Raw genomic sequence first — 229,022 nt, forward strand, 5'->3', positions numbered from 1 at the left:
GGAGGGAAGGGAAGGGAAGGGAAGGGAAGGGAAGGGAAGGGAAGGGAAGGGAAGGGGAGGGGAGGGAAGGGGAGGGGAGGGAAGGGAAGGGAAGGGCTTTTAAAAAAGATTTACAGTGACAGTGTGTCACAAGAATATTCACTTTGTATTAAAAAAGAGGTAAGTATTTCTACATCTTTTTGCTGATCATTCAGGATAACCATTGCATTACACAGTTAATAAAGGATTTGTAGTAAGTTATGTTTGCATTCTTGTGTAAATCAACATCTTATGAATATAACCTTGAGCTAACCCTTCTTCTTAACCAGTTCTCCCTCTGAATTAAGATATTGTGTCCTAGGTCCTTGAGTAAGCCCAGCATGTTCAGTATGTCCACAGTTATATTGACATTTGTTTCTAAATCATTTAATTAAAAGTCATTATTGAGAACAAAGGATTCATTAACAAGCTGTACATCTGAACAACTGATGGAGTTGTTGTGTTATGAATATCATTTTAATCCAAATTAGAAAACTGCACAGATGTGCTGCTGCAAAATATTGACATACTGCAACTCCCTTGGAATGTGATTAACATTTGTGTAGAACCAAAAAGCACATTAAAACCTGGCTTTACCAATAAATTTAGGATTAGAATAATTCTTTTAATGCAGAAATCGGTTATCTAAATTGTTATGATTTTTGCCTCCACTCGAGATAATATGGTCTATTAACACTTTAATACTGTGTGATCTCTCTTTTTAAAATATTTTTCTGAAAGCCAAAATAAGGAACAGAAAAGCTGTAAACTTTTTACTGACAACATTTTTCTCCAAGATTTTAAGATCTATTTTCATCATAAGATCAAGCCATTAAGCAAAATGAAATTGCAGTATTTGCAACACAAATCTGGACTGTTCTTGACACAAACCTGCCAATACTTTTTCCCAACAGTTTTGAATAGACAGATTTTTCTTCATTTTCTATCTCTGCTGCACACACATGCACATATGCTTACAAAACTAAGGTTTTGAGATTAGGGAGATTTTTAGAAAATATATTTGTATATATTTTACAGATTTGCATGCACCATATAACTTTGATTCTGAAGCAGCCCTTTATCATTAATGATGAGACTGAAAACAGAAAAAAAAAATCATGTTTCTATAGGTACCATCTTCTCAATCACACTCATCACCCTTCACTTTATAAAGGGAGATTTTTCAGTCAAAAAATTCTGCAGCATTAACCAGCTGTACTGGACCACAGTTGATATACAGGCTGTCTCTCTTCACTAAATGCGTACTTTCCTTCAACACAGAGTTAAATGCAAAAATACTAAGATGATGCATGATAAGATGGTCACACTACAACCATCTAAAAGACTCAGGTAACCAATTAAAAATTGCTGTCTATTTACTGTTATTTAATGTATCAAAAGTTTACTCTTTTGCACTTTCTGTTAAATAGGTCCATGTTTAAAAGAACACAGATGAAGAGAGTGTGTAACTTCTGTTTGTTTTTCGCTAACAACTCAATTTGTTATTACTGAAGTTAAGTAAAAGAACCTGAAAGAAAGAAAGAGAGAAAACAAGGCAGTAGTACTGCAACACCATAGGGGGAAAACGCAGACTTTGCTTACTGAACACCCGTTTCACTTAATTTAGAGAGAAGAAAAGAATAGTGTTTTCTAGAAAATAGTTTCATTGTAACATTTTTTTTAAAAAGAAGCCATTACTCTAGGAAAACTCAAACCACATTCCGTGCAGAACCTCCATCCTGCACAATAACTATAAAGCAGATAGCTTATCTATGATGAAAAAATACGAGTTTTGTAATGATGTCTGTTATAATAGTGTTCGTTAATGAACTTTTTTACAACTGTGAGCAACCATCTAAGTACACTATTTCCTGTTCCCCAGGAGGCATTTGCAATTCAGTGTTTACAATCGTTCAGGAAAAGCAGAGGCAGAAAACTAAAGAAGTCTACCTCTCTTGCCTTTTTCACTCAGAAGTCCGAGGGATTTTCTTTCACTGCATATTCCTGACAGAGATTTGCTAAAAGTAAATGCACAATAAACTGTGGCAATACTTTTTACACAATGACATTGAATTATAAGGCATTTGTGTCATTCTCTGAGAGAAAATAACTCATACTGTACATGAGTTTACCTTAGGTTCTACACCTACTCATTTATAAATGAGAAAATGTGCTTCAAAGCAGAAGGCACAGCAAAAAAAAAAAAAAATTGATTTTCACCCATACTTTAACAGTCACACATTTTTAAATTTCCTTTTTAAAGCGAGCATGAAAAACACACATGACAACGTTCATGACAACGAGCATTTACATTACCTGTATTCTTACAGATTACAGTTCAGGATAAAATACTGCATGCAGTGAAAGTATTGATTTTCTTTTCTCTTTGGAAGGAATGACAGCTTACTGAAAGCTGTCCTTACAGAGACTTTTTGTTATAATTAAGAAACGCTAATTTAAAAAAGGCTTTGAACATGCAATACTAAGGAAATCTGCTACACAACATTTCACGGTGCCTTCACCTAAAGTCAACTATTTTAACAGCTCATTTCAATACTGCACACACTTAGACAAAAACTTGATTAAAGACATAAACAATAAGCGTAACGCTATAAAGTACAACTCCCTGTGAAAAAGTAGTTTCACAAAACAGCTTTTTATCATTTACTTTCCTTCTATGTTCTTTTTAAATTAACACGAATGTTTACTCTGCAGTAGTTCAACAAGTAGAAAAGACAGAAAAACTTCCCTGTGTTTAAAAAGTACAGAAACAATCACAAGTAGCAAGCATAATTTAAATTAAATACTCCCTTCAGATATGATACCCTCACTGAAGGCACGTATCAACATCCACCTTTGGAAAGATAATGAAGTCCTTGCAAAGCAGTGTCGGAAGGCAGTAATAATCAGAGAGCTGCTTTCTGTCCCGGCACTGGGACGTGCTATCCACTGGTGCTCCCCAGACCCACCGCCCAGGAATAAAGTGCCTATTGTCTCAGCACTGTGCTAATTGTGAAAAAGCAGCCCATGCAGTAAGCATAATAATTATCCAGACAAACAAGCAAAGGCAATCATGGAAGGAATGAAAAGGGTAAAAATACACGACCAGACAAAGCAACCCAAGAATGAAATTAATATTCATAACGCAATGTTAGCCAGCAGAAGGTCCCTTTCATGGCATGGCTACTGCATACAAGAGACCATTGTCTACACGGAACAAAATCAGTATTTGGAGAAAACTTCATGTAGCTCCAGAGAGAAGAAAAGCTGTTCTTTCCCAAAAGACTCACTCCTCGTCCCACTATTTTATTAAATAAAATTTTGGACTCGTCTGCCCAGTAACGTTAAAAAAGTTGCCTCTTAGAGTCCCACCTTCCTTGATCTCTCTAAGGTTTTTTTCCACCTCTCCGCTTTCATTTGCAGCTGTATAAATATGAACAAAAAACCATGCTCGTCCAAACAAAGAAAAAATGGACTGAATATGCATAGCCTCATTAACTAAATTTAATTATGACAAGCAGCATATTAATCAGTAGTTGCTCCAGTTACTGCATTCATTGGAAGGGAGGAGGACTCCAAATTAAGAGGAATCGTGGGGGACAATCGCATGCTGATTAGGAGGCTGCTCACAACATGATACAATACACTTTCTAAATAATTATTCAGAGGAAACAGAATAAAAGAAGCAGATTGCTCTATTTTTAAGATCAACCCAATAACAATCAGCAAGAGCATGATGACAAGGCTGCTTTCTTTTTTTCCGTGGCTGCTTCCACCTTCACATTCTCACACCAACTCATTTGGCAGGCAGTGCAAAATTTGCATTTCACATTAAAAAAAAAAAAGAGAGGAAGAAGAAGAAAAAGGAGAAAGAGAAATCCCATGCTGTCCTTGCTGCTGTTTCCTAAGAAGGCCCATGCCAATACAATAGCAGAAAAACCCTGTCTAGAAGGCTGCGGCATTTGGGAGCCTTGCAGAGTCACCGAGCTGGAGCCTGAAACTTTGCACAGCCTGAACTTTGCAGCATGTGCATTGCAGCAGTGAAGGAGGAGTTCAGAACAGGGGGAAGGAAAAAAAAAAAAAAAAAAAAGCTTTTGGGGAGGGAGAAAAAGTTTTCACACCAACTTACCATCCACCAGGTCCTGGCTGACATGTCATAGCATAGCTGCCATTTTATGGAGCTGTCCGACGCTTTCCCTGCCATTACGCTGTCAGCAACCTTCATCAGATGCAGCTCAATGGAAGATAAGACACCTAATCAAGAAAACATCAGCAGTGGCTTGCTGGGCTACATGTAGGCCAATCCTTATCACACTGCATCATGGGAAAAGCTCCTTTATTAGCAAGAACTCCAACCTCACTGATATAAAGACAAGGATCAGGGCTTTTTTTCTTTTTTTTTTCTTTTTGTCTGAAGGGATTGGTGAAAGTAGCCAGCGCTCTTTGTGTATCATGTGTACGCGAGTTTAGTATCTTGCAAGTGGGCGGCTAACTACATCACTGGGCTATGCAGACTTAAGTTTATTTGCATTCTTCTCAGTTGTATATTGTTTGACATGGTTCGTGGTCAGCTCTGAGAGCAAGAGCGGAGGAAAAGGGGCTGCTCTGAATTAGTGCCTGCCCAGCGTGGGCAGCCCGGCCTCAGCCAGGCAGCGGGGGCATGCTTCGGATGCCACAAGCCCCGATGTGTGTGTACGCACACACTTATGCAGGCACATGAGCCTGGGAACACACAGGTAGCAGCTGCAGCTGGATGCCACGGAGGTTGCCAAAGGCTACAAACTCTGTTCTCCTACTGGACATATGGAAACAGTTTAACTCTTTGCAATCAGCCTGTCAAAAGGAATTGGAGGGCTGGCGAGCTGGTGTAAGGAGCGGGGGTGGGCATGTAGTTAGGTTTCAGTGCCGCAGACTTTTCTCCCTCCTTTCCCAAGGACGTCCGTGATCTCCCCTGCTCTGGGTGATCTGGCTGGGAAGGGGGAGGCAAGGGGGAGGGAGCTTCTCCCTTCTGTTCCGCAGCCTCAGGTCATCTGCCTGTTGTACCTACCGCCAGCGGGGAGAGAAGGCAAAACAAAACCTGCAAGGTTTTCCAGGCAAAACGGAAAACATGAGATTCCCTGAAGGAAGGCCTGGCTTAGAAGAACAGATAATTTTCATTTTATTTTAAGAGGCAGAAATGGGAAAGTATGTATATAAGCACATAGAGGAAATCAGTATACCCTGGCTTACATTAAAAGGGATGGATATATACAGAAAGAACAGGATTTGCTAGTCTTGCCTGAAGGGGTCAACATCAGTTTCACCACTGTGCTGCAGATTCTGCATGTGCTTTAGTTACAAGACCCTCCTTGGCCAAAAATATCACATTTCAGAGAGTGCCTACTTAAAATTATCACATTAAAAACAATAATGGCAGAACAGCAAGCACTGCACACACTTAGCATCTCTCTACTGATTATGTTTTTGGTTTGTCATCTTCCACATTGTTGTCTGAGCATTTTCTACTAAAAAAAGACATTGCAATTTACAGGGTCAGACTCCAGGACCACAGCATATGTTATGGATGTACCGCACTACTGGACACAGCTAGCACCAGGACTGTTCAGTTTTGCATCTCTTCTTTCCCATTCACTTGCTTGCTCCTTTTCCCTCCCTCTTCAGTCCTGTTCCCTTCCATAAAGATCAACTCCAGAGTTAATCACTCTTGCATCTGAGAGGCCAGTGTAGCTACTGCAACAACAGTGCAGTGCTGCTGCTGATAAGCAGGGGATCCATGCATGTGCAGAGTGCTTCTGACTTTGAGGTGACCTTAGAGATGTCTGGCATGGATCCACCACCTTCAGCTCATCATCAGAGCTGGCATCCCTGGTCCTTTTAATTTAGTCCTGAAGTAGGCATAGTAACTAAAGAAATGACTTTGAGCAAGTCCAGAGCCCTGGCAACAGAAATGCTCTATAGCAACCTCCAGGTGCATCAAAAGATGAAAACTGCTTTCCTTCTCCACATGTGTTGTTGCAGTCAGCTTGCTGCCTCAGTTTCCTATTTTAATTACACTGGTAAGGCCAGAATCAAAAAAGTCAGACACAGAATTACTGGGAACTCCGGGCGTCCTACTTCCCTACATTTATGTTCCCTTTATCTCTAGATAAAGAGCTCTGTACAACAGATGAGGACGTTTCCTTCTTCTTCATTTCATATAGGTCAAAATGATAGATAGGATCCTAAGAAATGTTTGGAGTACTGAAATACCTGCCGGTGGTCAGGTGCAGTGGGACGGCTGAGCGCCCTTGCTATGCACAGTAAGCACTCTATCTTCCTCAGTCTTGACATCCTGGTCAAACAGCTTTGTGATAACATTTACAAGGCATGGGGAACACCAGCAGCTATGCACCTTCTCTGGAAGGCAATACAGTGCCAAAGCAGATGATATCAGCAAGCACTGGACAAAGCATAGGAGAGTTTTACCCAGCCACTGGCAGGCTGACCAGGCAGGTGCCCTGGAGGTCTCAAGTGCAGGGCTCTCCCTCAAGGCCTCTCCCAGGCTGGGAGGGCAGGCAGCTCTCTGTGGTGGCTGGAGATGGACACCTGCAAGAAGCAGGCCACTCCCGTGCATGAGCACCTGGCTCATAGCTCCAGGGCGAGGGATGTCCTTCCTTCCATCACCACGCAGCACAGCCCTGGTGCCAAGGCAGGGAGCATCCCAGCTCTGAACCCAGTCTCCTGGCCTGCATGCATTGCACAACCAAAGAGCATACCTTCCAGTGTAGGGAAACCCAGGCATCATGTGCAGGGTAAGTTTTCCGCAGTTTCACACCCACTGAAGTCTGATCAGAGATGAAGAGGCCAACTGTTCCAGCCGCTAATCAGCCTTGCCAGAGCAGCTGACAAATCCCCAGTCAGTGCGGTGTCACTGGGAGTGGGACACCACACGTTAGGTAATCATGAGACAGTTCCCTGTGCTCAAAAGAGGATAAAAGTTTTATCGCACCACAGTGAGCTGGGGAAGTCGAGCTGCGCTCAGATGCCCAGCCTGCAGCAGATCCAACCCTGCAGCATCCTGTTCTGCCAAGCCCTCTGTGACCAGTGTGCTCAACCTGCAGCGGTGCTCCATCTCAGAGGAGCACACTTCCCAAAGCTTCAGGGAGACTGTACACCTCCTGTAGGCACAGACAGAACAAGGATGTCTTATCTGCAGCCAGGAAAGACAGAGTAAATGATGAGACTCCCTTCTGTTGCTGCCTGTTGACCTTCCTGCATTGACTGAGAACAGAGTGGGCATTTCTGGCACCCAAAAAGCAGCGCCTGCAGCGCTGGTCAGCACATGCTTCCCACACACACGCTGCTCCCATGCCCCCTCCCTCCAGCTGGGAGGCCAGCCTTCCCCCAGCCGGGTCTGTTCTGCAGATGGGATTTTAAAATGCTGTAGTACACACTACTTGGAGATACACTCATACACACTGCTGGGAGAAAAATGCAACTGGACCAAATTTTTTTTTATGACCTTTTTCTCCCTTTAGAAAAAGACAAATTTGTGAGGAAAACTTTGGTTTGGGTGAAAGCATATTGTATTGCATGAAAGAAATGTACCTCAAGGTTACTCAGACTTCCATTTTGAGAGAATCTTTTGTTAAAACTAAACTGACTTAATCTTTTCAAGTGAAAATTGGAATAAAGTATTTGTTCTGCCTGACCTCCTTAATTCTTTCCTAAGCAACTTTTCACTTTTTTTTTTAAAGAATGAGAGAAGATAACAAAATATATTTTTTTTCTTAGAGCAGAAATCTGATTACTAAAGAGCAAAATAAAATGCCAGTAAACCTATCCAATTCTAAGTACCTGTCTTTTTAATAAATTAATAAAATAATTGCCAGCCTGACTTTTCCCCAGCAGCATGGATTTTCGCAAGGTTTGTTTTCCCCAGGCTGGATCAGGTTTTGGCTCTGCTCAAGGCAGCTTCCACACTTCATATCCAGGAGGAAGATAACGAACATCACTGCTCTTAATGAGCCCACAGGAATCAATCAGTTTCCTTCCATAAGTCCCCAACACCTACTAATAGAGAGGCTCAGACAAAGAATTCACAGTATTTACAGTGCTGATGTAGAGAGTCCTGGACTAGGGCTATAGCTTCAAGGAATTACAGAGAACAAGATCAGCATTTAGATTTTGAGATGATCTTGATTTTTTTTTTCAAATTTACTGTTGGAAAAATCCTCAGTTGTATTTGGAAGGAGAAGAAAAACGAAAAATCATTGTTGTTACTGTAAATCTAGAACAACACTTTTTTTTTCAGTGGATAGAGACGGCCTAGTGTCCAGAGGTTATCTATGGCATACAGAGACCCTCCCAGTGTTGACAAGTCCCTTTCCTTGATAACAAGTAGGCTTGTGGGCAGATACTTATCAGAAATAATATTTCATAAGAAAACTTCTAGGCTAACTATCTGAACCAAAACCATTAGTGTTAACAGCAGATAGTTAATCATGCATCACATTCACTTCTTCCCACACACAACTCTCTCTCACACACACGTGCACACTGACAGTTGTCAGTTCCAGGTTGAAGGCGGGACATCAGCTCCAGCTGCTTATTCTGCAGTGAGAAGCTGAACTGGTTCACAAGAGTCTTAGATGCTCAGAAAGACCTTCAAGAGTTCCTTTGTTCCACCGGGAGCACATATGTGTGCGTAGACCCATGGTCTTTGTCTATACATGGCAGCCACCTCATTAGTGCGTGCTGATGTCCTTTTCTTGGCATACAGTTTGTGTGCTCTAGTCGATTTTGAAGGACTGCTGATCTTCAGAGACTCACAGCTCTTGGGAGTCTTTCCCATGCTGCCCCTCAGCATGTACTTTTCTTCTCTTTCCCTGCTTTTCTCTGGTAAATATTTTCCAAGCATTGTCATAGGCACCTACAGAACCCATTTGCGTAAACTCACACAGAGAGGCCCTTTATGTCACCAGAACCTTTTTTTCCTACTAAGAAAGCAGTACTTACCTACAGAAGCCTGACAATCCACTGCTTTCCAGTGAGCTGTTTATCCTAGGAAATACAAATGTGATGATTCCTTCAGTAATGTGGCAGTAGAAGCTGAGGAGAACAGTATTATTTTTTCTTAGCCCCGTTCTGCTTACCTATTTGACATGAGTTCAGAGACAAGGCTTTGCAAACGAATAAACAAACAAAAACAAACCCACAAGCAGAAACACCTACAACAACAGAAAATATCCAACCATGACAGAATTTGCCTAACAAACGTCTTTGCTGAATGCCTGAGTGAAGAAAGCCAGCATTCTTATCAAGTCCTTCACCAGGTATTTTACAGCCAGGCACTTCATAAGTAGACACGTCCGCTTCCTCTCCTGTAGTCGGATATACTACTTCTCTGGAGCTCTGAAATGCTGAAGAAGTGTCATAGTACTTCCAGGACTTGGTACCTCCAAAACCTGGCAAACAGGAGCCACTAGGAACAGTGGTAACATTTACAAAAGTAATAAAGGTTGACATGGAGGTTTTTTTAGAAAGATTTTTTGCTTCCATCATCAGTGTCTGATATGTAGTCTTCTAGGCCCAGTACAGCATTTTTTGGAACAGATAGAAAACAGAGAGTGGCAGGAGGTCCCTGGAAAGACACTGCCTTCTGGGGACAGCTGTTGAGAGCTGCAGCTGGGCAGGCAAGTGAGCTTCCAAAAAACACCTGGGGCTGTTAACAAAGCAAAGCAAAGCAGACATGGCCAAAGAGTCAGGTGAAAAACACTGGGTTTTGAAGATCTGAATCAGTCAAACTCAGGGTCAAGTATGATGATGTAACTTGAAAAATTAATATTGACATCATATCAGTATATCCACAGAACTGCTGTAGTCTGTATATACCCTTATATGCTGCAATACCTTAAAGCCTATACAGGAGACATGCAGTGGTGGAAACATGCCCAAAACAAGAGAGTTCCACTGCATGTTCTAAAATAGCTCCAGGAAATACTTCAATTGCATTCTTTACATTGAACTAATTCATGCAGAACAATGGATCCACAGCACTATACTTGAAAGATGAAAATTCTAGCAGCCTGTTTTTTTCTTTTTAAATTCAGTATACAAAATACAGTATGTGACTTTTTCAATCTCTAAAAAGAAAATCTCTGTGTGAAGCTATTATTTAAAGATGGAGGTGGGGTTAAGGCTTGCTGTTTTCGTTAAAACAGCTTGATATTTAAGAACTGTGTGTCTTACACAAGTGTTCTTTATTCACTGAGTTCCTTGTGTCATAAGAAGTGTGTCCATTAATACTTAGCACAGGATAATACTCCATCCACATCATTTGTGGGTTGGATTTCATCTCCATGAGCTGTGCTACAATCATGGAAATCTGAATTGTGTCCCTTGAGATTGCCTGCTAAGAAGCCAGGTAATAAATGGAAGTCATTATGCTGCTTGTTCAAGATCTCCTTAGAATCAGGGACGGATTCTTTTCACTTTCTCTTTGAAGACACAGGCATACTGATAGGCTTCTTCAAATACACTGCACTTTTGTACCTGGATGTGAAGCAAGCTCTTTGCTTACAGCACACCTCCAGTTTGGGGCCTGCTGAAACAACCTTACCCACCAAGAGCAAACCACCTGCTTGGCACTCACTTTGTGGTGGCACAAGCTATGTAACATGATAGAGTGCTTCAGGGAAATCAGCTCCCTTTCCCCAGACTTCACTGCAAATCTGCTCAAGAGTGAAAAAAAAAGCAAAGCTGGCTACTCAGCTTTCCTGGAGCACCATAGAAATGAGATGCTGGCAGCTACATACAGCCCTCAGCAGCCATCTCATCACTTTGCTGCACTGCTGTCCCTTTTGCTAGTCCCATGCAGGAGTTGCTGGAACGCTCTGTCCACTGGAATTTTCTCACAGTGTCTCAGCAGAACTTTTTGGGCCAGTGCTAGCCCATTTGAAGGTTTGTACCTGCCACAAGCCTCTCCTCAGTGGGGTGGGCACCAGCACGTCATTTCCTGCTCAGTAGTTCTTGACAGCCGGTTGGACAGCAGTTCTGTCCTAACAGAATGCTAATTTGGGGCCTTTATTCCTCAGGCTGGAACCTGAGGTAGAAACCAGGTGGGCAAGGGTCAGTGCAGATCCATTTCACAGTTATCTGCATGGTTATCTCCTCCTGATTTTCCTCAACACAAGCATCAGTTTTCAGTGTCTATTGGCATATGATTTAGGTACCCATGCACATGTGCTGAGTGTTAGCAATGACTGGAACTACCATGATTTGATGATTTTTTGCTTGCTTTTTTCCCCTCATTTGCATGTTTCTGTGTCTTCCTCTCATCCAGTTTTACCTGATAAAAGTTAGCTCACTGTGGGTAGAGCATGAAGTAATCTCTCCAGCCAACAAAGCCTCTGCAGTCCCATGGGAAACAGCAAGTGTGGTAAATTGGAGCCAGTGGGAGCTCAGGAAGAGCTCAGGAGGAGCCAGCTCCATTGCTCTCTGTGCAACATCCAAAAGGAGCGCATGGAGCGAGAGGAGAGTTTAGCTGCTGACAGAGAACAGCAAACTATGCATAAATGGAAAGAAGTGTAAAGTTTACCACAGTCCCCACCTGGGAAAATGATTATCGGCCTGAAAACAGCTCTGAGGTTTCACAGAAATTATATTTTTAAAGCTTGCTTCTGAAAGGCCTGCAATCATGTAGCTCTATTCACCCTCTCAACTTACAAATCTAAGGATATATTAGACAAACTAAGTGCAGCATTTCAATACCTCACCAATGCCCTTGGACAAAATGGATTAAAAAAAAAATGGCTAATAATTTGGATTCTTATCTTCAAAAGTCCATTGGCCTATTGAAAGAACTACACAAAGAGTACAGATGGAGACAGCATGCTCTTCAAAGCACTCACTAAACTAGCAGACCTGCAGTTACTGTTCTCACAAATTATTTCTCTGCTGCCTTTTTTGTATCTGTTCTAAATGAAAAATAGAGTTCAGCTTCATGGCACTGTTTTTCTATTGTGATACAATATTTACATTAAATTTTTTTTTTTAACTTCTTAAAAACTTTTACAGTTATGATTCAAGGTACATTTCTGATGTGTTTGTGAAAACCTTTACTAGATCTTGCAAAGACAACCAGGCACAGAGTAATAAAACATCCTCAGTCATGTTCTCCCAGTTATACTAAAACTACCTCCCTGTCACACCTATCCTAAACCATATATTAATTTTGTTTACCACATAACTTTTAGGAGAAAACAAATTGCTCTACCACTGCTCTCATAATTTTTTCTCCTAAGAATTAGTGAAATGGAATGATATACTAAGAAAACAAGTGCCTCTTACTTCCTTTATTCAGAATTGCCCACAATTTACTATAAGGAAATCTGCCATTTTTAGCTTTCTTAAATAAAAGAGAGGTAATTAAGTTAACTGTTTCAGCTAAATACTGCTCTGCACTATGATTTTCAGCCTAAATCAAGAACTACTTGTAAGAATAGTAGTTTTGCATAAAGACTTTTCCAAAATTGTGTAACCGTTCATGTACATCCATTCATGTACACTAGCTTCAGTGGCAACACGTATTTTGCTCTTGTGAGATCCCACATGGAGTACTGTGTCGAGTTCTGGGAACCCAACACAAGAAGGACATCACGGTATTGGAGCGGGTCCAGAGGAGGGCCACAAAGATGATCAGAGGGCTGCAGCACCTCCCCGATGAGGACAGGCTGAGAGAGCTGGGGCTCTTCGGCCTGGAGAAGAGAAGGCTCCAGGGGGACCACACAGCAGCCTTCCAGTACTTGAAGGAGGCCTACAGGAGGGACTTTGTATGAGGGCATGTAGGGACAGGACAAGGGGAAATGGTTTTAAACTGGAAGAGGGTAGATATAGACTGGATATCAGGAGGAAATTCTTTACTGTGAGGGTGGTGAGACATTGGAAGAGGTTGCCCAGAGAGGTTGTGGATGCAACCTTCCCTCCCTGGAAGCATTCAAGGCCAGGCTGGATGGGGCTTTGAGCAACCAGGTCTAGTGGGAGGTGTCCCTGCCTATAGAAGGGGGGTTGGAACTAGATGATCTTAAAGGTTTCTTCCAACCCAAAACATTCTATGATTCTATGATTTTTTCCTGATTTATTTTTTAAATATTTAAAAACGATAATCCAGAGAGATTATTTTATCTCAGGTCTGACCTTAACCTCTGGGTTTTCAACTGCCTTTGAGCTCATTCTTCAGAGAACAGCAGCTACAGTTTAATTAGAAGTCTCTATGAAGATTAAATATCTCAGTTTGGCTTCCTGGTATGTTCAGATACAGAATAGTTTTGCACAGATGTGGAATATCTGACCAAACTGGACAAGACTGTGGCTGAAGTCCAAGAATTCCATATACACTAAATCATCTTCTATTAAGTACTTGAAGTTTTGTCAGACTTGTTTGAAATCTAAGACTTTGTTGAAACAAGTCTTAGATTTGAAAATTTGCTCTCTATGGAAGTTTTGGGAAGATGAGGAGAATGAACTGTGTTCCCAAGTATGGTGTACCTCTCACACGCCAGCAGTTCCATGGTGTAGTTCTAAGGCACTGCAGCTTAGCAGAACAAAATGGCGATAGCAGAAAGGATAGAGACCATTGCCTTCATATGCGGGCTTGCTGGCAATTGTACTGCATCTTGTACCTACCATGGCAATTCTGAACAAGAAGCATTTTGCCATTGGAAGGAATTCTGAGTGGTGCCTTCAAGAACAGCTTGTTAAACCTGGAAAACCCTTGTCTCATTCAGGAAAATTGAACCAAACCAGACATGCGTGTTCAGCCCTTCCTGTTTCTAAATGTCTGCCTGTAGCTTTTTTACATTTCCTACCAATATATGGCTAGCTTGCACACCTCTCTGCCCTGTTTTGGGAAAAAAAACTTATCAAAACATTTTCTGTAATGATGCACTTATTCTTTCTGATGTGCTTCAGGAGACAGTACAAGAGACAACATCACTGTTAGAAAGTCTTTGGTAATAGTAGTATATTTGCCTCCGGTTGAAATGTATAGTCAGAATCCTTGTTTCAAGATCTCAGAAAAATGAGATGGACAACTCTTCACATTTTGAAACCCTTCTTTACTAAGTGCCCCAGACATAGGTAGATCATTTCAAGAAACGCTATTGCAAAGGATTAAACACTTGCTACAAATGATTAAATGTGACTCATTTCAGAAATTAATTGATCATTTCAGAGGTTAATGGATGCTGATGCGTTATTTTAGATAGCTTTCTTCCTTAGAAATAATTGAGTAAATACAGCTTGTTTTCATTAAAAATGCCAGTACTTGAAAACAAAGATTAGCTTAATAATAAAAAGATGGTTTTTTTTTTCTAATATGAACAGTTTTTAGTTAGTTCATTGGAGACAGATGTTAACTTTACAAACCTTTCCTGTGGCACTAAGTAGTGACCTCCATGCTCCATACAAGACCACCAGAGACAAACCAGCAAGCAGAAGGGGAACTTTAGTGATGTCACAGATGAAGGCTTGCTGAACAAATAAAAGCAAGGTTCCAGTGATGATGAAAATGACTGCTTTTGGCAACTTTCCATAAGTGGGATGCAAAAACATCAGTTTTAGTAATTTTAGCTCTACTTTTTCATATTTCTCCTTCATTTCCATGCTGTGCCTCTGGATTTCCTTTATTATATTATTCATTTGTAGCAAAACCACAAACACACCAACTTACCCTAAAACTTGTCTAACATTAAGTGTGAGTTCACAGTAACAGACACCCAAGAAGCCATTGCCCTCCTGATGGTGTAACAATTCTTACATCTGGTTTCACAGCATCTCAGCATGGAAGAAGGTGCAGCTTCCTCAACCAAGCATTATAGGGCAAGCAGAAAGGCAGCAGGGACCATCTGCTGTGCCTCTTACTTCTATGATTCCTTTTTGTGTTTCAGAAGCATGGGATGAACTGTGCTCATGCGGTCTATTCCAGTCACTTACGCTTTGAACCATTTTCATTTCATTTGTTCATTGATTGGTTTGAGAGGCACTCAGCTATTTTCACCAAAGTTTAGACTTTATTGACTTATACCTACACAAAAGTTTGCAGCCTGACTGAAAGGATCACTCAGAGCTACAATCAGCTCCCAGTACAGAAAAATCTCTTACAACTATACAAACAGTTTTGCATCACTGGAGGCTTAAGGTGATTAGAATCTTAAAATCACTGGTTATAATTTCCATCACAACTAATGACTGTATAATTGTATTGATTCTAAAACTACAAGGAAAATGAGAAGAAACATAGGACAAGAATGATGAAATATATTTGAATGTATTGTTTATTTAACCTACTACATATACTGAAATTACTCATGTGGAAAACTGATAGGCTTCTTTTAAAATGTGCAGCAAAATTGTTACATAACAGAAAACCATTGTACAACTGAGTAGTTTATGTGTATAATTAATTATCTACATATTCTATGTGTTATTACATAACAAATAATTATAAACCAAACACTGGTAATTCAGTTGGTTCTTCTGAATTATTGTAGACTTTTCATTTTTTTAATGGAATGTTAGTTTGCAGAAGAAAGAAAGATGGAAGATAAAATCAGAAGTCTCTTCCATCAAAAGAAGAGGGTGAAGATTGATCTGTCTTATCTTACTGTTAGTTAGTAACCCACAATGCCTAGAATGCCAGATCTAGTGTCTCTGGCCTGTAGAGAGCATATGAATGGTAAGGGAAAACAACTCTCAGCTACTGGAAAGTAGTGCATTAAATACATCAGCTGAGCATCTCTTCCTCATTTCATTCTTCTGGAGGAAGGGATCACCATGCACTAATGCTTGGTTTTATTTTTCTGGAGGAGTCCATGCACCACCCGTAAGAGGAAGGAAAACAATTCATCCTGCTCCATTGCTCTGTTCTTTAGGAATAAAAAATATGAAAAAAAAAAATTGAGTTCAGTTACATCTTTGATTTCTTCTCTTTTTACAACATCTTACTGACTTTCAAAACTACATGTGCATCAATTTTGTCTTCTTATGTTTTTCCACATCATAAATCAGATCCTGCAAAATTCAGTATTCAGTTCACTGTCATACAGAGGCTCAGGCATATTGGTGATTCCATTATCTTTATCTTCACCTTGGCGAGATGCAAGTAAAGCTGTGTTCATGCAGCAGGTATTCAGGACACCGTGCTGATGAGATGCCAAATTAGTCTGCATACCTAAATTCATATTAAAAAGGCATACAGTGCTCACATGTTCACATGCCTTCATTTTCACCTTTATCTGAGAAGCTATAGAGGTTGATGAATTAAACTTGTAGGACTTCTTCACCTAGATGTTCAGAAGATCATCAGCAAAATCACTTTAGGATTTCACAGGTTTTTTTTCTTTCACAAAAGGAGGTTTCTCAGAGGGGTTCTCACAATCTTCCAGTTATCAGCTTTTACTTGGAGGCAGACCTGTGACTAAGGTTCCTGCAAGGAAAACCTTTCTTATCCTAGCTGCTTCCCCTGCAAAAAAAAACCCTGCTTTCTCCCAACCCAGAAGCCAGCTGATCTTCATGGCTCAACTTCTGCAGTTACCACGGCAAAGAGAAGTTTTATCTCCCTGGCTTTATGAGGCCTTTTCCCACCTATGTGTGCTCTGAGACATGTAGGATGGTGTTAGAAGTTTGTATGGAGGGAGAGCAAGGAGGAAGAAAGGTTGTGGAGATATGCTGCCACGCATAAGCTCCTCCACATCCACATCTCTGCCAGTCAGGCTGTGGCTGTCTTCATGGCTAACTTCCTCTACTTGAAAACCACACTGGCTTAAAGAAAACATGAGGTCCATGAACTCTTTGAAGACCAAGAATACATGAACTGGTGGAAAACACACTGTTTCTCCTTTCCTTGTCCACAAATCCACAACGTTGTTGCAGCTTCTCTCTTCATTAGGATATATAAACACTGAATGTTGTATTTGCCACTCTAAGATTATTTCCCCATAGTTAGCAGGGTGTGAGATCCTCCATTTCATCACTCTAGGAGAAAATAAAATCTTGCCTGTTGCTTTCTGGGGGTATTACAGTAGGAGGACAGGGAAACCATGACATGATTTTTCAGTGCCAGGATTTAACACTTGAAATAAAGCTGAACAGTTGATCCTTAAAGGCTTACATGGAAGAATTCTGACCCTCTGTTTGCTGGAAATGCTGTACTAGAGGTGAGCACATAGAGTTAAAACTTCCAGCCATGGCTACTAGAGATGAATTACTAGAAATCTTTCTCCAGCCCATACAGATACTGTAGGTAAATTTTGTTATAGAAATGTGCCTGTAATATGCAAATATTTGGAGTGGTCAGAATGCAGAAAGGTGTTTTCAGTGTCCTTGTGAGCAGCTTCAGTCTTAAAGGTATTTACATAAAGCTCCAATGTTTGAAAAGGAACTACATGTAAATCTCAAGTTGATCACCTAAAACACGCTCACCTGCTACTCTCCTCTTTAGTTTAATCCAAAGTCAAAGGCAGGAAACTAAATATCACTTCTAATGTGATCTTCCTCCTCAGTCCAGATGTGTGTCATAAGTCTAACCACGTTTTTCAGCATGAGATGAAAAACACATGTACTTCAAATTCTACATTTCTATGCAGTCCTGGATTTTAGGCAGCACAGATTTCTTATTATTTCACATGTAGGATATGGTCATTTCTTCTGGATTGGATTAGTCACACTTCTCTGATTTGGATAAAATAATGTAATGGAAGGACAATATTTGAAAAGCATAGAGCGTGCAGAAACTAAGTGAGATTAACAGTGAAAAGTAGTTAATACGAGCGCACAATCTTGGTTAAGTGCGCACCCATTTCAGAGGGGCTTGGACTGCACCAAAAGCATGGGAGTTGTCCCCAGACTAAGGATGGAAGAGAATGCAGAGGTGTGATGCAATGGCAATGAAATTAACGGTGAATGAAAGGATTCACCACAGCACCTGTTCTGAAGTGAAAGTACAATGAGTGAAACAGGAATGTGAATATTCACCAATATTTGTAGAGCTATTTCATTCTTAAATAAAAGATTTATACTGAAGGTTACTGAGCAGTTCTAATCTGCCTGGATTTGGGGAAATATTCTGCACTCAGTCTTCCAAACAGCGTCAGTTTTACTTTAAAGACAGTCTAATGGACCACAAAACATAGCTGCCTGTGAGGAGCCATAACTGAATGGGGGATTCACACCACTGAACTCATGAACCAACACTCTTTAAAAAAAAATTTGGTGGTAAAATTTAATGAGCACAGTGATAAATGAAGGGCTGATAGAGTTAACAAGCTGGGCCTTATCAAACTTACTGGAGTTAAACACAAAATTATGCACAGGAACAATGAATGCAGCTGAGTCTGGGGAACCATATCTTGAATTCACAGTTGTAGTGCACAAATTCACAGACTGATGCTGTAATAACCAGCAGATCTAGTGTAAGAAGGAAGAGGATTTTACATGAAATGTCTGTATTTGTCACTTTCTTTCAAATGCCATCGACAAAACTGTTTATCATCTCTTTCTGTAAGCCTTCAAATGCGCATTCACTAAAATTATCAAATAAATATGTGGCTGACATGCATCTTAATTTCACTTTATAATTTAGATAAAGAGAGAGGTCAGAGGTTCTTCCAGATACCAGAAAAAGACGTGATACAGATACCACACATTTGAATTAAACCCTTAAATTTCAATCTGGAAAAGAAAGCAATGAAAAACCGGGAATGGAAAAAGATAGTAAACTGAAGGACAAAGCAGACAAAGTAAGCAGTCGATTTTCAGTTTCTTGACACACTTAAGAATACCTTTCTTGAAGGAGACTGCAGGGAGGTGAATGAAATTATATCGTCTATTTTTGATAAGCCTGGTTAAGATCTTAAACTTTTAATGTATTTGAGCATCATCGTGACAGGTGAGCAAAGGCTATAGAAAGGTCTTTCCGGAAAGGACGCCTGCAAGACACTGCAAATGTGGCTTTGATGTCTGAACAGAGGCACCAGCTGGAGCTCTTGAAAGAAAAAATCGACTGAAAACAGATTAGACATTGTACAATTATCGCTGGACACAAGCATCTGCACTACTATTGATTTCCACATTTTATTTTCTCCAAAGCATGGCAAGTGCTTATAGATCTGTGCAGGAATTAAACGATGTGGAAGGGGAAAGATATATTCCTGTCAGGAAAGGAGTGTAAGTGAAGTATTTGGAGAAAGATAACTTGTGAGCAGTAAATACTATCATAATAATCATGAGGTTGTGGTGAGGTGGGGGTCATCCTCTTCTATGTAACTAGCGATGAGAGAGAATGGCCTCAAGCTGTGCCAGGGGAGATTCAGGTTGGACATTAGGAAATACTTCTTCTCCAAGAGAGTGGGCAGGTGCTGGAACGGGCTGCCCAGGAAGGTACTGGAGCCACTGACCCTGGAGTTGTTCAAGAACCATTTAGATGTTGTACTTAAGGACATGGTTTAATGGGAAATAAGTTTTAAGTTGTATCTGTGTGGTTATCTAGGTGCTTGTCAATACTAAAAAGGAAAGAAGACAGGAATAACTGAGACTGGTAGAAGTGCCAGAAGCAGGAAGCTAGATGCTTCACAGCTATTACTTATACATTAAAAGATGCTTCCAGGATTTTTTAAAAATATGTAGCTGCCCACGCATCGGGGTTTCCCTTTCTGCAGTCACAACTCAAGAACTGGATCTCAGAAGACAAAGCTATTCTAAAAACACTGCAATCTATCAGAACAGAATAGGGTTGTTTTTGTTAACTAGCAGCACTTCCGAAAAGCCTTTAAGAAATGGGATTCCACCTTTCCAGAATTTCATGATTTTGTGCTTCTGTATAGATGGTATAAATTTTATGGCCCCAAATTAGATTTTTTTCTTTTTTTAGTAAAAACATCACAGGACAGAAATACTTCTGGGATAGCTCAGTTGATGAAATCTCTCACGTGGCTTTCCTTGTACCTCAGCAGAGCTTAGACTTGAGTTGCAACCTGTCCTTCAGCTGTGGTACCAAAACTGTGCACCATTCTCCACCTTGTGGAAAATTATCTGAGACCTTACCCATACAAGACTGGCTACCAACTCAGAGACCAGAGAAACCTCCTTTTTTGGGGAAATTCAGGCAAAAGGAGTGTTAAATTCCTTACTCAATCTCCTCAACCCTGAATTTTGTAGCCGACCAGTCTAGTTTACAGATGTGATCAACATCAGCATAGTGATTTAGGTTTACTTATCCACAGTGTGTAGAAAACATGTGCAAAATGACTTGTAGATATTACTCACATTTAATATTTAATTTATGGTGAAAATCACAGTGTTTACATTTTTATTTAAAGCCACTGAGAGTCTCTGAGACCTACTTTTTTTGATCGGTTCTCCCTAGCTGATTTAAATCAGACACTGCTGTCAGAAAGCTGCAGTGTATAGTTTTCTGAAAAGTGTATTACTCATCGCCTTGTTAAAATACACTCAAAACCACTTCCTCTTTGCCAAACAAATCATTACTTTTCTAATGAAGTGGGAAAAGGGAAAGAAAACATTTTCAGGTCTTTCTAACTTCTTCTTGGTAGAACAAGGATAGAAAATAAAATTATTTTATCATTAACAGACATTTGGTGACCTGTCTGAACTGGAAATGGTGAGTTATAAAGTCAATTAAAATGAACAACTATTTAAATTCTTTGCTTCTACTCCACTAGCCTCAGTGGAGAAACAGTATTATATGACAAAGGAGGGAAAAGCCTCATCCAGCATAAGCATATGGGACAATAAACCTTTTCTTCTTTCATCGTGTCACTCCTTCAGTTTAAAGCTGAAACATCCTTATTACACAGCTGCATATTTATCCTTCAAATTCACTGAATTCATTGCAAACCTTAAATTTCGTATTTATTGCAACACATTTCTTTCATATTTAACATAATAAAGGACAGCCGGTTTGCAACCTTACACAACAGATAAAGTTCTCTTAAACTCTTCAACCTGACTCAAAGCACTTTGCATCACATTTCGCAGAGTATCTTGTGGAAATAAGCAATTTTAGCACCAAACCTTCTTCTCACCTTTAACAATGTAGTCGTTAGCATCACTCTGAGACTGGATGTGCTTGTAATCACACTCCACACCAGTCAAGGAAGCAAAAAGTAATGGATGCTGTAAAGTACTGCGACCAACCCATTAGAAAAGGACGCTCTATCATTGAAATCGTACAATCATAGAATGGCTTGGGTTGGAAGGCACCTTAAAGACCAGAGCTGCCACCCACCAGCCCAGGCTGCCCAGGGCCCCCCATCCAACATGGCCTTGAACACTTGCAGGGATGGGACATCCACAGCTTCTCCAGGCAGCCTGTATCAGGGCCTCACCATCCTCTGAGTAAAGAATTTCCTCCTAACATCTAATCTAAATCTCCCCTATTTTAGTTTTAAGTCATTGCCCCCTTTGACTTATCACTACCAGACCATGTAAAAAGTCAGTCTCTATAAAAGCTCCCCTCAAGTACAGAAACCCAGACTTCAGACTCCCAGTTAAGGACATCATGAGGGTCGGAACTTTGTGAACTTTTTTGCAAGCTCCCAGGATGTACTGGAACTACTCAGAGCTGCCAGAATAATACTGGAGAACTTCACTAGCTGTAATCTTCTGTTCAAGAATAGGCAGAATCACTTACTGTAGTCATAACTTAGCAGTGGTTTCTGCAGCAGTTGGTGATCACTGTCCATGCACCCCAGCTCTGGGCTACATCATTCAAAGACTTTTGGGAGGATCTCTGATGTCCTGTTGGTGGGAAGTAAGCATGCAGCTGGGGAGCAGCCTGGGGCAGTGTGGAGCTCTGAGAATCCAGTGCACAATCACAGTCCTGGCTCGTGTCACAGAATGCAGCACCCAGGACAGTGTGCAAGCAGAGAATTGCAGTTTTCTATCTTGTCACTGCAACACCACCCAGTTCTTGCTTCTGGCACCCAGATATCTTGGCCAATAAAATCAGAAGTCGTGCAGAGAACTGAGGACGGATCTTCTGAGTCCCAGAACTGTGGTCTTAGTGGGCTAGCTTCCATTAGCTATCAAAGCAATGATTAAATTTCACATTTGTAGGATCAAATCACTGCACTGTCTGCATTTATATCACTTGCAAAGAAAGAGGAGTCTACATCCAAATGGAAACCAACACACCATAGAATAAGGGACCTTGCCGCAGTAATGAAAAATATCTTTGCTTTATGAAATGAAAAAGTGAGGTTGTGAATCAAATCTTAAACAGCAAGACCATGTTCTATTTGGAGATAAATTATTACTTGGAATTGAAAGAGCCATTATGCCTCAGAAGCACCTGTCCAGTTCAGTTTATGTTCAGTTCTGTGTGACTGAAATACAGCTTTTTGGCTTTCTGAATACAAAGTCTATTGCTGCATGTGTCTGATCTTAAACTAATCCTTCAGCGAAGGGAATGTTTTTGAGAGGGAAAGTCTAATGAGAAAAATATTGTGAAATTAGAGGACATATAAAGAATGTGCTGTGACTGATACAAATTCTAGTCTGGTTTTTTTCAAATTAGCTTAGCTGTATTTTATTCAGACTAACATATCCTCCATCCTTCCTCAAGCCTGTTTACTCAGCTGGATGTCCACAGGGTCCAATTTTCCCTCCAATTGCCCTTGCACGCTAATATAATTGCAGCTCATATGGTTAATTGGTCAGCCTACAGCAGCGTTTGTATGCATTTGTTCATCTGCACTGCCTGGCAGCCTCTTAAAATGAATTTATAGACTGAAAGTACTATTGAACACTTCATTTCATTCAGTTTATAAAAGGACAAAATACATCAAGAAATATTTCCAGGAGCTTTAGGCATTAAAAATATTGTAGTGTACACATTAAAATTATTTTTATGGGAAAGTGGGAATAGATCTCTGTTTTCACACACCAAAAAGTAGGCATACAGACACAAAATTCAATTTGCAAATACTGAAATAATTTGCAAATACTGAAATAAATAAATTTCATAGTAGAGATCAACTGGATTGGAAATTATTACGTGGGGAAAAGAAGCCCAATAAAACTGCAGACAAGAGAAAGTGAAATTGTTGGCAGTAGGCAAGAACGGCCTTTTCTGGAATACACACAGAACACAGAATTTTACAGGTTGGTTTTATGCTGTTGTGGAAGGACCAGTATGAAAGTGATTTTTATTACTGTTATTACCAGAATCCAGTTCATGTGTTGAAATAGAAGATGCAAATCCTGTGCCACAAACCATCATCACGTAGTCTGAACTCCCTTATTCATGAAGTGTTACAGTTCAGCTATTTTAATCATTTCCTTGCAGATATAACCACGGGCTTTTTGCTTCTGCTCACTTTTCTTGCAGTGGATCTTCCCAGGTCTCTAAATACTTTGCTCACACCAAAAGCAGCAGCTTCTATTTTATTAGTTTCTCATGCATTTTTCTGTGGTCACCAATACTTTTTTTACATGTCTAAATTTAATAACTCTTATGGATGAAACCAAAATTTATGAACATTCTCTGCACTGACATCTCTGGCACCAGTTTGCATTTATATGAAACAGAAATGTTTGCACTTCAGATCCCTTTAACTAGCTCAGTGAGAAAAAGGATTCCAGGAATGATTATGAAAGGTTTAATACATTGCACAAAAATACACAAGCCAAAGGTTCTTTTTTAAAAAATCTCTATTTTTGCAATTTGATAAGTGGTAATTTATAAAACTTTTAGGTAAAACGTACAACACAGGTTTCCACCCAAGTAGGGTTCGCATAAATATGCCAGGAAATTCCTTGATGTTGTGTGCTTGCAGTTGCCACCACCACTGCTTACAGATTTGTTTGGTTTTTTTTACATTACACACAAGTCAGAAGACTAAAAGTGACAGAGGTTTAATGCATCAGCGTAGAGGCATTGACGTAATTTAATTACTTAAGTCATTTCTGTAACAAGTGCTGTAACATTTCTATTGAAAACCAGACCAGGACTTCAATGTTTCTGCCAACACCTAGTTGTTCACTCAAAAAGAAACAAAGATAACAAGAACTTTACTATTTATCAGACTTCGGTTTCCCAAAGCCATCCATGTGGATTACAGATTCATCTTGTAAAACAGGAAGTACTGAGTAAGGACAACTATTTAAAAAGAATTGGAGAAATTTAGAAACAGATTCAGAAAATATAAGCAAAGTATCTGAACAACTAAATCATTGTTAAAGAAATTCAGAGGAGAAACTTAGATTAAAAAAAAAAAAAAGACTTCTAAAAAATAGAGTACATGAAAAAATAATCCAAAACTTAAATCAACAGTAAACCAAAACCAGAAACATTATATGAGTAAACTAAAGAAAAAGAAATAGGACAAAGCATTCTTTCTCAGCTGGACATACTCTTTGACTTTTAGATTTGATTAAATAATGCCAGAGTATGTTTCTCTGTTCTGGTATTATTCAGCCATTCCCCTCAAACATCACTCATTCTCAACTTGTATTAGATCTCATAATTTCAATAAGTTTAGTGTAAACATTATTCAGAATTGTTTGAAAACATTCACGATTAAACAAAAGCAAATTAGTCAATCATACAGCCATACAAGAGTTACATAATTCAGAGTAAGAATTTATAGAAATCAGTATGATTTCACTATCTGGCACTCAGATTGAAGCTGATAAGGAGACAATGATAATTTTCAATCTAAAAATTATACTGTGATCTACAGAATGTCAGTCTTTAGGATGTGCACAGAAATACCTATTCACCCACATACACAGAAATTACAATTATATTACAATTTTAGTAAATTCTAACTAAAATAACATGCATTCCAATGTAAACTTGAATTATTCTAACAGCTACACATTCAGGACTTACGTGACCCTTGCTGCAACAGCTGACTTTAATCATATTCCACTACAGCTGGGAAAAAGCGGACATCAAATGTCACTGAGCGGTTTTGGCAAGACAGAAGTCCTAGGCTTAACACAGCTCACAGATGCAAGTTTATGAATGAATCTTGATGGTCAAATACCCTACCCCTAAGAAAGTAGCATAAAAATCTTTTGAAGAACAACACATTTGGAAGTATTCAGGAGGTATGACCTTGAGGGGACACTGTGTTTATAAGTGATGATTCTTTCCAAATGAAAACTCAAGTAGCACCTTTATGACTCAATCCACTTTGGAGTCCTGATATTTTTACTCATTTAGATATAGAATCAATTTGTTAGTATACAATAATTAGTTACTTCTATCTTTAGTAATGCAGGAGGCAACTCTCAGTATATTTTATGCAGTCTTACATATTAAAGCTATTAACCTTAAAAATCACTAATGTAAAACAGTAGAAAAATGACATGCCTGATATACTGTGTAGTAGTAACAATGGTATTTCTATTCTAATATAAACAGCATATCAAGTAGGAATTTGTCACTTTATATCTCCATACCTGCCCAAGTTACTCTACCAGAGCATCTATTCTGTTCAAGCTGAATGTGGCTTTAAGAACTAGTCTATGGTGCCATGTGCTGCAAGAAGCTATGAAAAGAGCTATGAAATGAAAAGCTATGAAAAGCTGAAATTGAGGGCAGATGACTGTACAGAAGTCATTTAATGTAGAAACTTTTATGTAGTACTGAATTCACTAGAATAGAAGTGATTTTAACTGGGTAAATGAGACTACAATCAGCCTTAAAAGGTCTGCTTTCTGATATTTCACCCAAGGATAATTTCTTCCTACATCACGCAAATGCTTCTAAAAGGTCCAAACAAAATGAGAAATCATTTAACTTTCTGTTTTTCACACACAACAATTCAGTGCTGTTAGAACCAAGCTAGGACTTAGTTTTCAACAGGAAAACTAACTTACCTAAACTAAAGCAAGTCTACTGCTTAAAAGTGCAACTTAAGCTTCTAGAGATATAAGAACCTTCTCTAACGTCGAGAAGGTTCTTCATGACTTCACACTAGCTAGCATACCACAAAATCTGAGATACCTGGATGGATAATCTCAAAATGTGGTAAAATGAGCCCCCTACCTCTGGCAGCTGCAGCATACTAAGCTGAAGCCTAACCAGGACTTGAAAACCTGCGCCAAATGCCCACAAATGATTCAAAATGTTTAAGAACTAACAGAGAGCTACAGAAGTAGCTATTTGGTATACCAAGAAGCAACATATATAAAAAGCAGGAAAAAAAAAAAAGCATTCTCTGAGGGGAACGAACTGATTGAAGAGGAACAAAACCTGAGAAGTTTATATGCTGGGCTTGTGATATACACATATGAACAAACCTTCCTAATGTTCCTTCTACGTATTAGCACTGCTGGATAAGTCAATGTTCAGTTGGTTATCTTTATTATGTTCAAATCTTCGTCTTTGTACTTCAAGATTCAAGATTTCACTGCTGAAGAAAATCTAGTAGTTTCCTGGAATGCAAAAAATGGAGTAGCACCTTTGTATTCTGACAGTCAACTCTCAACCAGTTGCAAGATTATGAATGAAAATGTATTTCTAACACACAGTGCTAAAAAAATTAATTTATTATTCTTGCATACATATCAAAACTGTAGAACTACTATTGAATGAGAAGTACAAGGTGCTACTAATGAATAACCACATTGTTTTACACATCTTAGTCTTTAGAGGCATGGAAGTACATTTAGTTTTTATTCTCGTACTACTACTAGAAGTACTAGGAAGTATTATTGATTGGAATATCTGTAGATTAAGAAACATTTTTCATCCAAAAATATCGAGACTGTAGCAAACAAAACACTTTTAAGGAATGTAATAATATTTCCAGTTGGGAAATTGAGAAGAGTCAACAGTCAACAGTACTGAGCTTTGCCTTTGTGCTAATGTTGTTCCAATAAAGCTACATCACCTTCTTATTTTTAGAAGCAGCAAAATTAAGTCCATAGTGAAGACAAGGATTGGAGATAACAAAGTTAAACAATACATCTGAGTGTCAGCAACTTCAAATATAAGAGACAGCAGCAGACTGCTACAAGTGACGTCCTGGTGGTAGGAAAGCTGTCAAAATACAGTGTATAATGTGCTACAAAAAGGTGTTTTATGTTAATTACAATTTCAGATCACTAGAAACCCATCTTATTATCTTTTGTTTCATCTGAATGCAAAGATTAAAAAGATTCTCTTTCATACTGCTACTGCAATCTTATCTTTCTCACCTACATTGTTTTGGAGTGGCTTTCATGGAGGCCCAAGACAGTGTCTATTTAAGATGCAATCTTGTCTTGCGATGTTAATCTCCCCACTTGCACAGACACACACCCAATTAATGCAATTACTGCTCCAGATAACCACTGTGCAGTAATGAAGAATGACAGCTGCACACCATCCCTGCTCCAGGCCAGGAGTCAAACGTCGTTGCTTAATATGGCCAAAAGAGGGCACTTCGAGAATAAGAGAGGAAAGGCTCTACTTCACACTTCAGCATTACCTTGTCAGACTACAGTCTGAAAATACCACTCAGCCTCAGAGACCAAATGCATGCTAATGTCTCAAGCCTAAAAATTCATTAGCGTTAACTGTAAACCATGAGAAAAAGTGCAAAGATGTTTAAATGCATGCCCTGTAGTCCACTCAGAGCATGCTTATCCCCAGCCTGTGCCTTATCAGGACAGATTTTTCTGTTTCATACTTCCTCTTTTTCAAAAATACTGGAACATATTTGAACTGTTATCCCCACAGAACAGGTAACATTTAGTAGTCTCATCACTTCATTGTATATCATGTAAAACAATCAAAATCAAAGTTTAATTTTTCACTGAGGTTCCCAGCATTGAGAAGATTCTGTATTTACAGAATTGGATCTCTAGGTACAGTTAATTGAGAGAGTGATATCAGAAAATAGAAAGAATAAAATATATGCTCCCATCATAAATGTATCAAGAATAACTATATTCTTGATACTCTCTCTTAACAAGCATCAAAGTGTAATGACCTGCTATGAAAATTGGTTAGAATGAAAAACTTTTAAAAATAAAAACAATTTTTCTCATTTAAAGATTGGCACATAAACCAAAACTAACTGCTATTATTCCCTTAAGTGCTTTACAGAGACTACAGTAATTGAAGTCCTTCCAAAGAAAAGTGAATACAGACATTACTTTATAATACATACACACATTCTTTCTGAAGTGCTAGTCTAGCCTTTTCATCCACTTTCTTCAAGCTCATCTTTGTTTATGTACTGGTGCCAACTACTGTCCTAAATTCTACAGTCACATCTGTAAATGCAGTGAAAAAAGAACAGTTGAATATGAGGCTCAAAATTTAAAAGAAGAAAGTACTGTATTTATTTTTAAAGAGAAGGGAAGTGAAGTCAGTTCAAATGTTAAACGTTCAGAAATGGTTAAAATCCAAGTTATTTTAAGATGAATCTTTCGGCAATTTCAATCATCACAACCATTAATTCAATAAAGGAACACCCAACATAAGCAGTGACTATATTAATATTTTAAATAAGCAGATCTAAAAATTCATTTTGAATAGCATTCATGACAAATTTAGCCCTTCATTTTCAATTAACTGTTTGCAAATTAACTATGATTTTCTACAAGTTCAGACTATACGTTGTATACTCTGATTTTGTGCCTTTAATTACCCTGTTGCTTGGCTGTCATTTAAGGTGGATCCCAGTCCTGTTAGACTAGACAACAAACACTATAGGCATTGCAGCTGTGAATTTCTCATGACAATTCACAGAAATATCAAAAATCACCAGTATCTCATGCTTGCATTTGTATAGATATATGAGGATATAATAAATTACATATTTTTTTTCCAGATACAGAGAAGTCAAGCCAGTTTTGGGAATCACTGTCATTTCACCACAATGTAAATGATGCTTTCTTTGCAATTTGGTTAATTGCTTCCATAAATAAAGGGCCCAAAACAAGCTATCGTATATCAATATAGTATCCTATCCCTATTAGTAGCAAATATCTGTATCTCCATATAAATATTTTAAAATATTTTCTCAAATACTTCCCATTTACAAACACCTAAATCAATCCCAGCTAGCTGTGGCTAAAGAGAAAATGTGAAATGTTTATTCCTCTAACAACAATATACTATTTCTTATGGTACATTATGCTGACAAATTAAATACACATTTTTTAAAAGTAATCATTCTACTATATGTACCATACAATTTTTCTGTTGAATTATTGCAAAGAAATCCTCGGGGTATGAGAGAAAACATGCTTTGCATCTACATATTTTACCCTGCAACTTTTCATAGCTTTTGCTGTCATAAATACATTATTATTTTCCACTGAGACAATATCCATTCAGAAGGATGATCGTAAAATGTAAGATCTTTCTATATAAACATATGCATGTATTTATAATAACCTCTCTGAGAAAGGCTTAGGAAAAGGTCTGCTTGTTTTAAATGCTACCTTTCATAGTGCAGTGCTGCATGGTTAAAATCATGCATCATAAATAAATGGCAGTATAGGAGAATTTTAAACACATGTACCAGAAAAAAAGACCTCAATATTATCTAGAAGACCTACAGATTAAAACACCAAAAAAAAATTAAGACACTTAGTGGGAAAGCTAACAATTAATGTAAACTTCAGTGTTTCCTACCAGAGGAAAAAAAATGAAAAGTCATTATTATCAAACAAATATTGTAAGACTGCATTCCAGTCATTTGTTTTTACTATTAATTTCAAAGACAAATGAAATCCTTTTGGAAAGCTAATTTGAAAGTGAGTATCTCTAAATGTAAACATACAAAATGTATTAATTTCAGAACAGAATCAAGACCACTATTAAAATAAAGCCTGGGACACGCTGGGATGTCTGCAATTGGTGGGTAGTTTTTAATTGACTTGAAGACTGTCGTAGTCCTATTATCATAAAACCTGTAACGCACTTCCAGCATGGAGGACCCATCTGCGCCCCCCATCCATCTGTTTAGACGTGATTGGCAAAGTGGTAGGGAACTCGCAGTGGTTGCCTCTGTCTGAAAGGAATAAACCACAGGATCTTCCAGCGAGTGCCAAAAACTTCTGAGAAGGTCTGCTGCCATGGCTTTCGGGGCCTCGATCTACAGAAGACAGCATTATTAGTGAAAGACAGCACTCCCATGGTGCACTTCAGTCAGCTAAAACAACACAGGTTGGCTAGGGATCCATTACTGGACTCTGATGAATTGTGTCCCAGCATCACAAATACAGCTTTTCTTTCAATGTTGCATGCAGCTGAAAATCAACTTTGGGAAACAGAAACTATCTATGTCATCAATCAGCCGTAGGTAACTTTTGAAGTGGAGAAGAACCTCAGAATCAATGAAATGCATGTCAAGAACACAGTAGCAAGTGGTTTTTCATCTGTATTTTTGAAAGAATGTAGTTTCACTTATCTATTAGGAAGGAAGGAAAAAGAATAATGTGCAGCTGCCTTGTATAAAACTAATTATTACAGGATTAGAGATCTACTGCTAGAGATTGGAATCGAAGGGCACAGTAACATACAAAACAATTTAAACACTGCCTTCAGTTCCTCTCCTCTATCACATAAATAAACAAGCAGCTACTCCATCAACATATAAATGTAGAAAATTTGCAGCACTTACATATCTTCACAACAGTTTGACATTTTTTCTATGCTTGTAGTGTCCTGTTGAAGAAAACAGAATGAAAATCTATTTCTTTATATTCCTATACATTAATATGCCATTGTGAAGGGAAATAAATAAAGCAGCGAATCAATTCTAAGCATACAGTGCTTTGGCTTTAGTCCAGTAGGTCACATATTACTCATACTCTGTATTAGTTGTAAGCCGCTGTGGGATTATATGCACAACAAATTTATTCAGTTTGTTAAATGATTTTTACAAACATGATAAACATGATATAACATTATACTGTGTAGTTTTACTACAATAGCACACACTACAGAATATTAACAAAAACTACAGCATTATTAGAGTTCAAATAAATTCAGATACAACAATTAATTCACAGGACATTTAGAAGTAGTGTGCGCAAAGTAAACTCTTGCCATACTTTTCATAAGCACTCATTCTAAATTTGGAGTAGCCCACTGAGATAACCACAGGAACTAAATACATTTATACCTTAACTTAATAAATTGCAACCATCAACAGAAGTAGTACTTTGAAAAGCAGGAACTCGTAAGAAATGTTGAAATACAGTCGCTAAGAATATACCCGTCATTTCCAGTTTCTAGAGATACATGTTTAAAGTAAATATGATTATTTTAAAACTTAGCAAAAAATAAACAATATCCAGAATGAAGATGCCCCTTCTACTAACAGTAGCTTAATTCGTACTTTCCTGAACATAATTAACATAATAAATCACTAGGTTTTGTAACCAACAGATCAACCTAAGATTAGATCATCTCCAAATAAAACTTCTAAAACTACAAACAATAGTGCTTTTCTCTCACTTTCACGCTATGTATTTAATGAAAAGCTTGCTTTGTAGATAAGTATCACTTCAACTTTAACTCCAGCAGTATTTGTGTTTCCAAGCACTGTCACAGCTCATTGTATCCCAAAGTCATTCATCAGGTCCAAAATACAATAATTTAAATATTTTTCATGGTTCCATCTTCTTTTCATGGCAGCTTGATAATTCCCTTCACTCTTCATTATATAGGCATGTACATAATGCACCTGTCAGATTACACCAGCATCTGAATGAAACTGAGAGCTTGTCTTTATTATCCCAGCCATCCAGAGATGCAAAGGATGTGGCTCAGTTAGGCTGTGGCTTCATTAAGTCATCTGAATCTACCTAGCAATAAAACCATACTGTACTCCTTGGCTGTTCTTGCCATCAGTGCATTCAGTTCAGTAAAGGCACTGCTGGGATTCTGCTACCCTCTTTCACAAACATTTGAAGGGCAGTGGGGAAATGTTATTGGGATGTAACAAAGGAATTTGGATCCCTACTTCACTGAGCATAGGGGTCCTCAACTCCCCTTGTCAAACTTTGGTCTTCTAAGTCTGCTTCCTGACTATGATTAATTTTGGAAGAGGATCCCTTTACTGACTGCTGAACTACACAAATTTAAATTCTGCCCCATGGCCTACCTGCTGAATTCTAGATTCTCTGCTGCAAAAGAGAGAAGTCGCCTATTCTTACACCAACCCACCAGGAAGAAAATGTTCTTCCCTGTTTCTGTAGAAAAGGCATGCTCACAGCAGATTATATAAATCCATTCCGGACACATCATTAGGTGGATTTGAACAACTGCTCAAGAGTGAGAGAGGACCAGACTGAAGACAACAGACTGTAAATAATGGTTTTTGTTCCGATTCCCATAAATAAACCTTATGGGCCTGTCTAGCATATTAGCCTGCCTTCCCTCCCCTCACCTTCCACAGTTAGCAGCAAGAAAGCATTAGGAGACACTAGCCATTTTCCCTGCTACAGCCGGACCGGACTGCACAGCCAAAGAATATTCTGTTTCTTTGGGCTAGCTTTTTGTCTAGTTCTTGTCTGACCAATGAAAATCACACACAGCTGAATAAATAAGCACAGATATTATTTCCATGGCATATCAATGAGGTTATAACAGTGGTTTCATGACATACCCCTTCCATAACTGCAAAAATATCTCATCACTTGGGAATTATCCTCTCGTCACCTCAAGCTGTCTATCTGATAGTACAAAATAATACTGGTATATTTGAAAGCAATGACTGCCAACTAATGTTCTAGAATGGTGCTATGCCAGTCCAAGCTATAAGTGATTTCCAGCTATCAAGGATTTACATTATCATTATACAAAAAGAATCTTAAAACAGCTTTGGGTGCAGATACTAGATAACGAACTAATGCATTAAGCTCAGCTTCTTGCCGTTTCTCCAAATTGTCTATTCATTAATGTGTCCATACTGCTACCTAAAACATTGTATTTAAGATTTTTAGAGGAATTCCCTGTTTGGAGATGGAGTAGAGGGAAAGTTATATTTCTCTTTAGTTGTTGTCATGGCACTGAGACCTGAAAGATGCTCTCCTCAGTGTGTGCTTGTGTCAAAAAAGCAAACCACTGCCAAGTGCAAAAAGCACTACAATAGGACCTGCTGAAAGTGTTCATAAGAAACAACTGTCAAACTTCCAAACCTTTCAAACCTTTCAAATAGTAATACTAAGTATTTTATTTGGACAGGATGTCAAAGAAAATGTTCCCCTCTTTCCTCCTTCTTGCATTACAGTTCTAGAGTCTACTTTATCATCGTTTGGCTTTACAGTAAAATAACTGGACTAAGCAGCAAATCTTTTGTTTCTGGGATACCTTTTCAGAATTTAGGAAAAAAAAAATCTTTATAGACACATTTTAAAAGCTGTGAGCTAGTGCTTGAGGGAATGGGAGGAAACATCTCTCTTTGAAGTTTAGCTACTTAACAACTGCTGGTGACTAACTTACCCGAATTTCCCCCTGCTTCCCACTCCCAACACCACTGCCAAGCAGCTGGGCTCATTTGAAATGTATTTTAATTTGACAGTGAACCAATTTACCTCTTCACATGAAAGTGAAACTTCACAGCACCCCAGGAATCTCAGCAGCCCCTCTGGAGATGGAAGAGGAAGGAAAGGGAGATACATTCTTGATTCAGAAAAGAAAAGGAGGACCAGGAGGACCAGAATAACCACTCTTCTTCTGAATGTGAACACATCTCATGAATGGCTTCCAACCAGAATATCACCCCACTTACTTATGCATTTAATGCATACAAAGGCTTTATTACAACATTGGCATTACTGCATTCAGCCTAAGAGGATTTGTCTGTCTGCGTATACTATCAGCTTGGATTACTATTAATAGAACACCTCTAAGAATTTGAGTGTTTTGTTTTTTTTTTTCAGACTCATATCTAATGCTCATGTTTAAATGTTGTAGGGAGCTGGTACTCATCCAGAAGTTTAACATCACTTGGTTGAACAGCCTTCTTATATCTACTGAGTCCTAATAAGCTCTATCTTCAAGAAAAATCCTAAATTTACTATAAGACAAAATTGACTAACAAGGAATTGATCAATTTTACACAATGGGTCATGTGGACCCTGAAGTGATTGGAAACACCTGGCTATTCACAGATACACACCCACCAACAAGCATCTTAAAGGAGAAAAAAAATTCATAACTTAGTGAGAAAGGCAAAGAAATTAGAGGAAATAAACACAGAAATTGTTAACAGCACATATCTTTAAAAAGAGACAAAGGGAAAGTGTTCAGATTCTGCTGAGGGGATACAATATGTTTTTTTATGTTGCAGTTTTTGTTTTTGGACTTTTTTGCGCTAAGGACTTTTAGAAGTTGAGCAGCTTGCCTCCCCTAAGTAAGCTACTGCAACAGCTAATACTGTTACGAATGATAGGAGTACTGAGAGAATTCTGTAGACTTAAGATTAATTTGCAAATGAATGCACCGGTGCTACCTACTAAGAGAAAGAAATCTATATTTTTAATAAGTATAACCAACTGCCTCAAAAAAGAGGTTTCAAGAAAGATCCCATGCACTGTTTAACAAATTGTGCTACAGGATGAGATTCATCATGACTTTATGATGGAGCAAGCACATGGAAGATATATTTTCCTCCAACCGGTTGTTTTCCAAAGGAGAAGCAGTAATTCCTAACTCACAGAACTAACTCCAAATCATGTAGCCACAACCTCTGGTTCAATTTTTCTTATGGACTTGCTTAAAGGGATGTGTAATCAATATAGCTTTATTTAATACTCGTATTAGAAGAAGGCAATCAGTAAGTCCCACTCTCTTAATTGATTATTTTCAAATATTTAGAACATAAAAATCAGCTTGGAAGTATGATAGCATGGAAAGAGGAAAAACAAACAAAACACTGCAAGTCTTCCTCAACTTGCAACCATTGCTTTCTCATGAAAACACCACTCTATCTGAATAATCCCCCAGCTTTTCATTCCTCCTACCCATCTTTTCCTTGTTTGTACAGAAATGACAAGTGAGCACTTGAGGAATACCAAATACTGAGCACCTCACAAAAAGAACATTGAGTATTTCAGAAATTTCCCATGTTGGCATTAATTACGTTCTGGTTTTACATATGGCTACCTTTTAGCATTGTTTTCTTAATCTTGAATTCTTACGTAAGAAAATACGACTAATTTTATCAATATCAATTAGGTTCAGTTTGAAAATTACTAGTTGAGTTCTACCTTCTGTATTTTTAAATCAGAGAACTTCATGCAAAATGAAAAAAGAAGCTATATTATATATGTAAGGAATATTCCCGCAAACTTCTAGTCTCTGATGAATTGTGTTTATAAGATTTATGTATATGTCAGTAATTACTAAATAATTCAGTGAATGAAAACATGACAACAAATTAGGAGCACATCTGCAAAGAAGATGATACAAACAGATTTCCTCAGTCTATTTCAAATCCATGGTGTGTTAGGTGCAGATGCCTGCTTGACAGCAAAACATATGACAAAACTTACATACTGTATTTCTTGATACTTACTGATACCTTCTTAAGAAAAAATATTAAGGAAAAAAGAAATGCTTTGCAAGGCTAGCTACTGGCCTTCTTCACGCGGAAGTCATTTTAATGGTCTCATGTCTGAATTTGACAACCATGTACTTAGCCCTGAGAATACACATAGGTCATTGTTATTTATATTCCACGGTACTTTTTATTATTTAGAAAAATAACTGAGTTATGATAGGACTTCTTCCCTGAGCAATGAACAGGATATTATTGGCATAGTATTTTTCTTGTTTCCCTGCACAGTATAAAAGGTCTTTGACTAAATTTTCAAATTAATGCATTTCCTTAATACTAATGTGAATAATGGTTTTCAATAAAAACATTCTCAATTTATTTAAAAACATGCCATGGCTTAAAACAGATAAGATCTTCTTCCACTTAGGATGTTTTACACTTGAATTTACTCCGATATTTTAAATAGCTTATGAGAGAGCTTTTTAAAAGAAATGACATTTTATTTTGATGGAAAGTACATGGACTTCTAAGATTGGCAGGACATATTAATTTAAAAAGTTAAACTACTTCCTTCTCTATTTGAGAAAAATAACTCAGAGGCTCAATTTAAACAGCTAACAAAATCTCATTCAAAGACCAAGACCAATTAATTCCTGACCAATTAATTTATTGGACTTTATGTAGTCTTCTAATAGGAGATTTACGTACTGGCAGATTAAAGGTAGAGGCAGGAAAAGGAGAATGGATAAGAAGAATGGGGTAGATACAGACTGACAGGGTTCACATTAACTTATTTTCCATTATATCTCTGATTTCAAATTATTAATTGGGTTTATACTTCACATACATTCTGTTCTTCCTCTACAATCTGTATTTCATGGTTTATTATAACCAGGTAAAGTACATGCTTGCCTAGGAATCCTGATTTACCCTTTAAACCTCAGTTTCTTCTGTGCTAAACTTAATTATGAGGATTAATAGTTCTTTGATTACATTTCTGCCATCCTTGGGGGAAAAAAAAAAAAAGGCAAGCCCTTATTATTTTACTAATCAAAACAGTATTTAATAGATTATCTGATTAAAGATATGATTACAAATATTTTTAACTATAAGATACTTATTTCTCAAGAAAAAAAGCATTTTAGTACAACTACAGCACTTCTGCAATATATTAAACAGTAATGGATCAGCACTACAAAATATGGAAAAAGTTTAATAGCTTTTTGATTTTATTCATAGAATAAATTCACTTACATTGCATTATTTTGCATTTCATCTCTGGTAAAATTTTGTCTTACACTGATTCTACATGGAATTTTATTTTTTTTTCTTCTGTATTTTTATTGTTTGTGTTTCATTTTGCATTATGCTATTACATTAAATGATACTTCTAAAGGAAATTAAGTGCTTGAAAATATTTCTTTGGGATGAAAATATCAAAAAATTAATTTGTACAACTTCCACTTTTCTCATTTCCTTAAAATGAAAGTTGTTTTCTTTTCTTTAGATAATAAATGAAACCCTGATCCAAATGAACAATGTTCCTCAATACATTCTCACTGTGTAAGTCACATTAAGATGTTAAAATGTATGTGTTAGTAAGTTTAGGATGTTCATGTTGAGATATATCTGATCAGCCAGACAACAAAAATACCACTGAAACACATTTGCTACTTGAAGGTAGAAAGGAGAAACACTGCAACAACAATACAAGATAGTACGTAACAAATATCAACACTTAAACATGCTTCTAAAGAGACAAATCTATGTGGATAGGCATCGTATTGTACACCAGTCAGACTGTTGAACACCAGCTGTTAAACTATTTTCCTTTCCATCCTCCTCAAGGCAAATGAATGGAAATGTCTCTACCACATCCACATAGCATTGAGGCTCCAGGATACTGGTATATCACGGTACACCATTCAAACCATTAATTAACAGGAAACCCCGGCAGCATTAATTAAATTAATAAAGTCACTGTCCACTTAGGTTATGATAATACATGTGCTCCCCTGCATAAAGAACACATGGTATCTATTAAGTTTATAAAAGTCCATCCATTATATACTCTTGCCCCAGAAAAAAAAGTTAATTACTAAGTAATTTTAAATAAAAGTATTTCTCTGCAATACTGACTTAAAATCACAGAAAATCATATTGGATGGACTGTAATGCAGAAATAAGGAAAATGCATTTAATTTCACATAGTTTGTTTGAACATATGGAAAAATGAAAACACTAACTGTTTAGTGTTTGAAATAAAAAACAATCAAAGGTAATCCTTTAAAATTAGGGTTCAGATTAGTCTCTGCAAAGGATGCTGTTTAAGTGAAACATCTGGTAGTGTTATGTTGAGAGACAGACCTTTTTTAACTTTGGAAATGAGATTAGTAGATCCGTTATTTGTAAGTGTCCGAGTAATTTCTAATTATTTTATCTGGGTCACAGATAATCCGCTTTTACAGGGCTCCCACAATGACATCAGAGGATCACTGCTGAACTGATTATCCTGTTACCTTCCACCATCCATGGGAAGATGGGATTTTCCTTTTGTGCAGAGGAACAGAAAGAGAGAACTGTCTGATTGCTTTAGACAGGTGGCGGCCAACAAAAAAAAAAACAGCACAGATCTTGAAAAGAAACCAACCCTCACATATGCAAAAGGTATCACAAGTCTTACAACAGGTCAGCAAATTGAATATTTTTAGTAGTGACCGGTGCAACTTAAAAACCTCACTAGATACAAAGCAGAAATGTTAAAAATAAGTGTTGCTTTATAACATATCAAGATGATCAGATAAATCATTATTTAAATGCCATGCCATAGTATTTATTACTTGAACTACAGTGATATCTTGTAAATCAAACATAACATGATACGCTAGAATCTTACTGTATCAGTGGAAAACCTGTGTTTTTTAACATCATTTAACTGTTGAAATGATGCAAAAAAAACCATACTGATTTCTTTAAGCAGAATTGGAACATGATTCTATGATTCTGTGAGCAAGACAGGCGCAAATGCCAGGTCTCATCTTCTACTAATACACACTCAAGTAACCTGACAGTTTCACCTTTTTAGAAGAGCCTGGATTACAGTTCTTTACCTCTTGCAATCATAAATTTGAAGCAATCTCTAGCTGATAAGAAGACTTTTTTATTTCCTCTTGGTGAATTTATGCCTTTTCATACGAATAAATTGGGTTTATATGCACTTCTTTAGGAAAACAAGCACCAGTTGTACAAAAAAATAACCAAAGAGAAAACTTCTTAAAAAAAATGTGAAGAAAATGTGTCTTTGTCTGGACACTATTTAACTTCTAATCAAATTTTATTACATCATATAACTACAGAAAAAAAAAACTAAATGGAAATAAAATGAAGTAACATCTGCTCTTCAAGATTTGCTCTTAAGTCCAGTGCAAAATACTCCTCCTAAACAAACATTACATTTACCACTGCAGTACAATGTCATTAACTGGCATGAGCAGTAGTTAAACAAGACAGCATGTTTTGGATGCTTTTTGTAGACAACTTTTTTTTTTTTTTTCTGAAAGGGAACTGTCTCAAGCAGAACAGTAATTTATATACAAATACTATTTTTATTGTTTATGACAAACCAGCAAATATATAAAACATCTCTCTGCCTTGAAGAAGTTTGGAAGCACCTGTACTAGAGCTACCTTGTTAACTTGTTCTGCTTGCAGTGATTGTGAAATAATCGCTCATGGGAGTGTCCCACCTAGAAGTCATCTGAACTAAGTGGTACCAATAATAAGATGTTATTCTCAGCAGGAGAACAACATTTTTTATACATTTTTTTACTTACTGTGCTATTCTAAACTTGCCTTTACTTCTCAAGCAGTCATTGAAAAATACCATGCTGCCTAGGAATCTACAAATACTGACTCATCTCCTGTTATGAAAGACAAAATTTAAATTTGCAGGACAAGCAATGACAGAGAAGACTGAAAAAGCCATTGCAATGCATGGAAAACAAGCAGGCCTTCAATATAAATACATGATCTATTATGGAAATTACTTCAGACTGTGCTTACTTCTTGAGTGAAACTGATTTCTACCACCCAGCTCTTCAGAAGCATGAAAATGGTTACCAGTAAAGCTCACTGTTATGCTGAGAATTTTAAAGAGTATCCTCTAAATTAGGATCTGATTTCTCGTTTCAGAGATTTTTATATTAGACAAAATGTACCTGCTTTTATCTCTAAAGTATCCAAATAAAAGTTACCCAAGAGAGGGAGAAGTGCTAAAATTCGGGATGATCATGAGAGTAAAGGCAAACAGAGCTTTGGGAAAGAACTGCAGGACAATGACAACAGCCATGTGCCCTTTCTGCTGCAAGAGTGTTACACATATGCTAGTTTCTAGAGAGAAAGCACTAATCTCATATGAAGTGGCCACCTCAGCTGCTCCCCAGTTCATGAGAATAATTCATGTCAAAAGTTCCTCTAAGGACAGTTTTTTGCCAACCAGCTGCTCTCCTCTCATTGTGGGAAGTCACCTCCCCTGCTCTTTGACTGCTTGAACCTCCAGACGAGATATAAATAGCAGTATGCTCAAGACACTCCAGCAGTAATACCACAATAAGAAAGGAAGAATACATACTCAGAGAGATTACTGCATATTGGATAACTTGGTCTGTTAGTCACTTTGCACAAGAGCCACGTGTAAGTACATAAGGTACAGTGGTTTTATTTTTACCAGAGATAAGACTTCATCCAAGCATCTCTCAGTATCTACTGAACACACAGGAAAGAGGATACCAGATCACACACATTTTTTTCTTAATTTAGAACTCTTACATAAAGGATCTACTGTTACAACCAAAGAGACTTGCACTACGACACAGAGCAGACAACTTCACAGCAACACAGGAATTTGGCAAGTGTCAGCATACAGAGCAGAATACCTCACCTGAACTTCATAATATGTTTTGCTATTTTTAGCAATTGTGCTGTTTTAAAAATATTTGAGTATCTTGGGTATGCTCTTTGCATTACATGAGTTAGACATTTCTGACTTCTGAAAAAAAAAATTATCAAGGAGAGAAAAAGCCAGTATTTCTCCCTAAAATCCTATGAAAAACTTCCTTCATATGGCTTATTGAGCAATGATAGCTCAATTACCGTAAAGAAGAACTCTGCTCAGAAAAATGACATATACAAAGGTAACTTCATGCAAATTCATTCCATATATTCGCCTTTACCTGTCCTGCTGCTGTGGCCAAAAAAGATAAACTTCTAGCAATTTTCCTTCTATAAGCCTGAACAATCAGTACAAGCATCAGAGTGCTCTGAATTCTGGAGTACCTATCTTGCTTCATAACTGAGCTACATTCCAATCGTTTACCTTTGAGCAGTCATCATACTGTGGAAACCATCCATAAATACAGAAGCAAGAAGGTGTCATTTCAGGCTGTAGCTCCGTACTACTCATGATGCTAAAGAAGGAAGAAAACTATTGTTTCATATAGCATGTTGCTTCTGTGAGACTGGCGGTAAACAGAAAACTTGCAATATGCGTACAAGATATTGAAGAAGTGGGAACCGGGATTTTTAAAATCTGCACTACCAATATCCCTGGAAAAAGTTAGTCTTAACCACTTGTATTACTTTTGTTCAGAGACGGGAAACAGAAACGATTGGCTTGGTGTCTGGCAAATTATATAATGACTGTCTGCAAGTTTACTTTATGGAGAACCAAAAAGTTTTGCTACACAGGAAGTCAAACTGAGATAAATCTTGAGTTTATTTTTTCCTTTCCAAAATCCAATTCTGGCAGAATCAGAAATACAGGTAAATAGCAAACGTTAAACCCAACAAACTTGAAATTACTTACCTCATCTAGCAAGAGGCCCCTGCTCTCTTTCACCTCACTCGCACATATCTGTGCTGTTTCAGCAATTTCTGAAGTGTGTGATCTCAAGAATCACTATGGAGCAACTAAAGTAACTGCATGCCTACACCTGTGTTTCTTTTAAAATTAACCTCAAAACCGCACTATTAGTCCTAAATGACTGGTAAATTGTGGTAATTTTTATCTGTACCTTACAATAAATTTCATCAATTCAACATTTTAAACAGAACTCACTTCAGATAAAATTTGCTCAGTTTATGCAGGAAGGCTAGGTGCTGAAGAGTAACTCCATGTTACTAAGTGATCACAGTTTATTGCTTCTACAGGACATTAATGCATCTACATTGCACTCAGCACTGTGGGTAGGTACATCCATTCTCTTTGTTTCCCTATTCTAAACATCACAAGTGTCTTTGGGAAGCCCTGAAACTACTCACCTGCGGCCCTCTCATCTGCCTTTTTCACTGGCTAGCCAAAACTTTTGGGAAGTGCTCACACTACAACAATGACACTGTACAGCTACATTTTCTGACACAAGTTACAGACTAAGCACAGCCTCAACAACAGATTTGGTTTTCTTTGTTTGAAGTTTGACTAGCAGATTTCCTGAAAATTACTGCATTTTTTACATTCACCAATTCCACACTCATTAAAGAATGAACAAAAAGGAATAAGGATTGCGCTGCTGATATGAAAAAAGGCATGGACATGGAAAAGGTAGAGTGGCTGCAAAAAGAGAGATTTTGTACAAGTGTATCTGGATATTTACCATGCAAGCTTTTCTATCCTGTGAGAAAATCCTTACAAAAATGTTCACCTTCCTCTATGACTGCTGCATGTGATGGGTTGCTATCACATAAACATTCTGTACCTTATATATGATGTAAGTAGCACTGGTAAGACTACACCTTGAATGTTTGGGGCCCCTCCCTGCAAGAATACTGAATTGCTCAAGTATGCACAGATAAGAGCAAAACTGGAAAAGGGACTAGAAACAAGATTACAGGGAACAGCTGAGGGAACAGGGGTTGCTAAGTCTCAAAGAAAAGAGGCTCGGGAGATTTCATTGCTCTCTACAACTACCTGACAGGATGTTGCAGAGAGGAGGGCATTGTCTGTTTTCTCGGATGACGAGCAATAGCATGCAAGGAAACAGTCTCAAGTTGTGCCATACAACATTTAGATAGAATTTCTTTATGGAGAGGGTGGTCAAGCATTTTGAAGGGGCTGCCAGGCAAGGTCTGTTGTGGAACTCAAGAGACATATGGATGTAGCACTAAGGTCTAGTAAAGGAACTCTGTAGGTCAAGGTGATAGGTGGACTTCGATGATCATGAAGGCCTTTCCCAACTTAAATGATTCTATATAAACAAGTAACTTTTCCACTCAGATGGTAGAAGTGGATGAAGGCCCCAGTAAATTTACCGAAGGTAACGCTCTAACCACACTGCAACTTTAAGAATTTTGAAGGCACTTTGAAGGCACAGAATAAATTGAGTGTCTCAGTAACTAACGAGGTTATAATTGTAGTTGGGGATGGCAGGGGATTAAGATCTTGCTTATCCAAAAATGTTACGTTAAAGGTTTCCATTTGGTCTGAAAAAGCTTTGATTTCACCTAAGCAAATGCAAGAGAACTTCTGTAGAACAGTGACTGCCAAAACAAACGCCAGAGAAAACCAAACAGAACCCAAAATGTATACAGACAGCAATTTCACTTAAGTAGGAAAGATCTGGAAAAAAGTAAAAGATGGAAGTTCAAAAACTTGAATGATGTTTTCAGCAACATCCTTCTAAGTAATATCAGCTAGCGTCTCTACTTTCAAAAATCTAACCATGGTTTCTTTAAGCTGTAAAGTGCCTTTCCTCTAAATAAACAAATATCAGTACGTACTTTGAGAATCAGAAAATATCTGTTATGTAGGGAAGTGCTGGTGGCTTCACTTTTAACATATCCCTTCCTCAACAGTGGCACAAAACTTAGCAATCCCTGCACTAAAGCTGGGTTGCAGCTTACCTGTCCTATCTGTCCCTCCTTGTGGTACTCAAGAATAATGGCCTTACACTTTCTCTGTCCACCAAAGTAAGGTGCAGCCAAAGACACCCACAGCTGACAGAAGATATTCAGCAGGAGTGTAATAGGGAATCTCATCTGAGGCCATCAATTTCACATCCTTAACCAGACTGAAAGTCAGATGCAGAAATTTCTTTACAGAGGACTGAAACACTGAATCGGGTAAAGCAGGGAGGCTGTGTTGCTTCTGTATTTGGATATATTTGACTGAGGAGACTGAGTATAGCACTGAATAATCCTTTCTATGCAGCTGGCCCTGCTCTGAGGAAGGGTTCAACCTTCAGAAGACCCTAGTAGCCTATATTATTCAATGAGTCAATGCAACAGTACTCACATGGTGTGAACAGGTATTCCAATTACACATTTCTACTTCCCAGTAATCCCAGACCTAAAATGCTGCACATAAAAGGCAAGCAGAGAAGCCCTTCCTCAGGTAGTGTGCAGCGAGAGGCCCTACTCCAGACCTGTACCTTCTGCTGCCTGACTCTCAGAGACCGTATAGTGAGTATCTGCAATTTTGTGGTGTGTTTGTTTGTCAAAGATAACAAAAGAAATTACCTAGGCATGCTGGAGCTTGACAAGCCACGGAAAAGGAGGCTGGTCTTGACAACATTATTTTCAGCTCCTACCTGCTTCAGGGCAGCAGCCGGTTCAGTAGCTGTTTTTGCGACATACAACATAGTATGTTACAGAACTGGCATAGAGAAGGCAGCTTTTCATTATTTTGTAGGTTGGTGGCAGCCTAACCGCATAAGGGGTCAGCCTGGTGAGAGAATGTACTAAGAATTGACGTGCGTCACAGAGGCAGCACAGAAGGTATCTTGTGTCAAAATACAAATGTTCCAAGTTTCAGGGGTATCTGAGAATTGGTTTCACTCAGTTTTTATTTCATGTATGCTAACAGTATAGATGGATACTGATACTCACTACTCAAATTTAGCGCAGTTTCTGGCAGCAGCAGGCAGAATAGAACCATACATGTTTTGTTTTGTTCTCTCCCACATAATTTCTGTGTTTTGGTGTAGTACTAAATGCATGGCTTTTTGTTTCTGCTTATATAACCATTTAACAGTCTCAAAAGACACGCACATTTCAGAGTACGAACATCAAGGCTTCTTGAGTTTGTCTCCCCCCACCAGTTGGAGAAGGAGGAGAATCCAGATGTCTGAACCACTTCAGCTAGATACCTAACAAGGCATAGTAGGGCATTAGAAAAACTCTGAAGTAAACAGACGTAAACGTGTGCAGGCATTTAAACACAGAGTTGACCTGTCAGCCAGACCTGGGAACAGAAATCAGCACAAAGGTAAATAGAGCAAGAGTTAAGAGTGCAGAAAGCTAGAAGATGGCTAGACAGTGTATTATTTCTGCAGCAGTCACACAAGGATAAGAAGGCAGTAACTTAGAGAAAGAAAACACAATGAAAACAATATTTTTGTCTAAAACATTTCAAAATTATACAATATTGTTTGTCCTTTATTCCACGCAAAGGAATTACACAGTACAATTAGGTTTTCCATTTTGCATCTTGGAGGTTAATATACAAACCCTGGTAATGCCAGAATTAATTCTCAGGTAGATCTCAATCAGTTGTAATCGCAAAGATGCAGTTATCTCTTACTTCACTGTTCTAAAAAGTGTTTTGCAAACCAGATCACACATTCTTTTAGATATGTACTGCTCCGACTAATGCACTGTCTTCGTTCAATACCAAGTTTGGAGTACTCTAAACATTTCTATGGATTCTTAATACAATTCTAAAGGATTCACTAGCAGTGATTAATTTCTAATGCAGAGAAGCAACAAATGCTTGCTTCTCACAGATATTTATTAGATTACTAAATTCATTTAAGTGAAAAATGTTTCCACACAGAAGCAGTTTTCTGGGTTATTTTTGTTTGTTTCTGTACATTTAAATATAGAATATGAATTTGTACTGTAACAATTTACAATCATTAACACAGTCTCATTCTACAATTTAGTAACAGAGAAGATATGAAAACTTGTTTATTAAAATACTCAAGAGAAAGTACTTGTCCTCAAAATGTATGATTTGTCAGCAGGCCTCACTGTCACAAAGACCAACTGAGTCTATGGCATATAAAAGTTTAAAATTAAAAACAAATATCAAAATATAACAAAGTAAGTACTTTGTACACTTTATCAATCCATGACAATGTAAGGTTTTATTAACACAAATCAGGAAATTGCTTTGATAGGTGAATTATTAGACACTGGTTTGATAAAAGGCTTCTTAAGACTTCCTTGGAGAAAAGACTGTTTGATAAATCACATAACAAATACGTGGAAATAGTGGAAGCGTTTCTCTGTTGTCCTTTAAATGCAATATGCTTTTCTGTTTTTATTAAGTTTATTGAAAATAAAACTAATACATACTTCTAAAATTAAGGGATTAGATACTTACAGTGAAAATACCAATTAGCTGAGTGTAAAAGAGTCCACTTATTCCACCTAATATTATTATACCCATGAAGGCAGATATTCTTAGAAGAGCAAGTTCATGTCTAAACACAAAAACATCCTAGAACAAGACAAAAAGGAGAGACTTTAGAACTTAAAAATTAATTTAAGTCTTTGAACTGAGTGTACAGACTAGATACGAGCTACTGTAGATTTACAGCTAGAAGCAAACACTGGATTTTGAGTTATGTGGCAAATCATTGATATATTTATGTGTTAAAGTTATAAAACAGTCATTTAAGTATGTAAGTTTTTTCGCTATACTGCTAAAAATTCAGGTATTTAAATTGTGGGAATATATTAAGCTCAGGTGAGTTGTTCCACATTTTTTCCACCTTAAACAGCGTCATATTGCTACACACAAGATTTAAAGAAAGCCATTCTGTTAAGCAGGCTAATGTATAAAGTTAATATATTATCTCGCAGCCATATAAGTTTTATTTTAACATCATCTCTTTATCATAAAAATAATAACATTCCTAGCTTATAGAGAGCACCTAAAAAAAACAACATATCTCTATTTTATTGGCCTAACTGTAATTCTGCCTATTACTCCACAGAAACTTTTCTTTACTCGGCCTCAAGTGATAGCTTATCACTTTAAATATGGGTGCACAAAAAAGTTGTCTCAGAGTAGAGGAGGATATGAATTTACTGTACCATCTGCTCTGGAAAGTCTGCTTTTCCCCACTAGAAAATATGAAAAGCACAAGAGAGCTTTAAAGCCCTCTTTGAAAGGATAAAGCACCTTATTTTTACCACAGGAAAACATTTGTACATTGCAGTTACTGGAGATGTACTGCAAGTCCACACCCCATCTTATCCTTTGATAATGAGTTAGCGCACCCATTCTCTTATTTATAAGTTACGATTATGTTCTCAAGGCTGTCTTTTGAATGTACACATCTGTTCTTCCACTTAGAAAAGCCAGATCACAGCAGGAAGCTATTAAAACCTCTCGAGTAAACTTTAAATTACAACCAGAACATAAAAGTGAAGTGAATGAAAAAAAGATTCCTACTGCTTTTGAACTTTTCCTCTCTACGCTCAGCCACTTGGACATAAGGAAGAAGAACTCAAATTCAGTAATACTGGGGTTTAATTGAGAACACACACACATATATATGTATGTCTTTTTAAAGGTGTTTGATTTTACATTTATTTCCACTAAGTTCCAAAATATAAATCCAGGAAAAAGTTTATAATGGCTACTAAAGTCAATAATTACTGGAAGAAGTAGAAATCACTAATTAAACAGCTAAATCAAAAACCAAAAGGAAAACACACTTTCTCTAAACTGGTAATCCAGCTCTTGTTAGGACTTGCCTTTCTTGCAGATTTAGGGAACATATTCATCACTTCCATCTTATTTAATTCTTTTTTATTCAGTCAACCAGTTAATTCAAAGTTACATCATCTCAAAATCAGTCATGATAATTTCAGTTTCCCTTTTAACCACCTTCACCAAACATTTAAAGAAAAACAAGGTAAGACACTAAGTTCTACTAGATACATAAAATACTTTCTCTTCGTATCTTCATAGATACAGTGTTTTGTTGATCAGAAATGTTTCTACACATTTATCCTTGACAGAAAACACTAAGATGTAAAAGACAACTGCCAGCAGTGAAGTCACATTTTTGATCTAGCATTACACACTCCCATTAATAGAAAAGATACATACAACCTCTCAAGAGTTTAATGGACTTTTTCTCTTGAACATAGTCTTCAGAAGAAAATAGTAAATAAATTTTAAAAATCACCCAATACCAAATAAAATCTTAGTAAGGAATAAGGAACACAGTTTACATTTTCTCTTTGAACTCATGATAAAACAAGAAGCCCTCTCTCTCAGTTCAGTATTACCAGGCAAGATATAGTGAAAGAAATTTTAATTAACTTTCAATAAGAGAAGACCAAGGATTCTTAATCTGTCTTTCCTTCCTCCCTAAAACATGAAAGCATCTACAGCAAAAGAGAAGCTGCTGAATTACTAATGAGAAGAGGTGACAACATCAGTATTTTTCTCCCAGTCATTATGTGTCCCTAGGGGAATCAAAGTCTCTGAGGCAATGATGAACTAGAAACCAATACTGAGCCCTCACCTAGCAATCTGTAGAAACAAGACAGTATTTTTCTGCAGAAACCCAAATCATTGGCAGAAATAGAGCTATTTCCACAATTCCACTGAGATACAGAAACACATCATTCAAGAAAACAAAACATTTTAAAAGGAATTCATTTAAATTGCAGCAATGATAATAATTATACATTTAGGATGTTGCTGCTTTATATTTGAGTTCATGTAAATCTGTTTTTATTATTCTTTCTCAGGACTGACAGAAACATTTTTTCCCCCAATAAGAAAACCATGGAAAGGTACCATAAATCAACCCCAAGACTAGTCAATAGTTAAGTGATCCCTCTTGCCATGTATTTTGGACAGGACCTCTCTCTCGTTCAAACATAATTTAAGGATTCACCCATCTCAGTGTACTAACAGTACTAAGATAGGTTGCCTCTGTCTCCAAAATCACACAAACCACATTCAGAAGAACTACTACACAGACAGAGCCACAAAGTGTAAACATACATAAGCTAATGTCATCAACACACAAACTCTCTTTCTTGGCACAACAAAATTTTGTCTCATAGCAGATTTTTTCCACATGTGGCCAGGCTGACATCAGTGGTCTTGCCACAGATGTAATATACAATGGTTTAACAATAAACGCAGCACTTTAGGTAGCCAGCCCTCTTCTCTCCTTTTTGCCAACATCACAGTCTGACTGTTCTGTCTAATCTTCAGTACAAATGGGTTGTTGCCATACTCTTCCTGCTTCCTATGTAGCTCAGATATACTGTATCCCTTTCACGCTTTCCCTGCACAGTTTGTTGCCTGTTAGAAGAGGCTCTTAAGCTCCCATTAGCCACTACTTCTACCAATACAAACCAGAAAGATTGAGGATTACTTACAAAAAGACATGGATAGAAATGCGTGAAATAGAAATTTGGCACAGAATAAGAAAGTGCACGATTACACTGAGGGCTGTATTACAAACCATAAGATGTAACATCTTTATCTCAATAAGTAATACCAAAACTTTCCACAGAAAGCAAATCTCCATGACATAAGAGTCAAACAAGACTTTCTCTTGTCTCTGTCCCATGGCAGAACATACACCATGCCTTCATTTCTAAGCATCAGCTGTCATGGATGATCCCTGTAACACATACTAATGTCGACTGCAAAGACTCTGTTACAGGTTTATCTTCACATATAGGAAAGAGGTCAAAACTGGTGAGTACAGCCCAAGGTCATAATAAATGTTATGACCATTACTTTCAAATTCAACTTTTTCAAAAAACATTTCAGAGATCCCTGCCATTTACAGCATTATTATTTCCCCGGGTTTACAACCTTAAGAACAGCACACTTTGTACAGAGGACACAGCTTTCAGCAGAACCAATCCAGGACCACAGTATCTCTTCCAGAACAAAGTGAAAACAACCATCAATTTTCATAAATCTGTGTTTACAAGGTAAGATTAATTCAATTCTGATTCTTTACAGAAATATGCTACATAGCATATTAATTGCTAACAAAATACAGTAACACTTCATCTTTCTCTTAGGAAACAGACGTAGAATAAGCTCCATGTTATACATGATAACCTGCATATTTATTCCCAGGTGCAAACGTTTGGCATTTTTGTCCCACTTTGGTGATAAAGTAAGTCTATAAACCTGGATATCACAAAAACAGTGCAGAACACAGAAGAAAGCCAGGCTGTCAGGTTGAAAAAAAAAAGTGCAACAAAAAGACTTACAGAATACAGGTTTTACAGGAGAGAAAATTCACACACACAAAAAATAAAATAAAATGCAAACAGCACTACAACTATAAAAATAATTGTCTACACAGAGCTTAATCCAGAATAGTAATTCTGAAATTACTTTAGATGTAGAAAAGAGTTTAAAAGGCAAGACAATCCTGGCATAAAAAAAGACACTATCAACAAATTAAGTTTTTAAAAAGATGTTATCCTCTCAGACTTTCTTTTTTAATACAGACGATGTATTTATTTTCTGAACTTTATTCAGGATTCATATACTGTCCCTGTAATTATATAGGAGGCTAGGATTTTTTTTGTTTTTGCAGAGAACCAAGGAGGGCGATTTCTTTTTAACATAAAAAAAACCCTCCTGTGGCCTGTAGGTCATTTCATAACCCCAAGAAAAAATGTCTCCTTTAGTGTCTCAAGACTCTAATGGATAGAATGATTCATATTTACAGATTTCAGTTAATATTAATATATAAATATATGCAAAAAAGTAAGTAAAAATTATTCTCACAAGTTTTAATGAGTATTTCCCAACATCTTTCATTAATCTTAATTTACTATCTGCAAGATTGAATACGTCCTAAAGAATACAGACGTCCCAAACTTCACACTTTTAATGAAGATGCAACACTTCAGACTGAGCTTCCAAAAAAATCACCAAAGCTAGCTGAAGAACTCATGAGCTATTTTATTTGGGCCACATAATATTTTCTGCTAGGATATCACATAGACTACTTATTATTTCCTTTGGTTCTAGTAGTAATTGCACTCCTCCTGCTGGACAAATAGAAGCAACAACCACAACCCATCCTTCCGACAATAGATCACCAAAAAGATCCAGGAACACTATGTAAGACCTGAAGCTAAAACATTTTCTCTCTGTTGAAATGGCTTCCTCTATTAGCCCTAAAGCTATAACCTTTACCTTACATACTTAATTTAAAACGTTCAGGTTTCTCTTAGTCTTTACAATTCAAAACGCAGATTTTCATTTGGGAATAAATGCCAACAAGCAAACAGCAATAATATTTTCATTACAAATTAATCAGTACTATGATAAAATGATTATTTCACAAAAGTATTAAAACAGTTTTAAATTCCATAGCTCCAGTATTTTGTATTATTTTATATTAAAAGAACAAAAATTAAGAGAGAGGAGGGCACACAGCCAAAAAAATCACAAGTGTTTTTAATGAGCAGGAAATAGGCTAATTCCAGATGGCTGTGTAGAAAAAAATATCCAGGTTTTTGAAACTGTGCTAAACACTAGCCCCTGTCAGTTCAGAAAATATAAGCTCTCAGATGAAGCCAAAATTTCTACAACAAATAGCACTTCCATGAAAGGTAAAATACACTGTAGCCTCTAGAACGCTGCAATACTTCAAAGCTCAATTAATATCTGAAGACTGAAGGAACTTTGTAAGATGACTGTCTAAAAGCCTACTTAAAACAAATTTTCACACTGTTCATTTGATATAAAAAAGACAATTCTGACAAATTATTCCGTGGCTTAAAATTATACAACAAAAAAATCCTAGTTACACTTGAAATAATCAGTCCAGTAGGGCTCTGGTGACATATTCCAGGCAGAAATACTGACTAGACTCCCTTCTTAGTTTTCTAAATTTCAGCGTGTACCCCTAATCCTCCAGGTGAAAAACTACAAAAGCTGAATATTAAGTTTAATACTAGTCATAACAAAGATCTGAAAAGATCAGACCTGCTTTGTCTACCGTATTTTTCTATTACAATTGTATGTGATACATGATAACACTGATCCAGTTTTTCAAAAGCAAGAGCGTCATATGAAGTGCCCACAAATGCATACTGATCAAGCCAAAACCAACACAACTGAAACATAACAAAACTACTGTTGTGTGGGTTTTTTGCCCCATGATTCTAAATTTAGGCAGCCAAACACGGGAACCAGATTTAGGTAACTGCATTAAACCAAGTTAATCATTCCATACATACTTGGCTTCCTAACAACTTCTTTTTCTAAAGGGTATATGTTAAAAATAGACCTGTCTCCAAAGGACTTGAAATTTACCCAATTTTAAGGTAGCTATCAAGAACAAACTTTAACACACATTCATTTCCAGAACCATTTAGTATTATTACCATGCACAGTTCGCAAATGGTCTGAAGCAAGCATGATTTCCTGTCTCCTCTCTTGAATACATCACCACTAAGCAAAGAATTTGGTTCCCTTCCATCCTGCTTTTTAAAAGTAATGCTAGTTGTCAGAACTTGGGCTCATTATCTAAAGACACAATAATCGCTTAAAAGTTGTAATATTCAGGGCACTCTCTCACTAAAAAGGAAATATTTTACTATTAGAGAAGCACTGCCTATGCCATACAAAGCAAATAACACTCTTTCCAGTAACATTGCAATGCCCTACCCAGTATGCACATCAAAGTCATGAAAAGCTGTCTGCACTTGAAACCAGAAAATTCTGTGCATAGGAAGACAGGAGGCAGTTTATGATTCATCTTGTCCAGAAATGTGATAGTTTAATTTATTTTACAAATTACAAACTAGTTTACAAAGCTACTGAAACTAAAAGCAAAGGCATTTACATTTAATCATCTCTCAAAAATATTAAGATTCCAAAATTCCAGTATATAACACATCTACATAAAAGTCTACACAGATCACAGACTTTTTTCACAAACAGAGAAATACCGCAATTTTGCATCTTTATTAACTTAACTGCAGCTAAAACAAATCAAAATGGCTCCCTCGAATCATGCGATGCTTTTGTAACAAGGTAAACACAAAAAGCCCATTTCCAGACAACAAACTGGAAAGAAAGAGAGAAATGTGAGCACTCTTCCTTGTTCTAAAACACACAAGTGTACTGGTTTGGGGTGCAGCAGAGTTAGTTTTCTTCATAGCTGCTCATATGGTGCTATGCTTTGAATTTACAGCCAAAATAGAATTGATAACACTGATATTTTATCTGTTGCTGAGCAGCGCTTATAGAGTCAAGGCTTTTTCTGTTCCTCATGATGCCCATTCCAGCAATTAGTCTAGGAGCTCACAAGAAGATGGTAGAGGACTCAGCCAGGACAGCTGATCTCAACTGATCAAAGGGGGTATCATGTACCATACAACGTGATGCTCAACAGTAACAGCTAGGGGAAACAAGAAAGAGGGGGGGTGCTTGGAGCGATGGCGTTTGTCTTCCAAAAGAACCTTTACATGTGTTGGAGCGTTGTTTTCCTGCAAATGGCTACGTAGCTGTCTGAACATCTGTTTGTCAATGGGATAAATGAATTCCTTCATTCACGTTGCATGCATGGACAGTTCTTGCTTTGCCTATTAAACTCTCTCAGTCTGCAAATAGTCACACTTTTACCCTTGTAACTCTCTTTGCCAGGTCACTGGGGGTGAGTGAGCAAGCAGCCGTGAGGGCTTAGCTGCCTACCATGTAAACCCACAACAACTGGTCTGGTTCAGATGACAGGGTAGTGTCTATGGAAAGACGATCCATGCAGCCAGCAAATTCTTCCAATTTCCATTTTACTACAGTCCTTTGAATCATTTAAATGGAAATATTCATGTAGATTAAAAAAAATAGGAAATACCTTGCAAATGAAGATGTCCTCTTTTCAGTGAGCTACAAAAATCCTCAATTCTAGTAAATTTGATATAATATGAAGTTGGTATCTATGAACTTTAGATTAACATTTTTATGAATTCTGGATGATCAAAAGAGCACATTCTTTTTACGTCTTTTAGCTCTCCTTTGACACATCATGTTCACGTACACTTTTCTGGGAGCACTGCAGCCCTTGCAGAATGACAAGCAAGAAAATAAAGATGTAGTGATTGGAAAGATCAACACAATGGAAAAGGCAGTAAGTACAAAGAGGTGGAAGGACCAGCACAACAGAAAAGTGCTATAAAGGTAGGGAAGTAGATTGCTCACCCGTATCAGAAGACTCTGGGTTCACAGGGAAAAGCCTCTACCAAGGAGGGATCTCCAGAAAGAGATCCTTCCTCAGTGGCAGTCAGCCCTTAAATGAGGCCTAAGAGGGGTGGAGCCAGGCTGACAGGTGAATTGCCTTCACGTGTGCTCCCAGGGCTGACTGGGTCTTTCCTCCAGGTGCTCAATCAGTGGTTCAGGCCATGACTCAGCAGTTCCCACACAAGGAACTCAGGAGGTTTTGTCCTATTATTCCTCTCCAGAAACAGTATTTTTCAGAACATTTTGTTCTCTTATTTTGCATCATTTAGGATACAAAATAAGGTAAGAAACTTAAGTTGTTGAACAAAACAGAAAATGGGACTTGCGTTATTCACATCACAGAGCTAGCCTTCAGCACTTTCCAAAGATGAAAGTGATGTTACTAGCAGAGGGAGTGATGGGGTGTCACATCAACACCGAATAAAAACAATCCGCAGCACTTGCAAGAAAACCTCAATAAAATTTAATGTGCACTACAATTTTCTGGAATGGTCTTTGTCTCTTCATTTAGGACATCTGTAACGGTATCCAATTTTGAATATGTTTTAAGATTGTTTTCTAGGTTTTTCTATTTTGGGAGCTTGCGTTTGCATGGTTTGGGACAAATACAAAGTTTATTTCAGATTTTAGGAAGAGGTTTTTATGAATTTTTCTGAGAAAGATCTCATAACTTTCTTTTTTCAAAGTAAAGAATATCAGCTTTGCTGTTCTAATACTTTCAAGCATTCAGCAAATTTCAGACCAACCTCTTGAATATTCTGAATGCTACAGGTAATGGACAAATAAGCACTAGATATAAAGACTTTACAACTTCAGCTCCGTAACTGAAGAACAACTTTTTGTTCTATTTCAGTGTATAAGTTAATCTCCTCTGTGTGTCCAACTGCATTTTGCTAAAGACAAAACTTTGAAATACCATGATGGCATACCATCCATGTAAAACAAATCAAATTTTATTTTCCCTTAGCCCACAGGACCTTTTCCAAACAGGACAAAATATTGCTTCCAAACCAACTTATGCTTTTAACCTTTCAGAATGATCATGCGTTCTCAATCTTCTGGCAATATTACAATTTTCAAGTAGGTACTTTGGACAGAAAAAATACATTCTGCACAAAGTTACTTTGGAGGAAGTAAAAAAAATATATATCTAAAGTAGCAACACTGCTTTATACAAGCACTCACTGACCACTTCTAAAGGAACCTAACTGTTTTGTCTCCTTTCCTAGATTTCTAAGAAAACTAACGTTATGTTTTTAACACTTCAAAATCATACATCATTTTAGAATATATTGTTACTTACCCTAATTAATTCGCTTACTTCATAATATCCATCTTAACAACTGTACCAGAAGGAATGGCTAGTAAGCAAAGTACCACACTACTAGCTATTAATTCAATTTGGAGAGAAAACAAATTCTTACCCAGTTATCTTTTTTCAGAGGCAAAAAGTAGTAGTAATGGCAGAAATTGAGTATCAACGTATACGAACTAAGAATTTGAGTGTAGAAACACAGCTGTAAAAACAGCCAATGATTGTCTTCACCAACACAATTATTAATCCTGCAGGGAAACAAAGTATATATAAAGATTGAAATATAAAGGCTTTTCAACACTATTTATGAAATAGTCAGGCTACACAACTACAAGTTTTGTTTAAGAAAAGTTAAGCTTATTTATGGGTCAAATGTAAGGACTACTGAGTAAGAACTCCATTCTTAATCAAAGCAAAGGCCTCCATGTTAGAGATAGAAGTTACTGTAAAGAGTACAGCTACGTGATCACTTAAAGCCTAAGCTGCATTATTGAAATTACTGCTTAGATTACAAGACTTACTTCCCCTCATCTTCATACAGCAAAGATTCACTCACAGTTTCAAGTAGTACTCAGGTAACAAGATTAAAATATCTGCAAAATTTCACATTCGTATGTATTCTCCACTAATTACATTCCACCAGTATTGAACTATGCAGTCCAAAAACTGGAAATACAAATTAACAATTTGGAATAAATGTGAACACAGAGTACCCTGGTGCTGGAATGGGCTGCCCAGGGAGATGGTGGAGTCACCATCCCTGGAGGTGTTCAAGAAATGTTTAGACGCTGTGTTGAGAGACATGGTTTAGTGGGGATACATTGATGGTAGATGGATGGTTGGACTGGATGACCTTGTAGGTCTTTTCCAACCTTGCGAATTCTATGATTCTACCCCAATTACAAATAAATTTGACTACAAAAAAAAAAGGAGATAATAGTTATGCCTATTCAGAAAGTACTTCTGCAGTCCTTCCAATGTAAAGGAATCTCAAAGAGTCTAGAATGTTAACTCAAAGATTGAAATCTTTGAAATCTAGGTCTAGTCTGCTTCACCAAAGTTCTGCTGATGCATGAAGTTATACCCTACTGAATTTTATGGAAGTGCAGCAGCTCTAGCACAAGCATTGGCACAGACAACAGTACCACACTAAGCCATAATGTCAAAAGCATTACACTGGCACTACTTTCTGAGTTGCAAATAGAAAAAGGCTAGTCTGAAAATGGTTACATTAACAGACCTCTGTTCTATCCTTTTCATCTTGCCTATGTCTCTTTGCTGGAAATTATACCACAGAGCCACTGATGGCAAAGCTTACCTTCATTTTAAGCAACGATCAGGCTGACTTACTTTAAACAAAGAATCTCAGCCAGACTGACTGTGACTAGTCAAGGAACGCAACTAAAAGAAGCAATTTCACTACAAAATAAGAGAGGCCATGACAAATGGTGTTTGCTATAAGGCAGTAACATTTTCTACCCAGCACAGACATTAGATAAACTAAAAATAAAAAAAACTGTCTAAAAACCATGAAATATTTTCAGTATTACAAAAAAAATTCCCTTGTGTGTTGAAATTGCAATTTTTTATTTCAGTTCCAGAAATATGAAGTTTTATTTCTTACAAAAAATATTTTTCCAGCACCAGAAACTGAATTGTAACAAAGTAATATGCAATGTACAAATTAATTATATTGGCATCAGTTTCAAGGAGTAAAAATTGCAACTTTTAAAATAAAATACGTGAACTTTAGAAAATCATGTGATATGTAACAATTTGTCAACAATTAAATGTTACACTGAAACAGTTCTTTTTCTTAAGTTTTACTCGTAGACAAAAGGGAATCTCTAAGCTGTTCTTACCCTGAACTAAATGCCTGAATGATTAAGCACTACCAGAAAAAAAGATCACAAATACTCCATAGTCTAGACCACAAATTTTGAAAGGATAAACTAAAACAATAGTAGATCGTTAGAATAGATGCCCTGGTCTTACCACGGACAGTGGTGATCCATCCTCCTCACACAATGTCCACAACGACTACAATGGTGTGAACGCTTTGGTCTCATCATATTGCATTTGTTACATAATTCCCAAAATTCTCGTTCTAGGGGAAATCATAAAGACAGCCTTAGAAAGATTTAAACTTAATACAGTGTGCTCACAATAAACACATATCCTAGTGATATGAGGAGGAAAAAAAAAAGTACTATGAGGTGAGTACAGTAAGCAGCATATAAGAAACCTTTCCCAACCACCTCCTGCACTATAACCTTAATTAAACTGGCAAATGTTACTGTAGCAATTATTTCATCAATCTGTGCCGGTTTTATTCTCCAAAGTCTTCTCCTCTGTGTTTCTTTGGAGTAATTACTACAGCTGCTACTCAAACAAGGAGGACTGTAACTACATTATTTTCTTACACATCTACTCTGAAAAAACCTATTAGACAGAAACATCATACACTCTCCCTAACATTCCAATACCTTGAGGAAAGACTCATATTTGTTAAATTATTTTATTTTAGCTAACTAAAATAAAATGCACAACAAACACTTCTGAAGCATCTTCCACCTCAAAGCATTTTAAGAGATGAAGAGATGAATCTCAAGACGAAATGCTAAAACAAACATAAGATATGCTTTTATTTAAAAATACACACTAGTTTCCAGTTCCCAATATGAGATTCATTAAGCTGATCTCCAGAGATAGCAACTAGCTGAAACTGACAGGAGCAACTACTGGTCAGCTTAGCTATTATTTATCTCAAATTGTGCCACTGAAATCAGAGGAAGCCTTTGAAATCTAATGATGTAATCAGAAAGCTCATCTACACCCGGGAATCAAATGGCACCAGCACCATAATATTTCAATTTAAAAAAATCTTATATTTTCTGTTTTTAAAGACAATGGCTGCAAGACTGAGAATCTTAACTATTATAAATAGCAATTTTTTGATGCAGATAAGTTTCTTAAATCCCAGGGAAAAAATAAGCCTAGTTTTTACAGATCATTCTGAAATTCTACATGATAAAACATTCTCACCACATAATAAAGTTTAATTTAGCACTTTCTAAGCCACCTGCTGGCAGCCCTTGTCTTTCTTGCTCACAAATAACATTTGGACACTGGAAGTACAGACGCACAATATCTAAGATCATTAAACTAGTAATAATGCCATATGGAAACTGTTTTACAATCTGTTCCCATAAAGCCAGTGTCACAAAGGTGTCGCTCCCCAATCAAGCAGCTAACAGCAGAGTTCAGAAACACCTCAACTACATTTTTTAATATAATTTATACCATCCGAAAATATATCTTCCCATCAAACTACAGAATATCGGGGAACTGAAATACTACTTTAGGAAGGCCAAAAACTTGATGCACAGTAAACATGATTTGAGGCACATCAAAACATCATTACTGCAATCAAGCCTAAGTGCCCCATCTTCAGAAACATCTACAGACTATCATTTCTACATTATATGAATGCAGCATGAAGATAAAAGGTTGGAGACCCATCCAAACATACACCCTAAAAGAGAAAGAAGTGCATGTGCACAAAGCAGTGACTTCTGCTGGTCCTGCTATTTAACTGGAAAACAAAAAAATACATTGAGTCACAAATGTAAACGTCCATAGCTGTGTCTTCATTCCCCATCTCAGACTGCAGGTTCTATGTTGTTATTCCCGTAGAAAGAAGTCTGACTGAAGAATCATCTCTCTGCCACCTTTCCTTTTACTGAATCAGAGGCTTAGATAATGGGAAAAGAAGGAATACCGGTAAAAGACACAATCAGTGTTTCACATCTGAATCCCAAGCATATTCTTTCCTACTATCTCCTACGTAGGTTTTGTGTACCATAACATCAGTCCTGACAATAAACAGATGTTGCTTCCAAACAGATCACCACAGGTTCTCACTACCATCAGGAAGTGAAAGCAAAGTCACTGCAAGACAAGATTGAAATTTTCACTCCTCATTGGATATGTTAATGCTTTCTACATTCAAAAAGTATTTCCCTCTCATGTAACAAAGCCCGTGCTTAAATACTCCATTATAAACTGCTGTGTAAAAGCTTAATGGACTAGACAAGCACCTTAATAGCATTAAATGTGTCACTAAAATATTGGCTTTCTCCATGGAGAATTATTAAGGTTTCAAATTCCCCTCAATTTCTAGTGCACCAGATACTATATAGCAATTGCAGAATAAATTCACAAGTACAGAGGGAATTCTCAAATGTTAAGTTGCTACTCCACAGCAACGCAGTGTAACCAGTCTGATGTTTACTTGGTTAACAGTCCACGCAATCATAATTTATTGCAATACAATGCATAAAAAGCACAGGTAAAATCCAGAGCAACAATAGCTTCTACCATTAGCTTCAGTGTCTTTTTAATCTATCTAGAAAAAAAAGCAGTAGAGTCAAAATGACTAAGCATCTCTAAAAAATGTTATTATCATTTGAAGCATATGTAACATATTTAAAAGCATAGAATGCAAAATTCTGGCCATCAAAATATGTCCTAGTGTAAGCTCCTGCATAACCATACTTCAGAGAGAATATGAATCTTTAATGAAGAAGCTTAGACTCTAGACAAAGTGCTAGAAATTTAAAGGTTAGAAACAGCAATTTATAAAGCTTTTCATTTCAGTAACAACATACACTTCAGCAGTGGTTGCAATTAAATATCATAACAGTACATTAATTCCTAATTATTCTGATGACACTGAAGTAACTTATTCTGCTACATAGAAACAACTTAATGTACCTGCAATTGGAATCTTTGGGTTTTCAGGTAGCTTTCCTGGATCAGCTACTGAGGCTCTTAGTAAAGAAGCTATACAAAACAATGCGCAGAGGTAATAACCTGAAAAAAAAAAGTATTTGTTATTCTTCTTTAGGAAAAAAGCAGGAAGAACACATCACAGTTTTATTTACTTCAAATGTGTTCAAATTTCAAAAGGGTATGTAAGTGAAATAAAAAAACATAAGCTTTTTTCATTACAGTGAACAGAATTTTACATACATTAATAAAACACTATACTTATTAAGTATAAATATTCAGTGTATAGTACACAAAGAAAATATTAAAACAATACTAACCATGTAAGTATATGAAACTCCAAAGGTTATAAAAAAACTTTATTTTATTACCTTTGTGCAGACTATGACAGTCTTTAATTACGTAAAGCAAAGATAATCGATCTTCCAAAATCTAGGAAGTAAAGCCATGGTCCTAATTTTAAAAATAGGAGTAATTTGTTTAGTTTTTAAATGAAATTGAAGATCATCACAAGACACTGTACTGGTATCTATAAGCTTCATCAAATTACACATCTACTCAATGAGTCCCTGTCAAATGGGTTTACAAAGTTATGAGGTCTAGAAGTGTAGGGACAGCTGTAAATCCTCAAACATTTTAATAAATCACCAGCTTAACTTCACAGATCCATCAAGTTCATGAATTTGCTATGTGCTATTCATGGATGTTTCAAATAACCCTATTTTGAAACCCCAAAGAAAATTATACTCTATTCCAGACATGCTTGACCAGTGGGTTGTATAAACACAAGAACTGTCATATTGCACCATTTGCATAGAACTCCAGGTAGACCTCCACTTGACATATCACTGGCCAGTCAGAGATACCCAGGAAAAGAAATTAAGGAGCTGGCAATTATAAACTGATCCTTTGCCATGCTTCCCAGCTATTAGGAAACAGCACATTTCTCTAGCTTCCTTCATAAACTCGAATAGCCTTGACAGAATGATGGTGGATGTATCCTCTATCTTCTACAAATGCTGGATGCATAAACATAGTAAGACTGGTGAATCAAAAGTTTTATGTCAAGCACTGATGTGAGAAGCTGTAAGCACTTACAAGCCTCTGCAAAGGAGCCACATTCTGGCAAAGATTCAAAGCGTCACTGAATTTTTCCAAACTCAGTTCCTGCATTTTGATGGCAAGAAGTACTAAATGACAAATTAAAATAAAAACACACCGTAGCATGCAATACCATTACCTTTCATATTAAAGAAAACAGTTACATACAAATTTTAAATTTATTAATTCAAAGTAATTCCAAACTTCCTCATTGCTTTTGAATCTGCCAAAATAATGTTCTACATCTTGCTTTCACAGGACCGTTGTAAAAAAAAACAAAGGCATTTCCTAAGAAAATTTAAATTTCTGAGCTATATACAGCATGTTTTCATGCATGCTTTAAAATTCTTCCACCCAGCAAAATAAAACATCTCCATCTCAGAAACATTACAAAGAAAGCAATGACACAGTCAGAGTCACTAGGACATTTACCATGACAGAACTATCTGCACCAAAACAAAACATAAAAACAAATGATCATCTAAAAATATCTGACTGCTATTCACAGTGCAACACCTTGATGTTTAAGAAGCTGTATGTTAATTACTCTACAGGGACAATCCAGGACTTGAAACATAGATATTTAATCAGCATTTTCTCAATTTTGGTCTACCATAGAAAAGAGCCTATTATTCCAAGGTGATAATTGCTTTACACTGTATCAAAAACATACAATATCCAGTACTGTCTTCTCAGTTACAGATATACGTTTGATGCTATGCATTCTACAATACTAAGCATTCCCTAAAATTAAAAAGAGAGAGGAAAAAGTAGCAGAGAACGCTGTTTTGACAGCAGCAGCAAGATGTCACTTTGACCTTATCAACTGGTATCAAAAAGCTCCTCCACTGCCTTATCAAATAAATGCCAATCATTCTAAACCTCAAAGTCTTTAGGTGAAAGGAATCCAATGGTTCATCTTCACCAAAAAGATAGTTCTAATTATAATACAAGCTTTTACCCAAGTTGATCCCATCAATCTAACTCACTTTAGCCAACCCATCCATCAAGGGATACTTGACAGAGCTAGCAGAACTCAATTGTTCAACCATCAGTACTACCACCACAACTTCTGACATGTCCATCACCATTCTGTAATTACGCTAGTTAATCCAGTAAAAAAGTTCTAGCTGCAAGACTTGAAAGCTGTATAAATGGTTTACTCCACTTTCCACAGAAGTTTTGCTGTAACACCTCTAAAAAGAACAAGCATCTCAATTCTTAGAGCACAAAAAGAACAGGACATGTCCCAGTACTCTTCTTTATCTTATGCTTTAGCCTTGCCCTTCACCTTGCTCCTTATATTCTGGCCTGATAACTGCTGGTCAAATGTACTACTGTTACTAATAGAAGAAAAGAACAAAGTTAAATAGACTTACACAAAATTGCCACAGCTGAAATATGTCCCTCTTCATAGTGAGGAAAAAGGATGACTTTTGGAATGAAGATTGTATTGTACAGCCAGACAAAGATAATCAGGCCTATGCAGCACCAACCCTGAGGGTCAACCACAAAGTGAATTCGAAGTCCCATTGAACACAAACAAGTAATAATCAGTCCATCCGAGAAGAAAAGATGATCCTAGAGAGACCAAAAAAAAAAAACAAAACACCAAGAAAAAAAAGAGCACATTAAACTGGAATTGTGCTACCTACAGCGTTTCACATACATTCAAACAGAGAAAAGAAACCTGACAGTTTATCATTTAAGGAATCTAAAATGTTTAAAAGCTTGCATGCTAAAATTTTCGCAAGCTCCCCTGGGATTTCATTGTTTCTCACTTCTTAACTATTCTCCATCATGTAATTTATAGCAAAGAAACAGAAAAAGAAACCATGCCACCTTAACAGCTTTCATGCAGATTATCTAGAAGTATCATACATGAGTTTTTTCACTATTAATCACACTTAAAACAGCAAGGTTTCCATTCTGACAGTTTAACATGATGTTTCTTTGTTTTTTTTAATTAATTTAAGTCTGAAGAAAACCCATGAATACAAACTTCAGAGCATAATTAACTGGTGTTTGTTAGTTTTTCCCTTTCACAGCACGACAAATTATAAGCACAATTAATCAGGACCTTCAAGAGAGGGATTGCTACCTTACACTTCTTGTCGTGCTGACTTCATGTCAAGAATCTTAATGTTGTAACACACATTCAAAACCCTGGCTGCACTTCTATCCAAGAGGCTCTCCTTTCAGCATAAGCCTCACTCACCTCTGGGCTTCAGGGAACTTGCCTATTTCTGATGGATTTCCTTCAGTTTCCTATCTGCTGTGTCAAAATTTCATTTTATTTATCAGTCAGACATTACCTCTGTTTTTAGGGATTTTGATAGTTTAATCCTCACTGATGTTCACAGCTTCTCTGTTTAACACTATCCACAAGTTCCACTGATGTTGTTTTAATTAGTTATCTAGAGAAAGAATAAACTCAACCCAAATAAGATGACATTTCTACAATTCTGCACATGATTTATCATAACCTCTAGACTGCTGTTGCTGTGGTGCAACAGTGTTCCTTTCCAAGTACAGCATTCACTTTTAAGTGCTCATTTTCTCTTTAAGAATGCATCACATTTGCTAACATTTGTTTTATAAACCTGCATTGCATAATAAATACAGCTTGCTGTGTTCTTAAAACCATTAGTTTATGAAAATCATAAAGGACATTAATTCCTATATTTACTGATCTTTTATTAATTTTACTTCGCATGCACAATAGTCTGACATACACACAGTATTCCTCGGGGTATATGCAGACATATAAATAATGTGGTATTATACTCCTGAATCTGCTAGTTCTTAAAATGCCTTTATTTTTTTGGCAACCAGAAGGTTTAGAACATTTTATGCAAGTCTAAGTGTGTGCTGATGAAGAGTCCGTCTCACCAAGTACAGGAACTGTAGGAGGAGGCAAGCAGACTATGTAACATCAAGGAAAAGTCGTTTGGAGTTGACTCTGGTGTTGAATCTAGAGAGGAATGAGGTCAACAAGGACTCTAGAAGTAGACCAGCAGCATTAGGATGGTTAGGGCAACTGTGCGCCTGCTGCTGAATGGAACAGAATACCTGGTGAGAGGGCACAGAAAAGGTCAAACTGCCTTCCTGAACTCAATCTCCGTGGGTAAGACCTGCTTTCTGGAATTCCAGGCCCCTGAGACCAGTGAGAAAGTAAAGAGCAAGAGAGACTTATCCTTACTGAGGGAGGAACAGATAAAGAAACCTTTAAACAAACTGAACATACATAATTTCATGGCACCTGATGAGATGCAGCAACACAGGTCACTCCAAAAGTAATGCCTCCTATCTTTATCCAATGAAACTACAACAGATATAAGCAGCTACAAAACACATTTTTTCAACACAGGCACCACCACAGGCTTTGTATTTTTTCCAGCAATGAACAAGAGCTTGTATGGCACGCTTGTAAAAAATCTGTACCAGCCCGAGGTGACCCACTGTTGCACTGCACTCACATCCACTGTTTGGTCCCCATAAACGTTCAGCAACCATCAATGAATATCAGTGGGCACCATTTTTTTTCTCACGAAGGAACTCAATTCCACACTTCTGCTTCATAGGCACTTCCACATCAGATGCCATCCTGTCAGACTGCCCCTCTGCTGCCATCTGTCACACAGCAACAACATGTAACGGAATACTGTAGGAAAGGTTCAACCTTGTCAATGTTTTTTTGGGGCCAGTATGGCCCAGTTCCATCACTAATGGGATGGGGAGGACATATGGACCCTTGCCCTGGGAGAGGGGGAAGGAGTGGCAGGGAAAAGGTAGTGTGATGGGCCTAAAAACACCGGCAACAAGCTAAGGGAGAAAACTAACTTACTAAATATGACAGCAGAATGCAAGATAACACAATATAATACAACGTAATTGGAATTGAAGCTAATAAATCAAACAAAATGAGAGAGTGTACCCAAAACTGAAGGTCTTACTCTAACGCTGAAGGTGAGATGGCTAGGGAGCACACACTGCGGAGACACACAGTAAAAGAAGGGGCAGTCTCGTGACATGTGGGCAGTTTTATCTTTCCCTCTAAATGGAAAATGGAAACAGAACAGTGAAAGTCTTCTGGGATATGTAGTAGTTCTTCTCTTCTGAGAACCAGGTACCCAGAAATATCAACAATCCATGGAACTACATAATGTTATGATGTGGAATACTGATAATAAGAATCATAAAACTTCTACTGCCATACCACCAAAATTCACCTCTGATGTCATGGGCCGACATAATAAAATAGGAGGCATTACTTTCGGAGCAGCCCTGTACAAGCCCTTATCAGTGAAAGGTTAGGCTGGGAGAGAGTCCTGAGGACTAACAAAAGCAAGTGACATTCCTATTTTCTAAGAGCAAGGAAACTACAGGTGTACTAGGCTCCTTCCCATCCCTAGGAAGATGGATCTTACATTCCTGGAAACTGTTTCTAAGCATAGGAAACAAGGTGATTGGTAGTAGTTAGCATGGATTTAGAAAGGGTGAGTCTCATGCAGAATGTGTTTCAAGGCACCTAGAAACACTGCTGACTGCTAAGGAACCCATCTGGTTTCCAAATTCCTAGAATGGTAGATATCCCAGAACTCGAATCTTCAGAAAAGGAAGTAATAGCTCAAGAAACAAAATAGATCTATATAAACTGAAATATTCATTCATAAGTGGCCATCTAGATATAATGTGTGAGCAGTAACTAGTGAGGGATACTTTGGAAAAACAGTAAGCACTCCTATAATGGAAATTTATCCTAAATTCTTACTACTCAGTGCCTACCCACTGCCTTCATTACATTATTTACGTTCATAATTAATAAATAAAATCAAACCAATGACAAAACTGTACCTTTGATGATGGCAAGTTTCATGAATTTGGAACTATGCAGAAGAAGGATCCACTCTCAAGACGAGCAAAGAAACCAGGAGATTTTTCATCATCCAGCTCTGGACCCTTTGTCTTTTCTGTTGTTTCTAAAATACAGAAAGGAGTGTGATACTCAATCTTCGTCCCTGTATCTCACCTCACTGAACAGAGCTTCCTTTCAAGCTATTTACACAAATACACAGTTCCTTAGCCTATCACATCTGAACTGTTACGCTGGTACGCTGGTTCTAAACATATTTCTTCTAATTTCAGTTCTAGAGTATTTCAAAGTTTTAACGCATTTTAGATGAGACTGTTCAGGTAAGGTTCAATAGAAAACTGCAGTACTGGTGCTACATCTCAGTTACTTTAAATTGGTGTACTCTTAACTTCCTGCAAGTAAAATAGGCAATGCCTTTTATAATGATAAATCTTCTATTTTTCTTTATACTTCTGTCAGTGATACTACACTGATAATGTTAATACGATGACGTCTAGCAAAGTTAGCTTGTCTCCCTTCTCCCCTTGGTTTATGTACCATATACAGATTTGTATGTATGGGGGAAAATATTAAAATATAAACAGAAGCACATTCCAGCGACTAGGTAGAAAACACTAGATTTGAGTTTAACTCACAGGCAAAGTGAATTTGTAGTCTTCACTTTTAAAATATACTATTAAAAAAAATCTGTATTTCAAAAAAAAAAAAACACCAAAACAAAGGAAGACCAATCCCAAATAATTCAGTTAGTTCTTTAGGATGCACCATTTCTGATAAGAACTGTTATATGTTGAGAAGTTTATGAGTCAGTTTACAGTACCACTGAAAAGAAACAAATGATATATGTCTACATACCCAGTAGTCATATATGTAATGCATAGAACTTTTCCCAACAAAATAAGTCAGGATAAAACACATGCGCCTCAGGCTTTGCATTTCCCCCCCCCATAACAGAACTTACTACAACCTATTCTGAATAAACATTTCAAACAGAAAGCATTTGAAAGGAAACAGCACCCGTGGCAGTGAAAAGGTTCAGGTTTGTTGAAAGATGGCAGAGTCCTTCCTACATGACCAAAAATTATGCTTTAATTTCCAAAAAATACTTTTATAAGGGGATGTATGACGAGCATTTTCCTTAACCTTCTTCCTTCTTCCCAATTCAGTTAACATTATCATAAACACAGTATTTGCTCAGTACCGTAACCTTCAGTATGAATTCTGATGTGATGTCTGCTGAATAATGAGCCCACAACCTGAAGTAGGAAAGCAAAATGTCATTCCAAAAAAAAGAGAAATCTTCACATGAACCAGAACCGAATTAACAGTCTTGCTTGAATGCAAGATTCACATAATACACAAAAAAATCGTTCTAGTTCAATATGGAAAGTAAGACTTGCAAAATCTCACCTCCCCAGAACTTTTCTCCACAAATGCTTAAACAAATGTTTAAATGGATCAGTATTTCTCAGTATTATTCAGTGTGAAATACAATTTATAGAACTCACACAAACTGAGCAAGGCTATGCTCTATCAAGCACACTTTTAGAGGAGAAAAAGCACCACTTCCTGAAAAGAGTGTTTTCTAAGCAATTTACATAGGAACAGGAAGTAGAAAGTTGCTATATATTCCATGGGTGGTAGCTAAAGCAAGGTTGCAGCAATCAACAGGCTCCACCAATTTGCAGCTTCACCTGTGGTTTTACATCTGTGACTTTTCTGAACTCTTCTGCAGTTAGCTTAAGAGCTACCGCCTAAAGCAGGTATTATGAAACTAAAACTTCACTTTACTAGAAAAAAAAAAAAAAAGCGGACTTAAACCAAATGACTTATTTTTCAGCCACACATTTAAGTCATTTTTGTGAAGTGCTGTACGAGACAAGAAATAAGATTGTTTTTTGCAGGACTTCAGCTTAACAAAAACTGTATCTGAACAGCCCACGCAGCCAGCATTCCACACTGATACAATAGCTGGGTGTTAAGAAAGACCTCATTCCTAGGCAGCCGCTGACTCGTTAGTGCAGGTAGCCATGACGCTCCCAGCTAACCCTCTGCTACAGACAGAATCTCGAGAGGCGTTTCCGTGCACATCGCCTGCATCCACGAAAGGAAGGCCGAGCACCACACGGGCCTGCGCTGCCAACATGCACCCACCGCACCCTCACATCACCAACACAAGGAAACTATCTTCGGCCGGTGCTGACCAAAGGTCACGTACACTACCTCAGTTTGAAGTCCTGCAACTTCCTAACTAACAGAGACAAAAAACCAAAGAGCAAAAATGAAGGAGGCTGGAGGCACTGCGGTTCCTGCGCTGGCACGCAGAGCTAACAACAGGCAAGCACCAACCCCTGCGCCCCGCAGCAACCCACCGCCCCCACCGCCTCCCCCGCCGGACCTCTCGCCCCCCTCCCTGCCCTGGGCACGAGGCGGAACCAACCGTTGGGCGAGGCCGGGAGGGAGAAGGGAGGGGCCGCGGTCACGCGCCCCCCTCTCCCCCGCTCTCCATAGCAACCGCCGGGGCCAGCTCGGCCGCTCGCACGCGCCCGAACGGCGGCGGCCGCCGCAGGAGCAGCAGCACCAGCAGCGAGCCGGGAGCGCCACCTTCCGCTTCCGCGCGCCCGGCCGCGCATGCGCGGCGGAGGGGCGGGCTCGACGCCGGGCTGGGAACGGTGTTCGCTGTGGGTCCGCCGAGGGCGTGCGCGTTCCGCGGAGCTGGGCCTCTGCTCTGTTGCGCCTCCTGCTCGAGGCAGCCCTCGAGTGTGGCCGCAGACGGAGTTTTTTTGTTTTTTTGTTTTTTTATTTTAGCAGCCAGTTCCGCGCAGAGAGCAATTAGCGGTGGCTTGGAGCTGCGGACAGCTTGTAATGGAGGGTGATTTCAGCTCTCCCATCTGGGACTCACGCCTTCAGCACCCATCGCTGATGCGCAAACACGATCTCCTGGCTACCTCAGGGCAGCCCCATCTGCTGAGTGGCCTGGTTCCCTCTGGAAGCTGATGGGCTTTTTCCTTGCGGTGCTTTTCCTGCACAGAAGTGGATGAAGAGTAACACAGTGGTCACCACTGATACAGAAAGCTCTTCCTTAGTACTGACACTTTCTTCTTCTATATATTATTCTGAAAAGAGAGCACCCAACGTTTAAAGTCAGTTTTGTGTTTAGGAAGATTTCAAGCTTTTGTCGGGAATTTTGGCCCTTGTCCTGATTTTTTTTTCAGTGTCCACTGCCTTCTGTCATAGAGGAGAACTGTTAACATTCCAAGCCAAAGTTGCTCCCACCTGGAAGTATGCACTCATAGGAGAAACTGGCCTGGAAAGTGAATGAGGTGTGCCAGGTATATCAGGGGATGGGACTGCCTCAAGAGCTATTAACTACATACGACTGCAGGAGCAAGTAACTAAAAAACAGGCTGATGCGTTGGAATGCTGAAAACATGGGTAACAGAATCACTGGAAAAGTAATTGTAACAGAAAATAGTTTTAGCCTCCATTCCATTACAAATTACACATACAAATTTATATGTAAAAGGTGTAATAAGTGGTTTTGTGAAAACTCCACTTTTTGAAAACTAAATGCAGATGGGGGGAAAAAATCAGGGTGGGAAAGGAAGGACTTGGGAAATACAGTGGAAAAATAAATAAAGAGGGAAAGTATGACAGATGAAAGTTTCCTGTGGAATGAAAAATAATTGAATAATGTCATGCTCTAGTCAGATGCCAGCTATTTGCAGATCTGTTGTGGCACACTGGTAGCAGCCAGTCGTTGGTCTGTAGTCTCATCAGACAAGCTGCATTTTACTCTTTTCTACTCCTGGATTTTCATAGTAAACAGGTTGTGAAATAAAAATAGTCTGTTTGAGCTCAGTAGTGAGCACATCTGTTTCCATTTGTTTGTATTTCTTCATGGGAAGCACAGTGCATGGCTGCTTGAAAAGCAAGCAATCATGTACTTGGCTTACCAATTTAACTTAAAGACTCAAACACAGAAATTACATGACACTTTAGCTGAGTAGCAAATCCAGATAATTTGACTTTGATTCTGTGATAGATAATGACAAGTCTTTATAGTGAACTTCATTCTGAAGAAAAAAGCAAACCTAGGTGAAATAGTAACTGCATAATATGGACTTTACGTAAAGTGGTTGTATTATATAGAGCCTATTAAAAGAAGTCTGCAAAATTAGAAAAATACCCATATTCTTTGGTGCTGAATATTGCACAATAGTGTAGAATCCCTCTTGGAGTTTCTGATGTCTGTGTTGTGTTGTTGTTGCTGTTTATAAGTTACCACAGGACCCACCAGCTGTCATCATAAAAATTTTATTGGCACTCTGTAAACATTAAATCAGCATGCTAAAATCAAGCCGTGTGCGGTAACAGCTGATGCTCTGTTATGGAGCGCACATCCAGGAGAGAGGTATGCACTATGTCTCCCTGGACTCCTACTGCTTACAAGTCCCTTGCTTCATGAGGCTGTGTTTCAGGATTCATTCTGTGCCCAGTTGTGCCCTTTGATCAATGTCTGGAAGGCTGTCTGTGCACAAATATCTCCTGGGTTGAGAAATTCACCTTCTCAATTGTACCTGTCTTCCTGGATCCTTCTGAATTGTTCTGTTTGTTAGCGCCACTTTTTTCTTTGGCAACACTTTTGTTGCTCACTTCCATGTAAACGTTGCTAACATATATAGAAGGCTTTTGTTAGCTCTAGAATCAGAGACAAATTCTTTCTGTCATGAAGGACCACATAACCATTCATATTCACGTAATCATATTACTGACACATAACAGAGGTCTGCATTAATGACATGCCACAGTCAGGAAATGAAATCAGTCCTGAGCCTTGCCCAGAAGTTTTGTCAGTCCTAATGTCACATACTGAGGATGGATCATTAGTCAATTTAAAGGAAAATAGCTCTTGGACTCCATTCGCGCTCTTGCTATTTGGCCTAATTACCAGAGAAATCAAGGGCAAGGTACACTTTGTGATCCATCTGCCTCAGTGGCAGACATGGTGAAATCTACTCATCCACCGGCCCAGAGAGGTTACATGGGGGCTACAGTAGAGCAAGCAGTAGTGTAATTTAGTTTATTTTCATCCAAGGCCCTCCAAAAGGCACAAGGAGCTCTTTTCCCCTCATGTCCTGCTGTAGAAGTATGGACAACAGGTCTTTTAACTCCTCTCTCCCTCCAGGGTTTAGTGTTGGAAGTCCAGGCAGAATAACAGTATGGTCAAATTCCTCTATATTACAGTGCAAGGTGAGTTTGAACCAACTTCAAAAGAGTGTAAATGGCTGGTAATAACAAAACCCTAAACCAACAAAACAAAAATGCCTCAGATTTTATTTTTTTTGCCTTTTTAAAAAATTCATTTTAGATTTTGATCCATTTTTCATTGTTTGAGTTGAAATGCATTTTGCTGGTACCATGGAACATGGGGCACTGTAAACAGGATGACTTTGTTCTCAGTAGGGAGAATTAATGTTTTTGGCAATATTCTTGGAGTGGGCCAAGTACAGGTCCACTTATCTTGTCCCCATTCTTTCTCATTTGAGCAAACTAAGTGCTGACAACTGCCAGGGTGAGCCTTAAAGGGAGCTGAAGTTGATATCTGCCTACCAGATACCCAAGGAGATAGGCTTAGCAAAATATCAAATGTAAAATATTTATAATTCACTATCAGTATGTGCTTGCTGTTTCCACTAGCAAAGTCTCAAAATGCAGACCTGCTGATGGAGGACCCCACGTAGCCTCAATCCCACTCCTCTTCCTTTGCAGCCTCCTGCACAGCGCACATTCTGTTCCCTCGCACAACGTGATTATGCAGTTGTACAGACTGGCAGGCAGTGCCTCCTGGAGCAAGGAATCTCATTGTCTTTCTATTGCAGTGAGGAGCTGGGAAGTTTGGGCGAAAATGTTTCATGGGATTTCACCACCTGTCAGTAAAACATGCTGAAGCTTGCTAGCTGACAGCCATGATGTTAGCTGTGAATATTTCATAAGCATGGTGGACAAAGTACCAAGCACAAAGTACTGAGGGCAACTTCAGAGTTGATTTCCTGGAAATTATGGTGGGATGAAATTCATTAAGAGCTACCCTCTGGTGTTTGATGTAATTACAGGCATTAATGCCAGTCTCATGAAATCCTCACACAAGAGAATAGCATATAGTGAAGATATACTTTCCTCAGGCATTGAGAATAAACAGCACTTTTCCTCAGTTATTTCCAAGGTAAGGAACATAAACTCTGCATCCATTTGGAAAACGTCTGGTAGGTCAAATAAACAGCAAAAGTGCAAAAGTTCAGACAGTTTTGTAACTATAGCTTTGTCTTGCTCTGTGAGGTTGGTTTGCACTAGGAACTTCCACTGTAAGCAGTTACAGTGGGAAAAACATTCATTACATGAAGCATGCAGTAGCTGAATGGATGCAGCTAGACAGAAGTCATGCAGGCTTGCTGCTACAATAGCATTACCAGAACATGAACCCATATATTGATAAGGGTGTAACCCCTCACCTTTCTGACCCATGTCATTGTACTAGCAGAGGCCGTCATAGTCGTGCTGAGAGAACAAAATCCTGTTAGCCTCCAGGCACAGGTTACTCCTAATAAGAAATTTTAGAGGCGGAGAAATCTGATCCAATTAACACATTCTTGATTTTGCAGAATGCTGTGCTAATTACATGCAACCAGTCATTGCTGGGTTAATTAAACATTCATCCAAAAAAACTACAGCACTAATCTAATTAGCAATTACTACAGCTGTCATTACCTCTTTTCACCTACTTTTAAGCTGTGCAAATTCACACTAAGAATCTAGTCCGGCAGACTCCTCACATGAATAGATTTCTGTGATTACAGTAATCTTCAGCACACAGAAAGAGCTTTAAAAACTAAGTTGAACACTCTACAGTCCAAAATATAGCTTCAGTTCTGCCATTTTTATGTGTAAATGTTAGTTTAGCAGACAGACATGTCAAAATTATGAGACTGGAAGTTTTTTCATTTTCATTGCCTTGTGATCTTATTGGAAATATAGGTCCTCCCTTCGAATGGTTCTCTGCAAGAAGAAAATGGAGACAAAAATTCCTGTATATACATGCAGCTTTAAAACATTAGCAATCAAAATCTCTAAAAATATAGCTTTTTAAGATTAAATAGTAGACTTGGGAACGAAGATAGAAAAAAAATAGGAACTTCTATGTTTTGTGTATTTAGGCTTGATTAAAATTGAATGTTAATAATCACAACTCAAAAGGTTTGATAAGGTACTGAGGTTTGAATTTTGGAGTGAGACAGTGTACTCTCTTAGCTTTTCCACTTGCATACAGCATTCTTTAACAAAACAACCAGTTTTTAGGGTTAGCTGTTCATTTGGATGTGCCCAATAAGGAAAAATTGCTACTGAAAAAGAACGCATTACTTGTTCAGAACTACTTTGTTCTCTGAAGCTGTATGGTTGCTAGCTGATGATACTGCTGTGCCTTTTAGAAAAAACATTTTCTTTGTTTGTAACCTCAGCGTATTCATCCTCCTTTCAGCCTAATGTGATGGCCCATTTCTGAATCTGGGTGCTAGCTCATTTCACCAGCTGGCATCCTGAGAATATTGATCAGCATAATAAAGATGTAACAAATGTTAAGTTAAAATAAATATTTACTGGGTATAATGCATTCAGTACAGGGATGATGAAACCTTAACAGCTTGTTATTTGAAGTGACATTATATATCATACCATAACATACAAAGAGCCATATACATTTTACTTGTTAGTCCTCAGTGAAAAGGACAGACAGAAAGTTTTGCTCAGTTTTAATATGCAATTTTTATTATTTAAAAACAGTTTTCTATATAATTAAAGGTATCTATATACTATTCTTCAGTTCATTCACTGCAAGTAATGTGCAAGTAGCTACTGCAGCAGTTCAGGCTCAGTACCAGATTATCACTCACATGCTCTTTTCTGTAAAAATTAAACATGGGCCTTGCACTCTGAAGCCATGGTGAACATATTTTTATGACAGGATATTATGTGCAGTCCATATACAAAGGGATCATTTACTTTGAATTGACCAGCTATATCAATACTTATTTCCAATACCCGGAGAAAGAGGTGCAGATAGTTTCATAACAGAAACCAAAGTCTGATATTGTGGCAATAGCATTGGAACAATATTCCCAGCAGATTACAGGAGCTGGATTAGATATAGGATGAAGTCTGTTTTTTGGAAGCTGATCCATGTCTAGTCTATCAGGGCTGCAAGACAAATCCAGGGAGTTGCAACTGGAAAGCCAGCAGTCTGCTAACAGCCACTGGTGCTGTACTGGCAAGGGCTGGAATCAGACCTTTCCCAAATAGAAAGCTTTATCTGGTGCTCCTATAAAGCTATACAGTTACGGGCATGCTGATAAAATCATTTGCGGGGTTTTTTTTCTAGCACAGAAATGTGTTTTCTGCTTTAGTTTAACTGTTGAGAACATTACTTAAGCTTTATCTTGCTCTCACTGTCAACCTTGAAATTCATCACATGGGAAACGTTTGTTGCCTTTCCAAAGTGAACTTAATAACGATAATAACTATCCATTAATTTCTGGCGTTTTATGTGGAAGTATTCCTGCTTTTTTCCCTCCTTCTATTATGTTAAAGTTTCAATAGAAATAAATGCAAAACAACAGCAGATTTATAAAGGGAGAGTAAGTAGTTTTCATGGCAAAACACCCTTTGCAACCATTATCTTAAGTGTGCAAGCTGTGAGGTATGTTAGTTTTACTGGAAACTGAACTCCAGCTGGGAACAATCAGAGTACCTCCTCACAGCTCTCTTTCTGCCTTCTGTCCATTTATATTTTAAATTCTCCAGTCACTCTCTTGATACAAAAACAGACTTGTTTTCACAGTAAAGAGACTGAAGCCTGCTCTGTGTTACCAATAGAACAATGCTGACATTCTCAGCAAGTAAAGGCAACATAAGCCAGCTAGTACTTTAGGTTTTTGCAGAAATGAATCCTGTTAGTTCTTCAGCTGTTGTTTGCTGGTGTCCTAGGATGTTAGGTAGAGGAAGGATGGAAAACTTTTTAAGATTTATCTTGCTAAAATAAGGATTCTACCCATAAACCACATAATCTCAAGCAAGGAAATACCTGTTCAATTTTAAGTAAAGTTGTTGTTGAAGCAGAGATGCAGTTTAAACAGAAAGTCTATGTCTTTAATATTATGGTGTAACTGTGTGATGGAAAGCCATGCTTCACTGATTTTTTTTCTTCTCGTTGGCAAATTCTTATGATCTGGGACTTTAGAGTTACCTTGAATGGTTTAATTGTGCTCAGGTACATTTCCAAGAAAATCTGACTGTAGAGATCCAAGCAGAGGATCTTTTATCTTCTGAGTCCCACAGTTACACTCTTCCACAATCATGACTTCTTTGACCACTGGGACAGAACTGGTGCAGTTGAGATCCAAGCGCTTCATGGAAAACTTGGTGGGCAGGCACTTAGAACAAAAGGTATAAAGACCATCGTCTGGACCAGGAACATGAAAGGAACTACACTTGCCAAAACATAGATTATTCTGGACCATCACCTTCTCACAGCTCTCATGAGCAACACTCTGAAACAGAAAGCAGAATGAAGTTCACAATATTAGCAGTGATATATAAATCTGAGTTAGTACTGAACCTTTCTCAGGAGCTGATGTTGTTGTTGCATCTACTGAAGTGGCCCTGTGTCTTAGCAAACAAACTAACCCATGTATCCTAGATTGCTGATTATAAGAGGCAGGGGAGAGGACACCTGTTCTTACCTGGGAAAAAGGCAGGGTTCTGCAGGTTTCTTGGTGCATTTCATTGGTCTTGATTGGCAGGACAACCTCTTCAGAAGCTGCGTTTTTCCTTAACATGAAATGGTTCCAAAATTTCTTGGCATCTTTTCTATAGCGAGGTTCAACCTCACTCCTGCTGGAATAGTGGGATGGAGAGAAGTTTTCCACAGGAGGGATCTCTCTGGGTGCTGCCCAGGCCCTCTGATCTTGATGTGCATAGAGTTCTGCACTAGGAAGGATGAATCTGGACATTTTTTTCTCCCCTTGCTTCTGACTCTCTCCTGCTGTCTGTGGAAATGCTACAAAAAAGCTTGGTTCTTTCTGTGTTTCCTTAACACCTACTGGGTTTTCCCCAACCAGCTCATGAAAACTCTGACTTCCAAGTAGATGTCTGTCCAAGTAGAAAAGGCGCTGAAGTGGCCTTCTTTTCCGTTGCTGTGAATCTGGCTGCGGCTCCATGGCTCCAAGACACGTGAGCACTAGCAGCTGAAGGAGAAGAAGTGACATGATCCTGCTAAGGCTGTAGACCTGGTACTGTTGTAGTGAGCTCTGTGGGCTAGCTTTATACAAGAGCCTGTTGTCTGCTGTGGTTTCTATGCTGAGAGGAGGGGAAAGCATGTCTGGTCAATTGCATTAATTTACTGCAGATTACAATTATGATAGTGGAGTTTGTGCTAATGAAATTGTTTTCAATCTGTACATTGTGTATTAGAAGTTCCTGTCTTAAATCTAGTAGCCCAGGATGGCGTGGGAGACAGAGAGAGTCAACAGGAGGAAATGTTTGGATAAGCTGTCTGGCTGAGGCCTTGGAATTACAGAAGCATTTGAGGTTGTGTATTAGCATCTTCAATGTGGTCTTCATTGTTTATTTTGACTTTCCATTCCACAAAGCTAGAGACTGTCAAAACAGGGAGGATTATTTCATCACAACAGGAAAAGGCAAACTGACTAATGTTTTCTAAAACGCGAAGCTGGATCTAGAGATGTCAGATCAGCTTGTGTTTTCAAAAGCTGCTTCTAATTTTGTTCTTTTGGGTTTTGATTCCAGGCCTGCATCAAGACTGCTGCAAACTGGCAGATTTGTGCTTGCACAGCCAGAGGAATGAGGCAGAGAGCACTAGCCCTAGATTGACCTCTTCTGCAGGAGTTTGGCAGGTGTTGGAGTGCAGAAATTTCACCAACTCAGAATAAGTTCCAATTTTAGAGACTCTGCACTCTGGATTCTCGAAAGTAATGCTTCTACTTCCTGTTCAGTCACCCCATTATGGGCATACCGTAACGCTGGTAAACAACATGAGGATTTAAGTGAAATACATTAGAACTGATGTATTTTATGATTCTAGACTTGCAGGTCTCACGTATCTAAAGGCCATCACACCTGAAGTAAAGGCCACATTTTTATAACTTATGCTTTGCATCATGTGTGAAAAAGAGATGTGTTAGTACAGCATACTTAGGAAAGTACTGGAAGAAGGAAAAATATTTTCAACAAACTTCTCAAACATTGATCTCAATCCAGCAACACTAAAAAAATTCAGCTTCAGATAGCTTGCAATTTCAGTACTCTATTCTCTACACATTCCTTTTTCTACTTGGAAGAGTCAGTCAGTAGACTCTTAAGTTTGTAGCTAATTCATTCACTAATTTGAAAAAAGAGCTAGTCGGTACCAGATTTGTGAAATAATATGATTTTCATTTCAGAAGAATTAGTATAGACTAATTCTTGCTTCTAATGCCTGCTAATTGAAGTAAACTAAGTTCTTGACAACATCTCTGCAAGGCACTGACATAACTGAAGCACAAAGTTAGAGGAGGTTTGGAGATTGTCCTTAACATAATTCAGTTGAGTTAAAAGTTGTTTTGTAAAAATTTTGTAAAAATACAAAACAATTTTGTAAAAATTGTTTTGTTGTCAATCCTGAGACAGAAGTCCAAGCAAGCTTTAGCAAGAATGGTGTTCACCCATGTGCGTTGAACTCAGTGGGATGATCTTGTTGGCTGTCAGACACAAACTTTATTGCTCTGTAACTTCAGCCCAGAGAAATTTAATTCTGCCTTGGGTTTGGTGCCTTCCTGAAATCTCAGGTGTACCCTGGGATGGAAGATTGTTGCACAACTATTGAAAGTGAAATCGTAGGAAATCTTGGCATCTGCAACAAGATCACCTGTGAAGCATGCCTCCAAAATGTCCTTGCATCATATTTATATAAGCAAGTGCAGTGTAAGGGAGTAACAGCAATGAGCCAAGGAAAGCAATTTAAGTGTAGATAGTTAATTAAGTAGCCTAAAATTGCAGTTTGAATCCTCACACCCTATCTTCATTGCCCAACAAGTCTAGCTGAAATAGCTGACGTTTGGATCTAAAATTCCTCTTATTTGGTGCAGGTTGGTAGTAGTCCAGAATTATTCAAGGAATCACAGAATTGTAGGATGGCTTGGTTTGGAAGGGACCTTTAAGATCATCTGGTTCCAAATCTCTTTCCATGGGCAGGGTTTACATTACCTTTGGTCTTTTTGTCTTTTTTTTTTTCCTTATTATTGTAGTTGCTAGAATGTTAACGAGACAGAGATGATACTGGAACCTGTGTGTTGTATTATATTGACACAGAAGGGGTTGACATATCTGTTAATGTCTTTCAAACACAGATTTGATTGTTTTAAACCATACATATCGATTGGTAGCTCTTTGCTTCATAATTTAAAATTATAAAACTCAGTAAAACAGTTTAAAGATTATTCCTTCTGGATTATAGCAATACAAAAAACAGTTATTTCTGTTTACTCAAGCTGTTTTTCACTTCCTTTGTCAGAAGTGTCTTTTTACTAAATCTTACCATGTGGTATACCAGCTCTCTATTTAAGAAGTCCAGCTATGATCTTGACCCTGTAATGTCTGTATTTAATTTTACCTATATACACAGAACTGCATTAAGTATCTCATACACATGTTTACAGATATGATCACTAAGTGCCTGAAGGGCTCAATTTGCCTCTTTTCAAAGCTTTGTGAAAAAAATCCCATCAACTTCAAGGTAAAAGAGAACACACTTTTTAATTCTTGGTTAAATTTTATTTATTTATTTTATTTATTTTTTTTAAATCTGCCTGAAAGAAAAAGCATGTGTATAAGGCATTCTTTATGATGTGGTTGAGTCATGGCTTAGTGCCCATACAACCTTAGTTTCTGCTGAAAGCTTCTCTTTGTAGCATGAATACGAGTGAAATGATTTTGTTACTGTAGTAGTATATGGATAGTTCTTCCTACAGCTCTTCACAAAGAATAGACCAGGTTGCTAGCAACGCATATGATGCAAACAATATAAGGATGTTACTCCCAACACTTGGATAAAAATTAAAATGTTGAAACTGGAATGTTTTATCTGGACAGGTGTATCTAAAGTTAAATGGTGTGAATTACTGGTGCAGTGCAAATGTTAACAAGGAATGCATAATAACGTAGTAAGATGTATATCACAGAATCACAGAACTACAGAATCATAGGGGCTGTAAGGGACTTCTGGAGATCATCAGGTCCAGCTCTCTGTTAAAGCAGGTTCCTTACAGTAGGTCGCACAGAAAAACATCCAGTTGGGTTTTGAGTATCTCAGGAGAATAGGACACCACAGTCTCTGGGCAGCCTGTTCCAGTTCTCTGTCACCCTCAAGGTCAAGAATTTTTTTTCTCATGTTTTTATGGAACTTGCTGTGTTCCAGTTTGTGCCCCTTACCACTTGTTGTGTTGCCGGGCGCCATCAAAAAAGTGCCTAGCTCCATTCACTTGATTCCTGCCCATTAGATATTTATGAGCATTCATAAGATTGTCTCTCAGTCTTCTCCAGGCTGAACAGTCCCAGGTGTCTAAGCTTTTCCTCATACAGAGGATGCACCAGGCCCCTCATCATCTCTGTGGCCCTCCCCTGGACTTTCTTTAGAAGTTCCCTGTCTTTCTTGAACTGAGGAGCCCAGAACTGGGCACAGTACTCCAGATGTGGCCTCACCAGGGCTGAATAGAGGGGAGGATCACCTCCCTCAACCTGCCGGTCATGCTTGTTTTTAACACACCCAAGAATACTATTGGCCCTCTCAGCCACAAGTGCACACTTCTAGCGTGTGGGTATCTGTTTAGATGTTAAGCTGTTAGTGTTGCTTTTGCTGTGCAATATTTACTGTTCTATCCTGTATTCTGCATCATATAGCAAGAAAGAAGGCTAAATCAAAACAATGCCAACAAACCACCCTGCAACCTAAATTCAGAAAACAGAGCTCTGGTCTCCTCTAGGTTAAGCCAGTTCCTGAATTTTCTAGTTTGATTTTACCTAAAGGTCTTCTTGGACCCAAAAGCTTTGTGCCAGCTCTAGTTCTGCCGGGGCCAGTACTCAGTTCTGTTCCAAGCTGTGGGTGTTTTTCAGGAGACAAATTTGGTATAAAATGTGTCCTAATACATCAGCATGAAGTTTCTTTTACGTTTGCACGCAGTCTAAATCTGCTTTGGAGTCAGCTGTGTGCATAACCATGCAGGTAGCAGGATCTGTCCTCAGCTTCTCTGTTCTGTTGTGAGTCACTACAGGAACACATCCCAGCTCAGAAAGCGAGTTGGGACAATCACCCTGAAGTTAAAAATAGTAACTATTTATATGTCTCTTTGGAGTGACATCAACTGCATAGACTAATAACTGGCAACAGTTTGAACTGGGCACATTATCATCATATCCCAAATACAGCTAATCTCAGATTTCTACAGATTTGGTTGCTGAGTCTTGTGGCTAAATGCAGCAGTGTCTTTCAAGCAGGCTTTGATTTGTCTTCATAGTCACAATTTATTCAGGACATTCTGCTTTCACTAGAAATAGTCACCATGAATGTTTGCCCATTTTTTAAAACACTGTTTTAAAAGACTGTCAGGTCTATAGATGACAAGTGCCATGCAAATGCAAAGTGGTATTATTCATTTGTTTCAGAGCTGGAGTTTATTCAGTCATTATGGACATAAGCTGAGTAATTAGTTGCACTGCCAATTGATGCCTAAAAATAATTCTTAGTCAGGGTTTGAATTACTTGCCTTCTGTTGAGCTAAATAATCTCATCATAGCATGATTGATGATTAAATCATTAAAATGGATTTTATATTTTATAGTTCACTTCAATATCCTATCATTTTAGAAACATATTCTATGTAGACAAAATTGTATCCAGATATATCTTTCACAGAACCTGCACGAAGACCTCAGAACTAATGAATTAGCACTATGCGGTTTATTCTCCAATTATTGTACTTATCAAAGAAAGCCATCTGTGGTCTTTGTTTTACTGAGTTTCAGGGAAACAGATCACATACAGGCCTCAGGGGGAAGTTATAATTATGAAACCAAAAGGCTTTTATGAGGTATAATATGAAAGAACAGACAATAAATCTGTTTAATTTTGTACCTTCAACCTAGGTACTGTACATTATGAACTTCACCTGTTCTCTATTCAGAGTCCTCTGTTGCATTGTTTCTTTCTTCACTGGTTTTCTAACTTTCCATTCACATTTTCCATTCTCTATGCTACACAAACAGAGCTAGAATCCAAGTTTAAAATTGCTGCTACAATTTAGATGCAAAATGTTCAGTTTGTGTCCAGCAGAACTGGGATGAATTTGCTTTTTTTGTGTGTTGACTCGTTGCTCTAACAGCAATGGACATTTTACTCTCTAATTCTCAGCCTGGAAGATTTGGGACAGGTAGCCATCTCTGAAGCACTTCCAGAATCATACTTGTACATGTGTACCACGTAATTGAGAGCATACCAAATTCCAAACTCACATTAAGGGGCCATATTTGACAGATGCTTGATTGCTTTAGCTTGTTATGCCATGGGACTGTGAGCCAAAGGGAAAGGGGAAAATTCAGTCTTCAGGAAAACACATCTTCCTTCTTGGATTGCCATGAATAATTTGTAAGAGCTGTGGTGATTCCCCAAGGACTTTGTGAACACCAAGAAAATGTTTCTAGCATAATCCAACAAAAAAATGCAGATAAGCCTTACTTCATTAGCATAAAAATGTAGTAAGACTTTTCTGAAAATTTTGTCCGTATGCATAATAATAGTATCCTTTGCTTATTCTGTTTAGATTCAGTTATTTAGATATCATGTTTCTAGACTTTTGCTGACTTCTCAGCTCTACAAAAATAAACAAATAGTAGTTAAGCAGTCGAGACAGAGTAGCAGAGATGTCCAAATTACAAGCAGCATAGCTTCTTGTAACAGAAGAGAAGTGGAATCTGCATCTCTTCCACAAAGGTGACTGGATGTTACTGGAGAACAATAATTTCTTCTACATTACAATTTAAATGAAGAATCTTATAAAAAATCAATTTTATGGACTGGCAGTCTTTCTTGAATTCATTTTTCCTCTTGCATATCTGCTCGCAGACGTGTAACTTCCTAAATTTACTTCTGAAAGCAAACATTCCAGGACATTCCAGTATTTTCTCTTAAAAATATGGTTTGTTCTTGATACAAATGTGCCTGTCATTCTAATTCAGGAACAGACTCATACAAAAGAAGAGAAAGAATTCAGAAATACCACAAAGTAAACAACAGGTATATTGTGCAAGTTCATTTCTATTATGCTTAATGCTGATTTTTTATCACTAGCTAAAAAAAAAAAAAAAAAAAGAAAGCAACCCTTTGCTCAAGGAAGGAAACTGAAGAAATGTGTTTTTACCAAAATAATATGTTTTAGTTTTGTATTAACACACATTACAAAATTAGGCATAACAATATATATACCGTTCTGAATACAGTCACTAGGTTAGCACCAGTCTGGTGATGTAAATAAGGCTGAGTCACAATACACACTGAGTTAATCTATTTTTATAATTTTAGAATGAGTGAGAGAAGGCTTGAATGCATTCATTAAGTTTCAGTGTGTACAAAAGAGATCTGAAAAGCTTTACTGATTTTTTTCCAAATTAAAGCTTTATCTCTGTGAAGTTGGTAATAACACACTCACAGATTTTGTTCCTAAGTTACTGAATCTTGGTCTCCCTGTATTTGAATGAATCTGGGGGGACAAAGAGAAGTCTTTACACCAGTTGCAGGATTACTTCAGAAGGTCTCCACCCACTGCAAGATCTCAATAGTGTAATAGCACAAGAATTCAGATCAGAATATGTTGGTTTGGGTAAGTGCTCCAGGGGCCAGTTGCATAGCAATGTTTTTCACAGCTGTCATCTTTGAGTCATCTTTTCTATCAAACTTGTTTGAAGTTGGTCAATAGATATGACATTTGACAGGGAGAGGAGGTGGTTAAAAGAAGCAAGCAAGTAAGAAGCTCACATTACCCTTCCCTTTGTAAAAAGCCAGCCTAACAACTAAGCTGTTGCCTCTTAATTCTGTTGCTTTGAAAAGGCATGTGGATAGTTCTGATGAAATAGGTCTCATGTTTATTCAGGGCATCCATAGGCGAACACCAGAATTTACATGACTTTCAGCCTCTCAAAATTACCTTGCCAATACTGATCCTCTGAATGCTCTTTTTCCCCCAAGTGTACTCAAAGTCTAACTTGAACAGTATTGAAGACTGAAAAAGTTCCCAATAATTTTTCAGGATTTTATTCCCTTTCTTTCCTAAACCTCGTAGAGACATCAGCTTTCTATTGCAGCAGAAAAAAGTGACTTATTCATTCCTTCCCTGCTGTGAGTGTATTTAATTTACTTCAAACTCATGTATTCTAGTAGAGGATGAAATTGCTGAAAAAATGTTTCAATTTTAAAGATGGACAAATTAAAATTTATGAGCACATGTTCAGAATAGTTCATTGTATTGAAAAAATAATTCAGCTGCCTTTCAGGTTAGAAATAGCCTTGCAGTATCTTTCAAGAGTTTTAGCTTTATTAATGAATACATTGCTGTAGATTTAATGAAACCAGTAAACACATACATTTTGCACAAGTAACAGTCTGTTTTGTAGTGAAGGTTTCATATTCTTCCATCACTTTAAGGTACTTTAAGAAAGGTACAATATAGGAGAATTCTCCCCTCTTCGTATACAAAAAAAACCTGAGATCTTTGTTATCTCAGTCTAGGCATTAGCCATTTATTACTTTTTGGTCAAGTAACAAAAACTCTATGGCCAAAATTCCCACTTTGTTATGGTCATTCATTAAATAATTAGGAGAGGCATTTAAACAATCCTTGTAAGTTTCATATAGATAGCACCAATAAATGCAACAGGAAATCCCCGAAGAAATAAAAGTTTCTGGTTATCTTAACATGTTCTCTTAGTAGTTTTTCGCTGTGATTCCAGAACACAGTCAGAGGTCCCACGTGTGCCTCACTGGACTCTTACTGGCTTTTTTCATTGAAAACTATGAGAAGTAAAAACAGGCCTGGACAGGTACTCAGAAGCTACATGGTTTGGGGAATCCTTGAAACAATTAGCATAAATGTATTGGTTTAGATAATTCCTTAAGCAAAAGTGTTAGTGTCTATAAAAGTGTCTAGAAGCTTGGCAACAGGTTACAAAAAAGAAGTCCTGGAAACATGTTAGGTTGTATCTGTTGATAATAGAATTAACAGTGATAAGGTTCTGTCCACAGTGTTTTATGTCTAAACTTGTGATGCACTTGTGCTTATTTACCATAGCTACTTCACAAAGGTCCTCACTACATAGAAGGGTTGTCCAGCTAGCTACTCACGTGCCTATTCCAACACATCACAGACAAGAAGTAGGGATAAATAAAACCTAGAATGGTGTTCTTCAGCGTAGAGAGGTGATTCTGCTGCATCTGTTCCTTCACCAGACTTTGAAGAACCTTAGAAAGAGCAGAGATGAAAATGGTGCACCAATGCAATTGATTCAGAGGCTGGACAAACTGATGAACTTACAGAGGGCATGGACAGAATCAACTGCTGGCAGCAGGCAGGCAGATGGGAGGGCTGAGAGTTTGTTTGGAACAGGGTAAATTCGCCATACGCTGTGCCATGCCACCTGTCACACGCTCCTGGTGGGCAGAGGGAATGTTTGAGAGAAGTTTTATTGTTTTTAGGAAGCTTACGATTTGTTTCTGTTTTAACTTTAAGGCTGGGAGTAAGAAAGTCCTACAACAAGATTTCTGGATTTCAAAGTGTTACCAAAATTGAATGTTATGGGCAGCTGGTTGGCTTTTTTTTTTCCTGTTAAATGCTGATTTTAAGCCTCTCTCAAAACTAAATCTGGATTTTTTATTATTATTTTTAAAAACCTTAAATCCCTAATAAGGACTTAGATTAATACTTTCAAAATCCATAGCTGCTTTAATATAATGTGTGTCTTACAGTTACATTGGCTTATACACACATACAAATCCTATTGATGTTCATGTGTCACTGAATATCCTATGATATTATTCTGGGATTAAGCTTCTGTATTAATTTTGTGTGCATGTGTAAATCATTCTTTGAGATAGCATTAGATCTAGAGAGCTTACATTATTTAATTACACTGCAAAAATGATAGCACCATCCTGGAACTCCAAAAAACATTGAACAATTTTAGTCAGAAATGTCAAACAACATGCAGCTCTGTGTGAGCAGATAGATTTGGATCTGAAACTGTTCTTGGATGGCAGAAAAAGTAACAAAAGACTTTGCTCATGTTGGTATGCTGTCAGTAAACACTTTCACTGTTACTCTTTCTGTAAGACATTGTAGTAGGTTATCCACAGAAAAAGCACAGGTATTCCAAAAGTGTCTGTGCCATCCTCACCCAAGAGAACTTGCTTTTAGCCAGCAGAGTCTGCCCTCATTTCGATCCCAAGTTGTCTTTCTTTCTCTGTGACTGCAGGATAAAACTGCAGTTTTTATTACAAATTAATTAAACTATCAGCCAATCCACAATCAATCTTTAAGAGTGAAACAAACTGACTGATGTGCTACTTTCTTTTTTTTAAAAAAAAGAAAAAAGTTTTTTTACACAGAAATTTGATGTAGGCTGTCAGGCCTAGTTCTTTAGTGTGAAAATACAAATGAATCAAGTGACAGATAGATGTATTTGGAGAGAGATCAAAGCCTTGACCAGGACTTGCTGTTTACAACTGACCTCTAATTCTTGGTAAGAGTCCAAAGCATCTGGATCTCTGGCAGCATATAAAATAATCTTTGGTGATAATTAAGATAGTTTTCTATCTGCATCCCCCCACTTGTCTGCAGATAAATAGACAGAAACAAAAGGAATGTCCACATGCTTTCACAGCGATCCCCATTTTTTACAGCTTTCTTGAACATATGTAGCTGTTCCATTTGGCCTTCTTGCAGTCAGTTGCTTGCCATTTTCCTCTCTTCTGCACCACTACACAGTTGTTGCCTCTCTTTGGAAAGTGATAGGAGCCTCTTCTCCAGTTTATGTAGGTAACAGGTTCTCCTCCATTCCACTCCCACTGTCCAGGATTGACTTGGTCATTCAAGCCTGTGTCAAATAGGTAAGACCAAATGAGTGATATTCATAATCTCTGCAGCCTTATGCCAATGGAGGCATGTTTTTCTGTCCTTCTGTTTAAAATGCATAGAATATTGTGCTGAAAGAAAAAATAACATCTGGAGAAATACAAGTAAAATACATTTGAATATTTGTATGGCAGCTAGGTTTATCTGAAAAAGAGAAAGCATCTTTTTCCTCATCGTTGGCTGATCTAAATACTTCCTCTCTTTCTCTGACAGATTGCATGCTTATCATCTCCCAAGTTTCCCTTTTGACACTTAGGAAGCCAAACAAAATATCTCACAGCTTCAGGCTTCATCCAGATTCCTCCTGAAAATAAGATCTTTGTAGATTTTATTCACCTTTTTGAAAGTATATTAGTTAACACGTCTTAAAACATGCATTTTCACTTAGCTTCTGAGTTCTTAAGACAAAAATGCATGGCATATTTTTGGATATGACCTGTGTTCTTAGCTGGAAGAGATCACAAACAGAAATTTCACACAATGGCTTCATAGTCCTTATTCTTAGCAGAGGAGTTTGTTTCCATCAGATTAATAGAATCATTATACTATTAAACATGATTGTAAATTGACTGCAGTTTTTGAAGTTCATACATCTGATTTTCCAGCTAGCTTTAAAATGGGAAAGGTTTCAAGGCAGGAACACCTCAGCAATTGGGAACTCTGATAAACTGTTCTTTTGATACATAAAAAAATTAGCCAGGGAATTGATGGTTTTGGTTGCTCTGGAATACCAAAAGCAGCAGAAAGTTGATTATGATGCAACATTTGAAACCTGGGCTGAAACAGCTGTAGCAGTTTCTTCCTTCCAAAGTGCAGAGAAACTGTCAGCCTCTGAGGAAAAAACTTTATTGTCAGCTGATGTACTTGCCTATCCAAAAGGGCTTCCTTCCGCCGAAGTCCCACAACCACTGCATGTGTTGTTCATTAGCCACACTTGTGAGACTCCCCAGGTATCTAGGCTCAACAAGAGAGGATGAAGTAATTAGAATTCCACAGAGTGACAGACATCTCCTGTGGACTTATCAACAAGAAGCACAGATTCTAAAATAAAGCATATACCTGAAATTTCACAGGAAAATCAGTACTGGAAGGAAAGAATAATTACATGAAGGCTTAGGGTTACTTGAAGAAGAATTGAAGTCTTTGAATGATTTTTCTAATTTTGTAATGGAAAAATTAAATCAGCAACTGAAATAAATGTAAATAGGACACGTGTAACTCATACAAACTATGTTTTAAATCATTGGCACAACCACTGATACATTATTTTCTCTAGAATAATAATCTTCCACAATAAAAATCCAAGTCACTGAAAGATACAGTTTCACCCATTTGGTACTACAGCCAACCTTTCTGAACTGTGTTGTGACAAAACTAAATCTTAGAATAATATAGCTAAAAAGTGTGTGTAGTTTAGGGATTTGATTTAGAATGGCAATGCAGTTCTGAGAAATACTTCTGGGTTGTTTGCAGTGACTGCATTTAGTTCAGATCTAGGAGCAATTTTGTTTTGTATTAGCCAGATTTAGAATGAGACCAATGCACCAGCTCAGCTCTGTGTACTCCAGAGTATTCCAGTTCCTTAGGAGGACCTGCAAAACCTAACAACTGAGGGGCCTTGCCACTGTGAAGTCCTCCTCTTCTGTTGCAAAGGCCTACCCCATTATCCCTACAGTCAAGTGAAACCGCACATGACTCGTGCCCCTTTGTACAGTGCATCCATGACTCCACTTTGTACAAGTACACCAAGGCCTGCAGGACACCTGCATGTTAGCCCTCACACTGTATGCAATCATGTCTGCCCTACACCAGGAACTGCACAGTAACAGGCACCACCAAGGGCCTCCTAAGTTCTGGCACCACAAAAAAACAAAGTGTAAAGAATCTCACTGACATTTCCTGTATACAGTCTCCACAGCTAAACGTGTGGCAGGGATGGCCTCAGAAACACAAATGGTAGACTGAGCCAGCAGTTAGAAGCATCCTGATAGGTATCAGGCACTGTGCACCTCCTCATGGTACAGGCTCCCCAGGTTCCACCCCCTGATCACAGTGTTGTCCTACCAGCTCCCTACAGAGGCTTTGACCAGGCTTCTTGGCAAAGTTTAGCACATACTATTGGTCCCCTTCCATAACAAGAGTGGCATGTTTCCACTTCTCTGAGCCCAACCACAACAAGGTTGATCTCGAAAGTTTCCAGTGGAAAAGGAACTAAGCAGTTATTCTGGCAAGTGCTCTTGGAGTGTATTGGCCTCTTCTTCCTCAAATAAAATATCCAGGAAAGAAGAGCAGTTTACTCAGGGCGTGTTCCCAGGGTAACTGGTTCAGCAGCAGGACACCACTCCCCTTTGCAGTGACTGTGGTTGACCAGTTGCTGAAGTTGGGGCTGCGTAGAAATTTGCTTAGCAGTCTCTGTTGCATCGTTATTAGCTAAGCAAGAAAAAAAAATAGAGCATTTTACCTGTCTGCTACTCAACGACAATCGAAGCACCAGAACTTAAATCATTTGCTTCAGGTAAGCATCGTTTATACCTGTTGTTTCAAATGCTTCAGGAAAATTAAAAACAAACAAAAAGTGTCAGTTTGTATCACTGACTATATGTAATTTTTGATAGACAGGGGTGGTTTGAGCAATAACTGATTCAGACTTTTACTTCGATTCAAGTACCACAGAGAGATTTCAGCATTGTAAAAGCACTGCAATAATTATAATGTTATCTAATCTTTTCTCCATAGGAGTGCTTTCTAAATACCGTCTGAAAAACACACATGGCTGAAAAGAGAACAACTGCTCTAATTGTTACACCTAGTCAGGGTTTTGCTGTATTTTTGGGAAATGAAGGCAGTTCTGAGGTACCACTTCTGACAGTTTTACTAACCTGTACCCTTAGAGAGAAATCCAGACACAGGAAATGACAAGATAATATTATTTATGGAGTTATACAAACCTACCACGACATAATTTCAATTACTCCAGAGAAGATATCATACTGCTTCATAAATTTAAAAAAAAAAAAAAAGCAAAAAAAAAATAAAAACAAAACCAACCAACAAGCAAAACCAAAACAAATCACACCACTGATTCCTGTGCTAAGTCAGTCCATTTGCAAATTATTCCTTTGTGCTTTAATTTTTTTCCTTTCAAGTCAAGTGCATTTATCTAAGAGTAGGTTCTCAAGTTAAGGAAATGTTGCAGGTAGCCATTAACTTTGAAATGTTATATGCAAAACACTTAGCATGACGACTTTCCTGATTTTACATTAAATTAACCAGCACACTTAAAGCAGCTTTGTACCATTCTGATAAATTGAACTTCTGCAAAAGCACACTCAACTAGCAGTGAAGATCTTCACAGCACGGGAGGACATCTGATATGAATTGCTGCAGTAAATTCGCATCCCAAGCTGACACTGAAGGAAGGGGGAAGTGACTGAAAGTCTCTGCTCTCATTAATCCAGGCTTTTGTTTGACTGCCTGGGGAGTAATCCTGGTGCCTTGGAATAGCTGCCTAGTGGTGCTTATGACACCTCTTGGTATTCAAAACATTCAGATGAGACTGGCAGACATGATGTAGAGCTTACAGCTGCCCTACATTTCTAGAGAGGCTGTTGAAAGTCAGACAAGAGACCCTGGGCGTTTAAAATTACTCTAGATATCTGAGTTACTATGCTGAAGTCACCAGCAATAATGTAAGTTAAATCAGTCAGAGAACTAGCACAGCGTTAGGAGAGGAGAGCAGCAGGGTCCATCCTGCTTTGCATCAAGCAGTGCTGAGTTGTCATGAAGGATCTAACCATTCTGGTAGTATGTCTCTGCCTGTAATTCCCAAGGACTGAAGCCACATGTTGCTTATGTACAAACAGAGAACAAAAGAACGGCTCCTTCCTTAATAAGCTCTTAGCAAAGGATCTCAAATTGGATCATACTTGGATTCTCCATAAATTTAAACTTCAGGAAGATGAAGGCATAATTTGACTAACAGAGCAAAACAAGCAACAGTGGGTTCTGTCTTTCCATTGAAGAGTCCCCTCAGTGGCAGCAGTGAAATTATCTCCTGTCAGTGAGTCCTGCTGCACTGAAGCCTGTGGAAACTGTGTTCCTATGGGATAAACAAGAACTGCAGCATACATGACCAAAATTGCTGCCGAATCAGGCTGCTTTGTGATCACTGAGCCATAATATCCCTCAGATGCTTCTCTTCATGTTGCCAAGAGTCTCTTCATGCATAAGAAACAAATCTAGAGAAATGAATTAACTTTTCTCTCCAATGTATCGGAGGAGGTTTTGAAATGGTGCAAGGTTTTCAGAGCAATGAGCTGAGAGCTTTTTTCAATTTCACTGTCGCCATGGCACACAGCAACTTGAGTCAAGACAAGCACATCTTTCTGATGTCTTTTACCTCTCCACATGGAAACCAAAGAAAAGACCAGTATGCCACTTGTAACAAATGGACACAATGCATGTCAAAGCTCATTGATGCAAAACACAGCAAAAGAAGCCCAAATAAGTTTGCATATGCCCATGTGCATACAGGTACATCCAGACAATAACTGCTACCACAATTAATCAGTAGCATTGCTTTGACTGAATAGTTTGGTCTCAAATTCATCATCTTGGAATGAGAGTGTTTCCTCTAAAAGAATTAAAGGTTGATTAGTTGCAGACTGTTACAGCTTTAAGTGTGATTTTCTCCTCCAAAAGTTTACCAACAAAATTGAGTAGGAATTGAAAATAACATAATTTTTGTCAAAATAAGAATTGTTATTTTTCAGTGAAAAGTGGCTGATATTCTGACAGTTCTTTTTTTTTTTTTTAATTCAGTATCTAATGTTTGCATGATATACTAAAAACAGAAGAATGGCAACCATGCTGATTTCATTTTCTTGTTGGAAAACACCAGTCATTTAAATGTCAACAGTGGAAGTATGAAGAATATAACTACAGAAATACCAGAACTGGCAGGGGTGGATGATGGGGCACAGAATAAGAATTAAGTTATCTTCTAACAACACTTTTAAGTGTGTGCCTGGGGTTGTACTTTTGTAAATCAGTTCCAGGTGGAGGTCAGGAGTATTTCATCTACCATGATAAAACTTCCTCAGTCTGTGGTAATCTGACATTAATTAAATTGTCACTGCCCTAGGATTCATTTGCTTGGGGATTGTGATATGCCTTGACTCTTTATGTAGCTGTTTCACGCTGTCACTAACTGAACTGTTACTCAGTTTAACTTCTGTATTACACACTGTAGCCTTCAGCATGAAGTTATCTCCTACACTCAGTGTGTGTCCTTAGGAACACACTCTTCTAGGAAGTGGGAACACCTCCCAGCGATTAATATGATTAATTCACCGAGAATTCCCCAGGAGTCAACTGAATGTTGAATCCTTCAGGAAAAAAAAAAATATTCACACTGATGACTTTACTTGGATAAACTGAATCATTATGTAAAATAATCAACAATGTGAAATTTGTGGTGAGTTTTCATGAAAAGTATCTTCCATCAGCTAGAAGGTAGAGTTTCCATTTGTCCATTACCAAGACAAAATAAGCTAATATAACTGACCGGAATAAATCACAGTTTGTTATGCCTTCTGGTCTGTGTTTCATATTCCCTGCATGTTCTTCGGTTGCTTACTGAATACTGCTTACTAAATTACTTTCATGTCCAACCTACCTATGTTTCTGTTTTCATTTCATGGAATGATGGAAATAGACTATCACAGCCCCTTGTTTTGCTCAATCTGGGGCTCAAAAGTCAACACAATAATCATAATCCTAGGACTTGTTCAATCATTTTGGTGCTGTGCAGCACAATAGAAGTGGGACTTATCCAAATCAGTTCAACCTCAGGAACAACAACTGTTTCAGGGAAACAACCAGTACACGGAAGCACATTTGTTTGGAAAAGTCTCTTACTGTTCTCTGCAGGCCTGAGCAGCAGTATCCCAGGTGACCTTGTGATTCACTACCAGGAAATAGCAGCTGCCATCATGATGACTCCATCCAGAGGGACATTTTTTCACACTCACCTCCTAAAATGAAAGATGGAAAGGAAAAGCAACTCTTGCTCACAGCAGTCAGCTCTACACATTAATAACCAAGCTGGAGGCTGGAGGTGCTGCTTATGGCCTCTCCAAGATCATACTGAACATGGACACTGACATATGTCAGTAGAGTTAAAACATCATTTAAAAGATGTAAAGAACTACATGCCTACTGGTGGATCCTACTATTTGTAATCAGTAGCTTAAAACTGACATAAGGTCTCAGATCCAGAAATCTTCTAAAGAGTGTAAATTAGTTTGGATAATATTTCTGGCTGTGTGGTCTGTGTAGGGAATGCAGTGTAGCACAGTTCAGTATGAGATTGTAAGTGGTGAGTGAGGATGAATGCTTATAGAATACCTAAGTTAGCTGGTTTTACTAAATCACCAATTTACTAAATCACCAATAAATCACACCAGTTATGTCATAGACTTCATTCACCGGTTCTCTCATGCACGTATTCCCACAAGTACCAATACATTTGTGTCCATGTGGCTTGTCCAGGAGCACCTGTGGGTGAGAGATGAAAGGTAACCCTAGTAATAAAGCCCTCATCTTGTCTCTGGGAATCATCTCTTCTGGTGTCAGCAGACCTGACTCTGGACAACTTTTGTATCTCCTGTGCAAATCAATTATTGTTACAGGGTGATCCTTTACTTCACAGTCTTGCTTATTGTAGGTTCCGTGTTCTGATTTAGATGCATACTCTTGACAACATTTTTACCTTGCTTTGGGAACTCCAGAATTTCCATTTTATCCCATCACACTGAAATAACTTTTGAGTGTTTTCTTCATAATGCACGAGCCCCTTCAAATCTGGTGTACAGGCCCTTGAAAAAGAGTGAAAGTCCTGGAAAAGGGAATGACATTAGAACATTCAAAAGAAAATAATTACACAAAACAAGCCAACATAAAACTGATGAAATGGCTCATTTTAAAACTTAATGACATGAGAATTCTTAAAGGACTGTGTTATTATTTGTCTGTGTATTGTTTAAAATTTGTTTTGGAACAGGAAGAGTTAGGCTTCAGACCTCAGAGGCGTTAACTCATTTTGGGAAAGAGCATGACTGAAAACAGATGGTAAAAATGTCTGTGAAAACAAAAGGTTTCATACCTGACGTCTTGAGCTTGGTTCAGATGCCAGTTCTGACTCATCAGCCTGTGGGATTTCTGTCTTCCTAGTGGAAATTACATTTATCTGCGATTGTGCTTGGTTAATTACTGACACTTCAGCCTTCTTGTTTGCTTTAGCTGATGAGGTGTCATCCTCTATTTTGAGTGATACCATCCCATGGTACTTTGTTTTACAGTATCAGACACAAGCAAAACAGGAGAGGTAAAAGAGAGAGTTAGCACTTACAAGCAACTTTTAAATAGTGCCTTCTCCTCCTGCCCGCCACCAATCCACCCAAGCAATAACATAAATTCTTGTAAATCAGATTATACCAAGGAAAAAGAAAGATACATAGAAAAATAAAGTATTGGTCTACATAAAGCCAGGAAATAACAGAATCAGAAATAAATCATAGCAATATTCATTATGCTCTTACTTTGTAAACCACATCTGTTCCATTTCTAAATACAGATGAAGGATGAACCTGAAAAAAGTGTAGAATACTAGAATAAGATGGTTGTATTCATGCATAACAGAAACAAAAAAAAATCATGCGAGATTTACTGTATAGTGTGGCTTACAAATCATGCACAACATATCTTGGTTTTAGTTCTTTCTCTCTGAAAAAGGAGATCTCACATTAAAAGTGTGCTTATAATGAGATTAACTTTTAAGATCACAATATCAGAATGTGACTAAGCCACCTAGTTAAACCGACTTTGCTTAAACAGGAAAACTCAATGGGCAGTAACAGTACCCTGCTTAAGATAACAGTATTTTCATCTCTGCAACTTCAGGACCAGATCTACAGTTTCCGTACGTTGGCTTGACTCTAGTGATTTCAGTGAAACTCTGTGTCTTTCTTCTAGCTGACCTACAATTTAGACAAGATCAGAACCTACATAATTACTGGTGTTGCTTGTTGCATGTTTCCTTGACCAACTCTTTTTTCATTCATCTCTCTTACATACACAGATCTTCAAAATCAGGAAATATTCCCATGCCCCTTCATCCCTCCCCACAGTATTTCAAATAGTTCTACAGCTCTCAGGTCAGACTCAGAGCAAACTCAGGTAGTTTATCGTTATTGCATAGTCAGGTAGGATCACTACAAAAACAGGACAAGTAAATGAAGATAGCAAATACCAATGAATTCATAAATCAGCACAACAGAAGTTTCTTACTATTCTGCCATTTCCAGTCACTCTCAGCCTGGCCCTTGCCTGATTTGCCAAGCTGCGCTCCTGCAGCATGTCATCCCTGTGCTCTCTCATCCCTTTGGAAGGAGGTGGTGGGATCCCCTCCAAGTGAACACTGCCAGGCCTGGAAGGTGATGAAGAGCCTGAGGAAACTGCAAACAGCGTGCCTCTCCTCCAGAAGTCATGCTTGCTTTGGCTGGAAGAATGTAAAGAGCTGCACTGACCTGAAAGCATGAAAAAATGGCAGATGGTCAGTTCTAACTGGTCACATTGACATGGCCACATAAACAGCTTGTCATTAAAAGCTGGATGATTCTTTCACTTGATGTGGTGATTTTCTGTTTGTTCAGTCATTCTTTTTTATAGAGTTTCCTTAATTAAAACTGCCTATGACTACAACAATCTGTGAATGGACTGTGTCTAGATAACCACAGATCAGAATCTCTACCAAACATCTGCTAAGATACCTGTTTCCAGGCATAAAGCAGGGTTTGGAGCAATGAGTTTTTGGGCAGAGATGGGTATCTCTGACTAATATTAGTGATATTCCCATCATGACTAGCCAATTTCCTATCCAGAAACTTGGACACTGTTGTTCCTTCAAACTAGCTGTGTCAATGAATATCTTTATGAGAAAAATTAGATCTGCATTTTTAAAAGGATTTTTTTTGTAAAATCAAGCCTCATTCATTATAACACATCCATTTAAAATACAGTTTCAGTAAGTGCCAGAAGGGAAAACATTCTTCTGCTTTCACAGGACTCAGCTGCTTTGCTAATCATTTGTATTTTTCTGCTGCTTTTTGGTAAGCTTTTAGGCACACCACATTTGGTTACTGAAAAACACAATAATAATATAAAAATAAAGGCCTAAGCTCTATAGTAATCACTGCTGTGCACTGTAATGTTGTAGACTGTGATTGTTAGGCATTAGAAAATGTACTTCTGAGAGCTGAATCTAGTTGTTAAGATTCTTTTTTGAGAGAAAAATCAATCTTTTTCAGGGCCGTGTAACCAGTGTTATACAATCACTGAAAAAAAAAAAAAAACAATTCTAATGGAGTCAAGAATCCTTTTTTTCACTTCAATAAATGAGAGCTGAACTCATGTTGTTATGAAAAGTGGCTTGTTTCCCCTCCACTCTTCTCATTTTGTACTTGTTGCTTTCTCCATGCTGTGTTTCCTAAGAGGATGGATATGATTGTGTGAGAGAATAAATGGTCTGCTACTGCCAAGCCTGTTTTCTCTAAAAAAAAGTGAGCATTTTGATGTGAAGGTAAGTGTTAGGAACAACTTGTAGTTGAAAATAAGTAGCTACCTAGCCAAGATTGTCCCACAGTTTAAAGATGAAGATCAAAAGAGAATACCTCCTTCTGAGTCCAAAATTTTCACTACAGCTTTTGTCTTGGTGCCAAGAACAGCATTCACAGAGGAGTTCAGAACTACTTCAAAGACTTCATCATCTTCCTCTAATCTGTCATAAGTAATTGCTATATTCCACATCTTGCTTGACATTCCTAACAGAAATAAACATTTTAATTACTCTTTAATTGCTATTTCAATCAATCAGAGTGTCAGAAATATATTAATTAATATGTCTGCAACTAGAATGGAGTAGCTTGTGTATGCTATTGTTCTGCCACCAACTGACTGGACTCCTGCTGTTCTTCTAAATAACTCAAGGTTCAAATTTGTTCCCAAACAATGCTGATTCAGTTTGAGTGCATATACTGTAACAAAAAGCTGCTTTCAAGCATGAGAAATGATACTACAATACATAAATTTTGGACTTCGGGAATTTTTAAGTGCAGATGTGGCATGTAATTTTATGCTGAAAGCTTAATCTAAAATACCTGCAAAAGGATCAAAGAATGCACTGGCTTGAAGCACAGTGTTTCAGAAGATATATTTTACACCTGGTTACAAAATTTTGACTGGTTGCCTGCCTTTACTAGGTAACTTCAGGCTTGCATTAGTGGGAAAGAGAAAAGATTGTTCCAACATAAAGGATTAGGCTGGTTATTAGACAAAAAAAAGCTTTGAAATTTGTCTGGAAAATGTCAGAGGTAGCACAACAGAAACTGATCTCAGCGTACACACTGCTACCATTGAAACATCTTGGGAACTGTTTCTAAAAACTCAATGCTAACATCCAGAATTAATGTCGAAGATACAAGGGTAACATCATGAAATAAAATCTCCACAACCACTTGACACTTACCATAGCCTTGCTTCTTTTCAATTTGAATCCTCCGGCAAAGAAGAGCTCAGTTAGTACAAACAGACCCACAAACTTGGATAGGGCCTCCTTCTGCTCCTAACCTGCATTTACAATTTATTGATGCAAATCTAGTGTGCCAGTCAGTTCCATGAATCAGCATAGTTGATGTTTGTTTTTCTAACAAATCTATTACACTTACTAAACATTTAATAAATCTGACTAATGAATAAATATCAAAACTCTTGAATAGAAATTGATGCCCTGAATGTACTAATCTGGAGGGTCCTTCCTAGTTAAGCCTAAGCAAAGGACTTTCAAAGAGAGCCACTTGAGACAACATGAGAGAATTCAGCTGGTTGAAATGAGAATCTGTCCAGAAAAGGGAAACAGTGTGCCTCTCCTGTCCATGTTTACAGTTAATTTTCACGTGGCCCACCACAATAATCAGAAAGACAGTAAGCTCCAAGAGAGCCTATGCTTGGAGAATCTGCTTGTACAAGCAGAAAAGGAAAATTCCACTGCAAAGCCATTTCAGTCCAATGAAATGGCTAGAGATTATCAGAAATGAGTCTGATTGCACAGTACTTTAGAGGAAAGAGAGCTGGAATGCTGGGTAAGTTCAGTATGAAGGATTTTTTACACTGATCTCTCTCATCTTTTTTCTATCTTTTAATTTAAATATAAATAATAATATAATAAAACTAATACTAAATAAAGATGGCTTATTGGTTTCAAAGATTTCATGTGTGTTCCAGAACACTGAAAATTGGGGCTAATTTCCACCTTTCCCCTAAGTTTTCTACTGCTGTCTGCTAGGTATCATTCCATATCCACCACTGAAAATGAAACAGCAGTTGCTTACTCTGCACCTTTTCAATAAACTCAGCTTTCTCAAAATGGCTTATAATATATATAATATATAATACAGCTGTATTTCTAAAACAATCAGATTTGTGCCTCAGTTCCAATGGAACTTACAGTTACAGATTTTACTATGGGCTAGCCAAGCAAAGCTCAGTTACACATATGATTGCATCCATGGGATATGGTGGTATGTATCTTCATAGCATGTGATGCCTTTATTGCAAAATAGAATTTGAGGTGCTGGAGTAAAAATTGTCAGGCTGGAACTGACTCACCACATTACCCATATCTGTTTTCCTAATGAAGATAAGCACTATAAGCACTTAATCTAAAAGCACAAATATGTGTTATTTATTTCAGCCTTTTACCCTTTCTGTATTTTGTCTCCTCTGCAGCCATTGTGACTTCAAACCACTGGAATCTTACTCCTGGCAGTGGTGGCATAACTTTTACTGGTATTGCAGGATACATTCAGAAGGCCTCTGTGGACTCCTTTTTTTCTAAACTCTAATAAATCCTAGTCTATGCCTGCAGAGTGTGATCCAAAAATTCAGGCTAGCATGTGCAAATGGAGTTATTATGATAACAAATGGGTTCTCATTACCAGATAACCTATTTGAATGGACAAAAGCAATTTTTTCAGATGAAACTGAATCTCCGAATGCTGAATCATGCAACTCTCTCCCAGATTCTCTTTTTTTTTTTTTTTTTTTTGCCTAGAAACACTTAAACTGTGACAGTAAGGGGACCTACTGTACTTCCAGAAAATGAGCACAGGTATCTTTATTCCTATTCAGTTCCTCTACCTACAAATACAGGACAGGTTTCACTCTCCAAAATGAGAGTTTACACTTTCAAAATCAGGGAATTCATTTTAAAATTAGTCAGCGCTCTCGTTCATACCTGGATCAAACTGAATAAGTTTGGAGGGAGTCACTGTAAAGTCCTTTCCCAGCACAGCAGATATTTCATTGACCTGCAAAGAAATTAAGCAGTACAGGGCAAGCTGTGACCTCTGTCACCAAACCAATACATTCTGCTCTGTGCTGAAGATACAATGTGTCTCCTCATGGGGTCCCAATGAGACATGCCAAGCTGTACCTGCACTTAGGCTGAAAAACGAGATGAAGGCCTACAGGATAACCTTGTGATATGCAACTGTCATTTGATCCTCGCTTGTGGTTAAAAACTTATCACCAAAAAAAAAAAAAAACCATTCACCCATATTAAAATCTTGTCTCTTCACCTCTCAGATTACAGCTGGACAGCATCAGATCACACTGCTGGTCACCAGGCCTGGGAACCAACCCTGCGACAGGCGCATAACGACTTCGTGGAAGCACAGCATCAGCCACTCTGTGTCTGCCCATTCTGCCCTTTGAGAGGTCTTGGAAGAAGAGTTTGCAAAGAGAGCTGCCTGCCAGCCCCACAGACTCTTTGGGATATGTGTGAACAAATACATGTTCAGGGACACCAGTTGCTTTTGAATTTTCATAGACCTGCGGAGGACACTGGCTTCCACATTGTGGTCTTGATGCTGGTCTCAGTTTCCATGGACTTTTTACAAAAATAAAAATCTGCAGCTTTCAATTTATTTCTTCTGGCATACAACACAGCCTGTTACTGAAGATATGGGCAGAGAGATACAAGGAGGTGGAGGCTGGTTTACTACCTTGACTGTGAAGCTGAAGCTGCAATAGCTCCTGGGCTCTCCAGCGTGGGCAGGGAAGAGGTCCCAAGACCACTCAGGGACTGCCCAGAGCCTGGATTCCCAAGTGGCAGATCCTGGAAACCCAGCCTGATGACAGTGCAAAAGAACCACTTGTTCTGTCACAGAAGTTCATCAGAACTAAAATACTACTCCAAAATGTGCCAGTTTGGGCTTATCAGCATTTCTTCTTAAAGCTATTCTGTCAGAAAGTTTTCAGCTGTCTGTACTAGTCTGGATGAAGTCCCAATAAGTCTGGATTGAATTAGATGGCCTTTTTACTAATTAATGAAATACCTCTCAGCTCCAAATTACTGGGCTCCACTGCCTGTTATTCAGTTTCCAGTTAAAACCTTGTTGTTTCAGCTTTACCTTCACTGCGATGAAGGCAGAGTCAGCAGAGTGTCCTGCCCTGATGATTTTCAGGGACACCGTCCCCACGTTCTCACACACCTCATACTCCGTCTGCTGCATTTCAATGCGAGACCACCGTAGCTCCAGCCTGCAGGCAGAGGAAAAAAAGCCTGTGTAGAACAAAGCCATCTGCCCTGCTGCCCCACCCCTGCTGCCTGAAGGGTCTGTTAGGTGGCATCTTGACTATTGGTCTAGCCAATACACATCTTAATTCTTTGCCTCCCAGTCAATGTATTTGTGTGTGATCTGGCAGATTAGAAATTGTGAAGTAGTAAATAAATCTCCCAGTTGAGCTCTTGTCTACTCCAAGCAAAACCTGAACATTGATTCAGAGCAAAAGAGATTCTGCAGCAAGTTTGAAAAGAGTTTGTCTGTAGCATCAGGCAGGCCAAGACAATTTATTGTGGTTCTCTTCACCCCTGTAATTTGTTTTTATTGTCTCTCTCCAGTATTTTCTCAGCAATATCCTCATTTCCTCCCACCTTTCTTCATCTCTAACTTGCCTCCTCTAGTGAATGGGCGCACTCCAGCACTTACTGCCTCTGTGTACGCTCACCCCACAACCCTTCCTTTAATAATCCCTATCCTTTTCTCTTCAGCCACAGAAGGGGCTGAGTCAAAATTTCTCATATAATGAATTTTAGAATGGCCTGTAAAGAATATGACTGAACCTTGGAGAATCGTATGTTGCACAGCATAACCAGTAACGATATCATCTTTTGAAAAGTAGAAGGAAGGAAAATGAACTGTTGTACTTACAAATCAACCTGAACTTTTCTAAAACATATGTCTAGATCATACGTGTCCAACCTGCGGCCTGTGTAATATTATTATGTGATTCTTAGCAATATTTTTGCACATGGTTCAAGCATGAACTGCATAGGCAACAACAAAATGCAGTGGAGTGGAGGGTGCAGTGCAGCGCTGACTGCCTCTCTCACCTGCCACACACAGTCAGATCAAAACCCACATGTATTACACATTTATAAGCACTTGTGACACTTGCGAGTAAAACACAGTGATTACCAACAATAATATTTCTACATACCAAGGTGTGCGTGCCTGTGAAGATACGTAGTTTTTGTTATTAAGCAGACATGCAGTTTTCCTCATTTCATTATTAAACTTGGGCTTGTGATGTTTCATCAAATAATTTAGTAAGATAGTTTCAGAAAAACAAGGTCAAGTATCCCACTACTTTTATGGGTTTGTTACTCTCTTTTATATGTTTTAATAAAAAATATGGTAAGTTTTGTTACTCATATACATTAACACCATTACGTATTTTATATGCAGTCCAAGACAACTCCTATTCACTCAGTGCAGCCCAGGAAAGCCAAAAGGTAGAACATCCATAGTCTAGAACTTTCCAGGTTGAATAGCACTAGTGGAAGTTTCTTCCAGTCCTCCTATATCCTCTGATCTCCAGCAGGTAGATAGCCTATACAGAAGCTGATTTGCTTTCTTTTTTTTAAAGAGCCAAATGTAGTCAACAGCATTCAGATAAAAGGCGGCTTTCCATTTTAAGAATATCAACATTCACATGAAACTTTTCTTCTAACCCAATGACAATTAGATAATGAGCTATTCGAATAAATGTCTCAAAAGTATAGAATAATGAAAACATTTTTTTCCCTTAAAAGCCAAATTTCTCTTTGGTCTGAGATTCAGTGCACTTAACAAATAAGTTCTACCTCTCTGAAAATCCTACTTCCCACAGGAATAGTGGTTTTTTTTGTCTCTTCCTAAAAAAAGTACAATAAGTACTGCTACTTATATTCAAGAACCCATAATTTCCCATGAATAGGGCTGCATTTTATTAATGCATGTAATACCTGTGCTTCTGAGAGCAAGCACAGTGCAGCTGGGGAATGCTCAGGTTAGCTTTGTTCAGATGTGTTTGTATATAGGGACATCTCTTGGTATAGTGCGTAACTGCGGAAACACTGTCTCCCACTGTTCAACTGCATCCTCCCTCTGTCACTCAAGCAAGCGCTCTGCAGAGCAGCTTGGAGCTTGAAGCCAGCTTTCTGCTCCTTCCCCTTTTCCCTCTCTGTGATTTGTGGTTAGCTGGTCTAGCACAGGAAAATAACATTGTTTATTTTTCAATTACTTCAGATTAAATAAATTGATTGAACATTCAATCCTATGTGCAGAAATAAAAGAAACATTGTCCCCTCAGAAGAGCTTCATCCCATTTTTGGTCTTTCGCATCAAGTACTCTGCAATTTTTGTACATTAAGCTTATCACATGTCAGAAGGAAATTTTTATAAAGTTGAAATTTTGGAATTGCATGACAAAGAGTTTAATATACGCCCTCCACCTTTCTTCAGTGCTCTTTTGCAAAGTATAATTCTCTTAGCTTTTACTGCTATGGTAAGTATCCCACCATCATGATCTCAGACCTGTGAAAAACAACTTGCTGTCAGCACAGGAGAAGAGTAACTTACAGCTGCAGGATCAGGCACATGAAGCAGCAGTCCTGTCCCTAAGCTGCTGACTCATATCTCCAAATGCTATGGGCCTAACTCTCACTCACAGTAAACTTCATTATATGTTTCTCTGAGACCCTAAATGTACTCTAGTCAAACTAACCCTTTTTATTTTGCTACCCTGAGGGGAAGAGACCTTCTGTATTCTTTAAAAAAAGAAATGGCAGTTTAAGTCTTTGAAATCGTATCTATGTTCACTTCTGCTCAGCTTCAAGGAGGCACCGATTCATCTGTTCTAAGCCAGAAGCCATCCCAGAGCCCTCAGCAGTGATGTATTTGGTACACTGCAGTCCTCAAAACTGAAGATCAAAGTTACATTTGGGGAGCCGCTGAATTTCCATTGGTATCTGCAACCTGAAACTCCAAGCTGTCTGAATTCACTTCGCACAATGGATTGATGACATAAAGTATAATTCTGCTATTTAAATCCTTTTGGCTAAATCCTTCATGAATAAGTCCACCTGAGAAAGAAAAGAAACATCAAGGTAAGTCAGAAGCCCATTAAGCAAGAACCGCTTAGCTCATATCATCTGTTTTCAACTTTTTGTTTTGTAAAACACTTTTAGAAAACTTTGAACTTCCAGTAATCTGCTAATGTAGCTACACAGTAACATCCCAGTTCATTATAAGCCTCAGACAATTAGTTCCCCTGTGACAAGTTTATCAAGTGACCTAGTTCACCTATTTCTTCTCCATAAAGTTCAGAGTACATTTGTTTTATTTTTGCTTTACTACTTCCTGCATCAGTCTTTCAGGTTTCCTTTCCCACAGGTAGTTTCTCAGTTGCAGCTACTAACAGTCTTCTGGAACTCTGTAGGGATTAATGATGAACGTAAGACTCAAGTCTTAGTGCAAAAGCTTTTCTGTTACATTCAAAACAGCCCAATATTTGCTAAGAAATTTTGATTTCCTGTGTCAAGCAAGCATTAACAGGATAGGTTTTGAAATCTGGTCTGGAATGTCCCAAAAGACAGAGGTTATAGAACACAGTACCTGTTGTTATATTTTCCAGGTAACCATAATGAGGACCGCGTAAGATCTTGAAAAATATTTTGTCATCCTCGGTATTGGGGTCAGTTGCCTTCAGGGACCTGGAAGTAATATAGATCCCATAATTGCCGTTCTTCAGCATTTTCACATCAGATAAGCAACGGAGATGAATGATTTTTGGTGCCATTTTGTCCAAATGATCCACCTAAATCAAAATTAGAGAAATGTATATTCATTTTACAGTATCAGAATATTCTCTGTACTACTTCTGCTGAAAGCACAATAGCCCACTTAGGATAGCAATAGTCACTTTGACTAGCAGTCTATTCCAGTAGAAATCTGATTTCCAGTTAAGTACTATTTTCCATGAGAGGTGTCCATGCTCATTTTGTACAGTCATTTGTTTCTTTCAGTGACAGACAGCGTATACTTGGGAGAGAAACACAAATACCGTGTACCTCTGCCTTGTTATCTCACACATTCCCCATAGTCCTCCATTTTCTTCATAGCAAATTTAAGCTCCATCAGTTTATTTGTTACCATAGTTGGACTCAGCTTTGGGATTTAAATTTCGATATAGAACATCATAGCAAGTATAAGCAAGATATCTTTCTTTTCTTAAATATAATCCCTTTCTCCGCATTTATATATACATATATATTTTTTTTCTGAGTAATATAATGTAGTAATTATTTAGCTCTCCAGGTTAATTACTCACAGAACACAGAAAGAAAACTTTTTAGCTTAAAAATGTCACTGTTAATTCACAGACTTCAGCAAAAAGCAGTTCTAAGCTCAGTCAAAAGTACTGCGTTTTCCACCTTATTTAAATATATCTTTTTTGATTAAGCCTGTGGTCACACTTGCCTGAATGGTGAATGCCACTGGCTCGATCTGCACCCTCCCATTCACAATGAAGCCTTGATTAGTCCTGTCTGTTGCAACAAATGTAAATCTGTCAATCTGGGAATCCCCACCTCGGTGCTTGTATGCAACATCCATATTATCCACATCTTGTTGGGTGAAATTGTATTGCAGTAGTATAGCCCCTCGGTAATAGAGATGACCATACTTGGGGAGCTGAGCCAAGAGGAAGGTAAGGTTTTCTTTGGCAGTGTCAGAGTCTGTAAGCTGCAGGACATCAGGAGAAAGGAGTACCATACTGCCTTCCACTAATCTTAACCCCATGTTCCTAGATAGTGTAGGCAAAGTTTGGTCGACTGCCTCCAAGGAGATCATGAATGTTCCATGTTTAGTCCTCAGGCCATTGCTGATGATGAATCTGGCAAAGAGAGGCAAGGTAGTCTTCAGCATGTGTTCTTGATTCACCATGTACTGAAATAAAACAATGCACACCTTTATTACAGGGCTTGCCTGTGGTGATACTGCAAAACACATGAGAACTAGAGTTGATTTGAGCTCAAACTCAGACTGTGGGGTGGATGTATAACTTAAAAGCATGAGAACAGATGGCCAAGTATATGGAAATAATCACACTGCATCTGCAGGAATCTGATGCGATGCCAGAGGAATGGCTTTGAGGATAGACCACCAGTCTTAGAAGTCCTAACAGAGCTGATCTAATCTTCTAGCTCAGATAGAAATGGAGCAGATCTGAAATGATGGGCTGGCTGAGGGCATAGATATTTTATACATATCCTTAACTATATCATCAGTGAAAGTGCTTGCTTTATCTATAGCTTATAGAAAGGTGTGTGTAAAGTAAATGATCTACCTGGACAATGGGTTTGTTCTATTCACTGCTGCAAGCCTGTCATACCCAGTAACTCCAAACTATCTTCAAAAGAAGAAAAATTGGAAAAGAAACATAGAAATCCATTCTTATCTTGCTTTACAGAGTAGTTTAAGCACTAATTGTACCTGTAAATTTTTGCATATCCAGAAGAACTAACTTATGTTTCTTTACAAAACTCAAGTGACATCTCACTGAAATATTAAGATAGTGTGGAATATATTGGGCAGAACTGTACAAGTACCTAGGTTAATTTTAAAAAGGTAGCTGTCCATACCTGTCAACGGTTTACAGGCGTTAGGCCCGATTCCGTGACAAAGGGGACGGGGGACCCAAGGGCCCACATCCCGGGAAAAGGGGAAAGGGGAAAAGGGTAAGGAGATGGCCCTGAGAGCAAAGAACAGCGGCAACAATCTGAGGAGAAACAAACTAATTTACTAAATAAAATATCAGAATGCAAAACAACACACTGTAATACAATATAATTACAATTTAAGCTGATAAATCCAATACACAGAGAGAGAATGTCCCAGAATCAAGGTAGGCCTTACTCTACTACCAACGATAAGACGGCTGGAGAGCGAGGTGCTGCCAAGACGAGAGACGGCGGAAAAAGGGACGAGGTCTCGTGATCTGCAAGTTTTTATACTGTGAGCTTTTATCTTTTCCCTCCGGCTGGAAAATGGTAACAAAGGAGCAAAGTGCCGTGGGGACTGTAGTAGTCTTTCTCTTCTGAGAACCAGGTATATCCACTACATGATGTTATGATGTGGAATACCAATAACCGAAAATCATAAAACCATGACAATACCACACAGTCAAAACTGCAGAGTTATTATTCCATGCTGGCAATTTGTATTAATAGCAGCATAGTCTTATTATTCTCTCCCAAGCAGTAATAGCTCCAGATAAACTAAAGACATGATTACAATCTACTGTTACTTTTCCTTGCCTAAACTAGAAAAAGATAAAAGTATCCACGTCTGGAGAGAAAATATGTTGGAAATCTACTAGCTGGATATGGGCTTTTGCCATACTAGTGACAGCATGCACTGCAGACATTTATCAAATTTTGTTGTAGATAAAAATAAAGAGAAAACCAATCTACCAGTTATCTTGGTTTCACTGCCAAGATCACTACTGAAGTGTTTTTTTCCTGAAGGAAATAACACTGCACATGCTTGTAACAAAAATCCACTGAGGTTATATGAAAATAAAAATTGCCTTGGAAACATTTCATGATCCTTTATGTCACATCATCACATAGTACATAAGGCTTACCTTTCTTTCTACCAAGCTTTCTGTGGTTGTGCACAGTGCATAGAAAAGGTTATTGGAAAGTGGTTTTTAGCCACATTTGTTCTGTCTGAGCCAGAACAGAGTACTAAACACCCTCTTTAGATCAATGCTGCTTTGCAAAGAAAATGTTGTTCACATTCTTCATCCTTTGATTTCTTCTTTTCCTTTCGTTTTTCCCATTCCCCAGTGCACAGTCTTTTGAATGCACATATAGCCACACTTACACTGTTGATCTTGTTTGGGAGACATGCAGTATGATTTCATGTCTCAGAAAATATGTGGGCCAACCTCTTACTCTTTTGCCTATAGACCTTGGAGCAGAATTGAAAGAAATACAGGGTCAGAACCTGGTCTGCTGTTGCATGCTTTGAATATGTCACCTTCAGTAGGTCATGGAGCAGCTTACTGCATCACACAGGCTGTCCATCTAAAACTCCTCGCTACCTTCACCAATGCTGGATGATTAGGGCTTGATCAACTTGTAAGCAGGCAATATGCCACGAAGCAGATGGGAATGAGCATAGGCATAACAGGGAGAATATAACAGTTAGAAATATGTTTACTGAGGATGGTATTCCCAGCTGGGAACCTAAAGACATCTGTCTGCACTGACCTAATGCTATTGTGCCAATGTTAAAAGCATTGTGCTATTAGTAATATAGCTAAAATCAAACACAGAACTAGAATAGTGATGATAAATAGTATGCTAAGGGAAAAAAAAGGCAAAACACGTTCAGTCGAGACCTTACCTGCATCTAAAAAAATCTACGAGATGCAGCTGCAGTGAATTTCCTCTGGGTCCTTTGACAGCTGAAAAATCATTTTGGATATCTCAAACCATATGTAAGGGAAGGACTTAGGATAATTCAGTTTGTGAAAATGAAGATTCATCCAGAATCTTCTACAGCATACCAGGCAGGAGCAAACCTCTTGATTATATACATCAGGCTGAACATTACAGTGCAAATGTTGTATGCCACATGATTTCATAGGTGATGTGAAATCAAGCTGTCTGTGCCCAAGAAGTCCTTTTTCTCCTGCACTTTGGGGGTTTAGGGCTTTTGTTTATTTCTCATTTATGGCTGCTTCATTTTCCCCTTGGGAATGGAGAACAGCCAACATTCTCCTCACTCTGATGAAATTTAGGGGACAACTCTCAGGCACAGTTAGGAGGACATGTTGCGTGGTTTGATTTCGCCATTACCAATATTTCATGCTTTCTGCAGTTTGATGGCAATAGAGTTGGCTGTAGAACCTACCATCTGTCATGGCATTTAAAAGATAAAAATGGAATCATAAATAGTGCCAGCTCATTACAAAATTGAGCCAGCGTGTCAAAATGGAGGACATTAGCATGTACTTTTAGCATCCTGCTGCCAGCATCTGATGTCAGGTTGCTAATCACTTGAAGTCATCTGTCCAAACAAGCACTGCCAAATCTTTCTTCCAGTCCAGCAACACCAAACAATACAGACAAATTTATGACCAAAGAAAGTACTTCAGTGGAAGGTAAAAATCTGATCCGTTCATTTCCTAGCCTTCTACCCACCCATTTCCCATAATTATCCATATAATTAACATAACCATTCCTTGTTTAAATAATAATAGTATTGTGCCACAATATTTATACGTCTGTACAAAACCAAATTCTTTGCCAAATGTTAACATCAAGGAACATCAACTATTGTGATTAAAATACTTATTGAAAATATTTATTAAAGCATCATAACCTTACTTTTAATAAAGCTGACTTTCTAATTCTGTTCTAAGCTGTTGGCCTAACAAAGGACATTGGCCTTATCTACATGCATAGTTTCCCTAGAATTATTGGTCTATTTTCGTTAGTCTGGTACAAAAGTCATACTGATTAAGCCACTCATACACTACCGAGTTTTCATTGTCTAAGGTAATTCTAGTTTTGGTCATAGTGTTTTGCAGCTGTATTGCTAAGTTTCCATAAAGCCAAAGAATATTCCTTCCTGTTTTTCCATTATAAGTACATTAGACAAATCTCAGAATTAGAGTAAATTGAAAATCAGAATTTCTATCACATTAAATTTAGTAGAAGGGATAATTTTAAGTGTTTCAACAGAGGGGAGTCCCAAAATAGATTTATCTGATATTTCCATGCACCACTTTCTTGGCTTCCATGGAGAAATGCTCTTAAAATGGTTGATGAAATATGTCCTCACAGCTTCAACATGCATCATGGAAAATGCGTTTCAAGTCAGGAATCTTTTCACACTCACAGTAGAGTGTGAATAGCTCTGAACTGCATCTGTTACGAGCTAAACACTTTATTTTTCATAATCATAAGTGAAAAACAACTTTTCACATGGAAATCTTGAATTTTACAGGAAGTTATTTTCCTGTCAAGGGCTCTTTTTATACAGAATTCCTGATGTTACAAGGAGTTAGCATTCTTCCTTCAAAGACATTTTATTTACTTCTGAAATATTTTTTTCTGAATTTGCTCTCTTTTAAAGACACCCCTACAGTCATTACCTAGAGGTAACTCACTGTATTGTTCCATTCTTTAGCCAATGGAGGTTTATTTAATAAAATAAGAAAATATTCACTTTGAGATCGAGCTTAGTCTAAGCTACTCTAAGGGAAAGGTTCAGAATCAGGTGAAAGTAAATTTAAACCTCACTAGACAGCTGAATGTGTCCTATAGGTAGCCGGGTTTGCTCAAAAAAATCTGGTTGTCTGCATGAATTTCTGAACTACAGTTATATCAGAACAGATACGTAGTCTGGTTTTCAGTGTGTTGGAGAACAACTTATGCATTCAAAAAGTCTACAATACAATAGACAGGCAACCAGTTGGCTAATAGCTGGATGGAGAAGTCAGACATATCAAGAAATCAAAGAAAAATTCTGCAGAGGATATTCTAAGTCCATCTCCCTCTCTTAAATGTTAACATCTGTGTATGTTTGGATGTTACAGTAATATTTAAGCCAGTATAATTTAGTAAATGTGGCTCTAGCTACTATTTCAGCATCAATTAGAAAATGCATTTATTACTAAGACAGTCACAACTACGTGTATTACAGTGAAAATATCTTTGTCATATGAATGTTGAGAATTCCCGCAGAGCTTCCTCTTCCTCTTTATATATTTTTTCTCGGCAGATATCCAAGAACTCCAAAGAGAAGGGTATGTGGAGGGTTTTTTTTAGTGTCTCACCTGAATGTATCTTCAGGAATAGCTGCCTTGGTGTTGTGAACATAGCAGACTGTTTGACTTGCTACATCCATTTGACTGAAGCTCGTAATGGGTATGTCAGGATAGCTAACATATTCTATTTGTCCATACTGAGGTGGGGAAGTTATCACATAGAGAAGCTCCTCAGGCTTGTCAGTACCATCCAGTGAAAGGAGGACATCAGTTGTAATGTAGCCTCGATCCCCTTTTGGTACCTTGAGAGGTTTTATGAAAACAGCAATGTCTCCTGCAGGATAAACAAAACAACACTAAAATAGTGGTACTGAAGTGAAAGTTGATCTCTTATGCATCATCTAGGTATACACAGTCCCTCACCAGTAGAAAAATTATAGAACCGTAGGATTCTAGGGAATTTCACAGTGGGAGGGACTTCAGGATATCTCTAAAGTATCTTCTGCTCAGAGTAGGGTCAGCCACACCACCAGCAATTTCCAGGCTGCACAAGGCTTAATTCCACTGGGGTCTGAAAACTGGCAACGATGGAAACAGCACAACCTCTCTGGACACCTGTTCCAGTCTCAGTTCCAAACTTAACATAGTGTTAGGTTAGCGTGGCCTAATTTAGTGCTCTAAGAGGTATCCCACAAAGAGTGACTGTAAGACCATAGCATAAACCTAGGAGGCAGGGATAGTTTTGAACAGTGTTTTGCTTACCTTATTACACTCTTGCCATTTTTCTGTGCTGCAATTTACTCACATAAAGCTAGTTTCAGAAGAATATTTTCTACTCTGTTGAGAGAACAGAGCTGGGATTCCTGGGAGGCAAGGTGCAATGCACTGCCTTAGGCAGTGCCTTTTCAGATCCTAGGATCACTTCTGCAGCAGCTGGAACATCAGGGCTCTGGTTAGCAGTGAAATCTGAGCAGATAGACTTTGGGGTCTGCAGGGAGATTTTCCAAGGGCCTACGTAGTGCTTGGGGATGTATCAGGACATGTATCAGGACATTTTTTCAGAAACAAGCACTGTGAAACATGATCAGGCAGATCTTTACCCTTTTCCATGTTCTTGATATTTATGTAGAAGTCTACAGCTGGGGATCTGTTGTACCCATCCCACAGATAAAATGTGAACAGGTCTTGGTTCTTGGAACCTATAGGTCCTGTGTGGACATATCTCACAAGGTTCATATCCAGTTCTTCCTGAGTGCACTTCATTCCGGTTTGGAGAGTCACCCAGTCTCTGCCTACCTAGAAAGAATGAACATCCTTCAGATGCAAACAGATGCAGTCTCCTATGCATCCTCCACAGTCAGTTCTCGTTATTAGCAGCTATGACAATTGATAGTGACAACTTCCTGGCTGCCCTCCTAAGCTCTGGACTCTTTCCACATAAAATATTTTGTGTTTTGAAGGGTGGTATATAGCTGCAGTTGTTCCCAAGCACCTTTAAGGCTGAGGAAAATATAGCTATCATGAATAAATTGAGGTAAATGGAATTTAATCACTTTTACTCTGGTAAATACATTTCTTATCATGAATAAATTGAGGTAAATGGAATTTAATCACTTTTACTCTGGTAAATACATTTCTACACACTTCTCAGTGAGACAACAATAAGATGAAAATTAGTTTGCTGACCCAGCTTATGTTTTCTGTTTCTTAATTAGGCAAAGCTGCTCATATTTCTCTCCCAAACCATATCTGAAGAGATATCAGAAATTGATCTATGGAGAACTCTGGGGCAGCACCGAAGCTTCCCTAGAGAGCCCCGAGGTCCTCTGATAGAAAAATGTGAAATGTTCAGTAAAATTTCCTACTTTTCAGAAGGTAGTATAGTACCCTAAGCTAGACTGATCTGTGTATTTGACATTTATCATGTAGCACAAAGAGGCTACGAAGCCTGGTAAAGTCAGAGAACAACCATACATTCCTACTGTTTCAAGTAGGGTCACATGAGACTGCAATGAGTATACTACAAAATATTAGATAGGACTTCATGTTCCCAGGGAAGGTGTTGTAAAGGTATCAGGAATGCAGGTAGCGTTCTCCTCTGTCCTCTCAGTTGGAGGCTGGGCCCCAAGAAGAAGGAAGCAAAAAGATTAGATGAGTAACTGGCAGCATGGATAATGCCATACTCAGGTCTTTGGGTTCTATGATCTTGGACACACCTTCAAGAGTCTGGGCTGGCTGATGTCAGAAGAGGCAAAACTGACGGGGTGAGGTGTCCTGGTTTCAGCTGGGACAGAGTTGATTTTTCCTTCATAGTGTCTGGCATAATGCTATGTTTTGGCTTTAGGAGAAAATCATCATTGATAACACACTAATGTTTAAGTTGTTGAGGTCCAGTACTGCAAAGAGGCAAGGACAACTCATTTCTCAGCTTCTCATACTGTCCTGCCAGTGAGAGAGGCTCAGAGGGGCACAAGTAGTTGGGAGGGGATGAAACCAGGGCAGCTGACCTAAACTGGCCAAAGGGATATTCCATACTATATGACATCATGGCAAGAAAATGTGAAAAATGGTGGGGAGTTGGACAGGTGGGCAGCCACTTCTTGGGAACTAGCTGGGCATTAGTTGACAGGTGGTGAGCAATTTCTTGTGTGTCACCTGTGCTCAGCAAAATATCAGAACATGTACTTATATATATATATAATTATCATTACTATTTTTTTCCTCTTCCTTTCTTGTTTTAGTAAATAGTTTTAAATTTCAAGCCATGAGTTCTACTTTGTTTTTTTGGGTTTTTTTTTGTTTGTTTGTTTTTTTCAATTCTCTCCCCCATCCCACATAGATAGTGGAATCAAGAGCACCCTCAACAAATTTGCAGATGACACCATGCTGAGTGGTGCAGTTGATACAACTGAAGAAAATGATGGCATCCAAAGGAACCTGGACAAGCCTGAGAAGTGGGCCCGTGTGAACCTAGTGATGTTCAACAGGGCCAAGTGCAAGGTACTATTCTTGGATCAGATTAATCCCCTATATGTGTACAGACTGGGAGAACTCATTGACAGCAGCCCTGTGGAGGACTTGGGGTTCTGGTGAACAAAAAGCTTGACCTGAGGCAGCAGTTTGTGCTTGCAGCCCAGAAGACCCACTGTTCCCTGGGCTGCATCAAGAGAGGGGCAGCAAGCAGGGTGAGGGAGGTGATTTTTTCCCTTTACCCTTGTGAGAGCTCATCTAGAGTACTGAGCCTGTGGCCCCCAGCACAAGAAAGACATGGAGCTGGATTGAGTCCAAAGGAGGATCACAAAGATGATCAGAGGAATGGAGGACCTCTCCTATAAAGAAAGACTAAGGGAGCTGGGCTTGTTCAGCCTGGAGAAGGCTTTAGGGAGACCTCACTGAAGCCTTCCGTTTCTTAAGGGGGCTTATACACAGGAGAGAGACTGACTACTTATACAGTATAATAGTGATAGGACAAGGGGGGAATAGACTTAAACTAAGAGGGCAGATTTAGGTTAGATGTTGGAAATAAATTCTTTCCTCAGAGGAAAGTGAGGCACTTGGAAATGCTGTGCAGAGAAGCTGAGGATGCCTCATACCTGGAGGTGTTCAAGGCCAGACTGGATGAGATCTTTGGCAACCTGATCTAGTGGGTGGCAACTCTGCCAACAGCAGGCGGTTGGAATTAGATGATCCTTAAGGTCCCTTCCAACCTAAGCCATTCTATGATTCTATGATATCAAGCACATAGGGCTCATGTACAATCATGTACCTTCTGTATTCAAACTGTCAGCACACTTGTCCTAGTGTGTGTGACTCTTATAATTCAAAAGTTTAACGGGGTCCACAAATTCCACAAATCCACAATTAAAATACTTTTGCATTCACAGATCTTGAAAACTGATTATTTTCTATTATATGTGCACATATTTAAAAAGAGGTATTTTTTTTCTCTTTTTGTTTCAGTGGCTTACCTTTAGTTAGTAGATGATTATCTTTCCTTCCCCTTCTGATCTTATATTCTTGCTTCCATTCTTGCTATATGTTTTCTACCTTATTCTTTTCTTCCTTTCTTCTCCCCACACTTTTCTTCTAAATCATTGTGTATTACTTCCTCTTTCAGGCGTATCTCCTGCATTTTTTATGAACTCTGAAATAATCCAGTTACTTGTCACCTTTCCTGACTTAGGAATTTTTGCCCCTTGCTTTGTCATTTGCTTTCACCCTGCACTAAGCCGACTCTCCTTGCATCTCTCATAACTGTCACCTCAGATGATCTGCTATGCTTTTCATCTTCCCTCTACTCTTGTTGAGGATATTGGCCTTAAGTGTCAAACCCTCTGAGAAAGCATTGTTTGGTTTAAATATTCCTTCTCCTGTTGAACTAGCCATAAAAGTCTACTTTAAAACATGAAAGAGATTTGAGAGAAAAGGAAGACAAGCTTCATTATATCCTAACAAGCCAGAGTTGTTTGCATGCCTACTTTTTGCTGAAGTACAAAGACTAACCTTGAGTTGAAGCTGGCCATTTTCTGGAAGTCTTTCAAATAAGTAGTAAATTCTCTCCCTAGGGGTGTCTTTATCTTCAGCTGACAGAACAGCACTAGAAATTATTCGAGTTTCACCCATATGCACCTCTATATTATCCTTCCTGCAAAAATTAGAAGTTATATATTGGTATAACAAAAGAAATACAAGTTTTGCAACACACAATTTCTCTTCTGGGAATATGGATTACCCAGATGCTGACAGAAATAACTGAAAAAATAATGGTATGAGGCCCCTACTTCAGTTCAAAATAGAAGAGAAGCAAACAGGATAGACCAGCTATTTCTAGCAGTGGTGAAAAACAACAAAGCAGCTACCTACAACATTCTGGAATTTACCACACCTGTCTTTTCCCTCAGGTCCTATTCCACTTACCCTCTCACAATGATAGCAATATAACCAAAGAGGCTGTGTTACATGTTACTGCTACTACAGACCATAGAATACTAGCTCCATTGTTACTTAAATAAAAGATTCTCTGCTCTACAAAGTCCTAAATGACTTCTCTATGCTCCTCATTGTAGAATTTTTCTGTGTTCTTGATCCAGAAGAAATAGTCATCGTTAACCAAAGCAAAATTTGAGAGAGCTTTGGGGAAAATCCTACATGGTTTGAAATAAGTCCAGAGACTTGCTCCAGCAAAATTCATTGACTGAGTCTCTTCTGTTTCTATTTTCAGCTAGTATCTAACCTCCATTTTGCCTTTGCATATGCTGCTTTACTATTTTTTTGTTAGCTACCTTATATTGTTGTAATGTAGTATCCAAATCACATTATGAGACTACAGAAAAGTTTCAGAGAGCTTGGAGGGGATTCAGATTACTCAGTCTCCCCAGGGATGGGGCCTGCTCAAGCTAATCTGCCCAGAGGACACAGAGCAGGTTTGAAAAGGACAGATTCCTTATGTATTTTGGCAGCTAAGCTCTGCCAGACTCAACTGAGCATGTGCAAGCCATATTTTTTCAAAAGCCAAATATTGGTGTATTTTTACAAAAATTGGCAAAGATGTTCTTCCTGGAACAGCCATTTCATTTGCTAAACTTGAAGGGCTTGCTTCAAGATAGAGCAACAACTAAGATTTCCAAATAAGATCTAAAAATTATTTATTGATATCTGAAAATATAATTACTGTCCTTGAAAAAGATTGAGCTTTTTTCATAAAGTTTCCATATTCAAACTGAGCATGAGGCATAGGGATTTCATGTCTGGCAAAATGAGAAGCAACCAGAATGGGATCATACAACAAGGCACATCAAGTCATATTTAATATAGGTCAGGCAACTTTAATGTTTTACTCATGTCAGTGATAACCACACTGGGGTTTTGCAAACTGAAAGACCAGGTGTCTGACCCAAAGGCTGTGTATGCTAGGAAGAAAAAAAATCAAACAAACAATGAGAGAAGATAAACACATTTATGTATGTTCTCCACATGCATTCTAATCCCAGCACATTTTTCTGCATAGCAGTTAGTCAGTTAAGTCTTTATAACACCCATGTATCTGATCTTAAGATGAAGCTTTCAAGGGGAATGCATGAGGGAGGGCTTTACATTCCCCAAAGGCGCTCCTTGCTAAAGGATGCAATCCAAGTAGTGACAGATTGAGATTTTGGCAGTCAATGTAGATAGGGACAATTTGCCAGCCATTCTTCAGTCTGTTGACCACAGCTAATGAAGATGAGAACAGAAACTCCTTGGGGCAGAAAGGTACACTTAGATCAAAGGGTATTGTCATGTGTTCACCTGTAAAACACTGCAGTGGCATAAGGGAGCTCATACCCCATAGCAAAGATGTGACAGCTGTATATGATGGTTAAACCACTTCAGCACCAAGTTGGACAAGTTAGACTACTGCTGCTTAACTGCTGGCATCATACTGTATCTCAGTGGAAGACTAACAGGTAAGAAGCATTAACAGCATACAATGAAAGAGCTCTTTGGCAAGGAAATGGCTCAGTGTATGCTACTGTTCACAACAGGAATGGCAAATGCTGTGTCTTAACATTCCCAGCCAAAGAAGCAATGGTTTCTGGATCCAGCTGGGCACATATGAAAACACAGCTTCCTGCTCTCCATCAAATTTCTTCAGAGAAAAATGATGAAAAACAACATACTAACCGTTAACAAGCAAAGGACAAACTACCAGTGGCATTTAATCATTGATTATCAGAATATGATATGACTACTTAAACTATATCTTTTATTCTAATCCATAATTTACTTTCTCCTTTGTTATCACTATACGGCCTTTGATGATCCTCACTAAAAAACTAACAAGTGTTACTGCAGGAAGATCTACACTGTAAACAAAACATTCAGAATTCTCTAGAAAAGTAAATGTAGGTCTGGTTTGAAGATAAGCCAAAATCAGACTATTCTGTAGCTGAATATCCTGAGGGATCAGAATTCCTATTTTAATGGCAGCCTGCTTGACAGGCTGTGAGTCATTTCTAAAATGTAGGCTTTGGAGCCATATCCCCAAAGCTTTCAGGCCCCCAGCTCTCCATCTGCCTGCGTAGGGCTGGAAAACAGCCAGGAGGATGGAATCCCTGACAATATTCCGTGGCTGAAAAATGAGGATCCCAAGGGACAAGTTTCCTGCTGTAATGTCCAGGAGGTTCAACTCACTCACAGCCAGCTGTCTATCTGAAAATTGTCTGCCAGGAGATTTCTGACCAGATCTATTTCATTTCTGAATTCTAGTTTTGGACAGTAAAGGAAGTTAATGTATACCTCTTCAAAAGTTGAATTATGGCTGAGAAATATTTTTAGTAGAAAAGAAGATAATCGCCAAACTGAAAGACTTTCCCCAGTGAGGCAAGAAGATATCAACTTTATAGACTTTCTCATGCCAAAATCCAGAGCTGCTTCCAGAGGGGTGTTTGACACAGGCAGTTGCCCTAGGGAAGAGGAAAGCAAAGCATCTGGGATGGATACCATGGTGGACATGTGTAAGTACTGGAGCACCCTGGTCAATTTTGAAGTTGGTTGTGAAAGATGAAACAAATTTGTTGTCCATCTTTTTTTTTGTATTTTCTCTCTAAATGCAAATACCAACTCTATTTTCTTAATATTTAGCAACATTCAGTATGCCCTTCTTTATCTAAAAATGCTTTTACAAAACAGAGTAATAGTGAACGACCCACATGGAAATATCTGTGTTGGCATTAGTCTGTGACTAATTATGGTGTTCTCCCCCTATCAGTCACTGATTAGCTATTTTGATCACTTTTGGATCATTTTGTCTGAATTTTTTCCTGTCAGAGACAGGAACATGTGGCTTACTTGCGCAGCACTGGTTTCTCATCATTAACTGGGATGACCTTTACTGAAATGGTTCTGAGGACTTTATGTTTCCCATCTGATAGCTGGATTCTAAAGCTGTCATTGAGGTTTTCTGAATCATCATGCATGTACATCAGTTTCATACCTATACATTGGGGAAAAAAATTAGGAAAGACAGAGAGAGAGAGAGAGAAAGATAAAACAAATAAATCTGTCTCCTGCAGAATATTTTGTACTGTTTTGCTCTGCTTCCATCACACTTCTTCCATCTCCCCTCTATATACTCCCTCGCCACAGTAAGTGCTGTTCAACACCAAAAGATGAGCTTGGTCAGCTGCTTCTGTTAATTAATCTAACAGTATACTAGTGACTCAAAGACACTAAGCCTATCAACTTGAAGGAGCAGTCTCCTTCACAGAATGGTCTCTGTTGGTCTGCTCTCCTCACTCCAATTCATTTTAACAGGGAACATAGAAAGGGTAGGATCATCAGGTAACACTTCTCTGTACCTCACAAAATCTTCAAGAAGCTTCAAAGACTTGCAGAAGAAAGCTGGACTTGTGGCTATGGCCTTGGACAGTCAGAAGATCTGGGCTGAATATGGCTGGTTCTCCATTACAAAAATTAGGAAAAAGTCCAGCAATTGGAAGAGAGCCAAAAATAAGACTTGGGAAGACTTAGTAATTTTTGTTGGTTACACATTTTTGAGGGATATTGCTTGATGGGTAGAAAAAAGTTTTTTCCTCAGGATTGGACGACTGAACTACATTTTGAGTGGCAGAATTAAATTTATGTTCCCCCTTGATACTGATAGATCCAGTTTAAGTGTTAAACACAAATTTAATCACAAGTTCTTGAAAGAGGTTTGCCATTTCAAAGCAGGTTAACTGATAATGGTAAGGTGTTGATCCCTGTTTTATACTCTTATCATTTACAGCAATATTTAACCCCAATAATCAGCTAATTTAACCAATTTAACCCTCATAGTCAGCTAATATGTTTTTAAATCAGTTTCTTTGTCTCTGTTCTAGGTGTTGTAAAACATTCTGAAATGCGCTTGCTGATATGTTTCAATACTCCCTTTATTTTTTTCAGGGCAGACGGCCTCTCTAGACATACTACTACACTTTCTGACATGCAGGCCTCTCAGGGTGAATTTATTGACAGTTGCTCAAATCATTAGATGACAATAGCATTAAATATGTTTATTTCTATTCTTAAACATTCTCTTGAAAGTACCCCTAAGGCAAATGAATAAATTACTGACGCAGATTTCTTACTGTGCCATCTTGTCTGCTATGAATTGTTAAAGGAATGAAAGACCACTGTCAGAAGAACATTGCACCTACCATTCTTCAGTAGCTCCATAGAAAAGTCAAGAACAAGTAACCCACGGCTGTGTTGGTGAATTAACTCTTTGTAGTGTAGAATATCATTGCCATGAACTCCATTAATGAGGAATCCATGTAAGGGCTTCTGCACAACACCAAATACCAAGTGGTCTTTAGGTACATCCAGATCAACAGCATTGATAACAGAGAGATCCAGCTCTTTCATCATACCTTCTTGAACCTGAACACGAAGGAAAAAAATGACATACTCTTTTACATAAAAAGAAATTACAGTGTTTTAGCATGTTTTCCTAAGTAGGCAATTTTTGTTTAGGAGTCTGTCTGTTTGTTTCCTCTATCCTTTCCTCAGTAGCTTTTGAGCCAGATACTGATTTCAACCAAGTTTAAGAGTAGTAAATGGTTAAGGTGACAAAAAGAGAAGCTGTGATGTGATAAGCAGTTCATATCTGCCCCTAGTAATAGGAAAGCTTTTGGGTATGTAAATATTATGTTAAGCATTAGGAAATGCACAGAGAAGAAAGCCTTTAAATGGAAAAATTCTCTATATATACTATGCATAAGTATATATGTACAATATAAAAATATGAATATATGTATATGTACAAATTTATAAACATGCATGCAATTTTATAATAAAGTAAGATAAATTAATGCTTCCTAAGCGTGGTTGTCACAGAGTTATTATTTATATTAAAACCACAGTTTTCAGAGAGGGGACAGGCTACACCAGGTACAAAAATTACTCTACAAAAATTATGAAAGACTCTAGTGAAAACAGAAGTATAAAGATCCTTCTGCATTCTAGATGACTTATTTCTTTAAGTCCTCAATTACTTTACTGCAAGTTATCAAACAGAATTGTGCACAGTTCCAGTCTCACCAAAGCTCCTTCTTACAGATTTAATGGGATTTAACTGAGCTGTTTCCTGAAATAGGCTGAATTATGCAAAGGAAAGGAAAGATATAGAGAAATATGTGTTCAAAAAATGTTTTGATTTATATTAGAAAGTATCTTCTGGTATAAATTAATTCTATGGCAAGCATTTTACTTTTTCCTTACAGTAATATTTCTTGCTATGAATTCTGGGACTTCATCATTGGTTGGGTTGATCAGCACAAAGAATGGAATCTCTGCTGAACGATGCAGCCCATCGGTGACATAAAGCACGAAGTGGTCTGCTGTTGGCTCCATTCGCATGTGCCTGGCTTGTACGTAGTTTATATTCAGGGCTTTCAGATGCTTCAACTGAAACGAAGCTAAAATTTTAGAAATGTTGAGTTAGCATGATTGTTTTCCTGCCCACTGGTCTGACATAGCATAAACAAATCTGAAATGATGTCCTTCAGTGACCAAATCACTTCCGAAACTTTGTCTTGGAGATTAACACAGGATCCAGGTTTTTCAAACTCTCAGCTACAGCATTTTATTGACAGAAGTGAAGATAGGCTGGGAGAAGCTTGCTTGGGAGAGTGAAGGGGGAGGCAGAAAAAGCAGATTAATGTCTCGTATTGCCACCTCTAATAGACTGCAGCTGGAATGCATAAAACAAGAATTGCCTTGTTTACTCCAAGTCCCTCTTCTTCACATTTGCGGAACTGCAGACTCTCTTTGAAGTCCTCCTACACAGTCCCACTGCTCTTTATTTGCCAGCAGCTGCCTTCATCAATAAGACCATATTAATGCTCACACCTGCATCTACCTCTCCACAGCCCATTGTATGGCCCTCCATGAGCACTCTGTGTTTCCCCTGTTTCATTACTGTACATTGTGTACACTTACCTATACTTATACCAATGTTACTCTTCTCAAACCCAGGAGAAGGCAGTACATTTTCAATGTAACCAAACTGAGGAGGAGAAACCAAAACAAACTCTAAGTCATCTGCAGTGGTGTCAGGGTCACTGGCAAGCAAATGGTTAGAGGTAAGGGCTGCCGAGGAGCCCTCCTCCACAACAAATCTTGCACCTGCAAAAAAAAAAAAAAATACAAGAAGCATTACAGCATATTTAGCTTGCTTACTGTTGTTTTCATTAATAAGAACAGAAATCATAAATAAGGAGGAAAAGACAATAAATTCTGTGTTACCGAAGGTACTGGTTTGCTTTTGAGATTTTTGCTCACACCATCAACTTTCCCCATCACAAAGTAGAGGGGAAGGGTATCGCGAATTGATTTTACTGGTAAGTTATTAAGTACAGTTTACGTGCTGCTCAAAATCAGTTGTTACCTCTGTTTGTCAGAGCATTAATTACATGATAGCTGTTACGAATTGCACATAATGAACAGTTTTTCATGCACCACTGCTTAATTTCCTTGCTGGGACTATGCTTCATTTCCAGAACATTGCTTAGGTGATAGCCTGTAAATTGCAAAACTACTCATACATATGCTTAAATATTCTCTGGAAGATAGAACATATACACGATGCCTACAAACAAATGACACTGAAAATTACAAGCATACAAGGAACACACCTTTAACAAGTATTTCTCATCCAAAACCTGTGATTAAATGGAAATTTCACTTACTGTCCTGCTGTTGGACTAAATCTACATTACCAACGTTATTTCTTCTTCATCTGAGTGTTTTTGATTCTGAAAAGCAGTGGTGAAAATGTGGTTTCACTGTTAATTTGATCGGTTACAGACATAGTCTAGGATTGTCTTTATTAATCAACAGAATATAGGAAATAAAATATTTCCTCCCTTGATATTTAAATACTTATATAAACTAATATTTTGGTGTGTTCTTAACACGCAAAGGTTGATTTATGGTTATATTTTGACATTGTATAAACCTAACAATTGTTTGAACCTAAGTTCAGGAATGAGATGTTGCTCAGTTTTACTCAGACATAGCTTATGTGTGCAACAGTACACGTGTATAGATGGATAGGAGCAGATCCAAGCACTCTAATCTCCAGCCACATGGTTTAAACATGCTGCCGAAGAGCCACAAGCAATTACTCACATTTGTACTTGCAACTGAATTTGCCGGTTACACTGCACTTGCAAAAGAAAATAAATAATGGAAATTCTGATTCAAAACTTCTACATGCTGATCTCAGCTGACTCTTTCAGTACTGCATAGTACACTTTATAATAATATGCTATAGTGAGAGGAAACTTTCACCAGTCGCAATGGATGGAGCTTGGTTGTCCACTGGAAGTATAGTGATATTAAGGTTGTACACTGGGAGTGGATGGTGAAGAGGAACTGGAGGAGGAAGAGGTCTATCATAACAGCAGTCTTTCACATCTGGACCAGCTTCATCATCAGAAACAACAAAAGTTAAGATCTCAAAGGAAAGATTCAGGCCAATCTCCCCACCTGAAAAAAACATTGCAATTGAAAGTAAATGTCTTACTGCAGGGAACTGAAACTTCGTGAAGAAGAACCCCATATCCTGCAAGTCTGCAGGCAGAAGATGACGAGAGACCAAAATGGCTTTGAAAAACATTACAGTAAAATGACTGGAAGCTGACACCCCTTGCAAGAAGCATCCAAGGGTGAATGCAGCCCAGTTCTCAGCAGCGCTGGCAGCCTGCAGGCAGTTTGGCTGTGAGATGGCACTGATGCACTGCTTGTGAAGGGCAGTGACTCCCTGCTCCACTTACAATAACTTCTGGCAGCACATTTTACATGTAGAAATTTTGGTACACGAAACACAGACAATTGCACCCATGAAAGTCAGATTCTGCCCCTTGTTGCCTCTGCAAAGCACTGCCATTAAAACAGCTTTCCCAATATCTTAAGGATACTGAAGAAAAGTTTGTTAAGAGTAGCCATAAACAAGTACTTCGTTCTCTTCTCAAATACCAGCTGTTCATTTTGGACAGTGCCAAGTCTGAAAATATCACATATATTCCCCACGCTAGCACAAAATTACAGACTAATTACACAGAAAACCGGAGCCTTTGGGAAAAAAAAAAAAAGATTAAAGCTTTCATCAGGGATGAAGGAAAGAGAATCCCTTTCATGCTAATGAAAGGACCAAATTAAGCAGGAAAGGGAGTTAACCAGACCTTGATTTCTATGAGTAATTTTAAAAAATGTACTGGGGGATTTTAAAGATAAAACCACAAAATTACATCTCTTTAGAACTGCAGTTTTCTTGAAGAATCTGGACACAGTTTACCTTGTGGCAAAAACAGATGGTAAACTCTCAAAAAATGGGTACCCTGCTAGACTGGTGAGGCAAGCAGTTAGTGCTTCAGGTTGTTAGCAGTTTTCTATTAAAATTCTGTATCCTCATGTAAAACATTACATTGCTTTAGCTACAAATGATTATGGAAGAAAGTCAAAGATTTTTTTTTTACATCATGAAACAAATATACTCCATTTAGCTCTTGTTTTATCAATGATTTTCCTGAGGAAAAAAATCATATGGTATCTGCAGCAGTAAAAAATAATCTCCAGGATTATGATAATTTCATACGCTTGATCTACTTTAATTTTCAGTTCAAAAAGGAATATGGAGATGACATTGCAGCAGTTGGTAGTTTTACACCATCAGACCTGTTTCAAAACCAGCTTCTCCAATCACAACACATGTGGTGTCTCAGCAGCTCCTACTGCAAAGATTTTGTGGATTTAGGTGAAGATTTTCCACCAAAACTGTCTGAACACCTTCCAGTCTCACTTACCAGTGTGCTTATACGTGACTAAACCAGAGATGACATCAGCCTGGGAGAAACGCTCCACAGCAATTCCAGCTTTCCTCAGTACCCCCAGGGAGGGCTGGCGAACCAGCACAAACACCAGCTTCATGTCGTCACTGTCTGCATCTGTGGCATATATGTACTCTGAGGAGAGGACCACTTCTTCACCCTCCAGGCAGCGTAGCACATTGATGAGCCCTGTTTGCATAACAGGTGGCTCATCGTTCATGGGCAACACCTAATCAGAAAGAGAATTTAACATCTTTTATTTTCATTTCAATGGAAACCTGCTGTTTTAAATGTTTTGCTTTTCAGTCCAAACCAGCAACACAGTCAGAATACGTTGAATTCACTCTGTGAACTACATTGAAACAACTGAATTAGGGCCACTGTTAAAATCCAAGAACAAAAGTAAACCAAACTAAGCAGACTGTGTAGAGGAAATGGTACACTTAAGTTACTTCTGTCTTCAGTTTCTCAATGCAAAAGATGAAATGTCCACTGAATATCTTCAAATTGACCGCACATCTTTGACAGTGATATTTATAGTTGGAGAATGAAAACTCCCTCCTGTGTTTAATTACAGAGAGAATAATTCCAGGCAGAAGAGCTCAAGTTAAAGCAAACACAAATGCCTTTCAAACAGTACAAGAAAAATTTGCTTTCACCTTTGGCACAGTAACCCAAAAGATGGTGTGAAAAGGAAGCCTAACAAGTACATTATCTCTCAGCTTCTAAGGGAATATAAAGACTTTCAGAAGGTAAGCTTTGCAGTATTTTACATAGGCAAATTCTCTCAGAAGTTTGCAACACACTGACCTTGACCTGCAGGGTGAACTCTAAGGAGTGAATGCCATCTGTGGCTGCAAAAAGGACTTCGTCTGTAAGAGTTTCAGAACCATCATGTTGATACCTGTGAGAAAAAAGAGCTAAATTAATTTCACACAAACAAAGAAGCTGTGGTTTCCAGTCATCCCAGATAGTGCAGATCCCTCCAAACCAGAAAGGCAATCCCTATGCAAGGCCGCCCATTTTTCTCTCTGCGGTACATAGGTTGCACTGAAAGTAATGCCTATTTATTTCCATGGAAACTACAACAGATACAAAGAGCACAATAACACTATTGGATAGAGGAAATTCTCAGCAACCCAAACAATATTTTTCAACAGAGTTACCACCATTAGCTATGCATTTTCACCACTGATGAACAAGAACCTGCATACCATACCATCTACAGCCTCACTGTGTTTACATGCACTGTTTAGTTTCCATAAACATTCAGCAAGTGTCAGTGAATGTCAATGGGTGCCGTTTTTTCCACATGGAGGAGTTCAGTTCCATACCGTTGCTTCATACACACTTCCATGTCAAATGCCACCCTGTCAGATTGCCCCTCTGCTGCCATCTGTGACATGGCAACTAAGCACAATGGACTACTGGTGGGAGGTTTCTACCTCTCCTGCCATACCACCACCATCTGCCTCTGTCAGCATAATACAGTAGGAGGCATTAATTTTGGAACAGAGTTTGTAAGCATCCTCTTTGACTAACAGAATGAAATAAAGTCAGGGAGCTCTAATTCTGCTTGTATGTAGGAAGTCAGCATCCTGCTCTCACCACAAATGCAGCAATATTTGCATCTTCAGATTAATCAGTTTAAACCACCTTTCATGAAAGTCTGATAAACACCTAACTTCTGTAAAAGAAGAAGCTGGTAACCATTGTCCTCTCCACAAGAACTACATGGCTGAACATAGAATTTGCCTCCTCATCTGCATAGGGCAGTACTTTCTAGAGAAACCTATTTACGTCTGGCCATGGCAGCTCCATTTACTAGCCACTCTTCTGCTCAGACATCACAGTGGCCTTTGTGGTCATCAGGTTCAACAAGTTCTGGCTTGGAGCAACACTATCTGAGCAATGCAGTGGCAAGTGCTACTTGCTGTAGCCTCCACACCTTGCTCTGCCTCTCCACAGGGATCTTGCTCATCTAGCCAGGACACTCAGCCACCATGAGAGGAAAAGCAGCCTCTCTTCTAACCTGACTGACAGGGTATGCAGGTCCCCACAGGAAAGCTTGTCGCCTTCCTTCATGGGAACTCCATCCAGCTCCACTGTCCCATGCTGAGGCTGTCGCTGAAGAAGGAGGAGGAGATGCTCCTGTTTTGTGTCCACATCAGAGATGAGAATGTTTTCCTCTGTGACAGGGCTCAGGCCGCCCTCTTCCACCCTCAAGTGGCTCATAAAAACCTGCATGGAGGAGAACGCTGAACTGATGTTTTCATCTGCGCTTCTAGACATGCATGAACATTTTCAATTTTCTGTAGTATTAGTTCATGTGACACCTTAAAAGTCAAAATGCCAAAGGCTGTACTCTTTTCTGCTGTGTTGGACAAATGTAAGGAATTTGCAAACAATATGTCCTGATACACACATCCCAGGCCTGATCCCATTCAGAATCCCATAGGCAAATAGGCAACGTATAGAGGAGGGATTTAAGATTTGTGACTGCAGCCCTCAGCTTACGTGCCACAAAAAATCACTTTGCACTCTCACCAGACTTTGCCTTCCTCCTCTGCCCCAGTGAAGCCAATGTGCCAGACACTGAAACCCTGTTCCCATGGAAGATTTTTCTTTTAATTCAGTCCAGTCAGGAAACCTCCCTACATTTCTGTTTCTACCCAAAGCCATTTCCAAGCCCTTTGCCCTTCACTTCCCCATCACCCTACCTCTGGGGCTTGGTTGTCCACAGGAAGAACTGTGATATTGAAGCAGATCCCATACAATGTGCCGCCATGCTGATTGCTGACAGAAAATACAAACTGGACTTGTTGAGGATTGGGCCCAATGTCCTGCAGTGGGGGCATGTAAGCAACTTTCATAAAGTTTACAGCATGCTGCAAAAAGTGAAGAGAGGTTCACGTAAGAGAAGATGGGTGTAGACATTAGCCAGGACATTAGGAAACTTTTTCATCCCCTCATTTGATGTTACATGGACTTTCAGAATTTATTCCAGAAACTGCTCACACTCTTTAGCTGCTGGCAATTTGTGACATTCTGCTCACCCAGGTAAGAACAGGCCAGTGAAAGAGACTAAAATAATCACCAAAGTCTTCCATTCAGATACACATACTAGGCCTGGGATTAAGGCCATGTAGGCTCAGGGCTCTCATCGTGGTGTAACAGTGGTCACTGTTATGCAGCCTTAACCATTCTTCATGAAACAGAACAGGGCACTTCAATAATATTCTAAAAAAATATGTCTGTCAAATTACAGAACAAAATCCTGAAAAAGAGCACATAGGCGTGTTCCAGCCTGTTCCACAGCTACCAGTGGAGACACTGAGGAGAGACAGGAAACTGTCAGGGCTCCATTTCCGTACTTTGTGCACTTTTTTTTCATCTTTGCATCATAAAGAAGCCAAATTCAGCCCACTCTAAGCAACTGCAGCCCCTGCTAGTTTCAGAAAGAGAGTTATGTTTACATACTCCAGACATGAAGCACAATGAAAACTTGTTTTAAAAATTGAAATTGAATCGGCAAGCAATTTAATTACCTCTTCTAAAAAAGTGTTCATGTAATAGTACTGCACCTCACTTTTCATCACTTGTTTTCCTATCAGGAAAAAGCTATATGCGTATGACTGTTCTTAAAAGTGCTTGGTACAGTTTATAGTACCATGTAACATAACAAACCTGAGTAAATGAACTCAGAGCAAGAGCAGCAGGATCCTTGACAAGTTTGGGGATGGTATCCACCATAAACAGCTTCCCAGCATCTGAGTGACTGTACAAAAGCATGCATGTTAGCAGTAGTAAAGAATAGGAAAAACAGCAGTCACGTAGTTGAGTCTTTTGTTTCAAATTAACTTCTCACTCCCAATTACATTGAAAGGAAAAATTCTTTTCTTTCTTCTATCCTTACTATCCTTCAAAGTTTATTACAAAACACTCACCACAAGAAATATCTTTACAGACTGTGAAAAAAATTATTGCATACCTTATAAGCAAGCACTGGGTTTTCTGCTAATGTGTCTCTGCACATCTCAGCTTCAGTGCAGTGGGGCCTATTTACACCACCTGCATCACACTCTTATTGCTTACACACCTGCAACTATCAGTATATAGAAAAATGAAATTATTCTGTTTTTCTTTCATCTTACAAACTTATCCAGTCAACAAGTTTGACCAAGCCATCTTTGCAATGGAGACAACAGCAGTGCCTGTGCCTCATCAGCTGGATAGGGAACTGTCTAAACACCCTTCTCCTTTCACTACTTAATGATTCCCTGTGGCTTGAGGTCAGAATTGCAGATGTTGATCTTGAGCATAAACCATACAGTGGTTTAAATTTTTCTGTTTAGTAGATAGTTGCCAATGCAACAAACTGCCAAAATGCACTTCACCAATCAGTGAAACAGCTTCAGTGACTTGTAAATTGATCTTACAGCCATTTGCCACATATCCCTGTTGTCCCCTGCAGCCTGTCCTGCCTGCCATTCTGCTACGCAGGTTCCTGGTCCAGGACCTCACAACAAGGTAGTGCACTACCTAGAAATAGCTGTAGCACTTCATCTTCTCAGTCTGGGGTAGCCCCAGGTCAACACCAGTCTATTCATTACAAATGCTTCTGTGAACTGTATTCAAGAGAATATAGAATCCTATTGCCCGGCGTAAAATGCAGATATAATCTAAAGAAAGAGAAGATTTCAGGTGTGTTTCTCCTTCTTTCTTGCTAAACTATGCGACTGTATTATTCTGTGTATTATTCTGTTGCTTTTAGTTGTAGCTCAGCCTTAATTATTATCAAGAGATCTGCATCCAGCTATTATCACCTGCATTTTAAGCAAACAGATGGAAAACCTGAAATACAGGCATACTATCACCACTGAAACTACTCTGACATGAGGCTTTGCTCTGGCTCACCTAGAAGATATAGCAGGCCACACCTACCCATGCACGCAAGAGAAAAACGGGGAAGTGGTTATGGTGTATGTGAGTTCCCTGTCTTGCCCTTCTACATCTATGAAGTGGAGATGTTTCTTAGTCAGGTGAGCAATCTCAGTCTCCTTAACAACCAGGTGACGGGTCACTCCTGGGGCTTCTCTGGGTAGCTGATCTTCCACAGGAATAATGTGCACCATCATCACCTAAAATCAGAAGATGGTAAAATCAAGAACCATTCCTCTTGATGAGAAAGAGTCCGAGAAACAATTTACACACATGCACACAGAAATAACTGGATCACTGGAATATGAGATACACAACACTCAAATGCAGACATCACAAATCTCAGCAACACTCCTTTTTTTCAAAAGCAATGCTAAACATTCAACGCCTGGGTGTAATAGTCCATTCTTTATTGACTTCAGAAAGGCTGTTTGGTTTGTTTGTTTTATCTGTGAATCTAATATTCGCAGCATTTAATGTTATAGTTTGGGGAACTTTCACTGCAAATAGACAGAGAGCATTACCCAATGAAAAATAAGTTGTGAAGGATGTTATATGTGGTGATGACCATGTTGTTGGCAAATAGGAGATACCTATCCCAGTTTTATTTGAGAGCCTTGCAAAAGTTGAAAATTCCCTCCCAATAACGCTTTAGTGTCATACCTGTGGCTCTGAGAGATTGGGAGGGTCACGGCTATCACACAGCACGAACTCAATGGAATCTTCAAATACTTCTCCTCCCAAATGATGATAATAAATTATTCCATTAAACAGATCCCTTTGAAGAAAACTGCTGACAGGATACCCTGTTTAATTAAAGAATATATCTTCTATTGAATTGTGCATTACTTTAATCATTAATAATTACTATCCATTTACCAATGCAAATGGTGAAGCATCATGCCCCCTTTCTCACTCCAGCAAGGGCAAGATATTTGAAATGTTTTCTCACTGTCTTCCACATTTCCTGCAGATTATCACCTTCATCTCCATGTCCCTGGGTAATCATTCAAAAATTGAAACAACACAGCAAACTGGCCAACAGGTCTAGGTAGAGGGTAAAAATTTGCATTACGGACAGACTCCACAGTCTAACACAGGAATTCTGAGCTAAGTTCATCTACTAGCTTTGAACCTTGTAGATAAAATATCTCCTGACTAGCTCAAGTCCTCTGGAGGAGAAAAAAAAACTGGAGAAATAGATGGAAAAGTTATGTGCTAAATTGTGTTCAGTTATAACTATCCCAGTGCAAACAGAGACCAACATTAAAGAATAGTGAAAATTTGCACTGTAATAACAAAAGTCTAAATTTTCCATGATTCATCCTGAGCCAAAGTAAGTTAAGTCTAATTGTCTTACTACAGTTTAAAAATGAGAGGAAAAAGAAAATTGTGCTATTGTGCTATTATGGATGTCTCTCATTACCTATTAAGTTTGGCCCTGGTTTCTTCATGATTTCTCCAGCCTGTGGTGTCTTGGTAATATTGAATACTATGTAGTCATCACTGGAATCCATGTCAGAAGCTTGAAGCATGGAGCCCTGGATCAGGATTGTCTGTCCCTCATGTGCTTCAATTACCACATTGCTGATAAGAAATGGAGGGCTGTCATCTTTAGGGAGGATACTGATGGGAAACTTATGGCGAATACTATGCAGGGCATCAAAAATTCTGAACACCACAAAATCTTTTGTGGAATCACTGTCATCGTGATGGTAGTAAACAACTCCAGACTGAATGTCAGAAACTGTAAACATGAATCCTTTTCCTCCTGTCAAAACAGTAGAAGCAAATGCATCACAAATGTGTAGTTCAACCCTGAGGAGAATTATTTTACCAATATAAGCGTTACTAAGGTAAAGGCAAGGAGAATGTATTTCTAACTAGGAAAAAAAAAAATAAAAACAAAAACAAAAAATGCATTATTCTACTGGAAACAAGTTTACAGAAATCAGAATACTTAAGAAAGCAGAATTTACAACTCTGGTAGCATGGAAAAATCTTCTAAATATGTACTGCATTAAGACAATTTGAGGTATCAGTGATTTTTAACTATGAACTATTTCGTTTTCACTTTAATTGCAAACTCTGCTTTCTTATTGGGAAATTTTGCTTTTATTTCAAGAATCACGGATGCTGTGTTCCATAATTACAGTTCCTCATTTCAGTAGAAATAAAAAATTACATTTGTGGCTCTTGTTTTTTTTCTGCAGATGATCGTCCATAAAAGAGACAATGGACACTTCACTGAACATGTTATGCACAGTCATAAAATATTTCAGGCAGGTTAAACATTTTGTGAACTCCCAGCTGATGCAGGAATAGACGGTATACCAAAGGTCTCTAAGGAAAATATTTTTGGCCCTCCAAGCTGTGTGACATCCACAGAGACACCCACAGCTGCAAGTGCATTTTCACTGCTTTTATTCCCTACTTGAAGAGAATTACAGATGGCTTTTAGGATGTAGTGTAACTACTACACCTCCATCAAGCAAAAACCTGTTAGAGGTGACAGGAGGCAGAGAGCAATACCACATATTCCTCTTTCTTTCAGGGCTTTCATTTTGGCCTAGGACTGGCATTACAAAACCCGGCACATGAGCACTCAAAGCATTGCATTGATTTGTTGTTCCTTGCAGGTAGCAGGAATCCCTGCACTGACTCATGGGGTGCTAGCTCACACCAGGCTGTCCTCAGTCCACCTCCCACCTGAGCTCCTCTGGCACCAAAGGCACTGGGAGTTTCTACTTGTAAGGTAGCAGAAAGCTGGTCCCGCAGACCCCAAAACTGCATGCCAGGAGTTTGCTGAGGTGAAACGTACTTCATATGTCTCAGTCATTTCTCTTTCGCCAAATTCTACACATTGCCTTTGTCCTTTATTAAAATGGTTGTTTTATGTTTCTAGGCTGTGCATTTTACTTAAAAGTATTTAACCACCAAAAAGCCAGTGTTAAGAGCAGCAGCATCTTTCCACCCTGCCAACAGCAGTGATTTCTTTTACCTAAGTATTTTCCCAAAGAGAGCAGCACTGCAATGACTCATCAGATTGCAAAGCAAAATCAGTAATACAGAAAATGCAGAAGGCTAGGAAATTAGAAATGTAATTTAATTGCCTCTTTTTCAAATAAGCCTTTGCGCTGCCAGTAAATAACAACCACATCCAAATGTTTTCTGTATTTGCCAGTGAATCAAAATCACTCTTCATTCCTTAAACATCCTTAGTGCCTAAATGGGAAAACATAGTACCTGTGTTCAGCCATACCTGCTCAATGACAATGATTTCTTTACATTTTCAGCTTGGGGATTTAAATGAAAGTTAAGAAGGTAAAAAGTTTATACACAGATTTTTTTTGTTTGTTTGGGTTGTTGTTTGTTTTGATTTTTTGTTTGTTTTGGGTTGGGTTGTGAGGGTACTTTTGTTTTGCTTTGCGGTGGCACAGCCATCCTTGTGCCTATCGCGCGGCTGCAGTAGAGGAAAGCCGTCAGCAGAGGGAGCGGAAGGCTGCCAGCAGGCCTGCCGTGGGCAAGGCCTCTCCCGTGCTTCCTCGGCTCTCTCTGGCTCTGCTCTTGCTGCTCGCTCACGAGGTGATAACTGCAGGAGCAGCGCCCTCTCCCGTGCCCCTGGCTTCCTCCCTGGTGCAGCTCGGGGACGTACACAGCTCCGCCGCCATTTCTCTGACTCTGCGGTGCCATCACAGCACCGTCTGTGGGGGAGACACCCGCGTCAGGGCTGCGCCTGCAGCTGGGCTGAGTTCACACGCAGTGAGAAAAATAATAACCAACTGCATTTATGAAATTGGCATGTAGGCAAAACACCAGTCTTTTTTTCCCACTTAATGACGGAGACCACATAAATACACGGTTTGCCAAAATATCGAAGCTGTGCAACTGACTTTCCTTAGGAACCTGTGAACTTGTGGAATTCCCTTCTGCACCTTCATTCCACTGTACACCTGCCTCTCACGTGGGCTGCTCTCAGCAGGGAGCAACCTATCTGTTGGTGTCTCCGTGACCTCTGCATGTCTGCCACCAGTCATCACTAGAGCAGGTGTTTCCAGGCCCCAAGTGTAAACAGTGATTCATACCTCTCACTGTGAGCCTCCCGTGCTGTAAGCCATCAACGGTGACCAAGCGAACATTTTGGATATCATCATTGTCTACCACCTGTAGGTGCTGCCATGTAATTGGCCTGGATTGCCCTTCCAGAAGGCTGAGGCCTGCAAAGAGCAGAGTTATTTCACAAAAGCATCACTCAAGGTTGCCAGTGCTCCTCTCTGAACATTTCTGGAGTCACAGAAAAGTCATGTTTTGTTCCATCTACATTTCTGACACAGACACTTCAACAGCCTAAAAGCTTGATGCCATCTTCTCTACTGCTACCTTGACTTTAGCATTTAAGGATTTTATTTTTTTTCTGAGAAACAGCATATTCTGGTTCCCAATTACCCAACATACAATTTAGAAGGATTTCTGGACATTTGCAGAGATTAAGAGTATTGTGCCTGAGGTCTCACAATGTCTGAAACTGGGTACTCCATTTCTTAGTGAGTCTGTAAAAATGAAAATTATATCTTGAAAATATACATATATGAAAATTATTATCTTGAAAATTATATTGATATTCATGATGGAAGATAGTATCTCTTCCTTTTATTCAGACAGCCATTTCAGGTGGAGTTTCTCTGAGAGAAACAAGGCCTGTTCTTCTCAAATCCTGTCCCACTCCACTGCAGAGAGACTGCACTGCACCTTCTCTGGTGATAGCTTCAGAGTTGCTTGGCCTTTGCCTTTTGTGGTTGAATTTCAATGTAAATTTTGCTGTGAATGGAAGAGCCTGTTCCACCTCCAGTGGGAAATTATAAACTTGTTTGAATGAGCTTAACATTTCTAGGCTTCAAATTGCTGTTGGTGTCTCTTGACTTGACCTATGTTCCCAGACATAATACAACAAAGACATGCACAAGTCACTCCTTGTATGCCATACTGGGGACTTTTTTCTCCTGCGCTGTATCATGTAAATTCTGATGTGCGTTTTCCATATATTCACTTTTTAGCACTTGTGTTTTCTCTTTCCACTTTCATCAGTTCCCAGCCTCCTTTCTACTGCTCTACAACCCCATTTTCCTTACAGTTTTGAATGAGCATATCTTTCCAGTTCGTGACTCTTCTGGTTGCTCATTTTTCCAGATTTCTATTTAAGGCACTACGAACAACACACTATCCTACAACCCTTACTCCATCATATATTTATTATTTAAACTCTTTTATGTCTCATTCATTCTTGAAGAAAATGCTGCATACAGAAATCCCGATTTTTTTTTTCATTTCAATTAAAATATTTCTTACAGTTTCTACAACATTTTCCCAAAAAAGCTACATAGAAAAAAGATAGACGTATACTCCTTTCACTTAATGATCCTTATGCTCCAGGTGTAGAACTGAATTTTATACCTCTGTCAGATTGCCTATGTCCAAAGTGTGATAAATTCTGTAGCAGAATAAACTGAGGAACAGAGATCTCACCTGTATTCCACGAAACTCGAGGAGCGTTTGTATCTGCCGTTCTGATAGAAAGTTGCACTATGATTGGTAAACTTTTCTCAAAGTAGAAATCATGAACCTCAACCTCCAGCTGTAATATAGGCAGACAAAGAATTTATTGGAAAAAAGAGCGTGAAAAACAACTGTACCTCAAAACACATACAATGGGTTCTTATCTGAGAGATAAATCCTAGGAGATTTTAACATCAGATAGTTAAAAAATGAAAGTTGATTTATATTATAAAGCTTATCTGAGATTCTGTACTCGATCTTGTCTTCTATGTTCTTCCCAGCAAATGGTGGGAAAGGTAATTTGCAATGTGTAGAAATTAATTTTAACTGTAGATTGGGGTACAATTAACATAGCAATTAACATAAGACTTTTTAATAGCAATAATAAAGGGAGAGGGAAGGGGCTTTTCCCACTTTTTAACACCTGGAGGACTAAAAAAAAATTGGAAGAAAAAATATGGACTGTCACAGATAAATAAATTTTAAAAATTTGTATCTATATATTTAAGTATATCTATCAAACTCCTAAGTGGCCTAGAAATTCTTAAATCTGCAATGAATTCCAAAAGCAGAATGGTGAAGAGGAGCGTAGAGAGCAGAGAGTTTGGTAGGATGACAGCTCCTCACATTAAGGAAACAGCAAAAAGGCAGTTCCTGTGACAGCTGAGGTTAAAAAAGGCAAATTCTATCAGCAAGAGATGCCAAACTGTATTACATCTGCTTTGCTTTCTGGTTTACCCATTCTCCAGATTATCTTTCTCTGATTTCATGTTTCTTCAGACAGTTTCATTGCTTTAGTACCAACTATTTTGTTTTGTTTGGGTTATTTTTTAACTACTTCATCTAATTTCAGCATATTTATATTCTCCTTCAATTGATTTCTCTTCCTCTCATCCCTCTTTTTTATGGTTACTGCTTATTTTCTTATTTTATGGTTTCTGCTGGCACACTATTGAATTCCACAAAATGTCTTGGTTACATAAAAAATAAAGCAGCACTGTCTCTGAAGTGGGAGACATTCACTTTCAGCACTCTGTCGCAGATCTGGAGCGACAAAGATCACTTACAACAAAAATCTAAAAGGTAGAAGTGATGCTCTGTTCTTCCACATAAAGCATAAATGTGTTCCTCCAACCTTGGTCTTACACACTGGCATTGTTTAGTTACTCACTTTCTACAGACCTGCACCAGCCTACTCTCGCAGTTTCTATCATATTTTCAGAATTAGTGTAATAGTTTTAATTGTCCTAGCAGGAACTATTAGGGACCCCTTCATGTTACCCCTACACTACCAATGCTGCAGTAGGCTGTGAGATCCAGTGGCAATCCTGGCATTTGTCTGCCTTCTGTGGCTTTAGGTATGTGTCTAAAGAGCACAGAGTTCACTACTGTCCCACAGGCACAAAACAGAAGTGGAAAAAGTACAGCTGGCCCTTCCAAATGCTCTAGAGTGAGGCTGAAAGAAGAATAATGCTTCTATTCCCTTCATTAAATAGGGATAATAGAAATAGTAAGAACAACAACAGCAGATTAGGAGGAAGAAGATGAAGATCTGAAAAATCCTGTTTAGACAGTCACACATAGAAGGGTTACAAATCTTTGAGTTCAAAGAAATTACTTAAGTTGTGAGCAACAAAGATCTGGTTTGTGTTAGACAGGTAATGTCTAACACTAATCTGGACAGTTGATGTCAGTCATAGCTGAATGTGGTAAAAGATATTGTCTCAGTTCCTGCATTGCATATAGTTAGAGAAACAATATTTATTTTTTCTGGAAAAAAAAAAAAAAAAAAAAAAAAAAAAAAAAAAAGATGTGTTTATTTGCAGCTTACAGAATCTTCAGAAGAAAAACAGAAAATGTTCAGGTACTACACTTTTACCTCATAATTCCTCCTCTCTGTGTGGCTGTTGTTTGGAGGTTGATAAGCAATGAGCATTTCACTGAGGTCTTTCCATGTGAAGGAACCAACAGGCTTTGTGTGGTCTGACAGATGAGTAATGAAGCCCTGCAGAGGTGGCTTTGTAATGTTGAACACCAACAGGGACTTTGGAGTTTCTTTGTCTTCAGCATCAACCGTTGTGGTTGTAATGGGAGTTAAAATAAATTGGTCTACTTCCAAGAAGAACTTTGTCGTTGGAACAGCTCTGGGCATTTGATTGGGCAGAGCACTTTTAATCTGAATAGGGAGCCACGCATACTCAGTCTACAACAAGGAGAAAAAGGAGAACTAAAAGGATGAAGTGAAGCAAACAAAGTAAGCTCGATTTTCATTACCTTCACATAGCTAAATGGGGTACTTGTTAAAGCGATAGATTATTCTGAGAAGGATTTAAACATCCTAATGAAAAAAAATGCCCAGAGTAAAATATCTAGACCTCAGGAAAGGTCTTCCAGGTTCACTTGTCTTATTAATGTTCTTAATTTTGGGCTGAAACAACATGCCCAATTTGATGTGAGTTTCATGAATAATTTTACCTGACAGAAGCATGTACGTGAGTCATTAATTAACTATTACGTTCACACAGCTCTTAGCTTATTAATTACTGTATATGTTGAAGTCAATGCAGTTCATGCTCTATAAAGATGTGGAATTATGCCAGGGTTAATTTTTACTCTTAATGTTTACTACCAGTAAGCATCCAGAGTTGTATCTCTGTAGCACAGGGGCACGAAGATAATGCATTTAATCTCTACAGCTGGCAACACAAAATAAATAAATAAATAAATAAAACTAAAGGCCCACTGCCTATCTTAAAGGTGAAAGGGAGCAACAAATTTCAATTTTTTGAAAATCAGGAAGACGATCGGACATTGTAAGGTGGCATAAAATTCTACCTTGTGCAGAGTTTTGCTTCTGCTGTCTGTGAGATCCAGCCTCACTGGAATATAATCAATATCTGGCGAGTGAGGGTCAAGGTGCTGATACCGAATGCCCTTCCTCAGAAACTCTTCACAGCTCATTTTTGTGTTTTGTATGACTCGCAGTCCCAACACACAGCTCCCATTTCTGCACTGCTGGCCTGGGCTGTGCTCTGTAATCCAAAGGAAGCCATAGTGAAACAGTTAGCTGAGCAGAAACCAACATGGGAAGCGTGTTCTTAGGGCTGAACTAAGCCTGGCAAAAAGCCAGTGTGATGACAGTTAGGACTCCTTTCCCATCCTAACTTTTCCTACAGGATTTTGTTCTCAGCTGAGATCTTTCTGCTCCAGCTTCCCTTGGTCCTGGGGGAAGTGCTTCCTCCAACTCCCTGTGCTGCTTATACAGGGTTCTGACACTGCCAGAGTCATCACACTGATCCACAGATCTAGGAGCTAAAAACCAGATTCCTGTTTGGGAATTACTGACCATCTGTGAGCTGAATTTTGCTCCACACAAACTTCAGAATCCTTTCCGTTTGCAAGACAGCTCAAGCTGTTCATTAAACTTCACATGACCTGCTCTTACCCAGCATGTCTGGAGCAAACAGCAGACTTAATCTGTCAGGTCTCTTTGAACCTGCTCATACAAACAACTAAAGTACATCGTACTAGGGCCAAAGAGGAAGCTCTGTGATTGATCCCCTCGAAGCTGTTCCTGCCGCACATCCCCCGTGATGAGCTGGCCATGAGCAGGGAGGTGGGTTTCTGAAGAGGCTATGGAAATGGTGCATTCCAGATTTATCTTCCTGTTGTAGTCAAAAGCGAGGATGTTCTTGTCAATTGCCCTTGACAGACCATAGTACTCAGGCACCACCAGGGCTCGGGAGCGCATTTTGATGATGTTACAGTCTGGCTCAAGCAACTGCACATGGAGGGTGAATGTTTCTACAAAGGTTTCATTTTCTGTAAACCTATGGATAATAAGAAGAAAACAGTTGTGCTTCATCCCCTCTTCCGTTGTTCTTTGTGAATTTGGTGTTAACCTCACTTTCTAAACCAAATTACTCAAAGCCTTTTCTCACCTGTGCGCTCAAAACCCAGATCTCCAGAGATCATGCAACACAGCTGCTAACCTCTTCCTACATGTAAAAAGAGTGTTTGAGAAGGAATAGGTCATTCATTGTGTATACCCAGGGGTGTGTGTCCCTGTTAGCAGTAAAACACTGGACATGCTATGCTCTCAAAGTACTGCTACCTCTTTCAATAAGAAAATCACTGTTTTTCTGTAACGAACAAGTAGTGTAATAACAAACACATTTTCACAGCATATCTGAAATAAATCGTGAATAATGTACCTGTAAATAGATGGTTGTTTGTTCTTTGATGCTGCTGCTGCTGAATTTAAGTAGTTACCTCGTGTACAACAGAACCTGTTCTTCCCATGATAAATAGTCTGCATGCTCTTCCTGAGAATGCTGTACTCCTTGTGACAACAAAGTGTGATGATGCAGTGCTGCTTACCTGTACAGCCTAAGCATGACTGTGTCTGTGTCTAAAATCGGACAACCGTTGTGGGTATACTTGACTTCATTAAGATGGAAGTGACAGTCAAAAACCTATGCAAGAGAAAGAATAGACAAGTACAACACTATTGAGGAAGCTAACTTCACAGCTTCTGTTCCACTTCTCTCTGGCTGTCAGGAAAACGCACTGGCCTAGGGAAATTTTTAATCTCCTGTTTCACTAACACTTCTGATGAAGCCATAACTAATAAGGATTAATACACAGATGCAGTTGACAGACAAGCAACAACTCTTTGCAGAAAATAGAGGTAATTTCATACTACCAATCATCCCTTAAAAATGTGGCTTGCCTTCATTAGCAACCTCTTCCCAGCCACTTTGGGGAATGGCAAAATGAAAAGGGCATTCTGGTGAGATGCTGAAATGTTGACTGGAATTGTGATGAATGGAGAAATTATTTGCTCTGAATGCTCTGAATTTCAATGTAAAAATGAAGTAATATTATAATTATTTATTCAGTATAGAAACATGCAAGTTCTAATTCTGTGCAGTAGCTAGATAGAAAGAAAGACCGGTAGTTCTTACATTCTTCAGTGTAAATCCACGAAACAGCCAAGATGCGTGTCTGTTAACAGCACATTAATAATTAATTTTAAAAATAGGGTTTGTCACCTTTTGTTATTATTGACAGTGTCCATTTCCACTAAAGTTATTCTCAGAGGCTCAAGCTATGTGGTAATTGTTCTACATTTCATGTGATTTTAAAAGGTACTACCTGCTTTTAGCTTTCATCAAGAAGCACATTGCACAAAGTCATATTTTTTCAGTAAGTAATGGATTAATTTATTATCAGATACATAAATTCACCCTCTATTTCAATCAGCTAAAATGATCTTGGAGCAATCCATAATATTGAGCTAAGGAAAGTACAGTTAGTTTTTTATTTGTTGAGACTGCTTAGAAAAAGAGGACAAGAACATCTCATGAAAATCTGATTCACATATCTCAGCAATATTTTGTTATTTTTGAGAACTTGGGAAACAAATGCATTTTCTTGTTTTTTCTTTTATCTTTCTTTCTTTGTGCAAGATAACAAAAAATGAAAGTGAGAGGTAAGTAATGAATTAGCTAGCCCTAAGTGACATTGTAGGAAAAAAGATAAGTAGTCAGTGGTGTGTCGAGTTAAACAAAAATACAAATTATATAGAAAAGCTGCTCATATTATAGCTTCTGTGGTTTGGTAACATCCACAGACAATGTGGTGTAAATCAGTGTAGAGCCCTCAAGATCTGTAGGATTTTTTTGACTTGTAGGCCTGACGTACACCTGGCAATGAGATACTCCCCAGATGATACATCCCTGTCCATATCAGAGGAGACTGCCTACAGCTGAGGAGCTAGTTATTCATATCAGATAATTGATTTCTTTTTTTGTAAGACATCATTATTTTCACCTCTTAATTGACCGTAAGAGGGTAGGAAATGAAGGACCTTTCCACAGAAGTCTGTTAACACTGACTGATTATCTTATACGTGTATAAGACTCAATCTGCTTTGCAAAAATGAAACATCTGTTTTATGTTTCCTAATATGTTTTCCTTTTATATGAACAGCCAACTCTAATTGTCTGCAAACTCACTGGGTACAACAAAGGAGATCTGAATCTTATCCTAATTACCATTGAGCTTTGTTTTTTTCCAGTTCAACTGCTTTTAAATTACAAATTATAATTACATTGTCACACATTCCTAGTAAATTAGTCACTTTATTGACAGTAAAACAGATCAGATCAGGGATACTTTCTGGCTGCATAATTTCCTGATAGAAGGAGCATGGCCAAACTCTGGCACACTTTTTCAGGAATGATTAAGGTTCAGGCAGCACATCCAAATGTGTCATGGAAAAGAGACCTCATCTTACAAAAGTTGCCTTGTTTTTTCCCACCTGGGGAATAGGACTGGAGATAAGCTGACTTGGAAGCATATCTGCAGTGGTCCCACCTCCAAGAGGCTGCAGAGGGGAGAAGGGACTTTTCCTAACTTTTCCTGGGACTCAGGCCAGGACACATGGAGGAGAGGTGTCCCACACCACCAGCCTGGTACCCCACATCCACATGCTCAGCAGTGCTCACCTTTTCAGGTGAGGTACACCCACAGCCTCCAAGAGATTAGAGACCTCTGCACAGGCACAGACTCAGCTACCCACGCTCAGATTGGAACCATGACAGGACAGACATTTAAAAGAGTTTAGTCTGTGAGCCGAGGAAGACAAGGACCCTAAGTATTTCAGAAAGTAAGTTGTGGTGCATACATATCTCCTGGGGCCTCTGGAAAACACTCTGACTCTGTGCATAAAGCATGCTAGGCTACAGCGGAAAAGTGGCTTTTTCAAGGCATCTAGGTCCTACTGTACATTAGTGGCTGAGGCAGAAACTGAAAGCAAATGCAACCCCACGGTTAGCTGCCCTGCATACAGAAGTGGTCTACTGGCAGTGAGGCATATAAGTCTCTCCTTTTCTTCTAGTGGACCAGAATGGATCGAGGAAGTGGAGGGGAGAAACTCCCAGCTGACAGAAGCCCTGGGGAAGATCCACGGCAGAGGCTCTGTACCTCCTGGGGCTACGTTCTAGAGAAGAAAACACAATGGCCTGCTCATTCCCTGCTGCTTTCCTTGGCATGGGAAGTGCTGGTTTGCCTGAAGTAATCGTGGTGCAAAATGGTGCAAAAACGATGTCGACAACCAAGACAGAAGCTTTGAAAAGCCTTCTGAGACTGGTGTTTCTGCATTGGCCTTGCAGAGACCACCAGAAACCTGACAGAAAGTAAAAAACTAGACATACGCAGAAGTGTGGAAGTGTATGCTTAACAAAACTTTTCAGACATAGTCAAAAGCTGCTGGGTTATGGTTCATTTTAAAGCCATTAATCTTCTATCTGTATATTTTCATGTCAATTACTTCTAATTCCTTCCTGCAATGACTTAGATGGGGAGATTTTTTAAGCAAAGGAGTAGCAGAACGGTGATATATGAAATTTCATCATTCCTACAAGCTCAAAATTTTAAAAGTAAACAATTTTTTAAAATATATTTGCCATTTCTTAGCAATTTGGCTGTTGCAGAGCAGAGCAAACTAAACTGTACACAATGTGCTTATTGTATGTGATGATTTTTTTCTTAATTGTTCCCAAGGTAGTGGCTGTGTGACTGAAATGCAAAATGCTCTAGCTGGCTATACATTGCCCAGGGGGCAGTGGATACCCTTATGGTAGAAAAACAGGCAACTGAGAGACTGGAAGGTGTCTCCTAACCCAAAGTTTTGAAATGCCGGTTCTCCATTTGTGAAAGGAAGCTCTGACCAAACTCATTTTTATACATTTGTGTTATTGAACTCAGCTTTTTGATTTCAGGGGTGCTATTCTCTGAGAGCCGGCTACTTTTAGTAAAAAAAAAAAAAAAAAAAAGTGAATCTTATTTACACAGAAAATTCAGATTTGTGTGGTTTAAACACTATCCAAAAAAAGAATTACATAAAGCAACATACAGAACAGCAAAACAGGACCCAAATACCTGTGGAGTTAGCTTCCCAACTCTCTGTGTTATCGGCTCTTTTCTCACAACTTCGACTTTGCACACATCCTTCTCTCTGGGGATGGAAAACTTGAGGTCATCTTCTGACAGGAACACAGATTGTCCCTTCATCACTTTAATGCCAAGGTTGACACTTATAAAGGAGGAGCAGACAACTCTTAGGAGAACAAACAGCAATGTCAACAACCAGATTTTCTCGAAGGGCTTCATATTATGAGGCTATGCCAGTTCTTTTCTCCTAGTGAAAAAGTTCTTGGCGAAAGGAGTCTTCCCTTCCTCCTCTAGAAAACACTCACCATATAATGGAGAACCAAAACATTAGTCACAGGTGAAAATGTACCACATGTTTTCTATTATGATGCACCTTTTGACTGCAATTTGAACAGATGACTTTCAAAATATCCTCAAGTTTTTAAAAAATTCATTGGTCAATCCTGACAAAATGATGAATATTCTCTCAGACCACTTTTAATGTCTGTAAATCCTAAAAACAAAGAGAGAGAAGTGATGTAAGGTATTGAACGTCTGTTGAAAACAAACGAACACACTTCCTTATCATTTCTTTACAACTGCAGTTTATTTCAACCAGCAAATGAACTTCACCTTTGAAGACTGTTAACAATACATGTGCTCTGAAAGTTAGCTTTGTACCAGTGAGACTTCTATCTCAATAGATCGACTCTCAATATGAATTCCAGGCACATAAGCACAAAGAATCATTTGCTGTGTGGGATCCTCTGCTACAAGACATTTTTACTGCTGGACCACTTTAGCTAAACTAAGTAGCATTTTAATAAAGGAGTACAAGTATCCAGGTAATTTCATAGTACAGAAGGAGGCATTTGTTCAGATTCAATAGGTAAAATAGAGGAAGTGTGGTCTTTTGTTAAATACATTACTGCTCTGCCATTTAATGGTGGGAGATGGAGAGGGAGGCAACATTTAACCTTTATTTCAGAACACATTCACTCTACCTCTCTATTTTTCCTTCTACAGTGGCTAAGTATTCCTGGATGTCAATAGAGATGTATATGATGTTGCATTACAAAGCTGAAGTGTTTCTTTTTCAACAACAACAAAAAAAAGATATAGAACTCCTTCTGAAATTCCTTTGGAAAAAAAAAAAATAGTAGTAATAAGGAGCAATAGATAATAAGAAAAAATAAAAGTACACAATGTCTCTCATACCCCATGTTGCAATTAATCTTCATCTTTCATGTTTATAAGTTCATAAGAAAAGCACAGTTGTTTTATTGTTGAATAAGCACTGCTGAAACCTTTGTACACCCCTCCAAAGTAACTCAATCTGTGGCCCAGAGGATATGCAACAACACTGACTTAATTAAGTCTGGTTAAACCCTAAAAAAATTCAAGCTAGTTAAGCATAGCATTCCTTCAGGTTCTTACAAATTTTTAGTATTCTGACTAATATACTTACACAGTATAACTGTGACCCTATCAACAATGAGACTTCCGGAAAATGATCTAAAACAAAAAATACACATATCTCTCTTTATTTCCTCCTTTACTGTCCACAGAAAAGTGGTCTCTTTACTGTTTCATGCAGAATGACCTCTGAATGGTCTGCAGTTGCATGTACATATCAGCCCAGTCCTACATTTCACTGAACAACACTTAGGAATTTGATAAAATTTATCAGCTTCTTAAAGTAACACAAGAGACATCCGTTCATTTCAGCCCAGATCCAAGATTGGAGACTTTGCAACTAACATATGTTTAAAGTTAGATGTAGGTTGACTGTGTAATTTGGATGCTAAATCTTTACCCTGGTTTTCTAGCTTTTTATCTGAAAATATTTCCATTTTGGTCTAAAGTTATGCAGCTAGCTCAATCTGAACAAAAATTCACATTTCTAGCCAGAGGAAGGGGGATGAAATTCATCGTTAAGTTTTTTAACGTATACCAGAAAGAAAAAAAAATCAAAAGCTCCATTTATTTAAAAGAGGTTACTTACACAGATGGCTTTTAGTAAAATCCAAATACATAAATGCGCCAGTTTTTGTTTCTTTCTAGCAGGAGGAGTGTGTTTAACATGTCATCAAAATAAGCACACGGAGAGAGCACTCTTCTTCCTACACTTCATAGTTTTAAAACACAGTCTGCCCTACCATAAAGGACAGCTTGGAAAGAAGGGGAGAAAAATAGGTTAGGCTTCAGCCTCCGAATAAGAAGGTAGGGTTCTCAGCACATGCACCTTTTAACCTGAATATCTGACTGGTATTTGTCACCTAGTGCATGGACTGCTAGCACTTCTTCAGAACGTTTCCTAAAAACTATCAACTGCAAAGCATGGAGAGGTGTTTCGAGGAAAAGCCTGCTCACTTGCCCTGCTCTTGTCCTAATTCCTGGCTTTAGCATGTCAGGAAATTCCTGACATGGGACCTGCAATGGATTTAAAATCCTTTGACTCCCTTGGTGAAGAAGTAAAGCATGAGTAAATTTTGGCTGGTTTCAGAGAAGACCTAATTCCTTAAGCCATTCAGAGGCTCAGATAAGAAACCAGTTAGGAATTCTAGACTCTGACTAGATGCTCAAGAAAGCATAAGAAGTTGTCAGTGCTGAAGCACAGACTCAGTGATTTACAGCTCATGACAATTCCAGTAACTTGGTGTTCCGCTAATACCAGACAGGGCATTTATTTACAATGAAAATAACTATATTTGCAGAGCAATGGATTCCTTACACAAAATGTCCAACACCTGCCTGGATGTCTACTACAAAAACATTTTGTTGTTTGAAACATCCTTGTCTCCAGCTCAGTAGTGACAGTGTTCAGGAAATGGCACTGTTCTCATTACACCTTTAAATGTGTTAACCAAAAGAGATATCTGGCTGTATCTCTCAAACAGGCACCACCAGAGCACTGTTCATGCAGAGACATCCACAGCTCGATCCTGGAGAAGGTCAGTCTACATTCTGGCACCCACCATAAAACCCAAGACTGAGTGCAGATACCAACCTCAGGCATGGGCAGTGGTTCTTTTTCTTACCTTGCATCAAACGCTAAGAGCAGAAAAGCTCCGAGAGGAGCCACAAGCATTTTGTCCAATTTCATAGTGAAAGTGTAAGACAATCTGCCACAAAATAGGTCCTATAGTGTCACTGTGTCTTATAGGCTTGCTTTAACTGCTTTTGCCTGCAGGCACTGTTGCTCTATCACTGTACACATATGCTTGCCCCATATGTTTCTGCAAGTGATCCTATAGGGCTGCCTCCCTCTGCAGCTGAGTGAAGTTCTGGATAAGTGTAATCTCACTTCCTCAATCTAGTGATAGCAAAATGAAATTACAAGATATCCTTTCAGCATGTAATGGCAATAAAATGAGAAGATGTTGGAGCAAGCCATGATATTAGCATTCTCCCTCTGCATAAAGAGGACATTTCTTCAGCAAAGTCATGTGCGTCCTCCAAGGCACTTTTGCTGGTGTACAGTGACAGAGCGTTGCTCTACGCATGCTGGTGACACCACTGCTGTATTTTGTGGTTGTTTCTAACTTCCACAGAGCCTCCCTGCTGCTCTGCCCTTCATGCCACAGAGGGGCCTGGTTCATCCCTGTCGTTCCTTGATGTGTCACTTGTGTATCCAGGAAGAACAAATGGCTGAGGCATTAATTTCAAACACACCATATTATTTCAGATAAATTTAGAGGCTTAATGAAATAACAGTGTTTGTAGGAAGATTAGTGCAGCATTTTGAGACTAAGTTGTTTCCTCACTGATCTTTTAAGGGTCTGGCTGGAAGGCAGGAGTACCTGAACCAGGTGAGTTGTGTGTAGCTTAGATGCCAGAAGCAAAGCAGTCATGCCAGTGCAGTATTTTATTCTGCACTACTTGCTATCTCTCTTGGTGGGGTTACTCAAGAACAGGGTCTGGAGCACATGATTTACAAAGACAGTCTGAGACAGCTGGGTTTGCTCAGCCTGAAGAAGAGAGGGCTGAGGGAGAAACGTATTGCTGCTTCCAGACATCTAAGAGAACCTGGAAATGCATACCGGAGGGCTAAGGTACAAAAAACAAAGTACGTAAAAAGGGAAATTCACCTTAGATATTAGGAAAGAAACAGCAGGAGCACTCAGTAGAACATGTTACCCAGAGAGGCTGTAGTGTCTGTGTGAGAAGTTACCTGCAGGTACTGTGGAGCATCATGACCACTTTAGATAACAGGAGATAGACTGTTTGCAGAAGGTTCCTGCCCATAGAGCAAGACCACTCCATAAAGCCGCTCCAAAGATAAGAATCAGTGACAGCTAACTTTTTGGGGCTGTCGTCAGATAAGCATCCCACAAAGGAACTTTCCACTCCTAATAAGGTAAAAAGATCAGAGTTCAACTAAAGGACACACCAAGATGACCACTGGAGGTCTCAGGACCACCACCACAAAAGGACTGAGCATGCGTAAGGAGGCAGAACTGTATGTTAGTGATTTGAAGGGAAGTACTGAATAAGTACTATCTGTGAAAGTGTTTATATATGTAACGTAAGTAATGTATGTAAGCTGAAGGTCTTTCTTACCAGGTATGCATGAGCTATCCCCCAGTAATCCAGCACTGCAGTAAAAGAATGCCTGCTTCTTAATATCACATTGTCATTGAAGAGTTATCTTTCAGGCTGGTGTTTTTGTCTGGTAACACAGGTGTCTTTTACAACCTAAACCATGCTGTGATTCTATAGTTGAGATGACACGGTTTTCTGGACCCTGGGACCAAGATAATTACCTGGTTTATTTTTGCAAAACACTGCATTGTGCCCTCCGAACTGTAGAGTGATTCCCAAGATATCGAATTTAAAACCATATTTATGTGGTGATATACAAAGAGACCTCCTTTGGCATGATTGGATGTAGACTTACCAATCCAACCCCAAAGCTGGGAACCTGGAAAAGGAGTCTGCCTCCACTTATTTGGACAATGGATATTCTTCTTGGCCCCAAAAATGACCCTAAGGATGTATCCAAGGCACTGCACAAGGGACTCTCAGCAAGGGGACTCTGAAAAGCTCCTCATCTGTCAGTGGGACCCCCTCCCTGCTCTTCAGATGATCCTGAGCAAGAAAGCAGGAGGAAAGGGAACCTCTGGAAAGGCAGTGGATGTGACTCTGAGGAGCTAAAGGAGGAACAGAGCATTCCGGGGGCAGTTCAGAGGAGAGCGACAGAGAACTTCAGATACCATTTGTTAAACATTTTCTACAAATGCTAAAACTATTTTCCTTTAGGGCTATTGGTGCATATGTGAAAAATTATGCAATGTTTAATTACAAACATAAGTGTTCTCACCAAATACAACTGGCTTTCAAGGGGGAAGGGAAGAGAGAGGAAGGGAAGGAAAGGGAGACTGTAATTCCCTAAAATTATTCTTGAGTTGTGGAATGTTAGATACCCTTCCAACAGCAGACTGTGGAGAGAGCATAAATCTGTGCAGGACCCATCCAGAGATACATGTAGACACTCTCCACTGTGTCAAAATAGAACTGGTCTTTTAGATAATCTTTCAAATATATATATATGCATCACTGCAATGCCTGTATAAATGTAATTTAATTTAAAGAATATAGATATTAATGAAAGTTTCAGGTGATTCTTATTTATTTAAAGTTAGAAAGGTATGTATCCCTGAGTCTGATTCTGAGGAATGTAATTAAAGTTAATGGCATGTAATTACAGACTAATCCCAATGTTGATGTAGAAAGACATCTACTAATGCAAAACTACTGAAAATAAGATCAGAAAAAACACCAATATCTCTCAGTTGTAACACCTAATATCTAACTACAAAATATATAATCACTAGCTAACTTAAACTGCAATGATATCCAAAATCATCAGTGAGATTTGGATGAGAACTCAAGAGCTTCCCTCTGTGTGACAAAATCTCCAGTTGCCTGAGAGGTTTCACTGAAAAATGGCATTCAAAATTAACATCATCTTTTGCAGAGCTTGAAAGGGATTATGGAGGACAATTGTTGTGGGCTGGGAGTTGGCCTGATTTGTTTTAATGAACACCAGGACAAGTTAACAAGAAACAGAAAGACCACAGGATTTTTTTTTTTAAAGGACAGATTAAAGAAAACAAATAGTGGCCCTGCATGATTTTTACGAAACAGAGATGACTGTTATTATAGCAATTAAAAGTTAGCCCAGGGCAATTGAAGGACCCTGACATACTTAACTGAGAGATTGCCACTTCAGCATGTGCAATTAATCCATGAACTCTTTCAACTGTTTTTTTTTTTTTTTTAACATCTTTGTTCCACGCACTACAAAGATTACAGGCCACAGCCAAACTCAGTAACTCAAGTACTCAGCAAGGTATTTGCTGATTTAAGGAATGCTAGGTGGCAGTTTTCTTCTTTTTTCCCCTTTTCAGTTTTTGTTTATGAATAGAAGTGCTGTATACTTTTTTTAAAAAGAAAAATCCTTTGCATTTTTCTGGAAAGCAAGGAAACAGCAGGTGTTTCACTATACAGTCAATGAATAGACCTTTCTTCATCAAGGAAAAAATCTGCAGGATGTAAAGCACGTCCAGACATATCCAGATGTTCCTCTGTTGTCCTCTTGCTGCAGCAGCATAATACTTAATAATTTTTTTAAAAAATGAAGGAGAGGAGGGAGAGAGAGGTACTGGAGATTCTCAGTTATGGGAGAAATGGTAAAAACTAGGAGAAAACTTGTGAAAACGGTAAAATGAAATGACTAGATTAGCATTCTTTTGGCTTTGTGTATAATCACATGTACTGCAGAGAGGGAACAAGAACTACACTTCTTCACAGAAGTGCAATCTGTAACAAGAAGGGGGAGGAATAGTTTTCCCCGGTTCACAGAGATGAACTTGAAAATGATAATGAAGAACACCTCTAATAATGGAAACCACAGAAAGGTGAAAGGAGGGAATCTCCCAAGAGATTTTAACTTAGAACAGATGTTTCATTTTAGCAAGCAACTGACAATGGATAGAGGTGAAACAAGTCAAACACAGCAAGCAGCCTAGGACTAGTCAGTGATCATTGTACTCTGTCCTGCAGGGATAAAATTCTTAGCCTCAGCTCAAGCCATGAATTTGTCAACTGAAGGCAAAAACTGGGGTATTACATTCAGTGCTTTTCTGACAACACACAGCTTCTAGCTCTGTAGCCCCATTCTTTTCTGTGGCAAGCTACAGCCAGATCTCAAACATGAGGTGCTAGAGGAGTTCTGCTCGTGACAGAACAGCTCCACCAGGGACTGAACACATCCCTGGCCTGAAAGCCCACAGAATAGGATTAGAAAAAGCCTCCTGTACAACAAACAGGGACAGAAGCCCGTGGCTGACTATACAACAGTGACCTTGTTTCACTGCACCACGAGCTGCATGATCTGATACTTCCACAAAGCAATCATCCAACAGTGGTGATGAAAATGAAGTACCACTAACACACTGCACCTCTCTGCAGCAGTATGAAGGTATCTGCTGATGTACTCAGGAAACTGTGTGATGACACCTGGCCTTGTTCTACATGTTGCAGAGCAACAAGGTGGCAGTGGGCTTACCAACTCTGGCTGACACCCTTTTGTGGATAAAAGTCCATGAGAACCGCAGCCTGTGGTCTTGAAGTTTTTAGACACTGTTACAATGTCTGTAACAGTGTCTGTCCCAAAAAACAGTTGTCTGTTTTTTGGGAGGGGAGGGATGAAGAACCTTGACGTTAATGGCAAAAGTTCTGAATTTCTGTAAAAGGATTTTGCAGACTGCTCTTCACTAGAACAAGCTTGCTGAGTGGTGTACTGCTTCTTACAGAACTGAGCAAGAACAGCAATCTGCTGCACATGCTGCACAGAGGGTTTTTTGGAATGCTTAAATCTTAACAGCTGGTAGATGGTGTGGTTTACACTTTCTCACAAACAGAGTTAATCTCTCTGAGCCTTAGACACGTTCAACTTAAAGGTTCGTTTGAGCTTTTCACGAAGATTACTGGTATGCTCTGGGAGAAAAACGTATCTCCTAAGAGACACTCTCCTGTTTTTAGATATCCAAGGGCAAGAGAATGGATTTAGGGCATACATAAGTTTCCGCTTCCAAAGTGGTGTGAGGGGAGCTTGCTGCTCCCTTTGTACAAATCAAAAGCGATTTTGAATTTCTACAAAATCTGTAGTACAACTTAAAAGTGGTATGATTCCTTACAAATTATGTTTGATAAACAAAAGCGTGCACTAGGCCAAACAGTTGCACCACATCTCATCAAAATCATTCCAGATCCAACATCACAAAGTTATTCTTTTTTTAACAGTTTTCTTTGATAAAGGTGTACCTTTGCACATTCTGGATGCCTGCAAGCTGCAGCTACAGCCTGTTGGCTCATCTGGTGACACATTAGCTTCAGAGAACTGGAGGTGACATTTGTCAGAAAATCACAGTCCAACTAAGGTCTATCTTCACAGCCAGCTACCAGAGTTCTTTGAAATGCTGTTCACAATGATAGCAGCTAGAGACCGTTTAGCAACTTCCCAAAGACAGCCTGTTCAGGTCTCTTGGCCCATTGCCCAAAAGGCAGCTGCATCATCCTGAAGATGTTGTTTTAAGTTGTGAAACCATGAATTTGTGCATGGATACCCTTGCTGCAGCAGTTACAGCCCTCACAGCCATTAGCTCAAGGGAAGTTAATCAGGGAATGGAGTCATGGCTACAGAACCTCAGAAAATGGGAGAAGACTTCTTTAGTGCAGGTATAACCTTTCAGCAGGTATAACCAAGCAGACGCCACTTTTAATGTAGTGCTAATTGCTTAGTGCTATGTTACTGTGCTGTTGTTACTACACATGTTATTGCTGCCATCTAAATCCACTGTTAGATAGACTGATGCAGTTGGTCAGTATTTCTTTTCCCCATGAATAAAATCATTTCTGTTGTGCTGTAGTTAATATCACAGACATTATTACAGCATGCCCCTTCAAGGACTGCAGAAAATTAATTTGATGAGGGAAAAGGCATGGAGCAGCTCCAATTAAGAATTCAAGTCATTGCCCGGGGAGGTTTTTATTCAGTGTCAGAACACTTGCCTAACTTTTCTTAGAGAGGGGATCTGTGCCGAAGAAAATGTTCAAACTCTGAGGTGCCTTGATCCAAACCAGCTCATTCCCTCAAAGCAAGCTGCACACACTCGTTGCATGCAAAATAAACACCAGGGAAGAACTGTAACAAAAATGTTGGCAGGCCCGCAGCAGTCACACTCAAGTAAGAGAAATGAGACGGGATGACTTCTACAGATGTGTGCACACTTTTTTGTGCAAGCAGCTGGTGGTTTGCAGTGTCAGGGCCTCCCACAGACACACAGGCACATGCCAACAGCAGGGATGCATTTGGCCTGAAGTAACAGGAATCCTGAGTGAGTTGAGATGATGAACTTCCGGAATTCTATGAACAGTAAAAATGTAATTTCTGAAATACCCTTTCAGTAACCGTTTCAAGAAACTGTGCACGATTGCCTAGAAAACTTGCTGAAGTATCTCAGCACAGCACAGAGTGAGAGAAACTAATCTCTAAAAGCTGTTTCAGAGTACAAATACAAATGAATAAAAGTGAGCAAGAAATGCAAAGACCACAAGCATGCCTGTGTGTGGTCAGAAGCACATAAACATTTACACATACATATGATCAATTAACATCCATCTAATTCAAATGAATAAAGTCAGCTGTCTAAATATGCACAAACATGTGAAAGCGCTCACAGATACCTAATGCAAAATACAAGTCTACAATTTTGAAGCACTCCTTTAAAAAAAAAAAAATTCTTCCAGAGACTTACTAATACTGAAAGAGTTCATGTTTTTTTTTCAGTGCAGTGTATCACATTTCTCTCCTTCAGTGTGTTTTTTATTAAAAAGACAGTCGTAATAAAGGAATGCTCACTAACTGTTTCCAAGCTTTTATAAAACATAAAAGCATAAAGTTTTATTAGTGCTGGTGGAAGACAGCCAGCATAGGGGAGAAATCTGTAGCAACTCAAACCTTAGTGTAAACTAAGTTACTTGGAGCCACGGGTATACAAAACAACCAGCAAAACCCAGTGCCTGTTCCCTCCTATAGAACTGGGCTTTCACCCACCCTAAATACAAAAACGGTCCGAGTGCCTCGTTGAGGAATTCATTAAGCCATTAAAGACTATTACCAGCACAAACACAATAGCATTCACGGCATACGACAAACTTGAAGCAGATACTTACACGTAGCAGCATTACTCCAGGAGGCTGAGCATAAGAGCATACTGTATGAAAGGAATAATGAGTGTCACTGACCCAGTAATCTCTGGTTTTAAAGGCTGGCAGAGAAAGAAACCCAATGAGTGGGCGACAGAGGGAAAGAGAGAGTGAGAGAGATGAAATTCCAGTCTTTCTGGTCAGCTTGGCTGTAGTTTCGTTAGTTCTAATAATCAACAATAAACACTCCTCGCTTGCAGGACTGCTCCTGGCTGCAGAGCTCCAGAGCACAACTGCTTTTGGGCTGGCTACGATAAGGGCATTCTGAGACACTTTGGAGTGTTTACACTCAGCAGTGCTTCTCTGGCAGCCAGCCCCCGGATCTTCGCTTCCCCTTCTGCTAGTTAAGTCTGTTGGGACTAGAAACTGAGCTCCTGTTAATAGCGTTTGCTCATTTTTTCTTCCCACTTCTGCTGGCTGCCTCTCTGCTGCATGCGCTGACACAGACACACACATGCACACAAATCGTGTGTGCATTAAAGACTAAGAGAGTTTTGATCTAAAATCTTTTCAGTTCAGCCATTTTTCCCTCACAGAAAAGGAGAGAGAATCCTTACTGAAATACAGATATCTTCCCTAGGATAACAGCAAGACAAGTTTAATCTTTTTACGGGGCAGATGATGAAATTAAGTGAATTATTGATTTTTTGTAAAGTATGTTTACAAACTGTGATGATTTTAGAAGCTCAAATGTTCAGTTGACTGGTTCAAAGTCCTATTGCATATGAAAGTATTAAGTATTTAATCTAACAAGCCTCTGTCACCAGATTTGCATCAGGTTCATAGATATGAGTAGCTGCTGGGACCCTCTGTGAGGTTTACTGCCACTCTGGTTTGTTAGTGTACCCCAAGAAGAGAGCTCAACTGCACACATTTAAAGAGCGCAGAGGCTGCATTGCAAAGTTGCCTTTCTCAGAATTACCAGGGACAGACCACCTTACTCCCACCTCAGCATTTTAAAACCAGAGGCATTTTTAAACATAGAGGACACAACGGTTTTCAGCCACAGGAGCGCTGCTACAAGTCAAAGGGAGCTAAGGGGAAAGGTTGGTGGCTGCCCCATGTAAGCAGGGGTCAAATCCAGCCCGAATGTAAATCCATGGCATATCACCTCCTCTTGCATGAACAAGGAGGCTGACTTCAACCCTTGCATTGAAAGGAAAGTGCACTATAAAAACAGAAAAACACCATCAATGGTATAAAAGAAAAGAACCAGTAAATGTGCCTGTGGCACCGTGTAAAGGCAGATGAAGACAATGGTGGCTGTTAAAATGTTAAAATGAACTCAAAGCTATACCATGTGTAATAAGCTACACTCTGGACTGTATTTGCTTAAGAAAAAAAACTAGGCAAAAAAAAAAGTCCTTCAACTACAACAGCAGTATCAGCGAGATATAATGTCCTAGTTTTCTGACCCATATTAACCCTTGGATTTTTTAAAGTTTCAGAAAAATTTGGAATGTGCGTTCATCTGCTCTGAGCCACATGGATAACAGTAATTTGTGTGTTTGTGTTTGTGCTTACTGAAACGTGGCTTCTAATTCGCTGTGATGAATGGTCTGTTTGTGCTGTACGGTGATCTGCTCAGGATCACCAACATAACAACCTAGATGCTGACAGAAACAGTGGTGGCTTATTTTGAGTTGTAACATCTCTGGCCCATTAATTCATAACATAATTGCAGAAGCTCCTTTCAAACCAGTTTGATTATTCCAGCAGTGAACCTGGCCTTTCATTCCTTATTGCTATCCTTAACTACGACTGATTTTTGCAGTTTATCAATGTCACACTCTCCAAAGAATAAAACAAAATTATCAAAGGTTTTCTTGAGAAACACCAGAGCACTGAAGATATGCCTTCTGTACATACACTAACTTTTTATTTCAACATTTGTCCATACAGGAAAGAGAATAGTTCTGTTTCCTGTGAACTAAACATAAGCACAGTATATGCGCCTCCCTAACTGTTAGCTAAAATCTCACAGCCCTGATGGTTGACATGACAATATTCATTCAGCTGTTGCTTGTAAGCTTTCTTTAGCCAGCTGTAGTAACAATCAGTTTCTTTCTTTCCTGGCTTTTATCCGGAAAGACAAATGTGCACCTGAGAGACACAAAACTGACAAGAGCACATACAAGGAGAGAGCAATCTCCTTGTTCCTTTCAACTTGCATTAATAAGCAATGTCCTAAACTGTTACAATATCTTCTGCTGTAAAGAGCACACCGATCTGCACTCAGTCAGTGCTTCTGTAAGGAGGATGAGGTTCTCAAAGAAAGAAAAGACTCATGCTAGTCTGAAACCTGAGGATGCACGCAGGAAGATCTGCTGAACTGTGGGGAAAAGCAGAAACAATTACTTCTCAAAGGGTCAATAGGAAAACACGCACAGATATGCTGACAGAGAGCTGATCCTTCTAGGGGCTGTCTACAACGTACCCTTGCATGGAGAGTTGCCTAGTGGCTCCCAGAATCAAGATGAGCCTGGTCATAAGAACACAGTAAGAGCTACCATCAAGAAAAAACAGCTCTCTTCCTATAGAATAAACAAGGATAATCTGGGGCAACTGCATGGTGGGGCTTCTTTGCAGCAGTATGCACTACCACCACCACAAGGAGGCAAACACTGCTGTTCAAATCACCTTCACTCACAGTTACCCAGAGTTTGCACACAAGAAGTTAATGATATTAAAACTCACAGTTAAACTCTGTGCTGGATATCTCCTCTCTTCATCTAAAAAATATTTTCTAAAGCACTACAACGCAAGCACTGTGCAAGATATTCCTTTGAATTCTTTCACAGAAGATGGGCCATTATTTATCAGGTATGGTCAAACGAGAAACAGACCCAATTTTCATGGTGCTAAACAATTAGCATATTTTGGTTTGCACAACCAATTCATCTTCTTCTTCCAAGCCACGGAAAATCATCCAAGGTCAAGACAGCAGAAGTCTCTCTGCTTTGTTAAACACTCACTCAACCACCCTGTCCCTCAGAGTGATGCCAGGAATGGCCAGGTTGCTGCAGCAGCAAACTGAGTAAAGAGATGCCTAGGCAGATTCATTACAGCCTGCAGACTCCCTGTAACTCATGTGCAACATATCCTCACAGTTTGGAAGATAGTCTTAGACCATTCAGGTGACTTTCAGAAAGAGCCCACTGGTTTGTGGCCTTGTAGGAAGATCTGGATGACACCATCCCCCATGGCTACGCAACAAGGCAGCCCTTGAGATTCAGTAGTACAGCTACATAAGTGAAGAGCACTGGTTTTAGCTGTATCCTACAAAACCATTCTTAGCATTTAGAGTTCAGAATATTTCAGTAGGAGGGGACCTTCAAAGATCATCTTGTCCAAATGCCTGACCACTTTAGTGCTAACCAAACATTAAAGCATATTTTTGAGGATATTATCCAAGTGCCTCTTGAACACTGAAAGGCAAGGAACATCCCGGAGAAGAGAAGGCTCTGGGGAGACCTCATCACAGCCTTCCAGTACTTAAAGGGAACTTATCTGCAGGAGATAAAACAACTTTTTATACAGATAGATAGTGATGGAACAATGAGGGAGTGGTTTTAAACTAAAAGAGGGGAGATTTAGCTTAGATGTTAGGGGGAAATTTTTCTCTCAGAGCGTGGCAAGGCACTGGCACAGGCTGCACAGAGAAGCTGTGGATGCCCCACCCCTGGAGGTGTTCAAGGCCAGGTTGGATGGGCCCTAGGCAGCCTGAACTGGTGGGTGCCCCCCCTGCTCATGGCTGGAGTTTGGAACTGGATGATCTTTAAGCTCCTTTCCAACCCAAGCCATTCTATGATTCTGTGATCAACCATCTCTCTAGGAAGCCTCTTCTAGTGTTCGATCAGCTTCATGGTAAATACATTTTTCCTAATGTCCAGTCTGAACCTCCCCAGTACAGCTTTGTGCTGTTCCTTCATAATTTATCATCTAGCAGAAGACCTCCATCTTCACTTCTTCTCTTCAGAAAATTTTTATTAGGAAACAAGAAGACTGAAAATTATTTTTTATCAGCATTACTGAACTTCATGTAGCTTAGGGGAAGGCTTTAACTCTCCCTGTAATAAACAATGGGAGTATTGAGTGACACACACATCTGTGCAAACAATGTAGCAGAGGTTTCTCAGCTAATGAGTCCAAAATGATGAGGCTTCATACTGTTGATGTTTCTTCCCTGATAAGTATCAGAAAACATTCTTTTCAAAGGACCATTGTCAAAGAAACTCAACAACATTTTAAAGACTCTATGATACCTAACATTTAGGGAGATATTTTCAGCTGTAATGACAAATAATTGACCTCTTAATTTATGAACCATGACATTTCTGTATTGTCTGGAAGAAAAAGAATACCACAAAGCTGTGACCTAAAGTGAGTTTTAACTAGCATACAGTTCCACTAACATACTAGCAAGGCAAGCTGAATGGATCTCTCCACCAGCTCAGCTGCCCTGACTTTCAACTTACTTCAAGAAGGTAATGAATATGGCTGAGGCATGTCAGAATGTCAAAATGCTCACCAGACTGAGTGTCATGATTACAAAAAGGTATTTTGGATACTGATTTCAACTCAAAATCTTTAGTCCAGCTTCCTGGAAAGCATTGTGTGTCTCCGTTAGCATGTCAAATGATAACTACTCATTTCAGTCAGCTTAAACAACTTGATTCACTGATGTCCATGTTATATCAAGCCCATTTGAAGGCATGATTACTCTTAAGGAGTCAAGATCCATGCTTGTAAAACACTGAGATTCTCAACCAGAATATATTATACACAATTACAATGCTATTTATTTCACATATCATGGAAAATGTTTCATTTATATTTACTAAGATTGATCTCTAAGATAGCACATTCTTTTGGTTAAAAAATGAAAGAGAGAAAGAGAGCCAATACGCTACATTTGCCTGTTGTTACAGAAAAAAAAAAGGTGATTTTTTTTTGTTGGTGCTGCTCATTTGTTTTGTCGCTGTTTTTGTTCCTTTTTTCTTTTGTAAAACTGGCAATCTAGATGAATTTTTCTTTAGGTAAGATCAACTTTTCTACAAAATCTGTCTCACATCTGCAAAGCCTTTATTTCCTAGACTGTCTATAGCTGTGTCTTTAACATTTGAGATTGTTACAGGAAAGGAGCGATTTACTGTTTCTTATCATGCTGAAAACATACAACTGTTTCTTGAATAAGTCTGACAACAGTCCGCTTCAGATTTGGATACAACACCAGGGAGTGACACAAAGCATTGTGATGCAGTGTTGGTATTATACTCTATTAACTTCCCAGAACTTTTTGAAGAAAATACTATAATACATTAACGTCTGACATAGAGCCCAGCTATTAGGAGATCAAATGCACTGTGTCACTGACAGCTGCTTTGTTGGAAAATACATGCAGCGTATGTGTACAAGCACAGCCCTTGATCACAAACTATTCAAGTTTCTAATTATAGAAGGCGCACAAATCCTAAGGGTAAGAATGGCATTCCAGAATATCAAACTAATGAAAAGAACCTACAACAAGATAACAAAGCGCTCACTTTGTGTCAAGAAGATCCAAACCTCAGAATGGTTTCTGAAATGGAAGTCTGGGTTGAAGCTGAGTAGAATTTTCAGGGAGAAGTGTAGCTTCCCTGAAAAATCCAAAATTGATGCTATTTTCTTTATTTTTAAACACTTTCATTTTTCTTGAAATTCTTTGTATCTTGAAGCAGAGGAATGGTGAATGAAGATCCACAAGGACTTCAGCATCTTGTCGTTCCCTGAAGTCCTTTAGCCTGGGCATGCATCGCTGCTCCTAAGTTCAAGTTATACAGCCATGAGGGGCTGTGTACATAGTGCAAATCATCAAAATATCTCTTCATAGACATGACTTTCCTTTCTTAGTTGTGAGAGAGATTGGGTGCAACAGGTGGAACAGCAGCAAAAAATTGCCCTCTCTCTGCATACTCCTGGCAGCCTTACTGTGGGATGCATGGGTTTTGGGGTCATAGGACTATGTGACCATCAGAGGTGCTTGTCTTTTGTTGGAACTGCACAGTAGAAGCAGTTAACAATGCTACAGGATGAGAAACTTAGGCTAGCACTGTTCTTGCAAAGCATCTTCTGTATCAGTAAGAGGCATATTTGTGTGTTGAAGCCTCATCACAGAACTTTAATACTAGAAACTGTAGTTATGAATATTCGTATTTGTGCTTCCAACATCTATAAAGCTATTGATTCTTCTGATTTCTGATCCAAGCTGCTACTATAAGCTGCACATCTAAGGAAAGAAAGAGATTGAGTTTTTCAAATGTTCAGGTAGGATACTGTGAACTGGTTGGCAGCAGCTAGTACAGCCACCTAGATTTTTGACTCCTGAGGGTGGGAATGGGCTGATCTGTCTCAGAGATGTCACACAGGAGGCCAAGGATAAACCTTTTTCTGTCCCTTCCTGAGACACCAGGATACTCAGAGGGGTCTTCAGCCTTACAAAATTAATGAACTTGGCGCAGTTGGAATTTACTGAAGGGATCACAGAAGAAAAAAAAAATGTCCCCATAAAAGAGGAAGTAACTGGATTACAGCTTGTGAAGACTCTTTAATGTACCAAACTCAGGATAGAAAAAGACCATTTATTTTCTATTTTTTTAATTTGAGAAGCATAGGAGGAAAAAGGTAAAGACTGCACATTCAAAATGTAGTCACTCATCACAAACTAAAAGAAAAATGTGAAAAATTGCTGTATGCTGGCAGTCTGCCTGCTTCCTGTAACAGTGCTCACAACAAGGTTTCAAAATACATGTTCAAAATATTTTCTTTCCCTTCCTCTAAATTCTCTTGTTCCTTCCGCAGTCCTTCTATCAAAAAATCCAGGTCACAGGGCCCTATTAATACAGATAGAGAATTGCTGTCAGCATTAAAAAATTATCCAATTTACTAAAACTTTTAGAAATGCAGCTTTATGGCCATTAAATATCAATACACTCAGTAAATGTTCCTTAGCTATTTTAATTGAGATAATTAAAGCAAATTAATGGGATCTGAACATTTTTACCAGGTGCCCAGAGTCTTTGAATATTGAGCCTTCTTGGGGACAAGACATTAACTTTGGTTTACATGGATTTAGACCACAGCTGGCACAACTGGATTTTCAATCTAGTTAATGCTTCTGAAGTTTCACTAACTTCCCTTGTTTAGCTCACACAGTCACTGACTATGAAAGATCTGCAAAATAAAGTGTTCAAACAATGTCACTTCATTTTCTGCAGGAACATTCAAGTTCTCCAAACTCAGAACACTTCTTAGAAGTATAATCTGGCGAGTCTAACTCATAACCAGTACAACTCCTGATCTCAACTGGTGGCTCGGGTAAAACAATACATTTAGAATTCTGAAATTACCCTTCACCTATCCTTGTATGTGCTGCACACAGGACCTAGACCAAATGCCAGGAAAGCTAACCATCATAAACACTTTTCATTCCTTCTGAAGTCTACATTTTTACTTACAGCAATGTGTTAATAAGTGTAACAGCATATTCTAAAACCACTGCTATCTTTAATAGTTTAGAAGGTATGCCAAAGTCTTTTAGCACAGGATGGAGCTTTAATCTGCTATAATCCTCTAAAAAGATTAGTTCCTGAAGAATTTTCATATCTTGGCTTTCAGCCAAGGTATTATTAAGGTGACAGTTTAATTAGAGAAAGTTGAATGAGCCTTCTGAGATACAGGAAGAAAAGAAGCCTCACCTTGAGAGAGTATGGGAAATCTAGGAAGATATGTTACTTGGATTATGGCAGTAATTAAAGGATCTGATACTCCCTAGCAATGAATGAAAGTATCAACTGTAAATGCAAAGTTCACACTTCTCCCGAAAATCGTCACTGCAATGTGTAGATATTCCTGTGTTGTTTCTACTTGAAAGTTGAAGTCCAGCTGCTACCTAAGTAGTATTCAGCATTGTCTGGGCAGGTACTGACCTGAGAACGAGAAATACATAGGAAGATAAGAGAGAATGGGAGGTGCTAGGTTGAGAGATAAAAGAAAGAGGAGTGTAGAACAAATTCTACATTAGAAAATGGGTACCTGAAACCCAGGCACCAAGATATGGCCGGCAGCTCCATCTCATGCTGCCCCAAGGCAGGCATGTCTCTGCTTTGGTATTTGTGCTAGTGTTAAGCTACGATTTGCAGTGATTTGCATCAGCTCCCCAGCCTGATACAGATGTACAGACAGGCAAAAATGCAGCAAAAATTAAACAATAAAAAATAAAATTTAAATAAAAACTAGACAAAAATTAAATAAAATTCACTGCAAAGTCCGCAAGTAATGCAGTTAAGCAGGGTCTGTGTAAGGGACAAAACTTCTGAGAACTTGACACAGGTCCTTTCTAGGTGTTTTAAGTTGTGTTAAATTCATGATCTCCCTTTGCTAGAAAACTGTAAATGTGATGTGATACACATCACAAAACACCTAGACAAGTTACAAAAAGCAAATACTTTTTCAAAAATTTAAAATATCAGCCCTGTAGTCACACATATAGCTGGTAACATTTGTTTTTAAAGAATCCTAATACTTCCTTTTCTTTACCTGCCAGTTAGTGTTCTTCCTTTCATTGCTATCTTCAAGTATATTTCCCCAGGTCTTTACATGATCAGAAGATGTAGATGCATTTGTTTATCCTGGAAATACTTATTTTTATCTCAGTATCTGTTTGTTGTAGTTTATTCAGATTCTTGAGCCTGGATTTTTACCTTGTAAACTGGATAGCTAATATTTTGGTTTCCCTTATCTCCATGTGAAAAATTATTCTTTTGAATGCTGTGCCAACTTAAACTATATGTTTGACTGGAATCAGCACCTGCTTCTGGTCTTGGCTTCTTTTATAGCCGCTCTTCTTAAAACTTTCAGCTAAGTAATGATTCGGAAGTCATTCCGTTTCCTCCCTGCACTGACCAGAGGGTGAGCTCAATTAAAAAAGAAAAAAATCACCCTTGTTTAAAACCTATTTCCAAACGGAGTTTCTTTACAGAGTACCACTGAATGATACTGAGGATTCTGTTCCCCCAGAAGGCCATTTGAACAGAGCTTGAAAACAGCCAAACCAGGCCAGTGCAAAAAAGCATAAAGCAAATGTCTTGAGAACTGCAGTGTGGTGGCCAGAAACACTGATATTTCCCAAGGAATCTAGGTGTTGTGGAGGCACAGAAATATGAATGAGTTACCGTGAAAATTCTCCCATATTCTGACTTTCCCTCACAAAGATTAAGGTCTAATAGCAAGATCAGAGAAATTGCGCTCTCCCAGAAACAGAAGCCAGCTGCAAAATTTCAAGGCCAGCAGTAAAAAGTATCATAGTGTGTATTCAGAATCATAGAATTGTTCAGGTTGGAAAAGACTTTCAAGATCATCAAGTCCAACCGCAACCTAACCATACATTTGTTCACAAGGAGAGGAGGTCACGTCTTAAGTGTCAGAGTTAGGTTAAAATATCCAGTTACTTTATTCAGCCATACATGCAGACACAGGGAAGAGGAAGGATCTCCCCCCAGAGCAGGATAATTAAATTAATTTATTCACTGTATAAGGAGTGTACACACATAAATTTGAATTGCCTGTCTCAGTCCTGCACAGATTTTGAAAATGGGACTTTCTGGGCTGAGCTCAGAGTAAAACAGATGTCAGAAAATAAAAAAGAAAAAATAAATTACTGATGAGTGAATGGACAGCATTAACACCTGCTGAGAGATCCCACAGCATTTTTTTGTCCCTGGCACCCAGGAGCTCTGACAACCCTTGTTCAAGATTTGGATTCCTGGAACAGGGTCAGGAGATGGCCTGGGTGCTCCCTCAAATACTTCACCACAAGGACTAAGACAGCCCCCAGGCTATTTCCCAAGTCTCAGCAACTGTTTTCATTTAGGATATGGCCTGAACTGATGATGGTTTGGAATTGAAAACCACCACAGAAGTTTTATTCTGTTTTTTATTCTGAGGTTTTATTCAAAGCAAGCAGCTCTACTTCAATCCACAAAAAGAGGGCTTTGATTTGAGAAGATTAAAGCCTTTACTCCCCCTTAAGTATTATTTTATGATCATAAACAAAGTTTTCCACTGGCTGACTGTTTGATTCATTTACAGAAAATTTGCTATTTAGTCATCCTAACTGAAGACTGAAGACAGTGTCCAATGAGACGCAAGTGCTGTAAAACTTGGATGAGACAGAATCCTTCCCTCTGCAGAAGTCAGAACAGGGATCACTCAATGCCTAACAGTTTAATCCATCACCATCTGCAACAACATCACTGGATATTTAAGAAGACTTCCAGAATAGAGAAAGACTTTTTATTAAATAACTTCTAGATTTTAAAAAAAGAGAGTTTTAATGTCACAAGAGTGTAGGGTGTGCTTCTGATTTTGGGAGGAAATTCAAATGTCACCATTATGAAGTACACCAAAGTTCACTAAAGCTCAAAGCTCAAGCAAGACAAGCCAGCAGCCTCACCAGCAGAATTTGCTGAACTATTTAGTCTTTCAGCCAGCACCTTTATTAAAGCAACCAATGCAGACAACAAAAACCCCACTAATTGTCTGGCCAAAAACTGTAATTTGGTCCTTTTAAATCACAGATTCAGGTCACATATGTACTACATGGAAGGGAATTACACTGGCAGTATCAAAGGCCTCCTACCCATGGTGATGGATATGGTCTTGGCTCACAGACTTTATAACATATTGAATTTCAGTCCTTGGAGAGTCTTGTATTCTGCTAACTGCTCTAAGATAAGGTAGAATGGACCTAAAAAAGCGATTAAAATAAATTAGACTAAAAGCATATCCTGAGAGGCCTTATTTTTTAAAACTGTTTTCTGTAAAACTGTTTTGCCTTATTTTTTAAAACTGTTTTCTGTATTTCCATGCATACAATAGGAGAGATTGGAGCCCAGTTGCTGTGCTGTGGCAGGGGCCTCTACGTTCATGACTGAGGAGATTTCCCAACTGCCACCATTTAGGCGGGAACAAAATTCAGAGAGAAAGTTGTTATCCAAACGTGTCTTGGGTACCCTCACCTTACTGACTGACTGAACAAAATGCCAGTACCTGCAGCATAATGGCCTCCTGCACCAAAATCAGATGCAAGTCCCAGAATGGCTTGCTACTGCTAGAAGATGTTTTGTGCCCTGCACATATCGTGGCAGAGGCCAGACTGCAGTTGACAGTGCAGTACTGAGCACTTGTGAACCAGTGCTGGACAGGCTGGCTCTCCCTGTGCAGATCATGCTGACCACACAACTGACATAGCAGCCCTGAGTGCACTGGTGTGGCCACATTGCACCCACAGGTGTGGCTGGGTGGAGATGGAGGATGAGGAAGCAGCAGAAAGGCACATTTCTTTTCTTCTTCTGTGCCTGCTCCTGTCATTCACAAGCCTGCCACAGTAGAGGTGGTAGGTAAACCTCACCCTTACAACACTTACCTCAGCCTTGCAGACAAGCAAAGGTAGTTTTTCTTGTGGCTGAGGCAGGTAGTAGCTCCATGTACCACCATCTTGCTTGCGCACCTTGTCTGAAAAGAAAATATAAACCTGCCTGGCACTTACCATGGCATCATAGAATGGATTACATTGGAAAGGACCTTAAAGATCGTCCAGTTCCAACCCCCCACCATTGGCAAGGATGCCACCCACCAGCTCAAGCTGACCAGGGCCCCGTCCAACCTGGCCTTGAATGTCTCCAGGGATGGGGCACCACAGCTGCTCTGGGCAACGTGTGCCAGTGCCTCACCACCCTCTTGAGTAAAAAATTTTCCTAACATCTAAATTAAATCTGCCCTCTTTTTGTTTAAAATAATTCATCCTTGTCCTGTCACTATAAGACAGCATTAAAAATTGTTCTCCCTCCTGTCTATAAGCTTCCTTCATGTACTGGAAGGCCATAAAGAGGTCTCCTCAGAGGCTTCTCTTTTACAAGCTAAACAAGCTCAACTGCCTCAGCCTTTCTTCGTAGAAGAGGTACTCCAGCCCTCATCTTGGTGGCCCTCCTCTGGACTCAGTCCAGCAGCTCCATGTCTTTCTTTTGTTGGGGACCCCACGCCTGGATTTAGATCAATAAAAATTGCTGGAGGGAGAGGAAGATCAGTACAAAAATAAGCTCATATTTGCTGTACATTAGTAATTTTTTGAAGGTTTCGATATTTATTAAAACGCATCCTTTACACACTTGATCTCTCACTTTCCTGTTGTACCTCCCAAGTATGATTGACCTCCTCCCCAAAGCAGCCCTGCAGGAGTAGAAAACTAAGTCAAACTTCTCCAGCCTTCAGGAAAGCACAGCAAATCAACTGCAGTGACAAATCTTACCTAAAGTTTAAGGCAAGTTCATAATCACACCTTAGTGCTCAGTGTAAGCCAAACACTGGCATTAATACTTAACATAAAGAGTCAGATAGAAAATCCCCCTTGCTACCTTACCTGCCTCTCCCTTTGTTCTCCAGCACTACATGAGATAACTGACTAACAAGAGGCCAGATGGAAGACATTGTCCATCTCAGTGAACATGCTAGTTGTAATGTTACTTCTAAATCTGACGAGAGTTACGTGCAAGACAGCTGACACAATTTAACACTTGTTCATGCTATAAACAAGGATAAAGGCAAGCTACAAAAATGCAGATTTTCTGTTCAGGTTTGGGGTGAGAACCCCTCTCTACTAAAACCAGTGAGAGATGTGACAACTACATTAGTGATTTTACCTTGAGAATCATCCTTTATCTTTAGGCTTCATAAATAATTTTGCCTCTTAATACTCACTCTTAAATACAGAAGAGACAATCATATCAAATAGATTAACCAATTATTTTTTTTTAATCAACATATAAATCAACAGCTTCAGCCAAAACACATTTTAGGCTTTTGTTGCCAGAATTTCTAGCCTGCAAATCTTAAGTTGATGTCCTTTCTCTTCTGTATTACCCTATTCAGCTCCAGCTTTCTCATTCCTGATCTTCATAAATGTCATCAGTATAATCCTCTGAAGTCCTATTTCTGTCAATTGTGAACTCACCTCTTGGCAGTATTGAGCAACTTTCTCTTCCCAGGAGCTTCGCATGGTGAGTCCCCCTCAGCTTTATCAGCATCAAAGAATCCTTAGAGTTGGAAGGAACCCTAAAAGGTCATCTAGTCCAACTCAGCTGCAGTGAATGGGGACATCCACAGCTAGATCAGGTTGCTCAGAGCCTGGTCCAACCTGAACTTGAATGTACCTAACAGCAGGGCATCCACCACATCTCTGGGCAGCTTGATCCAGTGCCTCACCACCCTCACTGCAAGAGACTTTTTCCTTGTATCCAACTTAAATCTCCCCTCTTTTCATTTGAAACCATTTCCCCTTGTCCTGTCACCACAGATTCTGCTAAAGAATCTGTCCCCTTCTTTCCTGTAGCTCCCCTTTAGATACTGACAGGCTGCTATCAGGTCACCTCACAGTCTTTCTTCTCCAGGTTGAACAGCCCCAGCTCTCTCAGCCTGTCCTCATAGGGGAGGTTCTCCATCCATTGGATTATTTTTGTGGCCCTCCTCTGGACGCATTCCAATAGGTCCATGCTTCTCCTGTACTGAGGACTCCACATTAGCAGAGGTGCAGAGCTTCTGCCATCTCCAGTTTGCTGGCATCAGGTGTTTGGGGTTTCAGGTGACAATGTCACATCAGCAGAGAGTTGCCATCAAGTTCACAGTCAATATTTTACTTATCTGTACTTTTCAATCCATTTACTATCCATGTGCATTAAAACTAAAATATTTCTGTTTAGAAAACTTCGATTTTAAACAGTAACTGAAGAGTTTCTCCTCCAGGACAGGGCATGCCAAGTGCCAGTCCTTCAGTCCTTTAATGAATCGATGTTGTCTAGGTGGATCTCTGCACTTGCATGGAGCCTCTCTGAAGTAAATATGCTTCTCCCCATTCAGAGTTGTTCAGGGGATCCAAGCCTTGTTGTTACAGTTCCACAGAAATATTATTACTAGTACCTTGTTTCGCAAGCAAAGCAGCAATCTTACTGCTGCCACAAAACCTGCCAAATGAATTGCTAACTGCATTCAAAAATTAGGTGCAACTTCATGGTGCTGTCAAACAGAAATGTCTACTCCTATTTTGTGCCATGTGTTTAGGTTCTCCCCCATGCTATCCAGCCAGGACCCAGCAGCACAACAGCGTTCCCACTGCTCACTCATTCTTCTGGGCTGAGATTGGGCAGACAAGAGCTGCTCCCCAGAAACATCAGCTCTTTCTGAGCTTATTTTACAACAGATGGTTACAATCATCTTTTACCAGTAAGCACAAATGTACAGCGATGTTTAAATTCTTTGTGTCCTCTAGATAACATCTCATGTAAACAGGAGTAAATTGCATATAAAAAATGACTTTAAATATATTTAAAGCAACCAAATCTATTTCAGCATTCCTCTGAAAATGAGAGCACGAGTTCTTGAATATCCACAGTTCAAGGGGGCCCCAAGTTTGCATCCCGCTGGATTAACCAAACAAGTTCCTGCTAAGAGCACTGCCAAATGCTGGAGATGACAGGATGTGGAGCATGTCATCCTTCATAAACAAAGGAACTGCCAGAGTAAATATTCATGCTGCTTTTGCACAATGTATTCTGATTCTAAAACAAGAACAATCACAATTCACTCTCTGAAGCAAACATAAGATTAGAAGGTCTGCCAGTCTCAGCCTTGCCAAAATCAGAGAACACTACATTGAAAAGAATATTTCTGAAAGATGGGCAGTGAGGGGGCTGGGAGTGGTTAGGAGAGACAAAGCAGGAAATTTCCTTGAAAAAAACACAGGCTAGTAGCTGCAACCATAAGCAGCATTGACACCTGCTGCATCGCTCAAAATCTAACAGCGCTTTTTAGGAAATCAGACTTAACTCTGCTTACTACAAAGAGTGTTTTTTTTTTTTCCCTAACTCAGCTTCATAATTTTGTGTTAAGTACACTATCCAAGCTCTTGCTTAGTGTGGAAGAAATTAAACCTCTCCTCACACGAAAAGTGTTTTCTGTAATTTTTGTCATGAGCAGAGGGAGCTTAGGGGTCAAGGAGTAGCCAGAATTTTTATGAGAGTGTCAAAGTAGTGTTTTCTCTGTTAGTTTACAATCTTATTTGCTCTGCTTCTTTGTTCTCACTTTACCCCCCCATTTGCTTAGGGGGTGTGAAAAAATAAAAATCAGGAAGCTCAACATTATGGCTTTTGTTTAAGGAGCTCTGCAAAGGCGCAAATGTATAAGAGACGAAGAAACTGGGCCTGAAAGAAGTCTCCTGCACCAGAAGCTTCTCTTTGCTCAGAACATCATATCTTGGCTGCTACAAAACTAATATACACAGGGAACTGGCAAAGTGATTTTTTCACTATAGTCAGGGAACTGAAAACTCAAGGAAAAATATGCCGTATCAGACTTTTGAGAAATGTTCTGCTTTTAAAAAAATTTTAGTAGGTTTTTATCATGATTTGCAGTTGTGTTTGGCTAACCCTACAAAACATCTTCCTGTCAGTTAAAGAATAAGAGCTGACTCAAATCCTGAGAAACACAATCCTTCAGCAAAAGAAGCAGAGAGCAGAACAAATACTTTTGGTGATGCTTTTAAGAATGAAAACAACCGAAGATACTTTTAAAAACAAAGAGGTAAGTTGAGAAGGAAGGGTCAGACTTAAAATCTTGGGAAGCTGAGAAGTAGGTAAAAAGATGAATTTAAGACTCCTTTATGGATTACATTTCAGTCCACCTCAAAGTAATAATCATGTCATCATATCTTTTGTTTCATAGGCACCTTTTTCTGCTCAAGAATTCACAAATTCCTTTGATTAGAACACAGTTGTTTTGGAGCAAGAATGTTGAGAAAGTGAAATGCTGAGTACGTATGTGACATGATAAAGTAAGCGAGTGTTTACTGTCCTCTTTTGTTTTCCTGAACAGAGGATGGATCTCTCCTCCCATAAAATAGGATGGACAGGTCTGTTAATTCAACACAGATGCATAGTTTCCTTAAGAAGAAAAAGTACTTGCAATACATGGCTTAAATTTCATGTGGACTAAATATCCCAACCATATTCTGCCCTTAAACTATTCAACATGTCTGTTTTTCAAAACCAGTAATTACCCTTTTTAAAAAGTTGAAGGAGTCACTAGATTCAGTGCATTATTTCTAGTCGCCCTGGAGGTTAGATCAAAGTAAGCAGAGGGACAAACCTAAATGTAGGCAGGAAAGCACTTACGTTTTACTTGTAACAGTGCTACTCATTCTTGCTTTTTTTTTTTCAGTTGGTTTTCTGTGACCAAAACATTAAATTTCTGTTGTATTAAAAAATCCTACTATTTTTCAAATCACACTCAGATGCAGTGTTGTCCATAGATATTCCTCTCCAGGGCTGTGATCTGCATACATTGTACTGGTTGTAATACCCAACTCCTGTGACAAAGTATTCTCAGAAATGGAATCTAAACACAGTCTGACAGAAGGCCAAAACATGAGAAGTCACACTATCTGTCCTGAGCTAAAGCACAGATCCTGGATTAGCATAGCCAGAGACAGCTAGATTTACACAAACAGCGCTGAGACCCTCTCTCATCACAGATGTAATTACAGTCAGACCCAGACAATTTCAAAGCCACAGATAACCATAAAGTGTCAGGTATGTCTGCCTTAGATTATACCTTAATATACATTAACTGTTCTAGTGAAAGCTCACTGCTTTCTCAGGGTGACCAAACATGCAGGTTTTCAAACGTACGCTTGTTGTTACCACACTACTCTTTTGCCGTGCTCTCCAGATGTAGGTGCAAAAGCCAGTTGTCTAGCAGCAGTGACAAAGAAGCAGTGTTAGGCCCTCTGTTGTGAGTCTCAGCACACTGAGAAGAGGGGAAAAAAAACCACAAAATTCCTGTATTTCTTCTAACAGACGCTTAAGCCCCCAAGGTAGCCAGAAAAGAATACTGAGTTAAGGCCCCATTAATCATTTCCAGTGCACTGCGCTTTTAATTAAAGCTCTGCCCTGAACAAGCACTTAAGTGCTTAGAAAAATCCCATGTCCTGCAAGGCTTAGCAATATTTATTCTGTGCTTCATGCACAGAATGATGTTAAAGTAAGGCCCAGCAGGAATGAAAGTAAGCCATGCTGTGCTCTCAGCTAGACATTAAGCAGGCAATTATTAGCCTGATCTATAAACCCACATTAATGAAATGACAAAAAGAGAGACAAGCTATCAGCAATTAAAATAAACACAAGTAAATATCTGGCAGACTTAAAGAGTCTGGCAGACTTACTAACATGCATCTCAATACAGAACACATACCTGCATAAACTGATACTTATTAAAAGTAAGCAGTGTTGGATCTTCCAGAAGCTGCTGTTCAACAGGTGCTGGGCACTGAGTTGAAATGGGGGCTGTGGGAGAAAAAAGGGAAAGATGCCCAAGGCAGGGCAAGTCAAAGTTCTCCACAAGGAGGGTGACAACCCCTTGATACCCCTGGGTAACACTTTAGAATGATGTCAAAATTCTGGAGTAGTCAGAGACATGAGACGGAACAAGGAAAAGGTGAAAACAAAGGCTAGAGAGATGGCCCAATTCCTACAGCCTCCTCAGGAGTGGGAGGTGCAGGGACCAGTAAGACCCCAAGGAAGAGGAGTTGAACATCCCACAGTGAGATGGGAATTTCCCCAACCTAAGTCAGGCAGGGGTCAGTGTTGGCGACATTATTTGAGAAACTGTCATGAGAGACAGGCTGATCCAGAGAAAATCTCTTGTCAAGAAGTCCGGTGCTTAATGCAAATAGATTGCTAGGGGGGTAGGGGATCACTGTGTTTCAGGAACCCACCAATATAGAGACTTTATAACCTGTAGGATGGGTCTGGATCAGAAGGAGGTATGTTTTCGAGTCAACACTGGAGCCTCCCAATCCACATTAAAATTCCTTTCCAGGGAGGGGGGTGGCGACTCTCAGGTGCCTCTTGAGTAATTCAAGGGGTCAGTGGGAATGATGAAAGGGTACACCTCCTTCAGCCACTGTTAACAGATGTGGGAAATAAATTTTAGATGCGTGAGTTTTTGTGTGTACAAAATTGTGATTGTAATCTATTGGGAAGGGATTTAATGGCTAAATTGGGAATGCAAATTAATATAACCAAGGGACAAAGTGAATCTAAAACTGTAGTAACCCTTCATAAATTATCAAAAAAAGTGTACGCAGAAGTTGGCCCTAAGGTCTGGGCTATACCAGGAAATTATGGGAAGTTGGAAACTGAACCCCTCCAAATTACACTGAAACAACCAGGACACGTAGTTTCTAGGAAGCAACTCCCTATCAGGAAGGAAGGAAGAGAGGGAGGGAGGGAGACAAAGTAAGTGAACATGAGAGAGAGAGACTGAGAGAGAGATGATTTAAGTACGATGGGCACCTTTGAGGCGGGAGCTAGGACCCAGCCGCAGTGACAGATTTGCAATTATGGAAAGAATTGGGGGAAGCATATAGGGTGGACCTAGACAAGATGGCTAAGTAGATGACTTGTGGATGGTGTCAGATAATGAAAGAGGAAGCAAAGGGAAACTGAAGGGAAGGGAACGAAAATGCTGTGATTTTGATAGCTATATTAGCTCAACCACAAACCTTCTCTCAGGGAAGAGTTTTACGGGTGTCCTCCAAGGACAAACAGGAGAAAATGCGGAGTAATGAAATAGTTAATACTCTTTGTATATGCAGGGGCAAAGCATCGTATGTTAAATAGTTGAAAGGACCTGTGAACTAATTTTTGAAAGATGAGACTTTTCTTTCAAATAACTAACAGTGAAAATGGAAAACAGGACATTGGTTTTGTGTTTTGTGTCATTATTATGTTATTCTATAATGCATAGCACACCTTTGTTGGAAGGGGGATTTTTGAAGAAATCTTCTTTAGGACGTATATTGAAACACTGGAGAAAGGGGCAATGGGAGAAGAGTTGGGGAACTCTCCCACTGAAAGGCCATTTGGCAGAAGGTCATTGAGCCAGCTGTAAAGAGTTTGGGCATTAACAAAAGTCCAGTGGTTTAGGCTGTGGCTCTGGCCATAGCAATTTTCATGCCCCTCAGTCAAAAATTAGGTGGACAGGGTGTCTTTCCCAACTGAGCTCCGGATTATGATATCATATGGCTGGAGGATGAGGATGGCCAAGATGAAGTGGACACAGTACTTAATAATGCATGTCCTCCACATAATAAGCTCATTTTATTTAGTACCTTTTGTATATTGAGGCCAGGCATAATTAAGTTTAGAGAAAGAAGAACAAGGTGCTTGAGTGTGGTGATCCCCTTGTAACAGTTAAACAAAAACTTGTTTCTGAAGAGAATAGGTTTATAGGCTTATCTGGCCATACATTTGACCATAAAATGTCTGTATTCAGTTCTGATTTAAGAGCCTGTCTTAGTTTCAGCAAGGATGGAATTATTTTCTTCAGCATCTGGTATGGTGCTCTGTTTTGGTTCTAGGAGAAAAACAATGTTGATAATACATCAACGTTTATAGTTTCTGCTAAGCAGTGTTGTACAGAGACAAGTCCATTCATAGCAAAGGACTGAAGGAGCTGTGAGGGAGCAGAATTTGGACAGGTGATATAAACTGGCCAAAGGGGTATTCCACACCATATGATATCATGAAGGGGGTGGGAGTACATCTCTCTTTCTTCTGCTGCATGGGGGGCTAGCTGGGCATTGGATGTTGAGTGGTGAGGTGAGCAATTACTTTCACATCTCTTGTTAGAGATACAATCATCTGCATATATATATATTTGTGGTCATAACTATTATCCTTTTCCTTTTCTCCATCTTAGTAAATAGTTTTATCTCAACCCACGAGTTCTTTTTTTTCCCCAATTCTCTCTGCCATCCCTCTGGGAAGGGGAAAATGAGCAAATGACAGCGTGGCTCCCAGCCTCCTGCTGGGCTAAACCACAACAGAGCCAAAATGTTTGGCAATGTGACCCTTCCAGCCATGACTGGAAGATTTTACTGAGATGCCCAGAACTGGGCAACTTAAACACCTGGTAGTGATAGTATACCAGCTTACAGGGAGCTAGAAGCATTTCCAGTAGCCTCAGCAACATCCAGCTCTGTCATAAAAGTATTTCTGGAATAAATCATTCCCAGATAGGGGATAATAGAGGCAATAGACTCAGGTAGAAGAACACAGTTCACTGGGAAGGTGTTGCAGGAAATTGTGACTGCACTGGGGATACAACCGGACTTGCATAACCCCTGGCACCTACAAAGTTTGGGAAAGGTGAAATGAATAAATGGGGAAATAAACACACACTTCTGGAAACTGGTGATGGAAACTCACTTACCTTGGGTCAGATTGCTGTCTTTGGCCCTGGCCCAAATAAGGGCAAAACCTAGGGGAGACATAGAGTTATCCCTCTATGAGCTGCTGTTCAGAATGCCCTACCCAAGTAGCCCCCAACCTGAAGGAGAGAAGAAAATAAGTGATATTTACCTAAGACAATATGTGGACAAGCTGCTATCAAATCTATTTGTCAGGAGGCCCAGCTAGCACAAACCTTACCCTTGGACTTCACAATGCATGGTATTCAGCCTGGAGATTGGATCCTGGTAAAAGACTGGAAGAAATCATCACTGACTCCTAAGTGGAACGGATCTTTTCAGGTACTGCTCGCTACAGAAACTGCAGTGAAAACAGTAGAACATGGATAAATTCACCATGCCTGTGCTAAGTGCACACAAGCTCCGGAAAACTGGACCTCCAAGTTCAAAGAAGAGGGAGGATTGCAAATAACTTTTAAACGAAGCCCACTTGGTAGTGACCCCACGCAACTAGCTTCTGGGAAAGCCTGAGAGGGTAGTGGCTAGGGAGCACGCGAACTGGAGTCACCACGTTTCGAGTCCACATGTTGATTTGCTGCAGATGGGGAGTCAGAGAAATCCTTCCAGGAGAGTATCCACCCTCTGGGGAAGTCATGTGAGTATGGTCAGCCTGAGAGGCTGCCAGTGCCTTGGCTTTTTATTTAGCAGGGGAACAATCGGTGGACAATGTAATGACCACTTGCATGGTGGATGTATCAACCCACTCCCAAATGATACAGAATAATTCTGTTCAACGTGTTTGACATTAACATAAGATATTGGATGGCCCATAGTTGGGGGGGAGTTATCCAGCTGAGTGCATAAAAATACACATTTAGGTTAGCAAACATAACTTATGCATCACGTTGTTTCCAGGTAGTGAGCTGCACTAAGCTCCAGTATAACTTAACTAATTCAGAATTACGATGTAACGAGACAATGAATGTACCTTAAACCTCAGCACACGTAGCCTTGACAGTGGGATGGTTCTTTCTCTGTGGGACAGTCACATACTCTTATTTTCCTGCTAATGTCACGGGTGGCCCCTGCACTTCAGGGAGAGTTACTGTAGCTATATCTCCTTATGACCATTCTTATATCTCTAGAGGACTGTGGTCCAAATATGTGGCTTTACATTTTGATGCAAACTGTGATAGTAATGTAAATCTGCTGCCACAGGGGGAGGCAATTGCCCTAGCCCTACCTTTACGGGGAGTTCCAGGACTAACAGTCCACAGTAATAAATTACTTACCATGGTTGCTTGTACCCTTGCAAAGACAACCAATTTTACATCTCAGTCTCTTGCAGCCCTTAGTAAGGAGTTGGGGGAGGTCTGACTTTTTGTGTTGCAAAATAAAGCAGCTATCGATTATCTATTACTAAGATAAAATTTGAGAGAATGTGTTGTTTTACTGTTAGAGATGTTTCCCAATTGGTAGAAGGGAAGACTGAAGATTTAGAATGTTTAATGGAAAGTCTTAAATGAGATGACGGTGAATGGCTCATTCACATTCTCCAGTCACTGGGATTAGCCAGATAGGGATCTTGGCTAGCAAAGATTGGAATCATGTTACTGATCAAGGTTTCCTTTCTGATGATAGATATGGGCCTAGTAAAATGCATGATGAGTTTTGTCTTCTCTTCCTTGAAGAAATTGCTGGGGGACAGAAAGTAATGGCTATATGGCATACAGCTACACCCAGAACAACACAGGAAGAAATAATAAAGGCTATGTTAGAAAAAGTTTGCAAGTACAATCAGGTGATAAAAAAGGGGGAATTGAGATAAAACAGGTTTGTGAACAATTTGTCCTTGCAGACAAGCTGTGCAGAGGCTTGCAAATTCCTTTCTGCTTGATGTCTTTCTTACTTATTTTGAAAACTCTCACCAAATAAGGCTTAAGTTACAAAGGTTGATCAACAACTTGAACTTACGAACTTTGCACTTACTGTACCGGATTAACTGGCTAATTGACATTATCTTCTCTGTCCTGGGTGGCATAAAGTTAATTACACGTGCAATGTATGATATACGGGGGGGGTCACATATAAGGGGTAATATGTTTTAAGCAGACTAGGAAGTCTGTAACCTCTAAGTACTTCAGCCAATGAGGAAAGAAGGAGGGACAATGCTGTCAGGAAGTAGGGATAAGAGGAGGCTGAGCCTCTGATACTTTGAGAGACCTTGTGGGGACCATTTCCATGAACTCTCCCTTTATTTGAATAAAAAAAAGCTAGAGACTCTCCTCTGTCTCTTTTTGGGATAAAGATAATTGAGTAAGTCTATTTGAGCAAAATTTTTCCCAGCACCCTCAGTGCACAGCACTGTCATATCAGTGCGTGGACCTGAGCAGCAAGGGGATCCTGAGGCTCCATGGGGCCTACACACGTGGTTGAGTCTCTTCTCAGACCTCCTCTCCCACAGTGAAACAGATGTCCAGTGTAACTGCTGCTGGGTTTTCTATATGATCCACCATGGTCACATGTCTCAATTAGAGCAGGTCCAAGGATGACATAAGTATGATCAGGGTGACAGTGCACTTATCCTACAAAGAGAGGCAAAATGAGCTGGGCTTGTTCAATCTGGAGAAGAGAAGGCTCTGGGAAAACCTCACTGGAGTCTTCAAGGACTTAAAAAAGGCCTACAAGAAAGATGGAGAGGGCCTTTTTACAAGAGTATGTAGTGATAGGACAAAGGGGAATGGCCTTAATCCAAAACAAGGCAGATTTAAGTTAGGTGTTAGGAGGACGTTCTTTACTCAGAGGGTGGGGAGGCACAGGCTGCCGAGAGAAGCTGTGGGTGCCCCATCCCTGGAGGTGCTCAAGGCCAGGTTGGATGGGGCCCCGGGCAGCCTGAGCTGGTGGGTGGCAGCCCTGCCCATGGCAGGCCAGCTGAACTAGATGATCTTTCACATCCTTTCCAAGAGAAAACATTCTGTGGTTTTGAAACATAACAATTTTTAGCAAACTGATCATTATTTTCGTCTTAGGACTTCAATTCCTCTTCACTGCTAACAGGTAAAAGTCATGGGGTCCAGTTTCTGAGTCAGAGATCTTGGAGGACATACTCTCCCCAGCAGTCTCTGCATTACAGGGCACAGATTCATCAAGGCCATAGGTCGGGAAATAAATCAGCATCTCTTCTCTTCTTGGGAGCTTCCTGTCCATTCTGGAGGCCATAGCTGCATTCCAAGCCAAGGGAGTTACTTCACATGCAAATGATTTTCACCGTACTTCCATGCATTGCATTTTTAGTCCTCTGAAGCTTAAAAGGTCTTCCTACCCTGAAGAGATCATCAATCAGGAACAAGCACAGGGGCCATGTTCCTCCCCACAAAGCTGCACAAGTTCTTCATCCATGTGGGGTCTTGTCTTCAGTGAGGATATAGTTCACGGGCTTTACATAGTACTACAGCTAGTTTTTGTCACGTGGTTATGAAAAGTGAGAATAACTGGCTTGTAAAAAAATGCATTTCTTCTTGAACTAAAACAATTTGAGGTTGCCAGAGAGTTTTTGTAGTCCAGTTCATTCTAATCCAAAATTACATTCTTTTAAAATGGACAGTAACAAATGCTACCTATTTTAATGCTGAAACTTGTCAGCTTTAGAAAGTTTTGACATGGACTTCTCATTAATAATTAAAAAATACCCTGAGAAAACACTCTACTATGTATCCTGAAGATTATTACATAAATTCTGTGAATGGTTGTATTTAATTCTTCCTTTTCCCAAATTTGTAAGGAAAGAAATTTTAAGAACACACGACTTAAAAGCTGATCTTGTAATAAAGTATCTTAAAGGACAGTATTTTCTTCCCCATTCATACATACTAAGGAGATTTCAAGCATGGGCTGCACAAGAGTGTATCAGGTTCCCACTGCTGCCCACTGCTTGCCCAGTGGAGTGGCAAGGCAATTTGTTCTGTGTCAGTAACAGCATTCACGAGGCTGTCCAGATAAAGGGGCCTCGGATTTGATTTATTCCTAGAGCAGCTGAAGATGAAATTCCAGCTGCATTATTTCCCTTCATGAAAACAGCTGTGAGTTATAGCCAGGTCTCTGCAAGAGACAAGCAGATACAGAAAAGCTGAAAAAGGAAACATCTCTAGAGACACAGTATCTCACAAGCTCCAGGACACTTAGCAAACAGCTTGGCTTGGCTAATAGTCCTCTGTGCGACAGGGAACGTATGGCTTTCACAGTCAAAAACGTTGGAAAAGCTTGTCTCTCAGAGAACACTGAACTACAAGCAACTTCATTTGATGAACAGTGGGACAGAGGCAGCTCACCTGCCTAAATGCAGGTCGTTGTGCAGATGGGGAGGGAGAAAAGAGGCAGCTCTAGAGTCATCTGCAACTTACCAGAGCACTTGCTTGACAAAGTAGAAAGGCCTACTGCCAGCACCACCCTAGCCTTTCAGTGCACCAAGGGAAAGCAGCAGTCCTGAAGTTTGCAAACTGAAGACAAAAGATGAGAGAGAATAATTTTTCACCCCCAGAAATAAAGCGTGTTGAGGCTTAAGTCGATATCTACAAACACCCTTAGTACCTACAATGAGATAGGGTGAATTTGAAATGTGTAAAATGTAGATTGCAGTCTAGAAGCTCCTGCCTAGCCCTCTGAGATTTATAAACCTTCATCAACCTCTCTACATTGGTAGACCTGATAGCATACTGCCCATCTTAGTTCATCCTGGTTTTCTCTCCTTCTTCCCTTTCCCACATTATACTCTGTTGCATGACAAGAAGCAACTGGTTTCTCACCATCTGCTCATCCACTCCTTTCCACAGCCCTTCATCACATTACCACAACTCCTCAAACTGCTGAATCTGGGAAAAAAGGACCCCAGCACACACACTGCTTGTTTGGAAGCAGTGCAAATAATAGATTCATAGAATGACTTGTGTTGGAAGGGACTTTAATGACAATCCAGTTCCAACCTCCCGTTAGGGGCAAGGATTCCTCCCACTACATCAGGCTGCCCAGGGCCCCATCCAGCCTGGCCTTGAACACCTCCAGGGATGAGGAATCCCCAGCTTCCTTTGGCTGTGCCAGGGTCTCACTACCCTCTGGGTAAAAAATTTCCTCCTAACATCTCCCCTCCTTTACTTTACTTTAAAACCATTCCCCCTTGTCCTACTACTATCAGACCATGTAAAAAGTTGATCTCTCTCCTGCTTAGAAGCTCTCTTTAAGTACTGGAACGCCATAATGAGGTCCTCCCAGAGCCTTCTCTTCTCTAGGCTGAACAAGCCCAGCTCCCTCAGCCTTTCCTCATGGGAGAGGTGCTCCAGCACTCTGCACATCCTCATGGCCCTCTTCTGGACCCACTCTAAAAGCTCCACATCTTTTTTATGCTGGATGCCCTAGGCCTGGACACAAAGCTCCAGACAGGACCACTTACCCACTTTGCCTTTGAGAGCTGCTAAATAAAAGCTTGAATTCACAATTGTTTTCAGTGGTCCATATATAACCTGCAAACACACGAGTAGGAATCAGTCTCTTTCTCCTGTCCACCATTAGAGAGAAGCGGCCTAAGTTACACAGGACTATGAAAGCATCAACCCTAACAAAACTCACTATTGTAATGTAACTCCATAAGCAGAGTTTGAGCACACTAACAATCTGCTGTTCAGTGTTTTGTACTCAAAGGACAGAGCAAATAGACCTCTGCAAAGCAAGGAGCATTGCTAAAAAATACCAGTGAGCTAAACACAGAACAAGAAGGGGCTAAAACGCAGTGACAGGGACTCACCATCCTAAAAAAATTGTAGTCCAACTTAGATATTTATGAAAAATTTCAAACTGAGGTGATAAAGTCTGCCAATGTCCTCAGCAAAGGAAAGATAGGCTCTTTGCTGTGCTTTATCCTCAGTAATTATTACTAGCAGATACAACTACCATACACATATTCCACTTTACACAAACAAAGAAACTTAGTTTAAATTTCAAGTTTCAATACTGTTTTATATGGTGAAATAATGATTATTAGCACTGTTGGAGGTAGAAGCTGGTGTATAGATCCTGACTTGACCCAGTTCAGACCCATGTAGCCCCATTATATTTTTGCAGTTTTTTGAAATATATGGTTTTAAGATGAAAATGAGAAGAAAAAGTAGCTCCATAGGAAGCCATAAGTAACAAGGTTTTAGTTCCTTTTTTCTTAGTGCTAGTGTTATATTTAGAATAGAAAAAAAAACAGCTTTCTCTGTCAGTATTTTTTTCTGAATAACTCTTTTCTCTTTTCATTTTAGCATGAACATTTTACATCTGGAGATGATAAAAAAAGGTCACATAAACATGTCATTGTCCAGTTGCAGGAAATTTCCATTAGGGAACTTAGGAGCCTTCTCTAATCTCTGGAATTAATTGATTTAAAAATAAAAAAATAAAAAAAGAGGAACTCAAGAAAAAATTGCATTCTAGATTAGAAGAGAAAATGTAGCTGCCTCTGGTAATGCACATCTGGTCACTCCCCTTTTCAACTTGTATTTAGAGAAAAACAACAATATTTCCCCATTTTTTCTTAATCTGCTTATCTTTACACTCCAGCTCCTACTTACTGATAGATATTAAAATAGTCATAAGAAAAAGCAAATCGACAAACAAATATAACAGCTAAAAATAATTAGAGAAAGACATGTTTTTCATACCACTCAGAGAACCATCTCTTTTCTGTACCCATCGTGTGACATGCCTAAGGATATGCACATCTGCCAGAACCACAGACTTTGGGTCATTGCTTGTCTAAAACATAAAAGGTGTGGCAGCAAATCCTAGAGAAGTTTTTTGGAACATTAACTCCATCCCATCTCACTAATTTATTTTGTGGGCAGGTCCAAACTTGGCTTAAAATAGAACTCAGTACTAGCTAAGGATGGTATTTTTCTCATAATAGATCCAAACTGCCATGATTTTTGTAATAACAAAATAGCCCATTGCCTTGAATGTTTCTGAACTTTTCCAGAGTATAATCATAGTACAGGCTGCAAACAAAAGGTAGTGCTAAAATCCTACCACAGTTCAACCTCAGACTTGTTCAGAGACAAGGAAGAAATTACTGTTGGAAATCCAGTTCTCCTGAAAATTTCTGTGCAAAAACTCCATTTGTCATGCTATACTCTTAAGTTATTAATGCACACTGAAAATATCTGCTGTGAAAAGGCACCTATTTGTGACAGGTCGTGAAACTGATGCATTTTACCTTGCTTACAGAAACTGTGAATTTTGATAGGTTCACTAAATTTCTGCAATAATTCATCTGTTGGAGGGCTAAGCTGCACTGCATGGTACAGACTGAATTGCTTGAGGAATGAATCCCAACAAGATTACAGAACAGTTGCATGGAGGTATGCAATCAACAAAGTGAGAACTCCCACAGAAGATGTAACAACACTGGAATTGGGAAAATGGGGAATGTTGCACCTGCATGCCCTAGTGAAAGAACAACACTGACATGACCTCCTCCTCCACTCTGTGCACAAGAAGGTATGTAATTAGTACATATGGCTCCCCATAGTAGGAGTAGGAGTGAATGCTGCGAGATGATGTTCCCAGTCTTGTTGAGACTGAGAACTGATCTGTAACCTCTTTATAGAAAACACGATTCTGACAAGAAGATGAAAACTGATGAACCAGACAACACCTGTCTAAACACAGGGCTTGCAGTCCGTAAATTCTGGCTTTCATATCAGATCCCAAGAAGCATTAAGGCAATTCAAGGGTAGGAGGTAAAAATCTACAAGCAATTAAAGCCTATGAAGTTTTTATTCTGCATTCTATCTGCAGTAAACGAGAGTATGTTTTTCTCCATGGCGAGTACATAGTAAAATACACTGGCCAAGATAAAGATGATGAATAGCACTGAAACATTTTGCTTCAATAAGGTATGCTGGTAAGGCAGAGTTTGAGCAAAGACCTTGTCTGACAAGTGGTTATTTGTGAAACTGAAATTGTAGTGCCTTTTTGCAATGCCTTTCTAGAGTTGAAAGTGAGACAGGGCCAATGAAGTAAATACCATTTAATAAATGCACCATCACAAGTTTTGCAATTTCTTCCAGTAAAAGGAGCTGGAGAGGTCAGATTATTAAGTAGTGACCACCTAATATAAAACATTTGTTATAATGATCATTTTGCTCTGTTCCTCGGGTATTTCCATGAATAGCCATATATATTTGAACAATTACTAATTAAAAAATAATTATTTTGAATGGTCTAAATAATCCTAAGGAAGGCCATAAGAACTGATTTAGAAAAGTCTTGCAAAGGTGAACACAGAAGAATGCAACTCAGCAGTCGAAAACTGAGTTATTTCACAGAATTTATGTTGAAAAAAGACAGCCCAGAGAAACTGAAAACAAGAGTTAGAACATGCCTTACTGATGGAGAAATTATTGACATTTATGGGAATATAAAGCTATTTAGTAACAATCCTTATAAATCCCTCAGGATTCCTGACTCCATTAGAGACTTTCTGGAAATTGATTTTGCCTGGTCTCTGGAGGAGAAAATTAAAAAATCAAGTCCCTCAGGCAGCTAAAATATTGTTTGTCAGCCTCCCAGCTCATAAGTGAATGGCCATGTGCCTTTCAAACAGTTTCTGATAGGTTTACCTCTAACACTAATGGATGAAGTCCAATCAGGTGAGATCCATACAGACTACAAAGCATAGGCAAATTTCAGCCACATAAACAATACATTGCTGCAGTTGTGCTTTCATAGAATCGTATCATAGAATCATAGAATGGCTTGGGTTGGAAGGGACCCCAAGGATCACCAAGCTCCAACCCCCCTGCCACAGGCAGGGCCACCAACCTCCATATCTAATACTAGACCAGGCTGCCCAGGGCCCCATCCAACCTGGCCTTGAACATCTCCAGGGACAGGGCATCCACAACCTCTCTGGGCAGCCTGTGCCAGCACCTCACCACTCTCTTGGTAGAGAACTTCCCCCTGATATCCAACCAGATCCAACCGAGAAAAAAAATATAATCATAAATCCCAGGAATGTCACCGCAGGAGACAGGATGCGTGCTAAATTTTCACAAGGAAAACTGCTGGTTGCTACTCTAATTTGTGAAGCTTCCACCAGTAATAGATCAATTTTGAGAATTATCTATGTAAAAGGCAGAGTCAACAAAACACAACATACTAGAACTTCTGAGAGTTGTCTAAAATAAGAAGGTTACTTTGAAGAATGTCACAGCTAGTTCCTGCCCCAAACAGCACAGTTGATTTAAGACATTCACAGGTGAAAACTTATGAGAGAATTAACCACAGCTGATGTACTCAGATAGGCATAAATATTGTAGAAGAGGCTCAAATACATGTGATACCACCAAGACATACATGAAAAAAACACACACAGCCTCAGAATCTGCAGAGCTGCATCACAATACTCAGATAATAGATGGGCCCACACCACAGCAAGTCATTGCAGCCAGCCTGTGCTCCTCTCTAGGTTTCTCATCCCAGTGTTGCCCCAAGTCCATTGCCAATGCCTCCACAACACACTTGGGCAGCTGTGAGCTGAGCTCAGCTCATCTCAGATTTTACATCTGTACGCAGATAGAGATATGGGCCCAAGCTGAACTCTCTGGCAGTTAAGGGCTCACAGGACTTTTCTCCAGCCAGCATTCATTCTGAGGTCTCACTAGCTTTTAGGAGATCACGAAGGGCTTGCCCTTCAAATTGCATTGCTGAGCTCCTTGCGTTGTCTTCTGCTAGATGCTTGGCTCAAAAACATGGCCAGCATTAACTGTTACAGAACATGCCTTGTGAAGTTGTTTTGGCTCACGAATGCTGCCGAACATACAGAAGAACACACAGAAAAACACTTTCCGATGTTTTAAAATGTTCTAACTTTCCAATACTGTAAAATTTAAAGAGCTAAAGATCAGACTTTTTTAATGAGTTTGGCTTTATATGATGTTAAAGCAAAACAGCTTTCAGGCAGATAAGAAGCTTTGCTAAGGATTTTAAATAAATATGTAGAATCTCGAGGTGCTCCATTTCCCTCACCACAGCTGTAAGAAATTGCAGCAATGGGTGAACTCTGGCTGAAGCTGTAAAGGTACTCCCTGGGCATGAATCTGAAGAGTGGCGGAGTATATAAATATCACATTGCACAAAGGAGCTGAAAATCCAAAGTTAACCTAGCTTTGTTAAACTGTTTGTTAAGCTCTTAAGCCCCAAATTGTGACTGCCCTCAGCTCTGCTAGGTGTTGTGGGCATGATGAGGAGCTAGCTGTGTGAGGCTGGCTGCTGGACCCCTGACTTCTCTCATTCCTCAGTTGCTCTGTCTGTGAAATGGGACAACTAGTATTTTTCACTGCGATGTTTTGCCATCTACAAAAGCAAAAAGAAGGTGTGCAATGACCTTTCTCTCAGCGCATGCAGGTGTTATAATTCTTGCTGGCTGTGTATTTTCATTCAAATCTAACTGGAAATTATTTACTGAAACTGAGGATTGGGACAAAGGGCAGTAATTCAATCAGTGGTACGTTTACTCTGTGTTTGCTTACAAAACTAAAGCTGTTGTTTGCCAATCTGACAGTTTATGAATGACTGGCCAAGGACCCTTGCAAATAGTTTCTGCAATCAGTGAAACAGTAAAAAATAGTAAATAACAGTGACACTGTAAGTAAAAGCAAGGCTGTTCTGTTAAAGAGGTTGCTTTTTAGAAAAAAAAAAAAAAGATTGTGGCTCACAGCACATATTCTTCCAGGTCCTTATTGATTTCCCTACTTACTGGAGGGGAAAAAAGGTGAAATTTTCTTTCTTTGGGCACCCATGCCAAACTCTGAACAAGGTAAGCTGAAATCACAGCTGAATTACCACAGCTCAGGACACCAGATTTTTAGCACTCATGAATGACAGCAGAATCAGATCTGTGAAAGAAGTAAGCCAAGAATGTTTCAAAACAACAGAATTTGGGTTTATTTTTACAGACCCTTACTTACCTCCTCAAAATATTTGGAGATGAGTAGGTGTTGAAGAGATTTCCTAGATGAAAGGAAAATATCCAGGTCTGAGAGTGGGTGGTGCACTTCTATAATAACTATGCAGGAGCAAATGTCAACATCACTACAATGTGAAACCAGGAATTAAAAGTCCATGAAATAGGCAAACTGACTGAGGCGTGAACCTAAAAGCTGCTCCATGCCCATGAGTACCCTGAAATCAGGATAAAATGAGAGGCCTTTTCAGATCCAGTGTAAACACACTTTGGGTGCATTGGACCATTTAGTCAAAGTGGTTAATTCTTCTGAATCACTGCAAGGTTCAGATTATCACTTTTGAAGAAGGTCAGTGCAGACATCTTTTTTCCTACTGAACTAACATCAAGAATATAAGATCCACTGAAAGCCAGAAAATATGATACTGCATACAAAATTGCATATTACAAAAAATAGGAAAAATAATCTGTTTCTATTAGTAAAAAATCCGTAATTTCCACATGCAAAAAAAGAAAAGAAGATATAAAAGGAAACTGAACCATCATGCAGTGATGTAACTCATTAGTAGTGAAAAGACAAGGCCATACTCAAGAAGCAAGATAATGCATTTTGAAGAGAATTCTGAATAACCAGTCCTAATGGGACTGAACCCCAAGGCATTCTACAGAGTATAAATTACAGTGAGGAATCAAAAAGCATAGCAAAAGATTTTAAAATGTCTAGAGTGTGGGAGCATTGCTCAGGCCTTCCAGATAAAACATCAGTCGGTTTCAGATGAGCTCTGCAGAGAGGATATTTGAGCATTTTCTAATCCTGGGACTGGGGTCCTCTTATAAAGCAGACATACCACTTTTGTTACTGGTTATTTTACAGCCCTCAAAAGCTGAAACAGAGTGGTCAAGGGGCAAGGATTAGAAAAGGGTCAAGCAAAAGCTGAAAAAGTACACAGTAATTCACTCATGAACTGTCAAAGCAGAGCAATGCCCCTGGAAGTCCCTTAATGTTTTACTGCATTTACTGAAGGCAATAATATATAATGATGCTTATTGATGAGCTTCTGGGAGAATGAAGAGATAACTAACAATTACAGTAAGGAGGCATTCTGTGCATGAGATTGGCTTCATTAGATATGGAGACATGATTGTGTGGGGAAAAAAAAAGAAAGAGGTATCAAGGCGAGCCTGTAGGTTCTACTCAGGAGCTGATGGCATTGAGAGAAAGCAGACAGCACTGCTGAAAAGCATTAAAATTGAGGGATAGAGTTAAATTTAATGCATTGGAGAGGAAAATAGTGAAGAAGGGAGGTAAAAAGTACAGCAGTGGGTGTGAGAAGATATTTGCATATACTAGCATGGCCAAATGTGGGGGGAGACTTAACAACAAAGAGCCCAACAGACTCTGGTAGATCTTATCTCTATGAGGCCTCCGGAGTCTGGAGACAGGGCTAAGGTGTAAACAGAATACTCTTTAGTATGCACAGCTAATGTGGTCACTTCTGGGACAGTTAAGCAACCCTTTGTTTGTTATCTACGTTGTTGTGAAGAACTTAAGGATAATTAACCGTGAGTGGAGTTACTGCTTACGAGTGAAGGATATATAAGGTGTGTGTAAAACACAATAAAGAGAACTTGCCATTCTGAGAACTTGCTATTCTGGAGACTTGCTGTTCTGATGCCACACTGACTGGGGGAATTCTGTAACGGGACCAAACGCCGACAGCCAAAGACAAAAATAAAATGATCACAGTGACTATGAAGGAGTCATGTATCATGTTTGAGATCCACTCAGTAATGTGGTACTCTATACAGCAAAAAAAATAATGCAAGGAATGAAATAGGGGAAAGTCAAAGCCCTCCCTAGTCTAGCAAGATGAAAAATGGAAAAGAAGGTAGTTGTTACTTTTCTGGGAGTGAACTTGATCCAGTGGAGCAGGAGAAGCCTGTGATATTTACTATTTTCACTTCATCAACCAAGAATCAACAGGCATGCTACGGAGCATGGATTGCAATGGACAGAATTGGTGACCGATCCTCCTGCCTTTGAGCCACAAGATCTTTTTCGAACCTAACAGCTTCAGGAGGGGGAAGACAAAGATATGATTTGTGCATACTGGCTTAGTTTTAGGGTCAGAAACAGACACCAGAAGACCAAACAAAGCAGACAGTGGCCTCGTATTTTCTCAAAGGTAGCAATTAAATGGGAAGAACAGGCACTTTTTCTGAAGTGCAGTTCAGGGCTCAGGGGGGAGTTCTCTGCAAAGAGTGGGCATGCACTTTCTGCTTCACCATCACCAGGTGTCTGAGTTATGACCAGAACATGTAAAATACCCACTCATTACTGAAAGCACCAAACGTTCGTGTGAGGGAAAGACCAATACAATCAAGAACAAAGTCACAAACTTGGAGAGTCCAGTAAGTATCTAAAGGTAATTTTCTCATACATTCCATTCCTAGTGCATTGAAGCTGGAAATAAATCATTAGAAAGAAAGATTAATTCTGGATCTAGAACAGGGAAAAGGATGTTATGTGCTGGAAAATGAGTCCCTAGGATGATGATGAATTAAGAGTTTCCTAAGGAATTCATTCTTATTACTCCATTACCATACAGCTAAACCAGAAACTGGGCCATCCTTAGCTAACTATTTCACAGTAAGAAGACTCATCTCTATTCTGTACTGGGGAACCTTTTATGAAAGATTTATGTCATGAAAAGAAGGAGTACTTTTTGGTGGGGTTTTTATGTTTTTTTTGTTTTGTTTTTTTTTGAGAGAGGAATCAGTCATTTTGAATAATATATAAGTTTACCTTGATTTTAAGGGTGAGATATGAGGAGAGGAGTAGATCTCTGCATGTAGGTATGATTGACCTTAACCAAGAAAATATCTCTTTAGTTTGCATAAAACATTTCAAAAAGTCACACCAAAGACAGATAACATTTATCCCAATCTGACAAACATAGGAAATCAAATGCAAGAACTAACCTGCCCCAGTGCAACCGCTGACTAAAGAGAGATGGAAGACTTCCAGACTCTTTTTTATCTAGGATTATTATTCCAGTCCCTTGAGCCTCCTGCACTTTGCTAAACCTTAACCTTTGCTCCCATAAAACAGCAAGAAGGAAATATTAAGTAGGCAAGGCCTATGAATTGGTTGGACAGTGTCTAAAAATATCAGTGGGCCACTTTTGATCCCTGGAAGGAAAGCCTGCTTTTCATTGTGGAAATGAGATTGTATATTCGAGACTCCTCTGCCTCATTTCTGGGAACTGACATAAGATTATGTAGATTACCCAGGGAAGGAGCTACCACAGCTGCTGTCCTACTGATGCACTAGAATGTCCAAGGGAAATGATCTAAAAATAGTCCTGTTGTTCAGAGTCAACTCAGATAATAACTCCATGAGAGATAGCCAAGGTCCAAATATGAAAACATCCCTCTTGGGCTATCTTTAGAATCATAGAATCACCAAGGTTGGAAAAGACCTCTAAGATCATCCAGTCCACCTGTCCACCTATCACCAATATTTTCCACTAAACCACGTCCCTCACTACAACATCTAAACGCTTCTTGAACACCTGCAGCGACAGTGACTCCACCACCTCCCTGGGCAGCCCATTCCAGCACCTGCCCACTCTCTTGGAGAAGAAGCATTTCCTAATGTCCAACCTGAATCTCCCCTGACACAACTTGAGGCCATTCCCTGTAGTCCTACTGCTAGTTACATGGGAGAAGAGGCCAACTCCTACCTCACCATAGCCTCCCTTCAGGTTGTAGAGAGTATTAGGTCTCCTCCAAGCCTCCACTTCTCCAGGCTGAGCAATCCCAGCTCCTTCAGCTGCTCCTCATAAGGCCTGTGCTCCAGACCCCCCACCAGCTTCGCTGCCCTTCTCTGAACACGCTCCCAGGCCTCAATGTCTCGTAGCGAGGGGCTCAAAACTGAACACAGTACTCAAGGTGCAGCCTCACCAGCGCTGAGTACAGGGGGATGATCACCTCCCTGCTCCTGCTGGCAACACTATTTCTCATACAAGCCAGGATGCCACTGCCCTTCTTGGCCACCTGGGCACACTGCTAGCTCATGTTCAGCTGAGCATCTGTCAACGGTTTACAGGCGTTCAGCCCGGTTCCGTGACAAAGGGGACGGGGGATCCACGGGCCCATGCCCCAGGAAAAGGGAAAAGGGGAAAAAGGTAAGGAGATGGCCCTGAGAGCAAAGAACAGCGGCAACAATCTGAGGAGAAACAAACTAATTTACTAAATAAGATATCGGAATGCAAAACAACACACTATAATACAATATAATTACAATTTAAGCTGATAAATCCAATACAGAGAGAGAACGTCCCAAAATCAAGGTAGGCCTTACTCTACTACCGACGATAAGATGGCTGAAGAGCGAGGTGCTGCCAAGACGAGAGATGGCGGAAAAAGGGATGAGGTCTCGTGATCTGCAAGTTTTTATACTGCGAGCTTTTATCTTTTCCCTCCGGTTGGAAAATGGTAACAGCGGAGAAAAGTACTGTGGGGAATGTAGTAGTCCTTCTCTTCTGAGAACCAGGTACATCCACTACTTGATGTTATGATGTGGAATACCAATAACCAAGAATCACAAAACCATGACAGCATCAGTCAAGACCACCAGGTCCACACAACCTTCCAGCCACTCTGCCCCAAGCCTGTAGCATTGCCTGGGGTTGCTGTGGCCAAAATGTAGAACCCGGCACTTGGACTTGAACTTCATCCCTTTGGCCCAGTGATGGAGTAATCAAACCTGATCCACGTGCTTTCTCATTTTAGTCTTTTCTGCATTTCATGCAAAGCAGAATGGTGCTCTTTTTTTTTTTTTTTATTTGTCTTACACTTGTTTTCCCATGATTTGCTGTTCCTGCCATGCTTGCATGCATTTCCGGGAGGAACTGATGTGCTAAGTATCATGAGTTTGCTGTCACCTCACAGAAGGGGGTTCACTAGCAATAAAATTCCCTGCCTGCCACTGGAATTTCAGTCTGTAAGAATAAAACTTTACGTCACTTCCACTGCATGTTGCATAGCAGAGTGAGAGATGTCTACCTTTTGGGCACTCCAAACTCACATTTTGTCAGGAGTCTCCAAATGCCTTATATGCATCTCCTACACAATTCATCATTCTGCACAGAAAAGCAACAGAATGCTTTTGCTTCAGCTAAGTTTCAGTCTCAGAAGAACCTGCCAGGTTGATCAGAATGGAGTCAAACATCTGTCTTCTTATCTGAAACTTCCTCACACGTGGTAAACAACCCAGCTTAGCTGGGGCGGGTACAAAGGGAGTTGGCCATGACCTGGGAGGGCAGTGCACATTGCTTCAGTTTGTTCCAGCGCCAGGCACAGGCTGGGGAGGTGGGGGGACTGCATCTGTAAAAGTCAGCTCAAGGCCTGTATGACATGTGGTGGGAGGCCCATCCAATCTACTCTCTGTAAAGCACTCGTCTCAGTCTGTGCAGCACATCAAACTTTTATCGTCCTTTTTCTTTTCCTTCTCACTGCTACCCCATATCTCTGTGATGCTTACCCCATTATTGGTTGTTGTTGTTGCTGTGTTAGCTTTTGGGGCATATAAAGGGGAAAAGTAGCTCTTTCCTTCCTGCAATGTATTTGGCACCATATTGACCTCTTCAGGAATGTTTAAAAGCCCTTTTCCTGAAGTGGCATTCCTCAACCAGGTACTCCCTAAAAGCACAGGCTATTTCACCTGCTGAAGACTGCAGGTCTGGAGGCCATGCAAATGAGCAGACATCTGAACTGGACTCAGAATGGCCATTTTTGTATTGCTGGCTAACATTTGGAGAAAAAATCACCTTCTGTACAGAAAAGGCACAAAAAATCAACAGTACTTTTACCAACAATAATCTCCCAAGAGGATTTCTCTCCCTTTTCTTAGACCTTTAAGGTCCGTCAAGCAGCTGTATGTGAAAGCAGTCAGGACGAGGTTTCTAGAGCCCAGCAGTCCCATGAAGCAGGGGACATGGGCCTCCAGTGCTCAGCTGTACTGCTGTGCCATGACTGAAGTGTCTGCACTGTGCACAGGACCTCCTCACCTTGCTTGGACGTGCACCACATGCACAGCTTTGTGCAGCTGCATGTGACAGTGTGAGCTCAGCCCTACATGCCTTGTGTCACCAGGGCCATCTCAGAGGGGCCCTAGGGCCCAGGCTTTGGGCTGCACCAGTAAGCGATGGTGAGATCACCATCTTTCTTTGGGTCCAGGAAAAGAAACAGAGCTCTTTTGGTAGGGCATCAATGGCCAGGTAACAATATTTGAGCTAAAGCCTCAGGCAAACATTTTAAGCTCTTTAGTTTCTCTCCCTCTTGCCATCCTCACCAACTGCTTCCTCCCTGTAAATCATACTATATTTCCCAAGATGCTCTCTGCTCAGCTTCCCCAGGGGAACATTTCTCCTCAGCATGTTCTCCACAACGGATGTGCATCCTTACCAGCTCTCTGCACTCAACTGGGCATATGTGCCTTACTCTGCTTCCACCCTTCCCTGTATTTCATCCCAAACAGCATTTTTTTCAACACTCTGGCTTCAGTGGTGATTTTCCTCATGCCTCTAGTTAGCTTCATCATCTCCCCTCGCAAACTGACTGCATCAGCCACATCAGAGGGGGTGGATCCCCTTCTTCAGTCTTCTTCCTCAACTATTTGCAAGTAGTCACCCCAAAGGACCCAGGTTCCCACCTACTTTGGTGTCCCAGATACTTGCAGAGACGACAAAGCCTGGTATGGAGGAACCATCTCTGCTTTCTGCTTTTCCCTCAGCTAAAGTTCAAGCTTTTTCTTTCTTCTTACAATGACAGCAAGAGGCAGACCGGGAGCACCACCATTTCAACACACTTTTCCATTCGTTTTGGGTAAGGAGAGGAATATTTTCCTCCTAGTGCTACTCTGGACTTAGATTCCCACATACAGTAAAGTTTCTCTCATCAGGCCCATGCCTTTTTTACTTACTGAAAGTCTGTCTCTCATTTCAGCCCCAGTGGTTACTATGACAGTGCCCAAGAAGGCTACAAGCTCCTCCTGTTTTGATTTGCTTTCTTAAGAGCCAGTTTGCCCCAAGGAAAGATGGCTGTCCATTAGCATGAATGAAAAATTGAGGAGGTGCATGCATGCAGAAACCACATGGATAAAATGAGGAGGAAGCAACAGTGTCAGCACACAAAGAGAAAATCTCATCTTAAACCTTGGAGACCAATAGGATTAAGAGAAACACAAGGTCAGACAGGCTGAACAGGTTCTATGGGAAGATGCAGATCAAGAGGACATGGATAGCAGAAGTGAGAAGACATTAAAAGGGAGAAAACTGTTGAGAAAATGATCATACCACATGACCACATTAGCAGATTTATGGAGGATGTAGATGGGAGAAGATGAAATCCAAGGAGATGGGTCCAAAGGAGAATAAAGATCTAGTCCAAGGATTAAGAGGATTAACATAATTCTTCCACACCAAGCCAGTATGCTTTCACCAGTTTAAATGAATCCTGCAGAACTAGACCCTCCAGCTTAAAGAACAGATGTCAGATTTTAAAACAACTCATATTATTGTTTCTAGACCTCGTGGCAGGCAGTGCAAATAAACAGAGGCACAGAGTAGTCAAACAGCCTGCACCTGGATGGACAACCTGTGGTCATGTTCACTCAGAGGAGCATATCCCCATTCAAACCACAGAATCCTAACAGTCCAACTGGTTTCAATCTTCCCTGCCGGCATGCTTCATTTCTATTAACAAGCATGCAATCCCTCCTTCACATGTCAAGAAGCATTCCCCTACAGGACTTACTTGCTATTCAATAAAGGGGCTTTGTTCTTTGTCTAAATTCAGTATCTTTAAAAATAAACCTAACAGCTGCAAAAACTGTTTCAGCTGAATCATCATCCCTGCTACAGAACCTCCCCAGTTCTTTCCAAATCTTCTGTTAAAAACCTAGCTGTTGCTCTCTGTTTCTCCAGTTTTCTTCACTCCCTCCTCTTACTGTGAGAAGCCCTACAGTTCTGAATATTAAATACTCTGCAAATTAAGTTCAGAATGTCTTACACTGGATTCTGGTTGCAGTCAGACTAAATACCACAGCCCCTTATGCTTTAAATGCTTTTCTTAATGCCTCGGTTCATCAGACATCCAGCTTGTTTCCTTCCATATGCCTCCTGAAATGTTGGTTCCCTTGCAAAGTCCACCAGTGTTCAGTAGAAGTGCCTCCAGTGCAGGGGAGAAAAGAAAAGGTGCTGAAGTCTCACGGCCAGTCCTGCTCTCTGTAACACTCAGCTACTCACTCTGTTTGCCTACTGGAAATTAGATTATGTGGTTGCTAAACTCAGGAATTGTTTTAGTTACATGTTGGAGGGTCCTCTTAGCTTTCTTGAAGGTCACCCTTTTCTAGAGGTGCCCACAGTAATGATGATGATAAACACATGGCAGCACCAAGCGATACTGATTATAAACAAAGAAATGGTGGTGCTTTTTCTTATTTGAAAGAACAGTAATTCTGTAGTATCAACAAACCAGGCTTGTGTTTCATGGATGGAGCTGATGTGAGGTTTTTGCTTTCAATGGCAGAAGGTCATTTTCCCTTGTTTGTTCATCAAACTCAAAAAGCACCGTGCACAGAAAGTAAATACTCCACTACAGTGGTTACAGCCTTTTCACAGATCAGCCCAGAAAGGAAAATGATTGAATTAGGAGCAATAATGACTCCTTTTTGCAAGTGAAAGAAAGAAAATTTTATTTGGATGAGGTCCAAGAAAAGCTTTTAATTGTACCACATAGCAGTGCAAAATGCATCTCAACAACTACAGCTTGTGAAGTTTGCCACCTACTGAGCAAAACACAGCACAGCATTCCCAGAAAAGAGGGAAAAAATAATAATAAAAAATTGTGCTAGAGCTATTTTATCATAAAGTCATATTTACTGCTGGAAACTATAACCATAAAGACATTTGAATAGCTCTAGACAGTGTCAATGGACTGATAAACAACAGAAGTTCTTCTCTCCTCTCCCTTCAGAGAATTTCCCTCCAGAGTAACCCTAGCCTTAGAGACTGTGTTTTATCCCTAGCCTGTCCTAGATTTGAGATCTGATGTCTTGCAAAAGTAGAAATTGCTTAAAAAATAAACGCCTGGGTTTTTAAGGAAACATGTAATTCCTGAGAGATTTAATGTGTTGAGATGTCCTCGGCCACAAACTGCTTCAGAAGGGGAAGTCTTACAGTAGCCACTTCTAAAATTGTAGTAGTAGTTTTTATTTAGCTCCAAGGCCTGTAAGAAGTACTGTTAAGAAACGATGAGTCTGTCTTCACAACAAGAGGCATACAAGAAATATTGTCTGTTAAAGTTCAGAAATACCTGTTAAGGTTTTTATTATATTAAGGTTTAGAAAACCTCACAGTATACTTTTCTGTGACATCCACGGCATGTGTACAGCCTCAGAGGAAGACAAGGTCCTACAGAGGTCATCCAGACTTTGCTGACTGTGAGAGAGTTGCTCTCATTTCAAACTCAGTTGGGTAAAACTGAAAATGTTGTTAATACTTTTGATGAAGTCACAAAATAATAATCATAAATAATAATAAGATAAAGCTTCAGAAGACTTAGAGTTTGACCTAGAGTTACTTTGCACCTGGTCATCAGGGTATAAACAACACCTCATCAAAAATATACTCCCCATCTGCAGATGCAATTGCTGCCTACCACAGCGGAGAAACAGCTCTGCACAGAGCGCATCTTTCTCCCTTTGGAGCAGAAATACTCAGCCCTGGATGTCCCTTAATGGACTTCTCTCTGACTTTTGGAAAGCCCGTGGACTATCAGAACGACATCTGGCACATGACAGCATGTGCAGATACATCATGTCTTTGGACAGAAAGTCCATGTTTGGCTGGCAGAGTCCACAAAATGGAAATCTCTAAATACACCATTATTAATTAGTGCAAGGCACAGTGCAGCTGTGCTGCATTTCACAGAGCAGCCCTGGAGAAGGGCACTGCAGCTCTCACAGCATGTAGATTGAGAGAAGGAACAGATGAGTGCGTGGTTTCCTGTTCCAGGGGATAAACTGAATCCCCTGCTGAGATACAATCGAATTGTAATGCTGCAGCAGAGCTGATACACTCTCTGTATGCTGTGGTTCACAGAGCAGTCGCTTCCAACTAACTTCTCCTGAGCAAACGCTATAAGGTTGGCCCCATATCTAATGGTAATGGCTTTTAAAGTTACTGCAGTCAATGCAAGAAAATGAAATAGATTTGTATGCTCTAAACTTCCTTAGCATCTTCTTTCCTGGATGAACAAATTAAGTTAGGGGAAAACATCTTGTTCCTAATGTGCATTAAGAAACCTCACTTAAAATTGCATGTAATTTATCTCAGAATGCCCTCTAAAATCATCTGCTGACCCACCTGGTCCTGTTGCTTTATTACCTAGTATCTCTTTCAGGTCTTTTCTATTGCTTTCTCAGCACACCATTCAGCTTACAGTCCTGCCTCTTGTACCAGGCAGCCAGCAGAGCAAGGTGCTGGCAGTGAGGAGATGCAGCCCAGATCTCCGGGCCCTGCTATGCTCCCCATTGTGACCAGAGATCACAGCTATTTTTCAAGTAACCCCTTTTTTATGTTTCTTTCTCATGTGAGGCACCTGCCTGGAATTCCCCACCAATAGGTTTTTGAAGGAATTTGGCAACATTTGCTTCCTCTCTTGTGTGGGGCATGGAATGTCACTGTATTGGGACCCTGAGCACATCCCCAGCATCAGACTCATCATCTTCTGCCTCAGCCAATCCCTCCAGTGTCATTTCCAGTGTGTTGCTACCCTTTGCACCTTGAATGCTGAAAGCAGTTCAGACAACCTCACGTGGCAGCTCTGTGCTTTGGTCATGCAGAGTTCCACATCCACAAGGCCACAGACCTCCAGCTGAGCCTCTCCTCTTCAGCTGTTTGTTCGCACCTGGAAATCTACCACTACCACTCCATAAATTCAGAGTTGGAAATCTTGGATAAAAAACTGAAAGTTAAATGTAACATGATGGGAAAGGCTGCACCATGAGGCCCATTTACCAGAAGATAAATACTTTTTCTATCAGTGCTGCAGAAAGAAAAAAACACTAAATGGTAGAGCATCCAGCCAGATGCTGCCAAATTTTGACAGTGCCGATGTGGCACTGGAAACTCCAGGCTTCTTCACTAGATGGTGCAAGATGCTTCTAAAGAGTCGTCAGGAATGTAAATCACACAAGTTCTGCAGCACTGCCGTAACAGCTGACCGCAGAAAAGCCAATAGTGAGAGACCCTGTGCCATCACAGCATGTCTGCTGGAGAACATACGGACACGCTAGGTGTCTACAACCAAATAATAATTTGGCATCTCAAGCAGGAGTTAGAATGAAAAAAGTCTTCACATGAGACCCGATGGGGCTTACAAAGAGGCTGCTGTCTAACTATCTGGGATGGAACAGGACAGCTTAAATGTCATTTCAGTGTTCACCTGACAACAGCTGAGTATAGAGCCTAAAGCCACGTTTATCTAAGTGGCTTATTTTCTGAGGTACGGTGTTTTTTAATTAAGAACACAGTTGATGCATATTCAGAAAACTTCCGTCCATGCCTCCTGTACAGGGACCAAGACAGGCAGCCAGCCCCTGCTCCTCACAGCCCGCCTCTGACAGCGCTTACCTACCGAGCTGTACTGCAGCAATAAAAGAGATTAACAAAGCCTAATGCTAATCCTATTAACTTCTCACTCAGAAGTGTACTGGAGCATAGGAGCAACTTCTTCTTGTTGGCTTTTTTTAATTATTTGTATTTGTGAAAGCTCACTGAACATACTTCTACACACAAACACAGCTGGATGTCTTACTTGAGCTAGATAAAACACTATTTGGGTAATCCATCCAAACAATATGCCTGAACTGCATGTTTGTTATAGCTAGACACAAGTTATCAAATGCAGAAAGTATGAGTGATGCGGGGAGCAGGAACAGTACGCTGGAAACGTGCATGCATTTACAGGCAAACACACTTCACACAGAGATGAGCCAGGTCTGCTGCCCGCGCTGCAGCACGGCTTATGGTTCTGCACGTGTAGGTGGTGTCAGACTGCATCGGCAGTGTGTGCCGAGAGCACGCAGCGCCAGGAGAGAAGCAGATGCTTGGACCCTGCTCAGCCTCATGCTAGAGATCTTCAGTTCCTTCACTGCCGTCACAACAGCTGGCAAAAACTTACTCCTAATCTGAAATTTCAGCATTAGGATTTTGCACAGTTAAAATGGATCTCACGTGAAAACCAACTTCATACTTTGTTCGGAAATCCTCCTCTGTATCCGCAGAAGAAATCCTCCATTAATGTAATGTTCTTATTCAGATCTTGTGATGGGAAGTTGAGAAGATCTGAGAGTTTAAAACCAGACGTGTAATCAGACAGTTCAAGGTTTGCACTACCCTCAGCATAGCTCTCAGATCAAGCTATAAAAGCAAGTTTGTAATTTAAGTTTCTGCAGAGAGCTAGACTACTTACGAAAGTATCATGAACTACCACTGAAACTTGAACAGGATGTGATGAATTTGCACACATGTTCATTAGAACCTTCAGATTCACAAGGCAGTTAGGTTACGTCCAGATTTCCTCTTGCCAGCATTAATATCCAGCACTACTGCTCTCTCTTGTTCATGGGTATATTTTCTACCAACATACTTTGCTTTAAAATCTCTCTTAGGACGGGGCAGAGATTACATTATATACAGTTCAAAGAGGATACCCTGGGGAAACAAGAAAAAAGAAAAAAAACCAACTTTAATAATATTAGTGTGATTTTTCACATTGCCTGCCAAGTGGTAATTACTTCCATTAGCATTTTTCACTCTGCTCCTAAAGCGCTTCTTCCATGGCTTTGACTGAAGAGATCTTGCATTGTGAGGCTTTCAATGGCCAGCACGCTGCTGCTTCACATTTTCACAGTGATCGATGTTTCACAGAGTAAACAAAGAGGCTCTCTTCCCTTGAACTTGTATCTCATCATTTACTAGATTGGAAAATAAATTTCATAAATTGAAATTCAGTTAAATTGTTCCATATTGCAGACTGACTAAATATAAACAAGCTTTCATGCAATTGGAGCAATAAAGATGTATTCGCAGCTCTGAAATTACGTAGTATCTCTGCTCATTCTAGGGGCCCTGCTGCAAAGATACCACTGCTCTTTTGTGGTTTGTTTTGTATGTACACCAAATATAGGTAACAGAGATGGTATCTTTCCATCCATTGATCAGACAGACGCCCAACTTCCCCCCCCATCCCCCCAGAACACCCATACTGGTCAAACACGGGGTTTATCAAGCAGAGTAGAAAGAAAATTGCTAACCTGCCTTCCTCTTCATCCCCTGATGGCCCACCTGGAGACACTGAGCATGTCTTCCTCCTGCTCTGTGAGCTTACTCACCCTGCCAGGTGCTGTCTGAGCACAGCATGGGGGATTTAGGGAGTTGGAATGCTGAAGAACACAGACAGGTTTCTCTATCCAATATCTGGAAAATTAGTGTAACAATTATGCCATTTATAACACTGTTTTAATGTCAGAAATGCTGACAGAATCCATCCAACCCCCTAATGTTTCATCGATGCTTTAAAATCAATAAACGCATGTTGAAAGACATCCCAGACCTGGGAAGTGTGTTAGTGTGAGCGTCTGTCGTGCCAGTAAAATGGTAACATACAATCATCTTTACAAAAGGAGTTTAAACTCTTCCTCGGTGGCCTATGGAAGATGCCCTGGTCTCCCAAAACTCTGACAAACTATCCTGGTCAGGGTGCAACCGGAGTTAAAATTCCTGCCTAGCTGGTAAAACAGGTTGGACTGCACTAGTACACCACCCCCTTCCTTCAAAGCACCAAACCATCACCTTCAAATAGCACACTTTTTTTTTTATAGAAATGATTTATTATGTAATGAAATATACAATTACTGTAGTCACACCAGACGTTATGACAAACAAACCAGAACTAACCAACTAAAAACCATAAGCCACAGAAGAACAGCTTCAAAATTAATTGTGAAGGACCACAAACCTTACAGACTTCACAGGGAATTCAGCAGCGAGAGCTTATAGGACCATAGATATACAAACAGTAACTAACACAGCTGTTGAAAAACTTGGAAAATACTATTTCATTAGTGTTCTGGAAGAAGCTGTTGTACTCTTCTCTACTACAATTATATACTCTATCCTCTACTCAGATTGTTGATTGTTGCTGCTATTCATTCACTGTTTTTTTTTTTTTTTTTTAATACCTGCATTTATTTTGAGCGAGTAAACTATTGCTATAGCAGAAAGCTGACAGTTGCTGTAAGTCTGCATAAGCTGTTTTACAAACACTGCTCACGGGAAAGCTGCTTTTGGTAGGAAGAGTGTACAGCGGCCCTGGCTACAGATGGTATCAGATACAGATGGCATAACACATCTCGAGCCAGCTGAGCATGTTTCAGACTATAAAGAGAATGTGTAGCTGCCGTTAACTCATTTATACTAGGATCCTTACTGCTGTTAAATGTCACTGAAGCTTAAGCATCTTACAGAGGAGATGAACAGGTGCTCCCCGCAATGAGCCTCAAATTTTACACTGAAGATAACACAAGTAACAATTTAAGACCAACTGTTTTCAAAGTAATCAATTCAATTTAATCTAATTTTGACATCAAGTCTAAGCAGTACTGATCCTCATTTAAGACACTAGCCCTAAACTTTTTTTTTCTCAAAGTCCCCTGAGGAAAACTACAATAAATGCTCAAATTTCAGATGGCTGTATGAAACACGTTTCACGTCTGCATGTGCATAACTGTATAGTTACCCCAGAAGGAAAATCAATGATTTTTAAACAAATTCTTTCAAAGTAAGTCAACAATTCACAAAAGCAAACTTTGTTGATTTAATTGAAAATACCAAAAATTTAAGAGCTGTCATCATAAATTCCCATGTTTTTTCCACGATGTAGCATGGGTTTTCATTATCTGTCACCTTAAGAAACTGCCATGAGCCACAGCTCTGCAAGATTTTCAGACAGGCACAGGCTGCACTGATGACAGTGTTTACTTCCCTAGAATCATAGAATCATTTGAGTCGGATGGGGCCCAGTCACCTAGTCCAACTCCCTGGAAATGAACGGGGACAGAGCTAGACCAGGTTGCTCAGAGACTGGAACTCAAAAACTTATTTCCCTTAACTGTCAGCAGATAACTCTCAAACTACACAATATCTGCAACCATCTAGATTTCACGAGCTGGAACAACTTAAAGACTTGAAAATAACTACTTAGATCAAATTTGTTTCTTTGATCACATTGTTCCTTTAAGTACGTTCTTTGCAGAAGCAGAATTTATTCCCCATAGTCCCCTCGAATGCAGAGCTACTTCTGCCTAATAGGGTTTGGTGGGATGTCTATTCCTCATCAGCTCTTTTCTTACACAGAAAAAAATGTTTTGTTTCTACTTAATGATATTGTCTCCTCTTACCAACAAGTGATGACTCTACTCTGTAACTTATCTTACGTGACATCATTCGACCACAGTCACATTTGCTTTATCCTCTCACACTGTTCAGTTCTATAGTATAATGTTTCTTTGTGATATCAATGGTAGAGGTGCTATAGAAACCCCCTACTGAATGCATTTCTACTTCTATCCCACTCTTACTCTGCACCTCTGAATATCTCCTGCATTTTCTATGTTGGTCATCTCTTAATGAACACTCTCTTTCCTATCTAAATGGCAGCAGCTGCTACTGCTAGCAAGAACAAGCAGCTGTCTTGGCTCTGGATTGTTCCAGGGAAGCACAGTGCACTGATACTAAAGATTTTCCTTGACAATTTCCACTACCAGTTTCAGATAAGCAGGTAAGCAAGGACAGCTTCCAACCTAGCTCTCCAAGGCTAAGGAAAAAACCCAAGGAAGCAAAACAAAGGCAGAAGAATAGGTCTGGTTTGTTTTTTTTTTTCCTTACCATCTTGAAATACGTCCAGAGAAACAGCTTTTGACAAACTTCTCACCTGATTGAGATTCACACACCAAAAATACTGCTCATTCAACAATCTAAACTCTCCCTGGACAGTTTCCTGAGGACACGCTGGAGAGATTTCAAACTACCAGATCTGATCTCATTTGGTGCATATGTAAGACTCCTGAAGTTAAGCAAGACTTGCTTTTGTATCAGAAAGCAAGAGTTAAGTTTCGGTTTTTGCCCTGCCAGCATTAGTCAGGAGAATTTAGGTTCCGTTTTACAGTAGACAGAAGACCCGTGGATATTTGTGTTGCAACATGATACTCCAGTGGCATCTCATATAAAAGAAACAAACAAGCAGACAAAACCCAGCAGTTTTAAGTGAAGCAAAGTGAAAAAGACAGAAAACAAGCATTCACAGTATAAGGCCCACTAAGGTATGAAGTGGCATTAAAGACCACCCACTGCTTAAATGGGAAAACATATGTTTTGATTTCTGTGCAGTAACATTTCACTCACCTAACCAAAATGTGAAGCTGGCTCACTGACTCTTCAGATTTCTTTAACAGTGTGACATGTTCAGTAAGCAAAACTGTTACCATTCAATTAACAGCATGCAGTAATATCCCAAGTTGCAAGTTCTATTTTCTTAAGGTTTATGTTGTCGTCAGTGAAAATGATTAAAAGCTTACTGTGAAGAAAAAAATCTGCTGTGTATTCTGTAAGTTCCCTAATATTCACTAGATGATTTGAATGAAAAACATAAAAACTGTCATTAGACGCCAGAGCATACTACATCTTAGGCAGCATTCTGTTTGACTCTTCATGTTCTGTGGAGACTGTACACCTCCTCCAATGGGTTAGGAAAAGGTTCTTCACCAGAGGATGGTCAGGCACTGAAACAGGCTGCCCAGGGCAGTGGCCATGGCCCCAAAACTGACAGAGTTCGAGGAGCATTTGGACAACACTCTCAGACATGGGGTTTGAATTCTGAGCGGTCTTTGGTGGAGCTGATAGACTTGATGATGCCTGTGGTTCTCGTCCTACTTGGGGTAGTCTATGATTTCACTTTCAGCTCTTTTTCCTCTTCTCTCAGATCAAAGAAATCTTATTTAATGTACTTATAATGTACTTAACATTCAAAGATTCATTACTGAATAAACACAAGTGTTATCCATATTATTTGATTGGAATAAATGAAATAAATCACAGAATGTGAACACTGTAGTAAAATGCATGTGAAATACAACAGCAGCAATTTCCATTTGGGCTGCCAAAATAAATGAATCTTGAAGTTTATTTGCATTATACACAAAACAAGTGTACTTTTCTTTCAAGCATTCTTCAAGTGTGTGAAACAACAAAGAATAGGTGAAAAAACGTAATATATTTCCTCACTGCCACCAACAACAGGGTGCTTTGAACGCTGCTATGTAAAAGCTAGTGTAAATCAATTTGAAACAACATTAATGTGATTTTGGCAAGATTTAAGACAAGCATCTTGTCAAAGTAAGGTTTGAACATGCACATTTTAAGTTATGCACAATTTTACACCACAACCGGAATCCTTTGTAAAATTTGTTTAAGTAGGTTTATCAATGCATGCAATATATGACCTCTCTTAAAAGAGATAAATAAGTCTAATCAGATTGAGGGTTTGTTTGTTTTTTTTTTTTATGAAAGTTTTCTGGTTTTATGCCTGTATCTCAGCACAGCCATACCTTGTGTTTTGCCTGGACTTAAGCACTGCCCCCTTGAGCAAAAGTGCATTAAAAAAGACCGTATTTAAATTCATACAACCGTCTTTTCTACATCAAGTTTAATTCTGAAGATCTCGTAATACGCTGAAACAACTTAAGCCCCAACCACATAAGCTATATAAGCAGCATTAACCTAATCTTACATATCCCTCCACCCTGATTTTAGATACTGAAGTAAGAGTAGGTCATTTAAGCATGTCAAAAAACAAGATGTATTAATATAGCCTTACACACATTTTCCAATATAAAAATATACTTTGCGATCTACATTTATATGCTTAAGTATGTAAGGATATTAACATCTCCAGTGGGATTCCAGAATAACCTTAACAGTTTTTCCACACTGTGGCAAGTCATCAGCACTGAATATTCTTCATCCTATGGCTTCAGATGAGGTAGGTATTGAATCTGGCCCATTTGGCTTGAATGCTCCAATTGCTATATTTATGGCACGGAATACAGATACCATCTACTGCTAGTAAATTTGAAGTTCTCTTGAAATGAGTGACAACATCTAGAAGAGTATTCCTAGCTATGACTACTAGCTCACACGTGTCTCCCTGTACAGCAGAACTACCTGCTTCTAGTTCTACAGAAAGGACAGCATTTAGTTTTGCATTCCTTAAACATGGAATGTGCTATGCTAACTGTAGGCTTCCGTTTTTTTTTCCAGAGGCTATACTCTTTTACAAACTGAAAAACTCGGAGCTGCAACGCTTATATTTATTTATGAAGCTGTCCTACAATACTGCCTTAAAAGCAAATGACAAGGCCACAGATAAACAAACAAAACCAGTACACAAACAGCCAAATGGAGCTAAGCTCCCAGCACCTCAGATATTCTTCCTCTGGTTGGAATATGGGATGTCCAAGTAGTAAGTTGATACGGTAACTATAGTTTAGACTTTCATGTAAAATAACTTCTGCAAAATGCTTGCACGAATGCAGATATAGTTCCTTCTTTTGTACTCAGCTTCTAGTTCAGCATGTGTTCTACCCTTCTACTCAGTATACTATCTTTATTCAATACACTGCAAGCATTCTAATCTATCTATTAAGCTTTGTTTTGTTTTATGGTATGGTATGTCTATAATTGAGAGTAAATTAGTGCCTTACAGACAACAACACATGCAGAAGTGTCTCCATTCTTTTGCCCTTCTCGGAGCTAAGTCATCCGCTGTCTCTGGTCTTACGATAACCACAATCACCATTCATGACAAAAAGGTGGCCTAACTGGTTAGAGGTGACACATGACTATGAAAACGTTTAATCATACCACATGAGAAAAGTATTCTGAACATTTACATTTCTGAATGCTGAATGCTACTAAAATCAAATCCTGCACATAAAATTAATTTTCTCCCTGTTTTTACTGCTAGGATTTTAAAAGAATCCTATATCATGTCTAGTTCTCACTAAATTTAATGTCATAAGTCATAATAGAATGAGTTTATTATTAACCACTGCTGCATTTTCAAGGATAATATGGTCTGTGGGGAGACGACCAGTTGAAGTAGCTTTTAATTTTACACTTGCTACGCACATTTCAAAAGACTTTTTATTCTCTACTAGACTTTGATAAATTGGAAGATAGGTAACAGAGAAGTATGCCTGCAACAGCATATTGAAACTTGCGTACACCCTTTTTGTTGATACTGTGTTGATAAATCCCAGCAGAAGGTTCTTTATATACAATGAGAATACAGTGCCAGATTTTGCACTCAGCAACATAAGCATAAAATCAAGTCATTATTCCTCTGAAGGGAGAATCTGATCTAATGCATCAAAATGAACACTTCTACATGCTCTTAATACCAAAAACACTTAATCATCACTCATCTGCTGTTATTCTAACCTTGTCTCTACTAAAGCGACAAACAGGAACATGCGCAAACCTCAACAGTTTAGAAGCAAATAAACTGAACCACCAGCTCACCAGCAAATATAAACATTCTTTGTTGAACAATGCAATCTAAGAACATACAGAAACAAAATGTCATTAAACATGAAGAGTAATAATAAAATAATTGCACAATTAAGCAGGATTTGTCACAATAAATGGCTTCTTTCATACATTAGCTGGCAAGGTATTTTAGAAACACGACAGGATCCAATTATTATACATTCTTCTTGCTCTAAGATCCTAAATACAGCTGCTACCCTTGTGTATTACAACAGATATAAAATACAACCTTTAATCAGCTTTCTTTTAATATGCTAAAGCAGTGAACGAGTACATAAAAATTAAAATATAATGATTGTTCTCCAAGAGACTAAACATTTTCCAAGACGACAAATTTTAATTGAACAGAAGCTTTGTCTTATAAGCAAACTGCTTTATTAATCCTCACCTTAAAAAAAAATCCACCTGTGACCAGTATGACCTCTGTCATGACATTACAAGTTCAGCCTTCCTTGCTTAAACTAAGGGCTTAGCCTAGCTCCTGAATACATTATAATTCCTACCTCCATCAACAGATGTTACAGTGTCATAAGTAAATGCTCCACCTTGCTCAGTTTTGAAGTGTCAGCACATTATGCAAAATTGCCCCAGGACATAAGCAAATGAGGTAAAGATTCTAAAGAGCATTAAAATTAAGTCAGAGTTGTATTTAAGGCCAAGTACAGTATACAGCAAGTAAAAAGAAAACCGTAAGACTTTTCATTCAAACTCTTACCCACAAATCACTTATCCTAACCTACACACAATGTACTAAATATTATTGCATCAATGATGCATTGTGTAAGAGCAGACCATAGCCATGCGCTTCCTCTGCAGCATTCAGAAAAGCATCTCTAGAGATCTAATAAGACCTATCTTATATGAAGGGCTACACGTCACTCTTACGCAGTTGCATTTCTACTGTGAGTTTTTTTTTGTTTGTTTTGTTTTTAATATCCAGAATAAAGCTAAGAAAACCTGATTGCTCAAGATTCTATCAAATAAGTTTGGAATAGCAGCAAAGAAAGGGACACAGACTGTAAAGGGTACTTAGGCTGGGGACCTCAGGGCATCAAAGCACTAGACTATATTGCAAATTTGTGTTGATATGTCTGTTCTCTGCAGATGTGCAAAAAGGGTGATCCCAAAGGAGATGAAGAAAACTAATATGCACAGAGTGTGATACTGACTTTGGAAGGCTGAAATGAAGAAAATAAACATCTCCCTTTACCTCTGCAGTCTTATTACCAATGAACAAAGTACAGTGCTAAATTACATTTGTTACTAAACTTAAAAAAAAAAAAATTAGTTTCTAAGGAAGCTCATCTTTTTACACTTGGTTGATTTCAATTTCTATTCCAAATCTCCACTAAAATACTAACTGTAAGACACCCCGAACAAAAACAAAAGAGCAGAGACTACTTCATGCTCCATCCTGAGTCTGTAGTCTCAGTTCTTACTCTTCAGTGGAGTGAATCGTTTTCTGAAACAGAAACTATAGAAGTTCCACCCGCTACTGTTTTCATCACCTTTCACAAGAAAATGAAGTGGTCCCATTTGACTGCTATAACCTAATAACCAGACTGAACCACAATCAAACCTAATATTAAAATGAAAATATTCAAATAGTCCAATAAAAATATTTTCTGAAAATGTAGAGAAATTCAATTTTGCTGCCTACTATTTATAGTCATAATATGTATAAAAGGGCAAGAAATCTAAGAAGTGGTGACATATGCTAGTCTTGGGTGATAAAGAGCCAAATATATTTTATACTTTAGCTAACGTTAAGAGAGTACATTTTGAAATAAGCATACTACAACTTATCAATGATTCAGTGTCTCTGGTATTTAACCTTCAAACACGTGTGTAATTTAGCCCAATAGTTTAATTACACATTTATAATAGGCAGATAAAAATCCAAATCAGTGAAGACTACGGACTTTGGAATAGCCTTCCACTTTAAAAGACCTGTTGTATTTATTTATCTATTATTTTTAAACTCTATTTCAGCTGTATTGTGGATTTTTATGCAACTTAATTACTCTTTTATAAAGTGATGGAAGAGAGCTGTGTTCTTAATAACAGTGTTTACACTAGCTTGACTAATTAATTAGAAATGTTATAGTTCATCATTTACTGAGGAGTGGTTTCTCACCTATTTTGTTTGTTTTCTCTTGAGTGGGAGCTGAGGGCAGAGAATCACATACTTAGTTACTATCAATTATTTATCATGGGAAAACAAATATACTAGAATTACTAAAATATGGAGATTGGCAGGTTTTGCAGTAATTTGTGGCAGAACAGTTACTGGGGATGAACAGAACAGAATAGAATAGAACATAACAGAACAGTTGGAAGCAGCCTTCAACGATCATCCCGTCCAACTGCATGAACTGTTCAGGACTAACCAAAAGTTAAAACACATTATTGAGGGCATTATCCAATGCCTCTTGAACACCGACCATCATGGGGCATCAACCAGCTCTCTGCAAAGCTTGTTCCAGTGTTTAGTATGTCAGGCATATTCTTAGTTAAGAATAGAGCGCTACTAAAATGTGCAGAAGTATTAGAAATGAATTGGGAAACTAAATTTGACAATGTTCTCCACATATTAACAAGAAAACAAAACTTGTAACCATATCTCAATTTAACTACCCAATTTTGGTAGAAAGGTATGGTTAGAGCACGCACTTTTTTAATTCCAAGTTTAAAATTTGATTCTTTTTGATGCAAAAGCAACTCAGATTAATATCAGTTATTCCCAAAGATCAGTGAAATAATTATGCTCTACAAGTTTTGATTTGTTCTGACTGGAATCCAGGAACCAAAACAAGCAACAAAAGAGCCAGTTTTTTGATTTAAAAAAACTGCTTCAGAAAAGGAAGAGAACAATCCATTCTCCAGATCCATGACATGGAAGATTGGAAGTAATCAGTTTCAGTCAATGAATTATTTGGGTAGACACTAGGAAAAAATTCTTCATAGAAATAATAAAGCACTGGAAAACACTGCTTGTGCAAGTTACATTTTTTTAAAACAGTTTAAACAAGTATCTGCGAGGAATAATGTAAGACCTTGATTCCGCTTTAAGGGTGGGAATATAGAACAGATGGTCTCTTAATGTCCCCAGTAGCCCTGCTTTTCTATGACTGGAAAATGTCCCCTGTGACCACTTCTTTCAAGTGAACTAGAGCTACAGAGATTTTTTACCTATAGCCCTGCTTAACTTTACTTTAAAAGATACAAAAATATTGCACTTCGGACAAATTCATTTTGTTCCCAAAATGAAATTAAGTCAAAAATGAAGAATTTTTTCCTCTGGAATGCAGATTTCAAAATATGGTATGCCAAATATGGGTACAGGTTACTGCAGCCATTGCATTGTTGTTCCAGAGGCAAAAAGACCTTAAGTGTACTACAGAAAATGAAACCTTCTCAAAAGGCTGAAATTATCACCAGTTCCACTGCATAGCCAGAATCTGTTTTCATATAAAAAAATAAAGTGTTTGAATTACATTTTATTGCACCATCAACTGTTTTTTAAATATCCCCTACTAAGTCAAATATTAAATTATTTTTGTCAAATAAAATATAAGGTCTTCTCTAAAGTAGCAAGTAGATACAGTACATGAGCCATAAAGAAAAAGAACAGTCTAAAGGAAATAACATGCATCAAATAAGAGATGTCAGAAAACAATCACTAGGTTGTTTCTTTTTGAAGATTTAAAAAAGATTGCAAAAAGATTGTGCAGACCATTGCATCCCTCCTCATTCAAGGTGTTGAAGCAGGTGACACTTTCAAGCTGTTGAGTGCTGCATGAATCCTGAAGTGCAATCTGGACTCCATTGAGTATTCTTTGTAGTTGTTTCTGCAAACAATAAAGTTCCTTTATCAGCTGGCTTATTTTTACCTCATATATGCACTGACATACCAAAGTTAAAAGCCTTCGCTCATTCCACAGGAAACACAGGTAGATACACAGATGAATGAAAGTCTTCTGATGACATTTTAAAGCTATCTCTACAAACAGAGCAGAGACTTATACCAGTACTAGTAATTACATTTCCTGCTAAACTGCATCCATGTCTTAACATGTCTCTTCCACTAACTTTAATCATTCAGCAGTCCTTCCAACTACCTAAGTTTGCTGTGAAAACACAAACTAGAAAACTACAGAAATGACTGCAAGCTGCAGGTGTATTCTCAACTTCAGAACAGAACTCAACCAGTGTAATAAAACAACAAGGAAATCATATTATGTAAGCAAAACCAAATCAAAACAAAAGCAAAAAGCTATTACATTTCTAAAAAGCATTTTACAAGACTGTTCTTTCTGATTCACAACACTGCTACACGATTGGTATATTTCCCTATACACATTAGAGACAAATTACATTCCTTCCTGCACTCAATAAATGAAGTGAACATGTTGCATTCTAGTAAATTCTGTTATCCACAGCATTTCTGCAACAAAATTTATAAAGAAAAAGGTAGGTGGTCAGAACTGTACTTGCATTTAACCTATTCCCAATAACATTTTTACTGCAGCAGATACAAGGCCACAGCTGCTCTCCATGTCACAGCTGGTATAGATTCTTTCTCTGGACTCTCCAGCTCCAAACCATGCATGCAGCGGAGTGCAGCCCTTTCCTACAGAGAGCATTAGCATTTCTAAAAACTAAATTAAAAGGAGATGTTTTCTCTTAATACTCTGTGTTGTTCAGTCTACTCCACTGTGCCTGAGCAGTACAGCGAAACTACCGAAGTCAGATATATTGGACAACTTTTTGTACTCAAAAACAAAGATCTATTTTGGCAAAGGACTGTCAGGAAAAAAAATCCCTCACTGCTAAATTTACTCAAACATTCTTAATCTTCAGGTTAAAACAAACAAACTAAAAAAATCCACTTACTTTGCAGTTTCTATGTATCTTACAGCTTTTTCTCTCTCATCCTGTTGTTTGTACAGAAGTCCCAGCTCATACATGGTGAATGGCACCAAATAGCTATCGTATTTTATTTGCTTCTCACTAGGAAATCAGAAGAATACAGAATGGCTAAATACAACATTTTCTCAAGTGATCACTTAACTTTTAAATGCAGTCACCATCTGTAGAAGTTCATGGCCACGGAAAACACTGGAACTTCTTTATACCAGTTGACGTTGTGCATATCAATAACACTTCCAAGCACTGAGTATAAAATACTACCACAATCTTCAGCAAGCAACGATTTATTCATTCCTAATTCTTATCCAAGCTACCAAGAACACACCCCCAGGACTGGAACCCCCTTATGTGACTTACAGTTCGAAAAAAAGGAACAAGAAGATTACACAAGATTAAAAGCAATGTTCATTACGTCTTGCAGTGTAAATACTTTTTCATGTACACAAAATTGAGATCCTTATACATCAGTTTGCCCAAACAAAGCATCAAAGAAGTAAGAAAATTCAACTTTTCTTTGGCATAGGAAATCTGTAGAATCATCATGGTCAGAAGGCACCTCTGCAGATTATCTAATCCAATACTCTGCTCAAAGCAGAGTCAACCACAGCAACCAGATCAGGACTGTGTCCAGTTAGGTTTTGACTACTTCCAAGGATGGAGACTCTACAGACTCTCTGGGCAAGCTGTGACGGTGACTGATGAATTTCACAAATTTTCAAAAAAAAAAAAACCCACACAGGAAACACTCCTTATGCTTAAACAGTGTGTTCTGTACTTCAGTTCACGCCCATCATCTCTCCTCCTGTGCACCAATGAGAAGAGTTTGGCTAGAGAGAGAGAGAGAGAGAGAGAGAGGGAGAGAGAGAAGAGTTTGGCTATATATATATATATATATAAACACACTCCCTGCAGAGAAGGCTGGAAGATCTCAAGGCGAGGCAACCTACAGCTCCTCACAAGGGGAGTAGAGGGGCAGTGCTGAGCTCTGGTGACAGCAAGAGGACACAAGGGAACGACATGAAGCTCCACCAGGGAGGGTCAGCTTGGGGGTTAGGGAAATGCTCTTCACCAGAGGGTGGTCAAGCACTGTTACAGGCTCCCCATGGCAGTGGTCACAGCCCCAGGCTGCCAGAGTTCAAGGAGCTTTTGGACATACTCTCAGCAATATGGTTTGATTATTGAGTGGTCCTGTGTGGAGCAAAGAGTTGGACTTGATGATACCTGTGGGTCCCTTCCAAGTTAAGTTACTCTTCGATTCTGTGATTTATACATATCATCCTTCCAACTTGACCCAAGCCCTTCCTTCTCCAGGCTGAGCAGCCCAGCTATCTCAGCATCTCCTGATATGACAGAAGTTCCAATCTCTTAATCATCTTTGTGGCCTTTTGCTGGGCTTGATACAGTACGTTCATGTCTCTCTTGTACTGGGAAGCCCAGAACTGGATACAGTAATCTAGATGCGGCCTCATCAGAACTGAGTAGTGAGGAAAGATCACCTCCTTTGACCTGCTGAGGACACTGTTCCTAATACGACCCATTGCTAAGGCACATTGCTGGCTTACTGTCAAGTTGGAGTTGACCGTGATGTTCAGGATCCCCAGGGCTTTTTCTGAGAATCTCATTTCCCATCATGCTGCCACAAGCCTGAGCTGGTGCAGGGAGCTATATTCCTCACCAGAGCTTGCCATTTCCTTTTGCTGAACTTTATGAGGTTGCTGTCAGATAATTTCTCTAGCCTAGCACAGTGCTTTCACACTAGCAGACAGCTAAGTTCAATCACATCATTTTCTCAGTCCCCCTCCAAAAAAGAGCAGTGGGATAAAATACAACGAAAAAAGCCTCACAGGTTGAAATAAGGAACAGTAAGTATAATTAAAGGAAAAAAAATGCTAAGACAATGCAGAAGCAATTATTCTCTAATTCTCATCATGAAGTGATTTTCAGCCATGTCTTGGTGAGTATGGTTTCAGTACATGTAGCAGTTATTAAGGAACACAAATGTAATTATAATGAGAGCCCTCTGTTCTCATTCCCATTCTCCAGCTTTTGTTACTGAGCATGATGTCAGTACAGAACATCTCTTTGACTTAGGTCAGTTGTCCTGGTGACATTCCTTCCCCGTCTCTAGCCTAACCCCAGCCTACTGGCATTTCACTGAGGGGCTCATTAATGAGACAGACTCAATGGATTGGTCCGTACCTCAGCAATAGCCAGAACACTGGTGAGGTATCAAGACCATTCCAGCTACAAGCATCCCAGTGTCAAACCCTGTAATATTCTGCTGGTGACTGGCAAGTTGACTTGGTGCTGCTGATCATGCCTTCTGAATGCAACAGTTCAGCTAGTTTTCAATCCACATCACTGCCTCCCTTAACTAGTCTACAGTTTCTCTACAATGCTATTACAGGACACCATGTCAAAAGCTTTTCTAAACTGGAGATAAACATCCATTGCTCTTCCCAAAATGTGAATCTGATTGGTTGTTAGTTCCCCCAAGAATCCTCCTTCCCCTTCTTGAAGACTAGAGTAACAATTGCTTTCCTTCACTCCTCAGGAACCTCCTTCAATTGCCATGACTTTTCAAAGACAAATAACATTGGCCAGTTCCCCCAGCAGTCAAGGATATACGCCAATAGGTCCCATTAGATATGTTCACTTGCCATGGACGTACGTATGTCCAGTTTGTTTAAATGTTTCCTAACCTGACCCTCTTCCACCAAGGGAAAGTTTTTCTTGTTCCAGACTTTTCCGTAAGTCTCAGGGATCTGGAAAATTTCTCAAGAGCAGTACAGAATGAGGTGAAGAAGGCACTGAGTACCTTGGCCTTTCCGACATCCTTTACAATCAATTCTTTGATTCTTTTCTGGATAAAATAATATCAAACAATTTTGCAGAACATAAAGTTTGCAACAAGGATCAATATTTTGAGAGTAATATTTCTAGAGTTACCTCATCGACCAAGGAAAGCTCTGATGCACAGAAACATGTCATTAAAGCAGTCTTAATGTTCTATAGCTGCTCAAGAAAGTAGAGAGCCAAGCTAATCAAATATTTAATTAACCAGAAAATAATTCCTCCTCCCCATCCAAACATCTTTTTAAAGAAGTGTTTTTGAGATGCATCAAGCCTCCACCAGATCAAATATCTCTGGAGACAGACTTTCAGGCAGTTTATAAACAAAAGCCACGTAACTTGCAAAGTGTTTCACTAAACCCACTAGGGACCTTATACATGCTAAGACAAGGCCCAATGGCAAGAAAGCTGCAACAGGCACTAGAATTATAGAAGATATTTGTGGGGGGAGATTTAACAACAAAGAGCCCAACAGACTCTGGTAGATCTTATCTCTATGAGGCCTCCGGAGTTTGGAGACAGGGCTAAGGTGTAAACAGAATACTCTTTAGTATGCACAGCTAATGTGGTCACTTCTGGGACAGTTAAGCAACCCTTTGTTTGTTATCTACGTTGTTGTGAAGAACTTAAGGATAATTAACCGTGAGTGGAGTTACTGCTTACGAGTGAAGGATATATAAGGTGTGTGTAAAACACAATAAAGAGATCTTGCTGTTATGAGAACTTGCTATTCTGATGCTACACTGACTGGGGGAATTCTGTAACGGGATCAAGCGCCGACAGATATTCTCATTTTAACAAAAGTAATTCTTCTATATTATTATCGATTAGAAATATTTCACAAACATCGCAACTTTTTTACCAGCCCAATTACTTTAAAAATTCCAAGAAATTCACAATCAATGCATGATTCATTGTAATAGAAAAATTATTACAGAAGATATGGATCTGACACCTAAAGCGTTGAATAAATTCCTAACACCGGAAATTCAATTTGTCAGCTGAAACTAGCAACAAGTTCAATAATTTCTCATCTACTTAAGGAAGTGTTAACTCCTGAAGCACTAAATACTGAGGGAAAAAAAAAGAGAGTAACAATAAATTCACGAGTTACATTTACTTACATTGATAGTTCTGCAAATACAAAATTACTATTAATGTATCTAGATAAATGCATTACTTGTCAGTGTGATTTACTTGGTCTAAAGCATCACATTTTTATAAAAATTTTATCACGTTAAATTGCTGTAGAAAAATATAACCAAAATTTTGTGGTCCTCCAGCTACTTTCAGAGATCTTTTAACCAGCTACTTAACAGGATAATAAAGTTTAATTATCCAAAATTCTAATATGAAGGTTTCTGCAGGAACATCATAAATTTCACTGAAAGGTACAAAAGAAAGGTAAAATGTCTATATCTGTTATACTCACCTTTGAATTACCTGATTGAAACATAGTTCAGCTTGCATGAGTCTTCCCAGGTGTTTAAGGCAAAGGCCTTTCAGTAACTGCAACATGCACACATCATCCATATAGTATTCACTGTGGCCTGAATGTAAAAGCAAAATACATCAAACAATTTGAAGACGTGATCATGAAAAGGCAAACAAGATTTTCAGCATGGAATATGTAATCAGACTCAGGAGCTTGCTTCTCAGAATTTTACACCTCAACACACATGTAATCCATAGGCATAATTTTAAATACTGTCTACTAGAGCAGATACACGCGTAGCATCTATATATATATATAAGAATACAGACTAAGAACTATAAAGAAGAAACCTAAATATCCAGGTGTTCTCCAGTCTTCTATATTATGAAGTCAGCATAAAGAGGACATTAATTTGCATCAGTTAAAGACTTCTAACACCTGTAACATCTAAAAGAGAAAGGAAAGTACTGGCAGAACCCTCACAACATCAGCAAGTAGTATGAAAAGTACAAGATTCATTTCTGCATAACTATTAGGAAGTACTATGTGGCAACAGAAATTCAAGAAATCATCTTTATTTGCATCATCTCTAAGAATTAAGAGAGTTCACTATTAGTGTATAACATTTGGAAAATTCAAGAAAGCTTTATGCTCAATAGTACTAAAAATACCAGATGAAATGAGCTGCTGTAAAGTGGTATGGAAGTATAATGAGTGTGGTTGTTTTTTTGTTTTTTTTTTTTTGCCTTGGTTGATAGCATTTGCTAGGTGTAGGGAAGGAAACGAAAGGAAAGAAAACACATATGGATAGACAGATGGCTGCACATACATTAACAAATCAAGAAGCAAAACACCCTCCCTCCACATCATGTTGTTTACAACTAATTACCAGCTCTCTGAGGTCACGTTAATTTTTTTTTAATGGTCTGCCAAAAAATCCTACTTAAGCACTTCTGAAATATGTGAGACAAGAACATCTTAGGATTTGGGGGAGTGCTTTCCCACTACACTCAGGCTTATTTCTGTCTGTGTTTAAACTAAGAAAGTCTTGGTAGATAACAACTGACAGACTGTGCTTTTAGTAACAGTAGAACACCGCACTCCTCTAGCCCATTTTATCAGCATGAGATTCATGGTTATCTCCCAAAGATCTAATTTCTCAAAACTACTGGAACTAAGATTGGTATCAGCAAAAGCTTGCCAGTCTTTACCTTTTTTTTTTTTTTTTTTTAACATCTCCCTGTTATGTCCCACAGGAAGAAAAGATAGTAAGCCAAAACACTGCAACAAGAACCGTAAATGTACAGGCCAACTCAACATGGATAGCCTTGGTAATAAATGTGGAAGACCCATCTTCTGCAGTTCTCTGTACCAGAGGAAATATTGCCATTATTATGAAACACAAAAAGTAACTACAAAATGAATTTTTCTTGATGTTAAACAATCTTTTTTTTATATTCCTATTTTGGAAATGACAGAACTGCAGAAAAATCCTGAGGAAAAAGTAATTTCTAAAGCATTTCATCCCATTCCTTCTGTCATCTCTATTTTCAGCTCTATACAGCCATTTTCAGTCATTGACAGATTCCTTGCTGTGCCTGTTCACATGAAGTGAATGTAGTACCAACAGCTCTCTCTGAGAAGTCTCAATCCCTAAATGACCTCTGTGTATAATTAACCTACTTTTTTTTTTTTAACAGCACCTTAGCAGTCCTTTTAAGCTATCTAGTACTGACAGCTGTCTCTTAAAATAATACTGTATCCGTGCCTCATTCTGCTAATAGCCTTAAACACTTTCTTTGGGTCTCAACTCAGGGGCAATTCTGGTAATTAGTGTCTTTATTTTGTCTGACTCTTTATCATTTAAAGTTAATCAGGCTATAAGATGGAAATTCCAGAACAAAACTGTATTTCACTGCAGTTACTACTACAAAAGATACATAAAATGTAAAAACAAATATGCTTCAGAATTACATCTTATTTCTAAACTGCAGGCTTCTATTAGAAGAACATACTGGTTTTTAAAAAAATACTATTTGAAAGCACCAGTAATTTATTTATTTATTTTAGTTGCTGTTAACAACAGATTTCCAAGCAATGAATAAACATTTTATACCACAGTCTAAAGCCATAACACTACTATTTAGTCCGAGCAAAATGTAATTCAGACTTTTGTAATACTCATCGTACACACACTCATTTTCTTTTTGGACACTCATTTTTACAAGAATTAAGCCACCGTCTGAATGCTATAGATACATACCTCAGCTTTATTTTTAATGTGACAGCAACTCAGAAAAGCAGCTCTGTATACACAGTCTGATTCCTTTGCACTTCTTGGTTTGTTTAGACAGTGTAACTAAGTTCATTTTTCCATGCAGGATTCTTTCCCATGCAGGGTTCTTTCACTTAAAGAAAGCAGTCTTATCCATAATGACTTATTCACTTAAGGTATATCCACAAAAAGGATCCTCACCCATGTTTTCAGTTGTTAAAAAGGAAGTCACACCAGTGTTCCCAGGAAACTTAAAACAACAAACAAGACCATTCTATTTCTTCTCCGGCCTCTGCCTTTATGGATGTGTAGACCCTAAAACATCATTCAGCTGCTTTCTGTTTCAACAAGAGCTCACCTGTTTCTTTATAGATAAATATCTTCCATACCCCTAATCATCTACTTCATGTCCATTTCAGTGCTATTGCAATTGTTTAATTCTGTTCCTTTCATGGTGGCATCCTGTGCATCTCTGCCTAGGAATTTGACAGGAAAATTACTTCACTGATCTAAACTGATTACAGATGCTTACAATACAGATATCTGCATAAAACATCTCTAGAGTCCCAACAGCTTCTGCCAGCACAAAAAAATAAATTTATCTGCAGATGTCTTGCTTTTCGCTACATCTACATTTCAATGAGGCAACAAAAAAAGGAAAAAAAGAGCACCTCTCCTTCCACAGCAGTCCATTTGTCATGTTTACATATTTGAAGGCAAAATATTTAGGCATAAGACAAGGGTGGTATATTCCACATTATTTTGTATTTAACTTCTGTATTAGAATGTCTCTCTTTTCCTGTGTATCTCTGGAATAAAATAAATTTGTAACATTTGGGATTACTATTAGTATCAGTCCCTAGTTTTAGTGTGCAACATCTTCTGTTGTTTTCTTTACTAGCAAGGATATTCCATTGCTGGCATTCCTTACCTTGTACAAACACCTCATACTGTGTCTTACCTGCAGAATAGAGCTCAGGAGAACATTCATAATGCTGCAGTTTGAAATTCAATTTCCAAGGGCTTTGGCCTTACTGGTATACTACACTTTAGGAAAAGTTATTCTCGACAATTTTTAAACAGGTATTTTTATCTGCTAGTAACAAAGTGAATGGGTTTTGAAACTGCCCAACTAAAGAACATTACTGTTATCAGTGTACACAGGATACATTGATACTTCATTCAGTAAATCCAGAACTCTTAACATAGAACTACTGACACATCATGCAATTACATGTATTAATGACGTGGGAAAACTAACTTGCTGAATTGTTAATAGGTATGATTAAAATCTGATTTCAATACAAACAGTTTTTGTGAATTACCATTATGAAAAAAACTAACATTTATTCATCTTAGAAGAACTTAAAAGGAGAAGTCTACTGAGAAGCTTACATAACAGGTAATGGCAGCAATCTGATAAAGCCCAAATTAAGGAACAGCAAATAAGGCCAGGCATTTTATTCTAACAGAAGTTAAAAAAATAATAAAATAGACTCATGCACAGTACTTTATCATTTCTGTACATTATACTTTTATATTTTATTCAGTATACAGTTGAAGTGTGGTATAATCTGGTTCAGTAACAGTACTTTTCAGACATTTAAAAAATTATTCACAATGTCTTAGTAAGATTATGTTAAGTCCTGTAAGTCGTAGCCTCAAATTCTTGAGTTCTTCTATATTCTACGTGACCATTAATCAAACCTGATGAAGGACATATCACAAACCACTACTAAACATTCAAGCAGCTCCAAAATTTCAATACTAAGATGTAACAGCATACTGCATAAGTCAGAACTTACCTCTCAGAATGTTAGTAAAATGGAAGCAAAGAAAAATGTCAACATTTCTTGTTAATTCCATCTTAATCACCTACTTACTAGTTTCATTTTGTAGAGCAGTTTCTTCTTTTTCAATTGTTACCAATAAATTTTCGGTGAGGTCTGCTCTTTTGCCCACAATTGCAAAGCCATTCCAGACATACATCATTTCCTGACAAAAAATAAGCAAGACAACCTCATGGAATTGCACAGATATTTAACTAAAGAGAATCCCTTGGAAGGCTGTTATGGAACATTTTGAGAACATGAACATACTGCCTACAAAAACTTGTTTTATATAGTATGAAAAGTTTCAAAGTTTGTCACTGTTAAGAAGCCCAAGAATAAAATTAACCGTGTCACTTCAAATAAGCACTCCACGATGTGTAGTGGACATTTCATCAGGTACATACAAATTTTCAAAGGCAATCATAGGCTGTTATCGTCCGTGTGGAGCAACAGCAGATGAAGGAGATAAAACTTCCCCTGTGGTTCTAATACATACATACATAATAATGCATACATCCAACAACTGCTTCTAATATTTTCCTCCAAATCTTATTTAAAATAAACCAACAAGACAAATCCTAGCAGAAAGCTCCTCAGATGCTTCAATCCAATAGTAAGCAATATGGTTGTTTAGATGCATTAATTAATGTGCAATGTGATAAAGAGAGTTATGCAGATTTAATCCTAGCCAATAATAATCTTTGCTAAGTTCCCCACTCTTTCATCACAAACAATGCATGGTATGTAGTATAATTTTGTTTATTTATTTGCATTGTAATTACATCTGTGAAATACGAAACTGACATTTTGAAGCAGATACAATACATCACTGAAATATTTCTGCTTATATTTCTGGTGTAACTACATGGTTTTCCAGATGGAGAAAAAATTGGTTCTAACAAAGTCTAAAAGAAAGTGTTATTGATATTATCAACTATGATATGCTAGCGTTATTTCAATTCTTTGCTCCTGTCTAATATACATTTATGAAACTAATGCCATGCACAATGCTTACTTTTGCTTAAAATATGGTGGAAAAAATATTATATTAAAAAATAGTAGATTCGACAGCAAGACCAAAAAAATATACTCACATCTGAATAGCACCTGCACTGGACAATTTTATTACTTAGGTCTTTGCACATAATTGAGAACACAAAAAATCAAACATGCAAGCCATTACATTTTAAACTGCTGGATGAATTTGCTTTGGACATATTAAAAAAAATGCATTTTTAATTTCACCAGAAGAACAGATGATACAGAAAAAAACCTGAAGTTCTCCTCAATTTCCCAATGAGATTGGGGACACAGATTGGAATTCTATCAAACTGAAGAATATAACACATACACTAGAAACAAATGTAGAAGAACGGTGACCTGCAGCCCCACGCAGCAACAAGTCATGGTCTATGTTTGAACCTTCAAGTGGAAAATCTGACTTGGTTTTGGACTGCCCTTAGAATATTTTACACAAATCCAAAGGCCACTCCATCTGCATGAATGCCAATAATTATTTGGAAAAAAAATAAAAAAATGCAACTATCAGAGATATATTACCTGACAACATTATTCTTCCCCTATGTAAGAAATTATGCTCTTTTTTCTTCCCCATTTTTCTCCATTTCCCCCTTTAAATAGGACCAAAAGAAAGCAAGTATAAATACCAAGGCAGGTAATATCAGCTTCACAGGTTGAGAACTTGCATAGCGCCGAGCTTTCCTTACTGCAAACTTCTCAGTTGGAATAGATTTTCCTGCAATTCTCTGTTTTAGACCTTCCACTTGTCTAAATGGAGACAAAACAGAAAAGAGAGGTCAGTTTAAGAAGTTTTTATTGCCTTTAGTTTCATTTAGTAAGATATTGTACTCTCCTGGGAAGAATAACATCTTAAGATTGTTTTCCACCACACAGTATGCTGATGTAAGACACATGTTGCTAATAAAAGCATTTTGAACAACATGATGCCAGAAAGTAATGCGAAAAGTTGAAAAGTTGATGGTAATACATAGGAGTAAGTGATACGAAACAAAGATACTCAAGTTGAAAGTAGTTTGAGAGCGTGGAATTGGGATGGAATACAATGACCGCACATCTAATTGTTTCATTAATGTTTACCTGAACAAAGATACAATGTCCTCGCCAGTACTTTTCAGTTCATCCTCTGAAAGCATACATAAAATTGCAGCTTTCTGGAATACATATATTGCCTAGTTCATAAACAGAAATCAACATATTACCACACTGATATACTGTGTTCAATGAATGCACTAAGAACTGAAATCCCTCACCCTACTTGCTGCAGGGAAGTGTTTCCAGTAATTCTCAGGTGAACAGAACTATTTAGGTTTAACCATGCATTTATTTTGTCACATAATTTTTAGTTTAATCTTATTTTCAACATATTTATTAATATTCTTAATAAGTCAATATTAAAAATGCTTCCTACAAAAAGTGAGACAATTCACAATGCAAATATAACTGATGAAGAAAAGAACTTAATGACAGATGTAACTATTCTAAATTAGGATTATCTGGTCTGAGCACTGACTCAATGGAAATTCAGCAACTGGACTTTGCAGAGAAAAAAGTAAACATTCATAATTCTTTTTAAGACATTTGTACTTCACAGTGCATATACTATTATTTTCTTCTTTTATCATAAACTAGATGTATCCTCTTTTCCATCTAGTATAAGAGAATAACCTAAAAAGGAACAGACAAAAGATGTATCCAAAATTATTTGCATATTGTGCTTGGTTCTACTCTGAGAGTAGTTTTTATAAGAATAAGGTAGATTGATCTGCTTTACTCAAAAGACTCCATCTCCAGAAAACTTTATTTCATGTCACAAAGTATCTGGTGACTAGGCGTGCCTTCATCTTTTTATAATTAATGAAAGCACAGTTTCTTCAGCCAAGTTTTATTTGCAAATTCTAGAATTCAATTAGAATTGCAGATCAACAGTTTTCCTTTCCTGCTTCTTTCTCTCAACTGTGATGAGCACTTTTGTTTTCACTGAGATTGATGCACTGTTAGTAATGGTACTAGAGCTTGAGAATGTGAAAGAAAACTTTCTCCTTAGCACACAGTTAAACCTACAGTTTGGTTGTACTGTCCCTTTACTCATGGATTTAAGAAGAAAGGAAAAATTAAACTTATTTCAGCAAAATGCAAACGTAACTAAGAGTGGCTACTGGAATATCGTATTAATGTCCACCTGACCATTTACCTTAGACCACCTGCTCTCTTTGCTGAGCAGGTCTGCATACCGATATGCCTGAAGCCAGTTCTGCTGGAAGGTGTAGCACCACATCAGTTCCCAGTAACAGAGGTGATGAATCTGCTTCCATTCTTGCTGGGCTGCTATGCAGTCTTGGAACGTTATCTGTGCCTAGGATTTAGGTAGGTAAGAATAATGAAAACTTGTTCAGATACAGTTCCATGATAGAGATGTGCCTAACTACAGAGCAAACTCTTTTGCAGCACCCAAAGAACTCCCAACTAGAAAAATGACATAATCTTTCCTCTGTCTATCTTAGAGCAAGAGTTGGAATCGCTACTGACACTAGATGTGAACAGGGAAAACATAATTATCAGTTCCACTACAGTAAGTTACTGAGATGAATCATACATATTTTTGCCACTAAATTGAACACAGTTGGACACTTAACAACTAAAAACCTTAAAAAGGAAAAACTGATTTACCTTTTCAAAATTTCCTTTCAGTATATCTATTCTGGCAGCATAAAATAGTATAATGGAACCCTTGAAAGGAGAGGAGGAGAATACTTTGTTACTACTTTAAGCTTAGGGAAATATATTACTATTACAAAATTTGTTGAGAATACACACATTTGGAAATTTCCGGAGGTAAGGTTCAAGGAGACTGTCTGCTTCCTCGAGGTTGGTGTCCCCTGTACCTAGAAAACATAACAAACCAACCTCAGTTTACTTATAAAAAATATGAAAAAGGAGTCCAACAGATAAAAATGTGGATTTCCAAAACATATTATGACATGCATAGATTAATGAAAGACCACTTTTATTCAAAAGCAGAAATATTATTTGATCATATTATGTTTCTACAAAAATCAGTTCTTGTCCTGTAAGAACTAAAGGCTTTTAATATAGGAAATGTCTGTACGCAGAGGATAAAATATATTATCCTTAAAACCATTCCATTACAAATTTCTTCTATGGTTTCAAGTCTCTTTGATTGTTTTAGCAAGCACAGAAAACAATCTTTAGCTGCCCTCTTTTCTAGTTTTAAACTCAATAACAAAGCACAGGTAATACTCAAAGAAAATAAAGTTCATATTATTTTCCCGACTAGCCTAAAGGACAAAGACAGAAATACTTAGAAACTAAAGAACATAAACAAGTCTGTCAAGGATGCATATAGAATTAAACGTAACTTATAGGTGCACGTGGCAAAAGAAAAATTCTCTATGTGTTTGAAATTCCAAGAAAATTATTCAGGAGTACAGACCTCTTTCCTGAGATAGCTTTCACTATATCTGATGTTAATATACGGAAAAGGACTTGTCAGAAATTAAAAGTGTTTTACAAAATTTTGCTGTTACAATTGAAGGACAGCCCTTCAAATGGAACGCGATTTCAATATAATAACGGCATCTACCTAACTGCTTCTTGGAGCACAGTTTTGTCAGAGACATCAGTTTCAGAACACAATGAGTTATACAGAAATCTCCTCTTAAAAACTAGCAGCCACAGTTTCTAAATTCAGTGCTTCAAAAAGCAGAGTATCTGTCATAATGAGTAGTACAACCGGAAAGCTACACAGTGGGTCTCACCAAGGATTAAGGAGACGTAAGTATGATAAACCAACAGAGTGAAAGTACACAGTATGGCTCTCAAACTGCTGCCAGATGCTCCTTCCCACAGCTGATAGAGGCCCAGCTCCTAAGAAATATCACAGACACATGGAGAATTAGCTATCAGTATACACAGTTACTTTCAATCATTTCTAGCTCACCCAAATCCCATTTTAAATATAAATATTTCATAATTTAGCACTTCATTATCTCAGATCCAACATAATATTATACTGGAATACTCTGACAGTGCCAATAGTACCTGGCCAAAAGCAGATTAAGTTAATGCTGAACAGAATTACCCATGCATTGAAGTGCTTTGGGGAAGAATGAACGCCACAAACCATGCAGCTACACAGATCTAAATCCCTCCTCACTGTTTTCTTGATATGAGCCTTTTAGAATAATGTCTTTGACTCTGTGTTTTGTAGAAACTTCTCTCAACTTCTTTAGTGTTACTTTTAGACAAAAGTCTTCCTTCACAGAAATCCCTGGTCATTTTCAATTCCCTCCTGTTGAGTGAGCCACTGATTTGAGGTTCGGATCAAAAAAACAGCTCTGCTAAGATACCAACTTCTAGACAGTTTCCAGAAGCTACAATTTAATTTGTGAGTACTGAAAAAAATAGGAGGTTTATTTGGCTCTCAAATGTGAAACTTTTTTCTATCCATTTAAGCTTATGCCCATTACAAAACAGCTTGACCATTTTGGGGATTGTTAAGATGAGCTTAAGCTTTTTCTGCTTAAGGGCAGTGACTCTTCTAAAATTGATTTTAACAGTTTTGAAAAAAAAAAAAAAGTAATAAGTAAATTAAAATAAATAAATAATAAAATTAAATAAAGGAGTTTTATTGCACAGCAATTGTTCAGCTTTCCTTTCAACTTTTATCACCTTTTCATTCAGGGCAATTAATGTGGATTGTGGAAAAGCTTCAACGTGAACTAGTTTCCACAGAAACAGAATGAACAGGTCTCTGCTGAAGCCTACTTTTATGTAAATAAGATATACTTGTGGACAGGCTAAGAGGAATAAGATCATATGGTGACTCTCTGGCTCATGAATAACTTGGAATTTAATTATGTATAATTCTGTGGGTTTATTTTTTTTTTTAATTTATTTCTTGTAGGTGGCAAAGGTGGCATTAAAGTGCTGAAAAATATAATACAGAACAATAACAGGTTATAATTACAAATAGTTTTCTCAACAATGAGGAACAGATGTACTGGGATTGCACAGCAAGACATAACACTCAGAACTTCCTTCTCCCAAAGGTAAGAGAAAGTGAAGAAAAAAATATAGAACTACGACTCACTGATATGACAAACACTAATTTCTGACTGTATGAGCCAGAAACAAATAAAAAAAAAAAAAACAGATGCTAGTCTCAGAAAAGGAAAGGAAATTGCAACTTGAAAATCATCTCTAAAGTAAGCTCATGATTTTTCTTGGTTGTTCAAGATTCAGGTATCGCCATATCTGCTTTCATGCCTACATAATCTATCCTACTTATCTTTTTAAGAACACTGAAGTACTAACCAACAATGTATATGATTGTACATCTAGTGTGAAATGTATGATATTAAATACACCAAGTCTTTACCTGGGGAAAGTCTAATTTGAAAAAGCAAATACAAACCCCATACCCTATTGCCAGAAAATCCAATAAATTCTAAAAATCGGAGGATCCTTGCTGGTAAAAGTGACAGCATCTGCAATACATTTCAAACAAAAATAAGACACAGAAAAACTTATATGCATTCAAAACAAACTGTGAAACTACTATAAACTACACTTAAAATACTAGCTACTATATCAAATGCCATTACATATTACTGGAAAAGTAAAATATGAAAGAACTCAAAAACAGACATGCATGACTAACAGCATGCAATCAGTTTGCACTTGATGATCATCCAGCATGGAAACAGCAAGACAGAGTCCATCTGTTCTTTTTCAGATAATGATTTTTCTGTCTTCAGCTGATCAGAATTGCTTGAAAATTTTGAGCCATGTGGAATGAGAGGCAAGAATTATCTTTTTTGACAGTACTTATCGACAACTGTCATCTTGCTTAAATCCCAGGAAAATGATACAATGGTATCCAAAAAATTCTACTTTTTCCTACTTAGGAAGTATGGAATTGGCAGACTAGCAAGCCTTCTTCTTCTAGAAGTATTAGCTACTTTTACCATCCTTTAGCACTATATTACATGCACTTTCTAATTCTCCCATAACTGCAAACTCCACATTCTACACAAGAGAAAACTTTTAAAGATCAAAAACACCTTTTCAAAAAATATTACAGGAAGGTCTATTTGAAGGTCAGCTTTTGTAAGCTCCATTCACTCTACTATATTCTGCCCAGAACAGACTCTTTCTGTTAAGCTTCTTGCTGAGAAGACTTCATGAAGTACAGGAGAGGTCAGAGTACTTGTGAAAGAGACATCTACCAGTTGCTTGGTTTTAAAGACTGACAGGTGCAGAGAGACCTGAGTTCTTCTGACCATACTCAGAACTGGCCAGCTCCAGTCTGGAATGATACAGAAATTAAAATACCAGCGGAAATCAACTCTCACTGTTGTTGTGATAGATGTCAAAAGGCAATGTAGTAATTGCAAATAAAAACATCAGTGGATGTACCCAGTCGTCTCTCATACAAATCCAGTAAACTACAGATTGTTCTTCTGAATTTGTGAATGGTCTACAGTAATTCACTGTGACAATTTACAGTATGTCAAAAGAACGATGCTCAAAAATGGAACAATGGGAGAGGTAGAATGAAAGCATTCATTCCAGGTACCTTGCAACCAACTGTAGCACCATCTTTAAAAGTCACGTTAATCATACATAGCTAAGTACAAATATTTTCCATCTTAAGAATTATATATATAAGTTAGCACAATAAACAAAATTTAAAATAAATTAGTAGAAAAACCCTATAAGGCATAATGCAAAAAGCCACTAAACTTTTCATGTTGTACAAAAGCTTTGAAACCTACAAGCACGTTTTACAAACATTTTTAAAATAGGATTACAGTACTATATATGTAAAGAATCCTACAGAATTACTAAAATCTATTTATGTAGTCTGAAAAAGTCATACCAAATTGAATGCTCCAATTCCTAGTTTTACTCCTCCTTCGAACTGGTGGTAAGTTTCGTTTTTGCTTTTGTTCCCCTGAGTCATCTGTAGCACCTGATGACATTCTCTTTTGATGCATGAAAAAAAAGAGGACAGATGAGAAACGTGACTCAGAAAGTATATGAAGTTTAATCACTATCACTGCTATACAACAATCTTTTCTTTCCCCCCTCCAATTCACAGGCATTAATTTGGCTGCTTATACCACTACTGAATCTGAGTATTTTCTAATGGCTTACTTGTATATTTGGTAACTTGTCCTAATTTTGAGGCCACCTTTGATAAAGTTGATCATATTTTCATCCTGGAATAAAAAATATTAATTGTACAAAAATATGTATTTAGCTATTACAAATAACATATGCAATCTCCCAGCAACATTTTACTTTATTTAGCACTTAACAGTCACTGGAAATATTAAAAATGTTTATCACTTATTAGAATCATCTCTAAGACTAAACTTAGCACATGCATTAAGTTTTCATGGAAACATTTTTCTGTTGCATGTGATGAGTTTCAAAACTCAAAAGGAGGGAAAGTGGTCAGTTGTTAACTGATTCCTAACACAGTTAAATAAAAAAGAAAGCCCTCCACCAGGTGGTGCTGTAGGAATCTTTTAAAAAACTTTGGAATACTGGTTCTGACACACAACCTCCCAGAAGATAAACCAAAAAAATCCTTAAACAGATGAATTACCATTACTAATCAACGGTTATTACATATACTACCCAACATACATGTTTATTAACCTCTAGAAAATCAAAGCCACGATTCACTAGCTATCAAAAATAAGCTCCTGAATAGCAAGATGGTCAAAAATTCAGCAGGTCTTAAAATTAACACAGAAGGGAAATGTGTGAAAACATTTCAAAAATCCTGATTAAATACTCCAGAGGAGCATATACAATATGCTATAAAATAAATAAACAAATAAATAAATATGTACAAACTTTTTAAAAAGACCATCAGAATCAGGAACTGAAGGAAGTGCTGGCTTCCATGGAAAGAACACCATTTTGAAAAATCTTAACTGTTTTGCTTGTAACACTGAATGCTTAAACGCGGATGTTTTAGTACAAGTGTTCTTGCTTCCTCTTCCTAACTGATTATATTCTCATTATCACCACCATCCTCAGATGAATCGAGGTCAGCCAAGGATGAAAAACATGGAGTATGGCAGCAATCAGCAGGTCAGGGTATTACAGCAAAAAACAATGCAAGTGAAACAATGGACAGGGAAGTGCTGCTTTACAGGAAAGGGTACCCTTCCCCTAAGGATATTTCACTTTATTCAGTCCCAAAGCTGATCTCCTTCAACAGGCACTTAAAAATTCTCTTCATGCTTAAAAACAAAATCAGAAAACAAGCAAATGAAAGAAAAAAAAGAGGTTTGCTTCTGTTTCACTAGGAAAGGATAAAGGCAGTTACAGGAAAGACTCTCATTCCACTACTAATATTTCCTGACACTTCTGGCCTAGGTATTGTATTAAGTGATCTATAAAGCTGAGCCAAATTAACCAATTGATCCTTAACATTTGTGTCTCACTTCTTCCTCATAATATACGCCTGAAGGGACATCACCCTTCCTGGGAAACCGGCACTCTCAAATACCTCTCTGAAGTGCCTGTACAGCAATGCATGTAGCATGGAAAGAATTAGAGACCCGTGATTACAGAGATATGGTGGGACAGCTCATACGACTGAAATATTGTCATGAATGGCTACATGTTTTTTAGGACAGACAGGCCAGGAAGGCTAGGTGGTGGAGTTCATTTGTATGTGAGAGAATAGCTGGAATTTATGGAGCTCTGTCTACGGTGGATGACGAGCAGGTGAGGACTAAAGGAAGACTAACAAGAGTGACTCTGTTGTGTTTACTACAAGGCACATGATCAGAAAGAGGAAATAAATGAGGCCTTTTACAACCAGTTGGAAGTATCCTCACAATCACAGGCCCTGGTTCTCATGGGGGAATTCAACCATCCTCACATTTGCTGGATGAACAACACAGCAGGGCATGAACATCAGGCTCCTGCACTGGTGATAACTTTCTGTCACGGGTGGTGGAGGAACTAACAAGGAGAGGTGTGCTGCTGGACTTTGTTCTTACAAATGAACAAGGACTGGTTGGGGATGTTTAAGTTTGGAGCAGCCATCGCTACACTGACTATGAGATCACGGAGTTTAGGATCCTGCAAGGAGGAAACTGAGCAATAAGCAACCCCGGCCTTCAGGAGAGCTAACCTTAGCCTTTTCAGGGACCTTTTTGGAAGAATCCCATGGAAATAGGTCCTAGGAAGAAAATGAAGCTGGTCGATACTCAAGGATCATGTCCTCCAAGCTCAAAGACAATGCACCCTGTGATATGTGAACTTCAGCAAGGCTTTTGACACTGTCGCTCGTTATCCTTATAGCTAAACTCGGAAAGTGCAGGCAGAATGAGTGACTGGTGAGGTGGTTTGAGAACTGGCTGAACTGGAGGTCTCAAAGGATTGTGATCAGTGGCTCAGAGCCTAGTCAGAGGCCTGTAGCTAGAGGTGTCCCCCACAGGTCAATACTGGGTCCAGTATTGTTTAGCTTACTCATCAGAGACATCAGGATGAAGGATGTGAGAAGTTGGAGTGCCTTCTCAGCAAGTTTGCTGATGATACAAGGTTGGGTAGAGTGGCTGATACTCCAGAGAGCTTTGTTGCCATTTAGAAGGATCTTGACAGACTGAGATGGACAGAGAGGAGCTTCCTGAAATTTAACGAAGATAAGTGCTTTAACGAAGATAAGGGTCTTGCACGTAGAAAGGAATAACCCCATGCACCAGTACAGGCTGTGGGCTGACCTGCTAGAAAGTAGCTCTGCAGAAAAGGACCTGAGCGTCCTGGCGGACAAGTCAACAATGAGCAGAAATGTGCCTTTGTGGTCAAGGCAGCCAACGGCATTGAGGGTTGTATTGGGAAGAACATTGTCAGCAGACTGAAGGTGGTAATCTTTTCCTCTATTAGGTCTTGGTGAGGACACCACTGTAGTACTGTGACCAGTGCTGGGCTCCCCAGTACAAGAGAGTCAGGGAGCTCTTCAAGCATGTCCAGTGAAGGACTACTAAAATGATTAAGGGACAGGAGCTTCTTTCTTACGACAAAAGGCTGAGAGAGCTGGGCCTGCTCAGCCTGGAGAAGAGAAGGCTCTGGAGGGATCTGATCACTGTGTAAAAATACCCAACAGTAGGGAATGAAGATGAGGGAGACAGGCTCTCCTCAGGGAGGAGAAGACATAGATGAGGATGAGAGGCAACAGGCACAAATTGAAACACAGGAAGTTCCAACTGAATGTCATGAAAAAAAATCTTTACCATGGTGGTGACTGAGCACTGGAACAGGCTGTCCAGAGAGGCTGTGGAATCTCCTTCCCTGAAGATATTCAAAAGCCACTGGGACACAATCCTTGGTAATGTGTTGCTCTAGGGAACCCTGCCTGAGCAGGGATGTTGGACTAGATGGTCTCCAGGGGTCCCATTCCCCCTCAACCATTCTGTGATCTAAAATACATTCAGTAAACACTGAAATATCCACATAAGCAATGAGAGTATAAGAAGACTAAAAATTCAAATTTGAGATCACCAACATTAAGTCTCAAAAGTACAAGATAACAAGAAGCTTAAAAAAACAGTAAACAGTAGACCCTTCTGTGAACGGAATAATTATCTCAGCAATGCTAAGGCACGTCCAATTTATAATCATTTATTACTATATATGTCCCTGATACCATTTCAAAAGGCCATGGAGAGTGATACTGAATTAAAGACAATGGCACTCCACTTTAAGTATTTTTAGGTGGGAAACACTCCATCCTTTTTTGCACAAAAAGAAAAAAACAAAAGACTTGCTCTTCAAAAAAGACATTTCCTCACACTTGAACATTTCTTTAAACAAGTCCTGGATAGTTTTAAATGTGATGCCAGTAATTTAAATCTACCACCTGAATGACACCTTCAACTTTTTGTTCCTGGGTATCTATAACATCTTCCATCATCCACAGAAACAAAAGAAAACAAAACATCACCATAAAGTGACAGTACTGCTTGATATTGAGTGACAGATACTGCTTGATTTCCTGCAGAGAGTTAGACACCGGGGTTTCACTCCGGTGTCTAACTCTCTGCAGGAAAGACACCGGAGTGAAACCCCTCAGACGGTGGCAGATCCTCTTGCCTGCCATGATCGAGCTGAGGGAAACAAACTGGGAGAAGAGGAGGAATGGAAGCAGGTCCCAGCTCGGCGACGCAGGCAACCCGCATCCCGGCCTACCTCGGTTCCCCAGGTGTCTCTGTGTAACAGGTTTGAGGCCCTGGAACCTGAGAGAGAGGTGAGTGAGGATGCAGGAGGAGCTCTGCCTGCAAGGTTGCCAAAGTTGCCCAAGGTGAGGCGGTCAACTCCACGGCTTGAGACCGCCTCTGCCAAGAAGGACAGAAGGGTGATCGTCGTAGGCGATTCCCTTCTGAGGGGAACGGAGGGCCCTATATGTCGGCCTGACCCTACCTGTAGGGAGGTGTGCTGTCTCCCTGGGGCTCGGGTCAGGGATATCTCTAGAAAACTACCCAGTTTGATCCACCCCTCTGATTATTATCCCTTACTAATAGTACAGGCCGGCAGCGATGAGACCGCTGACAGAAGCCTGAAACTTATCAAGAATGACTTCAGGGGACTAGGG

At 39.0% G+C, this 229,022-nt stretch overlaps 4 protein-coding genes across 19 annotated transcripts in view; all 4 read right to left on the reverse strand.

Annotated features, from left to right (window-relative positions):
- Nucleotides 23,710-68,474, reverse strand: ZDHHC21 (zinc finger DHHC-type containing 21). 5 transcript variants are annotated; one of them, XM_021379919.1, is made up of 10 exons: nt 68,316-68,474; nt 65,857-65,981; nt 63,315-63,416; nt 62,379-62,580; nt 59,884-59,982; nt 57,103-57,214; nt 55,217-55,355; nt 45,915-46,031; nt 30,651-30,694; nt 23,710-30,122 (listed from the first exon to the last, which is right to left on the reverse strand). In XM_021379919.1, the coding sequence occupies exons 4-10, from the start codon at nt 62,530-62,532 to the stop codon at nt 29,990-29,992; spliced, it is 798 nt and encodes a 265-aa protein (XP_021235594.1). In that variant the 5' UTR covers nt 62,533-62,580; nt 63,315-63,416; nt 65,857-65,981; nt 68,316-68,474; the 3' UTR covers nt 23,710-29,989. The 5 variants fall into 5 exon arrangements, 4 of the variants coding, with proteins under 4 accessions (XP_021235594.1, XP_021235592.1, XP_021235593.1 ...); XR_002433238.1 differs by lacking the exon at nt 63,315-63,416 and adding an exon at nt 44,048-44,147 and having other exon boundaries at nt 30,030-30,122; XM_021379917.1 differs by lacking the exon at nt 63,315-63,416 and having other exon boundaries at nt 68,316-68,473.
- Nucleotides 70,212-76,351, reverse strand: CER1 (cerberus 1, DAN family BMP antagonist). 2 transcript variants are annotated; one of them, XM_021379916.1, is made up of 3 exons: nt 75,670-76,351; nt 75,174-75,477; nt 70,212-72,931 (listed from the first exon to the last, which is right to left on the reverse strand). In XM_021379916.1, the coding sequence occupies exons 1-2, from the start codon at nt 76,303-76,305 to the stop codon at nt 75,184-75,186; spliced, it is 930 nt and encodes a 309-aa protein (XP_021235591.1). In that variant the 5' UTR covers nt 76,306-76,351; the 3' UTR covers nt 70,212-72,931; nt 75,174-75,183. The 2 variants fall into 2 exon arrangements, with proteins under 2 accessions (XP_021235591.1, XP_021235590.1); XM_021379915.1 differs by lacking the exon at nt 70,212-72,931 and having other exon boundaries at nt 72,965-75,477; nt 75,670-76,349.
- On the reverse strand, nt 83,544-152,269 carry FREM1 (FRAS1 related extracellular matrix 1). Of its 5 annotated transcripts, none has more exons than XM_021380926.1 (37): nt 151,908-152,269; nt 141,675-142,179; nt 138,108-138,202; nt 137,256-137,557; nt 136,563-136,759; nt 135,607-135,930; nt 133,698-133,806; nt 132,260-132,391; nt 129,601-129,945; nt 128,838-128,980; nt 128,178-128,374; nt 126,921-127,011; nt 125,954-126,121; nt 125,266-125,474; nt 124,044-124,137; nt 123,210-123,462; nt 121,696-121,893; nt 120,343-120,528; nt 119,623-119,819; nt 118,560-118,782; nt 117,211-117,355; nt 113,887-114,028; nt 110,484-110,679; nt 109,453-109,717; nt 104,079-104,493; nt 103,215-103,416; nt 102,538-102,682; nt 99,687-99,816; nt 98,510-98,582; nt 95,889-96,038; nt 94,507-94,745; nt 93,759-93,806; nt 93,323-93,505; nt 92,930-93,055; nt 92,077-92,192; nt 87,026-87,111; nt 83,544-86,119 (listed from the first exon to the last, which is right to left on the reverse strand). In XM_021380926.1, the coding sequence occupies exons 2-37, from the start codon at nt 141,903-141,905 to the stop codon at nt 85,920-85,922; spliced, it is 6,555 nt and encodes a 2,184-aa protein (XP_021236601.1). In that variant the 5' UTR covers nt 141,906-142,179; nt 151,908-152,269; the 3' UTR covers nt 83,544-85,919. The 5 variants fall into 5 exon arrangements, with proteins under 5 accessions (XP_021236601.1, XP_021236604.1, XP_021236603.1 ...); XM_021380927.1 differs by having other exon boundaries at nt 85,986-86,119; nt 87,026-87,116; XM_021380929.1 differs by lacking the exons at nt 137,256-137,557; nt 141,675-142,179; nt 151,908-152,269 and having other exon boundaries at nt 138,108-138,204.
- TTC39B (tetratricopeptide repeat domain 39B) overlaps nt 197,555-229,022 on the reverse strand; it is a 96,097-nt gene continuing 64,629 nt past the window's right edge. For 6 of the 7 annotated variants that reach the window (XM_021380424.1, XM_021380417.1, XM_021380418.1 and 3 more), the window contains 13 exons: nt 224,561-224,625; nt 224,283-224,388; nt 222,823-222,888; nt 221,158-221,266; nt 220,196-220,263; nt 220,049-220,108; nt 219,573-219,734; nt 218,459-218,550; nt 218,008-218,128; nt 216,392-216,503; nt 212,231-212,348; nt 207,910-208,026; nt 197,555-206,864 (listed from right to left, as the gene is read on the reverse strand). In XM_021380424.1, the coding sequence (XP_021236099.1) occupies nt 206,768-206,864; nt 207,910-208,026; nt 212,231-212,348; nt 216,392-216,503; nt 218,008-218,128; nt 218,459-218,550; nt 219,573-219,734; nt 220,049-220,108; nt 220,196-220,263; nt 221,158-221,266; nt 222,823-222,888; nt 224,283-224,388; nt 224,561-224,625 (1,293 nt within the window). In that variant the 3' untranslated portion in view covers nt 197,555-206,767. Of the gene's footprint in view, nt 206,865-207,909; nt 208,027-212,230; nt 212,349-214,866; nt 214,985-216,391; nt 216,504-218,007; nt 218,129-218,458; nt 218,551-219,572; nt 219,735-220,048; nt 220,109-220,195; nt 220,264-221,157; nt 221,267-222,822; nt 222,889-224,282; nt 224,389-224,560; nt 224,626-229,022 lie in introns of those variants that run through there. The other variant, XM_021380423.1, reaches the window with a different exon arrangement.

This window comes from Numida meleagris, chromosome Z (assembly GCF_002078875.1).
Source record: "Numida meleagris isolate 19003 breed g44 Domestic line chromosome Z, NumMel1.0, whole genome shotgun sequence".
NCBI lineage: Eukaryota > Metazoa > Chordata > Aves > Galliformes > Numididae > Numida > Numida meleagris.

Bases quoted from the DNA above. Each gene is read 5' to 3' on its own strand.
- ZDHHC21 (XM_021379919.1), bottom strand. From the start codon at position 62,532: ATGGGACTTCGAATTCACTTTGTGGTTGACCCTCAGGGTTGGTGCTGC. The intron at 59,983-62,378 runs GTAAGTCTATTT...TTTTTTTTTCAG, and splicing joins TTCAGCTGTGGCAATTTTGT to GTTATTACCTCTGCGCATTG. The intron at 30,123-30,650 runs GTAAGTGCTGCA...TGTCTTCTGTAG, and splicing joins TCAAACTGTTGTGAAGATAT to ATCGAGGCCCCGAAAGCCAT.
- CER1 (XM_021379916.1), bottom strand. From the start codon at position 76,305: ATGCTTTCCCCTCCTCTCAGCATAGAAACCACAGCAGACAACAGGCTC. The intron at 75,478-75,669 runs GTAAGAACAGGT...TTTCTGTTTCAG, and splicing joins GAACCCTGCCTTTTTCCCAG to AGTGTTGCTCATGAGAGCTG.
- FREM1 (XM_021380926.1), bottom strand. From the start codon at position 141,905: ATGAAGCCCTTCGAGAAAATCTGGTTGTTGACATTGCTGTTTGTTCTC. The intron at 114,029-117,210 runs GTAAGCCACATG...TAATTTTTGCAG, and splicing joins GAGAAACCAGTGCTGCGCAA to GAAGGATAATATAGAGGTGC. The intron at 93,056-93,322 runs GTATGAAACCTT...TCCCTTTTCCAG, and splicing joins AACCAAGCTCAAGACGTCAG to GACTTTCACTCTTTTTCAAG.